This window comes from Eleginops maclovinus, chromosome 20, assembly GCF_036324505.1.
Source record: "Eleginops maclovinus isolate JMC-PN-2008 ecotype Puerto Natales chromosome 20, JC_Emac_rtc_rv5, whole genome shotgun sequence".
Classification (NCBI taxonomy): Eukaryota; Metazoa; Chordata; class Actinopteri; order Perciformes; family Eleginopidae; genus Eleginops; species Eleginops maclovinus.
In genome coordinates, this window is record NC_086368.1 from 23,364,658 (window position 1) to 23,653,015 (window position 288,358).

General features: G+C 42.7%; 5 protein-coding genes across 7 annotated transcripts; 2 read left to right on the forward strand and 3 right to left on the reverse strand.

Annotated features, from left to right (window-relative positions):
* Positions 1-14,713: 14,713 nt before the first annotated feature.
* LOC134882779 (serine/arginine repetitive matrix protein 5-like) lies at positions 14,714-16,785 on the reverse strand. The gene has a single exon (XM_063910714.1). The coding sequence runs from the start codon at positions 16,783-16,785 to the stop codon at positions 15,520-15,522; it is 1,266 nt and encodes a 421-aa protein (XP_063766784.1). The 3' UTR covers positions 14,714-15,519.
* Positions 16,786-17,526: 741 nt separating this feature from the next.
* On the reverse strand, positions 17,527-145,344 carry LOC134882778 (membrane-associated guanylate kinase, WW and PDZ domain-containing protein 1-like). 3 transcript variants are annotated; one of them, XM_063910711.1, is made up of 24 exons: positions 144,506-145,344; positions 86,980-87,096; positions 61,717-61,836; positions 58,446-58,688; positions 55,734-55,959; positions 54,696-54,778; positions 53,850-53,885; positions 50,386-50,443; positions 49,457-49,587; positions 48,222-48,341; positions 45,709-45,894; positions 44,597-45,256; positions 36,393-36,424; positions 35,891-35,935; positions 33,898-34,144; positions 29,482-29,573; positions 28,642-28,834; positions 27,422-27,796; positions 25,512-25,715; positions 22,852-22,945; positions 22,593-22,680; positions 21,596-21,739; positions 19,520-19,658; positions 17,527-17,814 (listed from the first exon to the last, which is right to left on the reverse strand). In XM_063910711.1, the coding sequence occupies exons 1-24, from the start codon at positions 144,801-144,803 to the stop codon at positions 17,528-17,530; spliced, it is 4,218 nt and encodes a 1,405-aa protein (XP_063766781.1). In that variant the 5' UTR covers positions 144,804-145,344; the 3' UTR covers position 17,527. The 3 variants fall into 3 exon arrangements, with proteins under 3 accessions (XP_063766781.1, XP_063766783.1, XP_063766782.1); XM_063910713.1 differs by lacking the exon at positions 35,891-35,935; XM_063910712.1 differs by having other exon boundaries at positions 17,586-19,658; positions 49,475-49,587; positions 144,506-145,343.
* Positions 145,345-150,379: 5,035 nt separating this feature from the next.
* On the forward strand, positions 150,380-156,363 carry LOC134882230 (uncharacterized). The gene is made up of 3 exons (XM_063909840.1): positions 150,380-150,619; positions 150,860-156,010; positions 156,251-156,363. Exon 2 carries the CDS (start codon positions 151,055-151,057, stop codon positions 155,699-155,701), a length of 4,647 nt encoding a protein of 1,548 aa, XP_063765910.1. The 5' UTR covers positions 150,380-150,619; positions 150,860-151,054; the 3' UTR covers positions 155,702-156,010; positions 156,251-156,363.
* A 28,120-nt stretch (positions 156,364-184,483) lies between these two features.
* Positions 184,484-238,921, forward strand: slc25a26 (solute carrier family 25 member 26). The gene is made up of 10 exons (XM_063911368.1): positions 184,484-184,668; positions 186,009-186,165; positions 187,707-187,825; positions 195,118-195,222; positions 195,639-195,686; positions 219,228-219,272; positions 222,810-222,879; positions 227,293-227,357; positions 231,715-231,788; positions 238,497-238,921. The coding sequence occupies exons 1-10, from the start codon at positions 184,636-184,638 to the stop codon at positions 238,591-238,593; spliced, it is 813 nt and encodes a 270-aa protein (XP_063767438.1). The 5' UTR covers positions 184,484-184,635; the 3' UTR covers positions 238,594-238,921.
* A 1,701-nt stretch (positions 238,922-240,622) lies between these two features.
* On the reverse strand, positions 240,623-275,694 carry lrig1 (leucine-rich repeats and immunoglobulin-like domains 1). The gene is given in 21 exon segments (XM_063911547.1): positions 240,623-243,132; positions 243,598-243,834; positions 243,837-243,857; positions 244,013-244,141; positions 244,317-244,751; positions 246,411-246,692; positions 247,249-247,602; positions 247,958-248,011; positions 248,014-248,120; positions 248,220-248,291; positions 248,720-248,791; positions 250,442-250,522; positions 252,306-252,449; positions 254,176-254,319; positions 254,814-254,957; positions 255,924-256,067; positions 256,612-256,749; positions 262,938-263,012; positions 264,006-264,036; positions 264,039-264,076; positions 274,698-275,694. Coding segments are annotated over 21 exon segments (3,099 nt in total). The 5' UTR covers positions 274,901-275,694; the 3' UTR covers positions 240,623-242,938.
* Between the last annotated feature and the right edge of the window lie 12,664 nt (positions 275,695-288,358).

Consider the following 288,358-nt stretch of genomic DNA (forward strand, 5'->3'; position numbering starts at 1 on the left):
TGGTGGATTGAGTCTTTTACTGAAGGTACTATTGTATTATAAATGGCGCATTTTACTACTTTTTCATCAAATATCACATAATCATGACTTAAATTATGTACCGGTATATTTGATTGTGACTTAATTTCAGGACAAATCCATTCTTGACTAAATGCATTTATAAATCTATGTATTTATTCTCACAACCTATATGGGCCTAATCCTTTTTAATCTTATTAAAGATATATTAAATACATCCAGGTTGATGGTTTTTACCAGACTACAAAGTTTAGGGACTGATGAGCCCCAACCTTCAAAGACCCCCCTCAACACAACTTGATGACCCTGAGAAGCTTGAAATAACCTAAACCCAACTGCACTAACTAAACTCCACATAAGCATTCTGCAAGTTTACCATCACATCTGAGGTTGCCTGGCAAACATCATTTACTCTACAGAGAACTCTTTCACATCTATCAGTCGCGCTCATTGGAGCTTGAGATCATTGAGGTCAAAGGTCAAATCAAAAAGACGAAAGGTGTCTGCAGACTCACCAAACATACACACGAAAACCTTTTTGGTTCAGTCCAGAATCTGGAGCTCTGTTAATGCTCAAGGGCGACTTCATCCCATGTGTGTGTGTGTGTGTGTGTGTGTGTGTGTGTGTGTGTGTGTGTGTGTGTGTGTGTGTGTGTGAGGGGGTATGCTGAGTTAGCATGGAGTGGCTTATTCGACCACAGTCAGTCTGGTGGGAGCGTTCAAACACTCAAGGCCCAAACGGCTCTGATAGCCGGTTGTGATAACCTCTGATGACCTCTGTGTCTGACATCATCACCGCCAGACAGAGGTCAGCCAGAGGGTCAGCCGGGGGGGGGCAGGGGTGACTTACCCGAATATACAAAGGAGAGATGAATGTGTGTGTGGCAGGGTGTGTGTGTGTGTGTGTGTGTGTGTGTGTGTGTGTGTGTGTGTGAAAAGTAAGACTATGCATTAACACAGTCAAAATGCCTAAGTGCATGTTTCAGGGTTAGAAGGTTTCATTCATTTGTCTTGCCTTAGATGCTTTCTTAACTTGTTTTTGTCAAGAGAGGATAACAATTTTCCTTATAATGTATAATAAATCTTTGAAATTCTACAAATGTATTAACTTCAAATACAAAAACTGTTTTGATTTAAGGTTGTTATATGTAACTTTACCTTAACAGTGTAATTAAGTACGATTATGAGGTTATTTGCTTAAGAATTTCTATTTTCTGCTTTTGTCCTTCTTACTTCACTATATTTATTTGACAACTTAAGTGACTATAATTCATCATTAGTACAACATACACTGGGGTTTTATTATTTGAAATTAAGCCAAGTAGCAGTTTTTATAGACAGGTCCACTTTATGTAACCTGTTCAGCTTAAACATTAAAGATGAACAAACAATTTCAAGGATATAATACAAATGATTAAGTACTTTTGTTATTTCAAATTTACTTTGATGCCAATACTGATGGACATTTACATGAGTAAGATCTTTTATCTAAATGATTACATTTATCTAAAACTGAATTCTTTAAAAAGGTGGCATTACTTCTGTGACTTTGGCTTTGTATATTTCCTCCACCACTCACATTTCTCATAAAAAAGACAACTTTCTCTAACTGAAGGTCCAAGCGAAACCCCGGATAGAACATTTTAACAAAATGATGAAGTAATAAAGTAGCTCCAGTGATAACATGACCTAGCTACTGTAAAAGCACAGACGTCACACTGATGCTGTCCTCCTGTGTTACTCTGTGACTGAGGCAATAACCAGGGCACAGTTGTAAACTCCTGACGTCACAGTACTCGAGTGCCAGAGAGCGTTCGCAGGCCCGCTAAATGTCAGCAGAGTGAAGTACGTACGGGGAAAAACCGAGCAGACGCAGGGTTGCGCGCACGCTGTAAGGACGAGGATTCACTCTGTGAGTCTGGGAAGTGTCACAGTTTATTTCATTCTTTCAGTAGAACACTGTGCATGTTCAGTGCATAAAGAAAAAGAGGTGTTTTGCATAAACACAAAACAAAAGGATGATAAAATTGATGCTATCAGTTCGCATCTAAGTAAGCATCATCTTCAATGTGCAAAATCTGTGTGTTAAACTATTACAGAGGAATGATGGTGTCTGCTACAGTGAAATACTGTGAGAAAAAATAAAAAGAGAGGCTGAGATCTGATTTTCTGTTTTTTCTGCACAGCATGCGAAGCAGTGGAGCGTCCTCTGGGGTCCCTTCCTTGAGAAATCCCCCCGTCAGACTGTGGAGCATGCTCAGTGCGGTTTTCCCACAGAACTTGCGTGTTTTGTGTCCTTGGTCCTGCTGTGTGACCCTCTCTTACTGCATACTGTGTCATGCTGCCCAGAGAGCTGCCACTTCCTTCCTGGTCATTCTCAGCTGAAGCACCAGCCAGCTCAGCTTTTCATAATGTGATTAAGATCACAAGACGGCTTGAATTTAACCAGAAAACTGTGTTAAAAAACTGAATCTAGGGTAGATTTTCAATCTGAGCATGCAGTATGAATCTATTTTTAGAATTAGGACTGGACTACTTTGTCTACACCCCACCCACTGTGGTCAAGTGGCTCCAAGGGTCCTTCCAGGATGCATGTCCCAGTCAGACTTCATGGGGAAGTACATTTCCAGGCTCATAGGCGTTTTACCAACTCATCCGGCTACATGAGCTGTGTTCTGTCCTGTTAGTCACCATCCCACCACCCCCTGAATTGTCCGGGACAGGGTGTGTTGTAGGGGTGTGGGGAGGAGGTCACCTTTCCTCCCCCTGAAAGAGCTGAAACACACCCTCTTTCACAATCTTCATTCATCCCTTTGCTGTTAGACGTCAGATCCTGGACACACGTGCTCACTCACAGTAAGCCTCAGAGGATGCAATGCGGGACAGCAAAGAATTCATGGAAGGAACCAAATATTCACAAACAAACACACACACACACACACACACACACACACACACACACACACACACACACACACACACACACACACACACACACACACAGGCCTGTCAACTTGGCTCAACACTTGATTCACATTGACTCCCACAATGTCAGGTGTAAGTCATCACTTTTCTTAAAAAGAACATCCTATAAATTAAATATTGGCTCAAGATACAAACTAGTAAACAGAGGCAGGAAACACTGGTTGGTTCTTCCCGTCTTTGTACTTGAAATTTGTAATATTTCCCAACTGAAAGAGATCAGTCACAATTTATGGTCAACACTATCCTCACCTCCTTTTCTAGTTATCTTCCCCCCCTTTAAAGGGAGAGTTTGTATTTTTTTTAATTGGGGCAACGGCAGAGCAGGGCCATTTGACCACTTGTCATGTAAATCCAGCTTAACCCCAAACTCCCTACTTTTCTTTCATTGGAGTTTGGAGGCTTTGGCACCATCATAGATAACAGTTTCAGTTCCCAGACAGAAACACATAACTCATAACAACATACATTGATTAAACTATCCCAAATACACTAAACACATCAACCTTTCTCACACAATCAGTTTGGCTGTTGACCCACATCAACAGCAGTAACATCTTTAGCTTTCCTGTCCGTACTCCAGTCGGTTTCTACAAACTTGAGGTATGCCAACCATGGTAGGTGAAACACTGACTATGTATGAGTACCTCACAAAACCCCATTTCAAAAAAATCCCAACTGTCAAGTCAGTCTCCCTGTAGAGATTTTAACATACTGATACAGAAATAGATCAAGGCGTGTGTATCTTCCAACGCACTACACAAAAAAAATGTGCTTTGTGGCAATCACTTCCCTAAAGAGGCCTGATGTATTAACTTTCTCTTCCTCCTGCTCCCTCTCGATCACTGTCTCTATCTCCCCGCTGTGTGCTTTATTACTGTGCCTCTACAGCAACACCACAAGGGTTAGCCGTGCCAGATTAGCAATAGGTAGACCAGGGAGACTGCTGGAGTTTCAGGTGATAAAACGAGACTCATTATAATGATAAAATTAGCAATTAATGTTGACTTACTTGGTGGTCCCCTGGCTGGTGCCTTGTGTTTTTTTTTTATAGGGCCCTATAACAGTGTGATAACCACTGATGGTAAGTCCACTGTTTTTATTCCAATGAAAATAACAGAGAGATCGAGAGGTCCACGGTATATTGATTCTGTTCTCTCTGTGGTAAATTGCTGCTCAGTTTTATCGAACACCTCAAATAAAAATACCACACATCATATATTCAGGGGCATTAATCACTGGATTGTGTTGTTTGCTACATCGGTCTCACAAATCACGGTGATTGAAGATGTTCTCAGTGGCTGGAGAGATAGGAAAGGAAGGGAAGATTAATGAGGAATGTCAGGTTTCAGGTACCTGTACTTTCTTACCTCCAAAACCTTCTTGACTCATCTATTGCCCCTCGAAGACTAAAACCTGCTTGTTTCTTGGATATTAAAGCTGAATTGATTTGTCTTGGTCTGTAAAAGAAGCAGCATACACACTACACACAAAGGTAAAAGGCTTTAGGAATTACGATTTAAAGGGTTATGCCTGCCAAACCACAATATGAATGTAAAGCTGCATTAATGACTTTGATCCACTAGGTGACAGAACAAGCTAAACTCAAAATGATTCGCCTATTTCTCATAATAACAAACAATGCATCAGTGCTTCTTGGTATAGATCCTGACAGTCTCTGAACTGGAGGGATGAACAATATTCCTCTTTAAGATGTTCCCTCATTTGAGTTTTTATGTTGATGGTGGTAGAGAGCGGGGCAATTTCTTTCTCTGGGTGTTATGATTTAAAGTCTATCAACCATACTGTTCAAACCTGTGCAAAGGTTGCCTCTTTAAAGCAATGTGAGCAATGTTGCTTTGAGAACACCATCAATTTCTAACTGTAGATCCCTGCAATTTATCTTCTTTCTGCACATTTTGTTTTACTGTTTTAATCCACTGTCAACATACACATTAACCTTTTTTACAGACATAGCCTACAGCTGTTTTCAGTAAAATGGAAATCATAGTGGAATACTCAACAGCTGACCCTATCCCTGACCCTAACCCTACCCCAAATGCTGACAAGACCAATTTATGTGATTAAAATATTATAATGTACTTCCACAAACAGCAAACGCATTGTTATACGTTTTCAGAATAAAACACGGACATCAAAAACTGACAACACCGTGGTAGCAAACAGTCCAGACCCACGCCCTCAAGCGTATCCTGCTCTCCAGATATTGTAATGTACTGAATAAATAGCATGCTCTATTGAAGAAAAAAAAATAGCTATTAAGACCATAAGGTGTCCGATTCTTTGTAATAAATAAGTCCAGTTGAAAGTACAGTCATATTCTCATAGACCTCTATACAATCAGACTTTTTTGCAACCACCGCCCCCTGCTGGTCATCTTAAAGAATGCACGTTTGAGGAGCTTTGGCTTCAGTTTCCAGACCTGTAGGTTGCCGCTTGGAGATACAATCTCAGTGTTGTGTTAACAGCTTATTGCACCGCCCCCAAGTTGTCAATAAATAATGATAAATTCTAACTAAATTAGAAGACTTTAAAGTTGCAGGGTGAGGCCACAGTACTAAATCACCAGCAGATTTCTTTTTCAGCTACAGCAGTCTACCTATAGAAAAAAAAGGAGGAAGGATGGATTTTTATAATGACAAACTTTGCATGCCCAACCCAAAGTAGCCTACCCAGTTTCCTCTGATCTACAGCTCCACACAGTTCAGTGCAACCAGCAGGAAGTTTACAGACACCAAAGTCAACCAAAAGCGTGCCTGTGTTTGTTCCAGAGACCAAACAGTCTTTTGTTCTACCGTAACAAATAAGAAACCCCACAACAGAGAATCTCAGGACTGTTTGGGGCGACCATAGATCTGATTATTGTGTAGAAAACAGAATTCTTACAGACTAGCTCTCCACAGCTCAGGCACGCTGACAACCATCAGGCCACACAAATAACGATTGTTTTTAAAAATGTTTATTCTTAATGATCTTTTAATTATTTCTACTTTCTGCTACAGGCCAGTGGCAAGGTCAGAATGTGTATATCTGATTTGTGTTTTTCTTGGCTGACTGCAAGCTTATTAGCATGCTGTGTGGATCTCCTTGCAATTCCCCCTGTGATGGAGGTCGACTGCATGTGCGCTCCCTGCCCTGCAAATGCAATTCAGTTTGTGTTCATTAGATAATGTCATCGCTGAGTTAAATTAGCCAAATCCACACATTTGGACCGAATGAAATCAGTTCATTTCAACAACAGCTTGCTGACTCTGTTTGTGTAGCATAATGACCTCATTGTGTATAGAGCTCTCTAATAGAAGTGAGCTCCACACACATCTTTGTTGTTCACTATAGCTTGTGCACGTGCTAGTTAGGACAGAGAAGATGCTGCTTAAAGAGGAAATAAGGGTGAGAAGGGGCCATGAGAAAACACTTACCTTGTGTTTGCTCAGCATATTTCAGGCAGTTTTTTTGCTGATGACTCTGCGTCGAGCCCCTGCAGCGCGTCTTTAACTCCACCAAGCTATAGATGAGTTGCGACTTTGATGTAATGATGCATAAAGGGCTGTGCAAAAACACATCATGCAGCGGTCGGGCAATAACTCAACTTGAAAGCAGACCATGTGTTGTTTGTGTGTGAGTGGTTTTGTCAGACAGGCATGCAGTGTATAGGGAGGGTGTGAGTCATGTAGTGAACAGTGCATCGGCCTACGCAGGTCCTCCCATCTTCTTTTTGTCCTTGATGGAAGATTTTTTTTAAATTGCACACTAAATCATCTGCCAATCTCACAGGCCTTACAAGATCTTCAGGCGGATGTGTTTTTGGAGACGCACAGAGCTCCCGTCAGAAAAACTGAAAGGGCGCTTAACTCCACCGATAAGAGTTATCAACTCCAGTACAACAAGACAAATCACTCAGAAAGTTTAGAGCTTCTTCCATTTTTTAAGTATGGAGACTTTTTTTTTACAAATGGATTCACACTTTCCAGCTCCCCAAAAATGTTTCCATCACAATCTATTATTATGATGAAGATCTCTTGACCCTTTTCATGAGAGTAGAGGGGGTTTTATCTCAACATTACTGACCCTGAGCCAGCCTGCTGCTGCGTGACATCAGCTCTGCTAGACTCAATCAATACCACAGACAAAAGAAGCGTTAGACCAGCATCTGACCCTGACTATAAACAACAGACAAACATCCACACACAAATTCCCATCCTGACATATTGATCCGTCTGTCTTTGACAGAGTCCTTGGCCTCAGATGTTGAATGTGCAACAGCCTGGCAGGAAACTCCTTGTTTTTTAATGGAGAATGGGGAGGGAAGGGGGGGTAACCATCATTTTAGAGCATCAGTCACATTTCGAGCATGTGAGTTACAGCCTGGGAGGTGACCGTGTGTCTGCTACAGGAAGTGGTGTGTTGACTCTGTGAGCTGTGTGTTCTCACAGCTTCAAGGCAGTGATGCTGTCCAGGAGGAGGGAGAGTGTGAGGACTTAAACTAACCACAAGATGACACTGTGGGACACAAACAGGTACTTTCATCTGTGTCTATGTCGACAAATAGTCAATTAGGACATGGATTTCCAATAAGAGAGAGCTGCATTTACTTTGGAATCGAAACCAAATGGGACATAATATTCAATGTCTAACAAATACAAACGCAGTCTAGAAAATTCCGAATTTGTCGTTAACTTCCTTGATCAGATGTGTATTCTTTGTTTACATTTAGTTTGCAACATCTAATTAATGTACATTAACCAAACCAATCATTTCAGATGAGATGTTTTGTGGTGCCACCATAATCTGCATACTTTATTTTTAATTTATTAAAGGGGCACTCTCCTGTATTAGTTCACTTATTAAATGTATCTTTTTTATTATTATTATTATTATTATTACTGCTTAGAGCAACTAGTAAACATTGTTCCTCTGAAAGTGCTTTATAAAAAAAAGATGATTATTATCATTTTTATGAGGTTTTTTTTTAATCTCAAAATTGATGCAGCACACAAATAAATCCTGACAATTAAGCAACAAATCTAATGAGAATAAAAATGTAGCATGTAGAAATGTAGAGGATATTAGTATATATTTAATAGGGAAACCATTGCAACATTTCAGTGGGCATGACGCCAAGTCTTTACAGTACAACTACTGATAAAACGACATTTTATAATCAGGTAATTTATTCAGCTCATCAGTCAAGTTCTGATTGCCAGAATAAACAGTTGCATAATGAGTCACCTAATAGTGACTCCTCATTAAAATAAAATACTGATAAAGCACAAGTTCATGTTTGCATTTGACTTTTTACCCGACATCAGCCATTTCCACTCATTTTATTACTACTGTAATTTACCTGGTTGGTAACCTTACTTACTTCCATTTCTTCCTGTGTGAGAATAAGTCTGTATTTAACCTGAGAATAACCTATACATTCATTTAGGCCAAATTAATTTAGAACATATGGTGGTTTCTTTTTCAACTGATATTAAACTTTGTGCACCGAACCTGCTTCCCTTCCCCGGCCCTTGTCTTTGAGGTGTGACATGAAGTATTCTGGGAGCTCAGGATGAAACCTCTCATGGAGGAAAAAGAGAAGCAGCTCTTATCCACTCAGCATGACGAAGACAAACCCTCTTCAGGAGAGTCCTGTGCATCAGCCAGGTCAAACCAGAGTTTGTTCACTCTGTTTCCTTCTTTGGTCAATCAGAGTTGCTTTTTGGAGTCAAGGGACCAATTACAGAAGCATCAGCCCACTCAGTGAGAGCTCTTACACTGAAGGGCCTGTAAATCAAGGAGAAGCCTCTTCAAAACACCGACATCACTTCACAGATCAAGTCAGATGTCTGCCAATGATCATCCATCTGATAGGATTTAAGTAAAACAATGATCAGAACAAGGAAGAGTTGAATCCAACTCAATTTTCCAGCCTGGCTCCCTGAAGGAAGATTGTGGTGAAAGTAACAAAAACAGGGATTCATTCAGGGGAGAATAGCTCATTTTGTATGCAACTTATCTGAAAATGCTGACCTTTAAAAGGAGATAAAAACATATCTATTCTTTAAGCACAACAAAGGCAAAAAAAGAGTCAGATGCTGGCATAATAAAGTCATGAAAATAGATTTCTTTTACATTGCGTATCACCACAACTAGGAGAGGTCCTTAAACATACAGTCATTAATGAGCATACAACATAATAGGCTGATGGGTCCTCTAGTAAATGAGAATAGCTTCTAACAAATCGTCTCACACACACCTCAATGTACACACACAACTAAAACATGATCTCCCTCAGGCTTACGACGGGTGCAGACAATAACAGTTAAATCATTTCGTGTTGAGTTACATGTTCAATATGTGCAATATAATGTAAACGACAGCGAGATTAAAAATAGCTCCTGTTATGACTTCCTATGCACATTTGACTTCATATTCATATAATATTCATCACAACCAACCATCACTACTGCATAATATTGTGGTGTAAACATATCAAATTTGTAGGGGGAGGTTCAATTTGCGCATTCACATCAGACAGGAACATGCTTACTCAAACATTTCCCTCAAACATTATGGAGGGATGTCATTTGCTTTGCCTTTGTCAAGTATAAATATTTATGAAGCTGGGTGTGCATTCAGAAATGTGTTTTTTATGTATTTACAGAGGTTACACAGGAAGTCATCTATATAAACAGTGTTATTGATTTCCACAAATGTGTCTGATCGCCGTTTGGTTTGTCTGACTACTAATGCTGTGCAGTTGTTTGTATCGGTGCAGGCAAACAAGATCATTTAGCTGTAGACCTGCGCTGAACACAGGACTGATTTCCTCTCTTTTTGAGTACAACAAAGACATCAACACACATTTCATTAGTATGCTCTTACAGAACCAATGGGCAGGGCAGAGCACAGACCAGGAGGGCTTCTTGACATACTGTAGGTGACGGATCATTGTTACATCAGACCCCATCCAAATTGAGATGGTACGTCTGAAGGGGTTTATCCTGAGATAATAAATGACCCACTCTACATCCTCAGTTTTTTCCTGCTGACAGGAGAGCATGTTCTCTCATGTCACAATTCATAAAGTGACAGAAAGCATTATGAAAAAAACAAAAAACAGACTGAATAAGTTACATGTATTGATTATTCTGGGGTAGGGTTCAAATAAGAATTTAGGATGTAGGACTGGGGAGATTTATCTAAAGAAATAAAACATTCCGTCACCATGTTGGCATTTGTGAATATTCTTCTTAAACTAAGAACTGTTGTGTCCAATAGGGGTTGGTCTTTTTTGTGGAGTTTGCCATGTTGCACTTCCATGATTCTACATTCAAGAAAGGACAGTCCTAACCCTGGCTCTAGAGAGTGAATTTTAGGCTTTTTCTTTACTTGAAGGCCACCGCTTGACAAACATGGGGTGAGCGTAGGGACAGTAAATTGGTTACTATATGTTACCTCACTGCTGCTTTTTGGTATTGCTCACAGATTTAGAAAACGATTGTTGAACGGAGTGTTGAAACGGAAAACAATTCGAACAAAGTCTAATGTTTTGATCTAACCCTCCACCTTACCCTCCAAGCACACATTCTGTGACTCTTTCTCCTGAAAGGCAAGAGTCATTATTAATAAGGCATCTAGAACAGAAACGTATTTAGATGATCTGATTCTTATTCAATGGTTTTTCTCCTGACACCACAGAGAGGGTTGACTTCTAGTTCCTAAACATACTGGTGATCACACTGATGGTGTACCTGGTATTCTGGGTCTGCCCTCTACAAACCTATGATCTACTTTAGATCTGATGTTTTCGGTGTAGGGAGTATCAGCGTTATCCCTCAGCTCAGTGTGCCTCCATGAAAGGGACTCAGCACCACTGCTTGTAAAAAAAAAAAAAGGTTCACAGCAGCCTTCCTATCTTTACTCTTTAGGAGTGAGCAAAAGTTATTTACAACCAGAACAATGACAGATCCATGAGTTTCAACATTTTGGAAAACGTTTTGTTTGGAAAAGATTCAAATAAAAAATCTGAATTTAAAGATCAAGATAGTATTTTACCTTCGACTAGCCATGACCAACTAAACTCGGAAATGAATCATTTAAGAATGCAACAGGCTAAGCAGACGTTTCCTGCATGCATTACTTATGATAGTATAAGTTTTTCATTGGTTCAGTCTGAGGGCGCTTCAGAGTGCCATTTCTTTTCTAGGAGAGGATGAGTCACTCTCTAAAAGATAGCCTAATACATACCGTGAGGTGTGCTGTAATTTGCCTTTGATCACACACAAGCACCGTATGCATGAAACAGGATGAGGGATTTAGTTCTGAGACCTGTTGAAGTAAAACACTTGAATCTGCATGACACACTCACCACGAGCAGGGGATTTGCTTCCTGACTATTTGGACACGGATACATGAACACATAGAGGAGGAAAGCCAGGCACAAGTTCAGTGTCCTGACGTCTTTAAAGGAGTTGCTACACTCGTCACTATGGGACATAAACTCTTCACTTAAAGAGCCACCTCTGGAACCTCTAGATCAAGTCAACAATGTCCTAAAGTGCCACCAAAGGACTCCTGCTGCATACGATTTGCCATCAGACGCATGCTTAAGAAGTCCAGTGATCCACCAATGAGTATCTCATATGGTGTTCCTACTTAGAAAAGCAGCAACAAGCGCTCAACACTTTACTGATATGGTGAACGCTAGCAAAATTAGCATATTTAGCACACAACCGATTCAGGGTAACATGAGCATTCATTTTGAGATGTGTTTCTGGCCACCTTATCAAGGGTAATCTAGTAGCCACTGTAATTGTAGCCTCAAATGCAGAAATATCTTTCTTTTTAGCTGCTAAAGCTCAACTACGTCATAGTTGCTAACAGTGTCTGAACAAGAACGGCAGGTTGTGTAAAATCTAGTTTTTTTTACTAAAAACAGCATAAACAATTATTTGGTACCAAGGGGAAGAGAAATTGGTTAACAATTCTCTGGTTTTGTCTTTGTTAAAAGGACTGAGAGTCAACAGTCATGCTAGCAGCTCTGGGAATGTATCATGGGCACAACAGCTTTGAGCTAAATGCTAACATCAGCACGGTCACATTTACAATTTACATTTATGTTAATATATTGATGTTTAGCAGGTAACCACGTAACATAGTTCTGGTTGTACCGAATGTCATGAAAATCCATCACGTTGGATGAGGTGGTTGGGATATTTCACTTTTGACCAAGAAATAATTACCTTATGGCAACACACGAAGAAAAGCTCTGGGATCATACAGTCATTTAAAATTCATTCTGTGGCTCATTGAATATTTACACCGAATTTTACAGCAATCAATCACAGTGGCTGTGAAGGTCAGGGATTCACCGAAGTCAGCAGGCTGACTGACACCGCCATCCACTGATCCAGGCTGCTAACATGACAAAAAATATTGATTAGTGCAACTTTAAAAACTAAAGATACTCTTTACATATACCCTTCTTTCAGCCGCTGATTGATTAGTGTGACAGCTGCAAGGGAGCCTGAAGCCATTTCTCTACTTAATAAAACCCACTAACGTAAAAGCCTCAAGCTTTTAAATAAATGCATCATATCCTATTGAGTGCCACTACTACAGTATAACCATGATAAGAAAAAAAGCACATAGCATGGAATTACCTCTAAGCAGCCACAACAAATTTCTCCAGCACACCTCTGTACCTGAGACATGCACAGCCGAGCATGGGACAGGTGCAGTATTAGGACAAAGAACTGTTGCAACATGACAGCAGTGGGAGACACGACGGGCTTGTTAGATAGAAATGCTGAGCTTCTTGAGAATACTTCAACATTTTTTAAAGCTTTCACTCTTTCTTGAGTGAAAGCATCTTGAAATCCCGAACAGCCAAAAATAAACCTGCACTCTTGTTTTCTTTTCATTTACTTTTCTCCCTCAGCCCTGTTTACTCATCCACAACTCCTGTCTGCTTGAGGAGAGAGCCTGTTGCATGGGTGTTTCCATGGCAACAGAGGATCAGAGGGCCTCCAAGGTCGGCGTTGGAGCACCTGGAGCCGGGCTGATGGGAGAATGGAGCCACTCTGGGCTGTAGGCGTGTTGTCGTTGGACTTTTCATTAGCGTCCCTTCCCTCCTGCCTCTCACTGACATGATGAATTGTCACTGGGCTGTTAATCATTTCTGGGGTCGCACAGGCAATAAAACATGCGAGCTCTGCTCCCGCATTTGATGATGAGAAGGGGTGGAGTGTGTCCTGATAAAGATGGAGAGAGAGATTTAAAGAGAGGGGAGGAGAGGGTTTCTCTGCCGGAAAGTGGATTACATCCATTATTTAGAAGCTACTTCCACTTCACTGAGAGGGGAGAGAGAAGGAACTGTTTGCAGGGTATTCAAACGTCTCTTTTATGTCTCTATTTGGACAGTGGTATGTACTGGAAAGGACCCTACTTACACAAATAAATACTTGACCTAATCGTAGTAAAAATACATAATAACTTACTACCCTTTGTGCAACTTAAATCTGCCATTAAACAATCTTGAGCAGCTCTGCATGCGTCCTGTTCTACGGCTGGAAGCCAGACCCATAATGTGTGAAAACAACTTTCAGATCATTGCATCAAAAGAAGTCAAATTGAAACGCTGAGAAACTGGGCCAAAAAAAGCTCTGATATGTTACTGTTTGATCGTGGTGCTTCATCTCTGCTTTTCATTTCCTGTCATGAGCTGCACAGATTGTGTCCACGGGGTATTCTTGGATGCATACTTTTGAACATATGGTAACAAGTACCTTTGCCTGTCGTAGCAACTGGAAGGAATTATAAAAATGGAGAACAACTTCACAGTTCATCTTAAAGAGACATGTAAATAATGTAATTATGACCCTAACAGAAGTTATCATACCATATGAGAAATGTGCCAGGTTGAATATGTAAATCACAGTTTCTTAAATCTGCATGTGCATCAATATTAAAAAGCTGCTAAAAGGAAAAATAGCACTTCTCATGTATCTCAAGCTGGATTTATCAGTGGTGATGCTGTGCCTCATCTGTCTCTGCACCTCAGCATCAAGCAATGCCAGACAGCACAATTCATTTCTCTGCAGAAGTGAATCCCTGCAGGCAGGAGTGACCACTCTGCTCTGTTTTTCTCTTTTCTCACACATTGTTGTTTCTAGGAGGGGAAAAAAAAATCCCTGCCTAGCATCATCCACCACCTACCACTGTCACTGTCCAGAATCAGGGATGCAGCTTCTGTACTGTCTGTTCTCTATCGAATGAGAAATCTTACAGCAGAGTGGATACAGGAAAGGAGTCTTGAGGACAACGGGAGAAATAGGGCATAGAAACTGCAACAAAAAAAAAATCAAAGTAAGCACGGAGAGGAACATTTTTCAAAACTGGTGTATCCAGGCTTTGATGTTGTGAAAATGGGAGCTCTCTGCTTTACTTTTCTTCAAAGACTTTATTTCCACAGACACTCTTTTCGGAGGCCTGAGATAACAATGTCAGCCTTGACTCTTTTGTCTTGTTTGCTAAAATGAGTAAAGCTCGGTGCTCTACACTCCTAGGATAATCTTTCTCTCCTTATCTATGATACTTACACTCCACTTCTGTGTTTGTGAAACCTGTTAAATGGCTTAAAATGAAATATGGCCTTAAAAACAAAACAACCACACATTTATTTTATTCGTTGAATATATTATTTTATTTTAACATCATCATCGTTTAACTTTTAATTTTCCCATCATTCATTTAAAATGATCACCTCTGAATGTACACATACTGCAAACTGTCAAAAATATACAAACAAATGCAGGCTTGTGCTATAGTCTGGTCAAATGTCTAAAAAACAGTGGCACTGGGGAGAGAGAGAGAGAGAGAGAGAGAGAGAGAGAGAGGGAGCGAGAGAGAGAAAGAGAAAAAAAAGAAGGCGAGGGGGGGAGTAGAGAGAGATAGAGAGAAAGAGAGACATTGAAACCGGTAAAGACATGCACAGCATCATTGTGAGCACCGGTTACAGGTATCCAGGTGCGCGGTACTTCCGTGGGATCCTCGTGGAAAAGTACATACATTTCATCATCTGACAGTGCGGCACAAAATGCCCGTCACATATCAGATCAAAATCAAAATGTTGCTCATTAATGGAACTGTTAGGCACATCATTGTTTTTTATGGTTTTACATTTTTCTGGAAAAGTCTGACTTACTGTAAATGTAGAATGCTTCAACCGAAAACAATAAAAAAGAAGGAAAAAGAAACATACAATTAAAAAAAGAAAGGAAAAAAAAACGCTCAAAAGTCATTTTGGAATCACTGTCTTGTTAGTAACTCAACATTATGAGTGTGTGTGTGTGTGTGTGTGTGTGTGTGTGTGTGTGTGTGTGTGTGTGTGTGTGTGTGTGTGTGTGTGTGTGTGTGCACAATTTGGTGATTTTCTGTAGAACCAAGTGGATGTGAGTGAGTACTTGAGGTGTTTGTGGGTGGTGGCTGTGGCTGACAGCCGTCCAATCAGATGCTCAGGTCTTTGGGGTTGTCCTTGTAGGACTTCTTGGGCTCGGGGAGGGCAGATGAGCGGCTGCTGTCGGTCTTCAGCGTGCTGTAGTACTCTCTCATCTTAGCCGCTACGAAATTGTCATCGTCCTCTTCGTCCTCCGAGTCGTCCCTCCTGAAGCCTCTGACCGGGGAGATGTCCCGTCCCAGGCTGCGGGCTCGGTACTGCGGCTCGGGGGTGCTGTCTCGGCTGGCGTAGCGCCCGTCCCTCACCGTCCTCTCAGGCGAGCGGCCCCTCAACAGCGAGCTGTACCTCTTGTAGGCTGAATCTGCGTCGGGGGTTCGCACTCTGGGCAAGGAGACCTCTCTCTGGCCACGCGATGCCAGGTCCCTCAGCAGGCTGTCCCCCTTGTAGATTCTCTCCATGGAGGAGGCTTTCTTTAGGAGGCTGTCCTCCCCGTAAGGGCGCCCGTAAGGGCGCCCCTCCCAGCGCGGTGACGGTAGAGTGGCCTCCCTGTTCAGGCGGTCCATCGCCGGGGACTCCCGGAGGATGCTGTCCTCAAACGGCAGGCTGAATTCAGGAGTCTTAGGTGGCTCCTTCAATACGGCCTCTAATCCGCTGGGCTTCTCGTTGCCGCGCCTCTGTCTCTCTGGGGAGGCGTTACGGCGGTAAGGGTCTGAGGAATGGTAGGGGCGTCTGGTGGGGGAGTGGTGGCGAGTGCGGTTGGGGGACCTGTGGCGGCGAGGTGAACGGTATGGAGAACGGTATGGCGAGCGGTACGGCGAGCGGTGACGTTGATTGGAGGGCTGACCGTGGCGTCTGTCGGGGGAGCGGCCACTGCGGTGTCCCCCACGACGGGTGTCCAGCGTGTTTTCTGCACTGCGTGACCGGTTGTGCACCTTCTCAGGCGAGCGGTGGCGGCTACGGTGGCGATGGCCGTCGCTTCCCTTGTCATCCTTCTTCTTTAACAACTTGGACACGCCCTTGGACTTTTTCCCCTTGTTCTTTCCCGTGCTGGTTTTCTTGTTGGGGGAGCGGTGGCGGTGGTTGGAATGGTGGGTCTTGCGGGTGCCCGTGGTGTGGCGGGTCGGCTCCTTCTTGCTCCGGGATGGTTGTTGGGGTTCTGGTGGGAAGCTGGACTCCGATGGTGCGTTGGTCCCGGGCAGGGCGCTCACTTCCGCAGCGTTTTGTAACCCTGAGGCTGGGTAGGCTGTGATGACGTCGTTGGGGCCGTTGTCTGTAACACAACGTGACATACAAACGAGGGCAAGGGGATCAAACATGCATCTTTCAAGTGTTCTGCTTTCACATTAACCATGCTGAACCACTCAGACAGGACGCTGAGAACAATTCCAATGGAAGCCATTCTGATGTTAATGCCAGCAAAGATGGCACGTTGTTAGATGGTACAGCAACAGCCGATGGTAAAAACAGTAGTGTAGCTTACACATGAGAATAAAAGGCAGTGACACAAAGACAGCCAGTGACTTGTTACCCAAAACAAACCTGTTCCCAGGTCTACCTGGGGTCGCTTCTCTGAGAATGGGACTCAGCAGGTTGGGCGGCCGGCCTGGAGGCGGCTTACATTCAGAGTCAATGTGCTGTGTGTCGATGATGCTGCTTGATTGGACTGATTAGCCATGCTCTTTCATGCGCTGTCATGATGCCTTAGACACTTTGTCAATGATTAAAGCAAAAAAAATAGCTCAAGACGAGATCCAAACCTACTGCTGTACTGCAGCATGTGCCGTTTAAGTGGCATTTGTCTAAGACGGGAAGAATGAAAAGTTCTGCTGAATCTACTTTGTTCCCTGAGGCATGTTCATCCACTACAGTCTAACTAAAAGATCTACATATGCAGCCACTAAGATGCTTTGCTTTTTCAGATTTTAAAACTGACATACGTCTTCAGCTGCAGAAATATAACTAGAAGTTACAAAGAGCAAGTTCTTTTGATGATCTATAAAAAAAACAAAGAATAAAAGACTAACATGCATTTCCCCTTTGGACAAGATGCACAAAATGTTAAAAGCAACATATGCACAAAGACTCCATAACAGCGGCGGATCTGGTGATGTGTTTTGGGTGGATGGATTTATGGAGTAGAGCATGGGCATGGGTGAGTTGAGGCCACACCACACAGATATCGGGATGGCGAAGCAGCGCGACAGAGAGAAAGGAAGACAGGAAGTGGGAGGGAGAGCCGGACGACAGGCGAGGACAGTTACAAACCGTGGTCTGATTTTGGAGGACAGAGGCCTCCCCCATCTTGTCATTTCTCATACATGCAGTGAGATGGGGAACGGCCATCCCTGAAGGAAGACAAGAGCCCAGCGCAATATAGGAGGATACAAAAAAAAAAAAAACGGGAAGAAAGAGAAGAGCAGAGGGTTTAGATTGCTTGGAACCAACATGAAGGAAGAACAAGGAGAATTATTGTGTTGATTTCAATGAAAAAAAAAGTGTTTATTTGATCATTGAGTCATTCAGATTAAAGAGACAGTCCAAGAAACTTGCCCAAACCCTTCAGTGGAAACCATCGGTTACAGAGAAAAAGTCCTGGACCCAAGCGCACACAAACTCAGACACACTGATCCCCCCCCCCCCCCACACACACACATACACACCTAAACATGTGGACACAGAAGCAGCAGAAACCCAAAGAAATAAAGACAGTGAGACTCACACCCACAACAACAGCGTATGAAGCAGTTTTACATTGCTGACAGAAATCAAAATAGAAATACTGGCAAGACTGTCAAAGGTTGTGCCAACTAAAAAGTACAAACAAAAATATACAAGTTCACATGATGTCATATCGGTGCAGGTTAAGACAGCACATTCGTAGCGCAAATAAATTTACATTGACAAACTTTTCAAGACAGGCAAATGTATCTCCACTCATAGAAAAAGGTAACAAAAAGAAAGCATTTATGATGACTTGTGACTATCAATAAAACCTGGTCAATACGATAAAAAAAAGGACCATTCCATAAATATTATGGAAAATAGACAGAGGGGACAAAAAAAAAAAAATCCAATTTACACTTTTGACAAGTTCATGCAGCAATAGACTTTATCCATTAATATGTGGCTTCCATCAAGGCTATGTACACGGAACAAAAATACTTGTAAAAATGCCTCTATTCTTTTCATCACTGTACAAAAACGTTTATATAATTGGAGCGACTCTTTTAAATGAGGGATGGGTGGAGTTCCTATGGTCACAGCTTCTCAATGACATTAACAGTGGGTGCAAATAAAATCCATGGATAAGTGAATAATGTCAAGCACAGTATAGTGAGATTATGCTCTTTGAAAATGGCAACAAAATGCATCAGGATCGCCTTTTTCCTTCTCAATAAGAGTTCTTACTTAAAAAACCCTCAAAAGAGTTCAGTAGCTTACATTCACCTTCAATAAATATCATAAATACGCTTGTGTCACGTCCTAACCAAAGCTGCGAGATGTCCCATTTTAGGATGAGACGCAATGGATCATCTTTCCTCTTTAATGGTAACTTTAATGAGGAACTACAGTCCTCGATATCATTTCTTTCTCACAAAAAACACTGAATTTTCACAACTCTGCTCATTCAAACTCTGTAAACAGTTTCTGTCTTCGTGTAGCACTGACATCACACCCACCACCTTTCGGAAAAAGTCCCAACAGAGTGCTTTTGCTCAGTGGCCAGAAGGTGAAAAGTGACAGCGGGATGACATGGAAACTGAGAGCAGGTGACAGCAGGAGGGGGCGACAGCACCCAGAGGAACAGCCTCCATCCCTGCTTTCCCCCCCTCCCTGAAAACAAATCCCAAAGCCCAGTAGTGACCGCCACCAGAGAGAGAAACCAAGACCAAGCACCCCTCCCCCCTCCCTGGTGGGTTTGTCCCAGGGATGGGTGAAGGGCCCTGGGAGGGTGATAAAGTTCTTTCCCCTTTCGACCCACCACCGTCCACCGGGTGTCTTAGGGCGTGAAGATGGGGGAGAAGGGAATGTTTTCGTAGATTGACCCACCATATTCGGGCACAGAGCCATCACCCCTCTTGAGCACCAGATGGACGCGCCGGCCTCCGCTCTTGATGAGCTCGATGGCTCGCGCGTGCTTCATCCCCTTAGTGCTCTCGCCGTTGATCTCCAGGATTTCATCGCCGACCTACAGGGTAAAAAAAAAAAGGGAAGGAGGAGAGGGAGGAGAGGGAGGAAGCAAAAAGATGGGATGCAGTGAAGAGTGACAGGTGAAGATGGAGGGGAGAGGAGGGACAGAGAAAGCCAGAAGAAGGAGAGGAGATAGCAGAAGAAGAAAACAAGTGTCAGAGGGGAAGAAAGCACACAAGAGGAGAGATGAGAGGCACGGAGGTTCAAAGGGAAAGGATGACAGCAGAAGGGAGGGAGAGGGAGGACAGATCGAGGAGAAGTTACATTTCAAATCCTAAATTGCACAACAGCAAAAACTGGGTTCACTATATTCTCTATATGTTGGGGGAAAGTCAGCAACCGTGACTCCCAGAGAGGAAAACAAGAGGAAGAGGAGCAAGAAGAAAACCCTATCTGCTTCCCGCTTCTTTGCCTCCGGTTATCTGACAGTGCTGTCTGCGCCCAGGGAATTCCTCTCTGGCAGAGTATGGATCTCTCACTGACACCTTTCTGCCTCACAGAGCTGCTGCTAATAATATCTCTGCTAATAAGGTTCACAAACACACACGTATATATTGATATACGTTCATATATGCGTGTATTTTATTACATAGCACATGAGTATCTGTCTACAGGCTCTCTGCAGGAAACACATAAGGGAGTATCAATTAACCCTGTATTGTATATTAAATAAAGCAGCCCAGGGGAAATGCAATGAATCAATTCAAAGGTTAAACATCACAGTTCCTGGCAGCTTCTGTGGTGTATAAATGCCACTTCGCGAGCCAGTAGAGAAGTGTTTATTAATGTAAATGTTTATACTATGTGCACAGGTATGCTCCGTGACTCTGCAATGTCTGCCTTCTCTTGGTATTGCTCTAACACAACGATCCTAAAGCCTGGAGGCGACTGTGTTTATATTCAGCGAAGCATGTCTTGCAGTAATTGAGAGGAACATTGTGCACAAGCAATTATATTGATAGATAATATTATTCGGATGGCTGTTTGAGTGCGAGGCAGTTATTATCAGTGCTCTTGTTAATCAACACAGTCACCGGGCTTACACAGCACCTGAAAGTGGTGAATCATCCCATCAGTATGAAAAGACAGTCTGAATGGAATCACTTTTGAGACGGCACTGCCCAAACCCCACGTCTCCAATTTGTTTTAGACAGACTGGAGGATTTCGTAATGGGTTGAGAATACTCTCCAGCTTTTTAAGTTAAATAAACCCTTAAAAAAACGTTCCATTATCTGACAAATTAACTGTTACAGAGTTATAAAACAAGGCAGTTTTTCTGAGGTTGTGATAAGTTCTAGCAGAAACAGCTCATACACACTTTAATACATCATCCCCTTCTCACCGTTTCCAAACAATTACAGTGATGACTGCGATGCACTGAATACTCAAATAGAGAACAATGAACCTCAACAGTCAGGCGGACTTGATGTTTAATTTTAATAAGGTAAACTGTCGAAATGGATAATGGAGCCCGAGGGTGGATGGAAAGAAAGCAGCTTAATAAAGCAGCAAATTAGTACAGAGTTGCAAGACTTGTGAGAGTAGCATTAAACAAAATCTATGCAGCTGAGGCGGAGAGATGCTGACTTTTACTCAATATTAAGTGTCGAGCTCCAAAATTGCTGTACCTCCAACAAAACAACTCAACAGCTTTCTTCAACGTTAGACTTAAAGCAGACTTTCCTTCATTAATTCATAGTCCTTAAGCCCATTTTCCTCAATGTCAAAACTCTTTTCCAGAGGCACAGACAACTGATTCAGATTCTAGGTCGAGCACCCTAGGACTGAACCCTTTAACAAAACGCATTTTATATGAACGTTTTTAATATAAAAGCTTGAGCAAAGTATGTAGCATCTTCTATGTGTTTTAAAGAGGTCTTATGCTTGGAAAGTGTTGGTGTGTGAGAGCTGTTTGACACTTTGTGTGTCCTTACCCTCATCTTTCCGTTGCGGACGGCCGCTCCGTCCTCAGCTAACCTCAGCACGTACAGGTCCATGTTGTATTCTCGGCCCCCCCGCAGGCTGAAGCCAAAGCCTTTGTTGTCTCGGTCCAGGTCCACGGAGTAGAACTCTGAATCCTGATCGTGACACACACACACACACACACACACACACACACACACACACACACACACACACACACACACACACACAAAAAGAAAGGGAGGGAGGAAGAGACATTTGCATCAAGGTTTGTGATTCAGATTTGAAGTGTGTGTGTGTGTGTGTGTGTGTGTGTGTGTGTGTGTCCGTCCTTTGAAGTGGGCTTCTATTTTAGGAGCAGGGGACAAATGCCACCTTCAGGAAAGTCACACCGATGTGCCAGACTGTGTGTGTGTGTGTGTGTGTGTGTGTGTGTGTGTGTGTGTGTGTGTGTGTGTGTGTGTGTGTGTGTGAGAGTGTACATGCATATGCTCATTTGTAAGGATGCTGAATTATTGATGCTCGGGGTGGACAAAGAGAGAGGGCACAGACAGAGAGCCAGAGAGAGAGAGAGAGGCCGGGCAACACAAGGACAGGCAGACAGCCACAGCAGCTCCTGTCTTCTCGCCCTCTTAATCTCCTCTGCGGGGCGATCAATGCTATCTGAGCGAACCATCTCCACACCAGCAGATTAATGCAGCAGCGAACACGCCAGACTGAGGGGTAACTTTGAAAGCTAACAGGCTTTCCTTAATGCAGATAACGCCGGCAGGTGGACGAAAAAGGAATAATAAATCAATAACAATGCACTCTGCTCGTCCTTGGGAAGATGGGTAGGTGAATGCATGACAGGACGGAGGATGATTGGGGGCAGGGAACAGCTGAAATGATGAAAAGATAAATGTGGAGGTGGGTATTATTGAGCTGTGTGTGGTTTGATGGACGTGAAACGGACAGTTACATGAATGAAGCGACAGGTGAATGGATGTCCCGGGCGTCCTTCCTTACCTGAACTGAGACTTGTGTGGGGGGTTGGGGAGGAGGACCTTGTGGTGCTTTGAATTCAAACGACTCCTGTTTTGGTTTGGTGTTGTTCCTGTGGCAGAAAGAAAAAGCAGTCGGTGTCAAATACAACAGATTGAATCAGTGATTCAAAGTCTCAGGCAGGTAATTCTGATATATATTATATATTATATATTTCCGACACTGAGAAACACTTTACTGCCTTTTAAAAATGAATGTACTCGTTTCCCAGAGTGCATCTTACCTAGCCTCAGGTGCAGCCTGTTGCTGAGGTGTGTGAGTGGTGGTAATAGTGGCGATCTTCTCCGCATTGGTCAACAAAGATGCATTTGATGACTCTGAGGAGGGGGAGAGAATCCACATTATTGCTTTCAGTTTCAATCACTTTTTACACAGTTCCAAATCCTTTCCTCCGAATGGGAATAAAAACATCTTTTACACTGAGAACATTTTATTGGATTCCCATAGAGCTCCTATTGCCATTCGTAATACTTTATAAAACAAATGCTCTAATAGAAGTCTCTCTAGAGTTGTGAAGGACTCACAGTGTGATTAAATCAATATTTCACATGAGGAGCATTTTCATTTTCCAGTGTTTTTACACTGGTGTAGACACATTAGCAGACCCTATGGGACTACCAGCAGCTCCACCAGCCTCCAGGCTTCCTCCACCACTTAGCCGAGATTGAGAAGGAACAAAACGGAGGTTCACATTTGTCCCATCAATCATTTTGACAGGATGCATGTAAAATGGTGTTTCTTTTCCAAAAGATATAAATCACTCTGTGGACTGAAACTCTTCCTGTCTGTCTGGGAATTGTCCATCAGTGCACACTCGCTTCCTCTGAGGACATTAAAGCTGCTATTCATTCCTCCTTTTATCTTAACGCTGTTATCAATGAATTACGCAGGGCTCTAACGACACAAACCCACCGTCATTACATTACGCTTGTCGCATCGAAAAACCTCTCTTCACGTTAACGTCCTTATCTTCCTCGACTGTTAACAGATATCCTTCATCTGATAACAGCTCTCTCCTCACTCACTATTCCCCTCACACAGGCGGGTCTCCTTTCATCTTTTCATCTGGCCTTCACCTCCATCAGTCCCCTTAGAGCCTGCTGGCTTAACACTTTGATTGCCCGTTGACCACACGGTACAAATCAAACAGTGGGGCTGCAGCGTGGGCTGGGGGAGTGTAATTTAAGACGACCTTGAGGGGAACCTTCAAGTTCTAGGAGTAGGCTCGAGAGGGATGGTTGTCCACCTGTAAGAGCTACTGTTTTAGCATCTCACATACTTTCTGTTGCACATTTATCCATTTAAGCCTCAAATGTATCCCTGTAAACCCTATTCGCCCATCCATCTGCTCATTAGCATAATCCACTCCTTCCATCCTGCTGCCTCTCTGCATTTATCTCCCCAACTGTTTTTTTGTCTGGCAAATTGGTCGAATTAACTCCTCTTCCCGTTACGCTAGCAACCCACTGCCTCCTTTCTCTCCTTCAAAACATTCACAGCGCAAACAATAAAGCATGAATGATTTCTCTCTGGCCATGGCATCATGACCTTGCACTGAATGGTAGTAGAGCAGGTACAATCACGTCAAAAAATGCAGGAGTGATTAGAGAAGCATTTCTACACAATATCCATGTTTTTGCACATCATATCACCTTGGGCACGTCTGTCTCTCTTCTGCGATACAATAGGAAGCAACAAGGTGTGCCAGGCCTCAGGTCTATGCGACAGAGACATACGCTTTGATGGAAGCATTAGCTGTTTGTGCATTATTTATCGCGCACCAGCAGGAAGAGTTCCTGTTTTCCTTGTCATTGGAGACTTGAGCATCAGTCGCTACAAAACTCCGTCTGTGTTCTGACACAGGGGAGAAGGCAGCTCAATGGAAACTTCACCTTGGAAGAACCTCTCGTGCTGTTATTTATTCATGTCGGAAAGTTTGGACAAGCTTGATCCACATAAAAATAGGGGTGCTCAGTCATGTGCAAACAGAGGCAGAGACAAAACTCAGAAAAAGGAGCCACAATCTTTCCCCGTCACTGTCAGACGCCATCTGATTGTTTGACACATGAACATAAACCAGAACTTTCCGATAAAGCACATCCAGTTATTTCTCTCCGATGTCTTCTCTCTCGCTCTCGGTGTCTTTTTTGCCAGAGCAATTTTGGCTCAGGGGAAAAAAAAAACAAGGAAAAAACTCTTCATCCATAAGATGTGAGCCGGAAAGCAACGAGCGTCGGACAAATAGCTCCAATTTCTTCCAGAGCGCAGGTTGACAGGCAGTATCGCCTACACACACACACACACACACACACACACACACACACTTACACACACACTTAATTAAACAGCATTTGTGAAGCATGCCAGGGTGATCTGTCAGCACAAAATTGCGAGGGCTCTCAGCTGCAGCGAACAACATACAATGAGCACAAACTTTCCTTAAAACCACTTTAGACTTAAAAGATACACCAACAGAGCCTCTCTCTCACTCACACACACCTATCCATCATTTAAAGTAGAGAAAGTTCCTTAAAATCCCCAAAGAAGCTGTTCTGTCAGCACTGGTGGGACGTTCAAAGCACTGTGAATAAACCCTAAGCTTTATATAACCCTACAGCAGACTTGTCCTGCTGCTCAAAGAAACTCAGAATACATAATCATACTGATAGTTGATCGCATTGTCCTCATTGACCTTCATGACCTAACTCCTGTTAAATATTTTGTCCATTGTCAAAATGTGCTGTTTGGCAAAATCCCACACTGTTGCAAGGACCCTGAAGGCATCTTCGAGAACTCTCAGGTTTCTGTATCCAAATCTTGGTATTTTTTTTAGGAATAGACTTTTAAAGAAATTCAAGTCCTGAAATGTCCCTCTCCACTCACCGTCTCCGGGGATGATGCGTAGCGTGACGGTGTTCCCGGCCTCCTTGATGAGGTTGACGATGTCCGAGTGGGACTTGTTGGTGATGGAGCACGAGTTCACGGCCAGGATGCGGTCGCCGACCTTCAGCTTCCCACAGCGGTCCGCAGGGCTCCCCTCGATGATGCGCCCTATTTTGTGGGGCATGGCCACACATGCATTGCCAGCTATGGTCACCATTGACACGTTGATATTCAGTGTGTGTGTGTGTGTGTTTGGAGAGAGAAGGGCAAGGAATTGGGAAAGGAGTAGAAAGAGAGGGTCAGAAGGTTAAGGGTTAATTCACCGACAGCCAGCAGCCAAGGCGCAGTCTCTGAGAGAAGCCGCTCAGGAGAAAACGGCTAAATGCAAGCGTTGGCAAAGAAGGGCAAAGTGAGCTTTGAAAAATAATCTGTCACTCTTATTCCTCGTAGGCCTGCACCTGTAAATTGTTTTTTGAAACGACTCATTGCAAACATATCTTCCAATGCACTTTCTAGACCCGCTCCTGCGCCACATTTCTCAAATGGCTATCATTATTATATTTGCATGAGAGCCTCTAAGCAAATAATAAACCGCTGTTGTGTCGTCTGCATCCCAAACACCTGGATCCGCAGAAAGTTAAAGACGACATGCATCAAAGCTGACATCTCAGCAGCTACCCTGAGGTCTCTGTTTCTTTTCCTCCCTCCCTCCCTCCCCTCTTCCCTCTGTCTGCAGTCTGACATCAGTCCCTGCAGAGAAAAGGAGCATGCAATCGCTCCTTCCTTTCACCATCTTCCACTAAATTATCCTTCCCCTCTTCTCTTCCTCTATTCCACTATCACACTTGTCTAATGACCATGACCTCCTCTTATTTTTTACTCAATCTAGTTGTTAAATATTGAGTAAAACTAAATGAACTGAGAGACAAAGAGAAAGAAATACTCTGTATAAAATAATGTGCTGCTCCAGTATATATGGACTGGTTTCATGCAGCCACTGGGTTTCCACTAGATTTTAACACGTCAGGTCAAATCAAATTAAGCTTATCTGCTGGCCTATGCATTTGGCTCTGCCCTGTGAAAAAGAGGAGCTTTGCTACTTTGTAAGCTGACCTGGGAAGTTGAGCATTTTCAGACCTTTTCAATCCACCCACACTGACAGAGATAAGAGCACAGAGTAGAGGAAGAGCTATAGTGGTGTAGGGAGGGAGGCAGTATAGCAGGCAGAGAGCGCACTGCATAGCAAAGACACTACTTGTTTGTACAAAGCAGTTCGAGATCAGATAGTAAATACTGTCACATCTTAATTATTTCTGTTTAAATATCCTAAAATATGTAAACAAGGTAATTTTGTAGGTCAGATAAATATTACTCACACTGATCACTTCCCATATTTACCCTGCCTGCAGCACTCGCTCTCATTTAGATGTCATTAGGCTTTTAGTGCCAACCTGCTGGGCAGAAGCCATTTAAGTTGAGCTGAATAAAACAAATGCCTTATGTAAGACCCACTTCACTTGTGATCAATTATGAAAGCTTTGTGTGAACGGAGCAGCAGCTGCAAGGCGAAGAAAGGGTTTCAGTGGCACGACTTGACGGGCTCAAGACCAAATGAGAAAGAAGAACATCTACTTTGAAGTGGAGTGTTGGTATTGATCTGGCGGGACTGTAAATAGCCAGAATCGGTGCTGGTTGTCAGGCTGTGTTCAGAGGTTTTATAGACGATACAAAGGCAGCCCACAAAGAAGACAGGAAGATAAAAGGCTCCGGCGATGAGGGAAAGCTTTGGAGTGTGTTTTTTTTGGTTTTGCTGAGTGGATCAAATCTCTGAGAGATCTGCATGTTCCAGAAACAAATGTGTGCCTTCAAATATTTTTGTATTATTTCAAACAAAAAGTAACATCTCTTACCGAAGGTGGTGCCAGCTTCGGGCCGCGACACAGAAGACACGATGACGAACCCGAATCCTTCGCTCTCGCCACGGCGGATCTCAACGTCGTAGGGCTGCAAGGTGGAAGGGGCGTTGGACATGGCGTTGGGGGGCTGGGAGGAGTTGGTGGTGGCTGCAGCCGCGGAGATGACGGCGTTACCGCTGCCTCCTGCCCCTCCGCCGCCTCCCCCGCTGCCGATGCCGGAGGTGGAGCCGCTGCCGGAGCTGACGGTGTTCAGCGAGTTCTGGCTGCCCTGCGGGGTGCGCTTCCCGATCTCCTCAGTCAGGCTGGGTCCCTGGTTGCTGCTGTGGTGGGAGGATGCCGGCGATGGTGGCACGTCTCCTTCTGCTTTAACTAGAGATGGCAGAGGAGGATAAGGTGAGAGAGATGCATGACATTCAGTGTAGGTGGGGACAGGAAGGGCTATTTAGGAGAAGAATAAAACAGACACACTGCGCACAGGGTGGTGACACAGCAACATCGAGAAGAGAATGAAGACAAATATTATGCCAGACAGTGTTGCATAAGAAGATCAGGAGATAAAAGAAGAGAAAAAAAACTGAATAACACACCGGTGCAGATTACATCAAGATATGGTGACAAAACAGCTAAATGTTACATCACCCGTGCAATCTGACAACGGAAAAGATTGTAAACAAACACAGCCAGTTAATGCTGATATGGTGAAAGAAAAGCTGGCGGGGGAGCTTGGGAAGAAGAGCCTCTCCAACAATCTTTCCCCCGATCTGTTTCCGAACAAAAGATGAACTAAAGACGCGGCCCCGCCTGTGGTATCTGGACATTTCATTCCACATTTCATTTCCTGTACAGCTGCTCGCGGAAGGCGCCTCATATTCTCAACGCTCTGAGGCAGACGGGGAGCTGAAATGCGCTAATGTCTGTCCGCTGTCGCCGGGGCGAAGGTTGACCACCCTCTTCATCATATTTATGGGCCTTTCTTTATCGCCTGCCAAGGAGCAGGGTGGAGCCGAGCAGCGTGGGGAAATGTGCTGGTGGGAGCTAAGGAGCACTTTCAACAGACCATTACCCAGGAAGGCAACACCTGCAAACAAGGCCCTGCGCCTCTGGTTGAACAGCGATTGAAACAAATGGGGCCCTTGGCGATTAACAGTAATCTTGCTTTTCATATCTATCTTATGGTCTTTTACAGGTTAGGCTCCTCCCTCTTCCTTTCTTACCCGCGTAGGTGGCTTTGCGTCGCACGGTGAGGTTGACGTGGCCCTGCTTGGCCGCCTGCTGCATCAGTTGCACCACCAGCTGGTGCGACTTGCCGACGACTGCGGTGCCGTCCACGCATGTCAGTTCATCGCCGGACCGCAGGCGCCCGTCTTCATCTGCCGCACCATACTTCACTATGTGGCCGATGTAGATCTGAAACAGAGTAGATGGAGGAGACTTGTGAGACACAGATCTAGATCATGGACAGATGGGCAAACAGTCAAAAGTGGAATACTTTTAGGTACAAAAAAATATCCTTTAAAGAGGCCAGATTCATTTTAATTAACTTACATACATTAACAATTCAAACATGTCCCACCTTCTGAAGCAGGCCTAAAGTTGTCTTGCAGTGCAGGTCTGCTACAATTTAAATCACACTATCAACTCTTCTTCCAAAGCCTGCTACTGTATTCACCACAGCTCTATAGTTAATCATTATTTCCGTTTCCTTCAAAAATGCAATGCAGGCCAGTGAACAAGAACAAAGAACTATGCCTCTTTAAGACAGAGAAGAAAGCAGTGGTGTGTCGACGGAGAGACGGGTGGTCTTGTGTTTACATTGGCCAGATCAAAGAGAATCTGTGTTGGAAATCACTGATATGAAGCCGATAAGCAGCTCAGAACTACGCACTGGAGACAGATGAATCGAAAAAAACACAGACCTCTGAACAGTGCTGGAAAATAGCCTATATTTCATCATTCTGTGGTTTATTCATTTCACATAAATATGCTGGGAAAATTGGAAAGCAAACCAGAGAGAATGAGCTGTAAGAGATAGAAAGTGCAAGAGAGAGACTCACCGGCTCCCCGGGCTCGTTGCCTCCGAGGATCCTGAAGCCGAACCCTGTGTCCTTCCTCCACAGGAAAATGTCCTGCTCTTGGAAGTCTGGAACTGTGAAATCAAAAGAGCACCATTAACGTTTCTGCATTAATACCAGCAGCCAGCCCAGAGGACTTCCTGCACCAGTGCAAGAAGAACTCAGCCATTAGCCTTAAGTAAAACTCCCTCTATTCACCACCCTGTTCAGTCAAAAGCTCATACTGTGCTGGAATCAACCCCCCTCCTCCCGCCTGCTTATGTCAACATGCAAATATTCATCCTCCCAAACTGTTCCAAGCTTTGTCACTAAGACGGCACTTTGCACAAACAGTCTGTCTAGAGGCTTGGGGAAAGGTGTTTGTTCTTGCTGTCAAAAGATCAAAAGGATCTATTTTGGGGAAAGAGCAGAGGTATGGAGCTTAAATAAACTCTCAGAAGCAAGACAGGCTGCCAGAACAATTCAGCACAGCCTCGATCACGGGTCCCATAATTAGAAACGATCAGGCTGAAATTCCACTCTGAAGTTGGGAGAAATAGCAACCTTTTTTTTTTTTTAGCTTTTTACTACATTTTCAGAGACGCTTCTCACTGTTCATTACTATTCTAATGGACGACAGTGTTTCTTCTAGGAGGCGAGGTGTGACATGCAACTCCGTTCTACTATTCCATATGTGAGGAAGCACTTTCTAGAAAGATGTGCCAACACATGCTGGAGCATGCTATGTTTTATTTAGTGTAGTTAGCTCACAGTCCACCCCCATCCACAACAGAAAGAATATTGTGTGTGTGTGTGTGTGTGTGTGTGTGTGTGTGTGTGTGTGTGTGTGTGTTTGTGTGTGTGTGTGTGTGTGTGTGTGTGTGTGTGTGTGTGTGTGTGTGTGTGTGTGTGTGTGTGTGTGTGTGTGTGTGTGTGTGTGTGTGTTTCAAGGTTTCAAGGTTTCAAGGTTTTATTTGTCATATGCACAGCAGATACAGCGTATATGTTGGCAATGAAAATCTTATGTCGCGTGCTCCTCCAACAACTCAACATACATGGTGCAAAAGATAAATAAAATAGTGAAAAAGAGAGAAGAATATTTACAATGTTAACAATAAAGATTTGAGGATGTGAAATATATACATATGTGGAATACATTGAAAGTATTTAAATACTTTACACTGTTGAATGAGGAGGTATGGACAGATGCATATATTATGTATAACAGATGTGTATGGCAGATATGTATAATATATAGATATGTGTACTATAAACAGATATGTATGGCAGATGTGTATAATATATATGTATGTGTGTACTATAAACAGATGTGAGTAGACATTCACACAGCTCAGGAGTTCAGTAGTCTTATAGCCTGTGGTATAAAACTGTCTCTGAGTCTGGTGGTCTTGGTCCGGATGCTGCGGTACCGTCTGCCAGACGGCAGCAGACAGAACAGATTGTTGCTGGGGTGATGGGGGTCCTTTAATATCCTACCGGCCTTCTTCCTACACCGCTGGGTGTAGAGGTCCTCCATGGATGGCAACTCCGTCCTGGTGATGTGCTGAGCAGTTTTCACCACCCTCTGTAGAGTCTTACGGTTGAGGGCGGTGCAACTGCCATACCAGTGTGTGTGTGTGTGTGTGTGTGTGTGTGTGTGTGTGTGTGTGTGTGTGTGTGAGATTGTGTCTTTGTGTCTTTGTGTGTATGCTAGTTTTGCTAGAGAGGTGCTGTGCTCAGCTTGGGAAATTATGGGAGGTAAGGGGCTGAAATTCCCCAAATAATCTTAGAAACTTTTTGCAAAAAAACAAGAATCAGGGTATTTACGAGTTTACCAATGATTGTATTTACCAGTTAGGCAAATATTCTAATCCTGTATAAGCCTCATTCAATTCCTTTTAATTATATGCATTTAAAGCACTGTTTTTTTCCCCGACAAACGTTGACAGGTGGGAAAGACTGCCATCAAACATGTTTCCTGCACTGGCTGTGCTACAGAAGAGGCATTGATCTGCAGGGGTTGACAGCTCATGGTTCTTGTTGCAGTGAATATGGGGGAGGGAGCGCAGGGGGACCAGGAGCCAGTGGGGAGACGGAGCCGTGTGTGTGGCCTCATCTCGGCGTAAACATAAGCTTCTTTGCTTTAGATGTGTGTATATACTTATTCATGTTATGTGCATGCATTTGTTTGGCCGCAGCTGTGTGGTTCGGGCTGACAAACATGCACCTCTGAGCAAACTCCCAGGGAGATTTCCTCTCTGCTCTAACACGGGCTGCCAAGGCCACTAAAGCCACTGAGAGGCGGGCAGGGTGGCAGAAGGCACAAACAGCCTGCTCCCAATCTGTTCCTTCAGTCAACAGTTGAAATCCCTCTGGAATAAAGCTATCCCTTCCCATCTATCACAATTTAACAGCGGAGGAAGTGGGAGAGGAGGAGTCAAGGGGGTAAGTGTCGCAATCTGCACCTGTACTCGCCAGGGGTCAAAGCACGGCTACGCCATGCTTCTGTCCATTAATAGATCCATAAGTGATTCCCACAGTGAGGTAACGGGGCGTGAGCGGATCAATACTTTACAAAGATGTACGGACCTGTGCAGAGCTGTGTGTTAAGACTGCAAATACCAGGCTGGGTGGTTCAGAGAGTGAGGATATTAAACTGGAAGCATGCTTATAGCAGACAACAGGCCTCAAGCAGCAACAGTCTCTAAAATGTATCTTTTATTTCCTCTTATTTATGTCCAGATGTATCCAATGCTTTTAACCATCTTAATCTGCTCTACGCAGGTGTGCTGAATGATGAGCCTCACTGGATCTGAAAGTGGAGGCATGAGGCTCTTTTGTGCTATTTTTATCATAAAAAACGCCCCTTAATTATCATATAAGGGCAGGTTTAGTGCCTTGCGTAAATACTATGGTACTTAAATTGAGATAACCTTTAAAAAGTAATGGAAGAAGACAAAGAAATTGTGTTTCGGACAAATATATTTGTGGATTGTGAAAACTAGATGAATTTTCTCATCTTGGTAAGAGTTCACAACAATGCTCTCTTAATAGAGGAGGAAAAATAAGAAGACATTGAACCAAAAAAAGAACATTTCGCTTCTTGCATGAGGCCAAGTAAGCAAAGTGAAGGCCATGTAACTTTCCTCCGGCCTAGATTTTTTGTGCATGTTTTTTGGGGAGAATTTCTTTCTGTAAATGAAAAATCATTCAGCACATGGTGCGTTTAAAGACCTTGATCTCAGCAGAACTTTTCATTACCGCGAATGTGGCGTAGAGAAATGTCTCCGCTGCAGCCGAGGCCTGAGCCCAATGTGGTGCACCCAGCAGGACTTTAGGATGAGAGCTCAATGCAGCGTGAGGAAACGGAGGATTTAAACCTGCAGGTACAGGTCAAAGTCCTCCCTGTCCTTTTCTCCGTGCTCCTTTCTTCTTTCCTTTACCTTAGAATCCCTTGATCCCTCAATGCTGGAGCTTTCTCTTTCATTTCTCATTTCCACATTTTTGTCATTTCCCTCTTTGGTATCCTTTGTCCTCTCTTTGCTTTCCCCCCCACCATTTGCACTGAGCAAACGGGCTCTGGCAATTTAGAAAAACCCCTGCTGAGACTCCATCACCTTTGGACAGGTAAATGAAGACTTCATCTCCCCCTTCATCTTGGTTTATTCCGGTCCTCCTGACTATTCTTTATTTCCTTTATAAATCAAACGCTATTGTCCTCTGTCTGCACTTTGAGCCCACGTTCAGCCCTTCTCTTCACAGGCATCTGAATAATGAAAATCCTTGACAAGGGGTGCCTGAGAAGTGATTAGATGTTCTCGGCCTTTGCAGACTCCTGCTTTCTCTCTTCCTCTTGTTTTTTTTTTTGTTGCTTGACAGAGGATGTGAGGGTTATTCTTTTTAATTGGAGCTATCCCTTAGCTTTGTTGAGGCTAGACAAAGAGGAGGGGGGTATGCAATAGGCTGACATCAACTCTACAACTGCTGCTAATTATACGCCTGTGTGTCTCTTTAGGGAAGTGTAGTGTAAAAGTGTGTCAATGGTGGCAGTGTCGATATTTGGACCACAGAGGCGCCTACAGTAATAGCTTTTAAACGGCCGGACAACGAACGTGCTGCTTCCAATGCCGGTCGGAAACTAGTGCCAACTTGGTGGCTTTGAAGAACTGTTTTACAGATGAATAACTCATGTTCCCAGCTGTGCGTTAGAGGTCTGTTTGTTAAATATTAAGCTGGAGCCAGCAGGCGATTAACTTGGTAGAATATGTGACTATTAGTGAATATATGTGCATATAAACCAGTTACTTACATGCACAAGTCCCAGATTTTGCTCCAAAGCGTGCAGTACCATTCTAAACACACCAAGGGTCTCCCCGATCCAACAGCCCCATGCACCGCCACCAAAACGTATATACTTACGCCTACTTTCATACATGCTCCTGGACTGGGCCCAGATCTTAAAGGGGTCCGGTTTTCTTTGGATGGTCCCGTCTGCCGGGGAGTCCTGGGGCGGCAGACCCGGCAGGGGCTGAGATGGGGGCGGTGGGGCGATGCTCTCGTTGAGAGGGGCCACCAGGGACGGGTGCACAGGCGAGTCTGTGTGGGCGCTCCGGTGGCTGGAAACGCTATGCTGGGAGCTGTTCTGACTGTCTTTTCTCGACAATTGCTGTTGGAGAAGCAGATCAATATCATTTGCCAATTGTAACGGAGACAAAAAAAAAAGGTTATTGCACGCTCAGCAGCGGAAAGACAATCTGGTGGGAGGAGAATCAGTGGGGTGAGGACGAGAAGAATTTCCGATTAAAAGATGATAGATGGCTGCTCCGTGGGTAAAGGATCAGAACCTGAGAGTATAAAGTCAACCATTGTTGCATTGCGATCATATCCAACACAAACAATAATCCAACTGTTGGATCCAGATCATTATTTTAGCACACAAGGCAGAGAAAAGGACCACAATGGTTTCTCATGAACAAGTCATTCAGCTGAGGGAGAAAACAACCTACGAGAGTGCGTTGCTTATTCCTTTTGTTTAACACAGAGCAATGGATTAGCAAGGAACTGCATCCATTGCTGCATCTGGAGTGAAATTCACAGTGAATAAAGCCCTTGTGTGGTGTTTGAAACACAGCTGGGATCTTACTGGTGGAGCCAGAAATGTAAAACCACTCATAAACTGCCACTGGCCTCCTCAATAACATGGGCACTTAAGCACCTGCTGAAGGATTTGAAGGGAGCCGTGCTTGAGCAGAGTTAAGCACATACAATCCTGAGCAGAAGTACGAGTAGAAATCCTTCCCATGACCCGTGTCACAATAAATCTTTCTTTACAGTCCCAACTTCTCCATTACTCTGCAGATTTTCAAAGGAGAGACAAAGCATGAGATATTTTAAGACGACAGGAGAAAACAACCTCAGTTCAGCCTCTTTGCATCATGTGACCTCCCAGTTCTTTGGATGTGGTGGACAAAAATACAGCAGTAAGAAAGAAGAGAGGGGGGGGGGGTGGCTCATCTGTTCTTAGATATCAAAGTCTTTAGCCTTCAAAGTGCAGTCTTCAATAAATTCACACTCGTCACTTGCCGAATCAGCCTACACACCTCTGCAATTCATGTATGTATTCATCATCCTTGTTAAACCTAAAAGAGACTCGAGCTAATATTAAGTTAAAAGCTGTGGATCCAGCTTTACCGATACAAGTGTTATGAGTGAAACATCACTGGGTTTTTGTGGGGCTGTAAAAATCGAAGGATTTATCTAATGAGTAACAACTGCAGGCTAGGTTTGGGGCTAATGTCCGAGCTCAGGACTGATCCTTCCCTGACCTCAAAAATGATTTTTTTTGCTCGCTTTTTATTCCATCAAACAAAATGGGGCCTCCATTAGCCAATGCACCAGCTCTCTTTTTTTGGTTTCTCTCTCTACTTTGATGTACACAAAGTCCAAATCCCTTCCCCCTATTAAAGGAAAACAAATCTCTTTTCCTTGATGGATCCATTAGATTTGACCTTCTGCAGTCACTGTGTTCTCCCTCTCCCCCGGGACTGCCCTAATACATTGGTTTCTGCTGCTCCAATAACTTATTAAGGAGACAGAAGATGGGATGGAGGGAGGGAGGGGGGGCGGGGGCTTGGTCAATGAAAACAAATCCTTACTGCTTTCTCTGACTTGCCCAGCAGCAGGCCATACAGAGGTCCAGAGCCTCGATGCATTAGCAGTCCTCTTTAATGTGTTTTATTGCCCCCAAACAACCCAACCTTACTTTGAAACATCAAGCATTATCATCCTCAATGTATCACCGCTATCATCCGCTATAAAAATACCATCACCGTTATCATCTAACATACCCAGCACCAACACCACCACACCTCATTTCCCAAAACTTTCACCCCCTCTCATCTGCTTCACATACCATCCTAGTGTAATCTCTGTATGGAGGAGCCAGCTCCATACGATCCTGCAAAAACAAAATTGACAAACACACGTTCAGTGAGTCAGACAGAGTCATCACATCTCTGCGTTAATGCAGCGGATGTCAAAGGATGAGGCCGACTCTCAGCTGTGATCCTACATTCCCCTCTCACACTGCAAGCTTAGCACCCCGCGCGATGCCATCATCAGCGTGTTAGCAACCCAGCTCACGCTGTGCATCAAAGCCCCCGCTACAGAGAGGAGGAGGAGGAGGGGGGGGTTGCTGATGTGAAGCTACAGGGATCCACCCCCGCAGAGCACAGCATCCCAAACAAGACTACAAACAAACCCACAGGAGCAGCACAAGTTACACCTTAGAGAGAGAGAGAGTCAGAGAGGAGTGAGACCAGCATCCCTCTGACAGATACACCGTGCAGATGGAGGAGAGTGAAGGATAGACGGGAAAGGAGGAACATGTTGACTAAAAAAAACCAACTACTTACCAGTTTCGGGCTCTTCTTTGCAGGTGCCACCCCTGTGAAGCCAAACAGAAATAGGGAAAAAGAGAAGGTTACAAATGTAGTTTTAGTTCATCGTCCACGCTCATAGAAAATACAAAAAGCAGAAACGCAGACTCCAAAACAATCTCTGCTCATCTATCCCTCGTCTCCATCTCCCTCCTTCCCTCTCTTTCCCTGCTTGTTTCCTTTGCTCGCCCATCCGCGGCTGGCGTTAGAGGGAGGAGAGAGGAGGTGGGTGGGTGGGTGGGTGGGGGGTGAACAGGCATCGCGATCTATCTGCATCAGTGCCGCGGCCAGCGCTCGGCTTGACTGTTGCAGCGGAGGACTGGGGGGGGGGCCAGCCTCGAGGGCTAACCGGGTGCTCGCTACAGAGCCTGGCAACCCGACGCGTGTGAGCAAGTGTGTGTTGGAGGGAGGAAAGTGAAGACAGAATCCTGGAGAGCAACTAAGACAGAGAATGAAGAGAAAGGAGAGGAGAGGAGAGGAGAGGAGAGGAGAGGAGAGGAGAGGAGAGGGAGAAGGAGAGGAAGAGAAGAGAGCGAGCTGGAGATCCTGGCCGTAGCATTACCCATGGAGAAGGAGTCCAAGATACTGAACATTAAATTATAGGCAACCGTCAGTTCCCCTCTTACTGAGACCATCTTCCTGTGTCCGCTGAGCGCCGCGCTCCGCTGTCGAAGGCTCCAGCATCTATAGGCAGTTGCAGCGTCCTACCCGTCTCTCCCTTTTCCCTTTTCCCTTTTCCTTTTTTCCCTCTCTCTCTCTCTCTCTCTCACCTCGCTGCACACTGTCCTCCCTCCCTTTTTCTTCCCTCAGCATCATCACCTACCCTCCCTCCCTCTTCCCTTCTCCTCCTTATCTCCCACCCCCTCCCACATGCTGGTAAACATCCACACAGCTGCACACACGCGCACACACACATGGGCATGAGGCGGCTCAGCTCCCAACGCAAATCGATGTGTGCTTAAGGTATGACAGACGGGGTTCTGCTTGAGCTAGCGTTGACCAGAAATATCATCGCAGAAACATCATTATCGCGGAGAAGCACACAAAGAAAGACTGACGGATGACTAAAATGCACACACAGCCAGCATCTAGAGGGGGGAATTTTGCTCCTTAAGCATATCGCTGCCCTCTCCTCCGCCCTCAACACTCCCTCCCTCGACTCAATAAACAGTTGTATGAAGTTATGGAAATGAGAACGGGAGAAGGAATGTGTGAAACAAAGAGGAGAATGCGAGGCTTGTGGTGTGTATTTACCTCTATAATATTCAAAACACAACAGTGAAACGAGAAGCAAGCAGGGGTGTGTAGCACATGTAGAGCAGGAGTAAAACTAAGCGGGGCCTGATCTAAAAATATGGGCCACTTTTGTGTGTCAATCCTTGAGGGAGAGTGAAAGGATAAGATCTCACACACACGCTCTTGTCTTCTTTATCTTTCAGACATCTGGGTTCATTCACAAATGACAGCTCCAACTGTGTTGCATCTGCAGATTTCCTTTCCTTCCTCTCCTCCCCCTGTCCTCCTTCCCATCGTCTCCCTTTTCCCCCCCATTTTTTCCCCAATCAATAGGAATCATTCATTCAGGAGCACATAGCGATCCTGTAAATCACACGCAGATTGCAAGCTGTCAATCCCGAGTGAATCTCTCCAGCCTGAGCATGCTGTCAGTCAAAGTTTCAGGCTGCCGTTTGATTATCCTTCAGCGGCTGCTGCTGTCTGCTAATGTCTCTCGGCACACTCGCTCTCCTGGCTTTTCAATCGGACACACTGATACTTAAAACGGATACACCCGTGGAGGCGATAAATAGACTCTGACATAAGGTCGATCCAGATCTTCCCAACGCACCGACCTCCTTCCTATTTCACCTTCGAATTTAAATGTGTTACTGTAAAAGCGAATCAATAAATTACATATTAATTCAATGATATAGATACATAGAAACGGTTAAAGCCTTAGTGCCTTTGACAAACAACGCAATAAAAACAGTGCGCATGTCAACAACACATTGTTAGGCAGAAGCAGTTTGTTGGGGGTTCTGTGTATGTGTGTGTGTGAGAGTGTGTGAAGCACCACAGTGTGTTTGAAGCTCCTAGATCAAAAGGTGTTGTGGGTGTTGGGACCAACCTCCAGTGCTAATTACATACAAGAGGGAGGAAAGAGCGGGTTCGGACAGGTGGGCGATCTCGACTGGCCTGTGCAACACTGAGAGAGTGCTCAATAAATCCTCAGTGTCTCCATCTCTCAAATAATGGACCAAGACCGCTGTTCGTAACCGCCCCTCCTCTCTTCAGCTCATTTTGTTCTGCTTACTAAATCTTGAAATTTGTGGCAGAAAATCCATTCTCAACAGTGAGTAATTGAGGACTGCTCAACCTACAGGGCGCTACATTTGTATGATATGTGGCTTTGGTGATTAATGATATAAAAACTGATTATTGTGAATTCCTATGAAGCCAGAATAATAAAGTATCCAGTGTATTGGGGATAGCAGTAAATAACAGAAAAACAGTCATCTTGTTTCAATGCCTGAGCAAAAACTCAGACACTCTGGTTCTCTGTGACAACCCTACAGCTGGTTTAGTACCAATAGTTTGGGTGCATAATGAAAAGGCACTTTAAATCTTTAAGAGAATAAAAAAAACTTTGACGAAGAGTTTAATATCTATGCACTTCAACAAAGATTTCAGCAAAAATTCCTGATCCGATATAATTGCGTGGGACTGAGCTGGGTTCAGGTACTGTACGTTTCCCATCAACAGACTGTTGCAAAAGCCTGGCAGCAAAGCAGTCGCTAATCGGAGGCCATTATTAGGCAGATTATGTTGTCTGTCCACAATACGCCCGTGTGTGTGTAGATCTCGGCCAGGAGCAATGGCCTCCGACAGGCAGGTCCATCTGTCACCGTGGTGACAGTGGCTGGTGACCATGGGGAACTGACAGACGGTCTCAAAGGAGTGAAAGGCTCGCATCAGCTGGGTACATCAGCAGCCAGGATGTGACAGCCCTGCAGAGTACAGCTTTATTTAGCTCAGTGAGTGTGTGTGAAATTAAATGTACCAGAGGAGCGTACCAATGTGACTTAAGAGATGGCAAATATGTCCAGGGAGAGCAAAATAAAAAAAATGAGAATGAACAGAAATGTTTCTTTTATGTAATGAAGGTCGTGAGGTTTTATCATGATTAAAAAAAAAGATACCAACAGTTTTTCCCTCCATGGCTTTTAGAAAGCAGAGGTGATTCCCCTCCTCCTACAAATCCACACATTCACCTCGGAGGAGACCCCAGCGCAGATTATCTGCAGAGCATTGTCATAGAAACAAAGGATGGTGCAATGGTGGAGAGTTATAACTCGCCCAATAGAAATGAAAGTGTGAAGGCATGGGAGATTGGTGGGGGTTGAGGGAGAGAAGGAGTCTCCCCGTGTCCCCGTGCAACAAGCCATGATTCACAGGCACAAGCCTCCAGTACGCCAGAAATGAATGGGCGGTGAATCGTGGGCACCTCGCGGGCGAGCCGCTCCCCCATCATTGCTTTTGAGGACTGCAATGCTGTTCATTATGGTGCCATTGGAGCGTGCAGTCAGCAGAATTTTTAATGCGAAGTGGGCAAAAATACGACGCTTCCTGCCCATACAGTGAATTGATTTCCTGACTTTGGTCTGCGCAGGGACCCATCATCGACGTTTATCTCTTCCTAATGGGTGTGTACGAGACTGTCCATATTATATGGGCCTCATGGCGGTGCCTGCCGGTAACTGTGAGCTTGTTTATGTGGGTTATGTAAGTTCACGTAATGGTGTACCTATCAGTGTTTGTCCTCCCAGAACACTGCTCCTCAGAGTGCTTTTTGACAGGAGGCATTTATAAGCTGTCTGCTCAGAGGCCTAACATTATGCCAATAAAGACTATCTAGTGTGGCAGTGATCCACTTGTTGTTTTTCCCCTCTTTGAGCCGCACGTCCATGAAGACAGAGGAAAATACGCTTTTCAACCCATCGTTTGTCTTCAAGGGCACAATAAATCTCTTTCAAACTGTACTTAAAAGGCAAAGCGAAGAAGGGCAAAGAAACATAAACAAGAGGATATGCACCCTCTTGTGTTTTGACGCTATGGAATGTAATGGCTCTAAAGACATATCCAGAAAGCCATGCAGATAATCTCTGTGACATTTGTTTGGGTATTTAGATTCCCATTTATCCAAAGGAGATTAAGTGAAGCGGTTCATCAAATACACTGACATTTGCTAAATAGTTTAACAGCGCTTGTCTGTGTTATTTCCTCAACCTGCCATTTGTCCGTTCGCAGGCTACGTGGGAGGGGAGGAAAGGTCTATCCCTCACTCTGAAAGAAGAGGAGAGCGAGGCCTGATTGACCAGCAGGGACTTATGTGTCACCGCTGATTGATGAGTCGTGAAGTGGGGGGGGGGGGGAGATAGGGACGAAAGCAGAACATCATGGGGGTTTCTGTGCCCCTCTTTCATCATCTCTCTGATGCTCTGACACCGTTCCATCCACCGCTCTCTTCCTCTCCCTTCACCCGCTGCAGCTGTCTTCCCAGACATTTCCTGCACATGGCTACAAGCAGTTGCTGCAACCAGGCACAATTTACCTTTGTAATTAATAGAAGCACCTGCCATGCCTTACAAATAAAGAAAAGTATGGCAAAAAAAGGACTGCATCTACGCTAATGAAAAATGGCTTTCATTTCTCTACAGCAGACTAATGGCATGAGCTGGGCTACTGAGGGACCGTGCTTTAGGAATTTGACAACCAAATAGGATTTTGCTGAGGAAAAAGCTGTGCAGCAGCAGGTGTGCGCGTCCCGACAGACCCTGTAACATTTACACCTTTTTTTTAAAGGGAACGGGGGAGAGGAAATTAGCGTCTGAGCTACGGCAAGACATCAGGGGCCAAAATGAATTATGCGAGCGCATCAGCGAGGGCAGGAGAAGACAGGCGGGGGAAAATGAGCCCATTAGAGCAGTGTAATTAGACAAATGAAAGAACAATGTATCACGAAACACACACCTGATTGAAGTAATAAATCATGCCTGTGTGCAGTATATCTGTGCACAAATTGTCTTCAAAACCTCTGAGGCTTTTGTGGGGAACCCATGAAACCCTGTCAGAGTGTCATAACCTAACAATGTGGCCTGTGGGTAGCCCTGTATGTATTAACTGGAGCTAAAAAAAAAGGTAAATTACAGCTACTGTTTCTTTCTTAGGCTGTGAAAATGAAAACTAACACCCTCAAAAGAGATTCACATTGCCAAGTTTTCATAATGAGATCGATGATTTGCAGGTTTGCTTCAGCAGACGGTGTGGTAGAAGAACACATGCTCACATTTCCACACCGATTCGTGTAAATGCTCATACACGGTGGATAGGACAGTGGGAGAGGGGACAAACTGTTGTGCAAGGCAGTGTTAACAAGTGTGTATCATTGAGCACATCCACAGGGATCGGCTCCCATCACAGCGTGGGCGAGCGGGCGAGAATCTAAACACTGACAGTAGGGGGAAATGAAACAGAAAACGCGGGATGGAGGGTGGGAGGAAGAGCGGATCTCCACCAATTAAGACTGCGCAAGACTCGTTCTGCCTTGAATTCATAATTGGATGCACGGCTGTTCGCGTTTGAAACTGACACTGAATGTGTGTGAGTGTGTGTTTGTGTGTGTGTGCCTAGATGCACAAGCGGAGTTTGCTCGGGGAAGAAGACTCTTGATAGATGGAAGGAGAGTGAGAATATAACAGAGCACAGGAGAGGAAAAAAGATGTATGTGTGTGATAAGCAAAGCTGACATCAGGACCCCAATTAGAGGCCAGTGTGCCTCGCTGCTGCTGGTGGAGCGAGGCGAGGAAGCAGGGAGAGAGAGAGAGAGAGAGCTGGAGAGTAATTAAGGCACAGTAACCAGAAGCTCGGTGCATGTTCTCATGACTTCCACTGTGTGTGTATTTATGTCAGACATGTGTGACATATGAATGATGCAGACGGGGTGGCAGGTTGACATATGAAACACAAATGTGCGATATAAACAGATTCATCATTCAACGTGTGCAAATCTAGAGGACAGGGAGTGTGTGGGAATTCAGTGGGAGGAAGAAAAACAAAGAGATACGATCAGGGTGAGATGTCGGTGAGGATTTCATAGAGCAAAAGGTATTTCCCTTGACTAATTAGTAACACATATATGTGTATATGCTATTTTATATATTTGTAAAGCCACACATGGTCTAGTGTATCGGCACTAAACAGTTTCTGTCAATCGTGATGATCAACTAGTCATTTATCGAGTACAATTACCAATAAATCTCTAGTCCCAGCTTCCCCAGTGTGATATTTTACTGCATTTTGCCTGTGTTTTATTTTTGTAAACTGAATATTGATTGGGTATGTTTCACTTTATTTCTGAAATTTTTGGCAAAACAATCAATCAATTAATTAATTAAGAGAAACAAATAGATTAATCAATAATAGACTGTACAGGCATAAAATACATATAATGCTGGTTGTTATTTCTTATTTAATTCTGACAAAAGCACAAAAAGAAATCTTACATTTTTTAGGATTTGCCATCTTTTTATATCTTATAGTGCTACAACTCATTTTCAGCTGGTACCAAAAGAGACCGTTTGATACCAGAACCCACTGTGGGAAAAAAAAAAAAGAATCTTGGCACACTGCACTGCTCCAATCTGGCTCTCTAATTACTGACTGTGTCCGGATGTTGGAGTCATTAGCCTCTCTTTCAGGAAGGATCTTCGTAAAACATACAGTAACCTGCTTTTTGTACTGGTTATAAATGTTTAAATGGGAGAAGTGCAACGAGCATGTTTTCTATTATTAATCTGCATTGTTAGCAGAGGGGCAGGTCTGCTTCATGACGCTATATCTTAGATTAGTTTTGACATTGTGTGTCTCTGCTGACTGACATCCTTAGTATTGAATCCTAAGTAGGACAAAACCGACCATAAAAGACATTAGGAACGCTGGTTCAACTAAAACTACCCATATGCATTATCCTCATCAACCGTGCCTTTGTCTTTAAGCTCAGTGCCACTCCTCCTGTCAGCGTCGGATCTGTCACTCTGCTCACTTAAACCCGGTTAAACTGTGTTCTGTTTTATTAACAGTCCATTAATCCCCGGCCCAGAATGATGCTGTAACACTTTATGGGTTTGTGTACACTGGCAGGATGAAGAAATGCTTCTCATTAGCTAAATCCAGTGAGCAGGAGTGGAACGGTTTGGGGTCTGTGTGTGTTTGCAGGGTAGGTGTGTGTAGAGGAGCGAGACAAAGAGAGAGTGACGACATTGGGAAAGGGACGGAGATACAAATTAAGAATAAGCTAAATGTGTAGAGCGAATCACCGGGACTCCATGTGAGAATACAATGAGACTTGGCTGCAATTCTTCTCACCAATTTCCCTCGACATTTCAGAGCACTTAGACCTACAGAGGAGATAAAGCGTGCGTGTGAACACTCAAACACAAAAACCTTTTAGTTACTTGAATTAATAAGCCCCAAAGCAAGCTATGGACAGTCTGAAAGAGAAAATAGACCAATTACTTGTCTCACACGGTCCGCTTAGAGCTCTGGAGGTCTGCGAGTTTGAGGGGAATTGGAGGGAAAATACCAAAATTCAGCTTTATCCTCCATTTACAGCTGCTTTGTTTCCATTTAGTGCTGCTAGGACTCTCACATCAGGGAGCGCGACAAAGGTTTGGTGCCACACATTGAGAAGCCCGACACATGATTTTGCAGCATTGACATTGACCAACTAACGCTCAAAGTACAATAACTTAACCCTACACCAAGCCAGATAGCTCTATACCGTGGGAGTACACTAAAAGAGAAGAAGAAGATGTTCACTAGATGTGCTTGTATTCAGACTCTCTGGCTAGATCTAATCCTCTCTCCAGTTTACCCTTCTTATGTGTGTCAATAAAAGAGCTCTCTGTGAGCCGGGACAGCCTGTAAGGCAGAAGCCTATTGTTTTTTTGTCAACAGCATTGAGTAAATTCATGGGAAACGTTCGTTTTGTTTGGCAATACCTCAACATATGGGTGCATAAATCAGAAGCCACCGTATCTTCCTCATCTCCATCTGCTCTCATCAGTTTCAATATTCCCAGGGACAATAAGCATGCAAAAAAAGAGGGGCCAGCCTCCACTCACCTCTCTGCACCAGCATGGTGACCTCACTGCCTTTGGGACACTTGCTGAGCATGTCCACCACCTGGTTGTGAGACATGGTCTGCACGTTCCTCTTGTTCACCTCCACAATGATGTCGCCCTCCTTGAGGCCGCGGCAGCGCGGGTAATCCACGATCTGCTTCACCCTCTGCCCTCCGCCTCCTGGACTGTCGGCGATGGTGAAGCCGAAGCCCTTGTCTCCTTTCTCCATGTGTACAGTGATCAGCTCTGGTTGCGTGGCGATGGATGAGGCCAGGGTGACCACGTCGCTGGGGTAGCCTTGATGGGAAGAGGTATCGGAGGCCATCTCCCCGGAGGGGCTGTAGGGTCGGGGGAGGCCGTTGAGGGGCGCCCCTCCGTTGGACGAGCCGTTATTGTTGTTCTGACTTCCATGGCTGGACGGCGAGTCGTAGCTGTTGGAGGCCTCCTGACCGTTGACGATGATGGGGTCTTTGTTGTCGATAATAGCCACTGAGGTGACCAGGCTAGTGTTGGGGTCATCGGGGTCAAAGGGCAGCGGGTAACCGCGGCACAGCTCCAAGTTCACCATGGAGCCGATAGGGATGGACTGGAAGATCTTCACAACTTGGGCGTGAGTGTAGCCGAGCACACAGATGTCATTGACACTGACGATCACATCGCCTGGGGGATGGAAAAGATGGGGGAGGTTTCATTTTGTATGTAAGGAATTCATTATGCACAGCTTTTTCTTGAAATCTGATCATTGATTTTATAGGAAATGGCTGTTCTTTATGATATTGTATCGATTCTGTCTCTGTCTATATGTTTTGTTTATTAATGTTTCTGTACTGTTTTTAACTTTGCTCATGAACTCTGTTTTAATAGCAAAAGCCTAACCAGGGACAGGGGTTGCAAATTAGCTTCGGCTAGAAACTTGTATGCATGACATCTGTTTTGTATTTCATATGAAATCCAGTTAATGCATTTGTCCCTGATCAATAAACGTCTAAATAAAAAATAAATAAAAATGGAATATCTTTTGGTTTTGGATTGACGAACTGTTTAATCAAATAATATGAAATCATCGTTAGTTGCAGCATTATTTCAAAACTTGATATATTAAGTAAACCAACCTGTCTCCATTTTGCCATCCAGGGCGGCAGGTCCATCTAGGACTAGGCTCTTGATCTGCAGGAACTCGTCTGGCTCGTCCCCTCCAACAACGGTGAAGCCGAACCCCCGGCGACTCTTTTTCAGCTTGGTGTTGATGAAAGTCCCCTTCAGCTCGGATCGGTTCCGAGTAAAGAAAGGCTTCCCTCCTGGAACACACGACAAATAAACATAAATCTTTCAGATGCACTGATGGAAAAGCCAACAAACGTTAAAAACTATTCTCCATTAGGGGATACACTCAATCTGGGCTTCGGTATCTGGAAATCTGGCAGGAATGGCACTCTTAGTTCCCTTGTAGGCAGTCAATGATTTTTGTTTTAATTGAGGTTGCGTGTAAAAAGGTTTAATGGTGAGGCACAACCTTTTTGAGCACAGAAATCTTTAGTGAAAGTCATAACGCACGAAGGTCACATGACAAAAGCATTTGTACGAGGTTGTGCTATAGTGAATGGCTTTTGCCAACAAGATCCCTCTAGCATTCGATTTGATTGGTTGTGAGGGTGTAATTAGAAAGAGAAATAAAAAGAGATATCCATGGAAACACATTTCCACTCTCGAGTCATGAGTAAAGTCGGTAGCCAATTACTCAGTCATCCTTCTCTTTCGTGCTTTTTGTACCTCATTATCTGGCATTAAGGGTATAAAGAGAAAGATATGAGATGGAATCAGTCCAAATCAAAAGCTCCAGTGAGATATTCATCCGTCGTGTTTACTGTCGGAGAATGTGTGCAACGGGGAACAACCGCTTAAAAAAGGGGACCGTCAGAGAGCTAATCATTGTAATAGTCCATTCTTAATAAGCCTCATATACTACATGGAGATTTGGGCACAGCGGAAGGAAAGCATGTAAGCGAGCAAACAGTGCAGAGAAGGGATCAACAGAGGAACGCCTGCTTGTTGACCAGGAGCACCACATTTTGTTAGTGCGAGTTTATGCATTCAATGAAAAATGCATTACCTTGGAGTCAGTCTTTTGCCCTTGTGTTTGTGAGGATTATGTGCTGCATGTGTTTTTGTGTGTGCAGCGACTATGAATAGAATTGTGTTCAGGACGGGAAGGATGAAAGAAAACAGTGAACATTGATGGTGACTTTATCCACGAGAGACACAGAGAAAGAGAGAGAGAGAGACCAGGAAGAAGGGCGCCTTTTCTCGTGAGGAGTGTCAAGGCCTACGATGGCAAAGGGGGAGGGAGAGAAAGGGTGAGATAGAAAGACACAAAGATGAAGCCAACATTCGAACCAAAGCAAAGACGGGCGGGTGGTGATAACAAATATTCAGCTAGACTGAGAATTTGAGCTATAACGTAAAGAGAGATTGATGAGAAAAAAGACGTCCAACTGAGCAGCAAGGGAGTAAGAGGGAGAGACGGGGTGAGGCAGTTAATTCTCTGCCATGGCTGGGCTAATTAGACAAGCTGCTGGTGGGAGGCTGGTATAAAAGGGAGCTGGCAACCGGGAGAAAGAAACACACAGTCATGGCTAGACACTGCGTCTGTAGGTGTGTGTAGCAGTAAATGGTGGATGAAATCAGGGCTATTATTTCATCTAGGAAAAGGAACATAACATAACAGAGGATCCATGAGAAGCAGCGGGAGGGCACAGTAAACACAGAGGGGGGATGTATACACAATGAAAATGTGCTTGGCAGCGTATGGTTAAGAAAATACAAACACTGCCTCGAGTCTGCGGTATACAGGAATACAACTGTAATCCACTCATTAAGAAAATATGAGGAAATGTATACAGGGAGCAGCTTAATTCACAACTTTTCCTCTGATGTCATAACTCAAACCCAGCCTTAAGCACTGTCTCGGTAACACAAAAAACGGTACCACTTTACAATAAGACTACTCTTATAAAGGATTCATAAAGGGTTTATAATTAGGTTGTAAACCCTTTATAAACCAGTTCTAACATAGTTTTCATACATCGACACAGGCTCACTATTTGGCACGATGACTAAGCCTTATATTGGCTACCTAGCTTACTCCGTCTTCTTCATCAGCCAGCATCCTTGGTATCTGTTGTTCACTGGGTTGATTCTCCCCCCACCCATCTTGATGTGTCTTGGGATCTCCTAAGCTAAGTAGTCAATATCAGGCTTAGCAGTACAGACAAATGTTGGCTCACTATTTGGCAAGCAAACGGCCACAGTTGCCCAGTTTATCTCTTATCGTATAAAAGCTTATTAATGATTTATAAAGTGTTCAAAACCTCATTAATAAATGAATTACAAACTATTCGTTTTATAAGGGTAGTCTTTTTGTAAAGTGGTACCGGAAAAACTATAATGTAATAGCTACATTTGCATTTACTCAATGGAATATCATTTAAATACCAATAAACACATAACTGTGTGAATCTGGGAGATAACCGCATCCCACTCATTGTAAAATAACAAATGGAAATAAACCGTGTAGTTCTGTTTTATTGAGGTTTCACACTTTAGTTCTGCAGAAATAGGAACTTACGCTTCTGTCCCACGGCGTTGGGCATTGGAGGTCCTGTTTGGGGGTCCCTGTAGGTCTCCTGGTGGTTGGCAGCATAGTTGGCCAGCGGGGCCCCTGCCAACACCGAGTCCTCGATCCATTCTGCAACAACAAGAGGAACATGTTCTCTAGATGGGGTCAGGACAGGTGCACAGCTGCCCTACTTACAGGAGAAAGTGGGGCTGGACGACATGTCCTTCTGCGCTGTGTGTTTGGGGAAATGGCCATTTTTTCTTTCTATGACGTCAGAGGAAGAATAGTTCTCTGTGGATTGAATACATTTCCTGGTTTTGGGTCTAAAAAGAAACCTTCCCAAAGGACATTAGGGGAAGGGAAGTAGTGAAATAAAAACTACCAAGATATAACGCCAGGTTCAACAGGTCGCACCACAACTTCATGTATTCATTATTCATGTATGACTAAAACTAAAAGGTCTGTGAAATTAGAGCGATCCATTCCCTCATAAGGGCTACCATCTTTCATTAATCACCTTCTAACGACATCAAGGCACAGATCAACCTGCAACCTTCATTAATATTCTCAACAGAGAGATAGAATCAATGCAGAAGCGGAGAAAAACTCAGCTTGAAGGTATTGAGCTTTTTTGAAGAGAACTTTCAGATGGGGGGAAAATCTGCAGGTAATCGAGTGGAATCGAATGATTTTTGCTGACTGAGCAGAAGGTGGAGGTCCCATGTGGTCCGGCCTGCATTGACAATTAATCTCTCTGCGGGGGGTCCTGTGAATGCATAAGGTATAAGACTAGAAATAGGAGCATCCTGAGATTACCTATTAGCAGTGTTTTGGCAGCTGTGCGAGCTAAATGGTCACTATTATTACTCGTAGCACTTAGGTGACGACAATCATGAAAGAAGCTCCATATAATTTTCGTTTGAAGAAAAACTTACCTGTCTTCACCCAGGTAAAAAGCTTTCAAGTTATTACCGACAACAAGTGTCTGATAGCAACACAGAGAACTGAAATTAACATCAAAAAGAGGCTGAGCGGTACAGCCGCAAATAATAGGTATGCCTTTATGGAAGGGCACTTAGCAAATCATAAGGCAGTAGCAGGCGACATCAAGAAACATTGTAGCAGTAGTAGCAGTAAAGAACACAGTCTCACACACACATACAGAGATGTACACGGACAGGTCAGTCACACACATGAATAGAAAGAAAGGAAATGACGCCCTTGGTGGGGGCTTGTGAACGAACCTCGGATGTAGCGCTCACCTTCAGGTGGCTGCTGGCTTTGGGGCTGAGGCTGCTGAGGCTGCTGTTCCAGCTGCCTGCGCCTCTTAGCCTCCAACATGGGGTTCTCATACTGGGTCTTCCTGTTGATATGACTTTGGGACGTTGGGAAAAAGGAAAGAGTAAATTGGGGGTGGAAAAATAAGACATAAGGGAAGGGGGGAAAAAAAACCAGGACAAGGTAGATTTCAGCAGGAAAGTGGAGGGAAAACAGACACAGGAGAGGATAAGGTAATAGAAGAGAGAGATGGATAAGCTCTGATTAATACACAATGGCACAATACACATGCATCCATCAAAACGCACACAGGAAATCCTCTCTGACACAATCACGTCCACAAATCACATCAAATAAATCCCATTTTCATGATGGCTTAATTTGCAGGAGAAGCTACAAACATCTTGACATCAGCTGCGAGAAATTACCCCTGAATGCAACCCTATTGTACAGCACATAAAGGGAACAGTGAGAGATGTATACTGGGAAATATATATATTGCAGAGACAAAAACGAGGAAGGGGGGGGTGTTGAAATGCAACAGCCTTGAGCCCCCAGGTACTGCTTTGAAAAACATCAGAAAATGCATGAAACATTTCGGTATTAATGCTGGGGCCCGGGGGGCATCACACGAGATGAGATGCACACACATATGCACACATTCGCCGCATGTTTTCCCAAATGATAATGACACAAAACAAAATGGCCTACATTTTCCAGTACACAAAAAGACCAAAATAGCTGCAGCGCAATGTGGCCGTGACAGCAGAACTGTGAAAACGCTAGAGGCTCCTGTTAACAGTAAGGGCTGCACAATATATTTATGTGCAAGAAGAAATTGTATCTAGGTTTACTGAGTAGTGTTTGGTGCCTTTACATACTGTACGCCACTTACTCAACATAGTAGACCCCATACACTGGATCGTCGATTTTCTCCCATCCTGGTGGAAGTTCTACAAAAAAAAAACAGAGGAAAAGTGTAAGTATGAGACAGAGTAAAATCTGTGAAGATACCAGTGGAGACCTTTTGCCTCTCCATTGTGCCTGCCTGCCTGTCAGCCTCCAGGGCCGCAGTCACTTAGAAGCTTCACAGGCTGCCGGGCTGATCCCCCCCACCCCCTCCACCAACCCTACACGCCTTGTCCCCTCACAATTCTGACATTTCCACACATCAGATAAGAAGGGCAGACCAAGACCCTCTCGGGGCAAAGGATGGGTTGATAGAAAAGGAGATGGAGAGATGAGAGGAGGTGGGAGAAAGGTGTGGTGAGGGGGTCAGAGAGAGGGAAGGAGAAACAGGAGAAAGAAAGAAGGAGGGGATACTGGGGGAGTGAGAGACTGGGAAAAATCACGTTTTTTTTATTTTTTAAATGTTGTTTCATGTTTTTCTCTTTTGAATTTCATGTTACTGTGCAAATGCCTGTTAGACAATCAAATATCTTCAATCTTGAAACTACGTAAGACATTTTTAAAAGGCTTGTGTCTGGTATTGCGCTGGAAAGATGTGAAATCAATTGAACATTTCTTTTTGGCATCATGACATTTACTTTTCTTTCCAACATTCTAACAAAGAAGCACGTATCTGTTTCATTTGATGTCTATATTAGTGAAAAGATGCCTGGCCTTGGCTTCTGTGTGTCCTCTGTCTGCTAAAGATTGTGTCCGTGAGAGAGTCACCTCGACTCGTCTGAAAAACTTCTTAATTTGAGATCGTCGCATTGGACCCAGTGATACAATCTCGCATATGGAGACATTTTTACAGAAAGCAGGAGTGAAATTCATCGTAATCAGCGCTGATTAGGAACAGAAATGGATACGTCTGGGCCCCACTTGAACAGCCTGTAATTGTCCATGGTTTCCTCTCGCTATATTTCTACAGTAATGCCACTATCTCCGACAGAAACATAAGATTACAGCAGCGTTGATTATTGGCCGGCCTCCACACACATAATGTCAGAGGCTCCTAATTGGCCACAAACACAGATTGTCCAATATCCCCCTCTTGTGATGTATCAGTTTTACATATCGTTACCCGGAGCCAATTAAGCGCTGCCCTGTGTGCGAGCAGTTGGTAATTACAATCATCCAACATGGAGAGCCTCCCTCTGCTTTCTAATGAGGAGGGCCCTCGGTTAGAGTGAAGTCAACAGCAGATGCAAAACAAATAAGTGGGAATGTTTAAATTGAATGTACATGACACTTCATACAACACTGTGTTACACACTGCATGAATATTGAGCAACCAGGCTTTTACACTTTAAGTTGTTCATTGTTATTTGTGAACCTGCCGAAAGCTAGCTAAATCTGGCACAAATCATCTCCTCTCTGTTTGATATTAACACATGTGTATGCATGGTTCTTGTTAAATAAAGATATATATTTAGAAAAATAGAGAAATATCTGCAATCAGGAGTTGAAAATATGATGTTTGCAAGCAACTCAAGTTAATGTATTTCTATATTTTCTCCCTCTGCTTAATGCCGCTAACACAAAAAGCACATGCAGCTATAAAATGAATGCATGTTAAAGCGTTGCTGTTGGTTACAGGGTGAACCCACAAAGCGAGCACGGTGAATTATCATTCAGATTTTTGAACTGGAACATTAAATGGAATGCCGTCCCGCATCGCCTCGCGCCAAATTTTAATCACCCACTTGATTTCACACTGCACTAGTTCCGCTCCTGGAGGAGCACCTGCGTTTGTGTGTGTGTGGGTGGTGAGTGAGTGTGTGTGTCAGAGAGAAAGCCTAGCGGAGAGAGGACATATGCAGCAACCATCGTAACGATTTTGTACATTTCACACAAGTGAGAAGGACCAGGAGAGAGAAATGTCTGTCAGTCATTATGCAGGGTTTTCCACACACACACACACACACACACACACACACACACACACACACACACACACACACACACACACACACACACACACACACACACACACACACACACACACACACACACACACACACACACACACACACACACACACACACACACACACACACCTTCTCTCCTCATCCCACCTTCCAGAACATATTGTGAATTCAGCGGGTAGTCAAGCATGATGAATTACATGTCTAACTATTCGCATCTCATTCTCTTGGTACTGTGCTCAGATTGATTTCTCTGGAGTAAGCATGTAATACACGGGCTCTGTGTGTGTGAGTATTTATGCATGTGTGTGCGCCCTTGCTTCATAAAATCTGCCTCTCCTCAGACAAGTGAGGATAATTGCATTCCTTTGCCCACTGGTATTGGATTGTGCTGATCGATACTTATTGAACGTGTTCATCCACTGGAGGGCTGATCTGATGGTTGTAACATGGCAGCTGTTTAAGACGCTTATCTACGGGCGCCGCTAACAAGACTGACGCTTCACCTTCACGGTGCGTCGACAACTTTTGGGTCGCATACAGTGACCTGTTTTTATTGGGATTTACTGAAAACACCTGCTGTTCGGAAAAAAGAGCTAGAAAAAGACTGAAAGTAGTTTGATAATCTTGATTAATGGAGCTTTAGCAGATTATGAAAAAATATGCTGCGATACCTAAATAGCGTTCCTGATAAGTCGCTGAACCTTGTGCTTATCATATCATACAAAACTGAAACTGGTTACAGATGGTAGATGGTCTGCTCATTCCCAGTCTTCCCTACAATTCTACAAAAAGAGAATCATATGAAGAGGTATGTTTCTCTATCAATTTTATGCCTGTATATCAAATCAGAAAGGTCTACTCCCGACATTATGGATATAGCTGCCCCTGATGGAATGACGTCTCTCATTATCTGTGCATAGCGGTGCAGGGCACACTCTGCAGACACCATTTATCTGCACAAGAAGCCGCACAGCCGTGTCTGATAGGTTAGTTAGTGAACTGATGGGCTTCAGGGGAAAAAAAAGGCCCGTTGCCGCCTGACTCGGACAGACAGCCATTATCAAATCATCATTGCAACAATCTTCCTCGGATCAGCCCTTGTCTCTTTTGTATGAAATGAGGAATCTGCAGAGGTGTGAGTGTGTCTGGATTGCTGCTGGCATGTGGGTAATTGACAGTTTTGTTGAAGGCTGATTTTTTCTTTCTCAAACCATTATATTAAGTCAGTTTTGTTAATGTGTTGACTCAAAATCAAAGGGTTGGGCTTTGGTAAAGGTCAAATATCTGTCAGTCTGGCATAATGTGTCATTTCTGGATGATTAGAGTCATAGTCATGTCTCACCAACTGTGGAGAAGGAGATCATGAGTCGCTGGTGGTGATGCCGGGCATGTCATGGTGTGGATGTGTGAATCCATTTCTAAATTGAGATACAATTTGAATTGCAAATTGGGTTGGTGTTAAGAGGAGAGAAGTTCTTACCTAAGTCGTTATCCAGCTCCTCTGTGTGTACCCCTTCTGCTCGGGGGGGACGGACACCACAGCAGCACAGGACGGTTGTAAAATGAAAAGAGAAAGGGAGAGGGAAAGGTGCATATCTGTGAGTCAGTCAAATACATCTGAGAGATAATCAAAGCCAGAGCCTCGTGATGAACACAATCAACGGTGTGTGTGAACGTGCTCATTTTGTCGTAACGCACCTTAGAGAGGGGGGATAGAATCACATGATCTCTTTATTAAAAATCTCTGTTTGCATGCAGGTTTTTGTGGCTTAAAGCATCTGTGTTACACCTCTAGGAGCATTACCTATTGGAGCTACATGATGTGAATGATGCATTTAATTCCTGTGAAGCTGTGGGGCATCGCGCTCTGACAAACAGCTAAGAGAAGGAGCAGAGCGGAGACACCCAATGACTGCTTCTGTGACCCAACACTGACACCTAAAGGCTGCTGGGGGAACTACTGCGCTTCTGTAAACATCTACCACAGAATTGTGAAAGAGGAAAAGAAGGTGTGTTTTTTTTCTAACCCATTATGGAAGATCTAACAAAAAAAAAATTGATAGGATATAATAAAAGAAATTGGAGCTTAGACAAGTTTCCTCATTTACTCATAAACAGGTGTTTTTCTCCGATAGTCCCTTAAATAATAAAACAACAGTATGACAGAAACATATATCTGTACACCTGACAACCAACACTAGATTAGAAGACAATTGTATGGATTATGGAATGCCTAAAGGCCCGTTTAAGGGTAAAGCATAAGCTTTGGATTTAACAAAAATATATACAACTGAATAGGGAAATAATGCTCAAAAAAAGAACGTACCATCGTCTTCACATTCTTCCAGGGGTTTCTGAGGCTTGTCCAGGCACCGAGGGTCTATCCAGGAGGTGGTCTTTGTATTGTGGCTAAACAGAAAAAACACAGACAAATAAAATTACCTTTATGGGCATAGAAATAATGAAAAAAGGACAGATGCATTGGATATATTATAGTGCATGATTTAAGATTTGCTGGATTGTTATGAACTGAGGGGCAGAAGTTATACTTGTCAAGACATGTTGAAATCAGGATTCAGTTCTGTTAATGATATTAATATAAAAACATTGGTTCCTTCATAGCTATTTGGTTCATAGCACAAAAAGGGTCCACAACAAATCTACTCTGGTCTGTTTGAGGAACAGCTCTTTCAATATGACAGAAGGACAGAAGCTGCTGAGCGGAAAGCACCAAATGAATCTATTATAAATCACTGAACCTGCTCAGAAATGAACAAAAGACTCAAAGGTCACAGCACTTACAGACGTCACTCTTTCTACTTCTTTCTACTACTACTTTCTACTTACCTACTTACTTTCTATTTTTCAAAGCATCAGGATCGGGGTTGAATTCAACTCCTCAAAGTACTAAATTGCAGACTTTATTTCCCATATTCTTATTCCGGTTTAACTATATGTGCAGATTTTGTGATATGCAGAACCATGTTTTTATTTATTGAAAATGGTGACATATAGGACATATATGCAGATGTTTATGAACCACAAACATATCCAAGTTTCTCCTTTTTAGAATGAATTACGAAAAACAGAATAAAATGCATACATAACATAAGGAGGCAAAGTAAGAATATGCAATAAAAGAAAAAGCTAAATAAAATAAACAGATGGTTGTAGTAAAAATGTGCAAATTGAACTTTAAAATATAGCATGTGCATTACAATATATAAGGACATCAATGCGCAATAGCACAGTTTATGTACACATGCATGCAGAACTAAATGTTATAAGTCACTTCTCCGGAACTTTCAGGACATATTAAGTGAATAAACGAGCAGTGCCACGCTGTTTTACGAGGATAACTTACTCTATATAGTAGACCTCTCCGTTCTCGGTGTAGGCCATCTCCCAGTTGTCAGGCAGAGGTCCCAGAGGGTCCTCCGGGGGAGGATGGCTCAGGTTAGAGTTTGACTGCTGAGTGCTCTCCGTGGTGGCCGATGGTGAGGGGGTTCTCCCAATGTAGGGCGGGTCACTCTTGTGGGGGGCGAAGGGGCGCACTGAGTGAGGAATCTCGTCGAATTCACTAGAATCTCCTAGAAGAATTCAGGGAAACGTGGAGATATTTTTGGTGAAAAAACCCTTTCAGGAACAGAACAGTAGCAGTGGGAACAACTCAGATGCAACAGGAGGAGTCTTTTAAAATAATCAAACACGTAATGGCTTTCTAAACGTTGCCCTGCGTTAGATTATAGTTATTTCTAAAATGCATGATATCACTAAATACAGCACAGGTTTAAGCAAGTTTTGCTAACTTGACAAAAATATGAAATAAAATATAATAAATACAGTGTTTTCTATCATGTTCAATGAAACCAATGAAAATAAATGTAGCTAAGCAGTCCAAATGTAACATTGAATAGAGTATCCTTTTGAGTTGTTTTTAGTGTTGGTCAAGGACTTTCCAAACCAGTAGTTTTTGACTGAAATCCCACTATGGTGTTACACTTCCCACAGCAATAGAGACATTAACTCCAGCTAAAGACTGCTGAGTGGGCAGTTAACACCTGAAAGCATGGCCTGTGAAGTGCTATCACCTAGTTTCCTGTTATCTCATTTTCACACTCACAGGAGTGGATGGCCCCCTCAGAGCTTGCACAATCACAGACGGCGAATAAACAACTTTTGGTCCCACCTTCTCAAAAACACATGGCAGGGACAGCTTTAGGGCTGAGTTACCCTCCCTAAAATGCCTACTGGCCCACTAAAACACGAGAGATAATAACATATCATTCAAATGTAGAGTTTACCGAGCCTAAACAGGATTCATTTCAGCATCATACTTTCAAACATTTTGAAATATTGAATAAAATCTCTATCTCTTAAATACTACATTTCGAATAAGTGCAATCCAGAGGTTGCTCGGTCTTCTTCTTGCAGCTAGAGGGCACTATTTAACATTTTTGGATGCATGGATACAGGCAGATGTAGTCAAACCCAGAGACCACTTACTCACAGATGAAAGAAGCTCTTGTATGCTGTAGCCCCTCACCACTTTAAAGCTCTGTCCTTCTCTCTCTGCCGCTCCCTCTCCGCTCTCTTTGTCCTCTTTCTCCTACTTCTTCATTTTTCTGAGCTCATCGTCCTCAACAAAACACAACCCCTTCCATCTCTGACCAATCCTTGCCCACATGCCCCCTCCCCAGCCACTCCCTCCTCCCTTTTAATTTCCTGCTACCTAGTCTCCACTTACATCCCCTCCCACTTTATCCGTCGCAACTATACTGTTGTTTTTTCCCCCTGCCTATCGGAGCTGCAGAGAGCGGGATCGCATTCTAGTGTTATACTCCAAAATAAACAGAACACAGCATGTTCTCAGGGTGCTTTTGAAGACAGCTCTACAAGCAGCTGCCTGTGTACTCTGACTGCAGGTCTGCTTGTTAAAAAGGTGTCCACACCAGCTACAGTGAGTCATTATGTAAGTGCTGCAAAATATGGAATACTACAGCTAGTCGAAGACAATGATGATAACCCCAGAATAAGTGGAAAGCAGTTGACAGGCAACATTTTTGAGAAGGCTGACCCTAGAAAGAGAAGCCAGCTAGCTTGTACTGTTTGCCATTGAGGCCTGTTCCGGTGTGGTATTTTATATCCAAATAAATGTAAATCATGCATAATCCATTGGAGACTGACTGCTGTTGACACCTGGCTCCAGAATGTGTTTCAAATGTTCCCTGAGTGGCTGTTTGTTGTTGGACCTTGGCTCTGTATTCAGTGTGTGATACTGCTCAACAGAGAAACAACACATCTGTGCTCAACCAGGCAGCCAGAAAGAAGGAGGAGAGGAGACTTCAAATCAACTGTATTTGTGAGGTTTAGCAGTCACATTGCATTACACTCCTGTGTGATCAATCTCAGTGTATCTTCTCATTAGTTTTGGTAGTGAAGGCTTGCTCTGATTATTGATTCACCTGTCAAAAATGTTCACATTAACGACTTGTTTAGTTGAAAACGAGGACAAACGTCCATCACAGTAGTCTCCCTTTATAAGTCTTACCAACTTTATAAAACACCTAATGGTATTTAAGTAAAAGGGAATTCCAGGTATTTAGTTTAGCAACTGTATAAAGTTTGAGATGTGAGAGAAATACATCTATAAAGAAAAAAGGGGGCTGAGATCCTGACTTTCAGATTCCCACACTGCAACTGGATGATGCACATATTGGATAATTGGTAACTACATTTGCTTTCAAACTTTTCATTTTGTAGATGCCAGCTTTCTGTTTATAAACACCAAATGGTTAACTCTAAGACCTGACTATGCTCCTCCAAGAGTCACAGGAAACAGGCTGAGTCATACTCTTCATTAAAAGAGAGCTGAACACAATGTGTGACGTGCCTCTTTAATATTCAAAATTAAAATAGAAACAACACTTTCTACTGTTATGACTTCACATCATGTTGATTCAACACGCCTGGTCTCATTTGCCCCCCTGACATCCTCAACTACACAATGCTCACATTATCTATCCACAACTATTCCCTCTCCCCTTCTCCCCCGTCCTCCTGCCTCGGTACATACCTGTAAAGCTACTGTTCATGTCCGGGAGGTCCTCGTCGTCCTCCTGCTGCTGCTCTCCAGGCCCTATTCCAGCATTTTGCATGTCATTGTAGGACTTGGAGCGTCGGGGAGTGGAGTGCTCAGAGCCCGGAAGGCTTCCGCTGAGCCCGTCTGGCAGTGGGGCATCACCGCCGCTACCGCTACTGCTAATCACTTTCCCACCGGGGGGCTGCACCGGTGGCTTGGGCGTCCCATAATAGTTACCTAGGCAACGAAAGAAGGAGGCAGGGATTAAAAAAAACTACGAAGAAAAGAGGGGTTTTTGAGTAGGAGGGGTCAAAGAGCTGTGGCTGTGTGTGTGTCTGTGGGAAAAAGTCTGTCTTGTTTGACCCAAAAAAAGTTCAGACTACTTTGTCTCAACTTATAACTAATTACTGTTTTACTCAACTGTTTCTAACACATTATTTGTCGTCTCTTAAAACCAGTGTGGATATTATATTCGGTTAGCAAGAAAAGTAGTAGTTTTACTTCAAGGTAATTAAATTGACATTTAGTAAAACAGTTTTCAGCCAAATTGTCCTTCAGTGCCAGTACCACATCTCAGCTAAACTGACAGTTTCAAAGGCGAGAGAACAAAACATGCAGTATTTTTTACACAAACTGAGTCATTCTCATCCAAAGTTAGAACAGAAAGACCTCAGCAGACTGTACCATCTGAGAATCAGAATATAAAGCCAGATATAAAGCCTTCATCTTAACAGCCTTAGCATCCAAAAAAATAAAGGCAAATAGACATTTTGGCATGTCCTTACAGGAAAAGCACAGGGGTAATTGATAACAATAACAACAACAGCCATTTTGAACGCTTTATAAGCACATTTTCAAATCAGGTTTGCAATGATAAAACCTGTCTACATATTTAGCATGTGCCTGAAGTCCCATCAAAATGGTATTAGTGTAATTCTGGACTGAAAGATAAGACATGTTTTATTGATGAACCCCAACATTTGAGCTTGATTATATTTATTGCATAATCTAACGTTAATAGTTTTAGAGGTAAAACGAGATAATGAAAATGGATAAAGATATTTGTAATGATCATTTTAGTATTCTTCAGTCTCAACCTAAAGTAAACACATTTTGTGTCACCAAAACATATATTAATCTTACAAACTAAATTAAGTGAGTTCTAATTTGAATATCCCCCATGTTTAACGGACAATTCACAGCCAAAAACCTGAAGAAAATATCTGAAATGCGAGTCTTTTCAGAAAGCCTTCAAAGTGTGAGAAAGACACTGAGAAAGAACTCCATACGGTCATCAGTGGGAGAGAGGGAGCTCGTTGCCAGTCAGGAGATCACTGGCTCCTGTGTGCTTCTCCTGCCGTCTGAGGGGAATCCATTGTTATGGAACAGTGAGCAAGCAAAGTGGACACAGCAGACACTTAATTAAACATTATCTGACTGAATGGCGGGGGGACATGGTGGTGTTGTTGTTTACAGTCCACTCAGTGATGACTTGGGTTTATCAGCAGGGTGTTGTGTGCTCAGTGTGACGCATGCTTTGTTTTCAATGTGTCACGATCACTGAAGTTATTACTTGTTTTACTTTGTTGTCTTCAGCGGGTTTCAACAGTTCTTCACCTCCTTATAAAATGTACTTTTGGTGTTTTTTAAAATAGAGAACCCTACCTTTCATCCTACTGTGTGATGAACTATAGCATCATTATGAATAAATGCATAATCAGTGTTAACGTTTATGAGACAAAACCATCATTTTGTTTTCATTTGAATGTCTAATGTGCAGGGACTGTCTTCAGGGGCATCAGGAACAAACTCCTAAAATAAATTCAAATGTTTTTATTCCTGGAAAGTTACTGGCTGGTAGAAAAAGGTGATGATTGCTCTGGGAAAGAACTATGAAACTTTCGAAGACTAGACAACTCACACATTACACATGTATCTACCAACACAAGCAAACTATTTGAGCTCTGGCAGCTAGAAAGGAGCACTTTCTTGACAACTGTGTACATATTTAGGATAAAACATAGGATAATGTGTGGTGTGTGTGCGATTACAGTATTACACGACAACAGCCGATCACTCATAACGACCCCAAAGACCTTAGACCTGATCTAAAAGGCTGTGTCTGCGCTGACCCAGAACAAATCAACCAAACGCTAACACTGCCAAATGCCCAGCAAATCCATATCACATCCGCCACATGAATATTTTATGAATATACATTTGCTATGTCCCTTACATAAAACACAAAGCGTACCAACATTTTGACAGCTTCTCTTTCAACCTTTAAACTGACTTTTTCTCGTCTACATCAGCCAGTGTTTTACAACATTTCTGAGATTTGCTTTCAACAACCGCTCCAGATACTGTAGGAGGTAAACATGTTGCTGAAAACTCTCGGACCAACATATACACCGGACAGAGTGATAGCAATAGCGGTGCATACCAAACAAGCAGGAGAATTTCAACTTTTCCATTTGAGAAAAACTTGTCCTCCTAATGCATTGCCCTATGATGTAGTGTTTGTTCTGCGATGGATTTTATCCGATGTGATTGTTAAATGTCAACGCAAACGGAATCCGGTAAAAACGCGCTCTTTGACTCAAAGGGACTGACAGCAGAACTTGACAGAGGCGGGGGCGGGCGTGATTTGAGTGCCGGCGCGAGGCAGAGAGGAAGTGGTTCTCCCCTCCTGCTGTGCCGGCAGCTGCACCTGTCCAGGAGCCGGCTGATCGGCCCGGACAGGGACACTTTCTGACAATGTACCATGGGGAGGGTGAGTTTAAACCCTGGCTGAAAGTACAGAGGGACTTGGTTATTATCTGACATGCAAGCTGGCACACCTGTCTGAAATCATGACATTAGACGATTGAATCATGTTCCCTGATAGACGCACAAAGAGCAGGAGTAATAGTCGCGTCATTGAACTCCTACTAGCTTTCAACACAGCAAGGGTTTAATCAAGATGGTGCCAAGTCGTGAGCGTCTTGGCATTAGTCATGGCAAAAAAGGTCAGTGACCAGCATAACTAAGTCATAGATGTGTTAACAAAGTTAGCATTGACTCCTACTATCAGCTACTAGAAGTGTGGATTTACGTCATTGACAGATGATGTGGGTTTGAATGGAGTCCTTTTTTATTTCCAGGACATTAATCCACTGATGTTTGCTGTTGATTTTCTAGATATTGGAAAGAACTTTTAACCCCCTACACAGTTTTCATACTTAGAAGTTGCACCCAGGCAAGTGTGTGAGATTGTCTGACTCACCATCATACGTTCCAATCTCCAAAAGGGTCCCACTCTTCTCCAACTCCAGGAACTCCTCTACAGAGAGGAAGTTGTAGTCCACGCCAGGAACTTCTCCGTCACGTGGGCCGCGGGTTGTACCTGAACAACAGATCGGAGACAAGGTGGAAGTTAGCTAAATAAAATGAATATCAAGCAATACGGAGGAGGGTTACAGTGGCAGCGGGGCGTGTCAAAATTCACTGAAGCAGGTTTATTATCTTAGAAGTCACTCCCATTTCCAGACATCATTAAAAAACTGGTTTAGCAGAAATTCATTCTTACACATACAACATTTCTGGGACATTGTATTCAAAATGCTATATAAATGAGCGATTTTAATGGTTAATGTTTGCTATGATTGTCCTTCACACTGGGGGAACAGTGTGAGGTATCGTAGTAGCAAGTGGGATCTTGCCATATTCGACTGCGATGGAAAAAAGGGAGTGACTGTGTGTTTGTGTTTGTGTTTGTGTGTGTGTGTGTGTGTGTGTGTGTGTGTGTGTGTGTGTGTGTGTGTGTGTGTGTGTGTGTGTGTGTGTGTGTGTGTGTGTGTGTGTGTGTGTCGTTTGGCATGTAGCCTGTTAGATCTAGCACCGTCTTTAATGACTGCTGACAGTTGGCCGGTGTTGCGTCAATGGTAAACAGCGTTACAGCTGAGACAATAGTGAGATTACATCCCTCTTATTTCACTGACGGTAGAAGTCATGATGATGCTTCTTCCTTTGCTCTGTTCAATCATTCAATGTTTGCCTCACCGGTGCACATTTCCACACTTTTGTCTGACAATGACTGTACAATATATTGGTTTTTTAAATCCTACTTGCACAAATAGGCTTCTTTGAGATTGTTGAAAGAGAGTTTCAGTAGAGATGAGCATTTTTAAATGTAACATTTTTCTTTATTATTTTGTGTTCATTCCAGTGTTCAAAAGGTTCAATAAATTGATGTAGTAAAAAAATTATCAAATAATTTTAGAGCAATTTGTTGTATTTCAATGAAAGCAACACTGATTTTACTTTAATTTCTATTTAATTTATCATGTAAATATCATTATCCTGATATTCAACAATGATATAGCAATTTTTCCTCATATTGTGCAGCCTTTTCGTGTTCTACAAAAAGAAAATAATTCCACTGGTGGCTTGGAAAAATGCAATAAATGCGAGCATCAACGGCTCATGGCAAATAATCTTTCTTATCTTATTCTGACAGACATCTGTTTCCCGACATCGGAGGGCTTTCCCTTTTTTGCTACCTTCCGTTGCCTTCCCTCCCTTGATTTATCCGTCTTATCTCCCAATCACTCCCGTCTCCCGTGGGTTGGTAGGCAATAAGCTGGTAAAAATAGATGTGTGGGGATAAGGGGGAGAGGCTCCCACTGCAGCCACGCTCAGTGACACGGGTAATAAATCACACATGTGTATATCCTTACTCTATGCAAGCAGAAGAGAGCACGTAGAAAAAAACACAGAATTTCTCACACAAAATATTCCTCAGTTCAATGGATCAGACCAAGCCTCCAACTTCTACAATCCCAGCCTGCCTTTATGTTAAATCTGCTATAAGCTACTGTACAAGACATATCAAATCTTCCTGTTCATCACCAGCATTCAAACTTCCACTTTTTGTGACCAGACACTCATTCAGTATTAGGAAATTGACCTATAGTCAAACAAATCCCTTCTGAAGTCTTTCAAACAAATAGCTCGCTCATTCCCAGGCACCGAGCCTTTTACAGAATGTCAACCTCGGAGAGCCCTCAACCGACTGTCAGTTTGCTTCCCACACAAAAGTGGCCATTGATTGGACTCCATTTAGACACTGCTGCTCTTAGAAAGCCAAACAGGAAGTGGAATTGTGACCTGTGTTTCAAAAAGCGATGGAAAAGCATTGGCTCATACCCAGGTGTGAGAGGCGGTCATCGCTATAGGCCTCATTAATTCAATACCAAACAAAAGCTCCTTTGACCGAGCTGTGGGTGAGACAGAAAAGCAGGTTGGGACTTAAAGAGGCTTCTTCCTACAGTTGGGATTGGAGCCCCTCGACTACTAAAATGCAGAGGAAGACAGAGAAGGAGTGACACTTCCAAAGCTAAGTGTTAGCATAATCCAGCTACTGGCACACACAATGAAAAGCCTTGAAGATTTGCTGTGAGGGTGTTCGCCTAAAGCTGGCTGGCTCACAGCTTAACAGCTTCAACATCTTCACCAGCTGAGATTGGTGGGTGGGCGTTGTGTGATAAAAAAAAAAAAAAAAAAAATCGTCATTAGCAATTCAGGAAGATGATCAAGGAAACGAGAGTTGCCAGTCGTACTGTGAGCAGGGAGCTTAGAGCCACTACTGCTGCAGCGAAACACATTCACACACGCCCAAACACACACAGCAAATGTTCCAGCAGCCTGTGACTGTATAATACACAACAATAAATCCACTAAGACTGTATGTTCTTTAAAAAACAACAACAACAAAGGAAATAAGTCATTTCTGTGTCTCCATGCATCATGCCACCAGGTCTCTGCTGTTGCCAGGGACAACAGAGGAAGGATAGAGAGAGCGAGAGGGATGCGGGGAAGGTATGTGGGGAAGTGTTTCCTCCGGTGATGACGCAGTCCTTTACATGGTCTCCTCAAGCTTCACAAACTCCCTTTTCAATTCCATGACCGAAATATGAACAGAGGCATGACTCGCAGGCCTGCTTCGTACCAGGAAGCATAAATGATGCATGCACAGGAAAAATGAGAGTGGGAGAAGGCTGCAAAGAACCGGGAGAGGGAGAAAAACATTGAGAGTGATCAGGATTATACGGAGTGCATTAATCCTGACAATGACAGTGCTCTAAATCAGTTAGTATTCTTATTAATCTGTTTATATAGCTCGCTTGCAAGGCAGAGCAATAAAGGCAATGCTTATTAAGCAGCGACTAAATTGTTTACTGGGAGTTTATATTAAGGATTCAAGCTTGAACCACATTTTCTTTAGTGCTGCCATAGTAGTGTATCCTTTAAGCAAACCGAATCCAAATTCTGTCAAACTACGGCGTTCAAAACACTCTTCTTTCAAATGTCAGCCCCCAATTTACACATGATTTTTAAATGTAAAACACACACCCTCATGCTGCTTGCTTTTATGTCTCACAGAATACGATAAGCCTCGTTTACTAGCCAAGAACTGAAGTAGCCACAGTAGATTTTCATTTTCACCAGCCAAAAAACAATGGCCTTTTATTGAGTCGAATTTGCCAGATAGTTACGGCACATTTTAAAGAGGACTTTGTGTTTTGGGGGTTATCTCTTTCCTACAGTGTGTTATATAGGTGTGTTGTGCATGTAAATGGCCTGCAAGGCTAAAATCCCTGTGTTCCCTCCTGAGGGAGTTTCTCTCCCCCCCCACGCTGCCTGAAATGCTTCCATTGGACTCCTTTGTTTACTTCCTGAACATAGTGACATCAGTGTAACACTCGCGCTTCTATTGGCTAGCCCTCAAACACATTGTACGTGATAGGCGAAGGGGCGGGACATCTGTAAGTGGTGGACCAATCACAACAGAGCCTGCTACTCTACGGAGGGTTTCAGATGGAGGGTGGAAATAGGTGCTGCAGCACAGGCAATACGAGAAAAATAAAGAGCTTTTTGAACTTTAAAGCATGTCGACATTACAGTAGAGGCAGAACATCCAAATATGAACCTGAAAATGAGCATAATATGTCCTCTTTAAATGTCCTAACCATTTTGCTGTAACATTAACGTTATTTTGCATTATGTATATACTGTACATTAATTACATTAGCCTACATCATACATTCGGGCTGTGCCTAACAGAACAAGATGCAAGTCTGTGTTTGGATTTTTTACACAGTGTATCCCTCCCTTCATCAAACTAATATTCGACTAACAAGCACCAAACTTCATGCCGCTTCACAGAGTCGATATGTATTGTAAGGTTGTATGAGACCATAATATATTGTGCAGGTGTTCTTGTTATTTCGTCCACCCCCTGTATGCGGCACAGAAACTCATCTAAAGCCTAACTTTGCTGTCAGCGCGGTTGCACATTTTAAGCAGCGAGCCAATTAGTCTAGCATTATTTGATTCTCTACAGGAATCCAACAGACAGTTGGGAGGCAGAGTGCATAACTCCAGTGCCGATTGAAATTAAGCATATTGTAAAGATGTCGGGCTGTGGCATACTAATCAGGCATATTTTAACACTCAAGATTTAAATCTGCAGTGAATCAGCAGCCTCTAATTAAGAGCACAGGCTAAAGGCCAGAATTCTGTTGGTTTGAGCCCTCAAAACACCATTTAAAAATATCAGTTTGAGAGCGAGGAAAGTGATATATATATTTTTAAACGACAGCTAAAGACACACTTTTCTAGATTAGCTTTTTATTAGCACTCCTTTTAAATGGTCTTTTATTATTTACCTACTTTTATATTGTTTTATTGGTCTTAAAGGGTTTTAATTTGTATTATTTACGTAACAGTTTTAATAGCGACATTCCTTTTACGTTGGTCTTTTAAAAATCGTGTCGTTTATTATTATATTACCATACCTTTGCTAGAATATATCTCTTAATCTGTTCAAATGTTATACTTTGTTGTTATGCTGCATGTATCTGAATTTGGTCTTGTTGTTTGTTTTTAACTTGTGATGTATGCCTTTCTGTAAAGCACTTTGAGCTGCATGTCATTTATGAAAAGTGTTATATGAATAAAGCTTTATTATTTTATGTGTGAAATATGCATTCTTATTGGTTGAGGGTTAGGAACAAGAATGTATAGCCTGTTAAAACGTCCAAAGATAAAGTTAAACTGCTTTATTTCACAAGATTTTAGGAGTTTCCTGTTCAAACGTCAATAATAATCCTCTGTCCCTCTATATTTATGTCTATTCCTTGCCTTCCCTTCGCACAGACGAGGGCGCAGTGCTGAGCCGCCTCCCCCCCTTCAGCAGAGGGTCGACTCCGACACTAACAGTTCCAGAAGGGTGACATGGTGTGTGTGTGTGTGTGTGTGTGTGTGTGTGTGTGTGTGTGTGTGTGTGTGTGTGTGTGTGTGTGTGTGGCAAACATGCTTTGGCTTGCAATTGTACAAAAAGGGTTAGGAAGGAAACACCTCATGTTATAATCAGCAGCTGTTCCACCCACTGTCATTTAGCACACACACACACACACACACACGCACGCACGCACGCACGCACGCACGCACGCACGCACGCACGCACGCACACACAATGAGGAGGAGGTGCATGGCCAACAAATGGCATGGTCTAGGGGCTAAACAGGGGCTGTTGGTAGAGGGTAATCACTTAATGGAGCTTTATGCACCCATCTCCCCTGCAACACACACACACAGTTCCATTACCATAACAGCCACAGTGGGAGAACCGTCCTGTCTGTGCTGTGAACCACCTGGTGATCAGATTAGCAACCCACAATGAGACTTAGGGCTCAGCACCTCTGCACTGCATCTACAGTTACACAAGCCCTAGTGACTAGAAGAAAGGCTAGCACATTTAAGCCAGACCACAAAAACAGAACCACTGTGTTACCATTTCTCCCTTTGTAATATTAATTGTTTAACTTTTATTCTGAAAGTCACCATCACTTATGTTGTGTGCTATTTGTTCTCTTAAAAGTCTTCCATTATGCAAAATGCCCTTTTTGCTGTCTTTTATACATAAATATGTGTCCCCAGTGTCTAAGTAGACTCACAACGTATCAGAAAATACAACCCTATCTCTATTCCTCCTTACCCACATCTCTAAAAACAGGGGTACAAACGAGCTGATCCAGATTCGCTGCCGATATGACGTCATATCAGAAATGTCGGCTGGCTTTACATTGAACTCCTGGCAATGTCTCGTCCACGTGACACCAACCTATCGTCCGCAATACACAGTCGCAAGCTGAATCCCCTCTGCAGCACGTCTGTGTCTCTGTGTGTTCAGCAGGATGTCTGCAGGAGGGATTAGAGTTGTTGTATATATAATACATATAATGTCTGTTCTAGTGGTAAACACTGAGAAGTGTTTCAGAAATAATGCTTGATGTGGTTTGAGACATAATATGGCGTTTCATCACGGCAGCGTTTAGCTGAGTATCTTCTCCTGGTAGAAAACATTCACAGAGGAGAGAGAGCTGCATGACGCTGCAAAGGGGCGTGGCCAGCTTCAGGTCCGCTCAAATTTAGATCGACAATCACAGAATCAGCACTTCAGGAACAGGGCTGAAATAGAAGGGTATGAGGCATGGCTGCAATGGGTGCTCTGTTTGGTATTTTGAGCAAAACACTTCACAGACATGTTTTGTACAGATATTGCCCTACAAAATATTATTCAAATATAGCATAATACGAGACCTTTAATGTTCCTCATTGTTTGGTCCGTTAGATAATAAAGTATTAATGCGACTAACATAGACACTCGGCCAGTGGGGTTTTGAACGAGTCTCCAGAAACACATTAAGAGTAAGGCCACTTTCAGACCAAGCACTTCAGAAAAACAACACAAGAGACTGCAGGGTTGTGTTGCTGCAGGGTAGGGCTGGGTGATATGGAGAAAATTTAACATTTTGACAAAATACCTCGATATTGGGACAACAAAGGCACTGCTTTCACAAAATACTTACGCAATGAGATTTTTCATGACTTATCAACAGATATATGGATATTATGAGAGTGGATACATGCAAATTACCACACCCAATGCAGCCTTTAAGAAACCATACTACGATTTGTAGACTAACTTTGCAATATATTGTTGATATATTGGTGAACACTTCCTTCAGAGTAGGAAAATCAGATAACATATGAGGCATGAAGTTCAGTTTGAAGGCTCATTAAAAGTTAAGACATGGTTCACTGTGTTATACTCTTTTCAGGCAGCAAAAGCTGGATTTACCCAATTTAGAAAAATTACAAACAAGACTTTTTCTCCTCTGTCTCAACGCTTGCACAGCTAAATTAGCACAACGATACATGTCGGGACCATTTTAATATGTGGTGTTTCCCAGGTGTTATTTCTGAACTGGACCAAGCTACAATCATTGCAGGCCTAAGGACCCAACAGGATTAGGGTCCAGAAAAGTAATGCCTTGTGCCTCTCACATTAGTCAATATTTCCAATACCTACCTGCCAATCCCATCGGTATTCATGCTGTTATTGACCCTATCAGAGGTGTTGGTAGGGGTATCCAGAGGGCACTAATAATAACTTGTCTCTTAATGGGATTAAGACGAAATAGATGACAGCTGACTTTAACAAGGCCCCTCCTGATAAAACCCCACCCAGGGGACCTTGCTACGGATTTTACCTGGACTTATTCATCCCGTACTCCCTGGTTCAAGTACCAGCAGCCGATAAAGGCAAGAATCCTAAAACTCCGACTACATTCAGAGGCACCATAAAAATGTCACTTCCTCGCAATATCTGGTACAGGGCCAGCAGCGCATCAGACCACAATATGAGCACAACAGAAAGCATAATTCAGTTCTCTGAATCCACAAAGCTTCCTGTATTATCAAGGATTCTTCAAATCCTTCTTACAATGTATAGATTCCTCCTCCATGTGCTTCCATAGTCCCCCAGTGAGAGCACAAAGGCATAGAAACAGTGTCTATCTCCAGGCTGCTAAGCTTCTGAACTCCCTGACCTCCCAGCCATCTCCTTCCCTGGCTGAAATGTCAGTAAATCAGTGAGCATTGATCTATGAATTAATGCGGGGAATTCTTACAGTATCTGCTTCCTACAGTGCTTTTATAAACATTTTCCCCTTCAGTTCATCCTATCCTGCAGCATCCGAAAGGCAGCAGTGGAGAAATCCGTAGCCTCTGAGCATAGACATTTATTCACAACTGGTAGGCATGTACCGTGTTAATCTTCATTAAACGGTATGAAATGACACTATGCGGCTACAGTATAACCACACAGACCTCTACACACACCAATCTGCACGATAATATAACTCAATATTATACATTTTTACAAAGAAGAATATGACTAACACATAATAACACAAGCCTCTTTTCTCCTTACCTAATAATCTCATGAAGCACGTCCACAAGCACTGGCATGCAACCGCTGTGGTTTATACAGAATGCAATTATAGCGTTGGTCAAATATAATCATAAACGGTGGAAAATCACACTCCGTCTGTCTTTGGGTGCTGATTTGTGTGTTCATGTTGTGATGTTCTGGACCAAATTAAACCATTTGTGGTAAGCCTTACAACTACAGAGTCAGCCGTTTCAAAACCAGTGAGACTATGATGTGACTACTGAGGATATTTAATTATGACCACACCTTCATCAAGCGTTCTCACCCATAGCGCCACAAATAAAATTGAGGTAGTGATGGGAACGCCAACACAATCCAAGCATCTGGACATTTTTTTTTCGAAATTTCAAGTAAGGAAATGCAAATGAATAAACTGATAAATGTGCAACCTGCAAATTGAATCACTTCAAAACTGATTACCTGCAATCAAAGCTCCATTCAGACTGTATCACCATCATGCCCCCCGGTAGACCCCACACACATATACAAACTGACTATAACACCCCCTTGCTGTGTTAATAACTGTGCAAAATGTACCTGGCTGCTATACCTCATAATGGTTTCTGAGGTCCATTTTTGTGTATTTAGTAAATTGTGTGATTCTTGTATATATATATTTCTGTATATTGGGTGTGATATTATTAAGCTTTGGCTCTTTCTGCTGTACAAATGAAAACAAATAAAGGTATTCTGATTCTGATTCAACCTTCAACAGCACAGAGCCAAAGTAAACCAGCCATTAGTGAAGCTATTTAATATCCGGAAAGCTTATTTCTTTTCTGGAAAAGAAAACTAAATCAGAACTATAGGTGGAGTTTATACAAGAGATGCATTTAAAGCTGTGGTGCTGAAGTTACTCTACCAAGGTGCCATAACGACCTGGCAAACATTATATTTCGGATTATATTTGAGTGCTTTGGGTCTGCGAGTTAGCCTGTGAGTTTTTCTGGTGTTTAGTGGTCATAAATTGATTTAAGTTTACTAATTAAATGGTTAAGATCACAATGACTGTTTGACATGCTACAGCCCTACATAATTAAAATTCAGAGTTTTACATTTTTATGAAACATTATTTCAGCCGTATTTTACTTTTTCAAAAGTACCCGTGACCTTGGTGCTGCCAATTAAACCCCCCCCCAACACACAGTATCTCAGGATTGAACCTTATCAACTACAGAGAGCATCCGGTTACACCATGATGTCTTTCAAACCACAATCAATACCTGACAGCAACTGGTCACAACCCTTGCTGTGACCTTGGCCTTCCCAGCTGGTCTACACCATCACTCAGCTCTCAGAAAAATCAATACCAAATGTCTCCTTTCGGTCAGCTTTCCATCATCTTAACCAAATTGACCAAACCGAGGTGTTTAAGGTTCATACGCAAGTTCAAGGACAACAATGGGGATTGCCATATTGAATGACGCATGCCAACATCGATCGTAAATAGCTTGTTTTTCCAGGCAGTTAGTTATCAAGTAGACTAACGATAACAAATCTATGAACAATATCTAGCTCTGCAATCAATTCTGCCAGAAAGCCTTTGCCTTCGCCTTAAATACAAGCCCAGACGTGTATTTCCTTTGTTCGCTGTATAATCTAACCATGGGGCACCTCTCCAGCTCGTGCAGAACAATAGTGAGCCTCTCAGTCTAACTTAAGGAGAATAAATGATAGGTAAGAGTGTGTGTATGTTTTGTACTGAACAAACCACCCACATGGAAATGCAGAAATAGGACTCATGATTTAAACACCATAAAAGAAGACGAATTGCTTTAATGAACCTAATATATGGAGGATCCTCACCTCTTCAAACACAACAAATGCTCACTGGCAGACAAACCCAAGCTCCTCATCTATATTTAATTGCCAGACTATTTTAAGGGAGCATCTACCCTTCTAGTGGCATGATAGGCTCAGGCTTAGATTGCAGACGTTTGTGAGAGCAGAGGAACATCATATTTAAACAATGATGTTTGATGAAGGACCCAAATCACTACATTATTCAATTATGCTTCACTGAAACATCTTTGTCAATTTGATGAAAGACTGAGATACATCATGATCACTTCAACTGCGCTAGAGTTCAGGGGGACAGTCGGAAGGGCCATCATTTAATGAAATGTCGAGGACAATCCGCTCTGTTTGGCAACAACTGAGGTTAAATGGCAGAGGGAAACACATGGTAATAAAATAAGCCGTCTTTTTTTAACTCGATGGCATCAAAACACATGAAAACTGTGAAGGGAGGCTGTACAGGCATGAAGGCAGTCACAACCCTTTCCAGCTTCTAAAAATAACCATGTGTGAAGAATTTGTGTATTTCCTACGCTTGCGTTCCCCCAGAGCAACAGAGCACCCTGGGCCCGCACATCCCTTAGGCCTGGCCTTGTATTTTAGTTGTGACCTACATTTAATTCCCTCCACAAGGACAATGTTAGGCTTGACTCCTTGGACGACTTTGGGTTTGTAGCTGGCGGCTGGGGAGTTTTCTTGATTGACATCTTCATTGGATCCAATTTGGTGGAGTAGTTTGGAATTTTTCATAACATACTGTGGTCTTCGCCTCCCTTAAATCTGCTTCTTTGAGTTTGAGAGATGAGAGTGAAACAGAGTGATGTACAACTTTTATATTGGTACCAGGTTTCCTTCTCTTTTTGCAGATTCCAAAACAGCGACAGAGCTTTAGAGAATAAAGAGTGATCATGGCGATACGCTGGTCCTACCAAATAGAATAAAGATCCAGGTGAATGTAAGGTGTCTAAATATCCTTGAATATCACATTAATACAATTAAAACTCGTTCCACATCGGCAAGCTGAAGCTGCAAAATATCCATTTATATACCTTTGTTCTTAGAGGAAATAATCAGATAGACATCTTGAATAAAGCGGTCAAGATTGATTGTCTTTCTTGGTGTATTCTTGCTTTGAGGTGCCAAAGTAAGCTCCACATGACGTTATGTTAAGTATTTAACACAGAACAATGTGCCAAAAACACAAAAGGTTTCCGTTCGTTGGATGAACTAGAAAAAGGTCCTTTTTCTCCACTCAATAATAATTTAACGGGACTATCACTGACATATTGCTACACCCAAAAACAAACTATATCTTCAAACTTAGAAAATGCGACCACCAAAATGTACCTATGTAGCCCTTTGGGGCAGGTTGAGTTGAAAAAGGGATCCATGTAAATATTCTAGGATTGATCTAGAAAAGTGTCTTTGTTAGAAAGACCCTTGCCGTACCATTTGCTGCAGGTCACTCCCTGTTGTAACTTGTTTGATTTAAGCAGGAGAAATGTTGAAGCACCATTCTACCTGATTTAATTTTGAAATGCTTGACCGGAAATGCTTTTATTTTGAAGTCTCTGTGTTTTTCCGGTTGTTGAAAAGAATACGAGATGTCAAGCAGGTGTTTCCACTACAACCACCATTACTTTTGTAAGCTGCTGCATTCCTACAAAGTAAATGTTCAGTTTGGAGTAAACCCGCTTTGTTCATTCTTCCACTACACAACACTCCCTTATAATCCTTTCCAACATTTCCTGTTTCTCTGCAGTATCAGTATCAAGAAAATGCATACAACGCCTCTTAAATAATATCCAAAAACTGAGAGCCATCCCAGCATCATCAATAAGCAAGGCCAGTGTTTTTTGCAATGTTCGCGTACACTGCAGCTATTTCTGAGCATGAAACCAGCACGTTTGCAGCTTCTATTCAGTAAATTAATGTTTATAAGAAGTAACAAGTAGTCTCAATATTCCTTGTGCCATTTTAAACAACTGTAATGCAGTTTTAGTTTCTTCCTTATCAGTAAAGGCTAAAAATGAGTGCCCTGTCGCCCAGCCGTTTGAACCTGAAATGAGTCAACATAAAGGTAGGGAAGTGACTCAACCAAAACAAGTCTGTCAGGCTCTTGAAAAAACACACCTACTGTTCCAAATATTGTGACACTTAGAGGCCCTTTGTCATATGTCTACACAAGTTAAATAGTGAGAGACAATTATAAGGAAAGATTCTGATCATTTTAAACAAATAGCCACTCGAAAGGCAAGCTATTCCACTCTGGATTGAAAACCGTACAGTCTCTCAAACACAGAATAATCTAGACAGTGTTTTCCATCACAATCTGTCTTTCCATTAGAGGCAGGCCTTCAGAGTATGCCCACACTACACCAACAGATGCACAGTGTGACCTAGATAAATATTGTCTTCAAAAGTCAGCGGGTTCAGAGGAGCGGCGTGCACGGTAAGGTGGAAAAAGAAAAAACCCCTCTTATTCAGAGCATTGTGGCTTCATTTCTTGGGCGATTCATAACGCAGGATTAAAAAGAAGACACGCAAAACAAGGGGGGAGAAAAGATGATTTGTTTCAACATATCCACCATGGTCAACTGATCAGCACCATGGGTGAAAAGTAGGCCATTATAAATGTGTTTAGCAATGATTCATTATCATAATTGTTCTATTAATAGGCACGGCTATGCTTATTTCGCTTGTGCGCTGCCATTTATGTCACTCAGTACGGGAGTCATTTGAAAGAGTGCATTTTAAGTAGTTTGCGAACAATGGGAACACTCACAATTTCCGACAGTTTTTGGGGGATTTTTTTCTGTTTTTGCACGATGGATAAGATCCATGAATCATTGACAAACAGTTCCATGCATGTGCTAGGTCAGAGAAGACGAGTGATCTGCAAAGCGTGATTGCAATTTTCATGAGCATGACCCAGAGCATAGCACAGGCAACTTGTGGTCCCTCTGCTGCCCCCCCCCCCCACATCCTGGCTTATTCTCCAATTCACTCTTCTCCTTTCCATGTTTTGATTGTTCCCTCTTTTTCTGCTCCTCTCATTTGTTCCAGTCGTTCAATTCTGTAACAGCAGCAACTCCCTTTCTTTAATCTCTAAGCCACTATTCATCTACTCTTTCATGCAAAGAATATTAAGAGTTAATACCACAGACATCTCCACCCAGTCTCTCATCTGCTCATTTGTGTTTTTCTCCGACTCCAGTAAGTTTGGCACATGTTCCGACTGCCTGTGTGGCCGGGCAAAACTCTCCTGCTTTCGGGTTTGACTGGAGGACAACTGTGTTTTTTCTCAAGCCGCCGACTAGAGTCCTGCCAAAAGCCCAAATGCCATTTTGCCACTCTGATGTTGATGACGTCAAGTAATCCAGCAAACAACTCCAGCTCCATTCCTCTTGGCTGTAATTTAAATAACGAGTGGTACTAAAATCCAGATGTGAAGGATAATGAAGATTCTCTAATGCTTTGAAGACAATGAAACCCAAGCTAAATGTGTTGGGGTTGGGCCACTAATGAGAATAATGCTACTATAATAAAAGTACATACATTTCCTAACCTTAATCAAACCATTAAATCACCATTGACTATGGATGGACTATGTGGAAATCAAAATTGATGCAGTTGAACCACAGATACCGTTTATATTCCCTAAATTAATAAAAACAATGCAACTACGGCTGGATACAAGTACACGGTTTTAACCAAAATAGCTCAGGACCAAGTAGTATCAAATATTCTCCAGTCGACCCTACCCTCCATATTTTAGCATGGTTTTGCTCGCAGCCAATCACAACAAGTATTCTTTGATTTAATGCTACGTGTGACTAGCTCGCTACCACAGCAGATCCAACCTTTACAGTATCTGCTGTGAAGTCCAATAGTTAAGATACATATGTTTTACTTCATAATCCTATTCACATAATAGGCATTAATGAAATAGGATAACCAAGGCATTAAAAGATGTAATCTATTGGTATCAGTATAACTTCAGGAGCTCTGGTATTGGTGGTGGTATGAGGATTTTGAAACGAAGCCCCGCCCCAGAATCTTCCTGACAGTTTGTGTGTCGGCTAATATAGCATATAGCTGCTAGCTTCAAACCGGTAGAAGAACCAGGGTAGAAAGGGCAAATAAGGTCACTTATCTAAATCGACACTACTGTAAACAGATTTTAATATGAATTGAACCAATTTCTTTATCAACTCAACTCATCAGTTATATCACTAGTCAGTTACAATGGTGAGGCCTCACAGGTTTGACAGGATACAGTCTGGCTCTTTCTGCTTCAGTATTCTCTGAGGCACGATGTGTGCACCCCTCATTTCTCTGTCCGCAGTCTGTGCACGTCTCACATGAGAAAGAGGAGCGATGGGGTGAAGCAGTGGGCCAATGTGATATGCACGCTAACGGCTCTGGCTCCCTCTCTAATAAAGATGGGAGCCTCGACATATAGCAAGCAAACGCTCCCCCTTAGTCTTGCTTGGATTAAGTGAAAATGAAATGGCCCCCTTGCACTGAATCATGCTGCTTTGAAATGAAATGTGATGACTGAGTTACATTAAAGGCAGGCCTAGTAGTGGATTGAATTAGCCCGCTGTATGTCCTTCAAAGGATCCTGTCATTTCACTTCCAAGTCAAATTCATTGCATGACTACCATCTACTATATTATCCTACACAGAGAGCAAACCATACACTGTGCAGAATCACAGTGTACCACATTTACTCAGTAAATCATACAGCACTGCATGACCAAATGTGGCTTGTTTTGCTGGGTTTACTTCAACAACTGCCTTGGTATAATAAGTGACCATATAAAGAATATTGTATGTAGCTGGTGGATGATAATTATCACACCGCAGGGTCGATGCTCTGCCTTGAAAATCTGGCAACACTGAAAGAGCCAACTGTTGTGCAGAAGCTATTACAGAAGCAATTCTCTAAATCTCCACAATAAACATGCTCGAATGTCAAGCTCGCCAGCTAGTCCACATATTCCAAGAAGATACCGAGGCATGTCTACAAAACACACGTCTGCATGCACACACACACACACACACACACACACACACACACACACACACACACACACACACACACACAAACAACACATACAAGGGGAGGCATAGCAGACTGCCGTCATACTACCAAACCAAAACACATTCATCCACCATCTTTGCCACAGCTTGCCTGCCAGTTCTTCTTTTTTTGGGGGGGTGAAACACATGCCTACACACACACACACAAAGCTAAGGATGGGGGGGGGGTGTAACTGGGGTTTGTCAGCTCGGCAGGGGGATGGAGCCATCTGTCCCAGTAAAGGGTTAATCCAACCAAAAGCACAGGCCGCAGATCCCATCATTTTCCAGCCCTCAAATTTCGAGCTACATTCTGGCTAATTTTTTTGTTTTGTATCTGCATTAAATGGGAACGGGGGGGGGGGGGTTTGATGCTTATTGACCATCCTCAATGACACCTCAACCATCCCATCTGATTTTTCAACCCCCAAAATCTCCCCATGTGGGGGTGACAGGGCATTTAACACTGGAGGGGGGCAGTTTTAGCTTTGGTTTTCCTATTATTGGAACGGATGCCTTTCATTTAGGATGGAGTGTTTTGTGTCGGGGGGGAGGGTGTTTTCACTGCTCCGGCTGACTGAAAGAGGCTCGCAATGAGGAGATGAGAGACACACACACACACACACACACACACACACACACACACACACACACACACACACACACACACACACACACACACACACACACACACACACACACACACACACACACACACACACACACACACACACACACACACACACACACACACACACACACACACACACACACACACACACACACACACACACACACACACACACACACACACACACACACACACACAGCCTTTGTCTTTTTATTCCACCCAGAAAGGACCATGGGCTAGATCCTACCTACAGCAACATGGAAATGGAAAAGCTTTAAAACGATACATTTAGAGGGGCGGGGAGGGAGAGGGGATGAAGATGAGGGGGGGTGGGGGTCATCCAGACACGAGATGGATGGAAAGGGAGAGAAAGAAAGAGGGAGGTTGAAGGAGAGGCAGAAGCTAATCTTAGCATCCTGGCAGCTCCAGACAGACAGACAGGCAGCGGTTATGGCTTTCAATATGGTGAAGCATGTCAACAGATAAAACAGCCTTAATACAGACATTGCACACACACACACGGGAAGTGACACTTTGCACACACACACACACACACACACACACACACACACACAAGCAGGCATCCAGCCAGGGCTCAGACAAACACACACCTGAGATAGAGACGGACAGACGCAGCCAGACACACACAGCTTCCGTTTGACCACAACACATCAGCCTCCATTACTGCCAGCGCTGTGCCTCTATCTCTCCCTCGCTCCGCTCCTGATGCCTTCCGCCTGATGCACAGCCCTCCTCACCGCCTGCCTCTCCATCTCTCCCTCATCCCAACCCCCAACCATTAAATCATAGCAAACCCCTTCAGCCTTTTTTTTCTCAAAATCAAACGCAAAATACCTCAGTTAGGGGAACCTGCCAGATGGAGGGGGGGTTTTCTTCTCCGTCCCCTTTACAGTCCACAGAACAACACCACGACGACAGGAGATAGAAAAAAAAAATCCAATCAGGTGTGGATGAGTGGAAGAAAAAATACTGTGCACATTTCCTTCTCCTTTTCCGCCCTCCCTCTTCCTCCTCCCGTGCGTCTGTCCTCTGTCCAGCTTTGGCTTTGTGATGCTAAGCTAACGGTGGCTAAGCTAAGCAGCATCCACACATTGGCTTATAATGCGCTCCTTCTCATACCATCACACACACCAATGTTGGGCTTCTCTCCCTCTCTCGCTCCCTCGCTGACTGAGCCCCGCTGTCTCCCGTCTCACATGCACCCACATGCAACCGCCCACCTCCCCCTTCTCCTTCCCTCTCGCTCTCTCCCTCCCCTTCTCTTAGCTGTTCACCCAATTCTTTCTTGTTCTCACAGATCCCATCAGTTAATTTTTTCCTCCCTTGCCACACCTTTGTTTCTTTTTTTTTGTTGCCATATCCCTGACACTGATGGTCCTTATACACTCAGATCCGTACACATGCTCTGGCAACTCATCCTTGACCAACATGGGGAGAAAACAAGAGTCAGGGGGAGAATTCCTGAAGGCAGGTGTGGAGTTGGATCTGGGAGAAGAGCCGGGCAGGGGGCAAGGCTCGGGCTGAATGAATGTCCTACAACAGTTCCACATCAGCAGTTTTTACAAGTGTTACATCCCTGAAAGAAACAGGGTAACACAAAGCCACTGGGATGCCACTGGGAATGAGCCAACTATGGAAGAATCCAAAAGAAAGATGTTTAAAGTAATAAAAGATTCGTTAAAGAATTCAGACTAACCGAAAAGAAACAGTTTATGCTAAGTCGAACTGACCAACTGGTACTCTTGAAAGAAAAAAAACTCTGTGTTGGATTCCTTTGTTATGCTCTTAAGTTAGAGGAGGGGGTTGGGGAACAGCAGTGGAAAAAAGAGGAAGGTCAAAGGTCGTGTGATGTGTGAGATACCACTTAAATATGACCCAAACCCAAACTTTATTCTAATTCTTAGCAGGAATTATATGAAGAAACTCCCAACATTAAGACGACTAAAAGATGTGAGTATGCTGGACTTTTGAGCGTGGTGTTGATGGACATTTCTGTTCTAAATTAATATGGAATAGAGGAGCAACACGCAGCTGGAAGAAATTAAACTAATGTGGGCGGTGGTGAGCCAGCTCCACAACTGGAGTGTTGATTCTTTGGAACAAATGTAGCTTTTCTCTCTCCAAATCTTACATTGGCAGCAAAAATATTTCAAGGAGAGCACTTCCAATTATTGAAACAGGGACACCAATAGTACAACACTCGGAATATTTGTACAATTAAGTTGATAGTATACAATAGTTTGGACACAGGACAGCTCTAGTTACTCTTATTTGCCATGTCAGCGTTTATAAGCATCAGCATCCAAACACAAAGTCAAGCTAAAACGAAATGAAGTCCAACACAACGTCCCTGCATTAAACCATTAATTAAACAAACTGATGTTATAATGCTCCAACTGACTTGAAATGACTGGTTCTGAATCAACTTTCTGATTATTTAAAAGACTGTATCGCTTTATACAGAGAGAAAGCTTCGTGTTTTGATTTGGGACGAAATATTAGAAGCACATTGTAATTTAAAGAAAACTGTCAAGGCTTTAATATTACAAAATGTTATGTTAATTGACCTGTATTGACATCATATGCACTCAATCGTGTTAATTTTCAGACTAAAAAGGTATCATTTAATGCGACCTCCTTATGCGGATGTGTAAAGCTGCCATTTGTATGATAGAATTAAACCGTGTGAAAACAGAGGCACAAATAAGCATCCATATTGTAAATGCATCCCATGTGAAAATGTATAATTCTCACCACCACCCTGCATTTTTGTGCAACTGTGTCAGTGTTAAGTTTGTCGAAACAATTCATTGTGTGTGTGTGGGGGGGGGGGGGGCAGAGGGAGTGGGGGGGGGGGGTCCAGGCGACTCCACCCATCACTCACTCTCTGTTTGACAGCATTCCTTTGACTTCTTTTAATGCTGTTAGCTTTACAAAGAACTTCCCAGCCAGCATCACTTCAGCTCCTATTGTTTCGTACTAAACCCACCCTTAGATCAACCTCACATTTAACACATAGAGCAGGTGTCAAACCTCTCATCCAACTCTTGCTGTGACAGTAGATATATACGTATTTCCCAAAACTATTGGTTTAATTTAAGCATAAAAAAGATATAGTTTTCGACAGCTGATATGACAATGTAATAATGAATGCATCAGGACCCTCGGTTAATAAAGCTGCATCACTCAGAGCGCTACCTTACTTTCGCAGCATCCACTCAGGTCAACAGCAAATCAGTCCATGGATTTATCAACTACTACTACATCTTTAATCCAGATCTGTGGCTACCACGTCAGCTGTAGGGTGAATCCGATGCAAGACAAAGAAGACTTAGCTTTGTCATAGAGTATTTCAACTGGTATAACCGGAAGGATCTGTCATTGGGAAGGCACTTGCTAATGTGCTCACCTAGCCTTGACAAAAACAACATTGTACCTTGTGTAATGTCAAACAGCGGACAGAGCATTGTACAACCTTTACTGCCTGATAAAAGTCAACAAAGCCAAGAGTATCGAGTTCCCCGCTGAATCTTTCTTCGATTTCCTTTCTCCATCTTGTTTTCCCTCCTTCTAATGTTTAGGAATGGCACATTGAGTGAGAGTATTTCTTTTGTTCAGGTGAGACAATGCCATTGCATATGTGGATGCAATAACCATAAATGCTGCTTTCATATAAAGTGTAGACACACACACACACACACACACACACACACACACACACACACACACGTCATACATGTGTACATATGTTTACGTTAGCTTGACAGGCTAGCAGGAGCCAGCTTTGATTTGAGTGAGTGAGTGAGTGTATTCTGCATCTCTCCATTCCCTTTCTCTCTCTTTCCTCTCCACCCATCCCCCCTTCTTGCCCCCCTCCCACACCCAAACTCCACCCCACCCCCATCTCCATCTCCATCCCCGCGGCTTCAGCCCCCACCTCCCTTCGAGCCGTCCTCTTAGCCTATATACGGGCCGTCAAATCGTCTGCGCTGCTATCCCCGCCATTCATCACACACGCATGTGAACCCCCCCTCTGCTCACCGCTGGCTCATTTGAGGGAGTGAGCAGCCAAACCATCAGCACCACAAACATCCACAGCAGACAATACTGCTACTTGCCTAGATGCAGGAGAGACCAGAGCTCGCAGACCCAGAATGCCGAGCTTTAAAAATCAGGCGCGAGTCCCTTCCTCTTCTCGCCACTGCTCAGATCAACTGGCAGGAGAGATGAGTGTGAGAGAGATGAGTGTGTGAGAGAGAGAGAGAGAGAGAGAGAGAGAGAGAGAGAGCAGCAGTGGCGGACGAGAGGCAGCGGTGTCATGAGTTGGTGTTGGGTGGGTGGGGGGGTTGCAGGAATGAGAGCAGGATGGAGGGGAGAGGAGGGGGTTGGTGGGGATAATGGGAGATTGGGAATGCTGAAAGTGCGGACTGGGGTGACCACAAGGGAAGCAGAGGGGGAGGGCGAGAGTGCTGCTCTCATATTTGAACAGGGTTGTGGGAAACAACTTTTTGGAGATGTGAGTGAGGAGACTGGGTTAATTTCACAACCGTATTGATGAAATGGTGTCAGAATAAAACTCACCTCAACTACAAATGGATTCTACACAGTAGTGTTAGTTTGCATAGTTTTTATTTAGCTAACAATATGTGCAATAAACCGTGAAGATATAAACTAAGAGTATTGGAAGACTGGTGCAGATAAGCACTTTCAAATAAGCTAAACCTTTAACAACTACTTTTTTTTTACAACTGAGGAGATAACTGCTGTTTGCAAGTGGTGCAGGGATGATGTATTTGTGTAGGCCTACCCGGAAGTAAACTGCGCATGGGTACCCTCGACAAAAAAGCAATGCAATTTCTCCATAGGATTTTGGAATATTGTAAATAATAAGATGTGGAAAACGATACTATTTGATAATCTCCACAAGTGTACCCTTTTATCATTTTCGAATCATAAATCTAATCGCCCGAAGCTAACGTTATGCTATAAACGAACTACAGACGAGTACAGCGGGGTCGCGCGACTTCAACATCACACCAGCACTAAGATCTTTTGCACTGACTTTCGCGCACTTATATATTTTACCAAAGCTTTTCTTTTTAGCCAACTTCGACAACTTCTGTAGTCCTATTCAGCCGAATCGTTTTTCAGATAAGTAAACTCTTCAAAAATCATCAGCGGGGTCACTGCTGATGTTTTAATGTCGTAGAACAAAACGTGATCCGTCTCTTGAATTTGTGTCAACCACAGACCTGATTTCGAGCTATTTTCCGAAATCCCATTGACTCTGAGCTGAGGGAAGCAGAAGTGGCAAAATGCTAACTCACTTCTGGGTTTTAGGACTCGTTCCTGCACCACTCTATATACATATTTGTTATGTTTACAGTACTAATGTTGTCACTCACTGCTACTTCATTCATAGATATCTTCACTAGGTAAGCTCAGGGACCTTGGGCTCAACAGCGCCCTCTGTGACTGGATCATGAGCTTCCTGACGGGCAGATCCCAGGCAGTGCGGATGGGGAACATCACATCCTCCACCTTGACCCTCAACACCGGAGCCCCTCAGGGTTGTGTGCTTAGCCCTCTCCTCTACTCCCTGTTCACACACGACTGCGTGGCCACACACAGCTCCAACACCATCATCAAGTTTGCTGACGACACGACCGTCATCGGCCTGATCACAGACGGCGACGAGACGGCATACAGAGAGGAGGTCAGAGCCCTGACATCTTGGTGCCAGGACAACAACCTCCATCTCAACGTCAGCAAAACAAAGGAGCTGATTGTGGACTACAGGAAGAGGCAGAGAGAGGCACACACACCCATCACCATCGACGGGACTCCTGTGGAGAGAGTCAGCAGCTTCAGGTTCCTCGGGGTAAACATCAGTGAGGACCTGACATGGACACATCACACCAGGGTCATATCCAAGACGGCTCGACAGCGGCTCTTCTTCCTCCGCAGGCTGCGGAAGTTCAACATGGACTCCAGGATACTCTGCAACTTCTACAGGTGCACCATCGAGAGTATCCTGACTGGCTGCATCACCGCCTGGTATGGCAGTTGCACCGCCCTCAACCGTAAGACTCTACAGAGGGTGGTGAAAACTGCTCAGCACATCACCAGGACGGAGCTGCCATCCATGGAGGACCTCTACACCCAGCGGTGTAGGAAGAAGGCCGGTAGGATATTAAAGGACCCCCATCACCCCAGCAACAATCTGTTCTGTCTGCTGCCGTCTGGCAGACGGTACCGCAGCATCCGGACCAATACCACCAGACTCAGAGACAGTTTTATACCACAGGCTATAAGACTGCTGAACTCCTGAGCTGTGTGAATGTCTACTCACATCTGTTTATAGTACACATATACATATATATATATATATATATATATTATACACATCTGCCATACATATCTGTTTATAGTACACATATCTATATATTGTACATATCTGCCATATACATCTGTTATACGTAATATATGCATCTGCCCATACCTCCTCATTCAACAGTGTAAAGTGTTTAAATACTCTCAATGTATTCCAAATATGTATATATTTCACATCCTCAAATCTTATTGTTGTTACTGTAAATATTCTTCTCTCTTTTCGCACTATTTTATTTATGTTATTTGCACCATGTAGCCTATGTTGAGTTGTTGGAGGAGCACGCGACATAAGATTTTCATTGCCAACATATACGCTGTATCTGCTGTGCATATGACAAATAAAACCTTGAAACCTTGAAACCTTGAAACCTTGAAACTTACACTTTAGATAGCTTACCACATGGAGAATTGGTCATTCAAGAATGTTAGAAAATAGTTAATGACCTATACTAAAAAGACAGCTTAAATGAGTTTCCATCATATAGTAAAACTTATCAATTAAACATGTGAGTTTGGTTGTAATTCCTAGAGTAAACCGACAGATTGTTCATTATATTGTGCACCAGCACATCCACACACTTCTCCATCTGTTTCTCCACCTGCTTGCTGTGCGTTACTCACACCTACACCTACACACGGACGGGGCTTCAAACAACCTTTGGACATACGTCGACACAGACACACACTGACCTCACAATGGCTGGCCAAAAGAGTCCCAGCAAATCCATCTCACTTATTCATAAACACTGCATAAATGAACATATGCCCTCCTATACAATGGCTGGGTTGCTGTTGTATTGTACTACAAGTGTGAAGGACATGGGGGAGTACTTATTCATGGACTGTGCCAACTGTAATGTGCTGCAAATGATGTATAAATGAAATATTCCGGTGAGTCCCACACTACTCTACAAGTGCATGAAAACACAAACTTTACAGTGCTATAAAACATACGGTCTGGGGAACACCTTCATGCTGTGTTTACTGCTCACAACACCAGGATTTTACTAGTGCACCATAGACCACTCAGTGATTAAAACGGCCATTATGGCCAGCCCCCCACCCTCCACTGGTGTCTGGCTGACATATGGTGGTGGAGGTAATGCAGATAAACTCCCTTAAACAAGCCTCCCTGAATACAGATAGTAATTTGCGTTAGAGGGCCGAGAATAAATTAATTAAAGAGCCAGCGGATGAGAACCATTAAGGTGCTCCCTTTCAGGCCTGAAATTAACAGCTATACAATGTGCTCAGGCTTTGGAAAATATGGGGATGGGGAAATTAATTACCAACAAAGTTATTTTCAGATTGTTTGTACAGTAAATATGTGTTAACTGTTGCGTGGCATACAGAAATGTACTCCTTCAATGCCTTGTAGGAATGGTTCTGTATTATTCCCTTATGTAAAGCACTTGTTGTTGGCCAAATGATGTCACGTTTTTGAAAATGGATGAAATATAAATAGCGCAGATATACCAGCCTCTTTTCACTCTGGCTCTATATTTTCAAACAGAACGGGCAGAAAAAAGAGGAACATTTTATGCACCAACCAAAATACTTCCTTGCTATCTAGTACTGTAATCTGCCTTGGCATTTCATACCAAACGGCAACACCTAAGAAGTAAATCTCAGCGTTAGGGAGCCAATAAGCATGCAGCATGTTTGCACCTAGACCTTGTAATGCTGAGGAGTTTGCTTCACAACTTTAACTATTAGAGGCACGCAGGAAAACACTACCTTATGCCCAGAGACAGGATACATATACTATGATTTTAGTGTGTGTTGCATTGGAACTGAAAAATAAAATGAAGATTTGAAAGTTCCTCCTTGTGATTGAGGTTGGGGCAGTGGGGGGGGACAGGGCCTTTGTTGTAGTAGCTCCCAGGCTAGAACAATCTGCCCCCTCCAATCAGACTTGCTCCCACTTTGCCTGTTTTTAAATCTCGTTTAAAGACGTATTTGTTCTCCCTTGCTTTTGCAGACCACATATAAAAAGTATCAGTCCATGTTTTCTAAATTGGGGTTTTCTATTTGGTTGCGTTTTGAAATGTTTTTGCATCGTGTATGAGGGTTTTCAGTCTGTGGCTATAAGTATGGTTTTATTGTCTCATGCTTTTACATTAGTTTCTTTTTGTCCTGTCGGTTTAGTGAAGTTGTATTTATGCTGCTTTTTTAAATATTGATTGATTTTCAGCACTTTGGTCAACTCTGTAAATTTGGATTGGATGTATTTTTTTCAACATGTATTTATAAATTTGGTATTGAAAAAAAGGATTGTTCAGGAAGCCGTTTTGAAGTCAAGGCATTAATACTTAGATGCAAAATGTTTGATTGAAACTCAGCCCTAATGATGACACTAAACTTAGTATCGGTTCACACAACAACATTTTGGCATGCAGACAACACTAGTAAAGAGTAGGATGTGTTATCGAATGTGCATTTAAGTACTCGTAAAAGCTGCAAGTACAAGTATTCAGTAAGTATTTAAATGCTGCAAAGTTGTTATACATTGTTGTTGTATGCAAATCATGGATAACATAAGATTGGAATCATGCAGCACGGCCCTTAGAAGAGTTGCACTGCTATCCCATTTAACTGCTTACGCCACATCCTCAGCACCATCTTCAAGGGTTGTTTTTCCCAGCAGGGAAGAATAAAGCACTTCACATATCTACGCACAGCTTTTGAGCAGCAAGCAGCTACAAGAGAGATATGCAGCATCAAAAAACAAAAGTTCCTTTCAGATGTTTGCTTTATCGACAGTCAGGAGGAAAAAAGCCCAAAGACACAACCCTCTATTCCTGGATTACACAGAAAAGCTCTGGCAGAGGAGATACTGGTTAGTGATGGAGGTTGGGCGGTGGGGGGCTTGGATGAAGCCACAGCGCCTTTAATTACTGGCGCTATTGATCCTGCGGACATGAGATACTACTAGCCTATTCACTGTGGCGTCCCAAGACTTTTCCCTCTAACTGATCAGACAATATTAGGATACACAGAGTGGACTGGAGGGATGGAGGCTGACTTTGTATCAACTCACAGTCTGTTATCAGCCTGGGATGTTGAGAGTTGATGAGCAATAAAACCGATCAATATGAGGTTGGTTCCTTGGCGGGTATGAAGTTATCAGACTGGCTAACTTGGTCAAAAAGCAACTCGGATTAGACTGAAATAATCAGGTGCAGGAAATGGAGAAGACAGCATAGCAACAGATGTAAAACATGAGAAAGAAGGCATGATGGGTGTCATGGACTCACAAGGCACAGCGTGGCGGTAGAGGTTGTCTCGAATGGTCTGCTGCAGTTCATGGTCGGCCGAAGATTTCTGGAAGCGCTGGCTCAGGTAATGCTTCAGGTCCTTGTTCAGCTTACTTCCTGTCATTGCAGACACAAACAAGTAAGCATGTGGCGTCAAAACAACTTTGAAAAAAAAGAGAGGCTATAGCAGACATGATGAGGCTGTTATATTTCATGGTGAAGTGTCAAACGGCCACACAGTTTGGCTCCCCAAATAAGAAATATGCAAGTTGATCCTGCAACCACAGCAAAGCTAGATGCTGTGTGCATAGCTGTGAATTGTACGCTTGCCATTGTCACTCAGAGGGGCGGCTGGCTGCAGACTCTCTTTCGTCTCCGGGGCTAGCCAGAACCTTAGTCTGCTAGCACTACGGCTAACACTACGGCTAACACTGTGAATCAGCCCTCCTGCCGCTACGCCATCTGGACCTCAGACACACATTAGGCTACTGAAGGGCAGCGCGGCTGGAAAGTGTCCGCGTGTGTGTGTGTGTTTCGTTCTGATTACTGTGTGTGTGTGTGTGTGTGTGTGTCCGACACAGTACTATGCGTGTGCAGCACAAACAGTATGACAACATTACAGAAAATAGAGAGGACATGTATGATGTCACACAAATCGAGGAGGATTTACCTGATGAATATGACTATGCCGTGATCTGAATTCCCTAACAGCGCTGCCTGAGACAACAACAAGCATCTTATCACGTTCTTTTTTTAGTGCATGTCCCATTATTTATTATCCAAATGATTTATCTCACATCTTTGCAAGGCTGCTGAGACCATTTTTAGTTGTCTTGGGCAAACAACCAGTCATAAAAGGCCCTGGATCCTGTTTCCATGGAAACTGTGTGTGTATGTGTCTGTGTGCGTCTGAATGTGTGTGTGTATAAGATGATTGAGATTGTTAGCATAGTACAGAAGAGCATCCTGCACTGGTTTGGCAGAATGATTACAGGTTCATGGGATACAAATACAATTGAATCACAACACGCTCCTCCCACAGACATGATATGACTGCTTTTTATTTCGTGTGACCCAACACGTTGGCTTTCATACCTCTCACGCGAGGGGAGGGGGCAGAAATGTAATTATGGTCGCATTAATACTTATAAGAGTGCCAAAGTCTGATTTAGAAGCTGTCAGAATCACTTTGCAATTAACATGTCAACATTTAACTTGTTAGAAACCCTTCGTCACCCAAGAAGACTTTACACATGTTATTGGAAAGCATTTTCTTACCATTTCCGTAAAAAAATAAAATGTACACGGATGAGAGTTATTTAAGGATAACCCTAACAGACTGTACACTCATTTACTTTCAATTTTATTGATGATCATTTTCAGATTTGACCATCTTATCTGCCATCTCTTTATTTTTTTGGACTGTATTTTTATTGCTATGATGTAATTGTTGTTGTTTTTCATATTTCTGGTTATTAATGAGAGCTTTAGTGCATCCAGGCCAAAGCGTAAACACGTATTTCATTGAATTAAAGAGAGAAATAGTTACATTACATAACACCATAGGTATTCTCTCAGACAATAGTGAGGGGGAAAAAATGTAATAGGGACAATGAGAGGCGTGTTTACGAAGCTAAGTCAGGCCTCCTGTGTGGTTGGACGATCAATGGTGGTCAAGCAACCTCACTTCAAGGAGTCATTACATAATCTTTTATCCAGTTCTGTAAACGCTGTCCTCCTCTCAGTCTCTGATTATCTTGATGAGCGCAATGCTGTTGAAAATGAGCATTAATCCTTCAAAAAGGGCAAACACTGTGAGTGACGGGGACCTGAAGGAACTGCTGCATTGAGGAATGAGGGGAAGGTAATCACTTAGAGACGTGTCGATTCAGTAGATTGTGCTATCTGTCCTAGTTGGTGCCTACTTTGCAATCATGAACTGCTGACATGGCATATCAGGTTCAGCACAGGTTTGAATGTCTTGCCGTGCCTGACCAATCACAGCCAATGCCCTATTGTGACATGGACTAGGTTGGGATCAACGCATCACAATAAAAAGATGATCGATTTAGACATAGTAGAATCTGTTTGCCCTGTGTGGCAGTTTGTTGATTATTTATACAATGCTGTTTTTAGGTCATCCATAGCAGACAAATTAAGAGTTTAGAGTGATGCAGGGATGAGTCGGAAAATAGTTAGCATTTTCAATTTCCCCTGCTTGGAGTCAACATTTTTTATCACGTTTGTGGTTAACTGCCTGAAAAAAACTATATGGTTAACACAAGCTTAAGAGACTATTACATTGTTTTTTATGACAAAATATGTCAAAAACTGCCCGACTCGCGAATTTCAGAACCTTGTTTGTGTAATAAAAACCAAAATTGATAACAAGTGACTTGATAAGACCACTGAACGTCATCATGCTCCGAGTCAGCTTTTAGCTTAGCTTTAGCTTCAGCGTGGTGAAGGGTAGCCATGTGGCTGTCAAATTTAGTTCTTAATAGGCAAATGTTAGCTTGTTACGGCTAACTAAAGCTATTAGGCAATTGCGTTTATGCATCAAAAGTAGTGTTAAAATGTGCAGGTAGCGTAAACATTTGTTCGCCTCAGGTCTTATGTTCTGCAATATTCCAAAATCCAATGGAAAAGTATGATTGCTTTCGATTGAGGGACCCTATGCAATGCTAAGTTCTGGGCCGGCCTACAAAATATACGTACACCCTCACTGAACCCCTCTTTATTGTCAAATGCACACTGTCATATTATGATCTCTTGATGCTTTATTTTAAATGCACAATACTTAAAGTGTTTCCTCAATGCATTCAAAGGAGTTCTGATGCTGATTCTGGGTTGAAGAAACCGACTGCTAGCTTTTCATTGGCCTGTGCTGAAGTGTTGGCGGGGACTGAAGAATGCATGAGAGCTTAGATTAAATCAAACTAATTTTGCTTCCACCCAACACGATATGTTGTTTCTTCTGGTCTGAGGTCCAATACATTCCTCACCACATTTCTTTTTCTCTTTCCCGTCCACTTCTTAAAACAACAGCTAGAGTACTTCAAAACCACTCTTATTAAGTGCATCTGCAGTGTGTGGATTCCAGTCTTTTGGTTGGCTCTGAATTGGGTCTGGGTGGGGGCGAACTGTAGTTCAAGAACAGTCGACTGTGTTATCGTAGAGATCAATATCCTGTGGATGCATTACCAGCAATCTGTCAACCATCTCATGTGCGAGAAGTCATGACACAACTGCATTCAAGCCTTTAAGGCAGAAAGTCAACTCTTTCAAACCAATGTCACATAACACCTATTAAGCCAATTAACTTCTAGTTTGCTGCCTGTTTGGAAAACAAAGGATGAAAACTGATTATGAAGACTTAGATATGGACTCACTTGATAAGACCAACTTAAAGACCGATACAGACCTGAGATGTTATGACACACAGTACTTTGATCTTTTTATAGCTGGTATTGATTGGGTCATTAAGATTTGGAGGATCATCAAGGTCTAATTTATTCCCTTTATTTGATATCAACAATATTCAAAGAGAATTTTTTGTAGACGCCAAACCAACAACCATTAAGTCCTTGAGTGTTTGAAGTGCCAGTAAGCCACATATAGCAGTTATATACTGTCACCAGAACATTTGGCCCAGTGGCCGCCCACCAAAACCCCTCCGCAAACACATAATTAGAAAAGACATATCCTTCAAACAAAGCCCACCTGGTATAGATTTTCCATAAGCCCCCTAAAACAAGCAAGATTTTGAGAAGGAGACACGCAACCCATGGCAGAAGGGAAGTGGGGGAGGAAGGTTTTATGCCATGAAGCTAAGGGAGAGGGAGGCAGAGTGTGTCCAACACAAAGACAACATCAGAATAAGCCACACAATGCATCAAAAGAGTTTTAGACACAGCTGAAATAAGAACAACTTTCCAGGCATCCTCCATTAAGTGCACCCATGCGTCCCTCGGTTCTGATCCGCCAGCCAATGCCCTGCTCAGACATGCACAGCCAGACATGGCACCAGCCAAAACCTCAGCTAGCGGTTGACATCTGTATTCACAGCATGGAAAAACCAAACTACAATGAAACTCGACCCTCCTGCTCGTAGTGGGAAAGTGAAAGTTTGACCGATTTCTGCTGATTCGGAAATGGCAGGAGTCACGGAATAGTACGGGCCCTTCACGCTCCATACCAGCGGTGTCATTACATAGTGGAGAGCCCCGGTAACGTGCTTGATATCCAGAAACCTACTTTAATACTACATATAGATGTCTTCGTGTGACCCAACTGCTGTTCCTGAAATTAATCTTACGTGTGTGTTCTTTAGAAAAGTAGCTTCAAAACTGACTTACACTTCATTAGCTTCACTGGAAGAACCCAGGAAATGGAAGTTTTGGATTCTAGAATGTTAAGGTAATTCTAGAGGAACCTTCACGTGTGAAAGAGGATAAGCATTACCCTGAAATTGTTGTTCATTATCAAAAATATGAGGCTGTCCTTTAAAATGTGCTTACATGTATGTATAGTACAGAAATTTCTATCGAATCTTGGGTGTTTTTAGCCTGGCTCATGCCATGGCTCAAGGGTTGGCACTGTCGGTTAGCCCAATCTATCTGTGTTCCCCTTCAGGCCAGACGGACATCTTTAAAACAAATATTGGATGGGTTGCCATGTGATTTGATTGAAATGTCATTATGAGGTTCAGCTTTCCAGAACTACTACTTCTGGAAATCTGGTACATATGTTCATGGTCACCAGAGAGTGAATCCTGGTCATTTTAGAAAAACCCTTAACCTTTCTCTCGCAGCACGACCAGAAGTTTTTACTTTTGTTGTTCCTTTTGTTCACTTCATTACACATTTCGAAAGTCTCAACTACTATTTTTAGAAATGATTTAAACACCTCCTTTTCTCTTTCTTTCCCTGTTATGTATCCCACTGTCCTGTATACAGCTCCAGAAAAAATTAAGAGATCACTCCAAATGTTTCTTAAATCTGTATCTCTACATGTATGGCAGTCATTCCAGTGTCTGTTGAATTCCAACAGAGAGAAACATTGTCAGTAGTTTATTGAATACAATAAAAGAATTAAAATAATAATTTATCTCAAAGACAAAACTATAAATAATTAAACAAGAGAAACTGATAATGCTGAAGTGGTCTCTTAATTTTTTCCGGGGCTGTATATCTGAATTACCCTTGAGCAAATTAACATCTAAAAAGTCGGCCCATTCTTGATAAAAAGGACACAGTTATCTCTCACTAATATCTCTCGTGTCTCATATCTTGCTGACGTATGCATTCATCTCAAAGCAAGATTGTGCTAAAATAAAATATCACAGAGTCTCTACCGTGAGTGCAGAAACTGAGTCTTGTTTAGCTTTATCTAAGAACTGGAATCTAACTACAGGTAGCACTGGTTGGTCTTAGACTCATGGCATGCCCTGTAGTAAATAGCCTTACTTGAAAAGGGACTTTATTCAGAGGCATGTAAGAAATGGTCTGACTTCAATCAGCTCTCTGGGCAATGGTAGACACAGTCCCCCTCTGAACACAAAGCACCAGTCTAAGTGACAAAGCAGAAAGCACAGTCATATGCCAGGGTGCCAGCCTGTTTTACACTTAGCCAAGTCAGATTTGGCAGCACCACCATGTTTGGCTGGGCACTGAGTGTTGTATCGATGTAGAATACACAAACAGTCTGGCATACAAGGTAACAAAAGACTTTCTTTTTTTTTATTCTTTCCTCTTTTCAATTGTCTTTTTAACATCAAGGGACATATTGCCAGGCAGAGGCTATGATTAGAATAAAGTCTTATATCAGTGGGCTGTTTATTGCTAAATTTAGCTTCTCCAGAATGGGATGTAGTAAAGAAGTGGGCTTTATAGTCAGCTGGATCTGTGCCATTCAAACATGACCTACTACGAGTTAAATGTAACTGAGAAACACACACAGGTTGTCCAAAGGCATGTCTTAAGTAATCAACTCTTAAGTGAGCAGTCCTTCCATGGCTCTAGTTAATCAGATAAATCAGGGCTAATCACCATTTAATTGATTTGACCATCAGCTATCTACAGTTAACATGTTCATAAGCACCAAACAGAGCTTAACCATCTGTCATAATGATTAGGGACATGTAGAGAAGACAGAGAGAGCTTAATCTGACTCTTGACTCGTCATTAGGGATCTGAAATTCCATCCAGCTTGCTAACAGGTCCAGGTGATGGTTAGGGACTAAACCACCAAAGCTGGATAAGTTTGTGTATGAAAATCTACCCAATACAGCCATATGAAAACAATAATTCTACACAAAAATCCCTATGGTGGAAACCTTGGTTGTCAAAATAGCATAACAATCAGAAGCTCTGTAAAAAAAAAAGGACTTTAAGTCCCAAACTACAGAGAAGAGGAGACCATTATATCAGATTCACTGAGGTGTGTGTGTGTGTGTGTGTGTGTGTGTGTGTGTGTGTGTGTGTGTGTGTGTGTGTGTGTGTGTGTGTGTGTGTGTGTGTGTGTGTGTACATCCCTGTTTCTGAGCTCAACACCACCCCCTATGCTCCTCTGTTAGATGTGGCTTGCATCACGGCAGCAATGGCCGGGCTCTGTATCCATAGCAACAGCTGCCAGATGAGTGCAGACTGAGGACAAGGTGGTGCTGGTAGTCATAGTCTGCTGCCCCCATCTGGGCTCACAGGATATTACAAAAACAGAGAGGCGAGGTCTTCCTGACAGAAATAGATAATGGGCACTGGTGAGTTAGATTAAATATGCTCATCTGGGTTTGAGTTTCTCTTCCTGTCCTTTGTGACAGGGACAAGCATGATTGTATGAGGTGGTGAAGGTCAAAACTGAGTCTCTTAATAGCAAAAAAAAAACATGAACCGTAGCCCCCTCCTGATCACAACAGGACCTGAATTTGAGCTTGTAAGAGAAAAGGCTTCAGAAATCATAACCCAGCCAAAGAGAGAATAAAAACAGGACGGTTTGATAGTCTTTTCCCGAGCTGATTGAATATATGTGACACTTAAATGAGGCACATGACCAATAGCTTTCATTGTGGAGCAATAAACTATTATTTATATACCTGACATCTGTTTTCTTGAGATAAAGAAACACCGGTTCTTGGGTCCGGGTTAAACCTCAGTCAATCCTGTCTGTATGTTTGTGTGTCCTGGACCCGCGTGGCTGTTTATTATGTCCGAAATTGCTTTCATTGATCCGAGTTCGCCACAAAGGGGAAATAAATCCTCAGAGGATTCATATCATCACGTAGAGCAGGAAAAAGGGGCTTCTGTAGAGGCGTCAATCAGCAATATGGCAGTGGATTGAGAGGAGCATGTGTGTGTGCCGTAGATTTGATGTTTCACATTAATCTCTCTTTGATTGTGGTAATTTGTGAGGTCTATTATTCACACAAAACGAGAGACTATCTAATTTAGCAAACATCCTCTGGCCAAGGACCCACACACTATCAATAATGCACAAACAATAACACAGCGCCCGTATTGTGATTGGTGGGTACTGAACAGAATACTATAATTTCTCTGCAATATTAATATTCCTGTGATGATGTCTCCGGTGAGCCTCTGAAGCGGCCTCCCGAGAGGCTGGTGAATGAGAGGATCCATCATCCTCTGACACACAGGATGGTTTCGCATTTACTGTCGAGGAGTATTGCACTAGATGAGATTGACAACACTCATATTTAAAGTCCAGGACTATGAAGAATAAAAAGTACAAACCGTCCACTATAAAGTCATTTACATCCGCTTACAACATCTGCACCAAAACAAAGTGGATTATGATTAACACAAATCTCTGAATAAGAGGTTTAATTTCACCAAGGCTGAGATTTGCCCTTCTAATGACGCGATTATTGACGGACTGATGCATAAGCCAGTTAGACGGGAGTATTTAAGACGTGATTACCTATCCATCGTGGCCACTTCACATTGACGGGCGCAACTCAGGACCAATGGGAGTATACGTCTGCTGTGACAGGCCAGCTGATTTGCTCCCAGATTTAAAACGGGTCCACCCAGCTAAGAGGGCACTTTCACACAAAGATGGGGAACATGAGTGTGAAGGAATAAAATAAAGACAGAAGGAGAAAAGCAACGATCACAGCACAGTGGAGATGATGATGACAAAAAAGGTGAAGCTAACGTTTTAAAAAGGTTGACCAAAAACCAATATGATTTCAGTCATTGAATAATGCCATAGAAGGCCTAAGTGCATGTGTGGTGTGTGTGTGTGGTGGTGTACAGGGGAGACATCTCCACACTGATGAGGGTATCCTGGGACAGCGCAAGATTAAACCGTCACACACTTCAGCTGTTATTTCATAAATTGGCCTTCATGTTCAAACACAGGCAAATAGGCATGCGTCAGCAAAAGGAGAAAGCCAGTCACTTGAAGTCTACCGTAAATAAAAGCAGCGAGGCAGTGCTCCTCTATTCATTTAATTAAAGCAATAAATCCATTATAAGATATAGGACTTCTCTGCTTACATATTTTAGATGTATATAAGCAACAAAGAGGGCATACTGTCTCCCTTGACATGTGATCATCTAGAAAAATCTGTCAAAAAAGTCTCAGTTTTGACTTACAATTATAGCAACCTTTACCATATTGCCAAAGATAGTCAGCTTTTTCTGCTGCAGTAACAATCATGCAAACATATGAAACACACACACACATAAAAAGGGAATTGTTATCCTCTTATGCAACAGAAAATGCCTGCATAGAAACATACTGTTCTTGTCTTAAAGGGCTATTAGATGGATTCATCTCGCATTTAATCAGGGGACTTTTAGTATGACTTTGGCTCTAGAAATGTTGGATCCTACATTCCCCACAATGCAACTAAATGACTGTTATTAGTTAATGCCCAATGACAACCCCAATTACCTCATCAGGCTTGGAAAGCTCCTCTGGAAACACAGAAGACAATATGTTCACAGGCTGAGTAAAAGTCAATGTGACAAGCAACCTGATCTCAATCCTGTGTAATGTTGATCAAATCCTACTTAAACCTCCGACCATGTGTGTCTATCAATCCACATGTCATCTCCGAATTTAAAAAATGTTTTCTATAACGTAAAACAGATGAAAGAACAGGAGTCTAAAAACTACCAGGCAGACATCAGGAACAAAATATGCAACAATCTGAAGTAAAGCAGTAAAACAAAGCACAATATCACGCTCGAAGACAGGCAACAATTTACTACCCTGACTACCAATGAATGACGATATAAACATAAGACCAAGCTGAAAATCTCCAAGTTTACGAGGCATTTATAGTGCTGGGATGTATTACCATAATTTCTCTCCACCCTTAGTTCCATTTCCAACGGGATAAATGGGCGACTGCTGGGCTGTAATCAGAGGCGGGGTGCTAAGTCACCCCAGGCCCACAGTGGGTGAACGCAGCGCTGACAGACCAACTGCTGGTTACGACCGGGGTGGTAGGACAGGGGCAAGGAAAAGAGGAATAACATAAACAACAGGAGAGGAGGAAGGTTTAACAAAAAGGGTGAATATAGAGAGTAATAAAGGATGAATGAAAGAGAGGGAGAAATTGGAGACGTGGGAGTTTTCTCCTTGTATTCATATTGGAGACAGAGGGACGTCCCTCTTGTCTGTCTGGAGTGCTCCAGCAGCTTTTGGGACTCCGTGTCTTCATCACAGATTTCCTGGATATTAATTGGCCACATGGGGGAGAGTTGGTTATTCTCTATGATTAACCGGGGCAAGCTCATTAACTCTGCCACTAGGGGGCACATGTCACTCAGGATCATTAGTGTGAGGGACAGCATGCACTGTGTGTGTGTGTGTGTGTGTGTGTGTGTGTGTGTGTGTGTGTGTGTGTGTGTGTGTGTGTGTGTGTGTGTGTGTGTGTGTGTGTGTGTGTGTGTGTGTGTGTGTGTGTGTGTGTGTGTTGTGATGACTGGGAGAATTTCCTGGTAATTTATTGAACGATAATGGACATTTTCCAGCCCTGGGTTACAAGAGATTATTCAACACATGTTGATTATAGTTTTTTTTTTCAACTAAGGTATTCATGTTTTTTAGTAACAAAAAAATCTGGAAAGTGTGAGACATCAATTCCCCAAATATTCAAATTTGAAATACAAACAATAACAAAAACTTAATGAAAAATCTGTAAATCCTCACGTTTGAGAGGTTGAATCTACTGAAAGATGTGCCTTTTTTGAATAGAATATCAATTATTATTATTATTATTATTAACAACCTATTATAATTATTGCTGTTTTGTTATATTTATTATATTTTTAAAACTTTTACATATTTACATTAGAGCAAAATCGGAAAAGAAATTCCAATTCGACAAGATATCTTTAAAACTAACGTCTAAAAAGAATTGGAGATATTGTCGATTTAGTTTTTCCGGCTTTTTTTTTTTTTTTTTGCTGTCCTCTGATTGTCGTCCCAAAGCCTGCAGTCTCCTTCCCTTTCTCTCTTCCTCATCCGTTTCCTTAGCTTCCCTCCCTCTTATGTAATTCCTTCCTTAGCTACCCTTCCATACTTATATTTCTCCCCTCATCCACACCCCTTGAGCTGCTGTCATTTCCTTCAATCACTCCATCCGTCTGTCCGTCTCCCTGATGCCTGGAGTGGGCATGACTGACCCACTTTCCTGCCCCCGTCACCCCGGTTACACTGCTGACTCAAGTCGCGCTCAAGATGCTGTTTGAGCGCACGACTGCAGACACACAGCCTGGCTAATGCGGATGAATACATTTGGCAACACATGCATACAAAAGGGACACTCAAACGCATCCGCATCTGCTCTGTGGTCTAATTTTAGAAACGGGAGGAGAAAACACACATGTGCACACGTACACTGAAAGCAGGGATACAGTAAATATACAGAAAGAGGAAATACTTAAAAGGAGTATCTATTCAGAACCAAATGAGATGAACAAGTGTTTTTTTTTTTATTAGTCTATCACCAGTTTTATGGGTTGAATGTGAAATCAGACGACTCTTTTATCTCCTAACACTTTAAAACCATCAGCAGCTACATTTACACATTAGGTGTTCTGCTCCTGACAGAGTTAAACTAAAAAATAAAACATAAAGCAGATCTTTATTCTGAAACATGGCTACAAGTGCACACACAAAGCTCTGATGTTTCGGGGGTTGTGGGCTAATGGGGCAGCAGTCACTGCCGGTTACGTCCACAGTCGTTTCTGGGTCAGCATCAGGCAACGCTCATCTAGCGCTGCGTCTCTCAACAGCTGACTCCAGGCCAGACATGGAGGCAAGCAAAAAACACACATCTATACACACATATAGATGTAATGTTCATTTACAACCAGCAGGGGCAGAAAAGTACAGCTGATGTGCTTGATATCAACAAGACAAACACTCAAAGTAACACATCTAAGGGAAAATATGCAAACAAAGAACTAATAGGAATACTCCTAGGTAAAACTCCCACGGCAATGGGATGCACTTGACCTGTAAATAGGTTGCATGCACAAGCCATGATGCAAGCCAACCTCTCTGCACACACAGTTGAGTGTTAAAACACCTTGAGTGGTTACATGAAGAGGATTTCATGTCAATCACTCCCCACTTCATCCTGTCTTTGCATTCATGCCTAGCAAGTACATATGTCCATGTGAGGCTGTATGTGTGTGTTCACAAAAGCACATACATATTTAAATATGAGCCATAGTTGTGTCCTAGCACGATGAGCAAGGAGAAAAGCAGTGACCTGTGAGGAGAGCTTTGTGTGTGTTAGTGTGGCGATGATGGTGTGTAACTGGGTTGCTCAGCTCGCTCTTATAAAGCGAACACACACATGTGCACATACAACACAATGTGCAGAGTCTGCTCACACATGCACACACACATGCACAACCCTCAGACACACTGTGGCCAGCGTATTAGGACAGAGGCTCAGGCTGGAGTGGGCCCACGTCCGAGGACTATATGAGCCGCCAGTTCAAAGCCTTAATCCAGCGCTGAGGTCTACTTCCAACAGACTGACGGAAAGACACACACCCCCCTCTGCCTGCTTCCAGACAGTCACAGCATCTGAAGCAATACTACTTAAGAGATAAATAGGTGAAGAAAAACACTGTGTATTTAACAATCATGACGTAATTCAACTTGAAATGTAAAATTCCTGTTTGTATTTTCTGACAGTTGGAATGTCAAAGGGTGAAGTCCAATTTCATATTGATTAAGTATAGAGAGCAAAATTAAGATGCATTTCAAATGTGAAAGAGCTACATTTACACTTATTTCCAGGTATTAGACAAGTAAATTGACACAACAGCTAGAAGCCAGTCACGTTAGCTTAGCACAAACACTATTGCTAGCATCAAACTGTTTTTAAAGTACACGGTCTGACCGTTGAAACATGAAAGTATAAAATCATTTTTACACTGATTTATTTTTTGTATGGCATGATGAAAAACTATTTTCCAGTAGGTTTATACTGTGTTTCTTTATATGCCTTAATAAAAAGCTTTAAACCAAAATGAAAAAGTTAAATACACAACATGATTCTATGCAATTCCATGTGTATTCTGGCCTTTTTTAGCTTCCCTGTTCTCCATCAATGCTCTCCTTAATAGCAGAGGACTCAATTCCTGTTACTACTTCTTAGAAAATCAGCAAAGAGAACGTAAACTGCCAAGGACACGATGATGATGGATGATGTTTATGTTGTTATTAATGACGTAGTAGACGCACAAGTTAGAAAAACATGCCCTTTTAATCTTCACCCAAAAAATAAATACATTCAACATATATTCAGAGCTCAGTGACAGATCATACTGGTTGATAGCAGATAGAAGGACAGAGCAGTGCGCCATGGGAGAATATTAGCCAAACATGGAGACAGACTGACTGATCGGGGATCAGCTGGCTGGGAACCGTCAGTCAGTAATCACTGTCAGCAGCTCACAAAGTACAAAATCATGTGGCTGGACACAGCCATGCAAATGTATCCAAACAAGCTGCTGAAACACTAAGGGCCAGAGATGTGTGTATAACCACAAGAACACCTTTTCCCAAACCTGAACCAAAAATGTGTAGATCTGACGCATAATTCAGAATATGCCTTCACACGTTTCTCTAAAGCAAGCCCAGTTTGATGTTGTGAAATGCAAAGAAATAAAGAAAGATCGAACGAAAAACAAAAACAGGCAGTTATACATCTACAACTTTCATTTGCCTATTTTCATTTTTGCCTACAAAACTCAGAAGTTTTGAGGCATCTTATCTTGGCTTGACATCTTTTGCTTTGCTTATCCTTAACCCACACACAAGCTGACAGAAAGAGCAACCATCTTTCACTGTGACAACTAACACTCACCAGAACAAAAGAAATAAGCACACAATGAAGACAAGTTGCCCACCGTATGACAACAGCTACACTCCCGCATGCAGACAGACTATTCAACCTCTCCTTTGTGCAGACAGTCTATTACATTTTGTGTGATAATGGAGGTCAAGTCTGAAGTCTGTCTGTCTCTGCACCAGCCTTTCCCACACTTCATGAGTCACTCACATCACTCATTTCAGTTCGCTGAGACAATACGCAGTGAGCTTACTCCTAAATAGTAAAATACATTTCTGATCTACTGCTACATTATATGCCCTCCAGAACTCTCAGGTCTTCTGGGACGGGTCAGCTTGCTATCCGTAGAGTTAGAACTTAACAAGGAGAAGCAGCGTTCAGTTATTATGCTCCAAATATCTGGAACAAACTACCAGAACCCTGCAGGTCTGCTGCTACTCTTACTACTTTTAAATCCAGGCTGAAAACATTTCTTTAAACTGTTCCTATAGCATTGCACAGTAACTTTTATTCATGTTTTTTATACCTGTTATGTTTATTGTATTATCTTTGCTTTTCAATAACTTTTTTTTAATGCTATTTTATAAAGGTGTTTCTGCTGCACTGTTTCTTAATGCTCTTAATGTCTTTCATTTTTGTAAAGCACTTTCAATTGCCTTGTGTTGAAAGGTGCTATATAAATAAACTTGCCATGCCGTACAACCTCCATGGCTGGGATAACATGCTTACTTCCTTACTTATGGTAGGCCTGAACAACATTTAAATATAATGGAGATTTGATGCGGGCCAAGTGTTTCAAATACCAGGTGACACTTCTTCGTCAAGAGCAGAAATGAAAAGAGCTAATGATGATAATACAGCCACTGTAATCAAGAGGAAAAGACATGTGGTAAATATGTAATCTGGTGAATGGCAAGTAGAGGAAGGCACTCATCTTTCAAAAGCACCAGACTCAGTTTTAACTTTTCCTTTGTGACTCGAAAAGGGTATAAAAGCTCAGTTGGAGTCAGGTGAGGATAACAGGCGAGGAAGAGGAAAGGAGGGAAAGATGTAGTGATAGAATGTATGTTATGTATGTGTTTAATTATTTTGTATTTTGCTGCTTTGACAACATTGTTTCTTTAACTTTCATTCCAATAAAGCCTCTTTGAATTCAATAGAATCAGAGCTGTAGGGGTAAGAACAGAATAAATGGGTCAAATTCTCTTTAGAAAGCCTTGATTTCAACCAAGAACTTTTTTTAAGTAAAAGGTGGAAAAAAAGACTGTATTTCCAATTGATTGTACCTAAAAAAAAAAGATTGGATCTGAGGTGGTATAGGATTTTTGGCTGTTGTTATTTAAGAGGCACTCTCCTGATATTCCTGGGTTTAAAGTTACTTACCTAAGGCTTTCCCCACTCAGCCTGTGAAAACAGTTGTATAAGTCTTCCGTGGCTCTGGCATGAGCTTACAAAGCCTGAGAAAATAACCCTGATTATGTTTTTCTACAGAAAGGCTGCATTACCGACTCAAGGATCTCTGGAGTTGGGCTGATTTCAATAAATAACGGTGAGGAAGACTTCGCTGCTCTGATTTGGATCATTTTTCATTAATCCGTCTGTTGAAAGTCTACTAAATAAATACATGTAGCTCAGAATTCAGTCATTGTACGATGTCCACCCGAAGAGTGGAGTAGGATACAGGAAGAGATCACTTGGAAAGATGATGGCATGAGAGTGGGGGGAGGAGGCGAGACAGAGAAGAAGGTGAGGAGAAAGTGGAAAAGAAGGCAGGAATCACCACAAAAGAGGGTGGGGGCACGCAGGAAAAGAGGAGGTAAAATGTGAGGAGGAAGGCATGGAGGCCTGGCAGGGCGCCAGGGCAGGGAGTGTGCCACAGATGTGCCGCCGCCACCCAGGGGGGAATGTGCTGAGTGGGCCGGAACACTCCACACACACACACACACACACACACACACACACACACACACACACACACACACACACACACACACACACACACACACACACACACACACACACACACACACACACACACACACACACACACACACACACACACACACACACACACACACACACACACACACACACACACACACACACACACACACACACACACACACACACACACACCTAGCCAACGCCACTATAGAGGTAGGACCACCCACATGGTTTATAAAGACTGTCAATCACATTGTCAAGTGTTTCTCATTTTAATTGGCTGGATGATTCAAATGTATTCTCTGAATAACGATGCTTTTTTTGGTCAAAGGATGGATTCTTTTGACAAACATCTGTGCTGTCACCTGTTGATGTCAGCTGTATCCGTCTTACCGTCTCCCAGCCCCCGTGAGTATAGATGACAGGTGGCTCACTGGGGTCTGACCTTCTATAAAATGTATGCTCTATAAAGTGTCCGCGAGTGGCACACCCACAAGTTAAAATGGATGGAAATTGCCTCTTTCCCTTAAGAAGACCTCCCCCTGTGAGCTTTATCGGGCTGCCGCTTCACGAGCTTTGAAGGCTGGATCCTCACCATGGCTGGGGATTTTTTTTAGGAGATCAGGAGAAGTGGAAAAAGTACTAAACGTCAGAAACAGTGACACAGCGAGCTCGGTTGCGGCGAGGGCTCGATGCTCAAGGGATTGTGGGCCGTTTAATGGCGAGGGAAAAAAGATGTCATCATTGCTAAATAGACTACGAAATAAACGGGGTTAAACCAGGGTGATTTTAGATGTGATGCAGATGACTCTCCACCTGTCCCACCACCACTAGCCTTCTGGTATGCAGACAGTCATCCTCTGTTTAAATATTATTTTAAACCCCCGCCGAACAGACAGCAGTGCGGAAATGTCTGCCTCATTCCTCATCTTCATGACTTCCTCTGCTCTTTTGTCTACAATTTGTGGAATGATGGAAATCCTACATCTTTATTCCTGTTATGGCAGGTGGGCGAAAAAAAGTGAGCTTCACAGTAGAATAACAATCTCTGTGAAGAAGGAGACGGGGGGGTCGCACATTCATCATAATACAAGTGAACCAAAGACACAGTGAAGGTGATATTTTTCTTACCTAATGGAGTGACGGGAGAAGAGTCATCGAGGAAACCAGAAGGATGGAAGAGAGAGAGAGACAAAGGAACAAACATTAGAAATGTTACAGTCAAGATGAGCTCAGTTTTAATCAGGACAAATATAATAAAGGGACGAGGCGTTGTATTTCACATTTACTCTATAGCTGTACGACCTCTTTTGACATGCTAGCATAACAGTGCTTTGAGCTAAATGCTATGTAAACACCTAAACAGTGACAGTGTTAACAATTTTGAGTTGGGCATGTTAGTTTCTATCATGTGTTCATTCGTAAACAGAACAAAGAACAGCTATACAATTTTGTATTTGGTCATAAACCAATAAAAGTCAACATTGTACACCTGATAATGCTGCTACATAAAAAGTAGTATAGGTATTCAACTTGAGGAATATATGAATGCCTGTAAAACAAAATCCAATCCAGTAATTTAAAATGTGACCACTTTAGCCAATTAGATTTTTCCTCTGACCAACAGGAGGGATAATCCATCAAAACAGAAAGGCCTCTAGTGTGGCTAAAAATGGAATATCTGTAGTGTTACTCATCTACTGTAAGCTCTTGTAAAATATATTAAAAGCCATTTATTGGAATATTAACAGACCAAGAGCAAATCAACAAAATTGACAAGTTGGACTTGAAACCAAGATTAGATTGTAGAGTGTTTTCTGATCCTTAGTTTTGAAATCAATACTCTGCACAAATGACATGCACACTACTCTGACACAACAAGTCGACTATCTGCATCTCCATAAGCTTCTGTAAAATCACCAGAAAAGGTTTCAGCATAACTGCTAAAGTGATCAAAAGTTAAACAAAAAGCCAGAAATTGAGATGAAGCACATGGGCACCACTATGTTCTGCTCCAACAGCGTTGGACAATTTCTTTTCATAAAATTTAAAGGGATAAGTGATTAGGATCCTATTGCAAATCCTCTCGCTACAAAAAAAAGTCTAGCCTTGGTAGTCCAAAGTAAATACTGAACTGGTTCTACTCTAAACACCATCATAACACACCATCACCACAGGGCCTGGCGAGCCTGAGGAGTCGCAGATGAAAATGTCTGTCTGCGTGGAAATTGACTGTGTTTGAATCAGGTGCTCAGGGTTCATGGTGTTGATGTTAGCGCTCATGTTAAGTCGGAGGCCTTAGCGTTAACTCAAGAAATGTGCGAGAGCGAGAACCAAAGCTAACATTACACAGAGCTGAAGCTGCTGAGGCTCACACTATGTCTGCCGGAGAGGCTGGCTGGGCAGGAGGAGAGGTGGAACTCTGCAGTCCTCTCAACTCATAAAGGCTAAAGAAAGACACCAAGACCCACCAGCAGCACTAACAAAACACAGAAACCCACACTTTGGCGAGGATATGTGCACTCAAAGTCACGTTTAAATCGCGGTGGGAATTATATGGACATGAAGAGGTAATTAATGCGCACAGAAAGGTTCATGTTAAGAGCGTGTGCATCACACATGCAAATGCCAGCTGCCACATACTTAAGCAAACACAGCATGATGAAGCAGTCCTTCTCACACAGAAACACGTATTCTGAGTATTCTGAGTATTCTGAGCTTTACTAAGGTGACTTTCTTTACAAAGGTGTATATGTGATTATCCAAAATAAAAGGATGCATTTGTAATTCAATATGTTTTGGCGTCTCACCACAACCTGTTGATTATATCATATTTTATTACTGTATGCCAATGTTACTAATGTTATTGTTCATTTTTAACAATACGGACTCAGGATGTATATATGCCCAATCACTCCTAACAGTGTTTTAAAACCGTTTCTTACCTGAGTATCATTTTTATTTTCATTTCATATCCTCGTGTGAATCTGTTGCTGCATAAACTCTTGAATTTCCTCACAGGGATTAATAAAGGTACATCTTATCTTATGTTGGATTTAATATATATTTACATTTTTGAAAGAACATTTAGTAACACGTTTTGTTTGTTAAACTGTAAATCTTTTTTGTACATATTAGGAAACAGTTGCCTATTTCCATATCCAGCAGGCTTGTTAAGTTATGCCTTGAGCACTTAATGAATGCAAATCAAATGTAATGTATTTCAGCTCCATTTTGGTCTCAAGCGAGTCCTGATTTAAGTGTTGAAATCAATGTGTATGAGAGCTGTGGGAATCAACCAAAACAGTTGAGTTGTGGGCCTTAAAAAAAAAAGCTTAAAGACACTAAAACTCTCAGTGAAGCTGCATTGATGGTTTTCTTTGAGTTACAAGCAACACCTTCCACACGATACTTTTGGCCTTCGACCCAATTTTCATATAAAAATATTGATAATTCCAACTTTAAACATTTACAGTAAACAGCGCTTTATGTCTTTTTGACAGCCGGCTGAGCGAGTCTTTTATAAATATCCATGGTGACAGTGAAAACTGGCAAGTCTGTCCCACTGTTTACCAGTTTATTTATATCAACGCAACAAAACTCATCCTCCACAGCTCTGAATGTTAGTCATGCTGGAGCAATGGTTGGAGAAAAAGTCCACAGATCATTTAACAGAGGGAGTAACACACAGGTTTGCATCTAGGATTGGATTGGTTAGACATCAGGAAAGGAAGGGAATTGTTACAAACCCTGGAAGCAACATGTTGTTTTTCGGAGGATGTTGTTTTTAGCTAAATGCTCAGTCTGTCAAAAATAAATCTACCGAAAAGAAAGACAGCTGACACCTCACATCCACTGAATAGAGGATAAAAGCCAAACATGATTAGCCTGGGTGCCAGCCAAACTTAGCCCCGCCCATAACATTTTTAGTCGGGAAGTTCGGTCTGGCCTCTGCTCCGTTGGGGAAACATTATCTCCGATCTTGCGACAGTCGAACCAATCAGATTGCCAGGGCGGGCTTTATATGATGATGGACAGATGATCAACAGGGACGTAATCGACTACGTCACTAAAGAGCGCTGGGGTTGAATTCGTTTGAAACAAACATGGCTGCCGCTGGAGAGCGAGGATGTTTAGATTCTGCCATCGACTCTGTTCTACAGGATCTCCACATTGCATTGCATTGCACAGTCATCTTCTACTCTCCTTCTTCCAGCTATCCAGCGTGCGTGCAGCTGAGTTCCGTTGACAACAAGTGTGTGTCGCTTAATTTACGTCACATACTACGTTGCTCTGATTGGTTGTAGGTCTATCCAATTGAGCGAAGAGGCATTTTATTTCCTGGTTCGGTTGAAACACGCCCCATAATCAAAGCTCTATGGATCAGTTTCAGACTCACTTTCTGTATAGAATCGTGAGTATGACGTAGTCAGGCTGAAACATGATGAGGAGGGAGAAACATGTGAGAGGTAAAGGTAAAGCGCTTGTTGATGTGAGGAGGTAATGAGTGTCTGTGATTAAATACTTGTTGAATGCAATTAATATTCTTCAAAAACTTGCTTTTCCTTTTCTGCCTACTCAGAACTGTGCCACGTTAGTCATGGTTTTGGAAGGGAAAGCCATTTCCTGCAGCAGCATCTGTGGGCAGGTAGAGCCCAGATAATGATGCCGACTCGTAATGAGGGAGGAGAAAATGACAGAGGAGAGATGGAAGAACGATAAAGAGGAGAAGATGTTAGGAGAGAGTCGGGGGCGGGGGACACTGATGAGCTAATCTAAAGAATTCATCAAATAGCTAGACAGGCAGTCATGGAGGAGGGATGAGAGACAACCAGGAAGTCAGAGAGGTCAACTGTGAGACACACGTCGTCAGGCATGGGGATTTTTCGTACTCTCTGGAAGTCAGTCAAATCACTGCATTGAAATAAACAAAAAGATGCGTTTCATTTCTTTATTTGCACAATTAAAAAAAAAATACTAACATGAATAACGATATCAAACGATGAAATACATGAAGAGACAGAAAATTTACTGGTGTTATTTGAGAGCCTCTTCATACAGCTCAAAAGGAAACTCCTGCCCGCTATACACACACACACACACACACACACACACACACACACACACACACACACACACACACACACACACACACACACACACACACACACACACACACACACACACACACACACACACACACACACACACACACACACACACACACACACACACACACACACACACACACACACACCTTGTGACTACGTTATCCAGTCTTGCTGATGCAGTTCAAAATATGGTAATGAGAAGTTGTGGGACTCTAGTTGTGTGTGAGAGAGGGAGGTAGGGAGAGTGGGAGGGAGTGAGGGAGAGGCTCTGTTGTTGGTACGAGTGTCAGCTCCAGCTGCTAGCTGACAGGACGGGGCAAATGCAACGGTCAGCCTTTTTATGTAACTCCTGTCATCCCCAGTGTTTCTCCCTCCATTCCTCCACCCCTCCCCCCTCGCTGTAACATCAGTGATATAGCAAAGGAGCGGAGAACATCAGCAGCATGTTAGTTATGACTGAAGTTGTTGCAAAGTTGATATTTTGGTCACGGATTCTTTCAAAAGCGATTCTCATGTAGAGATGACTCGTTATTAAAACGTTTATAAAGTAACAAAGTAAAAGCAAAGAGAAGTTTAATAATTCTAAACTGCATGAATATTCCCAATTGTGACTCATATTTCCACATGTTTAGCGTCGGGTGTTCTTTTCCCCATAATGATCGCCTCGCTGCACATTATCCCGCTTATTACACGGCTAGATACTAAACAAACTAACGACTCGACTCCCAATATTAATGGAAATGATTTTATTGACTCAAAAAGTATCGTATTTCTTCCGCTAAGAAAAAAAAACTCTGTTCCACGGCGCACCAACGGCTGGAACTGCCACAACAACTTTACGGCAGCACTGATTGAGGTTTTCTGTAACTGTTCAGGTCTGTTCACAGCTTCTGATCTACTAACAAGTCCTTAAACACTGCAGAGCCCAGACCGAGTTCCTGTTAGTGTTTAGTTCCTGTTAGTGTTTACTTCCTGTTAGTGTTCACTTCCTGTTAGTGATCACTTCCTGTCTGTCTTCTTCTGATTTATCTGACGTCCAGCGCTCTGTCTCTTAACCTCTTTTCCTTTCTCTTTCTTGATCCTCCTTAGCAACGGTCATTATAGTCCTTGACAGTTGTCTGCACTACTGGATTAACAACGTGTCAGATGTTCTGAATTGACCAATCAGAATCGAGTATTTAACTAAGCCTTGTAATAACATGATATAATGAAGTGTTGGCAGTGGAGTCTAATACTTCTGAGTTGGATGTTATGTCACAGTGTGTGATGCTAAAGGGACTTCTTATCTTTTAACGCTTCTGATTGGATAGCACCACACGTTTCTATTTAGCAGATATTCCTAAAGGCTTTATTAGCCAAAGCAAGTCTTAATGTTTGAACCTACACCACTCACCCCTCTGCATCCTTCTTGGTGTTCTCTTAAGTGCATTATAACGATACTTTTGTTGAATGAATAACTTTATCTAATCTTTGAAACCGTGTGTCTCCTACTTTTTGCCCTGAAGAGCTATCCCATGATACAGCCTTATTTAATAAATCACAAGTTAGAAACTGACTTGGAGTGTTACTTAAAAACTTAGAAAAGGATGTAACACACAGACATAGTGAACAGGGATTTAGAAAAGGCTGGTGCGATCCAGGAGCAGCGACAAGCAGCTCCTTTAAAATAGGCTTACAAGCTACCAAAAGTTGTGTTATTTAAGAAAGTATTGCAGCTTACTGTGGTAACATGTATTTACATAAAACGTATTCAGACTGATAAAAGATATTTGATGTGGCACATGTTGTACCCAAAAAAGTGGTATAATTGTCTGCTTGCAGCCATGACTCACAACCACAAATTATATTGAAAAGCTGCAAAAATGTTTTGTTATTTAGTCAAACTACCATATGGGTAAATGTTGAAAGACTGCTAATAAGATAACGGTTAAAGAAGGAGCTTTGAACACTGTTTACAAGAAATACAACTAAAATAGTTTGGACAAAGACCAAGAGGAGATTGGGTGAATAAGAACAAGGAAAGAGGAGAAAAGGAATGTAGGGAGGATATGAGTCAGATAGAGGAGGGGAGGAGGGGGAGAATGTCAGGAAAAGGGGAGGGTGGGCAAGAAGAGAGAAGATTTTGAATGTTTGCAAAAGTCCTGTGGTTACTCTCCTGTATCAGCCTCCATTTACCCCCTGCCACCCCCCTTCTGCCTTTAATGGGAGGATTGGAGATAACAGTTCCAGAGGGGAAACTGTCTAAAGAGAGGAAAAGGGAGATCCATCTGTCCCTACCCGGAAAGGGACGAGTGAACAAACACAAAGATGGCAAACTATGATGGCCTGCTCGGACTCCCCCCATTACCGCACTCACATTATCAGACGCAGACACGAGGACTTTTTAAAGTCTATATTGAAAGACAAAACTTCCATTTGAGGTCAAGCGCGTCAACGTGCCTAAAAGTTTGCAAACGCTTTGTGTTGAAATCTTTAAACCAAGTACAATTAAGGAGGAGAGAATTAGTTGTCCATTTATATGCAAATGAGCTTCAATCGGTGACAGCTCTGTGAAAGGGGGTGAAAGCAGCGAGGTGTGGAGAACCCCTGAGTCCAATTCGAGAAGATGTGGAGGAGACGGATGAGTGAGGGATGGGAGGTGGAGCAGAGAGCACGGTGAGGCGGTGCACATCAGGAAGCGAGGGAGACCCTTACCGGCCTGCCCAGTGCAAAACAGCATCGATGAGTAACGTTTTAGATAAATAAGTCTGAGGATGCTCGGACATTTGGGGTACGGTCGAATTGTCCAAACATTAGCTCCTATCGTCTTCTCCTCTGCTCTATTCCTTGACCCCTGTGTGAAACGTCACAGGGTTAAGGAATAGTGGATAGGAGAATTCAAAAGGACTGAGGAAAAGACAACCGGGCTTCAAGAGAATCCGTCTGCACTCACACTATCCGACTTATTTATGATGCGCCAGTGGACGTCATCAATGTGCGTGTGCTGTGGGGGAACTACGGTTCTCTGTACAGGACTACTGAAAGCGCCTGTACTTGGCACCGTGTGCTTTAATGGTGTTGTTTTATGCTTTATGAACGTGGATAACAGTGAAACATATTCTTCATTAGGTTGGAATTGTACGGAAATAAAAAAAAGGAAAGTGAATCTTTGACAAACACTGTGAAATGTGGACTTTATTTGATCATTGCAGTTAAAACGTAACGTTCATATTTCCCCTTTTGATTAATATAGTGCTCAACGCTCAAAACAAAGCACTTTGGTAAGCTATGGCATAAGTTTGAAATTGCTGAATAAGCACCGTCACTTTCATGATTCGCATTTCTCGTCACGACCGGTTGCTTTTCGACGCAACCCAGGAGTGAGGACAGCTGTTACTTGACTAACTTATTCAATGAAGGTGGAGGAATAAATATGAGTCGTTTTTTCATTTCAATTTACGGTGCATTCATCTCCTTTCCCTAATTAATGCTCTTTACTCCTGTAATGTTAGGGTCTAATTGTTGTTTTGTTGTTTGAATTAAACGAATCAGCTTTTTTTTAAAAAGGGTTGAATCAGTAACATTTAGTTCAGCCCACTACTGGATCAGAAATATAACCATTACAGCAGATAACATTTAAAATTAATACTGGCTTTTAATTATTGAGAATGTATAAAAATGTGGACGTGCTAATGCATATAGTGTTTAAAATCGAACTAAAACCACTTTCTAAAGTTGCTAAAAGGAAAATTTGTTTCAAATAAAAAAAGGGAGATTGCATTATAATCATTTCTAGACAACAATAGAGATAACATCTGTACAGCAGCGCTCCAATTCATCAGATTGCTCACCTATTCCCCAAGACACAGTTATTTGCATAAACAGGCAGAAAAGTGTTTTTGTTGAATGCTGATATAAATACTAATATTTTATCAAATATAATATATAATCTCCATTAGCCAAGTTCATTTCCAAATTAAAGTGATCAGGGAGGTTTTCTGAAGGACTGGTGTGCTAAATATCAGGAGCAAATCTGATGTCCTCCACCCCAACCCAAACACAAGACCTGACATCAAAATGATAAACATCCTCTGTGAGACATCTGTAATATCTCAAATGGCACTGTAAATAAATAGAAGTCTTATAAACATGTGGTGTACACAAACAATTATTGTGTCCCAATAAAGTTTGGTAACATAATCACTAGAAAGGTACAAATATTTATCAACCATTAACCACAAACTACATACTTTTTTGCCAGTTTCCAGCTGGACATAAAGCATTTTTGCAGACGGTCAATTAAAGGGGTCTTATTATGCTGCTGTTCAGGTTCATATTTGTACATAATAGGGTCTGTGACTTTCTTTTGAATGACTTATCTCAGCTGCCGACTACTGGGTGCCAGAAAAGACTTCTCTATGCTGGCCTTACGGCGGCCAAGAAATTGGTTGCTATGAGCTGGAAACAACCCGACAACCTCTCAGTGACCGTCTGGTTACTAAAGGTTCTTGATGTAGGGTACATGGAGCTGTCATCTGAACGTGTGATTGGAGTTGAGGCGTCCAATATTGGTTTATGGGTATCAACAACTGAAAGATTGAACGAGCGGATCTAGCCATCTTAACTGATTGCAGTCGTTGGTCCTGGAGGTCCTGGGAGGGGGGTGGGAGGGTTTTTTATTTATTTTTCCTCAGTTTTGTCCTTGTCTGATTGTCCTATTGTTTATATTATTTCTGTATTGTTTGTATTTTGTGTTGTATTGGTTAAGATTGTATATAATGTTGTTATTTGTATGAATAATAACAGCATATGAATAGCTTAACAGAGCTCCTTTAAAGCAGTGCCTTAGAGGGCTACAGTATTATATATAATTGAGAGGTAGCACTGTTCCGACAACTCAAACATACATGGAAATACAAAACTGCAAGAGCAGCACATTGCTAATCCGGGGCGTAACATCTTGTTGTACTGTGGGTGGCTGCGAGAGAGTTAACCTCCCTAACCGTTACAAAACTTCTACCCATTTATTTTTAGTGAGCGTACAGGACCAGCAGACACACTGGGGATTCCATCGCAGCATGCGAACCCTCATTACAGCTAACCAGAGAAGAAGACAACAGCAGCACTTTGCAGGGAGGACTGCAGGGGAAATCGCGCCTGATGACATAAATGTTGGAAAAGCAAACACTGAGAGGGAGCGGATAAACTTAACGATTTGGGTTTGACTCCCCTGGGAGGTACAGAGGTACAGAGGTGTGTGTGTGTGTGTGTGTGTGTGTGTGTGTGTGTGTGTGTGTGTGTGTGTGTGTGTGTGTGTGTGTGTGTGTGTGTGTGTGTGTGTGTGTGTGTGTGTGTGTGTATGTGTGTGGATCAGTCCTTCTGCAGCGCTCATTTGTGCAAGCGTGCATGACAAAGTGTTCATTCCAGACGACTGAGAGGAGAAGCACCCAGAGGCAACTTGACGTAGAATGACAAGTGAGAGTCGTGCACCGACAATTAGTCAACTGCAGACCCCCACCTCACTGTTCTCACTCCCCCTGCAGGGCAGTCTGTACACAAGGCTGCTGAAATAGAAACAGCTCTCTTAACAACTGAATGAATGTCCAACCTAACCCCTTTGTCTACAAACTCAAGCTAACAATGGTCGTCATCCAGAGCTGCAGTGTGGTTTGTATCAGCACTGTAGCTTCAGCAACACAGCAGCAGCAGCAACACGTGTGCTTTCATATTACAAATACTCAAACACTTCTTAATGTTTCTATTGTCAAAGGTGGGAAATATACCCCGACTTTGGGTCATACTTTATCCATTTGATTATTCGGGACAGTGCATTGTTAATGCACATCAGAAGCTAGCAAAGTTTTTGATTGGCATCCATAGTCAATAGGCAGATTACATAAACAGGTCTCAAATACAAGTACAGACATACAAAACACAATTAAATATGATTCATGAGTATTTACACAAAAAATACTCTAATTTGGAATTTCTACCTAAAAATGGTTTGTTTTCTGATGAAATACTGTAAACTTGTACCACTCTCACAGAAATGGGTCCAAAATATTTGGAAAAACAAGCCTCTCACATCCCTGAGGGAAGAAATTCAGAGACATGCATTACACACTTAATTTATAATATCCTGCTTTATATTTTCTTTTGTTTTTCTGTTTATATTGTGTGGACATTTTTAGTGTATATATATATATATATATATATATATATATATACGTTTTTGTATTATTATTTTTTAATGCTATTTTATTTCTATTGTAATGTACAATTCCTTATCTTTATGTTGCTGCAACGCAAATATTTCCCAACTCAATAAAGTACTTCTATCTATCTATCTATATAAATAAATTACATTCAGATGTTTGGGGGGATTTCTATGAGCCATTTCCCCTCATCAGTTCGATAACTTTTCAAGGAATATGAGGGAGTGTCTCTTGGCATGTCATGTGAGGAATAGCTGAAACCATAATGACTAGAATTACTGTAACAACAAACTCAAAGCTGATCCCGGTGCGGTCAACAGATTAACATCTGAAGTCTGCTGGTCACACCTGTTTAACTGCTCACAGTTTATTCCCTTTATGGCATTCTTAAGGAGCAACTTACTGTCATTAAAAGCCCATCCGGCCCTCTGATGATCACTAAGCTATAACCTTGTGGAGTCGATTATGATGTGAATGAATTCTTGGACTGGCAGCTTGCTGTAGTGGCAGTGTTTAACAGCCCACAGCAGCAACAGCAGCAGCTCAGGAGCTCAAAGATAAGACTGATAAATTAATGAACAAGTCAGGGGTGGACACAGCATGGTTTGTGGGAGTGTGTGTGAATCTTGCTAAGTGATGAATTAAGCTTTGGTGAAACATCGGCACCGCGGCCTCTCTGCCCCCTGCTCACCTCACAGTAAGAGATTGGAGGAAGGGGAGGAAGAGGGAGAAGAGAGGTCAGCCTGCATGGGGGGAGGTCAGAGGTCAAAAGAGATTACAAAACTGAGAAACTAAGCAGGTAGAAGGAGAGTTCCTCTACATTACTCCATGAGAACATGAATCAGTGACCACCAGAGCAGGGAACTAAAAGGTTGACACCAGACTGCAGACTGCAAAACCTGGGACTGATGCATTTAAAGACTTTGGGAAACAGGGTTCAAACTTGCACAGTTTAGTAAGCAACCAGTCAAGCCAACATGAATTACTCTGTAATCTGATTTTTCATTTTGAGCTGTACTCCCATATTATATTTTAACTGTACTATTTTATTGACCTGTACTTTAATCTTGTTTTATAATTTGTTGTGTGATAGAGAATGTGCAATGTTTTTAGTGTTTAGTTGATTGTTCTGTACCATGTATTGATCCCTCCTCTGTTGCTCTCCCCAAGGTTTCTGCCATTTTCCCCCCGTAACCTAACTCTGCAGGGTTTCGTAGGAAGTTTTTCCTTGTACGATGTGAGGGTCCAAGAACAGAGGATGTCATATTCATATTCTATACAAACTGTAAAGTCCACTGAGACAAATGTAAAATGTGTGATATGGGGCTATGTAAATAAACTTTGATTGATTGTTCTGTACCTGGCTAAGGAGTGCAGATGGAAATCAGCTATTAGCTCAAATCTGGCATCAATCATCTCTTCTCTTTTCTGAGATTAATCTATTTGTATGCTTGTTGAAATAAATACAATACAATTGTAATTGGCTATCAAGGGTCAAGGAATAAGGATACGTATGTAGTTCTACTATAGGTTTATCGTTAGCATCTATTCAGAGTTCTCAGGGATTAACCCGTCATTCCAACGGGACACTACCGTATCTATCACGTCTAACTTAAATCCCTTCCAACGCAGCCCTGTTTCCATGCACGGGTTTTCTGAGAGCCTGCTTGTAAGCGGAGTTAACTTAAAGTGAGTTACCTTTGATTACATCCTGAACCACAAGGCTTCACCACTGTACCTCATTAACCACTCACAACTGTGCGTGTAATGCAGCTCCAACAATGATGTCATTTCCACATTTCAATGCATTTCGGGGAAGTTGCTTTAAAAAAAAAAGTGAAGTCAAAAGGCTGAGGTTTTTATTCAGAACACATGCAGAGAACCCTGCAGAGGTTTTGGCTGTGGGACCCCCTGTTAATAATCAGTACTGTAGACCGATCCCTTCTCTCTGCACACGCTCACTTACGGTGCTAAATGGCTGTAATTTAATGCAATGGTTTCACATGAAAGTCTATTGTAAAATGAGTCAAACGCTCAAATGAATAGTGTTATATATTAGGCAGTAAAATGTCAGGAATTAGAGTGGGTTTTAACTTCTCATCCCAAGTCTTTAAAGTTCTCCACTATAGAGTATCATTAAGCAGAGAGTGTTTTCCAGCCTCAATAACCAAGTTCATACATCTGTTAATAAAGCTAGAGGACTGAATCTACCCTATGTGTAGGTTCTTCAAATAGTAGCATCATACTGTTGTAATTCAAGGATTACACACAGCTGTTTTCAATTAAAGATTTGGTTGAAGTAAAATCACATAATGTATACAAGGGAAGGTAGGAGCATGTGGTCATCATTTGCATGTGTACTGTAAAAGAGCGTAACAATGCATACCATCCGAACGACGTTATCCTCTCTCCCTGCCTTCCGCTCTTTGTCAAAGCTAGCCATGACATCAACAAATGGCAATGGTTAAAATGTTTCCAATTTACTTAAATGTTAAGTTTAGGAAGAGCCCTTTTTTTTGGTGTTTTTCTGTGTTGTTAATTCTTGGTAATGAACCAAACTAAATACTAAAATATGTTTCATTCTGCTGCAAAGCTTCACTGTTCTCACAGGACAGACCATCCACACATGAAGTCTCATTCAGTAAATACAAACGTGGTTGTAGTCTAAATAATTACTGTGATACATCAGGGACACACATTCGCTTAATGAAAAAAGATGCAGGTTACCTTAAAGGTAAAACTCAAGCAGTCATAGCATTTACCTCCTTGATTGCCAGACGCCTAATTCTTCTTTCCCAGAAGGAGCAAGCACCTCCCAATGTTACTAGATGGATAAGAGACACTATGCTCTTCCTTAAACTTGAGTAAATCCGGTACACAAAGGCTCTGTGCAGAACATTACAAAGATTTGGACCTCCTTCTTAAATTATAACGATAGCTTACAGACCCCCTTAAACCAGGATGACGAGAGCAATAGTTTGTGGCAGCAGAAACGGTTCAACAAAAAAAAAAAGATGCAGGTAATTATTGTCAATTATTCTCAACCCTAACCCTAAAAGGGGAAGTCTTACTTTTATAAAAGGCATTTTTTTGCTACCCTAATATTTTATTCAAACCACACTTCCATCCGCAGTTTTAAAGCAGAATAAATGAAGTGCATCGAAGTATCGTCGGTATGGAGAAAACACTGATGTCCTCTTTTAAATTACAGCTGTTGAAATAAAACCTGGGGTCCAGCCAGCTCCATCATTGCTCCGGTCCGAAGGAAAAAGATAAACGCACAGGTCTTAATGCGAGTCATCACTCAGCACCAACCACATTATTCCATCAGCCTCATATGTGGCTAGCGGATCCATGCTAACAATGTAGCTGCGGGGGCTTGCCGAGGTAAAAAGGTCATCAGAGAGCGCTGAATGGGATAAAAAATCAATGACTAAGGGAGATGTATATGGAGAAAGGTAAGGATGGCATGCTGTAGGGGTTCGTCAGCGGGGAATAGAATATAATGAAAGGAGAGGACAGACAAATGACGGGTCTGACGGAGGAGAAATCATATGTTCACTGTACACGGATGCACATAAGTGGACGGCATGAGGCCATTAAAACACGAGGCTTCACAAGAGATCAGATCAAAGTGATAACAAAGGCAATATGTGGACCTTGTAGTAGAAAAGAAATGTTGGCCTTCACGAATTAGGGGCATGTGGAGTTTTCTGAAAGATTAACAATCATATGAATCCTGGCATCATAAGGTGGCTACAATAAGCCTGCATATGGAAAAATACTCTAGATATGAGCCTGTGAGAACTGGTTGAGTTTCGACCAATGAGAAGCTGCTGTTGGGCCTCAGAGCTGCAGGTTAAAGGCGAGTTGAGCCAACACAAACATTATTTACCTTCTGCTTTTACTCCAACTGGCTGGTAGTGATACTGTGACGAAACCAACACGTGCTGAACCATTTTATTTCTGTATTTGCTTAGGATATCATTTTGGTCTGCTTCTTGAAATAATCAGCCCCCCAATATAACATCCACTGAAGTTTGGTAAGAGAGGAGAAGACCAGATCAAAGATTCTTTTGGGTACCTTTTGGCCACTTGCTATCCTTTCAAAACCAACAGAAGATAAAGTAGCTGTTCTACTTGATGTCCAGTTATTTAATACTAAACTTGGAAAGACTTGGGAACCTGTGATATTTAATTAGCATTCTAAGCTCGCTATCTTTGCTATCGCAGACTATTATTTGGGATGCTTAAAGAGGTCTACTGAGGCGATCGTTTGCAATTAAGAAAACAATAATGACAAAGACGGTGATAAAGCTCTCCGTTACGGTCTGAGCCGGAGGAATCTATCTCCTGATAACCTCCATTTGATTGGACACTTTAATCAGAAGGGCCAAATGTCTTTGTTCCAATCTTATTATGCGCCAGAGCAGAGGGGAACACACTATTGAATTAGCTTCAAAGTCAGCCTGGAGCCCGGCGCAGTATCTACCCTGCAGTGAGTCCTGCTTGTTAGTGAGTAATATCTGGCGCAAAAGGGATTGCATCTGGGAAACTTTAGCTGGGATGCATTTTTATTCAGGTTCACCCAGAGTTTTTTTCTCTTCTCTTGCCTTCAATGTTGTTTAATGCACTTGCTTCTTATTTCCTCCTCTATGTTTTCTCATCTTCACTGGCCCACCTCAGCACTTGGTTGACGATGTAATCTGATTTAGTTTCGAGTGGTCACAGCGATATAAACCTGCATCTCCTCAGGAAATAAGCCATAATTGCCAGCTTCGAGGTGCTGGTGTTACCATAAAAACACCTCCAGGCGCCTGGAACGCTGCAGCCATAAACACATTGAAACGGGTTGAAAGCGGAGGTAGAGAAAACGCTGTGAGGACAGAAAAGAGTAACTGTCAAAGTTTGAGAGCCAGGCAGTAAATACACTTTGCTTTGATTTCACTCCACCATGCCAGCAGGCTGCATTGCAAACACTTTTAGATAGATTTTTCTGAAGTAAGAAGTTGGAAAATCAATAAAGAGTGAGTGCTAACTCAGGTGCTGCTCGAACAACATTTGTCACTGATGTCTTGCTCTGGATATGTTCTACATCTCAGAAGGAGAAAAAAAGGGAAATAAAACAACACTTATCTGTATTAAAAGTATACCGTACTGATAAAGCTGTTGTTGATATTCCTGCTGGCTCTGCATGCTCTGCAACATTATCAATTTCCAGATGACGAGATAACAGGAGTTGTTGTTGTCTCCCTCCTGCTGATTTGCATGAATCACAAATGCAAGAGGCTGAGTTAAGGTGACCAAGAAAGGAATGTTGAGAGAATACAAAAACGCAATTTCACATTGGTGAGGGTTGGCTGGATACTGACTAATCACATCTCACAGCGCCAGTGCAACACAAAACCCTCTGCGACACAATCCAACATGTGCCGGTATCATTGCTTTGTGACCTATGCTAAAGCTCTAAATCTGATCCAGATGTATTACTTTTGAAACCGACTGAATGCAGCCTTATTACTCGGTCTGAAATATTATTTTCTCCTGCTTCAGCATACACAGGGGTCCCCTGATATTGTAGCACAAATAAGAAACATATCAAACCGATGCATAGCTTTCAAGGCAGTATATTTCAGCCAAGAGGCTTACTGCTAGATCTCACAATGTCAACGAAAGTGAAAAGTCATCTATGCATCTGCTCCAAAATCTAATGAGTTCTTCCTTGGCCAAGGCTACGCCCTACCACAAAGAGTCATGAAAATTGGACTTGTTTTTCCCGTCACACTGCTGACAAACAAACAAGACCAACCAAAATAATAACCTCCTCATTCCTGTAAATATCAAAACCCCTATCCAATATGATCGTCTGATCTGATATATTTTAGAGCCTAGAAATGAACACAATCAGATTTCATATGGGTTGGCTGAGCTATGTGAACACTCTGTAAACAAATCGTTACACTAACTGTCCCTTCATGACGCGAGACGCTGCTTCCCTGACTGACAAAGTGACAAATCTCAAAAGGGCACTTGAGGACAAATCAAATCACAGGATATAAACAAAAACAGTAGAATAGAACAACTGAGGGAGATGAAGACTGAGCACAACCCAACAACGTCCATAAAGAAGACGAATTCTTTTCACGATGACAGATGACAGGTTTGGCTGGCGTTCAAGTCAGGATTACTGCTCCCCGCTTCAGGACTGTGTGAGAACTCGCAGCTCACAATCACCAGTGGGTACAAGCTTGTTAACAGACAGAAAGGATCTCAAAAATATGCTCCTTTGTGTTTGTTGACTGAAATTTAACCTTCTGCTGACCACAGAGTTCTCCATGCCAGCTGCTGACGTGCTAATTCGCCTCTACTCGTACGCCTCACATTCCACAAATGAGTGGACGAGCTGGAGCGTCTCTGGCCTAGAGACAATCACCCCCGGCCCCTGCCCTCCTAATGAGGCCCTTTAATTAGTCTTTAAACATGGGGACATATATGCCCACGCTCCCTTTCTGATCAATGGCCGTGACATTTCTGTTCTCAACTCCTCTAATTACAGTTTTGAGGGGGGGGGGGGGGATGGAGTTTTGATGCTACTGCTGCTGCTGTTCCAATTTAGCTGTAGTGTAAATGTCACAGTCATGAACAAACAACCCAAAAAAAAATCGCTGACCCCAAAAGCTAATTATTTAAAGCATAATGCCAATACATAATCTGTGAAATACATTTTTGGAGTTCCATTTTATATATCTTTACTTCTTGATGGCCTTGAGTTGGATTGCGTTGCACTGAAATGTGTTTCCAATAGTTGTACGCATATGGAATGTTATAAAACGCCTTCAAATACAATGCCATCAATCCCTACACCACCACACACTTCAGCCTCTGAGTTTAGTCAACAGAGCGATGTCCACATAAACATTTAGAGTGACAGACGTGGACAGAGAGGCTGTTGGGAGCTGAAGGGTTAGATATTGATTTGTGTTTGTTTGTGCTTCGTCTTCCGCTCCTATAGAGTTCCCTGTGTGTGTGTGTGTGTGTGTGTATGTGTGTGTTGACAGCATGCGGTTGTGGCCCCCGGCTGCTAAGCTCCCCATGTCATCATTTACTCAGAGGGAGCCACCCCCATGGTCGGTAACATCCATCCAGGACAAATCCCGCCTCTCTTCTGGAGTATCATAGCAAATATACCTCTAGGGGGGACATCGCTTAGGGGCGAGTCTTCGGCCTTGAGGCGCAATCGCAAAAGTAGAGGGGTAGTTGATCCATCTGCAGTGTGTTTCAGCACCATGGACTCACTTCCATGGACTCAAATTTACTACATGAAAGCAGGCCTCATTGGGAATCATCAACATTCAGTTAATGGCAACTTTATTGCCACGGCACAATCAACCTCCGTAAGGACCACATCTCTCTTTGCATTACATCACTCACCCCATGAGCCTCCGAAGTAATCACTTCTTCATAAAGCAGGAGGAGTGCGATCAATTATGGTATCGTCTTACAGCGGGATACACACCACCGCACCGCCTCAGAGTTTTATACGTAACCTACTCCTGACCTCAGCCTGACTAAATGCCCTGAGTGGCTGCCAGCACTGCAGCTAAAGCCCAGCTGGAATAATAAGCCATGCACTGCCAGTGACACAGTCGTCAAAAAGCGTGGAAGCGCTGCAGTGTGTAGAACAGGCGGTGATACACACATTATGTGAGGAGACTCAAGAGTTCAGAAGACTGGCCTAGAAATCTTAAAATACTATATTTTTTTCAATTTCAAACTACAGAAACATTACACCGATATGTTTTCTGACTCTTCCTCACAGTCATACCTCCATCCTGTTCTCTTACACTGGTCCTGTAGTTACAGAAAAGCTGAGGGGTTCATAATTGCGTATCCTATCAACTCACATTTACTCTAACAATGCACACTGAGATTTGGCATGGAACTCACATCCAGTTTGCTAAGGCACACAATAAGGCAAACTTTTTTTAAAAAGGGAGGTAAACAACACTTCATCGGTAACTACTATTGTCTTGGAGAGATTAGCATGATGATGATGATCAGAAAAAGCAAGACAATCTGTGATGAGATTACTACAAGGCATTGAACTGTATTTAAAATGTTGTGCTAACACCTGTGAGAGATGTCTTCATACTGTAAGACAAAAGCTACTGTTTTGTTCTGCTGTTGAACAATAACATTCAAATAGCAGAAAGGAAGATGAGACACAAGTAGCAAAATCATTTGAGTGTGAAAAAGCAACTGGATTTATGGGGAGTTTGGTCAAAGCCAACAAAAAAAACAAAATACCAACCTTGTGAGATATAGACTAATTATCAGCCCCAAAAAGAGGTTTCTTTATTTCTTTACAAGCATTTAGTTCTAAAATTAGGGTATGACCTACAGTAGTGGGAATAAGTTAGAAAAGATTGTCATAAAATGACTTATTTATACGCTGCTTGCTTTAAAATCTGAGAGTGAAATGAAGCTGGAAAACTTCGATGCGAGGGGGGGAAATGACAAGACGAAGAAACAATTGCAACGATGCAGTGCAGGCTAGGGGGCAAATACTGTACATGCTGAACTCACTTTTCCTTTACATCTACATTTACCATGACAAACATAAAACACACTGTTCCACAAGCTGCAGGAACTGTAGAAAAAGCTTACAACACTCATTTGATCGACTATCATTCTCACCATGAATATTGGCGGGAGCAGCAAACGTTTCTCTACCGTACAGCACTTAGCCAACCTCAACAATTACATCAAAATAACCAATACGACGAGCAATACAGCGCTCATAAAGTATGCATTGCACCAAGGCCTGTACAGGTAAAAAGTTCCCACCTTACCTTAGTTTGCACAAGGTGGAAAGGTTGCTCTCGTGTGTCACCAAAAGCAGAAAGTGAAAAACACGTTCTACCTGAGGCCAGCTTTTCAAACTGGGTGTTCGCGGACAGCAAATTCAACTTCCTAAGAGTTCTGGTTTAAGAGAAGAAGTTCTAAGGGAAAAGAGCCAAAGGAAAGATCCTTACCTCCAGTCCATGTTATCCAAAAAACTGTGCAATGTGGGAATATTGGCAGAGACCAGGTGATGTATCTGTCTCTCCAGCAAGTCTGCTGTGACTGAACCTGTATGGGACACTTGCTGGGGGTTGGGAGTGTGTGTACAAGTATCCACACACATAAACACGCATGCTCATTTGTCACAGTGGGAAGGGCCGTAGGCATAATCCTATCGCTGCCTCCTTAACTAAAGTCAAAACACTAAAATCAGAGGGGTGATTTGGGATGGGAAGTTTCCATCAGCACAGCGACATATGAAGGAAGGCTGATAAGTTGTGGCTGAACAAAAGACCATCGTTGTTCTTTCAGGATACCTCCTTTGTTAAGTTGTGTCAAAGGATTGGGAACATACCATTCCTTTTCAAAATGGAAGTGGAGGCCTGGGATCAGAGCGCACATCTGTTGTTTGTACAGCTATTTTTTCCCAGAGTCCTAAGGAGTGGAAGTGAAAAGGGACCTTGAAATCCCTCTCCTCGTGCCTTAACGGTAGATTTAAGGGGAAGATCAAAGAATAAGCAGATAGGGAATTGAACACTGAAACTGAGGCTGGGTCATACAGCCTGTAGGCAGAAACTGGCTGCATGCGTGAGTGTTGACATCAGACCACCCAAAATGCAACTGTACAGGTCCAACTACATGTGTCACATTCATTAAGTGTTTTACTTCATACACAAACTTTTCTCTTTCATCCAGTTTGTTTCTCTCTGCCAAACTGGACCCGACTGGCCTCTTTTTTTACATCAAAGTTAATAAAAATGTTCTGATTCTATTCCCGAGTGGTCATACATGAAATACAAAGCCTCAGGTCATGCTGGTCTTATATAGAAATGAAAAACACTTGAGTTTTTTCAGGCCATGAATACTCCTTATTTAGGTTCATATGTAGGTTACATGGTCGTCAGCAGCAAAACAAAACCTAGTTTTTTGAAAGAAATCATGTCTGTCAAATCAGCCAGCAGTGTGATGAATGCAAAGCCATAAGTGCAGAAAATCCATCCATCACACTGTCTCAGGACAAAGAAGGAGAAAACTTTAAAGTGTCAGACAGACATGAGCAATTGAGCCCAAGTGAACGAAGGATGAGAACAACAGGAAAAGTAGGGTAGATAAAAAAAAAGATTGGATAGAAAGAGTGATAATGCATAAGACACAGGTAGTTTCAGAGGAGAGAAACACACACCAAGTCACCATCAGCCTGCCGCAGTGGTGTGTCGTGTCCTCAGGTAACCTCCGTCTTTAATTGAGCGTTGCGATGGGGTCTGATAGAGCAGCAATTTATCAGCCATAAAACGATGCAATACAATATTCCTGCTATCAATGAGCCACAGTAAAGAGGTACAACATGGCTCAGTATGAAGAACTCTCAACCTTTTTGAGACATAACGGCAAAGGATATTCTTTTTTACTCAGCCATGTTTATAAAGATGTGCGATATATTATTTTCATATTTGTTATTTTTACTTGTTTATTTATTCCACACGTGGCGTTTTTTTTTTTAACTCAACACACATTTTATAGCACATGTTGGAAAGCAGCAGGGAGAAGATCTTATTTTACCTGCCCTTTTATTTCCCCAGCATCATAAAAGCTCTCTTTGGAAACTGTTTGGAAAAGGGCAGGCACTTAAAAAAGAAAAAGGATGATTGGATAAACATTAGCAAATCAAACACTTGCCATAGCCAGTCAGCAGAGGGGCGAATATAGGACCTCAGGAACTACCAGTGTTGTTCTGAACATCTATTTTTACAACCGTTAGTTATTAAGTCTCAACACCAAAAATCGACCCATTCGTCTACATCTGTTGGAGGAAATGTCGGGGTTAAACGCCTTGCTCAAAAGGTATCACACCTGCAGTTTGAGGTAGCATTACTCATCCGCTTTCAAGCTAGTTCTGACCCTAAGCTTTCTTTAACAACAGCGAGTCTCCTGCCTCCTGAGGTGAGCTCGACTGAAATATAATATTTAGAAGGCGGCGTGCTGATATGAGGTGTTTCACCTGAGCAGCTCAACAAGGCCGCTAACAGAGCGGCTGTCGTATTTACTGGCTCACTGTAGGCAGTACCGGGGTCCAGGTCCCATGGGGAGGAATGCAAGGCATATGGTTGTGATTAAAACAGGGGCAGCAGAGCACAGCGTTTACATTAGCGCGCTGCCTAAGGGGCTGTGCAGCTTTATGAAGGCCGGTGCCAGTCACCGTGCTCAGTCTGCCACACTCACACTTTATAGAGGTAGAAGTGGAAGTTGATATATGGAGCAGGAGAGTATTTTTATACCTGTCTGCCGTATCCAGCAAATTACTGTTTCAGCAATGACTACCATCAAGTTTTGATATCTCCCTACAGCTGGTGTAGTGTGATGAAGTGTGAGGACAGAAGAGATGACTGGGGAACTTGATAGGTATGAAATAAAGTTCTCTATTGGTATCAGTATGGCTTAAGGACAAGTTTTGGTTCTGGTATTGTTCTTTTTCTTTTTGACGCAGCTCTACGTGAGCACTGCCTGTTCCAAGGGTTATTCGTGTAGTAGGAAAAGATACATTTCTAAACATCCTGATCATTTTTTATATTTTGTAGGGCAAAAGGACTTAAGGTGAGATTAGAGAGGGGGAAAGATAGATGAGGAGGGTTTGTTTGAGTGTATTTACACTCCTCCTTGAACAGTGGGAGGGAGTCATTTCCACAGACGAGCACTTGCATCGACACACTTGAGCATGCAGCACATCAATCATAAACATACACACACAAACAAGATCCCCCTCACAAACAAAATGATTAAAGCAAGAACTCTATCAGACACTTTGTTGTACTGTATGTCATCCGTCTGTGGTGTTCACTGCGCTCCATTTGTTCGAGAAGTTGTTTTGTTGTCGTTTTTCCAAATATCCTGCAACCAGCCACAAACTGTATAGTTATCCAGATGTTTTAAACAAAGAAAGACGATTGATAATGACATTGTATCAGAGCTTTTTAATGCTGAGGAGATGCAAGACTCAGGCCCCTATAGAAGAAAATCCACCAATTTTACCCTTCAAAGTCTGACTATGTTGAACCCCCTCCAAGTCATTTCATAGCAGCAGCAGCCTTCCCCAGGTCTCAATTCACTGTGAATGTTTCCATATAACAGCTTCAGAAGCAGGCCTTTGTTCAAATCAATGAAGCCAATCCAATTTAGATGTTTGACAGCTCTGCATTAAAAGGAACCGCCTGCATCACAGCTTTCTTTTCTTGGGTTTCTATGGGCTCTCTGTGTGTAATATCCACACAGAAAGCAGCTTTAGTCTGCGAGTGTTGTGGTGGAGGGATGAGCGATCAATCACGGAACAAGGAAAGTACATTAATGTCAAGTATTCAAAATCTTAAAATATGGACAGGATAGGCTGCTTTATAGCTCACTTGATAAGGCTGGGACAAATCTATTTCCATTAAAAGCAGTGTTGGCTCAAAAATGATAATGCGATGATATAACTTGTGTTTTTTTAATCACGTTTAAATGCTTTGTGTAAATAATATTTTGCCAGTAGACTCATTACTTTACAAGGTATTTAGTAAGACATTATTTGGGATCATATTCAAACAAAGCTGTCTGCTACTTCAGTAACAGATATAACTGGGACCATTAAATGAAAATGAACATGACATATGTATGGGTTCACAGTATAGACACTTCCTCTGACTATTCCTGGACTCGTTTGTTTTGTTTTAGTTTGTTTGTTTCAAAGCATTGGTTTTTGCTTTGAATTATTTGTACATGAGAAAGAAATGGACAATTTTGTTCTTTTCATAGGTTTTATTTAATTTGTTAGGTTTTGGAGGAGGTGGGTTTTTTATTTTTATGGTTTTGTGTTGAAAAAATAAAAAGTTATCCATACAGAATATAAAATGATATAAAAGGAAATATTATGTGAAATGTAAAATAACGTGTAAAACTGAAAAATGTCATAATAAAGGATAACCAAAAAAAAAAAGACTATTCCTGGAACATTTTGACCAAAGTCAAGCACATTGATCATACATGACCCAGGATGGTACACACGTGTGCACACAATCTGACCTCATTCAGATGTAGAAACAACATTGCATGAGTCATTTTACACACCTGACTGGATGCAATAAACTATCAATTGCACACATGATCTCTCACCCTCTGCACGTTGCCACGACCTACAGAGCAAGCTGCAGATTGAAAGGCACGGTGGAATTTGTGAGTGTAAGAATGCAATAACAACAACAAAACACCTCGCCCCCAAAACAGGAAATGGGAGTGATTTGTGGCTGCTGATTATTGGCACAGTCCACTTTAGGCTGATTAGACCGTGGGACTGGCAGGGCACAGCCATTCCCCCCTGACATGAAATATGGAGGTAATATCTGATGCCTTCTGTTGGAGGATCCCGACAGCTTAACGATTCAGCGATGTCTGACAAACACTTACAAAGACACACAGATTGAGTATAAACCACAACACCACCACATTACTGATGTCCAATAGGAAACGTAGTCAAGCTAAATTATTGTGCCATATAAGTCTTGTTACAATTCCAATGTGAATACCTCCACTGTTCGTTTTCGAAAGTAAAACACACAAGTCAGTGATTTAAAACAAAACGAATCGAGGATGTAACACCACCACCCTGTGCATTGTCTTTACTTCCTCCTCCCTTATCAGCACTCCCATTCTCCACCCGTCCATAGCCTTGCTTTGACCTTGTTCAGATGCATGGTTCACCTGCTGTGTGTCAGAAAAACCATGATATCAACAAAAGGACAGTGTCAACACCACCACTGGTGAGTGTGGGAACGCAAAGAAAGCCAGGCACCCAGGGACCGGAGGGGAGGGGCCACGAGGTGACACTGACCCAAGATAGGGATCTTCCGCTACCCGCTGGGAGAAGAATTATGAAGAGGAAATGAGAGAGAGAAAGGATTTGGAGACGGATTGAATGGCAGTAGCATGAGGCCGGTTCTACCCTCATGTGATGTAATTGGATTCCTGGCAATATGGGCTTGGGGGGGAGGAAATAAATGAGATGAGAGTAGAAGGAGGAGGTGTGCAGAGTGACATGGAAGAGGATTGATTTCAGTTTGAACGCTGGAATGAGTCTTATGGGAAAGGAGGGAAAGGGGCTTGGTTGGTGCAGAAAAGCCCCGGCAGCTCCGTGAGGTCGCGTCAAGCTGTCCACAAGCGATGGAAGAAAGTATACACGCCCAGATGTTATGACCCAAGATGTTTTCTGTTCAATCAGTAAGGGAGAAAGAGACGTCCCCAGGGAGGAAAACAAAAGAGAGTGAAACGGAGTTACGATGGGTGTGAGCTAAAATGCTAATGAGAGAAACATGAGGTAATCTCTGCTCGTTCTTTCTGGTTCCCACGACTCAAGGCGGGGGAACCTCGTAATCTCTGCTCGTTATTTTGTTTTCAGCATGATCAAAAGTTGCATTTGAAATACATGTGACCACAAAAGGAGAGGCCACTTTAGTCTTACACTGATGAATGCGTCTCAGCGTCAGTGGAGTTGGGGGAAACCAAGCGTAAAAACAGACGATAACTCACTCAGAAAAGACATATTCATGAAATCCTATTTTAAAACGGTTGTTTGCAATCACCTGTCACATTAACTCTAACAGGTGTTGTCAGTTTGCAGTTGGAACAGCTGGAAAAGACAACTCTGCCAGGTGGATAGTTCATCCATGTGTTGAAGCTCAACTTGGAGTAAGTTTAGAAAGACTTGTAAGATACACAAGAGGAATGCAAAAGGGTAGATCGAAACACTTTTAGAGCCTGAATTACAATTTGTCAGCCAAGAATCGAAAGAATTTGGCTTAAATGTCTAAATAAAACGTCTATTACTACAGGCGAAGAACCTGTGTTGTACAATAAATTGTTATCACTGACAAACACACGCACCCTACGCCTCTATCAGATCTACACTGTCCTCTGCCCGTCATTCAAACTGCTCCAAACTGAGTGATGGCTCCGTGGTCGACCGAGGCGGCGGTGCACGGCGCTCTCTCCACTGTCAGGTAGACTGAAATACCTCCCTGTACAGCTGGCGCTTCGCAGGGCAGAAACAACAGAGAGAAACGGACCAGATGAGCAGGTACACACACGTATACAACACACACGAAAAAAGAAAAAACACAGATCTCTGCTCCCTTCCTGTGTCTGCTCTAATTCATCAGTGTGTCAGGCAGATGGGATAGCAGGGTCGAGTGCGTGTGTGAGTGGTTGTGTGCATCTGTGTGTGCCTTCTAGCTGCCAAAAAGAGAGCGTGGAGTTAAAGCCAGGATAACAATTTGGACGGGCGATTTCCCCCACATCTACTGGGCCACATTTGGTTGCGTGCCACTGAATAGGGCTGCACAACTTGGAAAAAAACAAGTCATTGCGATTATTTTTGACTGATTGCGACTTGATTCATGTGTAGCAGGGATTGACCGTTTTTTAATGATAATTTTCGTTATCAATGGAAAATATGTTAAATCAAAATGGTGTGATTTTTTGGATGGATCTTTACCAAACAAATGTTTCGTTTTAGGACGGGATGTCTCTGCAGCTCCAAAATACTTCATTCAAATATGTATTTTAAACACACATTCAGCCTTTACCAAGTATTGTGCTTCCTAAGATTTGAATATTGCCCTAATCCATTATGGGATTTTATCATTTTGATTCATTTTCCATGCCTAACACTGACCTCATAGAGACGTTACTTCCTCTATGCAAAGGTCCTTGACACTGCAAACTATGAAAGCCAAAAATGGGAACACAATCTTTAATGATTATACCAGCATGGCTAAATGTGTACACATAAAACAACAATGTTCGTTCGAGAACAATGACATGAAGCCAAAGCACATGTGTTAACGACAAAAACACGGCCTGGGGTTGACATTTCATGAGCAAACAGTAGCTGAGCAGATGTGTTGCTGACTCACATCCAGCAGACACACACTCGCCTCTGGAAAACACGATCAGAATACAGAGCCGCTCTATCTTTAGAACCACAACACAAAGTCACTTTTATGACCTTGTTTGTGCCTTTTGGCGCACGAGGATTTGGGCAACAGTAAAGAGCTGTATTTAGACCACACACAAGCGTGTTTGCCAGCGAGCACAAACACTAACACACACGTACTTACACAGGGCCCGTGGTCAGGATTGCAGATAGTTAAAGAACAAAGCAACACATTTTTCCTCTGCTCTCTTTACTCAATGTTGAGCAGAGCTATGACATCATTTCTTTCAAATTGGGGCATCCATTTTTCTTATTTTCGTGTGAAAAACTAACGTACGTTTGCATTTTAATCTTCGTATCAGATACAAAAGTAGCTTCAGTGATAGCTACACCTCGTTGCTAAGGCTTGATGAAATGTTCCCACATGTATAATGACTGAAGTAAGTAATCTTGAAACAGTTTGTCATGCTAATCCCTTGAACTTCTCTCTTCGGTGTACCGTAGATTAGTCGAAGCTGGTACTGAAGAGCAGCCAGCCCAGAGCTTATCTGTGAGGGCAGAGGGCTCTGAGGAACTCACTTCTTAGAGCTTTCTAGAATGTCTGAATGAAGAAGTAGGAGGTTGTACACTACTATCTGATTCATTTGAAATTAGGGATGCATTAAAAATGAAGAAATCCTAAATTGATGGGTTGATTTAAACATTGGAACAGGGAACACGATAATTTACAAATCACTAAAAGCCTGAGTTCTGTCCATAACGGTCTAGTCTTGACATGTCTTCTCTGACCAATCAGAAGAATGTATTATTATGTTATGATGTTTGGAAAATGACGGCAAGAATATAATTAAATAGTTGAATGTTAATCAATTCATTAATAAATGTCAGCACTGTTTGGATTTATATCACAGGATACCAAGAAATGGCCCAAAATGGTTGATTAGATTTTCAACAATTAACCTAAATATGACAGTTATGTGGCTTTAACTTTAAGGATATCTTAACTGTTAATAATTATACAGTGAATTTACGAAAATGACTTAAATATTCAGTTTTTCATATCCGTCTTTTACAACATAACCAGTGTCCAGCCCACCAGTGAGGGGCTGAACCCTCACCAGATGTGCACAACACTGCTGCTGTACCGTGCCGTCTGTGCACAGACAGCAGGAATGTGGTCTGTCCGTACTCAGACATCCAAACAAAGTTATCTGGATGCAACATCACCAGACTAAAAGCTTCTCCTCTGCCCACCACTGTGTACCGCTTTCCAAGTCTGTGTGTGTGTGTGTGTGTGTGTGTGTGTGTGTGTGTGTGTGTGTGTGTGTGTGTGTGACCAACCGCCGGGGAGATTTTATTTAGTAATCAGCCAAGCCCCTAGAGATGACCGGCGCCTTGGGATTTAGAACCCTGTTGCTGTGACAACCAAAAGGTCACCTGACACCAATCACCTCAGACATGAGTTTACACTCTCCAGACGAACAGAAGGGGGTATTTTACCAGGGTAGAGACACATCAGTCCTCACTGTCTAAAGATACTCCATCTCTTTGAAGGGCCAGAGAATACACGGTTCAGACAATTCAAATATTGACTCGGCAGAGGGTTCAGTGGCTCTGGGTAATTTGCATTTTACCAGCAAGGAAACAAGGGTGTAGTTAAAAACATGGACGAATGCAACAGGAAGCAAAGCAGCCATCTATACCCCCCCCCCCCCCCCCCCCCCCTCGGGATGAGTTTTGACATCATGCACCACTCAGCTCACCTGTGGAGGTATGCTGCAGTTTCACCTCAGCCTGTCCGACTGGATCAGCAAGCGTCAACACACATAGACACCCCAGAATAACACTTCATTAGTGATGATGAAAAAGCCGCTGTTAACTGACAGCACACCAAGGACCTGATGAGAAACAGAGAAACGGCCCGGACTGGCTGTGTCGGATTCCAACCATTCCTCCCAGAAGGACAATGAACTGGTTGGGGCTGGAGCTCATACACACAGACTCATTGGCAGCATGGGTGGGGTCTTCAAACTACAGGTTGCTTTGTCCTACATACATTTCAATGGAACATGTGGGAGCTCAGATTCTTCTAGAAGGGTTAGGGTTAGCTTACAGTCACTATTTTAAGGTTACTACTCCTTTAAATGTTCTGAGGATATGTGGCAGCTGGTGATGACCAATGAAATTCACTGTGGTTTAAAGGAAGACAGGGTGAACATGAATCATCAACCAAACAAATATATGACATAATTTTATTATCTTCAAACCAACAAACGATGGCTGGAGTCGGGTTTCAGATGATGACTGTGATAAGAGTCACCAGCACGCACTTGATTGGCTCGTTTGTACGTAAACACTGAGAGAGACACACCCCTAGCAATCTTTTCATAACACATAGACCTGTCAGACTGCTCTACATGTTCTCACATAAAAAAAGTGTCTGAACAATGTCCCCAACATTACCCGACAAAGCAGGAAATGCCAGAGTACCTCTGCATGTCAGCCCGAACAAAGAGCACTTTAGACAAAAGCATCACAGAGGACTGAGGAAGTGTCACACAGGAATTGAAGTGGGAGCAACGGAGAGTCAGAGATAGTGGAAATGGATTAAAAGGAAAGCTGAACAACAAAAAATCCAATTCAAAAAGGAGACAAGAGCTCGGTAACATATGAGAACGCTGAAAATGACTCGTCTTATCACAGTTCGCTCCCACTGCGGCTGCTTTCTGTGATAACATGGTTTCAAAGTGTGTGTGGAGCGTTGTGTGGTGCTCAACGCTTGTATTAAACTCATATCAACAGCATCTGTAGCTCTGAGGAGGCGACTACAGACAGGCCCGCCATGAGGAGACACACAGTGACAGAGAGAGAGTTCTTACTGTCCACTGTGACTCAGCAAGCAACTAGGCCACTCCAGTTCCAAAAGTCCCCTTACCAGCCCATTTACATCAAGAAGAATAGAAATCAAGCGCCCCTGAAGAGAAACAGTGCGTTTATGAGCACTCGGATCCTAAGAGCCCCACAGGGAAATTAGATTTCTTGTCTAATTTATGAGCTTGGGAGCCCGGCAGAGCGTGAGGTCACAGAGCCACGTCTGTGTTCGACAGCAATCTTCTGCCTGTTTGCGCCAATCAGCTTTGAAGAAAAGAGGTGATTCTCTGTGTGTTACACAGATTGGTAACATACATCATCGACACGTCAACTGTCTGTTCAGGATAAGGTGCATCTAGTGCAGACATCAGAGAAAGAGGGGGGTGGGGGTCATGTAAAATGACTTGCTGATGTTGCACATTGCATTTACAATGATGCAGTTGGCTAGGCTATGGAGATTCAGTTGCAGAGGAGGGGGGGGATGCATTCTGTTCAAGTGTCTGTTGGCAGCACAGAGTCTGATGTGATACGCTTTCTGCTGTTGTATAGAGTGGCTGGCGGCTATGGTTCAGGGGGTAAATTGTCGACTACCAATCGTAAGGAGAATAGTTTGATTTCTAGCCCCTGCAGTCAACACATTTTTTTTTACATTTTATTTATTCTACTTTTACAATATTAATACAGACCATTTTTGATTCCGTCAAACAAACTAAATTAGTAGAAGCGGGAGGGCAGAAAGCATAGCTTATACAAAGAGGAGCCCCCCCCCGTTAGTCAGGATTTAAAAAAAGAAAAGATAGATCAAATAAAATATGTACACAAATAAAGACAATTCTATATACATATTGAAGTTTACTTGGGCAGGATACTGGACCCAAAACTGCTTCAGTGCTCTAGCTAAAATTATGGAGGTGCTTTTAAAGTTGCTCTGGATAGAAGCATCATCTAAATAAAACATAACTTAATGTAAACTTCACCAATCCTATGTTTAGTGTAATGCCAGATAGGCAAGTATAGAACTAAAGAAGTCAAAGTGTGTACCTTCAGGTGATGCAGTCGTCACACTGGCAGCCTTTTAGACAAACTGATAGCAGACCAGATGAAATATTATACTTCATTCCAACAACTTTCCCGCTAGGCTTCCAACAGACATAAATGTCATTAATCCTGAAGTGCATTTCAGTGATTTTGCTTAACTTTCCAAGAGACTCTGGGCCATTGTGTCCTCATATAAATCAGACGAGAGTTTAGGCGAGGTGCAGCAGCATTAGCTTGACTATGAGCCATAACAGGGCCCATAAAATAACTGTCAGTGACACACAGCAGACACCTGGGACACTAAAATAGTCATCTTGGCGAGTTCCAGCTACATAAACAAAGCATTCCTGAACAGAGAGCAGAACAGAGCGTGGTGTGTCCCTACTTGCAAACCTAGGGGGAAATATCAGCATTCAGTCAGCTTATGCTTATCCTAAGGGCATGGATTATGGATTTAACTTTACAAGTTAAGTGTATGTCTGCCTCTGTGTGTGCTTGTGTGTGTGTGTGTGTGTGTGTGTGTGTGTGTGTGTGTGTGTGTGTGTGTGTGTGTGTGTGTGTGTGTGTGTGTGTGTGTGTGTGTGTGTGTGTGTGTGTGTGTGTGTAAAAAGCTGTGATGATAGTACAGTTGCATTACAGAATAGAATTCAGTCCACACAGTCCTGCACATTTGAGCCAACACACAGCTAAGGATCACATGATGCCTGCATGGAAGCCATGCAGACAACACAGCATCAACAGTACGCTGTGTGTGGTAAACCTGACCTCAGCTTCATAAAGCTTCCGTCCAGACCAGCGACACTCAGCCAGCGTGCTGCTGAGCAGTCGTCAGATCAACTGGAAATACAGGCGTGATGACAAAGCCTTGTGTCAAGTCATAATCCGGCTGGGTGGTAATATTTCCATATGGGTATCAGATTAGGCTCGTCACAGAGGCCACTTCCAGCGGGGATGGGCGCTCTGCAGGCCCAAAGCGGTGTACCTCTGCCCTGAACATGTACAGATTTAAAGCTGTGAAGTGGATGTGTCACTTCAGTGGATTGAAGATGCATTTAGGTTAGCATTAACACACATAGTAGGTCCAGTTTGATGATGTCATTTCAATAATAATGAATGAATCTCATGTGGATGTTATTTTAGAATCTTATCAGTTTTTTTGTTTTGATTTGTTTCAGTGTAATTAAAACTGTATTGACGTGAAACCACAACAGACTGGAATTGAGTCACTGTGGAATGGTTAAATCTGGTTTGCCTGCATGTCATTAACAGTAGTAGGAGTTATGAGAGCAAATGGACTTCTTTCTTGTGGGGCTGGGCAGTTTGTCAATTTAAAATGGATATTGTGACTTTAGACAAGTAATCGTCTTAGATTTTGGACAGCATATTAACGATTAAGTGTCTTCTCAGGCTGCAGTAGAGTAAAGTGATTCATATTCTGAACTCAACTCACGGGCTGTTAAAGCGGCTCTATTATCTGCATTCAGTCATTATATCCACATTACTGATGCTGATTTACTGAGAGCAGCGATAATCAACCCGACATTATCATCTCAATGTCCATAGAGCCATTTTCTTTTTAAATATCTGGATATTTGATTTCCTCCATATTACCCAGCCTTTCGTGTGACTTCAACTTTTCCCACAATATTGCACCATATATCGAGTCTACTGCACAGCAGGTGGATTTAATTCATTGTCAAGTTCGTTAGGGAGGGGGACGTGAAAATAAGAGTCAAGGTGAAGATGTAAAATATCTTCTTCTTAAAAGTGAGGGGGATTATCATAAATCATGTAAAAATGTGGGGAAATGTACCTATAAAGTAAACTGCTGCGGTAACACTACTTCTGAGGTCCATCATCAGGAACATTTGGGACTTTAGTAGGGCAACAGTGCCAGATAATAATGCCAGACTGACTAACAGAGACTAGTCAAACTCATTACAACAAAAATAAAGTTCATAATGAGCCGAGTGGATCATCTGCTGACATTGACGTACTGCATAAAGGGTGGAGTTTTTGTCACGTACACAGACGTGACTTGAAAAGAAGAGACATTAACATCTGTGACTGATGCCGACGGTGGAGGGAGAAGGTGGACACCAGTGACCTCTTAATTAAGTCTCCATCCCTTCCCTGTCTTTGCTAATTAGTCTCGGCTTGTCTAATTAAGATTCTATCGGCCAGCCGTCACGTTTCCCTCCCTGCTCTGGATTACTGGAGCTTGTACAGTCAATGATGAGTGTTTGGACTGGATTCTGCCAGGGAAAAATGAGGACAACATTTCCCCATTGTACTTTTCACACCTGACCTTTAAGTGCTCATGTGAATACTGACCTTTAGTATTGGACGCATAAACACACACACAGTGAAAGAGCAGCACTGGGCTTTTAAAAAGGCAGTTTCCAGATCAAATTGTCTAATTATTTGTCTAATTTCTGCTTCCAAGAACATGATATTGTGTGCCCGACCCTAGGTACGTAGGATTAAGGATTAAATCAAATCAAGATGTTTTATCTGTCTTAAACAGCCATAATAAAGGTAACGGTTCTAGCAAAAATGGAAGTATGTTGCCCCTATAAAGCTCACCCAACCAAATGATGGTCCGTTTATAGACAATATTTCAACATCTGAACCAACTCTGCTTTCACTTAACCCTAAAATCTATCAAAAGAAATAGCCAACAGACAAAGGTTTGCTTAGTAAAATGATATTGTAACCATACAGTATGAAAAGGAAAATGAATTTTGCTGTAAAACTATGCTAATATTCTCTTGACAATGATGCTAAATACGCAGCATTAACATTAGGTAATGCACAAAACTGTCCTCCTTACACTGTGGCCCCTAGTTTACTTCCGATGTTCCCTTCTATCACAGATGAGAATACACACTCCTCTTTTTCAAGTTACATTTCAACAGAATCAGTTTAAAAGTAGCTGCATTTGTTTTTGATGAAAGAGCAAAGCTAAAGTGAATCATCTTTTGTGTGTGGTCTGCAGCATGTATTGCATAGTGTGTGTGTGCCGCTAAGTCAAAGAGGCATGAAACTAGAGGAAGTTCAATGTGAGTGGTGAGGATTCTGTGGTGACGGAGTCATGCAGCGAGCGCTGAGCTCCGGGGGACACTCACAGCTGATGCAGAGCCACGTGGTCCGACTGAGGGATATCTGATAGCTGCGATAGCCGTGAGACAAAGTGTCACTTGGCCCTTAGCTGTTAGGACTGGGAGCGACCTGCAAGCTGATGACACAACCATATCTCCGCTGTCATCGTAACAGATTACCACCGCCGCTCAGTGTCATGAAGGCTCGCAGCTCACCGCAGCCCACACATGCTCTCTCAATCAAGGATGCTTCAGCGCTGGTCATCATCACACAGAGGACTTTTCCAGATGGGCGCACTGCAGGGCACCTCTTTAGCAATGCACTCTCTACGTACAATCAACAAAAAGGACAAGCCTGGCTTTTCTCAAAGGACACACAATATGTCTTTCGTAGCAACACACACACACACACACACACACACACACACACACACACACACACACACACACACACACACACACACACACACACACACACACACACACACACACACACACACACACACACACACACACACACACACACACACACACACACACACACACACACACACACACACACACACACACACACACACACACACACACACACACACACACACACACACACACACACACACACACACACACACACACACACACACACACACACACACACACAGAAAACAAGGCAACCATTGGGACAGCTAGTAACTGAAATAGTCCAGCACAAACTCACGTGATGTAGAGTCTTGTTGCATTTTCCAAAATGTTGAACTTTTCCTTTAGTCTCGCTGAGATTTTGGAAAATATGGAGAACTTATTTTGAGATTGTATAAACATACCTGTTCAGGGACGACTATTGGGCCTGACTGTTTCCTGTCCACGAGCAGTAACTACTCAATTGTTGCTTAAACAATGTTGTTTTTGTATAGTGGGGGGACAAACTAAATATAGTATGTTAAATAGCAAGCTTTACCTGTGCTAGTATGGAATAAATATCTTGTTACTGTGTGATGAAGCCAGCTAGTTGTTTCACCCTGTTTTAAGTGTTTGTGCTAAGCTAACTGGCTTCCAGCTTCAGCTACATAATTATCTTTTCTTACAATCTGTTCATCTTTCACAGATAGACTGACTTAGTGTCTTTCCAAAAATGATAATAGTACCTTGCTGTCTAACTATGCTATGCTAGCTACCTAGAATACATCTACTTCTACTGCAATACTGTCGGTTCATAGGGGGATCACGTCATTGGTCATTTCTTCACCACAAACACATGCTACAAATATGTCTTCCTTACTTCAAATCTTTCAAAGCTAATTATTTTACCCATAATCCAGCACACTCTCCCTTCACAGTGACTACCGCCCACATAAAGCTGTCTTCAATGCTTTGCCACACACCGTCCTCCATAACCGCTGTGAAGTGACCTGTTGGAACGGTTCCTTTCATTAGGACTTAGGCAGGAAAAGGACAGGGTGGGGGGGCTCGGTCATGGGCTGCCCCTTAATAACAATTCCTACACTCAGCTGACAAAAAGTGTGGAGAGAATAGATGAGGACTTGAGAGAGGGGGAGATAAAGAGCAGGCCAGATGAATAGAGCGAGGAAAGATGAGGAGGAGGAATAAGTCAGTGCGGTTCAGTGAGGCATTGTTGTGTGCCGCATAATTACCGCTCTGGGAAGACCCCAGAATTTGGGAACGTGTGTGTGTGTGTGTGTGTGTGTGTGCGCACACTCTACAGACAAACAGACAGACTCATGGCTAAATCCTCTTAATCAGGGCAAGTCTGTTCTCTAAACCTGTAGATGCTCGTGTTTTGTCGGTGTGTGCACATAATTGTGCGCGAGTAAGCTTCCCAAAGACTTTACTTTAATGGGATTTGTGTAAACAGACCCCAAGAACCGTAATTAAAAAAAAGGGTGAAGACAAGAAGAAAGCAGACTGAAGAAAGGTCTTTGTATCTCAAGGAGCGTGAGCGAAAGTATAGATTTTCTGGGTGCAACTATGGCTGGAAAGATTACTGGCTGATCACAGCGAATACAATCCTGGTAACTGAGTTTCTTTGTGCAGAAGATGTCCTCGCTGAAAAAAAAAAAAAAAAAGATAGAAGAAACTTTTCAGGAGACTTTTTTTGGTCCACTTGCTTCTGGGTCTGGTCTCATATTATTAACTATTTCCGCCCATCCCATCACTTTGCCTCTCTGCCTGCTGAAGGCATGACCACATCTCCTGAGTGTGAGAGCAGCAGAGCTGACAGAAAGCCCTGGCCATGTCGGCCGGTCTGGCACGCAAACTGGCACACTGAATATCTTTGGGTGTCCGACTGATAAAAAAAGACATCTGAAGACATTCATTTAGACTTTGAGGCACCCAAAAGGATTTTTTTTTTTCTATTTTCAGAGAATTTTATACACCAACAATTTATCATTCACTCTAGAAAGTAAGTTTAACCAACTGTAACAAGCTGCATATCTTCAGGATCTTAATGCTTTACAAAATCAATCTTTTCTGAGATTTCAGGGCAACTTCATTGACATCATCCTTCCTTTCTCAGGTTTTATGTAAACTAAGCAGTGGGAGTGACAGTGTGGGAATAAGTGATGGCCTTTTGAGTAGATTTGTCAACTCATCCTTCACGATGGCGAGGTTAACAGTTACCTTAGCTGATCCAAAGGCAGCCTGATATTAACTAAGAGCTTTAGTCTCCCTGTGTGTTCTGACACTCAAAAGGAGCTCCGCATTTCATGGTAAGGCTACAGCAAAGGTCAGAAATGTCATGTGCTTAACCGAAGATCTAACAGACTGTTTGGTCTGAATGTTTCTCCAGATTCAGGTCTAAATCCAGATGCATTCCTCAGAAATACACACTCCTTTCCTGTGCTTGTATACAATTAAAGGACAGTGGATAAGAGCAGTCTTCAAAGGAAAGGAAAGGGACAGGCCTTGTTCCCTACCCCCGCCCTACTAAGCTCACTATCATAAATGAGTTGGCCGTTCTCTCTCTCTGACAGAGTGTGTAACCGCAAGTGCCAAGTGTGACCAATTCTCATTCACACTTGATACCTCAACCCCACACTCGAGCTAATTAGGAGAGAAAGGCCATTCTTCAGCAAACAAGAGAAGAAGGCTGTGCTCATACGTCCCTCTTTAGTGGGATTTCAAAAAAGTGCTGCATTAGTGAGGCAGCGTGTCACGGTCTATATACTCCGTATCCGAGTGTCCCTCCGCTGTATGAAATGCAGAGCTTAAAGCTCAGCACGACACACACACACACACACACACACACACACACACACACACACACACACACACACACACACACACACACACACACACACACACACACACACACACACACACACACACACACACACACACACACACACACACACACACACACACACACACACACACACACACACACACACACACACACACACACACACACACACACACACACACACACACACACACACACACACACACACAGATCAGCTCAAAGTGGATGCTTATTCTGTGCAAATATGACTTCCTACTCTCTCTCCTTCCCGCCGTCATACACACACACACACACACACACACACACACTCAGGCATTGATATAAACACACACCCTGAAATTGAAGCCAGAGATCTTTCCTAAAGTCTGCTATGAGGGAGGAAGTGCAAATTCCACCGCTGTCAGAGAATACAAAGGTGGGTTGGGGCGAGGAGTGTTGTCCAACTTCCTGCTGAGAGAAAGGAAATAAACACTTCCATATGCAGTGCCTGCCAGAAACACACACACATGCACACACAAGCCTGGAGTTGAGGCAGTAACACGGTGTTGTAAATTTGAACAGCCCTGGTTAGCGAGGGAAGATGTTCTGCTCAGAGAAATGTAAAGCTAGTGAGGCCTCATACATCACACCAGCGCCATAACACTATGCAGCATGGGAAGAAATACTCTCTTACGAAGCTGCTTCTCAATTCCCGATTGGTCTGGGAGAGTGCCGGTTGGTTTTTACGTGAAGAGGATTCAAATTTCTAGTGTGTGTGTGTGTGTGTGAGCGTGGTCACATGCAGCATATCCTGTTTGGACCGGGCGACACACATATAGTACAGCATGCCTCCTGCCCGGGGGAAACCCATGAACTCTGAGCCACTGTGCCATTTCTCATGTCCAGGAAACACACATATTCAAAACACACAGATTGGGTTTGCAGTCCTTTGTTTAGAATCCCTGATATCACCAACACACACCCTCAACCTACAGCAATTACCAAAAAGGTGCTTCAATGCGTCATTCCTTATCTCCTTCAGCACTGTGTACTCTGGACTATCCTTTTCGAAAGGAAAGAAGATGACACTATCCCATAATTCCTAGCAATAGCAACATTTAAAGCAACGCTCATCAAAAACAGCCTAAAACGTTCTTCTTGGGAGGTGTTATTGTGTTTGGGAAAGGACAGCATTGAGTTAGTCACTGTACTCATGTTCTATGTGCTATAAATCAAGTTGTTTTAAAAAGCCATAGCCTTTAAAGTGGTTAGTAAAAGACTTAATCTCAAACTTAGACCTTAATGGTTGCCATCTTCCAGGATTATAAATCTTCCCTGATGATCAACACTCCCAACCTGCGTGCTGACCAGCAGACACGCTAATCTGCTCTCCATCTGAAACCACTCTGTTGTGATAGTGCTTGCTTTCCACAGTGGTCTAAGCGGAGCATAAGGTCATCTTCCTAGGAAGATAATCCACGAAGAAGCTCAGTGTTTCTGAGATGGACAGATCTCATCAGTGTGAGCATTTGTTTGCAAACACAGCACGCTGACTGTGTCATCGCAGCATTATTGGAGTGCATTAGGCCGGGAAGCTGCTGGTTTGAGAGCAGTGAGAGTGCACGTTTGAATGCAATACACCATAATTACATAATCAAGTTATTTTTTTCCCACAGCTTCTGCCCGATCAATAGTTTCAGTGGACGTCTTGTGGCTTAGGCTCACAGTGTGTGTTCTGCAGTGAATGTGTGTGTGCAAGGTAGTTTTTCACTGATACCCAGAGCAAACAATACGTCTCCGCGGCAAAACTGGTTAGAGCCTTTTATCAGCTCAGACTGGAATTACCTGTGTGTGTGTGTGTGTGTGTGTGTGTGTGTGTGTGTGTGTGCGTGCGTGCGTGTGCGTGTGCTCACTCTGAAGGCCCTGACCTAACACTACCAAACAAGTCTCTTTATACAGTGGGCATTGAAAAGCAGCCACTGCTGTGTGAACACCAGAGTGCCGAGGCACTGCAGCAGGAGCTCTCCACACATCCCACTTGATTAAAAGTGAGAAAATGGAACAAGCTCTGGGTAAAATTAGGTCACTTAGACTTTACAGATGGCCCTTGTTGCAAAGCATATTTTTCCAATTAGGGCTGATTAGAGAGGGAAATTCCCAGACAGCGTGAATTATTAAAAACTTGAAATGGATTCTGATCATGTGACGTTGTAAGGAGTTGACACCCGACATCCCCAGATGGGTCCTGGAAAGAAAAGGGGGAGCTGGGAGACTTCTGGTTGAAAGTGAGAAGTGAGTTTCCTCGTACTGTCTAAAGTAATGAGAAAGGATAGGGGGGGAGTCGGTGTAGTCAGCCTAGTGTTTGAAGTGGTTATCCCTCGAAAAGTATTTACGAGTTTGGTAGAATGACCAGACACATTTCTTATTGATATGCTGCACAACAAGAAGGCATTTTTAAAAACATCTAGCACAACGACGGACAAATATGTCAACCTAACTTCAAATTGTATTGGTAAACAATATGCCTTTGCAGTAACTGAATGGGAGAAGGTGAGCTACCTGTCCCAATTGAGAATCGTCAGAAATATTGTCAACATTACTTGACTCAAGCCAGAGAGAACAAATAAACAGATCTCCTGGAAATAAAAAAAAAAGTAGCAGCCAATGGGTGATGGAATCAATTCAAGTTAAGAAACAGCACGTTCCTATAATTCAACGGCACAGGTGTTTGACTTGTTTTACCTGAGTAGACCTCCTATCCATACTGTGCGGTAGATAACAGACTGAGATTGAGTGACGCCTCCTAACCTGTCCTGTTAGTTGTGCTTCAATTATGACACAGCGTACACTTTTATTATTAGTATAAAAGGCTCATTTCACAAATGGAAAAAAGGGCCCAGTAGGAAAAGCACAGCTGTGAGCAATCTCAATGATGACCGTCCTTCTATTCCGCCTGCTGGCTCACTGTCACGCCTCACTGGGACACTTGAATACAACAGAGCCATAATAATGTTATTGGTAACACCTGCGCTTTCCCTGCCATGACAAGTCAAAGTTTGTTTATCTGGTGACATCACATAGTGACCATGAAATCTACGCCCATCTTCCACTTAAGTAGAGGGGTAATTAGCCAGTAGGTGAACACACCTGTGTGCAGGGCCTTCTTTAACTCCACTATTCTCTATCTGAGAACATAGTTATGGCTCTGGCTGAGTTTAAAGGACTACTTTGAACTGCTTGATCGACAAAGTGTGAAGCCTTTTTCCTTCCTTCCGAACAATACATCAGGTGATTTGAGTGGTAAACAAACCCACAATCAGCCAAAAGTAAATAGAGCTGGGTCGTGTTTTCCATTAGCTCCAATGCTCTCCATCCCAAGAGTGAATGTTCACGCTACTTCACTTTACATGGATGTTGTTATTTGGTTTCTTTATTTGTATTCACAGGAAATAGGATGCATTCTTTGTGTTTTGTGCCAAAGTGCTGTAAAATGCAATATTTCAGCACAAAAGAAATGCAGATAAAAGCAGCCCACATTTGTGGTGTAGTAAAATTGTCCAACAATGAAAGCGTTCCTAAGTTGTTGTTGAATTCCACACACAGTGCCTTTAATAATCACGCTGTCACTTCTGAGCAGACCCAAACAATACCGCTGACGGCATTCACAGTTTCTAAATATGTGAAATTGTCCTTGAACAGTTGCTGCTCTTTTGTCTGTCTCTACAGGAAGTTGGTGTGGCCCAGGCTGGCTCGGGGCATCCCTTGAGCGGTCTGCTTTGGCACGCTGGGAGCCTGTCAGAGTGGCTCAGTGTCACACTCCACAGCCCTGCTGAGTCAAGCTGACCATGAAGCAGCCAGACCAGCTGCACGGGCCTGATGCTGGCCTTCCTGTTAGGTGACTGATGCTGCATTCCTGTTGGGTGCCAGAAGTGATGCCCGTCTAGCTGGTTTGCAGACTCAACTGATACTGTAGACTTGACATGGCCAAAAGAAAACCTGCTTGTTTATTAGATAGTGCTGTGTGATTTATGACCAGTACTTTCTTTTATTAAAGTGGGGACTTAAAGAATATCTTACTTCTCTTTTAAGTGGGATAGACATTTGTAAGGATATGAATATTTCAGGTGTTGAATAAATTGTTTTCCGCAGAAGAGGATGTCTAATAAGCTGAAATCCCCTACACGTAATATGTTTTCAAATGTTTCCTCTTTTCAAATGTGTGAGCTTTTTCAAAGTAAACAAAAGAAGAAACAAACAGAATACAAGGGAAGATGATTAAACAATGTTTTAAAAACAAAGAACGTGTGGTGTTGCCAGTAGGGGCTATTTCTTTCAAATGTGAAAAAGTAAATGCCAATGACCAAAATCTGTCAATTTAACCAGGGCATGTTCATCGACAGGTGTACAATGCCACAACTTCTTCCAGTGTTCTCAGTTGGATAAACCAATATCTCGCACACAGGACTACTTTCTGGAAGCAAAGCCAACTTGCACGTTCCTATTTTGAGAAACGTTTTATGCGTAATGTATGCCAAACAAATGAGGGCTGCCTTCTGCTTCAATTCAACCCATAGCACACACAAATTCAGGCCCTGTCAGTTTTCAGAAAGCTCTTCAACATGAAAAGGTCAAAAGTTTGAATGGAGTTTCTTACCTTGTCTGACAGTTTTCAACCTGACGGCACCTTTGCAGTTCTTTATCACGGTCTGTATGTCGTACAAGGGTAATCCCGAAATCGATAGGTTTTCCACCTCCAGCAGGAGTTCTCCTTCACTTAATTTTCCCATTTTGTAAAGCACCACATCCTCGTTAACTTGCCCAATGTAGGCGAACTCCCCGTTCTCCGCGCCGCCGCGCAGTGGCACATTCAAGTCACCGCGGGCATCTTTGGAGACGGAGCACTCGTTCACTCTGGAGGTCCAGTGGTTTTTCTTTAGCACGGGTTTAGACATTTTAAACAGTTATGACCCAACACCAAAACACGGGCTCTGCTACTGGGGTAAGAAATAGTCACAGCAGAAGCAGTTCCTCTCAAAAAGTAGACTTGTATCCGAGTGGAGCGCAGCAAACTTTCCTTCTCTTCCACAGAAACATGAAGACAGTAATGTCCCACCGCTCGCCCGGGTGAGAAATCAAGCCATTCCTGTCTGGCTCTGAAGTCACTCCCTACTGTGATACCGTTTCATCATTCCATTAACATCCCAGCTGTTCAATCAACATTTGTTGATGTCATGTTACATCTGCCACGGTGCCACTCGCGTCTCGTGTCCACTTGGTAAATCCTCTCGGTTGTTCTTATAAACTTACTTTTAATGTTGTTTCTTTATTTTCTCCGGTTAACACCGACTGGACTCTTTTCTGTCCGTATCCAATCGGGACTTTATCGGGTGGTTGACACGGTCCTCGGCTCGTTTATCCAGGTACGACGCTCTCGTGCAGTTCGCTGAATCTCATTACAGGCTGGGCTCTGCTGTGGCGCTGGGAATGTGTTGCTGTTCGTGATGCATTCAAGGGCTGTCGGAACGTTCGTTGTCGCTGCACATTAACAACCGCAGTATGATTACAAGTGTTGTAATGTAGTGGAGTACATTTACTCAAGTATTGTACTTAAGTACTTTTTTAGGGTACTTGTACTTAACTTAAGTTCTTTTATTCGATGCTTTTTTATACTTCTGCTCCACTATATTTAGGAAGCCAATACTGTACTTTTACTGTTACTAGTTACTTTACAGATTCAGATGATTAGCAAATGCAAAATGAGACATTATGCACAGCAAGTACTTTTACTTTTGGGACTTTAAGTATATTTTGATGCCAATACATTCATACTTTTACTCAAGTAAGGTTTTTAATTCAGGACTTTAATTTCTTTTATTTCTACATTGCAGTATTTATACTTTTACTTAGGTAAAGTACGATAAGAAGTATGATAAGTAGTTTCCATATGTAGTAAAGGCTAATTGATTTTCTTATAATATTCCCTTTTTTAAATAATATTCTTAACAAGTCCAATGTGAGACTCAAATAGCTTAATGTGAAAGATGTTCAAATGCATTGAACACTTAGAGTGTTTATTGAATACAAATAACTGGCTACAATAAAAAAAAATAAACATTTTATTATACTGACTTTCATGTTTGAGTATCAAAATTCGGAGTCTACAAAGTGTACCTGAAGGCAACAATATTACAATTAGCGCATGCGTGCTGCTCATGGCAGAAAGGGCTATCTTGGCTGTCCTTCTTACATAATATAGCTTTTGGCTTCCCTACACTGGAGACTGATTTCATTATGTGTTAAGTTCAATAAGTTCAAATATATATTTCATTTAAACTCTTTCTTTAAATATAAACTGTTTTGTGATTTCTTTGTCAGACTTTCCCATGTATTGTATGTGTCTCTATCTCTGTTAAGATTTGTATCAAGGCTTTCTCCTTATTTTAGCTCATACTACTAAAAAAAAAAAGTGAATACTTGAGATATGGGTTCTGACTGTAATGCTAATTAATAATGACATAGTCAGCCAAGGGTTATACCTGTCATCCTGCCTGACAGGAATCCTGCATTTCAGGCTAGACTGGTGGTTCACCATGTTTTGATGTGTGGGTGAAACCTGTTGTCTTCTATTCTTTACTTATCAACTGATGGATGAAAGTGATTATTAGTGAGTCAGAAATGGAGGACAGAAAGAAAAGAGAATAGGCCATAATTGTAAAACATGTTTATAATCCAAGAGAAATGAAAGCATGACAATAAAGACAATGAAATGGACAATCAGCAGTGGGCTAAGACAGCAGAGATGTACAGCATACACTCTTTGGTGGGATTAGATGAGCAGGCCTTTTACCTAGGGAACAGCAGATGAGCTTTTCCCAAACTAAAAATAACTGAATGTACTCTTAGTCTCTTGGGAGGAAAAACCATTGGCCTGGATGAGGCAGGAATTAGTAAGTGCACTTTTAACAAAGAAACCCACAGTGCTCACACATGAAATGCATGTGTATAATTGTGTTCACTTCATTGCAGTTCCATTAAATGGGAAAACCCTTGATTAAAATAAACATTTATAGAAATACTTTAACTGTTGGCTTCCATATGATACAAAACACATACTGTATATCAGCAGTATGTGAGAACTCAATTGACACAAAGTTAATGACTCCATATCCAACCTTTTAAAAGTATTTCCCCGTCTGAACTCCACTAAGTGTTAGTTGTTTGAGGGTTGATAAGAAGTGAAATCAAGAAGACGTTCCTGACTTCTGACTGAGTTTGATGTGAATGTGTTTTTGTGTATGAGTAAGGGCCAGTAACTTCTATCGTGACCTCCAGTATTGAAGCTCCTCTGCCAGCTTCCTGTCACACAATGTCACCCAAATCAGATCGACAGAGGCAGACACACTGCCACGGGCCCAACATTTCATATTCCTTCTCCACCCACCCTTCAGTCTGTATGTTTCAACATTTTCTTTTTTTTTGCTCGCGTTTCCCGCCACTCTGTTTTTCACTGTCATATACCGTCTATCTTTCACTCTGTCGCAAAAATGCAAATCCCTGCATGCACCCAAAAACATTATTATATACACACACACACACACACACACACACACACACACACACACACACACACACACACACACACACACACACACACACACACACACACACACACACACACACACACACACACACACACACACACACACACACACACACACACACACACACACACACACGTTGTGTTTCCATCAGATGCTGAGGAGATATGTAGAAATCAGAATCAGAATACCTTTGTTTGTCCCACAGAGGGGACATTTATATTTGTTACAGCGAGTAACAAGAGAAAAGTAAGGCCACAGAGAGCTCTCATTAAAGCAGTGCTTTTACACCATCCCTTCCTGTCATTATGCTGTTTGTTATGACAGCATATGTAATGAGGAATGAGAAGGACCTGGACAAGAATGAGTAGATTAACATAAACTATAATTAGCCACTGTTTTGATTTATGCCTGGTGGAATTACTCATGAGTAGTGAAGTTTCAAACTTAATGGCCACCAGTGATAATGTAGCCATCAGATCTGACAGCTGCGCTCAGTAGACATTGGGTCTACAACTAGAAAACACACAATAAAATGGCTTTGTTATGTCATGATTGGAGGACTGACAGGTGTGGAACCAGATACAACATTTGATCAACAAACTTTCATTGTGGGTAAACAGGCAAGGCAAAATAAAAGTAACAAAACACACATACAGTAAAATAGACCAAACCTCTCCATGGGATAACGAACATATGACAAGACTGAACAGAAAACCAGAACTTAAATACATCAAGACTAATCACAAGGACGAGACCCAGCTGGGGAAGGAAGGCAAAACTCAAAGCCACCAGCTGAACAGAATCAGGTAATCAAAAAGAAAAGGGAAAGCACAGAGACAGGAAGTAAAAAACAAGACACAGGGGGTGAACCTTTTCAAATCAAACAGGAAACAAAGACAGATCGTGACCAATATTTAAAGTATTTAAATTGAGTTATCAAGCATTCCTAATTATATAACATACAATAATAGACTGGCGTACACAGTTACATGATATTTCTGACAGACTGGATTCTTTGTGATGAAACTACAACGGAACAAATGTGTTTTGCAAAGTCATTAATACAAAGTAATTAAGTCATATGGGAGGTTTTGGCCTATCATATATATTAACAATATTGACTATGCCAGAAATACTATTTGGGATACTCTGAATATAAATAACAATGTGTAATGAGCTGGCAAAGGATGGACAATGCATTTTAAATCTTATCGAAATGACTTAGCCTTGTGAATAAGAAGAATTACATTAAGAAGTAATCTACTTTTAGATTTCCAAAGCATTTTAGCTTTAGTGGCATGGCTCTAGGAAACGCAATTTCAGACTGCTGTCCCACAAACAGTTTCCTGTATCACTTGTAAATAATCTGAGACAAATAATAAGCACAGAGTTTCTCAAGTAGATATGTTTTTAAATCTGCGTCAGGAGTGAGGAGCATAGGATGGAGCTTTTTCGAAATAAAAGATGGTGGGAGAAACATTGACAAATAGGTAAGAGTAAGATATGAAGAATAAAGAAGGGAGAAACAGAGGGAAAAGTGATCTGAATTAACCGTGTCTGTCATAAATGTAGAAACATAGAGGACTGTATAATGTGTTGTAGCCTGACACCTGACCTTTAAACACATCCATCCTAGCAGGAACCATCTCAAAGTTGGCTTCTGTTTGGAAACTTCCACAGCTTTCCCTCCTACATTTCATATTTCAATTGTTAATGCTTGGACTATCTTTGAAGCCTTTTTGTTTATCAAATGACATGCAGGGCATTTCAATAAATGTTTAACTAAACACATTTTAGCAACTCCAATGCTTCAATGTAGCTGCAAAACCCAACGTTTTTTTAAGGGACATGTTTATCCAGGCTCATGCTTTTATGAATGAGATCAAAGTGTGGTATTACCATTCACTACAACAACATGAGCTTTAATGGGTCACAACCTAACAGTTTGTGTACCGTACATGTGTGCGTGTAATCCTAAAAGCTGCAGGCCACACATGACCTCATACAATGCCTGGCGTGAGATCGCATTAATGCGCCATTTTGCACATCTGAACGGCAGCGTGTGCATCATTCACAAGTCATTCAAGCCGTATACACTTTTCATATCAGAAGCCTATCAGTTTATCATAGCATAACTCCCAGAGTGGGGAGTAGTGGCCCCAGCACTGTAAAACAAACCAAATTTTAGACAAGCTAGACACAAGCTCTGTAAATGAGCAGAGTCATTTTGCTTTAGATGTCACATTAATCTACTTTACTTCTGTGCCCTGATAATGCCTCACTCATTATAATTTCCACAAAGCGTAAGAGGGAGAGAGAGTGAGAGTGGGGGGGGGGGGAGCAAAAATCCTTCCTTTAACTAAAGCAGTGCTGCCGAGCTCAGTGTTGCCCCGGAAGATTAGGAATGAATGGCTCGGCATAAAAAGGCCATCAGATTATATGAGTGTGCTGCGGAGAGCTGTAGCAGCACAGGCACGGACGGAGGGTTGTTCAGTACAGGGACTAATGAGGTATAGAGTTAGGACTCTATTTTACTGTAAGTTCTACTGAACTAAAAATCCTTCTGAGTTTCTAAAACTGCATCACGAGTGAGCCAACATGTTCTTACTCCTCACTCCTCACACATAGACTCTTGGTCAGGGCTACTTGGCATGACTTGGATACAACTTCACAATGCACAGGGTAGTCCTCAAGACTTTAGTACGTAGCCAAAATCCCATTACGTACATAATGGAAGTGCTAGGCTAGATGATGAAAAAGATCATGCTTTAAATTTCTATCTTTATTGAAGTAAAGTAAGTTAAGTATTGTTCGTATGTATGTTACGTAAGGTAAGTCATCATAGAGTTTTGGTTTTACTCTGGACACAAACAGTGACTAAGTTCCTGCACAGATCTTTTAGCTCTTTTTAATACACCTGTGCTGGACTGGGTTTATTTTACAAGTAATTAATGTGCATTTCCTACTCCTGCCACTAGGTGGTGTCTTTGCTTTGGGGTTGGGTTTAACATTTGGGCAGTCATATTGAAATTCATGATAGTCATGTGACACTTACAGGAAGTCACCTGGAATGCTTTGTTTATCAGACCAGTTTTGGCATGGTAGTGTGAGCAGCAGCTACATCTTATTCCATCCTCTTTTGAATTCACTTTATAGGAGCATCGTCTGTGAGTATCTTTGCAGGATATTGTTAGTGTAATTACTTGATGTGTTTATTTCTGCATATTTTTGTAATTTCAGCGAAGTAAGAGCAATTAATGTTTGACATGCGATTTCATATATCCAGCTAGTCACTGTAGTAACTTTCTAGGCTTGTTGTAGGCCTTATCTTTGGGGATGTGTATCTGATATCTTAGTTATTACATATTTTATGCTGATTGTGTATTTTCTTTCTTTCTTCATTTTAGTTTTACACCTTTTACATGCTGTCAGTTTGAATAAATCTACCAAATCTGACCGGTGTGTGATGGGAGTCATCTGTCTGTCTAATTGAAGAAGGGGAACTCTTTAGTGAGGGCAGAACAGTAAAAAGACGGACTCAACAGTGATTTCTACCGCAGTGAGTAAGATATCCAGCCTGTTCTGCATCTACCAGTATCAAGATGTCATTAAGAGAAGAAAAGAACTATGAAACAAGGTCAGAGTGCTCACGCACATCAAAATTATCAAAGCGCTCTGTGAGATCTTCAGCTAGCTTGCAGGCTGCATTGGAAGCACGCGCAAAGGCAGAAGGTGCACGGGCGAGAACGTTACATGCACAAAGGGAGATTGATGTTAAAGTAAAAAAGGCTCAGCTGAAAGTGGAGGAGACACGTCTTGATGCCACATTGGAAGCCATACAGCAAGAGAAGGATGCCGACGCCGCTTTTGCTGAAGCTAATGTATGGGAATCGGCAGTGGATCTGGCAGCTTTAGGGGAGCTCACTGTTCATGATGAATACCAAGGCTCATCCTATCATTCAGTTGAGAGAACAGAGAAATATGTTCAAGAACAGTATGCCTATGTGAAATCTAATGAGCGCACAGACGATCCAGAGCAGGATAAAAAGGTTGATTTTACTCCCTCAGCAGCTGTTAACCTCAACTCTAATGATGATTCTCAGAGACATCATGAGCTACCTAGGCAAAGTGAGAGGCAACGTTTATCTGTGACAGCCACAATGCCAACTGCAACAGCTGCTCATTCAAAACGGCCGCCAGTGCAATTCACACCAAAAAGAGAAAGTGAATTTATTGCACCACAACCAGCATCTGAACCAAGGAACCAATGGACACCCAGACACGATACAGCAGATTACAGCTATCCACGGGGAGGAGAATCCACTTCTAATGTATCAGTGCTAGCAAGGTTCTTAGCTCGCCGTGAGCTACTCACAGCTGGACTCACGAAGTTCAATGACAAACCCGAAAACTACTGGGCCTGGAGGTCCGCCTTCTCTAACGCTACTGAAGATCTGGGTCTGAAGCCTAGTGAGGAACTTGACCTGCTGATTAAGTGGCTTGGACCGGAATCTGCAGAGCATGCAAGGAGAGTGAGGTCGGTTCGAATCAACTACCCTGGTGAGGCCCTCAGCATGGTCTGGAGAAGACTAGAGGAGGTTTATGGATCGCCAGAGGCCATGGAGACAGCACTCTTTAACAAGCTCGAACGGTTCCCCAAGTTCTCCAATAAAGAACCCAAGCGGCTACGTGAACTAGGTGATCTTCTCCTGGAGATACAGGCAGGCAAGGAGGATGGGTTCCTGCCTGGTTTGGCTTATCTGGACACGGCGCGAGGCATTCATCCGATCCTGGAGAAATTGCCATTCAACCTGCAGGAGAAGTGGATGGTGCAAGGTACAAGGTATAAAGAAAGACACCACACCATCTTCCCACCCTTCTCAGTGTTCGCCGACTTCATTCGTGCAGAAGCAAAGATGAGAAATGATCCAAGCTTCGCTGCTGCAGCGCCCAGCAACACGCCCAGCAACACGCCACCTAAGTGGGAGAAATTCCCAACAAAATCAGCTAAAACCCCTATAGCTGTGCATAAAACAGAGGTTGACAATCCTGCCAAGGGTGATGAGACCAAGGGTTCAGACAACCCGAAGAAAGAGTGTCCCATACACAAAAAGCCCCACCCCCTACCTAAGTGTAGAGCCTTTCGAGCCAAACTGCTGGACGAACGTAAGGCCTTGCTTAAGGAGAATGGCATATGCTTCCGTTGTTGTTCCTCAACCTCCCACCAAGCTAAGGACTGCAAGGCTATCATCCAGTGCTCTGAGTGCAACAGCGATAGGCACATTGCAGCCCTTCATGCCGGCCCTGCACCATGGACAACAAAGCCAGCTAGCGGCCCCTCTGAAGAGCATGGCGGGGAGGGAGAGGAATCTACTCCGGCTTCAGTCACTACCTCAATCTGCACTGAGGTCTGTGGCGACAGCGCGGCAACCAAATCCTGTGCCAAAATCTGTCTCGTCTATGTGTATCCTAAAAACCAACCCGAGAGGAAGACAAGAGCATACGCCATCCTAGATGACCAGAGCAATAGGTCACTAGCCAGGTCATCATTCTTTGAGCTGTTCAGCATAGCTGACAACACTTCTCCCTACACACTCAAAACCTGTGCGGGTGTGTCAGAGGCTGCAGGCCGCAGGGCAAGGGGGTTCATAGTGGAGTCAGCTGATGAAAAGACCAGTCTAGCTCTGCCTACACTCATCGAGTGTGATCAACTGCCTGATAACAGGGCAGAGATTCCTACGCCAGCTGCTGTGAAGTACCATCCACACCTGAAATCCCTAACCTCCAAGATACCTCCCCTTGACCCGAGGGCCGAGATCTTACTTCTTTTAGGGAGAGACATTATTCAGGTCCACAAGGTCCTTGAACAGCGCAATGGCCCCCCACACGCTCCTTTCGCCCAGCGGCTAGCCCTCGGCTGGGTGATCGTAGGGGATGTGTGTATTAACGGTGCACACGTACCCTCACCTGTGAACACATACAGAACCTACATTCATGAGAATGGGCGTCCCAGCGTTCTGTGTCCCTGCCTCAACAAAATTGAAATCAAAGAAAAGCTCAACCACACTTGTCAGTTCCAAAGTCCTTCAGCCTCAGAGCGGCAGTCCTTACCAAGTGACAAAACGCGACTCATGGGGGAGTCCATCTTCTGCCACACAAAGGACGACGACAAGACAGCACCTTCTATGGAGGATCTTGCCTTCCTGAGGATTATGGACAAGGAACTGAAACAGGGTGAAGACAACAGCTGGCAGGCTCCACTCCCCTTCCGAAGCCCACGCCAGCGTCTGCCAAACAACCGTGAGCAGGCTAGGACCCGTCTCGCTATGGTCACCAAGACACTCAGGAAACACCCTGAGAGGAGAGAGCATTTCACTGAGTTCATGAGCAAGCTCTTCGAGAATGGACATGCTGAAGTGGCACCACCCTTACCACCAGATGAGGAGAGCTGGTATCTACCGTTCTTTGGGGTATACCACCCTCAGAAGCCTGGACAGGTGAGGGTGGTATTCGACTCCAGTGCACAACACCAAGGGGTGTCCCTCAATGAAGTCCTCCTCACAGGCCCAAACATGAACAACAGTTTGCTCGGGGTACTGCTGCGCTTCAGAAGGGAGCCAGTGGCCGTGACGACTGACATCCAGCAGATGTTCCATTGCTTTGTCGTACGTGAGGACCATCGGAACTTTCTGCGCTTCCTCTGGCATCGCAATAATGACCTGGATGACGACGTCATTGAGTACAGGATGTGCGTACATGTCTTCGGAAATAGCCCGTCACCGTCCGTAGCCACATACGGGCTCCGAAGAGCTGCTGCAGAGGGAGAGAGGGAGTACGGCGTAGAGGCGAGGCTGTTCGTTGAGAGAAACTTCTATGTTGACGATGGCCTTCTGTCTGTCCCTTCAGAACAGGAAGCCATCACTCTTCTTCACAACACTCAAGGTATGCTGGCCCTCTCCAACCTCCGGCTTCACAACATCTTGTCGAACAGGGTGGCTGTGATGAGAGTCTTCCCTCCTGAAGATCTGGCTAAGGGGATGAAAGATCTGGATCTCAGCACAGACCCCATTCCCATGCAGAGAAGTTTAGGGGTGAGCTGGGATGTTTCGGAAGACGTATTCACCTTCCAAGTTGCTGATGCAGAGAAGCCTTACACAAGACGTGGGGTCCTGTCAACTGTTAACAGTCTGTTCGACCCACTAGGTTTCGCTGCCCCTGTAAGCGTTCAAGGAAGGTCCATACTGAGGGAGCTCACCACAGAGTCATGCGACTGGGACGCCCCTCTCCCTGAGGAAAAGTACAGAGAATGGAAGCTGTGGAGGGACTCTCTGAAGGAGCTTGAACAGCTCAAGATTCCGCGCCAATACACCTCCATCTCTCTCCGTCAAGCATGCAGTAAGGAGCTGTGTGTATTCTGTGACGCTTCCACCATTGCTATAGCTGCTGTCGCCTACGTGAGAACAACCGATGCAAGCAGTAATGTTGAGGTTGGCTTCATGTTTGGCAAGGCAAAGCTTGCTCCACGTCCAGAAACGACAATTCCAAGGCTCGAGCTGTGCGCTGCGGTCCTGGCTGTAGAGATTGCAGACGTGATTGTGGATGAGATGGACACCATCTTTGACGCTGTGACCTTCTACTCAGACAGCAAGGTGGTCCTAGGCTACATTCACAATGAGTCAAGACGATTCTACGTCTACGTGAGCAACAGGGTGCAGCGCATCAGGAGGTCAACAAGCCCTAAACAATGGAAGCACGTGCCCTCCAGCCAAAACCCTGCAGACCACGGCTCACGATCAGTCCCAGCAGGCAGCCTAACTCACACCTCATGGCTGTGCGGACCACCATTCCTGTTGACACCAGCGACACTTCTCACACAGAAGGTCAGTGCCCTTCCTCCTCCCAAGGGTGAGTTTGACGAGAAGGACCTCTACGGCAAGCAGTGGAGGCAGGTCCAAAGCCTCGCCAACACCTTTTGGCATCGATGGAGGACAGAGTACCTCCCCACCCTGCAGAAACGCAGGAAGTGGGAAAAAGAGAAACGCAATCTGAAAGAAGGTGACGTCATCCTCCTGAAAAACGACCAGTTGCAGAGAAACGACTGGCCCATGGGCGTCATCGTCAAGACCTTCCCCGGCACCGACGGGAGGGTAAGAAAGGTGGAGATCAAGACTGCGAGGGATGGGTCAAGCAAGACCTTTCTGCGACCTGTCTCAGAGGTCGTCCTACTCCTCTCCCCAGAGACTGATTAGAGTTACCGTTCTTAGCTCCCCTTGTTAAAGGTGGCATCTTTTTAGATACCAAGCGGGGAGTGTGCTGGACTGGGTTTATTTTACAAGTAATTAATGTGCATTTCCTACTCCTGCCACTAGGTGGTGTCTTTGCTTTGGGGTTGGGTTTAACATTTGGGCAGTCATATTGAAATTCATGATAGTCATGTGACACTTACAGGAAGTCACCTGGAATGCTTTGTTTATCAGACCAGTTTTGGCATGGTAGTGTGAGCAGCAGCTACATCTTATTCCATCCTCTTTTGAATTCACTTTATAGGAGCATCGTCTGTGAGTATCTTTGCAGGATATTGTTAGTGTAATTACTTGATGTGTTTATTTCTGCATATTTTTGTAATTTCAGCGAAGTAAGAGCAATTAATGTTTGACATGCGATTTCATATATCCAGCTAGTCACTGTAGTAACTTTCTAGGCTTGTTGTAGGCCTTATCTTTGGGGATGTGTATCTGATATCTTAGTTATTACATATTTTATGCTGATTGTGTATTTTCTTTCTTTCTTCATTTTAGTTTTACACCTTTTACATGCTGTCAGTTTGAATAAATCTACCAAATCTGACCGGTGTGTGATGGGAGTCATCTGTCTGTCTAATTGAAGAAGGGGAACTCTTTAGTGAGGGCAGAACAACACCACTTAATGCTAGTGCCACTTGAGACAGCCCTGTACATCGAAAACTGACACTAGAGAGGTACATGGAGTGTCACGAGGCGATATTGGATTTTTGTCTTCAAGAGAAACAGAAAAAATTATAGTTTTTGAACACTGAACTCATATTTCAGAGTAGATACTACCAGCACATGAGGAGCACATGAGCCAATAAAGCACCAGCTTTTATTGGAGGTAGGAAGAGATGATTGCTAGATGATAGATAGAAAAAGAAAAAGAAAAACGTATGAGCATATGCCCTGTACCCTGAATTATAGAGTCGATTTCTGTGACAGTGACTCTTTTAATGCCTTTGCTAAGTGTCGGATTTACTACCAATAATTCAGCAATCATCAAAACTAAACTGTGATGTTATTATTAAGTGAAAAGCAGAGTAAAACACACAACCCTCGTAACAAAACAAAAAGAATACATGGTCCAACCAACCACAGTGACTCCATGCTTTACCAAGCATATACGCAACGGTGGAAATATATCTCGATTTTCAGCTGTCATGTCATCGTCCATATGGGCAGTGCGATCGCAGAACCTTGAAGGTATGTAGGGGCTTATGAATGAGCAGATACTTTCATGGAGGACCCAGGACTTCTTGGTCTTAAAACCTCTAATGATCACCCAGTAGGGCCACTGCCTAAGCTCCCATATGTGTTGGAATTCAGAGAAAACAGGGTGAGTGAGCAACGGAGGATGGAGCACTTTAACTAAGGGCCAGGAAAGGAATGGGACATTGAGTGAATTATCCACATTATTCAGCATATTTAACTGCCTAAATTCACGTCAGCACATTCTTGAAGCTGGCTGTGTTCCCAGGCAATAAAGCATCAGCTGGATCTGTATTCTGCGAATGTTTGGCTCCCCCATAACTGTGATGTAGCACAGGGCAGCATGCTCCATCCTGATCTCTTAGTGTAGTTTATATCTTAATAGAGTCCTACAGATATAAAGGGATATGTCTTTTAATTTCCCTGGAGACAAGAGGATATTTATTATCATTCAGGAACCATTCAGAATGTGTCCTATCGTTGGGAAGTGTGTTTGCTCTGTTGCTATAACACATACACCTCTGCATAATCACTCATCCCCACACACTTGAGAAATATCAACAAATGAGGCTCGTCTCCACACTCTGAATAGGGAAAAACCTCTCGCAGGTCATCCTGCAGCACTCAACACATCTCAAAACACTACCATCGGCTTTGATGATGCCTTCAGGCGTGAGACATATGGGTCACGGTGTCAGGAGCGCTCCCAACTGCCCTCCAAAGCTCCTCCCGTGAGCAGGAACCCAGAGAGGATCATCTCCTTTTTTGGAGTGGCAGCTGAGCACGGTTAAGTATCATTTTTTATTATCTGCATTTCCACAGCCTTGGGGAAGGGATTGACTGCATTTAGATGAAGACTGGTAGACGTTGTGTTTGAATAGTTTGCATGCTGTCCTGGTTTTTCTTGTTGCTACATAGAAGCATGCAAAGACTTAATCCTTAAGAAGTGCGGTTTGATTTCAGCCTACGCTTAAAGTACAATTTCATTATGGACATTACATTTTGATGACCATTGATGTTGCATGCAGTATTTATTTTCTCACAATATGTGGCTTCTAACAACCTAGATCTTTCCAAAGGAATCAAAATGCCACTTTTCAGAGTGCTGTCAAAAGCTTGAAATAAAGGCTGTACATTTAATTATTCAGAGCAGCGATGATGTAAACATTTACTAACTAATTTGTCCCAATGAATCCCGAGAGTTATTATTACCTGACGTTGCACTCCTCAACTGCAGTAGCATAGTTCAAAAGAATCTAAGTGGCAGCCGTGATAATCTGATATAAATGCTAAGGAAAGGCGCTTCAATGCTTCCTTTTGTATATCCTTTAGCATAAGGCACACAGGACCATCCTTTATTAAAAAAGACATGAATGCAGTCCCTTGATTTCTTGCAGCAGCAACATTTAAAGCAACCCAGCAGACCCAAGTCAATAGCACATTCACAAGTTTACAATTAAGAGTTTACACTTTTTGCATTTGTCCCTTTGATGGTAACATTCACAGTCCAGATAAATCAGCAAACAAATAATTGACTTTAGTTGGTAGTACACATTTAGTTCATTTATATACAGTCAACACTTTGTTCAATATTTCTGTTTCTTGTTTTGTGGATTCCTTCCTTCATCCTTCATGAAAATGTAAGCTGATTGAGAAAAATATAGATACGAAAAGAAGATTAGATATTGGGCGTACAAGTGCAAAGTGTCCACAAACAAAATACAGAATAAATGCTAATGTTGCGTCCGCTGTTTGCAATATTGAATATGTCAGTGATGAGTTTGTTGCTGCTGCTTTCAAGGGACCAAAATATGTTTTGAAGGGCTCAAAGTGACAAAGAAACCATCATTCTGACTGAAAACTAATTTCCATCCCTGTCTTCAAGAGCCAAGACTAAATTACCACTGTGTCCAAACACTGAAGATACAAATCAAAACATTTCACTTCACAGTTTCTCCTCAAATTGCTGCATACGTCTAAATGTGAACTATCACCTTAAACTTTCTTTTACACACATCCTGCACACACACACACACACACACACACACACACACACACACACACACACACACACACACACACACACACACACACACACACACCACACACACACACACACACACACACACACACACCTCAAGAAGTGCTTCACAGCTTTCATCTCTGAACCTTTGCATTTGAAAATCTTAGTCAAGAAGATTCAGGAATGCAGTTAAAGGGATGAAAGAAAAGAGCAAAGGGAGGCAGAGATGGTGATGATGATACATCATGATTGGCTCGGTATGACTGGGTTAGGTCACGCATGCCACGTTAAAGCAGGATTGAATAATTCAAAGCAACACAACGCAATGTCTTAGCAAACTGTTTTCGCTCAGTGCTCTGCTAAAGACTCCCAGCTCTGCAACCGCACTGCCTGGAATAAAACAGAAGCTAGCAAATGGACATTAGAGGGGGAGAGCCCAGCTGCACGGGCTGATGATGTTCTTTGCCTGACATGCTCAACTTTCTTCTCTTCTTTTAAGGAGAATTAGTGGGAAAAAACATCAACCATATTATATTCTGTATTTAAAAGGAGTCGTCATTTCTCACACTTTCTGCTTTATGTTTTAACTAGAATATGTTCTAAGTACAAGAGGCATGAATTAGTAAGAAGACAAAATGAAGCGATTGTGGACAGTGCTGAATTCACAGATGGATGGTTCATGTTAAGACCATATGAGCAGACCCGCTCGCCCTCTGGGCTCTCTGTCTCTTTAGCCTTAAGCAACTGCTATGCCTTCTGGTTTCAGAATTTGCTATCTTCTCTACTTAGCGGGAGAGAATCAATAAAAAAAAAGTGATTCGCAAGAGTGGGGTTATATAAATAAATGGCTGTGTAACAATATCAAACAAGATATACAGATTGTTGTCACTAAATGTAATCAAATCAGTTTTTTAAAAAACAGAATATCTGTTGAAACCTTGGAATAAAGCAAGAAAGGGTGCCATCTCCATTTGCAAAGAAAGATCATACGTTTCCTACGAATATGTCTAAAGATTTCTAGAGAGCCTGTACATTATACAGTTATAAATAATACAAAATAAAATACTATTTCAGTTCTAACCTTTCAGTATAGATAAAGCTGCTCTCTCATTTCTATCAGGAACTGGTCAAAGACATGCTCTGAAAGCCGCTGATTGAATCGAGTTGAACAAATAAAATTAAATAAAGTGTTAGGCGTGGTTTCAGGTTCAGAGGAGACACACTTCCCCCACACCCATCAGCACTTTGGGTGTGGTCAACAGCCCGGAAAATATTTGAAACAAGAGGTGAAAGGTCGGAGAAACAACGTTGTTTTGCTCGATGTTCCTGGAAGATGCAGCTGCAGTTGAACACACCATGGAAAATCATGAAGCTTGTTTGACAGAAGAGTCTAATGTGTTTATAGTTTTCACATGGTCTGCTAGTTCTGACAGACTGTTGTGTAAAATCACAGAGTGAGTTACTGCAAAGCAGCTCTCCAGCAGCCCGTTCCCAGTATCAGCCTTGAAATACCTGTCATTCTGTCACAAACAAGGCGACCATTGTGTCCAGGTGCTCTTTTGTTTGCTTGAACTAGGAAGGTTGATGGAATGACGGAAAACCAATGCACACAAAGTGGGGAGAGAGGGTTTAAGTGGCCTTGGTAAATTCTTCATCACATCAACTGGAGACTAAGTGATTATCCACCACTGCTCTGTTGAGTGGGAATTGATTGAATCACCTTTTACATTTGACCGGCCTTTTGTATTAAAGAGGTAGAGACATTGCTTCTACTGAACATTGTTTCTGTTATACTTTGGTATAAGATTTCTTGAAAATGTAACACATATACTCCTTGGGATTATTCTTTTTTTTAATCTGTAAATTTCTCACTGTTGCTCTATTCCAACCACACTTTATAAAACACACTCAAAGTTTTTTGCAGCGTCCTTGCAGATGTTACAGGGAAACAAGAATGGAAACTGGATGCGATCCAAAACACACAAAATAAAATGGTCCCTATATTTTCTTTATTGAGTATGCCCCTAATGGCTATTTCCTGTAGCTGAAACAGAAAGCCTTAAATCAGAGTTTTTAATGTGGTCTTTGTTTGAAACCTCACATCGATACGACTCCTGTTGTTTTATCAAGCAGTGATTAAAACATTTGGGTGATGACAGTAAAACTAGAATGATGGAAGATTAAAGCTGCCATTATTATAATAAAAATAATAATAAAGAAACAAGATTTAATAAATACAAAAATAATGATTAAAGAAAGAAAAAAATAAATGTCAAAATAAAACTCCCAATCATCAAATGTATTTGCTGGTTGACCGAACTAATATACATTTTCAAAAAATAGTGTGTATTTATTAATATTCTTATTTAAATATTTCCCAATTTAATCATTTTTATTTATTTAAATTCACTTAACTTTTTTTTTTCCAAATCAAGGAGCAAATTCATTTGTCATAAATTGAAGTTGTTTATGCATAATTTTTTTATAACGGCAGCTTTAGTCCTCCATACACACCCCTTTTATTTTTCCATAAAATTGAAGGTCACATATGAAAGCATTTGTTCTGGGTTGTGAGGATATACTCAACTGGCACGGTTTCAGCCAGGTGCAGGAAGCACATGGGCTCTCGTGTCGGAGGCCAGCTGGTTCCCCGCTAACTCAAGCCGAATGGACCCGCTCCATCAAACGCTCAACAAAGGGCTTTGTTCCTCAGCAGGGGAAACTGATCCAGTACAGCTACACCTGTGGTGTGTTCTGTAAAATAAAAAAAGGTTTCTGAAGTGTTGAAGAGTTTGATCACAATATGAGTGACTCTGACACCTTGTGAGTGCTTGATGACTTTATGTAAAAGCTATTTTGAAAGTGAGGTGTTCATAAAACAAAACTGGAAAAAGTGAGAGTTAAGCTAACACTAATTTGAAAAACACAACAAGAATATAGTATGAGATATATTATACAATCAGCATCCTTTTGATGGACCAAAAACAACCAAAAGTACAACATTGTTCCATACTCAAGGGCCTGGACTAAATTACAGGTTACACTACATAAATCATTTTGGGGTTTTGTAGTAACGGAAAATCAGGAAATCAGGTAGTGGTCAGTTGAAATATTTCCCAATTAGACTGTGGTGACAACAGCGTATGTATAGGTTAAAGTTGAGTCATTCTTAAAATATATTATATAATATTATATGCATTTTCTTTGCATAGTTAAGATTTTGAACCATGTGTTAGCAGCATAACAAGCTGTAAACACAGCACTGACATAAAAGCACCTTGAATATTTGTATGGAGAACTTTTTACCCATCAGTTGCCTATTTAATCATTCTGAAGACATGGAGCAACATCGGCACTATTTTCAAATATTGTTTTAATCTGGTGAAAAACTCACCGACATTTTATGTTTTATTTTGTATTTACAGTTTCCAATCTCTCCACCTCTATTACAATTTAAATCATCACGTGTTTTTTTTTAACATACCGGTAGAAGTCATGCGCTCAACAGGCCCTTGTACACCAGCAACAGTTTGCTTTTTCTTCCATCCCCTTGTTGAATGAAGCCTTGGCAGAGGTCCGAGAGATGTAGGGAGAGATTAGACAAATTGTCCCCCTGAGAGGGCGGCTGTGGACCGGCAGGGCGAGAGCCACAGGATCCGGGAGTGCCGTGTTGTTACTATGCTCCAGTTATGTATGTCAGGCCTGTATAATGTTTCACCTCGAGAGGCAGGGGGCTATAGCCCGGGAGAACATTCAACAGCAGGGGAAGTGAGCAGTCAGGAAGGGAACAATAATTCAAAACAGAGCTCCCAACAATAGCGGGCCTTCAAATGTGTTGACTTTAAACCGTATAAGAAATCCATGCATTCATAGTGTCCCTGTGGAAAATATATAGGCACATGTACGAATGTAGAAAGGTCATGTGTGATGGATGACATATTGTGGGGGAAAATCTGACTGTTTGGAATATACTGACCCTGCACTGTAAAGCTTTTGAGCTGAGCAGTGGATTATAACGTAATGGTGTATGAGACGTTTCTACAGAAGGTTTAATGCTGTTTGTCACTACTGGAATCCATTGTGATTGAAATGAATACAAGCACACTATAGTTGCTCTGTTCAATAAATAACACAAAAGTTTGAACGCCTCTTTTCAACTCTCCATGAGGTTTGGAAATCATTTTGAAAAATAGATGAATGAATGAGATGACCCGGGCTTTAAGGTAACTATACTGTAAGCAGATGAGAGGACTCCAGAAGTGAGATGACTTAGTATAAAGATTACACATTTGAATTAAGGGCAAACACAGGACTTTCCCATTGGAGTTTCTGAAAACAGTTGCAACCTGGAGTGACTGGTTATGTCACAAAACTATTTTTATCCAAACCACAATCTTTTCTGAGCCTGACCAGGTTTTTTTGTTTGTACAACAGCTGGCCTTGCTCCACCATTGTCTCTCTTTTTCTGCTTTTATTTTTTAAGGCAGTCTGTTGTGTCTCGTCAAACATGTTAGTCTTGTCAGGTTTCTTGTTTGTGTCATCATGCCCCAGGTCTATGGTTGGTTCATGCTTTATATTTAGTTTAGTCATTTTTGTCTCGTCTTCCACTTCCTGTTTTATTTTGGTACTCACCTTCTGTGTCTCGTTCCAGGTCTCTTGACTCCCTGTCACAGCCCTCGTCAGCGTGAGCCCCGCCCCTGATTGTATCCACCTGTTCCCTGTTACCTCATGTTTAAATAGTCCTGTCTCCCCATGTCTTGTGCCACTTCTTGTCCTGTCTGTGGATCATTAACCAGCGTACCAGCATTGTTGTTTATTTATCCTCCATGTGAGCGTCTTGAGTTCTTGTTTTTGCATTTTTGGAAATAAAGTATTTTTTTGTATACTTTAACTCTGTCTCCTGGGGTCGTGCAATTCAGTCCTACTGCCTTGTGTTTAAAGTTCGTGACACAGTCATCATCTGTAAGTGTTGCATTAACACTGTCTGTGCCTGAAATGTATCCCAGTAATTTACACCCAACGGTGTTGCATACAATACAATGTGGGTATTTTTGCAGCTTTTTATGACGGCACGTATGGCTCCTGCGTTGTTACATTAAAAAGTATCCGTATCATTAATATGGACTCTCGTATTTGAATAAATTAGCAAAGTAGGTGGGGAAGTTGAAGTATTTATATTCTCATACTTTCCTAATGGCCCAGTTAAACTTTTCACTTTGACACAGCGGTGATTCAATATTTAATGTCATGCTATTTTTAAAAAGCATTAAAGTGTATACGGCAGTGGGGGCTTGGACTGGGAATCGTAGGGTCGCCGGTTCAAGTCCCCGAACAGACTTGAAAAATGGAAAGTGGACTGCTACTTGGAGAGGTCCCAGTTCACCTCCTAGGCCCTGCTGTGGTGCCCTTGAGCAAGGCACCGGACACCTCCAATCCCCCTGCTCCCCGGGCGCTGCACGATAGCTGCCCACTGCTCCTAGTACTAGGATGGGTTAAATGCAGAGGACTAATTTCACTGTGTGTGCTCTGCTGTGTGCATGTATGTGACTAATAAAGAGGGTTTCATCCTCCGATTCTTTGAAAAAGCATCCCAATGCCCCCTAAAAGCAGCGCTTGCACACACACACAAAAGCTTCTCGTTATGCTTTTTGTCTCGCTGTGGAAACAAAGTGATCCGACTCAGTGAGCAGTCAGTAAAGTGTGAGCATCGCTGTGAGTTCGCAGACCTCAGTTGTTCTCTGTGCTGAGCAGGATCCTCTGTCCCTGTGCTGCGCTGCGTTTACTGTCCTCAGCAGGATCTGCCTTTCTCTCTGCCAGCGGCTCCAAAGCTGCAGGTCTTCATTGGCTTTTCTCCGTGATTCAATGTGGCACTGCTGCTGCACTGAGTCAGGCATACAGTGTGTGTTTGTGTGCTTGTAAATCCATGTAAGAAGAGAGAATAGTGTGTTTTTTGGGGGGGTTATGAGTCGTATGTGTACTCGCTTGAATATAAATACGCACAGACAGGATGTGAGAGTGTGTGTGTGTGTGTGTGTGTGTGTGTGTGTGTGTGTGTGTGTGTGTGTGTGTGTGTGTGTGTGTGTGTTAGTGTAGTGCACTGATGAGTGTGTTGTTTAGGTCAACACTTGTCACCATGGCAATGTGAGAGACTGCATTATCGCTGTGGGGCAAGCTGTCATGACTTGTCTTTTCTTGGAGGGACGGCATTCTCATTATCAGTTTTGGGATCCTTTGGGAAGAAATGTATGCAGACTGGAGACATGTCAGTCCCAATGGCACACTAACCCAGTATGAACCATTATAGTTATTATTAGATAGGGTGGATGTTTTAAACAGTCTTTGTGAGGTATTTATCTATAGTATAAAGGTACGCTATTTTTACAATATTTACCTTGCATTTCCAACGGTTAAACAATTAAGGCAGCGGCAAAACCATCAATTGCATGTTCTGCAAGGTAATAAAAAACTGTTTTTGTGAATGGAATCTGGTGGCTTTGGCGAGAGCATGGATATAACAGCTTCAGCTCTTTCGACACGCAAGACAAGGGTGCAATTTATTTCTTGTGGTATTCATGTGTGGATTTTTGCACCGAGGTGTGAGATGTATGCTGCTTGGGGTGAGAGTGAAACAGTCCAGTTTTGGAAAAGTGAGTTATTAATTAAAGCACAACAACTGCTGCATCTGCATGTTCACACTACAGGGCTCTCTGAGAGCGGAACTGGTATCTCATAACTTCTTCCTCAGTGGTTTTTCCCCCTGCATGATTGTTGCTATTTCATCAGTGCAAAAATAATGAGGCCAGCACAGACCACCGCTCTCTGACCCAGAGGGAGATGTTATGTTGTTAAAGTAAATTTGGAGCCTTGCTGAAAATATTTCTGACATGACCCGGGGTCATCTATGTTCAGCCTGATATCATGGGGAATACATGTTTTTTTTATGGTGTATGGCGGGAATATAACTTCTCCTGACTTGTGTACATACTATTCAAAATATAAAGTTTTCATGTAGACATATATTTGTGAACAAAATCACTTCACGATGTTGTAAAAGCCAATTTTTAGGTAAAGCTTATCTATCATGAAATTCAATATTCTATTAACTACATTTTATTATGTCTCAAGGTGATGAAACTGAAAAACATTTGGCAACTCAAGTACCATTTGTTGAACAGGGTAATGAATCAAACCCACCATTTGGACTGGAAAATACGACTAAAATGTATTTCATCTCTGTATTTTCTCATTGTTATGATCTCATTTCCACAGTATGATCTAATGACCCTCAATAGGTTTTCAACTCTTTAGTTTTGCTACCTTTACATGCTTAAAAAAACAACACAAAGGGCTCCAGCACCACCTTAACTAATAACATGTTTTTTTTCTTAGCAGAATAAGCATAAGCCTTCAACAGCATTACAGTAAGGCTGCTGCTGCCTCCAAGCAAAACAACAATCTCCCTGATGCCTTTGCACGACCCGCCACTGCAGCTTAGACATATCGATCTCCATAAACATGCCTTTAAACACCTCTTGGACCGGAGGCTTACACAGTGCCACCGGGGCCCTGGACTGCAGATTATGTGGTTTATCTAATAACCTCTTGGCAGTATCCGTCCCGTCTCTCTCTTTCTCTTACTATAGACGAGTGGACAGTACTAACATCCCCCGTGGAGCCCCTCCTCTGATTTACTACCGCTGTTTGTCCCCTCTTTTAGCCCCATCCTCCAACCAATCAACATTAAAGTGGCTGCTAAACATACAGGAGAATAAATCCTCTTTGTTGCCAACTGATATTAATCCTCCTGACACACACGCACACACACACACACACACACCAACATGCAATGTCAGGCACTCCACCCTTGAGTGACAATGCAAGGCAAGGCGGAGGCAGCGAAAGACAAACAGCAGACATGTAATGGATGTGTGAGAAAGGCTTTGAGCACTAAGTCGGGCATGTTGAGTATTCATTTTATGTCCTTCTGTTAATGTATGCACTTGCTTCTATGTGCTTGCATGTGTAATTTATCTATGTATATATGCTGCCAATAAAAAATACAGTAAAGGTGTAAACAGAATGTGTTATGCACTCTGTTATTTATTAAACAGAGTTATTCCTTATATACCGAGCACCAGGTACATGTGTAAGGGGGATGACTGAGAAGCAAGTAAGCCATTGAAGATACTCCTAAGACATCATGGAAGCAGAGTAAATTAGATCCCAGAGGACTGAGTTGACAACGAACAAGTGCATTACCAGGGGTCATATTGTGTATTATACAATTAACATGGTCAGATAACCAAAGTGGAAAATGCGGCGATTGTTGTAAGAGGTGCTTCTCAAATGTAGCGTGTATATTTATACTACAGCTAGTTAGTAATAGAAGAGAGAATAATTGATGACTGAGTTGCACACTGGTGATTTAAAATGACCCGTTTTTCTGTATAGTGTAAGTATGCATATAGTTTACACAGTATAAACATGTTTTATTAATATTCTCCTCCTATTTCTACTTATATGTGTATGTGTTTGATGTTTTCTGTATGGCTGTTCTTTGCACAAGCTGCTAACATGTTCAAACCTAGCCACAGTTAAACAGGTTGAGTGTTAAATCGAGATTTATGAATCCCTTAACTAATATGTCTTTCGCCCCATAGACTTACATAGAGATTAGTTTCCTACTTAATATTTAAATACAATATATTTCAGGCTGCGTTGCTAACTAGCATGATGCACACAGCTCAAATTAGCATGCTAAAAGACTGAAGAGTTAAAGCTAATGGGATATGGTTGACAAATCTGAAATCAAACAAGATCAAATGTCCGCTGAGTTATGTTAAAACAACCGGTAAGACGTTAAAACCCAGTACAATCAGTTATGATAGCTTAATGCTAATGTGGTATTTCTTACTCATCTCTTGAACTCAGATTTAAACAAATCATGCTAAGATTTTCAGATATACTTTTCACAAGCTTCTGTTTATGAATTTGATTCGACTTTCAATTTTTCGGGATTTCCAAGCAACTCACAGTATATTACAAACATCTAAAACTAACTAGCGGTAATTGAATACTTAAGCACTACCGTAGAGCAAATCTTTTTTAGTACATCTTAAAAGTAATGACTTTAACAGACATGTACAAAAGGATGTCATAAAGCTGGTGGATAGCAATCATTGTTAAGTCTGCAAAAGAATCTGATGCAGAAAAACAAACCTTGTGATTTCTTGAAGTACAAAATTACAGTGCTCTCACAATGCACAACGTTTGAGAGCAATCATATGCTAATATCCTGGAGAAATCTACTCTCTGGCTGGATAACTTTCCCATCGAGTGGCACTTATGTTGCCTTACTTTGAAGACAAGTTATCCTAAACCCCAACAAAACTCTCTCAAGTGGAAATACATTAGTTGACCTGCCTGGGACAATACAGCTTGACCGATCGGTGAAAGCAGACCACATTCTACTCTTTGTCCGCAGCCTTTTGATAGGATTACAATGTGAACCAGTCAAGGGAGGATCACTGCATATATTTACGATAGAAGTTGTTTAATAAGATTAGCTTTATTGTATCCTATCGGTCTCGGACGTAAAGCTTTACTGGCTCATTCTTTGTACAATCTGATAATCCACTGATGCAATCTTAACAAGCCACAAGCCCTTGATTTTAAAAGGAGTGAACCATACGGCAAGAGAGCCTGAGAAACTTTTTACCAACACAATCTATGCTTTTGAATATTCAAATCAGCTCAAGGAGCATGCAAAAAAAGGATGACCTATGCAATGAGGTGCTTTCTTCAGTAAGGAACTCCCCCCAGATAAGTTTCAAAAAGCTTTGAAGCCTTCTTTTTAGATCAGGGTTAGTAAAATGTTTAGGGATGGTAAAGTGTGTCAGTTGTTTAGTGTAGAAGGAAATATTTCAACAAATATCCGATGGGTTGCGTTGGAATTTTGTGCAGACATTCATCACTTCAAGACAATGTTTCTCAGTTACTTTTGTGACCCTCTGACTTTTTCTCCAACCCCATAATCAGTCAAAAATCCTACTCTCAAATACTTTGAGGAACACCAGAAAAAACTCAGCCTGTGTGTGTGTGTAACAGTGTTCAAATGCACAACGGAAAGACAGGAGTGAGATCCGAAGACACAGTCCTTAATGGCATAAACAGGTTTGGTACACAGGAAGTCCAAAAAACCAGCAGAGGTAACAACACCTGATGAAAGCAGAGTAATTAAAAAAAAAGCAAGGTCTATTTACCACAGGGGGTGCATGAAAGAAAAAGCTGCCTCGCAAAACACTGAGAACCAACTGTCACAGGAAGAGGGGAGCACAAAGACTACATACAGAAGGAAAGTAGGAGGCTAACGATGTCATGATCCTTGTTTTGTGTTTGTTGTATCCTGTTTTATTTTCAAATGTTTTCCCCTCTTGTGTCATGTTTAGTTTCACTTCCTGTCTGCATCCTCCTGTGCCTGATTGTGTCATTGTGTTCGCCTGTTGCCCCTGTGTTTCTCCTGCCCTCTCCAGCTGTGTCTTGTCTTGTGATTACCCTTATGTATTTAATATTAGTTCCCCTTTTGTCTGTTGTTCGGTTGTCGTAGTTTCCAATCTGGTCATGTCCATGTTCTGTGCCTTTTCCTGTCTATGTTACCCTCCTGTTCCTGGTGTCCCTGTATTCCCTGGTTAGTGTAGGTCAGGTTTTTCTTTGTTTGAAAGTACAGCTTTCTATTGAATAAACCTTTTGTTTGGACCCATACCTGCCTCCTTTATTCACTCTGCGCTTGGGTCCTATTTCCCCAACCCAGACAAATGAGGGACAGGTGAAACAAATCAGGGCGAGGCAATCAAAAACTGGATGGAAAACACTAAAGAGTAAAGTGATGTGAACGAGGGGAGGTGAGTAACAAAATAAAACAGTAACACTAAAAACGAATGAATATATTTAATAAGATGAAGGAAAAAGAAGCAGCTACGAATTCAAATTCAAGAAGTAAGGAATTACAGATCAAGTAATGATGAGGGTTTTGTAAGGACATGGTGAGGTTTGTAATATTTCTGGCTGTAGTTATTTACTGCATTGCTGAGGCAAAAGAAAATGTGAGAGAATAGATACATAAATGTAGATGCTGCAAGCGTGTTTTGGGTTATTGTGGGGATTATTGGAGGAAGAGGTTGAGTGAGGCTTTCAGGCAGCCTTGTTTGATAGGTATGAGGGGTAGGGAAATGGAAAAACAAATCGTTCTTTCCCTTTTGTATTTTTAGAAAAGAGATTAGATAGGACCATTGAGTCTTATATTCAATAAGACAAGATAAAGTAAGATAAACTTTTTTAAATCGCTGTAGGGAAATGCAGGTGTCATGGCAGCAACAGCAATAACAGAGAAGGAAACACAGGAAAGGGGATAAAACGTTTGAGGAAGAAAAAGAAATAAAATCTTTGTCAATGTTTGGGTTTGAAAATGTCAGCCAATACAGAAAACCTTACATTTCATTCTAAAGCAAGCAGTAGGCAACTCTATTGGTTCTGATAAAAAGTCAGATTGCATAGAAGTCTATGAGAAAATGATACTAGTTTTGACTTGGTTTATCACCTATAAGCACATTAGCTTTCATCTCAAATCACAAGTACAGCCTCACAGCTCTGCTACCATTTTAGACTCTTGTTAAATAATGCAAAGTATAATATGGATTAAACACATCTGTTGTTCTCATTGTTCTTGTTGTTCATGCCTGTAGCTCATTTTCTGATTTTGGAACTCAGTTCATAGGCTTGCTTTATTCTGATGACTGTTAAATGGGAAACAAGGTCCAGGGGTTGTTTTGGATGTACTTTAAAGATGGCTACCATTAGATTAAGCAGATCAAATGTCATGATATTCTTATTGTCAATGTGAGACATAAACAACAGGACCTCAGACAAATGTGGATTACATCGAAAATAATCTCATAACACACTAAAATAATTAACTGAATGTATTAGTTTGAACGTCTTTACCAATAACTCGAGTCATTCCCTCTAGGAAACCTTATATTGTACAGTATTTATCTCGGTGCCACATGAAAGCATCCTGGCTCTCAGACTTTATTTGAACATGTGAACGCTCAAACTGACTCTGAAGCTCAGGAGCAGGATGGTGACAACTGTCATACCATAAAAAAAAAATTAAAAATCAGCTTTGGACATATCCATTCATCTCCCCCTCTCCGTCTCTTTTTAACTGTGTCTCTGGGCAGGTAAAAAAATAATCCTCATATCCAGCCTATTAGTCACAGAGGATTAGACCCCTGGCAGAGATGGGAGGTGAGCAGAGAAAGAGAGCCAGATTAAATGCCTACAGTATGATGAGGTAATGTTCAGAGGCCCCGAGGAAAAATGTCATCCACGAAAACTGCTGTGTGTAGATAAAAAGATACATTTTAATGAATGGAAATCTCCAAAAAGAAGAGTCTTGCTCAACGTGCAACACTTAGGTGCAGGCAATGACTCAATTATTTTACATACTGCACATTTTCATTCATTATGCATCAGTATCTGTGTGTATACGAGGCAGAGAGCACATGTTGTGTTTGTTAACAAATCCATCACAGTCTTCTATGGACTCCCTGATGTAATGCACACTCAGGCTTTGACTTTATTATCAGTGCTGATAGAAATCTGTCCACCTCCAACCCTTTTGAGAAGCTCATTTGAAAGTCAAGGCACATTTATCAGCGTTTGATCTAATTAAACAACCTGAAGCTGGGCTGAACGCAGGGACCCAGCTTTCTCTTAGACACAGGCTCAGAAAATCCCCACTATTCACAACTAGGATGTAGCAGAAGTAGCAGCATGCTTGACAGTAAAGCATGATGCATGGGTTTCAAGAGGATTCATAGTTTGATTTCAATAGCTAGAGGAAGAACATGTGTTGGTGCAACTTGAGATCAAAGAACCCCTATTTATTATTGGCTAACTATTTCCAAACTCAAGTCATTCTGCTCCTTCTAAAACGCAGCCACAACGATGTTACTTGTTAATCAGTAACTCAATCCATTGGTTACTTTAGATCTGACGATAAATCTCCCTTGGATTTCCTACAATTACGACTAAAAGGTGACAGAGCCTTTTGCAGTTGCTGCTCTAAAATAGTTGACTCAGTTACCGATAGATATCAAAATGCCCTTCCTCCATTTCCATTTTTGAATCTATAGGCTGAAGACACAATCATATTCTTTATGTAGACATTCTTGTGCTTGTGAATTTCAGAATGAATAAATGAGTTTATGTGTATCTTATGCACGCCTTGAAGACCTTTTTTAAGTGTGCAACATCCAGTCTTTTCAGCCAACCAATCCTTCAAACTCTTACAGTCTATAATTCTGTATTTGTACATTGTTGTGATTAGTATCTTCTCTTTGTGTTTCTCTTTCTGCTTTGTTTATACGTTTTGATGTTGCTTTGTACTGCACTTTGGTCAGGTTAAACTCCAGAAATATACTTCACTCATTTGTGCTTTCACCAAGGGAAGTGTTAACATTGGAACAGAATGACGCGTGCCCCCTCTGCTGGTAAATGTAGGTATTGCAACGTGGATCTTGACAAAACAACCTTCGTTTTGCTATTTATAAAAACCAAAATAAATGGCATATCCGTAAGTAATATTGCAGTTATTATTACCAGGCATAATTAAACTGCTACCAGCATTTTTTCTTTTTTTACAAAAGCCCATTTTGTTGATTGCCCCTATCAAACTGCAGAGTGCCCATCATATTCAGTAATCATTGAACTCATCACCAGAGTCATTTCCAGTAGGCCTGCAGGCGTCTGGGAACATTACCACTGGGAGAATTAGGTGGTTTCCTATGATGATAGATGATGAGGAGACCAATTAGGATGGAAAGACATGTAGATTTCCCTCAGCGGAAGAAAAGATGACACTGGAAGAAATGTACTGGTGGAGTGTAATTAGCCATGTTTACCATCCAAGCTATTAACACTCATTTGTAAGGGTTGAAAAACAAGACGTTAAAGGAAATGAGCTCCTTTCCTCGTGCAGTAGAGTTGATAATACGACTGTCATTTAATTACTTGAAATATAGTAGAACAGAGAAGAAGAAGAAAGCAACACGAAAGGAAAAAGCGCAATACAGTTTAAGTAGGCCTTAATTTAATTAAATGTGACCTTCAACCAATGACTTAGTGTGTTGTTTGACCCACATCATTTATATAAGCTGGTTGTGACCCTTATAATAATTGCTGGCTTTAAGGGGAAGGAGTTGATTTTTAACAATCAATGTTTTCGTGTTTGGGGCTTCACCTTTGACATCATATCCACTGAAGCTAATCGCTAATTTGAGTAGCACACACACGTACTTACTCAATTACTCACTGTAATACGAAAGCAATTATTCATTTACCCCCCCCCCCCCCCAAAAAAAAAGTAACTCCAGATAATTAATGAATATAATTTGCACAAACAACTATTATTCACATTTGAAGGGCACAGTGTTCATTCAAAAATAATTATGCCTAAAAAAATTACTTTTAATAACTGCAATTATGTAAATGGTGTTTTTGTTACAAGTTAGACGAAGAAAAAAAGGGTAGAATCTTACTCAATGGTTTTCTGTTGTGAGTCAGTGTGAAATAATGAAATAACTTAGTCAGATCTGGTGACAAAATGAAGCTTCTTATAATAATGCAAATACTTAGGCTTCTTTTTGGGATCTAATAAAATAAAGTGTACAGTTAATACTAAGCAAATGTATTTTATATTACACTTTGTATTTTGTTGTTTTACTTTTGGCTTAAGTTCTTAAAGCCAAATGCAGTGGATGGAGGTAACAATCCAGGATGTTAAGGTATGCTGTGTAGTCAGAGTATATTGATAACACATGTTGTTTAGGACGTTTTTTAAAGATGATTTTTAGGATATCAGAAAATAAACACGGGATCAAATTGCTGTAGCCAATATTTTGAAGCAGAAGTGGATTGCCATGCTTGAAAATTGAAACTGTGAACAGAGACTTTACTCTACAATTCATCCATAACTTATTCATAGCAATTCACGCTCCAGCAGGAAGAAAAGTCCAACAAACAAACAGCACAAAAACATATCAAGTGAAGCTCGGCCAGGATTGCATTAAACTAGGAGAAATTGCAACATTTGCACCGGTTATTTGAGATGAACTTTTATGCCAATAGCTATTTTCCTTGACGTCTGACTAACTTGACTAGGAAACAGGGAGCTGTATCACAGGAGGTTAGCATGACTGTTGATGGAGCAATTTATAGGAAGTGATATATAGAAGCTCAATTTGTGATCAGGAGGGCAAAGATGATAGAAAGCCTTCATGATCGCTGTTTCTTATGAGCATACACGAGGTGACATGCCCTGGAGGCGGAGGTCAGGTAAACAGGAAAACAGTCCCAGAGGGTTTCCAGTTGTGCTCCAGGATAAGTCAAAGATGGTGGGTTAATGTCACTTGCTATATGTAAAAGGCACATTAACCATACACACTCAGGTTGTAAGGAAACCAAAACTACATGATACAAATAGAGGTACCCTGAGACATGAGTGCTAACCTATCTTCTGTCCAAAACACAAAGATATGCACCTTCAGGACATTGTGTAAAAAAATTAGAAAATACTTTACCGTCTAGTTTTTGGTGTAAAAGGCAGACATTTAGGCAAAAAAATAGGAAAAATCAGCTTCTAAATAAGGTTTATTAAAACACATTGTCCGTAAAAACAAAACCACAGTAGAAGCTGTATCAAAGAGAGCACCAGGTTGTTCAAAAAGTGTCTTTTCTTACTGATTAAGCTGTGTTATTTCAACAGGGACAAATCATTACCTATAAATGATCTTCTCTGTACAGAGGGCTAGCTTTTAGGCTGAGGTCAGTAGATGAAAGTGTTGATATAGGGTATTTTCCACTTACAGTGATAGGACATAGAGGTGTGTCTGCAGTCTCTAATTGTGCCGCCAATTTTAACGACTCTGTAAAGCTTTGCCTTACTTTTGACACATAGGAGCTTGAGCCATCATATTCAAAGTGAGTATACTTCAAAGTTTGTATAACCTGTTAAGACTACCTTGGCTGAATGACCTGGTTTACGCAGAGTCTTTGCACTCTCACTTCAAAAACTAAGGACTTTTGAGGTCAGCCAATTCACTTCAAACGGAGTAAACCAGTCCCTGATTGAAAGTACCTCTATCCAGCCATTATAAATCACAATACAGCAGCCATTTAAAAAGTCCCAAACGATGTCCTACAAATGAAGGCTGCTCCGTCTCAGTTATATTGATGGAGGCAATTATGGCAAAGACGAATTGCAAAAATTAGCATGTTAATTGGTTATTATCACACAATCAAGTACAACGGTCCCAAAAGACCTTCTTCGAGTACTGCTTGCTTGATGGAAGCGTTCCCATGTGTTGAAGATGGAGAGGAACAATATGTAATGTCTGACAACTGACAAATTGGAAGAATATGAATTATGAATGCAGGGTTAATGAAACCACATCATTTTTTGTCTATATGGATATTCAGTCTGAACATTTGACTGTAATATGTGCATTTCTTGTGCAATTTTTATTTCTGCATTTAACATTTTTTTTTATATGAACTCCTGAGGACAGGGACATTAGAGCACAATCAGAAAATAACTAAAAAGAAACAATTGTCTAGATGATTACAACAATGCTATTTTCCCCAGTAATTTCCTTTTCCTCATTTGAAGTCGAGGAACGAAAGTAATTTCCTCCTAATTTGGATTTCTAGTTTTGGGGTAATTATGAAACGGATCTTATTTTTCCAGCAGAAATCCTCCAAAACAAAGATTAATGGGATGTTCACTGTTTTTCCCATACATGAAGCCCATTTCTTCTATCATTACAACATTATATTCCTTTTTTCCAGCACTGCCTCATGACATTGATTATGAATATTTAGACATTAAGGTGAACCTCCTTTACAGTGAACCATTATGTCTCTTTTTTTTTTGCACTATTTTATTTGTATTTATTTTAAGTCTTAGGGAATAGTAGATGCATAAAGGAGACTGGGATTTAAGATTGTCATCGCTATAGCTATGCTGTAGCTATTGTGCGTATCTCCCAATATGTAAGCATCAAAGAGTATTTGAGAGAGTAAAAGCATTGCTAGCTGAAGATGACTAACAAACGTTGTGCATGTGAAATGAAAAGCAAAGTTTCAGTGTACCATGAAACCACTGGGTGGCACTCTGACACCGCAGTGCAGCATCCCTCGCCATACAGATGTTATTCAAATCTAAAGGTTAGCTTGTCCCTCAGTGCTCACTCTTTGCTGTTTGAAAGGTCATCATTTGCAAGCAGAGGACAATCTGATGTAACATTTATGTTGCCGAATCACAATCATGGTCTGAGACAAGGGTGTGGAGTTGATCACCATCACACTCTGGATGGCAGACCCTCACGATGTTGTCGATGTAACCTGAATGTACATGTGGCGAGAAGAGGGCCAGACTAATGTTTACAGCGTCATCGCTCCTGCTCAGATAATGGGTCTCCTCTTTGAGTTTCCAGCGGTGTGAAAAACATTTTCCCACATGCACAGCTACAGTTTGTTCAGAGTTCTCCTGTGACTAAAAGCGTGAGTGTGTCACACTGATGTCAGATCGGGGCCAGTGTATTGGCTCATGGAGGGATGAATCAAATGTCAGTGGGACAGGGAGCACATGAGAGCAGATCCATATTTCTATTAGGCTCCACAGATGGAACAGATAGAATGCATGTTTGTGCATATTTTACCGTTACGCAGCTCCTCCATCTTCATTGACCTACAGAGGAGGCGATAGAGATGCCACCGCATACACATACACTGTCCCCGTCCTCCTGTCCCATCTGATGTCCCGAATCGATCTGTACAAACCAAGATCTGTACATGCTATTGCCACAAGAGCCACTTCTCATTCTGGCTGAGGCGGGAGGGTGGGGGATCGGGGACTGGTGATATTGATCCATCTGCAGCTGCCTAAAGGGAATGACTGTCTGATGAAATCTACTTGTTCATATCTGGTCCCTGTGCTGCAGAAACCTTTAGCACAGTGCGGGCAACATTGGCAGGCAACAGATCGACTGTGAGCTCTCAGACCATCATGACACCGGTGGATATTGACTGAGCGGCGGCCCTCTGAGGTGTGTTAGTAGGAATTACACTTGGGTTCACCAGGGGAGAGGATTTATAGAAGGATCAAAAAGACTCTAGTTTTGATACTAGTTGTCCAAATGCAGGTTTTAATGGAATCCACAAAACTAAGTTAATAGAAAATAACATATTTCCTCTCTATAGTGTATAACTTTTTTTGTATGCAAATATTTGGTATTTTATTTCCAAGACTTTATTTGAAACCACCTCTAATATTTGCGTATTATTGGTTGACATATAGCCAATTCCTTGATTAAAGCTTGGGTAGGTAACATTACAGGCATCAGTAGCTTGATTTTAAATAATTCCAAGGCCAGTGCTGCCAAATATTTTCTACTGAAAAGAGCTAGCAGCACTTTCTCCATAAGTAACAACCTTGGTGATGTTTTCTGCCCTTTTTGGCCTCAGGGGCGCAGTACTGGCTCCATTACAGTTTGATGTAATTGCATTGTAAGAAAGAATACTTTGAGAGAGATGAGATAATGGGTTGTTTGGCTAATGCACATCTTGTTAACTTCTTAAAAAGAGCATGAACCCGAAAGCTCTATTGTCTGTCTGGTCCACTATCAAAGGACCCATTTCATTTCAGGGTGGTAGCAGGCCACTCCAACTAGCCACTCCGATAATACCAGGACATTCTGATGTACAGTTTCAAAGATGAGAAAATAGTGGGACATTTTTATAGTTGAACTTTTTTTTTTAAGTCGGAAATTTGAAAAAAAAAGTTAGATCTTTAAGGAAAAAAGTGATAATTTTGAAGAAATAGTCGGAAATATATAAAACACATTTATATTATTTAGCATGTCTAGGATATTCCATAGTTAACTCCCTTCATTTCACAACATTGTGAATGAAGTAAATATATAAATTGTCATGAACACACTGCTGCTGTGCCTCCTGTCATCATTAATGGACGTCACTTCAGAATGACCGCTCAGAGGAGAGGATTTCTAATTTCTCTCAACGCCTGTTGTTTCCACTCCTCTCTCCTCGGTTCCGCTCCTCGAGTCCTCCACTGGCATCTCCTGTGGGCGGGACTAAGATGCGAGTCGAGGAGTCGAGGAGTCGAGGAGGGGAAAAGTGAGAAATGAGAAAGGGCTTATGTCTTCAGTGTTCAATCAAAACGTGTGCAATCATCATGGGTTGCTTTAGTCCAAAGAACATAGAAGATGGTGTCATATTAGTCAAAAACAGGAAAGACAGTGTGAGTGAATGTCACTTTCAAGTATATGTTTGTGAGAGAAAGTCTTGCAACAGACAAAATCAAGCATGAGAAATCTGTACAGCGTTGCATGAGGCTCTGTGGAGCGTCAAAGCAGCGCCACTAGACGGCAATCACGCTTGACAGGGATATCCGTCACTGCAGACACAAAGACAGAACAGCATTAGCGGAATCAACGAGGTGTGTGTGACTCACATCACAAGAAATGTTCTCTAATGGGAAATGAGCATATTAGGCTTCACAAAGTCATGGACATTTACATTTTAGTGCACAGGCTTTATTGTCCTTTAAATCTTGTTGTTTCGTCAGTCATGCATGAGAAACATCCCCCATTCTTCTCCATCAGACCACTGCGTCTCGAATGTGTGTTATCCATGGGGTAGAAAAGTGTCTTTTCAGTAGAAAATGAAAAAAGCTGCTACATGGTGAATTACAAAGAAGTGAGACATGGTGAAGTGATTTATCAAAGGGTACAGGATGCTGCAAACAAATGCTCCCTTGATTCATTTTGCAGCTCTTTGTGTCTTTGTTGTTTGGCTGCTCTCACCTTCCTCCTCCTCAGCACTTAGGCCATGACAAATGCAAGTGTCATCTGTGACTAGGAACCAAAGCAGGGAAAGGCCAGTCAGTTAATACCAGTGGAGGGAGGAAGTCAGCCACACTAGTTGTGATGAATAGATACCGTATCCCCTTTGAGATAATTTTGTGTAAGTTGCTTTTCTGTGAGGAGACTGGCTCATCATTTTCTCCTGCCTTTACACCATTCAGCACATTTACTTAGAGGATTCAGCATTTGGGATTGATTTGGTCCAACGTAACAGTCTTTCAGAAACATTTTAAAAAGACATGACGATTAAATATCGACCCAAATTAGATTTCTTTGTTTAATTATAAACATAACATTAATAGTGTATACTAGCCCTGCTGTTACTTATAGGAATGACAAGCTCACAATTACAATCCTTCATGTTGAGGTCCAGCAGGTCAACGGTGAAATGTTTTTTCATTGCCCAAAATCTTAACTCCTTTGTGACACCTCACAAGATAACGTCTTTCAATCTGACAACAAAAGCTGGACATTCAGATTTTCTGTCTACATGTTAACACTGGAAAACTAAATCTTTAAGCTGGAAGGAGTTCGATAAAAAGGTTGGCGATTTTTTGTGATCTATAACAGAGTTTGCATGCGGACGAAAGGTTAACACCTATAGAAAAAGCTAAATAGACAGTGACGCTGGAAGTCATTCAGAGTTGGGGGTGCTGAATGACGTCACCCGGTGACGATGACGTCACACCAAACGCAGCGCAACGGAGCAAAAAATGAGCTAGATTCAATATTATGCTACAGGAAACAAAAATATCACGATTATGTAAAAGTAGAAAATTAATGGGGGTTTTTTTAAAGTAAAAAGTTGAAAATAAAAATGATTAATTTAGTACGTCAGTGTTGCAATAGTCCTTCACCAGGGGGTGCTGCAGCACCCTCAGCACCCCTACTTCCAGCGTCCCTGTAAATAGATCCAAAAAACACTTCGCCGTGTATGTGTGGACTAGGCCTAATGTAGCGTACACACGGTTCCGTTGCGTCGACGCTTGCCGGTGGGCGTGTCTGGCGTCAACAACCAATCACATTAATCTCCCGCCCCGGACACACATACACACGGTTTGATTGGCTAGCGCTTGTGCTAGCATATTTGCATTCGCGGGTTTGATTGGCTGGCGCTTCCGTCGACGCTTCAACAGTTGAACTTTTCTCAACTTTCACCGCAAGCATCTGAGCCAAAGCGAAGCAACAGAACCACAATGCAGTTCGGCATTCAAAGTGAATGGGAAGGTGCGTCAAGCGTCAAGGCAACGGACCCGTGTGGACGAGCGTAATAGTCTCTACGCCATGCTAGCATCTGTGAACATTTGTGCTAAATGCTAATTGTAGCTTGCTAACATACCCACAATAATCCCCCTAACATGTTGATGTTCAGCAGGTGTAATGTTTACCTGTTCACCATTTTAGTTTTTGAAGCATGCTAACATCTGCTAATTAGCCAGTTGAAGATGTAGGGAGGGTCATTAGTTGTAGTCTAAGCAGTACTGTTGACCTGCTGGTTAAGGTTTGATTGAAGTTCAGATGGAACAGGCTGTGGACAAAAGCATTAAACCCACAGATAGAATATTTTGTCATTTCATTTGGAGGAGTTGTGGAGGATAGTGCCTTGCTCTCCATTTCTTCCATCTCTCTCTACGGAGACCTTATAGTATATCTTCGACCGATATGAGAAAAAACTCAGGCAGCCATAAAGATCACAACCTATAACTAATGATAAATGCAGTCATTATGAAACAGTGTGTCACTGAATTACCTGACCAATAGATCATGATGAAATATCATAAAAATTAAATGATTTAGGGTGGCACAATTCAACCCATATAAAGGTGATCAGGGCCTTTACACTGAGCCAAATTAATATATAATATTTCAAGCTTTATTGTCAGAGGGTGAAAGATGTCCTGACAGCTGACACCTCTATTGTGGCCCCTGCCAGTGGACACCTATATTACAGGGGGGATTAAACACGTCTTGACAAATCGAAGCCATCACAGATCAACTTACGTGACAGCCTTTCGCTCAGCTCACCTGCTCTTAGCGACACGACGACAGAAGGGTGCACAGAATCCATCAGTGTGCATTGTGCTGAAATTGATCACTGCAATCAATAGGAACCAGTGAAGCCATTGGCACTGTTGCAGCAGCGGAGGCGGCATCAGGAGTGCTTTGCCTTGTCTGTGATCTATCTATCTTTAGGCAGGAGTTAGGCATGGGATCAATATGCTACAGGCAGCTCATATTTCACCGGTTCCCCAGCAGGGATGAGAGGGCATAGGACGGAGACAAAGAAGGGAAGGGGAAGACGGGATGATGACAAGGCTTTGCAAGGCTCTCGGGGTCAATCCAGAGAGCAAGTAGCATGAAACAGGTGATATGAATGCAGGCAAAGGTGAGAAAAGAAAGGAGAAGTTTTGGGTGTGACGTAGGAGTCAATAGTGCAGCAGAGGCTTACACGCTACATGGAAGGCAGCGCAGCCTGACAGCTTGTCGATTCAGTGAATTTATAATGAATGTTCTTTTATTCTCCTCTTTCTTTCTAACCTTTCTCTTCTCCTTTATCTCACCTCCCTCCTTCCTCTCCTCCTGTCACCTCCCTCCTCCCTCTCTCCCTCCCTGTCACCGACGCATGTAGCCTATCATCCTGAGAGTAAAAACAAAGACTTATATGAAAGGAGCTTAGTCGCATTTCCCACTACCCCTGCTGTTGCGGTGTCCTAATGATGCAAATGTTAGGCCGGCTAATGAGCAGGAGTTATGTTTCGGTTGAAGTTTGCAACGCTGCTCGACCACCCTGTCTCATGAATAACATCACTGTGTCAGACTCAAGATGTGTGTTCCTCTCATCTCACAAATAATGACCATTACAGATGGTGCTTTCTCCAAATTACACATAAAAGAGGAAAAAAAGAGCACTGTTGGTGAACAACGGTGTCCAAAATGAGCAACTCTGCCTGTAAAATGAAGGTAATGAAAATTAATTTAAAGAAATGTAAGCAATCTGCCGTTTCTGAAATAACACACACACAGACACACAGACACAGACACAGACACAGACACAGACACACACACACACACACACACACACACACACACACACACACACACACACACAGGCTGAAAAAGTGTTTTAAAACTTCAGGTGGAAACATCCCTCCTGTGCAAGACGCAACCTTTTGCCTCCGAGTTCATTCTGGCTGTCATCACACACACATGCCTCTTAAAGAGAGTGAAGCCAATAGATGTTGGCTCTGTGTTATTACAATAACCCTTATGGCTGCTTACATTTCTCTCCCTCCCCAAATCGCGACTTAATCCTCCGCGCTTTTGCCCTTCAGATTTTCAAAGACAGCCTGCGGGCTAGAATTGCCCTTTGCTGACTTGTGGCTGACAGTGAATAAGTTCCCCTCTCGTCTCCTTCCTTTTATCTCTGAGATCATACTCAGAGTGGGTCAAGATCAATGGTGCTCCCTGCAAATCTGCCCAAGCTCTGGGTGCTTCTCATTGACCTTACACAGGAGTAACTGAACACTCTGACTCTCATCCAGACAGCTTTTACATTGACTTCCATGGATAAAAATCACCCAACGCTGCAGGGATTTCTTCTAAAAAGTCACAGAGCAGTTTCTGTTTAATTAGAGTTCAAACTGTGAAGTCACTCAGGAAGGTAAAGCTATCAACCTATAAGTGTAAGAAAGTAAGAAATCATATCAAGAAAATAAAAACATCATTTAGAAGCAAAGGGTGAGCAAACCTACTCCAAAAACTGACCTTTCTCCAGCCTTGTTAAGAAAATTCTATGATTTGTACATTTTTAATGCCACCTTATGTCCATTGAGACTTACAAGAATGCATTTGGAGCACAAATGACAAAAGTCCCAATAACCAAGGACGTACTGCTACAGGGTGATAAATGGCTTTACATGATGGAACTGACAGGACTCTGGACACTGCAAACTCCTCAACAACAGCCGGAAAAAAATCTATTTCAAGTATGGAGTAGAATGAATGCAATGTATTGACTAAACTGAGGGACAAAGCCTTCCTCAGGGATGGGCTGTAATGTAATAAGCAGCGGCACACTGACAGTGTCACAATAAATAACAGTTGCATTTGCTTGGGGGAGTAAAACATGAATAAATAACCTTAAAGCCTGATACACTACAGCAACAAAAACTGTTTTTTACAAGTTGTCTCATATTCTCTGAAGTCTATCTTATGAAGTGCTGCATCAAGACAATGAAAGCATGAAAGGAGGTGATGCTACTGCTGTCCTTGGGCCTAATACAGATCAAGACAGCAGCTCGGTCGGGATCCAGCTGCGGCTCACATCCAATGGGATCCCTGCGAGACCCGCTTCAACAAGATGGATGAGGGGCACCGAGCCTCAAACTGGGCGCACTCAGCCCAGACATCATCAGGTCCGGGCTGAATAAAGAGGTGGCGGCCCCTCGCCTGCTCTTCCCTAATAGGAGGCGCTGCCTGGCTGACAGCAGCCCATAAATAACCCAGTCGGCGTGTCACTGGAAAAGAACACACTCACCTGAGCACACTCACTCAACGGGATCACGAGGGAAAGGTGCGCAAAAATATAAGGGCTCGCAGTAATGGGATGGGTACAATAGAGTGTGTGAAGGTGCGGCGCAGAAGCACATTTTGTGGAGAACTAAACAAAAATATTAGTTTGCTGCAGACTTTTACATTGATTTGGCTGTTAATTAGTACAGTTCTAGTTCAACATGTGTCCATTGATGTTTTTTCTGCCTAAATGTAATTTATTTCTCCTTTACCGGCTTTTCAGAGGTGGGAACCAGAGTTTAGGACATTAGGGAGTTCAAATCCAAGCCTCTAATTTCCTGTCATTACCTTCAATCTTAAGTCAATTAGTCTGATGGTGATGATGAGTAAGGGGCTGAGGAAGGCAGCATGTTCTAGTCCCTCCAAAACTCAATATGGCATCAATACTGACAGCAAGACAGACACCAGTCAAGCAAGAGGGCACTTCTCTTAGAGCTTTTCAGCACAGGGACCAATCAAAGGTCAAGGCACATTAACACTTGCACCAGTGACTCATTCAGTTACCTCAAAACGTTTGCAATGTTTCTTCACACAGGGTAAGTTCAACATCCTTGTAGGACAGTAGACAAAATATTGTCTTAATAAATAATTTGTTGGACAGCATAACAAGCAACACATGGTTACTCCTCTAGGAAATTCAAGTAAACATCCAGATAGTTACCTGTTGAAAGGCTGTAGCATTACAATAAGCTTCAATCCATCTGTAATGATCACTTGCAATGATGCACGCAGCTCTTATGAAAGCTTATTTATCAAATAGCCCGCAAATTAAACACAGTGACAAACCAGTTATAATTGTACGTATTGTTCTAAGCCATTTTTAAACACAGTCTGCATACCTGCACGTTGATGCCTGAAGTATTGGTACAGTTAAAGCCAGGAAGCACAGATTCATCCTGATGTATTTATTTTTGCGTTACATGTCACGTGACACGAATGCGTCATGACGTAATACGGAAGAGAGTCAGCCAAGATGGCAGCGTCCTTGACAGGCATGTTTTGATTAGAGCCGGGTGTCAAACATGCTTAATAGTTGAATATTAACGGGCAAAGCAGCACAGAAGAGAGGTTTTTGAGAGCCGAGCATGGAGAGACGAGAGTTTGTCGCGTATATGATGGTAAGTTTGCACATTTTAACAAATATTCGTGCTATTTGTTAATATTTCTGTCAACCCAGCCTCTAATTCCACTACATTTAATGTCATTTTAAATGTCATTGTTTCACTGACTGACATTAGTGTTACATTCGCTCGAAAAATAGTATATTATAGTCCGACGTTACGGGAAATTGTTTATTTATACTACTATAACTAACAATGCTAGACAAAACGAGGTGCACATGCTTTTACTTTAGGCAGTACCAGCCACTTTTGGTACGTTTTAAACATAGACTGTAGGTCTTTAACAGTTATTGTGGATAAGAGCATCTCTGTGTGTCTGTGTGCACGAGCCAGGGGGCGGGGCCGTTATCATTTTACAAAGCATGCTCCTTTCAAGACTTCTACTTTCACTGTATGATTCCTTCATTGAAAAACCACCACAATAAACAAGAAGTAGCAAAGGTCTATGCCCAGGGTAATTGCATTGTGCATGCTACACTATCATGTTTTCTACTGGTTCTTAAAAGAGGTGAAAGGCCAGTAAAGGCAAATACACGCATGAGTGAAGGAAATGTACCTTTCTGAATTTAGAGACACTTTTACCTTGATTTATTGTATTTGATGTTATTGGAAACAGTGTGTTACATTGATTAAAAGTCTATTCTGATCCATAGTAAGTGCACATTTGAAAGTAATACTTACGTACACTTTTGATGTACTTGCATATCAGTATTTTTCCATTTACGTTTACTTTATACTGCCATGTGTATCCATTCCAATAAGAAATTGTGGCATTAGGCCACTTTACTGACTATCATTGATAAATTCAATGATAATAGAAATATATTTGAGATTTAGTTCTTACAACTTTTTCGCTACTATATTTTATTTATTTTATTTACTACTTAACCCAGCTACAACATTAAATACATAATGTATGAAACTAAACTGTGAAGCAGAGTTATTAAAGATATAGAAACGTATCCCTTTTCAGTATAAAGTTGGTAAACTTAGCTCCACCATGATCAGCTGCAACATTTAAATAATAATTAAGAATAATAATAATAATAATAATAATTCATTTTATTTATGGGCGCCTTTCTAAACACTCAAGGTCACCGTACAAAGTCACAGTGAAGTATCTACAGCTAAAAGGGCAGAAATTGTGTGGCCAAAAACATGACTCATGTTATCCTGTGTCTGCAACAGCTTAAACGTTTGTCATATCAACTTAATAAGCTTGCCCCCCGAGTAGCCAATAAAAACAAGTTTAAGTAAAACACCTGCGTGACTCCCACCACTGGTGTGATTGAGTGTGTAACGTGGCATTATGTCTCACAAAGTGATTGTTTCTCCAGGCAGGGGGCTGCGCGGGGATGTGTGTGGATCTGACCCTCTTCCCCTTGGACACCATTAAGACACGACTGCAGAGTCAGCAGGGCTTCTCCAAGGCAGGAGGCTTCAGGGGCGTCTACGCTGGAGTCCCATCTGCTGCTGTCGGATCCTTCCCTAATGGTACGACGCTCATTGTCATGGCTAGATATATGATATGAAGGTCCATTGTTCATTGTTGTTGGTAATTGATGTTCATACCACACAATTAAAGTTCTTCTTCGTTCTGTGTGGGCGGGGGTCACTCCCAGAGCTAACCTTGCATTGTGCTGATCATAATATCCATTGTTTGTGTCGAGAGCCTCCTTGAACTGTTGAATTACCTTGTTACCTTGTCTAAAGTAAAAGCACAGTGAGAAGTATTCAGAGTGCCACATGTGGACTTTTGTTGGTGTGTGGCTGTGTGTTGCATGGATCAGTTTAGTTGGAGTTTGATTTCCTCTCTTCTTACACCTTTATGAAATAATTTCAAGTGGTGGCAAACTCCACCTCTTTATATTCTGGATGAGATCACCCTTAAGGTCTCTTTTCTTTCTAGCTTTTGAGGAGGTTTACTTGGTAGTGATGTACAATGACAGGAATAACAAGAAGCCTCATTGCAGAAACTCAGTTTAGGATGACTTTTAGGTTTTTTTGCGACTTGGAATTACTGAAAATGTTTTCCTTACTGTATTTAGGGAAAGAAAATCTAAGGATAGGAATCAAGCTGAACTGTCCTAACTAAGAGATTTACACAGTGGTGAGTCAAAATAACTCCCAAAAATGGCAGCAGCACTGTTGTTGCTGTAGGTCTCTATGACAAAGAAGATTTGGAATTACATACATTACATAACACTGAAATATAATAATTTAAAGCCTGCTCAAACTGTAAGATGACACATACTTCATGCATTAATGGGTTCATATGTCGACTGCCCCGTCAAATCATTTAAAACTTGAACACTCCATTTGTTGACACACAGGTCATAAATGCACTGTAATCAAAGATACAGGAAGTCTATATTCTGAACATAAATACAGGCATGTCAGGATTGGAGCTGATTTGAAGAATTAACCAAGATTACTCCAGCAAGAAATATTGATAATCCTTTTGGGGGTCAGCAGATCATCTACATTTTAAAATTTTAACACATCCACCACTCTAATTTAAATTCCCAGCATAAACATACTTTTGAATATCTGTGATTGAAAAACCACCAAGTGAATTAGTTATTTCAAAGAAAATCTTCAATGTTTTGATAATCAATTATATTATCCCATCAAACAGCTTACCAGAGAACGACTGATAAAGATGAGATTTTAAACTCATATCTTGTTGTTAAAATATAATCCGATCTATTTGCTGCAGTTTGTAACGTAGCACTTTTACCGTGTGAATTTACGTGACTAATGGGAGTATAAAAGAACTGAACTCCATCCGCATGACACACACTTTACTTTCTTAGCTTTTACCCTGATTGTACACGCAGACACACACACACACACACACACACACACACACACACACACACACACACACACACACACACACACACACACACACACACACACAAACACTCACCCACACCGCAGTTTCTCCCCTGTCAGTGGTATTGAGGGATATTAATTGCTGTATGCTGTTTGACTAATGGGCCTTAAATGGCTGTGGTTCTGCTTGGTTTCAGCCGCTGCTTTCTTTGTCACCTACGAATGCACAAAGTCCCTGCTCGGCGCTGGGGGGGGTCTAGCAGCTCCACAAGCGGCACCTGTCACTCACATGATGGCCGCCTCCCTCGGAGAAGTAGTAAGTGTCCCTGTCCCTTTATTATTCCAACTTTTGCCTCTACTTTTGATTTGTTTTGCTCCTCTTCAGTCTGCCAGTATATCATGTTTGTTTGACCTGTGATTTTAGTCGTTCCAGAAAAAACAGCTGCCTTGCGCATTGTTGTTGCTCTTCCACGCACTCTTTCCCCCTCTTTGCTTCTTTCCCACCACTACCAGTCCCCTATGAACACCATTGGCCTGTCTGTTGACGTAATTCCCTTCAAAATTTCACACACCACTAGACAGGGGGGCAGCGGGGAGCAGGGTGAGTATGCGGTTTTGGCTGTAGGCCGCGTAGCCCAGCTGGGCGAGTTAAGGGGGCTTCCTCAAGACTGACCCATCATTTCCCCCACTTGCTGGGTAAATAAGAACTTATTACTGCCTATTTACTCATATATTTTCCCAGCTCAGACCCCCAGATTCCGCCAATTTGATCTGGGGAATTCAGTCTTGAAAACCAAACAAGGAGCGGCGCAATTTCCTCAGTCTTTTCTGTCCCAATCACTCACAGTGAACCTCAGGATCTGAGCCATATTGGGGGGTGGGGGGGTGGCAAACTTATTCACATTGACATAAAGCAGGGTAGAGGGATGGGGAATGAATGGAAAGAGGAATGCCCCCCTGCTTATACCACCACGGCTTTCCTCAAAATAGTAGGTTTTTAGTATTCATGGCTTTTGGATGGATGTAATTTAGCCCAGTCTTTGCATGTTTATGAAATGGATTATTCCATACGGGATTGTGTTGACTCAGCTTGTGTCTTGGTGTCACACAGGGGACACGTTATTCTAAAAAGTGGTGCAGGGGTGACGTATTCTTGAAAAATGCAATGGGATATTTGCATTAAATAAAATAAAAAAGCTATGTGGCAAACACACTTTTTGATACCTTTATGTTTAGCAAGATAATCTCTTTTAACACCGCTATCATTATTGAGGCGTAAATGCACCAACTCAACGCTAAGTGTAGCTTTGTTTTTGTACGAGGAAACCCAGAAATGCTATAAATGCTGACTCGTCTCAAGGTTTAGGACTCATTCCTGCACCACTCTATTGCAGATACTTCAGGAGTGTAGCTTTAAACATTTTGGGTACTTTTTGTCTGTGGCACGGCCCGTGTGAGTGTGAAAGGTGAGGCTGAGGTTGCGGCTACCTTTAACCCCTTCCCCGCTGTTCTGGATTTGAGCACATCAAAGGCACAAATCCTCCGAGTGGGGCTCAGCGGAGCAGGGGCGGTATCCCACTGCAATCTGAAAACTGGATACGTCTTGTTCAAAGAGAGTAATCTTCGGGCTTAGCCATGAAAGGCCTACCCTGGTGCTGCCCCCGACTCGAATGAGAGGGCCTAAACGTCCACACTATGATGCAATAGCCGCCATTTCTGATTAAAAGTTATTGCACCAAGGGTCTTACATAAGTTTGGATGGGTGCGGTGTGCTTGTTTCGTCTAGTGCTAAAACAATTGTAGTCAATTAATTATTTATATAACATGAACTGAATTAACTGTGTTCTCTGCTTGGGTTTGTTTGGTGTAATTGTAAATTGTATAACTTTAGGCTTTGGACAATGCAGAGAATTTTAGGAAAGTCACTATGGCTTCTGAAAGATTGTAGGAGCCATTTCTTAAACTACTTTCTCATATTGAATAATAACTGAAAAGAGTATTGCTTCATTCCTACTCCTTTAGTTTTTTTCCATTGTACATTTTGCATAATATATTGCATTAGTGTGTGTATCCTCCACGTTTAAGCCACCTCTAATCTTTTAGACCCTTCTTTTGCTTTGTATCACATGCTGCCTATTTATAATTTATTTTGTGACTCTAAAGGTTTTGTTTTGTTTTATTTCAGTGCAAAATATAGTTGTACTGCAGTTCGCTTTGGAAGTTTACGATCTTTGTACGCAGCTATTTTTAAACCCAACAAATACAAAGACACAGTCAGTTGAACACAAACCACATCGTCAACATGAATGCAAACGCAAAACAGATTTTCATTAACATGATTCTTTATCTTCCCCTCTGCATTAAATGTTCTGTTAAGCCAGTATAAGACCGGGTCACTTGTTTCGATTGTGTTTACATCGTGTTTCCGTGTTGCTCGTCCACCTGCTGGTCTCTCTGTTGAGGGGAGCAGATGGGGGGTATGGGCAGCCTTTGACACACAGAAACTTAAAAAAGAAACTACTTGATTTTTGGTCCATGTCCTGAATTTCCCCATTCCACTCCTTCATCAGCCCATCATCCTCTTCCCCAGGAGTCCATTTAGTTGTGTTTTGCCAACTGTTTCTACTCTTCACAACAGGTGCTTTATGGGACTTTTTTGCTTTAATAACCCAAACCCCCAAGCCCCCCTCTATCTATGATGCACTCAACTTGGCACACTCTTTCTAGATATGTACTTCAGTGTGTTATGATCATACCAGAGGGAGATATAACTTGTTGGAACTATGAGACAACTCTTGGACATACTTCATCCTTAGCAATCTTTTTCTTTATAGCCAAGCCTTAACAGATATTCATCCAGAATACAGAGTTAGAAAAAGCCTCATCAGAGTAATATGTGAAATAGAACCTAAATAACTTACATGAACCATTTTTACAACTGGTTTAAAGTTCCTTAACTAAACGAGTTTAAATTGACTAAATTCAGAATGAAAGGTGGTTTAATTGTGAGGTTTAAATAGGGTTGTACGATTCGTAAAAAATATCTAAATGTGATTATATTGACTGACATATCAAAAGCGATATGATTCACCATATTGGAGAGAATGATGATTCTCCACAATACTTCATTCAGTGTAATATTTTCACATATTTTGCTTTTACTTAATACGCATTCACTGCAATTTGGATATTGCAATAGTCCGTATGTCGATTAATTGCACCGCCCTACTTCAGATATAAAGCAGAAATGTACAGATGATGGTCTTCTCCCTTTCTATGGAAACGCCTTACACGCCCGGTTTAACTAGTAAACAGAAGCAGGACAGACAGAGGACAGAGCGGAGGAAAGTCATAAAAGAACGAGAGAGGGTCAAGACAATGAGAGAAATCTCCCCTTGCTCAAGCGTCCTGGTGTTTGTGTGAGTGCGGCGTTGGGACGCTCCTATAAAGAATGTGTAAGCTGATGGCGTCTGTCAGGCTCTAGCAGGCTGTTATCCAGCCATTAGATCAGATTTATCTTCATTCCCATTTGCTCGACGTCTGCCCTGAAAGCTCATTTGTCAAGGCCAGGCGGCGGGTTTCTCTCGCATCTATAAATCCCACCACCTCCACCTCCACCAACACCTCACCACCACGTCTGTGCGAGGATATACTGGAAAATACAGTGTGACATGACAAGGTGGGGGGGGGGCGATGAGAAGGAGGGAGGAGTTTTGGGGGTAGAAACTGGCAGCCACTTAATTTGGCACTGAGAAATAATCCATGCATCGCCTTCGAGCAGCGCCACGCTCCGTGATATATTGGCTGTTGTTTCAAAGTTGGAGACACTCAGCGTCCTCATCTCTTCCCCTCTTCTTCATGACCCTTTTTTTCTTCCATCTCTTCCTCCCTTTCTTTGTCAACCCGTATTTCAGTCTACCTTGGTACTACGATGCATTTCTAGTTCTAGCGTGTGAGCTAATCCAGAAAAGAGTCATGGGAATATGGTCCATGTGATCTTTTTTGCAATTTGGTTTGACATTGAGTGGGAAAACACACTTTTTCTACCATAAAACTTTAGTTAAACTCATGATCGATAAAGAAGTGAGGCTTTTTTTAGTTGGATTTATTGTGTTTATTCAAATTAAGCTAAAGCCAGGGCCATTTTGCTCTTCACATGGTGCATTTCCTTTTTAGTAAATGCTCTGTTTTGTGAATGCATTATATTTTAATGACAAATAAATCCAAATAAATGATGAGGCCCATAACAGTTGTGGCTGCCAATATGTTTTTCCAACCTGTTGTTGTCTCTTAATGGTGCCAAATGATAATTCTGCTCCTGATTGACTGACCACTGTGTCCTCCATGAGCGGTAAAAGAGGGATGTAACGGGGGGGGGGGGGATGATCGGAGGGATGTAATGACTCATTGATTTCGCCGTCTATGCCCATAATGTGCTGTGAGTCTCTGCTAATTTCCCATTCCTCACCGTGGTTCACCCGTGATTGAGCGCCGTCTTCTTACCTTGTTGTTCGGCGGCCAGGGCTGGAAATTGAAAACGCGCTCTGTCATTTGGATTAACAACAACAACAACAACAACAACAGGCCATGAGAAACTGTGAGGCTCCGATCACAGGCAGGCAGCCTCCTAATTAACGCCGCCTGACGAACCTAACAGCTTGTAAATAAAGATGAATGGTTACAGGAATTTAAAAGGCTGCCAACGGATTTATAATAACTTTGCACGCAAGAGGAAAGTATAGAGAATGAAGGGCAGGCGGAGTAGGTGAAGAAACGGGCGTCTGTCTTTCTGACAGCTCTCCTCGTACAGCCGTCTCCTAAACATGAGGGACACGTACCTTAATCTTTCATTATTTACTTTGGTAGTTCTTCAAAATTGTGATGACATCCACTGATATGACTCTTAGCCTTTTAAATCCCCAGCCTTATTTTATCATGCCCGGATTTATCAGCCTTGTTCCCCTTTTTTCTGCTGCTTTCAGACTTCTGAAAGGGTCTCGGAGGCTTCGAGGTTTATCTTCTAACCACTCAACATCATTCTCTCCACCCCTAGACGCGCAAATGACTCCCAAATAAACAATGTCCCTAATTTATTTAGTATAATCTCTGGTTCATTCTGCCTTCCCATCTGCAGTGACAGCGGAGGAAAGGCGGTCTCATCTCCAGGCCCCCGATCCAATTACGTCAGTAATTACTTGTCATAGGCACTTTCTTTCTATTTAGCTGCCTTATTCCGGTCCTTTGGAGAATTGGTTTGGGGATAAAATGATGTACAATGTATTATAAATGGTAACTTGACCAAAGGGAGGGCAAATGAGATCTTTGAGATAGATGCAGCCGGCTTTAGTTATCTCTGCAATGCAGGAGAACGTCAGACCACTTGGTGGTACTGTTGCACCATGGGTAAGCTGCAGCGAGACTTTGGTCATACTCACCTGAAATGCCAATAAGGATCACTCTGAATTCTTCATAGACACTCATTCAAGTCTTTTGTTTTTGCTCTCATGTAAAGAAAATGAGGTTTATCTGCTCATTTTTTATTGAAAAGTGGAAGAACAAACAGAGAAAGTGTTGCAGGGAAGGTCAAACTAATGGATGGAGCATATAGTAATCAACAGTCGATAATATTTTAAGAGATACATGTCATGTCTACAAAGTCTCCCTCAGCTCAGTCTGTGATGTCACTTGACTTCCAGGACTGCTGACTTCTTCTTTAGTGCTCCACACATATTCACGTTCCTGCTCATATGGTGTCCTTGGTGTCTGGGAGAGGGTAGAGTGGTTGACAGACGTGAGCCCTCTAACAGCTGTTGGGTTAGCCTTCAACCCCTTCCTTGCACAGTATGGCAATACCGTCTTATTCTCTGGGGTCCATCACCTCTAAAACTTCCTATGGGGCCCAAAACGCTAAATCAGTATGGATAGCTGAATGAACATGGAGCAGAACAGGGGTAGGTTGCATTTGTATCTTGTTTGCAATGCCTACATGACTCTTTTTGCTGCTGTGGCGAGGGTAGCAATGGCAGACTGGCATCTGTATAACGTGGGGGAGTCTCAGCAAGGGGGCTGGCTCACCAATCGCTCTGTGAGATTGCTCTCCGTTAGCCGGTGTTTCCGCTCTGATGCAGGATAAATGGAAAATCAAGTCGCCAGGTGGGCAGCTGTGCCCGCCTGCCTGCCTGCCCGCCTTTAGGGCGATGGGAGTTTGGAAGCATAAATATTCATGTCTATCTTCACTAGCTGTTGGCAGTCCATATTTTTGTTGACACATGGCGGGTGGGTTGGAACTTGTAGCGGGGAGTGTGGTTACTGAGGTGAGCCTGAAACGATGAGTTTTGATGGCAGCACATGTTTTTCAGACACAGGTACACCGTCAGCCGAGTGAACTTTTAACCTGTTGCTCAGGTGTCATGTCTGCTGTGTGTGCTAGTTTGTTAATTGGCCCGATTGGACGCTAACCACAGCACTTGTTAGCCCGCCGGCTCGATGTCATTGCTCTCTTCAGGCTGTGCCACGCCATGGCCAGCTGCCATGTAGAAGGAAACACAGGCTAGCACCATGTACCTGGGCAGCCCATGTACCTGGGCAGCACCTGGGAAATGGGTGTGTGTGTGACAAGTCTCCTGACACACCCACTTTCTATTGATAACAAAATGGATGTCGAAAAACCTATTTTAAGGAAACACAGAACTGTAGATTAAGATTGTAATTATTCCGGCAAAACCATTGGACATTATCTGGTACACCCCATGGATGAATGAAAGAAACATTTAGTCGTCTTCACTTCGCTTTACTGTATTGTAAAGATGAGAAAGGCTAACTGGATATAGTGTAAGAGGCGGGCCCTGTTCATTATTATAAAAGCTGCTCAGAGGCGCATGAAGTCAAAATGACTCAACTTCTGAGTATCAAAACATTTTAAGGTTATCTTCTGCATCCATGGGGCCCACAAAGATAGCGTTTTCCTTTAAAGCCCGCTTCCAGTTGCTTCTTCCTGACCATTCACTGATCATTTACATGAACAGAAAGGACTATTTAAGCGTTTACCTTAAAAAGCGATACAGACGTCAATGAGAAAATGTCCTCTTGTGCTCCATGTAGTGCAACAAGGTGCCAACAAGCCACTTGTGGGACAGGGTAGGCTTGTGGGGGTCAATGTGGGACCCCGACTTTCACTTAAATACAGGCTTTTATCACACTTTTTGTAGCTGCAACTTGTTTTCAGTGTCATATCTTCCATCATATTACGTCATAAAGTGCATCCCGTTAGCTTGTGCTGTTTTGTGCTAATAGGGCGTAACATAGGCAATGAAAATGGTGACAGGTTGATGAGCCCTTGACCCAACCCACACCTTTTGTTGATTGATTGATCTGACACCAATGGTGATAGCCCTATCCTGCTTACTAAATCGGGCATTGGTTTAAAGGAACACTTTAGAATGGCAGCTGTCAATCAAATGCGGGACAATTTGCGAGATGCAGGACAAGTGAGGAAAATGCTGAGCAGTCCCGCACATAGCAGGACAACTTGTCACTCAACGAAAATCGAATTCAAAGCCTCACGCTCTTTCTTGGTCGTGGTTTATCCGTGTTCTTTCCATCCTGTAGGTGGCGTGTCTGATCCGGGTGCCGACAGAGGTGGTGAAACAGCGGACCCAGGCTTCTCCATCTTCCTCCACCTACAACATGCTGCTGGCTACACTCAGAGAAGAGGTACGCAGCAGTCAAGGGCTCTTTTAAGGATAACCCAGTAGCTTTATAACTACTCTGATCTTTATTTCCTCATGTGGATTTAGTTTCTTTGGTTGACGCAAAGAAAAAACGAAATCCTAACCCAACTCTCTGCAGTAACTTTAACGAGTAAAACATTTTCTGCCGTTTATGACCTTTAAATGTCCTAAGATGCTAGAAATGAATGGCCATATTGACACAAATAAGTTATAATAAGGAGTAATTAATACACAATCATTTTGAAAAGGATTTTACAGATTCTTAAAATATATTTTTTAATTGCCTGTTGTCAAATATTGAACTCTGCTGACTGTATAACAATTCCTTGGTTATACTTTCTTGTGAGAATTTGAGATTTCATAAACTATATTTCTGTGATTCCTGTTATTTCTGCACAGGGAGTCCGAGGCTTGTACAGAGGATACAGCAGTACAGTTCTCAGAGAGGTAGGTTTCTCTATGTTTGCTTTTTTAATTCATAGTAATCACAACCAAAAGTGACCACCAATGAGATCACACACTTTCTTTGTTAAAGATTCAGGCACAGATTCTATTGAAATCAATTTCAAGAGTTTGCACTAAAGACAATTACTCCTTCAAGGCTGTGTAGTGAATTCTTTCTGATAGGCTGAACGAATATTGAGGCTTTCCACTCTTCTGATTGAAGACGTTTTAATTTCCTCTGGGCTTTATTGAGGTTGGAAATATTGATTTACAGTTTTTTTTTTCATCTCATTCAATTACTTGAGCAAGATGCTCTCGCACCTATTAGAGGTACGTCTGATTAATTAATGCAATTAGTTGCGTTATAAATGCAAAACAAAACAGGGATAAATGAGCATCGGACTGCACTCCCTTGATGGCCGCTCACCTTTTTGTAATGAAAAAGCCGCTCCAGTTCTTTGATTCATGATCTTCTGTTTAATTGAACCTGCATAAGAAATAATTGTTGCAAAAATCAGCATGGATCTCTCAACCCGCCTGATTAGTTTGAATAGACCTGGAGATGAAAAGGAGAAAGGGAGGTGGAGACGGAGAAAGAAGTGTATGAAGGTGACACTTGTCTTTCCATCCTATTTTTTTCTGGGGAGGTGGGTGTAATCTAGTCCCCTCCGCTGTGCTAGCCTGTACTTATTTTCTGCCTCACTAAACTGATGTTATTCACGCAAATTCCATCTGGACAGCCGGGAAAAAAGAAAAAAAAAGGACAACAAGACACTGTGATTTCTCCGAGGGGCTCTGAATAAATGAATACATTTGGAGGCTGGCGCACGGCCTGTGTGCATACTAACTCTAGCAGATGAAACACAACGGTGGCGGCGGGGATTTGGGGGCGCGAGAACGGCAAAGGATGCTCCGCCGTGATTGGCTTTGACGTGTGTCAGGAAGGTAATTCATTTTCTCTCGGCCTCCTTCGCTATCCGCCTTTCTCCCCCTCCTTTTTGGACAAGCGACCCTGTCAAGATAAGTTTGTATACGTGGTTTGGCGTAGCGCCTCCCTCCCCCACAACCCTCTCGCTGGCCCACTAATTGGGGTCCTCGCTGTGCTATATATTAATTAGTGCTTCAGAAGGCTTTTGTGATGGGCATGATATCACGTTAGTGCAGGATGTGTGAGGACGGCCTGGATCTGGAAGGTATGACTGATCTGTTTCACACTGTAGCATCAGCCAAATTCCAGATCATCATCCCCACCAGAACACGTCTAAAGAGTCCCCCAACAATGCTTTTATTCAAACACCATATCTGGATTATTGACTGAAAGGCATTGAATTATTTTGTCTTTAGACCACATTGATCTCTACCGTGGTCTCTCCTTAAAATTAAACTGTGAAATTGTCTGCTGTGTCAGCAACTTTTGGGGTTCCAGCTGAATAGAGCATGGAATCATGAGATTCAGATTGTGGTGAACAGAATTGGTTGGTGAAAAATGACTTCATAAAGTAGACGACTGACGTCATTCAGTGGAAAAACACAGGTTTATCAATGAAGAGCTGCAAGACTTTGTGAGAGTCTACTTCTGCTGTTCATGCTGCCTCTGTCTTTATTCATTTGTATTCATTTTATGTCATAAAAAAGTCTAGATTTGATTGTATCCTCATAAAAATGTATGGCGATACAATCAAACCTAGACTTTTGTACATGTACATTCCTGGAAACTTCACAAGATCACTTATTCCAAGCTCTTTCAGGAAGAAAAACCCCCTTTACCACTAGATGGCATGCTAACATTATCCCTGCTTTAGATTTGTGTCCCTTTCTTTCTCTCATTTCACTCCAATCCCCTCTCTCCTGTACTCCCCCCTCTGCTTTCTTCCCTGCTTCTGCTCCCCCATCACACCAATCCAGCTTTATGAAATTTATGAGCAGCAGTCACTGCACTGAAAATGATGACTTTTTTTTTTTTTTTTAATGGGGAGCCCTGTATATTTCTGATCTAAAGCGCTGTGAGGGGATCTTGGATTGGATCTAAACTGCTCCAATTTAAGTTTGAGTAATGAGCCTGGGATGGGTTATTGGATAGTAATTTAGTAATGTGGTGCTATGGGGGCTGTGGAGGGGTAGGTAAGTGAAGCTGACAGTGTCTGACACAGTCGACTTAAGAGCCCGGAACATCGTCTGATTGGCTCCAGCTTACTGCCACACTACATATATCTCTCAGACTTGTGCTCTTTCACCCACTCAGTATGATAGCCACTTTATCTAAATCCATTTTCACATATTTAAGTGAGTAAGCACACAGACAAGGAAGGTAATCGAGCTGGCTAAATGAGACTTACCAATGAAAAATGTGTTCCGGGTTTCCATTTACCCGTGTTATGTACACTTTTCCTGTGAATCAGCCTTAAAGTTCCTCCACCCTAACAGCTGAAACCTGGCAACACGAGGGTTCAAGATTTGGCGGTGGGGGCTTATGAAACACCTCTCCATCCAGGCTCCACCTCTGTTTCCTCTTTATCTTCAGTCCCTGGTTGATTCCTTCGCTGCTTCCTCCATCAGAGGCTTTGGCTGTAAGGACAGATGAATTAGATTAAATATTTCCAACAGGCCAAATTGCATTCTTGCTGTTTATAATTAGTTTTAAGAACTGATTTTATGGTGTTTAGCGATCAGGTTATGTTGGTAAGTGACCAAAAAACGAACAACAATGTTTTACCAATGTGTTCGGACAACACAAGCCTCCAGATCAGTTTCAGAGCTCCTTCCTCGATTCTAGGAATGTCTTTTTATGGTTTACTGCCTTTTTGTTGGATAGAATAGTTGAATAGAGACAGGAATCCAGAAGAAAAGAGACAGTGCACAACATGCAGCTAAGGGCAGTGAGTTCATTTGAAACTGCTGTAGTAAGGACTAATCTGTAGATTGTTTTCTTGATTGATTAGTTAATTGTTTGGTCTCGGGCCCACAACACTCTTCTAATTGACAAACACTGCTTGTAGTGCGAAACCGGGTGTCAAAAACGAAAAAGATATTGTGTTTTTAAATCAAGGAAGATACAAGAAACAGCACACATTGACTACTGATGAGCTGGAACCGTCTCCGCCTAAACAAAGAAGTTAATTAATTGTCAAAAATGATGCTGATCCTGTCATTTGACTACAGTTGCAACTAGTAAGTATGTGCTTAATTAATTATCATTAGGACTTTAAAACATTAGAAAAAAGATAAAAATGGCAAACAAAATGCAATAAAACCCAGGTTGTTTTAAAAATTGCTTTGTTTTGTCAGATTTACAATACAATATATTCACGATAAAGAAAAGCTTGGAAGCTTAGCTCATTTCCAAACATGGAAGCAATGAAATACTTGGCATTTTCGCTTAACAAAACTTGACCTATTATCGAAATATTTGCCTGATAATTTCTCTAGACACAGCGCTCACCTGACCCCCGTCCCCTTATTTTCTCGCTCTAATTCTTATAATCCTATCTGGGCCCTCTTGCCAGTCCGGGGTCCTAGTTGAACCTCCACTTCAGTGTGTTTGATTTCCCTTGTTACATCTCCGCTGTTGAAGTTTGTACATTGAGATTTGATTGAGTTATGAAGGGTCCATACTGAGCAGTGAGAGGGTTTTTGCTTCCTCTGCTGGGATGCTGAGGTTGAAACTGTATTAACAGACAAGCAGCAGAGCCGAGCTGACCCTTGCGTGGCCCTTTTTTTGGAAAAGAGCCACCTTTCACCGTCTGTGACGCATGTTCAAAAGGGAGAGGTGAGGGGAATCACTCTCATACCCTGGCTCTGTGCGCGCTGAACCACAGAGGCTAGTGTTTATACCCCCTCATATGACTAAGGCAGAGGAGAGACAGAGCAGAAAGAGGGAAGACAGACAGGCCAGGGGAGGCAAAATGTGTTTATTTTTTCGCTACATACTGTATGTAATGGCAAGATTTGTGGGACGAGTGTGAAGGCAAAGGAGGCTTCCTCCTGCGCTGTGTTTAGAGTTGGACATCGTCAGAGCTGCTGCCGTTTGTCTCTGAGTCAGACGGCAAACCAACTCCTCTAAAAGGCTTCAACACCTCAGAAAGACTGGATTAAATGTAATGGAAAATGTCACACTGAAAAAGAGAAACCAAACCATTGAAAATATCAATATAAAAGTGGATTAAAGGCCTACCGGCGTGATAACTTCGAGTTTTGTTTCAACTTGTTGAGAGTGACATTTTATCAGCCTCTGCGGGCCAGTAGAATAACCAATGAAATGGCTCTATTGGTTTAAAAGATGGATTTGAATGTTTAAAAGACTTTGAGCTACTGCTGCTGCCTTATCTGTTTACTCAGTGATCAACAAGAAGCTCAAGAGACCTGAGAAAACCTGTTGAGCTCTGTAGATCTGACCCTTGACATGACTTGACCTATAGAAGGGTGTTTGAGCTCTTATGTGATAAGGAGGAACAATAGAAGACTGTTTGCTATCTAGGTGTTTAAATGTGTTGTGGACATAGTTAGATATTCCAATAAGCACATAATTAAATGCTCCTCAACTTCTGTTTAAATGTTTTACATTATTTTACATGAATTTAAAGGCAGCCAGATGAAAAGCTACAGAGAGGCCTCTACCTGAAGTTTATATTCATATTTTGAATTTTTACAGCCTTCATTTCTTTGATGGATCGTTATCTGTCTACCTGCTGGAGGTTTGGAATCTCATTTTGGATCCCCTCCCTCTTTTTGAGTTGCTTGCAGGTCGATCCGACCCTTGTTAGAAGACTGATGGGTTTCTTAAGCTTCAGAGAACGACTCCTCTTTGTCACTGCGTGCATACTTTACCACACACGTCTCTCTGGGGATTAATGCTTTACTCCCTCAGCTAATCTTGATGATGGATGCATGGGCTTCTGTTCACAGTGTCCCTGTCATTCACATTAGTCTAGTTTCGGGTATACAAATGTGTGTTTTCCCTTTCTGTTGTGTGTTTTCTACATCCAAGCTTGATATGTGGCTTGTTTTTACATTCCCTTACAACATCTGGAACTTCCTTGGGCTTCCTGCTAATCTTACTAAACCTCAGTACCTTCCTAAGATCAACACGTGGTGTTATAAATGACCTTTACAGTTGGATGTACTTAAGGAGTAAGCTGCCATGCTGTCAGAGCCTCATTTGTGCTTTCTGCTCAGTGCTGACTTGGCTGAGGGGACGGTGCCGGGCTCTCTGCGGTTCTCCGTTGAGGATGATGCATTGGAAGTCTGTGCCACTGTGAGCAATGCATCACACGCTTATGTTAAGTTTGTCCCCATTGAGCTCTTCAATCCACTATAATTTGTAAAGAAAGGAATTCTCTGTGCATTTCTGCGTCTGTGTGGAGATGTATTACTCCATCCTAATGCCAGAAATGTTTTCCAGGAAGAAGACAATTTTTCTTTTACACGGATAAAGTTGTCTTAATGTCCCTCCCCTCTTCTGTATGTGGAAGTGCTGTGAACATGACCACAGCAGCCAATATTAGTCAGTGTGTCTCTCCGGGTCTCGGGGCTATGTTTGCTTCCCACAACTTAACGCATGTTTATCTCAATCCGAGCAGAAAACCTTTGGTGCTCCACATGTGTTTCTAATAATGCACAGCCCCAACGGCCTGGCAGGGGACTGAGAGGAGGAGACTAAACATTTTTGTCCCTTTTCCCCTTCTGGATTGGAAGGGGAAAAGGGACAGCAGTGGTTTTAAATGTCATGTGGAAGGAAACTTGTGTCAAGACTCTGCTCCCTTACGCTGGAATCTGGTGCCAGTACTCACGATTGAGTGTGATGCATTACTCCCCTGACGGCAATTCTTGCAATGTAGATTTTGTTTGAATTGGACACCTGTTCCACTTGAGTTTCACAGGCATTGAAGTGACATAATACCCTAACTGCCTAAATACGGTAATCCCATCTCAATCAGCCAGCCTATTATACAGTCACTGTAGGAAATATTTTACACAAGGTAAACCTTCAATCACAGCCACTTTAAATAACAGTAACATCTTATTTTCAGTTGGAGTGACAGGAGAAAGCGAGAGTTAAGGGAGTGGAAGCAGGATAAATCAGTGCCGTGCAATAACCAGACATGGAGAAGCGCCCGGTAATTACGCTTCTCTTTCATAAGATGCAACAATGCACATCCTTCAATTTTTCCGACCTGCTTCCCAACACCAGTCTCATTCATTTCACAGTAACTTTGGATTCAATAAGTAGTGACTTGCAGATACTGTTCAGAACTGTTTTGTAGTTTGCAAGGTTTTGTGCCCCTTTCCCAAGACAGTTAAATGAGACTCTCCCAGAAGCAGCACCTGCTCCACCCCCTATACAGCCATTCATATGCCTACCCCCTCTTCCCTCAGTCACAACCATCATCATGCTAGCAGCAGCGCTTACGACCTAAACGCATCTGGAACAGACCACCTGAGTGTCAAGGGTCACGCTGTGATGTCACTGCTTAATGTCTAATGGAAAGAGAGAAATATAAAGTGTCACTAGCACAACGAGCGCTCACCTCACTCAACCCCCGCAGAGGTGAGGAGTTCAAAACGATTCATAATTCAACACTCATTTACATTCAAGGCAGTGAAACCTGGAGCGGCTGTTAATGTGCGCCAAGGGGGCTTACATGGTTTAATATTTGGAGTTTGGTATACCACAGAAGTCATTTAATCCATGTCAGATTAATAAGAGAATTACATTTTTACTTTTTTATTTTTACATGTTCGGTGCCAGCAATGAGTAAGTCTTTACCAGACAAAAGAGCATTGTTTCTTGTAAGGACCATTGTTAAGTTAACTACTTGTCTCCAACACATCTATGCAAGGTTATTAGCCCAAGTGGCTGAGCTCATTTACAACTCTGTTCCAGACGACAAATATTTCAACCATCGGATGGATCTGAGGTCTGTACAGACATGCATGTTCTCCAGAGGATCAACCCTACTGATTTGAGCCTCTGAATTTTATCCATCTTATCTTTGATAGGGTTAGGTTGACGGTTTTGGATTTGAGGTAAATAGATATTGGAAATATTACTCATCCATTTGGTTTGGATATTCAATGTCCCCAGAGGATAGACTTCAATCAGAACAAAAGCTTTCTGACTGATGGTTACTCACAACAAATAATTACCGCCTATAGAAAATGTAAATTTCATCAACAACTATCAGAGGATTTTAACCAATAGTTTCCATCACATCAACAAAAGAAGATTTCAGAGTTTCAGTCACCTGAAAAATGGCAAATAAGAGGGCAGCGATGGACTCGCATATTGAAATGACTGAAATGACCCTGAATATCATGGGTTAGGGTTAGCTCCTTCATCTTACTAATATATTATAATAATATTTTGGCTGTATTAAATAAAAGTGAGTGACAGGATGAGAAGCTAGATAATATTTAAGGGCAGCTCAGGTGACTTCTCCATAACAGGCTAGTGTTTTTATATCCACAGATAGTGCAGCTCAGCGTTATGTTGAGCAGCATTTCCCGAGGGCGTGAAACAGATTGATCAGGTCCATGCAAGGTTTTGTTTGACCAACTCATCTATCTTTGTCTGATTTTTTTTTCCTGAAGTGGCTGCGTCACTGCCAGTATACACTTATCTCAGTATGGAGATTTATGTTATTTCCAGCTGTGCTGCTGCTGTTATTATCTGATTCCCAGCTGATAAGATGTTTCTGTTAGTGAGAAACAGAGAGAGAGAAGCATTTCAGTTGGCCGTCAGGCAGCGGTTGGTTTGCTGGAAGTACTGTGGTCTGTGTTTTATTGCTGTGGGCAACGCTCCCAGAAAACATAGTGTGTGTGCATGTGTATGTGTGTGTGTGTGTACACTTCTGCCATGTGTGTTTTAATACGGGCATGAGAGTGTGTGCCATGCTGGAGATATCAAAGCAGGAATCATTATTTTGGACCAACCTGCACGCTTCACTCTAGTATGTCAGGCTAGTTTGCAGACTTTAATTTACCTGTATTCATGTTTCAAATATAATCCTGGAAAAATACACATCATAATTTATTTTTGTAGCCAACTTTTAGCTGCTTTGAAATGTTTATAAAATAACCACTATTCATTGCTTTGCCGCTCCGTCACAATTGCACCCATCAGTAAACCACAATTAGCATGCAAATGTCTTACCTGACCGAACAACCCCAACTTTTTGCATAAACAGTTAAAATTCAAATAACTGTAGGATATTGACTTTTTGTGTGACTTGGAACAGGAAAATCTTCATCACTTTATGAGTGGCTGTAAACGATACATGTTTCATGCCCTTATTAGTGTATTCCTCTAAAACATCTGCCATTGTTTGAGCTGCTGTCCCCAATAGAATCTAATCATCCTGTTGTAAATGTAACTACACCATACACCCCCACTACACCTGTTGACTAAGGCTAGATTCGCAAGTGTGTGTAACTTGCTCCGCCTTTCGCTCCTGTTGTTTCTTTCACTTCTGAAAACACTTCTGCCAACTGCGTCTTTCGGATATTCTTAAACAAAAGACAAAAACAAAAAACATGCAATGGGATTAAACCAGCTGCGACGCTAAATCAGGAGAGGGGCATAAAGTCGGGGGCTGATGATGACAGTTTTGATACGGTTAGGTCAATCTTCTATCTTTGATCATTACATCTTGCCCTTATGCAACAAGCCAATGTTCGGGACAACAGTGAGCGTCAGCGATCCCTTTCTTGCGTTGTGTCTAGCAGAGTTGGCTAAGGTCGTCCGATGTCAGCAGATTTGAGGCCAATTCAACATTTTAAGTCAGATAAACATGTTGAATTGGCAGTGTAAGTGTGAGAAATAACTGTTACGCTGTTTAGCTTTAGTGAATGACTTCCAATGTGAGATAGTGACAAATCACGTTTCCCTTTAAGCTCCAGCCTTCTCCAGCTGAGACATACATGCTGCTCCACAAGCTGTGCAGCTAGGCTAATGTTGCACCTTCAACCTCTCCCATGCCTTGCACCAACACATTTTCCCTCTGTCCACTCTCCCACGTCTTACTCCTCGCCTCAGCCAGACCCTCGGGCAGCCATACATCTCTCTTCCTGTCAGCGGCTAATTGGTCGACCCTCAGGGCATCCTGTGTCACACCACACCACCATTCATTGGCTAATATGCACTCTGCCATTGATGTCATCAGTCATCAGCCGTGACGGATCCAAAATGTCATGTTGTAACCCAACTAAATATTTCACTTGGTCAATATTTAACCAATAAATGATATGGTAAAAGTGCATATTTTTTCCCAGTGCAAACGCTAATTGTGAATGTGTTTTTACAGAGCAAGTCCCATTAATCTAGTTAAGCATTTACATTTGAACGTCACATGGGAATTTTACAGTGTTGCATAAGCAGCAGGCTAAACTGTACTTTATCCATCTACCATAAGCTTTGGAGAAAAACAAGAAATCATCTGTTGAGAAGAACGTTTCTGTTTTTCCCTTTCATGCCTTAGCCTGTTCTGCTGTATCAGGCTCCCATTTTTAAAAGCAACAAGCTGCACACAGGTGGGAGGAAGAAAAAATCACCAGCACAACATAAATATTATTCAGAGTTTCTGGGAAGCATTTCTCTCATGTCGATGGAATTGCTCACTTGAATCCTTGCCAGCACACTGTTTCCCCCAATGCCTCCCCCTCTCTCTCCCCCTCCACATCGGAACAAGTCTTAATTTGTCGGAAATATTACTGCCCTGTGTCGACGTTCGCCTGGACTGCGGCGGCTTACGGGTGCGAACACCTGGTGTGATTCGTTTTGCGCACAGGAGATATGCCGATGTTTAAACCTCTCCCTACTTTTTTTATCACACACACACACACACACACACACACACACACACACACACACACACACACACACACACACACACACACACACACACACACACACACACACACTCCATGCTGCTCTTGGCATTCAAAACTGTTAGATGGAATTCTTCAGCAAGTGCATTCACTCTCGTTCTGGTTTTAACAGCACAGGGGAGCTGGGAACGTTGGGATGAGTGATTGCTAGTCGCTTTAGGCAGAACACTCCTCATGGTTGCTCAGTATACGCCTTAAAGGGATGCATGCTGCAGGACGCATGGCCTCACACGCTTTAATCTGTGACAAATTTAGGTTTTAAGGAACTGCACCGAGCACAAGGGGGAGTTATGCTTTGTTTGTGTTATAGGTTTAAGTTTAGATAAGCATATGATTTGTGTGAAGTGTGCCTCGGGGAAGTGTAAAGACAGGTGTGTGTGTGTGTGTGTGTGTGTGTGTGTGTGTGTGTGTGTGTGTGTGTGTGTGTGTGTGTGTGTGTGTGTGTGTGTGTGTGTGTGTGTGTGTGTGTGTGTGTGTGTGTGTGTGTGTGTGTGTGTGTGTGTGTGTGTGTGTGTGTGTTCGTGTGTGTGTGTGTTTAGGACAGGGGGTTCTGTTTTCTGTTATAGGTAGAGCAGGCCTTGGCTTTCACTAACCAGCACTATACAACCACCAAGAGAGAAGTAATCCAACCTCCTCGCTTTCTCTCTCTTTCTCTCCCTGGCACTCTCAGTTTCCCCCTCCATCCCCCTCCCTCCCTCCCCCCATCTCTCTCTCCCCCAGGCCTCTCTTATGAAGTGAGAGGCCAAACACAGGCCCGGAGTGCCGGATCAGGCTCCCTCTATCGATTGACTTATTTATGTGTTTGTTTATTTATTTAAAAGGCCCTGAACCCCTCTGTCCCTGAGGTGTACTTAGGTGCCACACTCCTACACACACACACACACACACACACACATGCACACACACATGCATACACACTCTCTGTATCTCTTACTGGACTGTCCAAATTCCTCCTGTGCTCCTATGTTTAGCCAGGGTTTTTGCTGCGTCACTGCTGGGTGTAGTGTGCGTCGTCACTGCAGTAACTAGGTGTGACATGAGCTCATATGCGCGAGCCAGCTAGTGTCCTGTGTTTAAGAAGCACAACATAAATCCGACCTTAACAATAATTAACATGTTGTTGAAATAGGGACCATGTTGGAAACATTAGCAGATTTGTGCAACCAATTTGTAAAGTTGCTTATTTCGTTTTGAAATGTTATTGCTTATTATGATTCAATAAAAATGAATGCAATTATGATATTTTTTCAACCCAATTATGATTAAGAAGAAGTTATGTTGAACAACAAACAATCGTTTTTGAATGTTATTCTGGTCAGATCTTTATCGAATGATCAAAATCTAAATTCAAGTTTTCCAATAATTAGGAAGATGGAAGGTGCGAAAAAAGCATATTAGTAAAAATGTAATAAATTCTAAAGGACAACAAATAAAGTAGAGAAAATATATAAATAATAAAAATGTAATGAACAAATGTTATGTAAATAAATATTGCCTATTGTTTTATTAATCGCCATTTCTTGATATATTTCGACGTTAAAAACATATTATTAGTATTAAAAATAATTAAAAGTTTCTTGCCCTAGTTGGAATTCAAAAACAGTCCAGTTGGAGTTACTTTAAGCAAGTAATTATTGCCCTCCACCATTAACGCAAAGCACATAGGGTTTATTGCAACATCCTTATCGCAAATCTGTCATATAATTAAAATAGCACTAGGCAGCAACACTGCTACGTCTTTATGTGAATGTACTTGTTCTTTCTCAGCTATTGCATGTTCTTGTAGTTTGTCTACATGTATGTATCACCTTATATACATGCAGAGTGTCCTTCATTCTCTAAACAGGTCTGTCTTCCTCATGCTTTCTCCTTCTAAAACTTGGCACAGTCACATATAGAGGTGTCCAACACCACCTGCCCCTCCCTCTCTCCCATGATTTATGGCTTTATCAGCCTTCAACATATTAAAACCTGATCTCTGCCTGTTTGCTATCAGCGTGTCACCGCATTCAGTTCCTCTTCATACTTCAGTGACAGGCAGCAGCAGGAATGTGGGTGTGTCTGAATGTTTCTGTGTATGAATATGGCGATGAATCCGGCGTACAGCCCTGTTGCATTAGCAGGTAATAAATGTGGACTTAGACGCTCAGCTTTGCTCCGCCCGCTTAGTCCATGTGAGTTTTTTATTTAGTCTTTTTTCATGTGTGTTTCTGGTCTTCACGTGGCCAATGGTGATTCCTCATTTTGAATAAGGCTGCTGTTGATCGCTTCACCATCTGACTTCCATCTGCTTTCTGTTAAAAGCTCCTTTCCTTTCTCCTTTCTCCTCTCTCCTCTCTCTAGTCTCAACCTGAACTCATCACTGACTCACTATTTCTTTAAACCACTACCTTAACATTTGAAAGGAAGCCTTGTTTATTCTATTTTACGTATAAATTGAATTTGAAAGACTATGCATTGTCTCATTCGAATGGTACTTTTGGTCAATTCCAAATCCGTGGGTGTAGGAGGTTTTTCTAAATGGATTTGGACTGGTCATTCAGTATCAAATACTAACAGCGGCCCTCTCTTGCCCATAAATCATTTGCTGCACATGTGGTGGCCGAAACAGAGCAGAATGAGCTGCAAGTGCGCACGTTGTGGGGTTCAAGATTGCACCACAGTGTCTTGACTGAGTTAACGTAGTGGTTTTCTGTATACTATCATTTGTGTCTGGGATTTCATAATACAGCAGTAAAATATGGGAGGGCATCCTTTTAGTCAGTGTGATGATGACAGTAAACAATGACATTAAGCGTAGACTCTTGTTCTCACATGCTTTTCAGTACCAGATACAGAAATACTCAGTAATTTAATCAAATGGTTGGATCAGCCAACCAGTTACTTGATATTTATTTATTTTCATTGGCTTGGTCCAATCTCCTGACTGAGATATCTTAGCAACTATTGGATGGATTGTCAAGAAATAAGTTACAGATGGTGCGCAGATGATGGATGTTCATGACTGTGATGATTCAATGACTTTTCCTCCTTAGCAACACCAGCAGGTTTCATAGTGGTTTGTGGTTTAATATGAAATGTCTCAATAAGTTTTTGATTGATTGGCACTAAATCTGGTACAGAAACTCGTGCTCCACTGAGAGTGATTTGTAAAAACCTGGGTGTCTCTTTATTTATTCCCATGTTGTTTTTTAAATACGTACATATTGTTTTACAGCCTCTGTTATGCTAGGCAAATATTAGCACGCTAATTGCTATCACCCCAATCTAAGATGGTGTACATGTCAAACAAGCCTCTAGGACAGACCTGGGCATCTCCCGGCCCACGGGCCACATCCGGCCCACGGGGCGTCCCTGACCGGCCCGCGTGAGGTCAATCAGAACATGAATGAAAAAATATTTATACCGTTCATGCTATAAAAGTGTGTTGCTCGTGGGTTTTTTTATTTACGTTTGCCGCATGTGCGTATTATACGTCCATGACGTGTGTGGGTGAACAGAGACAAGTGATGCTGGCCAGCTAGCCCTCAAAATGTCAGCTCATGCCAAAAAAAAAAACAAGACATGGATTGCTAAATATTTTTTTACAGAAGTCAAAGGTAAAGCTGTGTGTTTAGTTTGTGGTACACAGGTCGCTGTGTTAAAGGATTACAATTTGAATCGCCACTACGTGACCAAACACGAGGATTGATACAAGAACTTGTCTGATGAAGAGCGTGCCAGGGAGTCGGATGCTTTGCTAGCTAAACTGCAAAACCAACAAGAACTTTTTACAAAACTTTGCACACCCAGAGATGCGGCTATCAGGCCACGTTAAGTCATATCCCACAAAATCGGCAGAAAAAGTAAGCCGTTTTCTGACAGAGAGTTTATTAAGGAGTGTTTGGTGGACTCTGCAGCACTAATATGCCTGGAGAAAAAGGGTGCATTTGGGGACGTGTCCCCCTCTCGGCGCACTGTAACGAGGAGGGTTGAGGACATCCCGGGAAATCTGGAGTTTCAGCTGAAGAAAAGAGCGGTCAACTTTGACTATTTTTCTCTGGCTTTGGATGACAGCTGCGATGTATGTGACACTGCCCAGCTACTCGTCTTCTTACGTGGGATAACTGCACACTTCAAAATCACGGAGGAGCTGGCAGCCAGGCAGTCAATGAAAGGAACAACTGGGAGTGATTTGTTCACGGAGGTAAATGCATGTTTGGACAAATTGGGACTCAAATGGGAAAAGCTGGCTGGTGTGACAACGGATGGTTGTCCAAATCTGAGAGGGAAAAATGTTGGACTTCTGAAGAGAATGCAGAATAAAGTGACAGAAATGAACCCCGAGCAGAAATTGACATTTTTGCATTGTATTACATTAGGTTTTGTTGATTCTGTAACTAAAATTGTTAACTTCATCAGGGCAAGAGCATTGAATCACAGACAGTTTGTTGCACTTTTGGAGGAAAATGAGACTGAACATCGTGACATAAGCTACCACACAGCTGTCAGGTGGCTCAGCCTGGGCAAAGTGCTGAAAAATGTCTGGGACCTGAGAGAGGAGATTAAGGAGTTCTGTGTGAAGAAAGAAAATGACGTCCCGCAGCTTTCACACGCAGACTGGCTGGTAGACCTTTGGTTTTGCTGTTGATGTGACATCACTAATGAATGAACTAAATGTCAAACTGCAATGCAAGGGCCTTTTTGTGCATGACATGTACGGCTTTCATGAGAAAGTTGCAGCTTCTCTCAAGCCAAATGAAGCACAGTATTCTCACCCACTTGCCAACACTGAAGGAAGCCGCACCATCAGCTGATCACCTCCACAGGTACTCATCCATGTTAGAAGCACTGCATGGTGAGTTTTCATGGCGATTTCAAGACTTCAACACAGTTGAGACTGACATGCACATGGTTTCTTCTCCCTTCACCTGCAGTGTGGATAATGCACCCAGCGACGGTCAGATGGAACTCATTGACCTGCAGTCTGACACACTTCTGGCAGAGCACTTTAAGTCAGTCTCACTGCTGGATTTTTACTCTTCTCTTAAAGAGGAGAACTTTCCACACCTGAGGAGGCATGCTCAGAAGATTGTAGTCCTCTTTGGATCTACCGACACATGTGAACAGTCATTCTCAGTGATGAAATTCAACAAATCCAGATACAGATCCTCTATCACTGATGATCACCTCTCAGCTGCCCTTCGCATATCCACCTCAGACGTTCAGCCAGATTTCAATGCACTTGTTCAAGCCCAAGCCAGACTGAATTTCTCTCAATGAACAGTAAAATGAACAGAAAAAAATTAAAAGCATGTATTGCTTTTTGTATAAAGTTAATCAATTGCATATCTTTAACACCTTTTCAGTGTTTGTGAAGATTAGCTAAATATAAAATGAAACACTGATGTAATGATTGTTTTTGTTTTACTGTTTATTACTTCTATAGGAGTATTTTCCTATTTGACCTAAACCACAATTTCATATATTTATATAAATATTTACAGAATATCGTTATTCTTCTGATAACCAGTAGCAGCTAATCAAAATATATAATTTACTGCCTTTTAAAATGGGCGAAAATGAATATTGAGCAGAATTAAGTTCAAGTTATCTTGGTTCGGCCCTCCAACACAGTTCAGGTTTCTCATGTGGCCCCTTGTATAAATTAATTGCCCACCCCTGCTCTAGGACATGCTCCGGACTTTAAGGAAGATATTCTTAGTGGCCAAACGACGGTACTACAACTTCTGTATCGGTCCGTGATGTCACCCGGCCCAGAAAGACTTTTTCCCATTGACCTACATTGGGAAAAGGACATCTGTAAATCAGCAGATCATTTTTTTTCAACTAAATTACCTACCCAGTATGAACACTTCTGTAGCCCTTATTTAAAACATTGGGTCCTTAAAGTTTTAAAATGTGCTAAAAGCTGAATCCAGATTTTTTAGCTCTCTCCATTCATTCTACTGAGCCGAGAGCGGGAGATCGGGGCGGGTCTTCAAGGTGAAACTCAACTGCGCATGCTCTATGCTCTCGACAGTCAGGCATGATGGGTAATTTGTGACATTTTGCTCTCGAGAATCTCATTATACATCCATGATGTCAATGTAAGCATGTAGCTCAAACTATGACATCAGAGTCACTAGCGTATCTGTACACTCTTTAGCTGTGTTCAGATCAGCTAGAGTCCTGCCTGAATAAAAGCAGCCCTCTCATTTATTTCAATCAGGTCAACCCATCGCACAGCGGGTGCTGATGCAGAAGTTGCCAGCAAAAACTAAACAAAGTTAACGACGCATTGACTACTGTTCACTTCAAAACCATTGAGATGAAATGGAAAGTTTCTTCCGCCAAATTTTAACAGACCAAAAACTGCCCTGGGCACACACACTGGCTTTATATCACCTCGTTGGCTCTGTTTCATGCTAACTATAAGACATGCTGAGATAAATTCTTACATTTTGTTGGAAAGCAGCAGGATTTTTGTTTCCAATAAGGTTGTTCTTGGACAGCGATGCCCCACTACCAGCAGGTAGATGTTTTAAAGTAGAAAAACTGCGAACATTAAGGCATGAGGTACTTTATTTTGGAAAGTGATCTGTTGGAAAAATATGAATAATGTCCCATCTGTTGATTTGGCCGTCTATACATTTGTCTGCTTGTCTCTCCATCTTCACATCCATCTTCCTCACTCTTCCTCTCCCTTTCTAAGCACTCATCAGTATGCAGAGGGTGCAGCATGACCTATTAAATGTCATTTGTCAAATTGCAGCCAACTGGCTTGCGTGCAATCAGGCTCAATGTGAATATATTTTGACATGTGTTTTTCCTGCCCTCCGCTGAGCGCCTAAGGACCTGTGACAGCCCCGAGCCGCTCTGAATGCTAATAAAGTTAGCGCTAATACAGTTGGCAAGGATGCATGCAAACACACACAAACTGGAGCACTGTCAGCAAAATGACACAGAAGACGCAATCTCCATATTCCTATATACTACCTGACAGTCACAGCAAGTGGCGCTGTCACCTTCGATCAGTGACAAAATGTTTTAGGCAGCTCACACTAAATCCCGCTCTTCAGACACACATGCACATACAAGGCTGAAATATGATTAAGCATGCCGACATATTCATACAAAAATGCAGACACACACACACACGCACGCACGCAGGGTAGCTGGTCATGTGTTTCCCAGCAGTGGAATCCGCTCCCTGGAGGCCAGCTGGATGACACAGATGTTTGTGGGTTTTGGGAGCAGATGCTGCTAAGTTCCTGAAGCACTGTTTTCACTTTGTGGCCAAGTTGCACACTTGGGGATGAATTGGTGTATCTGAATATATGAATGCAGCTCCTTCCACCAAAGTGACAAATTGTGATTTATCTGCTTTGGGGTGCAGCAAAACACATCAAAAGAAGAAGGTGGTCAGGAGAATGGAGAGGGCAGAAGGGTAGACGGAGAAGGATGAGTTTGATGGAGGTTTGAAGCAGACGGTGAACAGGAAGATATACAGTAGATCAGACGGCCAGATGTTTTTGAGGGAAGCGTGAAGTTTACGCTTGGTCATGCACCTCCACATGTTTGTACCTATAGGCGTTTGCAGGGCGTGACTGTCCAAAATAATGATAGAAACAAATAAGAATACTTTAATTGTATAAATGTTTAAGGGAAATAATGATTACACTTGAAAGATGATTATGTTTATCTAGTTTTGAGTAAATATATACGAGTATACGAGAATCAAATTGGTAATAGACAGTATACGCAGCCATTCAACCTTTATTCCATCATTATACATATTTTTGTATGTATATATTTATAGGGATTGTAATAAGGCACAAAAGTAGGTCCATAAATATTTCATACGCATTTATAGTTAATCCTCCAAGGCCTTGAGGTCCTACATGTTTGGTTGATGGAGTTTTACCAGTAAGACTTGTTGACTTCTTTAGAGTATAATGTAATCGGCGTATTTAGTTTGGACTTCCCATGGCAATTTGGAATACCAGGCTAGTTGGGCTTCAGCTAATGATGATATCCCACCGTTTGGTCTAAATATATAAATAAGCTACGGTCCCAAACCTTAACAATTGCAATTCACTGTGAAAAATCACCGCCAGTAAGAATGAATCCTCTCGGGACCATGTGACCAACTTATCCCAGCAATCTAATACTAAATCAGCTGCTTGCATAGCTGAATAATAATCCTCTACAGTTTGGGTACATTTTATACATCATTCTCTAAAAAAGGCCTCCTTATGCCTCTGTTTCTGGAGAGTGTGTTTTTTCTGTCAGCATTTTCATGTTAAGTGAAAGGTCATGTGTGCAAACCTCAACAACGTGTTAAACGCACTGGGTGTGTTCGTCGCCATGGTTATCGTTACGATTCGGTTGCTGCTCACACGGTCATGCGAGTGCACTGATTGGCTCAAGCTGGAGTTTAGTGCGCTAGTAAAGTTTTGGCAGGCAGAGGAAAACCTCAGTCATTTTCAATGGACATAAAGATCACTGCTGCTCTGCCTTCAGAGTAGAGATTTCCTCTGCTAACTGACCATTGTTATGATTATATACTCATGTATGGAAATGACATACTAAAACCAAATATGTTTTCCCATGTTTGCTTTGGGAGTAGAGATTTTGACAGTGGGGTTCAGATTGTTTATGTCCTGACGATGCTAACCGACATCCCTTTCCGTCATTTTTACTGGGATTCATTCTTTTTTAGGGGTTAGCATTACTGCTCTGGATTGAGGATTAGCTAGTTTGGCTTCATGGTTCTGAATAGGCCATGGTAGCTGAGGCGTTATACCACGCAGCGGTGTGAGGCAGCAGTATGGAGCATTTGGACTTTATGCTGCCTGGCTGCCTTTATGCTAGCCTAGCGTGGCACGACCCTGGCCGTCTGCGTGGCTGTGTGCTAGTGGACCATGACTCAGGTGTAAATGTGCCCTCAGCACTTGGAGCAGACCTCTGTGTAACTCTTATATCAAAACCATGCGTTTCTGCCACTGGTTCACTGGTTAGAGAAAATATCCCCTTTGGACTTCAAGTTCAACACCTGCAACCATTTAAACCCAGGTGGTCTCTCACACTGTCCTTAAGCAATATGCTGAGCCCCTAAATCGTTTAGTCACAAGCTGAACTTTAACTGTATGCGGTGTGTTGAATGGCAGCTTAGTGATGGTTGGGTTAATATTTACTGACTCTAATATAGATTTAAATATATATGTAACATGTTTCATTATACATACAAGTCTAACCATAACGGATAATGAAAATATGAGAAATGGGGCCGAGGCACTAAACAGAAAGTCTTTACAAAATAATGAGTTGACATGTCTAAACTTGGAGGGTGTTTATGTTTTACCGAAACATTAACAAGCTGAAAAAAACCCTAACACTCAAACCAAATAACCGTAATAACTCATAAAGGGTCCCGAAACTTGTATTTCATCAGTCTAAATAGTGGTTTAAAATGGGTTAGATATAATAAACATAGAAACATGTCAAGGGGAATTAATGGTCCAGATTAAATGTATTTCAAAGTAACTTATTTAGAGGTCCTTAGCCATTTAGTATTAAGCTTTGACATATTTGATTAGCAACTGCTGCCTTAAGCAACAACATTTTAAAGCATTTAAATCTCTGAAAAGAGCTCAATCTATTGTATATGTTCTTTCAAGTTGTGTGCCAACAATATGCTAAATGTTTCCGTCAATTTTCAACTCTAGAGAAATTTGAAACGGATTGTTTATCTGATCGGCTGAAACCTTGTATCCTCGTGCATTTGAATGTTGGTTGTTTGCCAGAATCATATTTGACATTTTACAAGATTTTCAGCCACATTTTTACACTAAACTTTTAAGATATTTTTCTGTTATTTTCAAAATAACATACAGTTCAAGAAAACGAGGTTCAAGGTCCAATAATGCAAGTCCATCGTGATGAAATACCAGAGTTGTTTCTGATGAAGTGTTATGCAGTCCCTGGTTCCCAGTGTGTCTTCTGAGAGGCTACACTTGCATTTGAACTAAAGTCAACTTGAAACTGGAACAGATATTTCTTGTGAGTCATTTATTTGTACTGATTATTATCTGTCCCTTGGTTGAGAAACACAGTGATCATTACAGTTTATAGTGGGTTATTCCACCTTAAGGCACTTAACAATCTAATTGAATACTAACTGTCACACTTTAATCTTAAAGAAGTGTATTATCCAATCTCTAATATTGCATAGAGATGATCTGTTTTGCCTGAGGAGTCAGACGCATCTCAGTTCCCACAGTCTCTGATTCTGATTCTGGGTCAGACACTGATGATACATCCTGTGAATCTGTTGAGAAGTTGCTTAGGGAATAACTGTTATTATGCAACATAAAAAAAGAGGGGCCTAAAACTTATTGTCAGAACTGGAGATAAAGCTGGAATAGGCACATTTCTTAAAGGGGCCCCATTTATGCTTTTTGGGTTTGCCTTTCTTGTAGTGGGTAAATGGTCTGCAAAGTCCAAAATCCCAAACTCCCCCCTGCCTGATTGCATCCATTGGACTCCCCGGGCGCTGCACAATAGCTGCCCACTGCTCCTAGTACTAGGATGGGTTAAATGCAGAGGACCAATTTCACTGTGTGTGCTCTGCTGTGTGCATGTATGTGACTAATAAAGAGGGTTTCATCCTCCGATTCTATCTATCTTATTTACTTTTGTAACATAATGACATCACTATGTAACACTCATGCTTCTATTGGCTAGCGTTGAAAAACATTGAACTTGATAGGCTAAGGGGCGGGACATTTGCCACAAATCTGTAAGTGGTTGACCAATCACAACAGAGCCGGCCAGCTAACCAATTAGAACAGACTGGGCTCTGGTTTCAGACAGAGGGTGAAAAGAGGTGTTGCAACGCAGGCAGTATGAGAATAATGATGCACTTTTTAAACATTAAAGCATGTAGACATGTCACAGTAGAGACACTAAATACAAACATTAACCTTAAAATGAGGAAAGTACGGCCCCTTTACTGATTTGGTAACATACCTCTGAGTTTCAATAATCTTTCCTTCCCTAAAACTACAGCACAGGAAGGTTATGAGCAATGTTCGGTCTATCAGGTGCTGTGCTGATGCACAAGTCTGTCTCTCAGGTTACCTCACCTCAAAAACAATAGCAGAAGCAAAAGAAAAAAAAGACAACTTTCTCCCTTCGGCTGTTTTCGTAAATCTTGCTTGTTTTTTTTTTAGAGCAAGTCAGAGCAGTGACACAAGGATATTGTGTTGAAATTCATTCCACAGCAGGTAACACACTGCATGCGTTTCTCACCTCAGCAGAAAATGAAAATACCTCAGGTGTGTTTTTGCTTGGGAGGTTTCCACTGGGATAATGCTTTGCTTCAAGAAGACAAAAAGAAATGGAGAGAGACATGTAATACTTGCCCATTTCCCTTTCTGCGCCACTTGTCTGTCTGTGTCTCCATTCACTGCTCACTCAGCTTAGAGATTTATTACATCTGTCATCTCCTTCCATCACTTCCAACATCAGGGGAAAGCATTGCGTTGGGAGGTCGGAGCGTGTCGATGTGAGACGAGCAGAAAGTGTTTCAGCATTGGAAAGAATAACACTGCAGTGATTAGCTAACAGTGATTTGTTCTCCACCCTGTATATTAAATATCATAACAGATAAACAAACAGACGGTTACGATCTGCTTCACGCTTTCAGGTTCATACATGTGTAAAGTGTTTGTGAGCCGTGAGCCGTGAGTCCGCCCTAAACTACAAATCGCTTATCAGTTTAATCAGACCACATGTGGTTTTACATATTAGATATCTACAAGGACACACATACACACACCCACACACACACACACACACACACACACACACACACACACACACACACACACACACACACACACACACACACACAAACAGGTCTTGCAGCGTTGTCAAATTAAGTCATCGGTAGATCAGTCTTTCCAGATCCTCTGCAGAACCAGAACCAACTCTCTTTCGTCCTCTTTACTTGTTGCAGTTGTTAAAAATGGCCCTTTTGCACAATCTTTTTCTGCTACAATTTGAATTGGTGTGAAATAATAAAACATTATAACCAAATACTTATTTCTTATCACATAACATGTTTTGGAACATTTTAAAAACCAACATTTTCTAGCAGACACAGGTTAAAATAACTCAATTAATAGAGAATGTTAATCGACTTAACTTCACTTACACTAATACAATATTGTCTGCTTACTAGTGGCTACTACTCCAACACCCCCGCCAGCTATGTACCTCTTAACTTCCTGTCCTGGAAGCAAATCAGTATTCATCATGGTGGTAATTAAAGACATGTGTGCTTTTATTCCTCTGAGTAAAGCTCTCTCTTCTCCCTATAGTATACATTCAAGTGTGCTGACTCCTTCAGTGTGCTATATACCAGACCTGCATCAAAGCAGATCATCTCCAAAGACTGAGAGAACTTGCTTCTGAATGCCCGGATAGACCAGATGGAAATCTTTCTCAAACTTTAATCAAATAACAATTAAATGTGTAATTGGAATGTAAAAAAACAAAGGAATAAAATACCTATTTGAGATTCCTGTTACGCAGTATTGCATTCTTTTGACCATCAGAAAAGTTAGGTATTATAAATACTACTTTACATTAGGGTTTGTAATACAAGGCCATGTTTCTTGTTTGTAATACAGGAATAACTTTTAATACAGTTGGGCTGTTTGTCTCTCTTTCTTTAGCTCAATTCAAATACGTGCTCATCTGAATTTACACTTGTTTGAACAGTTTTATGTCTTATTTTTCTGTTATTAAATGAACAAATAATAAAACTTCAAGTCATTATAAAGAGTTTGAACATTTTATATCCTCTCTAATAGCAAAAGCAGCACATCCCTTGAGGTTAATCTACTTCAGAATGTTTATATAAGCCTTTAATAAGCTCATTAAGAGGTATAAACACAGCTCATGTATTGTTTCAGTGCTTTGGCTGACTCTGAGCGGTATCAGTCTGGCTTACACCTACGCGCCGACGTAGCCTGATGGAAGATGTTGGAGGATGGGGAGCTGATAGATGAATGATCCTCTTGTTGCCGTGATCTCGCTCCAACCATCACTTTAGTTTCTTCCCTCCATCCCTCTATTCGTCCAACTTTGCTTCATCTATCTGTCCATCCATCCATCCATCCGTCTTTCCATTGAGAACTGCCAGACCACAGCCCGTCTCATTCATTAATCATCAGCAGTGAGAAGGAACAAGGGAGCAGTCAGACGAGAAAGAGAGAGAACAGAGAAAGGTGTCAGGAAAGACAAGTGGAGGAGATTGGAGGTTAAAGATGACACATTATCCCTTAAAGGGGCCGTAATTTGTTCATTTTCAGGTTCATATTTGTATTTTGTGCCTCTACTGTGACATGTTTACATGCTTTAATGTTCAAAAAGGTCTTATTTTTCTCATACTGCCTGACTTTTCACCCTCTGTCTGAAACCAGAGCCCAGTCTGCTCTGATCAGTTAGCTGGCTCGGTTGTGATTGGTCAACCGCTTAGAGATGTCCCGCCCCTTAAACTTTCACACTACAGGAAAGGGAAACCTCCTAAAAAGCACAATAGGATCCCTTTAACACAAGTAAATCTGAGATGATCCTGAAAATTAAAACTCTTGTCTCCTTGTCTTTCAGATCCCGTTCTCGCTGGTGCAGTTTCCTCTCTGGGAATATTTAAAGGTATGTATCAGATCTTTGCCTGTCTGGCTTTCTTCCCTCTCTTTCTTTATTATCCATCTGTTTGCATCCCCTCCCCTCGCCACCATTCCTCAGCACAGTCGTTTACAGTAATTATTCTGTGTGATTAATCCGCAGTGAAGTTATAGTGTGCTTACACTCTGACACATTTACAGCGGGCTCACCCTCTGTATTCCCCTCTTTCATTGTGGCGGGGGGAAATGGGACTTTTACACACGGCTTTAATGGGTTGTCACAACCGCCTTCAAACCAAGTTTCAATGTATCAAGAGAATATCCAGCCCTTCATATCTGTCTCCTAGCGTTGTTCATCTCTTTTACCTTCCTTGCCCTCCCTCTCTTTTCATTGTTTGGCCCTAAACACATAAAAAAGCTGTCCCTCTTTGATAAAGACGGCGTTTTGTCGGAGTGACATCATGTCTCAAGGGCGCGAGAGGCGGACAGTTGAACATTCCTCCGACGTTGGGAGCTAACGGCCGATCTAAGATGAACAATACACTTCACAGCTGTGTGCGTCCGTACATTTGTGAGACTCAGATTTTTGTCGTTCACAAGTGTCTCTTTGTGCCTCAGTCAAAGGCCCTCTCTCTCCAGGCCATCTGGACACGTCCGTTGGCGGAGAGTTGAACTGCTGGAATCTGGACTTCTCTTTCTTTCTCCTTGTCCTCTTCTCAATCCAACTGGCTTCAGTATTCCCAGTCCTCCCATATGTATCCTCTGCTCTGAATAGCTAATGAGCCGTTTCCTCAGTTACAATGGCACAGACTGCCTGACTAGTCAAGGAAGGAGAGGAAAAAAACAACCAAAGCAGATTTGGTTTTGCTGCCAGTCCTTTTAGAGTGACCACCAAGAGGTTCACAGGCTCTCATTATCAAGAATAATGTGATTTAATATGAGAAATGTCAGAGCGTGTGCATGTGTGTGGCAAGATCTCACATCTGTTTTGTGGGATGGTAATGTGCTGCGTTATGGCCTTTTTCCTTTTTATTTCACACCGAGCCAGCACAGCTGTCAGTGAGAGTGTCAGAAAAGGGGGAAAGACCAACCGACTGCTAAAGGCCTGTTAGAAAAGGCGCAAGCAGACGAATCGTAGAGAGCATTGAGTTCAACATGTCTGTGCAGCTCTTAAATATAAAAGGTGCTATATGATGCTCCTTTCCAGGTTTCATATTTGTATTTTGTGCCTCTGCTGTGACATGTTTCCATGCTTTAATGTGCAAAAAGGTCTTTATTTTTTCATAATGCCATCTCTTTTCTACATCTGACTGAAACCAGAGCCTAGTCTGCTCTCATTGGTGAGCTGGACGGCTCTGGAGATGTCCCGCCCCCTTAGAATATCACGTACAATGTGTTGGAGCACTGGAAATAAACAAAGGATAAAGAGAAGATATAGGACAGACTGCAGGGAGGGGAAAAGGCCCAAAATTATAATGGGTCTCTTTAACATTTTTATAAATTGATCATTCGGAAAGTCACACAATATGAAATTATTTTGGCAACACATTCCTTATCCATGTGAATAATTCTCACTATCCCTCCACACATTCATTTCACAATATTGCGGTTTACACTCTGTTGTTTTCCCAACAGCAGCTGTAAAATAACACTTTATAGTTTACACCATCTGTTGAGACCTCAAAAACAACATTAGCAAAACAGCAGGGTGTAACACTTTTAGGTTACGACTGTACACCAAGAAAAAGCCACAGAAAATTCAAGGAATTCTGCGTCCAAAGGCATGATGGGAACTCAAAATTAACCAATGACGATGCACACAAACATGATGCAGTGAAACCCTCACATGCACACAGACAACTGCTTTCCTGTGGGAGGTCGTCCAGGTGCAAACCCCCGACCCTGACACAAGGGTTCAAAGGTCAAAAAGTTTGTTTTCCCAGGTTTACCCCTTATTATTTATTCATGAAACGGAGAGAAAGGGAGTGAGAGACTCGCAGAAGGAGAGAGACAGAGAGGAATCCTCCAGCGTGAAGCCTTTGATGTGGAAAACAAAATCTCCTTTTTTAATCTGCCCTCTAATGGAACACACATGACACATCCTGAGCCAGCGCACGTTCTGCCAGCTCTGCTCCTCTCTGTGTGTTTTCTTGTTTGTGTCTGCATGTGTTGCGCACACACACATGGGTTCTGTGATGTCCACATGTGTGTGTGAGAGAAAGAGAGGAGGAGGATGAGATAACGTGCAGCCGATTAAACTCACAGGGGGGGAATGGACAAAGAAAATATTAGTAATCGCTCCATGCTGTTGCTCAATTGCTCTCCCTGAGAAGTAATCATACCTTAAAGAGCCCGAGGCAACACAGCTGTCCACATGCGTTTCATACAAAGACTAACCTCGTGTAGTCGCCCTCCTCATCGCTTTGCTGAAACTAGTAAGGGGAGAGAAAATGGTTTCACTCGGTAGCCAAGCTGTCCTGTGGTGTGAGCATTTTTCAGACACACACAAGTGCTTGTAAAAAGCATTTGACTTTATTTAATGTCCTTTTCATTGACAAAATCCTAATAAAACTAGCTACCCTTTGTAAAGAAGGGCTGCCACACCACCAGACCACATCCGACTACGGGTCAGTTTCACAACACCCCACCCCCCCGAATCTCTTATTACCTCCACGAAGGAGGGGATGTTTTCTACTCGGTATGTCTGTTTGTCTCTCAACAGGATTACAAAATAACTACTGGCTGGAATTTTATAAAACTTCTTTCTGTGCTCAGGAGCCCTGATCACAAATGATGATGTATTTACTTTACCCTGTGATTGGCTCTTCTAATGCCCTTAAAATTCTGCACAAAAAAGGCCTTTTTTATTGCATGTTTAACGTCACTTAATGTTGTCAACATAAAGACTTTAGGGAAGTTGAACTGGAGCACAGAGAGTTTTAAGAGGCATGGAAAAATGATTATTATATATGTATGTTTCTGCTACTTCACGCTACGGCTCTCCAGGAGAACAATATATCTATTAATAGGATAATAAAAATGGCAAATTCCTAGTGTTGCATATTTTTCAATTTCTAGCGGCCCCACTTGGAAGGGACAGCCGAGACAGTGGCCTGTGTTTGTTTAGCCCCCTGTTGTATAGCCTAGATTTATATAGCACTACTTATTTAAGGATATTTTCATAAATGCTAACAAATTAAAGGTGGTGTTGATATGTTAACACTGTACGCGTTGACATGTGTAGATGACAGAGTAGGAGCGCTGCAGCACGTTCTCATGTTTTCTCCCTCTTGTCCCGTCCCAGTTCTTGGGAAACAAGTAGCATGACATCACTGGGGAGAAAAGGCAACACAAAAATAGCCGGACAGCCCGGTTCCCAGCCGCGAGCCCGGACCCCCGACCGAAACCAGGGTTCACAATGTGTTTTCAATGTGTCTGATATCTCCGCTAACTACAATCTTCTCTCTCTTTGTTTCCCTCCCTTTGCTCTTGCTCTTTCATCATCCTCCTCTATCGACAAACTCTCCCTTTCTCCCTCTACATTTTCCCCTCTCTTTCTTCCCAGACTCTGTGGTCACGGAGGCAAGGTCACACGCTCTACTCTTGGCAGTCTGCAGTGTGCGGAGCTTTTGCAGGTGCAGGGGATTATTTGCTGCTTTGGGAAAGAGGCGGTGAGGGAGGGAGGGTGGGGGCGATGAGGGCTGGAAGAAGGAAAGGAAGGGGAGGAATGGATAGTGAAATGGATGGATGGATGGATAGGTGAATAGATGGCCACAGGGTTAAAACAAGTTTACCCAAAGCCACATTCTTGTATGATTTCTCAAAGGTGAGCTCAGTTTGCAAATCCCATTCTCACCTGCACAGCAGATTAAGAGTAAAAAAAAGGAGAACAGAATGGATAAAGGTAATGAAAGGGGCTATTGGAGCTATTTCCTTTATACAGCGCTAATCTAGCAATCCTCCACTCAGTGATTCTGCAGTGTTGTCTCAAAAAAAAGTCTCATTATCGCATTTCCCAAGCCCTGTAGCCAATGAAAATCATAGCATAGCCAGATTTAATGATTCTGTCTTAGCCCGGATGTGTATCAGGGGAGACACAGACAACAGAGGGAGGAGAGAGCAGGGATGAGAGGGGCCGGTTCCCGGGTATGGGCCCCTGCAGCTGTGCGACCTCCTGAGCACTGGGGCCTGAAGTGGTTTAAGAGAGAGGGAGAGAGAGAAAGGCGCAGGAAGGGAGCGAAAGAGGGGAATGGGAGTGGACTAAAAACAAGAGAAACAGGGGAAAGGAAAAGACAACAGCTAGAGAGGATATTATCAGACTGTAAAATTAGAGAGACAGTTTAAAATGTCAAGTTAGATCTCACAAATGAGAGAAAAGTCACAACCCATTGTATACCTCACCATGGATAGACCATTGTATTCTGATAACGCATTTAAAAGTATGTATTCAACTTTTACTGATAATGAATTTAGATTGTAGACACACTTTTAAAGTATTTGCAAGAAGGTGTAGCTTGTTGTTCTTACTGAATGTGCTATGGTTGCTTTTGTCTCATAAACAAAGGTGGTAATGATTGTGGAGCTTTTATTCAGGACATTTATTACGTACATATTATCAAAAACATATGCTCCTCGTCCCAATCATCCACTCCAAAAAGTTCAACCCTTATCTAAACTCCAACTTTAGATGAATACATATAAAACAGCAGTTCTCCTGAGTCTGCTTCACCCCAGTTGTTATTGAAAGGCTTTTAATAAGCATGTAGGAATGTGCAATTCTATAAAAGCACTTTATTCTGCATGGCACAGTCCTGAACTTTATTGATTTTAAAGCCTCTGCATACCCCTGGTTAAACCCTCACAGGTGTTTCCACTTAATACGCTTGATTACTTTCTGGAGGTGATTGGCATCTCTCCTGTTCGTTTCGATGCATCTGTCGGGGCGGGACAAGCTTACAGCAGTCATGCTTATTGGCTCTTAGGGTCTAGACTTTGTAGCTCCTCCCACATTGAGGCAGCTAATCAGTGCATCAAGTGAAAACACCTGTGTGGATGCGAGGCGCATTTAATTCAGGTTTCCTTCATTTTATTTAACCGGGTTGATTGTTTATCTTTTATTGTATGTGTGTTTTATAACAGTGGTGGAATGCAACTAAGCACATTTACATTTCTACTTTTACTTTAATACATTTCGGAGGGAATTTTTTACTTTTAATTCCACAAAGTTTATTCTACATCTTTAGTTACTTTGCAGGTATGGATTTACAATATAATAATATATAAATCAACTAATACATCATCATGTATTATTATAGGTTTAGCTACCCAGCAATATATCAAGTAATTTAAAGAATCCCTTCCTTTACCAAGTGCAACATTGACATTAATGCATTAATAATTACAATACAAACATTTAATATGTTTAAATCAGATATGGGTCATACTGGAAAATTAGTAAAAATGTTGATGGAGAGGCGTTGGCCGGGGTAAAAAAATGTATTAAAACATCCAAAACACTACATTCAGTGTAGTGTATCTCTGTAAGGATAATAGCATAAACCCACAGGGTGCATGTAGCAACATAGCGTGTAGCGTTAGTATTATAGACCTGTGTAAAAAATGTTTACACATCATCTATCTTTCCACTCGGTCTTCACCTTTTTCCCGATGAAAAGGTAGAACCATGACCAAAATACATATTTTCAGAAGAACAGTTTTGCAGAAGTGGAGAATTTGTTGGACAATTTAAATCCATAACTCTTGTGACGCCACAAACGCGCCAGACAGGACAGGAAGACTGAGGTTAGCTTCTCCAGGGGCGATGGAGACGTAGAGATGGAAGTAAAGGAGAGAAGAGGGGATAAGGAAACAGCACCCTAAGGAGCTGAGACATGGCCATGCGCCACCCAGCCTGGAAAGAGAGGAGCCAGGAGATGTGGATGAGTGGGCGACAGTCAGGCAGAGACTAAAGACTTACGAGTGAAGATTAAACTCTAAATGATAATGTAGTAGATGTACATATTTATGGACGTATAAAGAAGTGCACTATTGGAAGGACAGTTTAAGTATTCCCTCTTACCTGTAGTGCTATTTATCAACTACATGGTTCTGGTGTGGGTTGCAGGGTGTTGTAGATTCCGACTAAAGCTATCTACCACGTCTGAAATATAATGGATCTACATGGCACTTGACTTGCTGAAAGTGCAGAAAATATAAGAGCTCAACAGTCATTTTTCTTACCAGAAATCATGACCCATTTCCTGAAGATAATCCCCAGACTTTGTTGAGAGCAGTTTCCTGCAGGAACTGTTTTATTTCCACCGGGTCACTGAGCAGACAGGAGCAGGTATCTGCTTATGGACAAGCAGTCTCCTGAACTAGCTAACGTTACAGCTCAGCCAAGAAGGACACCTCTAATAGTTACAACTCACGCCTTAATGAGCATGAGGTTTTCATCCATGAGTAGATGCACGTTTACGGTTTGCTGAGTCCGGTAGAAAGACAAAAGTAAACTGTTCCCATCAAGGTCTGTAGGTTTTGATGAGTAAAGTGGTCATGATTATAATTTTGGCATATAGTTTCATACATTTTTTTATACAAAGCAGACATGTTTTACCCCGAAAACACTGCGCAATTTGCACCAAAACAATCCATATGAATAAATAGCAAGGTCAAAGATATACTTTGGATTTCAGGGTGAAATGTGCTTCAAACAGCTCAAAAGAACCAGGCCGCCTTATTATACAGTAGAACGGCAAAGTTGGGAATTGGGATATAAAGGAAAAATGATTGAAAAATATGTATTGGAAGATACAGATCTGAAACACAAGGAGGAGAGAAGGAAAGGGGGGTATGGGGTAGTGGGGGGGTGTGGGTCCGTGGTAGGAATCGAGTTCAGGTCCCTCTGCGATAGAGCTGGTGTCCAGGAGGGATCCTCGAGTTTCAGTCACTTCCTCTTACATCGCGCTTCACACTCTCTTCCCCTCAAACACTGGAAATGCTCACTCAGGCGCCTTTTAATCAGCCCAAATATCTCCAGTTGAACCCTGCATTGACTTACGACGGACTTGACCCCGTTTGAACCGCCTACAAAAAAAAAAAACCTCCCCAGGCCAAGACGGGATTACATCACCGTCTGAATCATCCTAACGTTCATCACATCACATGCTTCTTCCAGCCAAATTTAGATCCTCTAAATTGAGCGCCCGGCATGTAGATTTGTTTCTCTAATGCATCCTTTTTACTGCCATCCAAGAATAATAAAAAAACAGGCTTCATGCTTTATGCTCGCTGAAGTTTAATCTGCCAAAGTAGAGAAAAAAAAAATCATACAAATCCTTAAATCTTATAATCTACCAGTAAAATGTAACGGTGTGTTACTTCACAATAATCCCAGCGCTTTCCTCAGCTCACTTACAGTCGCATTGCTCCTCGGTGGCCCATATGGATATGTTTACCGAGAGCAGTTGCTATGTTTGTGGCGGAGTGACACGCACACACACACTCACACACACACACGGTGTCCTCACTTTAGATACAAACTGCAGCTCAGTGGGGATACCTCTGGATCGTGCCGCCCATGCAGCTTCCAAGTTGGAGGGAAGTTAGGGTGTAACTGCTCTATAAAATTCATCGTGTTGTGTGTGACTTTTGTGTTGATGTGCATTTGAGTGTTTTAGAATTGTTTATTTTTTCACACATTATTTTATCATTTTTCCTTTTTTGGGCTAAAAGGAAAGTTATGTAACATGTCAAAATATTGAACATAGGAAATTGAGGCAGTTGGGGGGGTTGGGAATAACAGTGTGTCTGTCTAGTATTTGTGGTCTAACGACAGTGAAGGTCTCAGATGGGGAATATTAGCATTTTTATGAAGTTAATGGAGCGTTAGTTCCACTTTTTATTGCTGAAATAATACGTTTCTGTAACTGTGGTTAAGTAATTGGACGTTTTTATGGTTTTATTTTCAGTATTTAAAGACCCTTCTGTGAGCAGAGAGAGGGCCTTTTATGTTTGCACTTCGCTCAATGCGTGTTTGTCTCTTTAAGGTGCGGTAGCAGCGTTTGTTACCACTCCTCTTGACGTGGCGAAGACCAGGATCATGCTCGCGAAGGTACACACACACACACACACACACACACACACACACACATACACATAAAAACACACCACCTTTGGCAGCGACTTTTAAACACTGCTGTCAGGTGATGCCTCGCAGGCAGAAAGCCTGAGCAAATTTCAACAGTGTCCGCTCACTGGATAGAGCTAAGGTAGCACCGGGACAGCAGTGAGACGCACACACACACACACACACACACACACACACACACACACACACACACACACACACACACACACACACACACACACTCATCCATCATCCGATCCGGACTGTGCACAGTGTTCGGGAAACATGTTTGGGTGCATGGTTATTGTAAGAGTGAGAACTTGTTGCCGCTCCAGAGGAATTTCCATCTCAAGGCTGCTTGTCACCGAGAGGTGAAGCAGAAGGCCACTGTCCCTCCTGTTAACTTTTTCTACCCTCCGTCCTCTCAAAAAGCCCCCCCCCCTCCTCTCTCTCTATTTCCATGTAGTGTTGTCCCTACTTTTTCTCCCCGTCTCCACCTCCTCTTTCACTCTTGGCTCGCTGCAACTGTACGTCTGGCTTCCCTCACGATGTGTGTGTGAAAAGGGTAGTGAGTTCAAAGTTATCCCCCCAATCAGCCCCCCCCACAATCAAACACACATGCACACACACACACACACACACACACACACACACACACACACACACACACACACACACACACACACACACACACACACACACATAATCCTAGGAGAAGACACAGTGTTCCATTCCTCAGCACCCCCCCCCCCCCCCCAAATCCTAACTAATGAGATACAGGAATTAACAAAACACTCAGACGGTCTTGATCTCTTGTGAGAAGCCGTTGGCTGTAGGTGGAACGGCGCGATTCCAAAGCTTCCTGTAAACATGATTTGAAATGCAGCTGCTGTAATTTACCACCAGCAAAGGACCAGACCTGTTGTGCCTCAACGAGGTTCAGTTATAACTTTATAAGGCCAAGTTTTTGATGCACCTCACGGCACCACAGGTGAGCTGGGAAATAAACTGGAGTGAGAGTCAATGATCCACAAGGCTTTACTTAGACAGTGGAAAGTTAGCTATGTATTCACTCGGTATTCAACAAAATAAAAGACAGGAGGAGAAAGCCAGAGGGTTATGTTTTAATATCCATTCAATTATATAGTAGCATGGAGTTGCAATAGTATTTTGTTTTTGCTTTTGTTAATTGTATGCCTATGAACATAAGCAGAATGCAAATAACGGTGGTGGTGATACAAATTGTTCACTTCCTTGACACCTTGGGCAAGATACTTAAACCTAAGTTGCTCCTGATAGACGGTATGAATGAGGTGTGAAAGGGTGAATGACGTGTAGTATGTAAAGCACTTTGAGGGGTCGGAAAGTTCCGATAAAGCGCTCTATAAGTACATTCCATTTAAAGTTTTACAGGGACAATCATAGCAAACTGCTGCTCAATATTAGCCATAAAACATTCCTTTTCTATCCTTATTTAAACTAGCTGCTGCATACATTGTAACATATTGCATTTTTTTTTATCCCTTGATGAGTTTCTTATTTAACAATTCATCAAGTACCATAAATGTCAAGACATGTCTTTATTGGAGCCAGGCAACACTATAAAATGTGATGCTTTTGAGTTAACTTTCACATATGATAAAGAAGAACAAGAGAACCTCACAATGGAAGAAGCTGGACTCAGCAAATGATGGTCAATGACGAAGCTTGTAACACGACTATAATGCTTAATTAATAATAAAAAGGGTTGTGATTCATTTTCTGTCATCAGCCACTCTATTAATGAACCAGCTTTTATGAAAGTAAACATTTTTTCATCGTTGAATCTGATCATGCAAGTTATGAGGCCATTAAAACATTAAAGATATGACATTTATTTAACATTTCCGCCTGAAGTGCCTCAGCTAAAAAGGTAACATGTCCTTTAAAAGGGTGTCAGACTTAAGCTTGGTTTAGTTGTATAAACTCTCCCAGCAGAAGAGGCTGACAGGTCCAGGCAGGAGAGGAACAGGGAGAGAGCGAGCTGGTGTTGATGGGTATGGATGGTTTGGATCGGATGAAAGGAGGAAGTATGGGTGCTGGAACGTGTCACATTAGTTTCCGTCACCGCAGTAGCAGTTCCTTCTTTTTCTTCGGCCTGCAGAATGAAAGAGCGGTGTTGTACAGCAGGCGCTTACGAGGGCCGAGGCGGGCGGATGTACAGGGCGTAGCTGGACGTGTAAATCCCCTCCAGGGCTCGACTGCTGCCCACACCCCCCGGCTGCAGTGCTGCCTGGCACACCGCGCTGCTACTGTACAACACAGCTCTTCTCCTCTGGGCTGGAGCGTTTCCTGCCGGTTCACCACACTGCTGCCATCGATGCCATGTTCTCCACCCTCCAATGCACCCAAACATCAGGCTGGTGCGCTCCAACACCTTGTTCATCAGGCATCACTGTCGCTCATTTCATTGGACAACACGGATAGGGTTTTTACTACTCGCACATTTCCGTAAGAAAGCCAGATAATAAAGCAGCAAGCCAACATAAGCAGGAAGAAGCATAAAGCTTTAATAGTTTTTTATGTCAGCGTTAAGTTACACGGGGGTGTGTGTGTATGTCTGCGTGTGAGTGTGTGTGTGTGTTTTGGACACCTTTTCTCCTCCATTCCCTCCTCCCACCAGCGGTAAAAGGAAAAGAAAACTTGTCAGACGAGGAGAGGCGAGAGTCATTTCTCAGCCACCTGTCTCCAACAGAAACAAAAGGCATAGGGGTGGGTCTTTTTTTTTCTTCAGCTGCTCTATGAAAGAAATGTGGAAATCATCCTCGTTCCTTTCAGCAGATCTGGGAGACACAATTTACAGCAGAGGCAGCAAACTGTTTCCTACATGCTCAGTGAGCTGTAGATCGCCGTGCATGCACCAACACACACACACACACACACACACACACACACACACACACACACACACACACACACACACACACACACACACACACATACACGCACACACACTTCTCCTGCCTCCTATGAGCAGAAGTGGAAAAAGTACTCAGATCTTGTAAAAGTAGAAAAGTATTGGCATCAAATTATACTCATTCTTCAGTAAAAGTACTCATTCTGCAGATTAGCCCATTTCAGAATAATATATCTGATATGTTTTATAATTATTGATGCATTAAAGTGTTTTCAAAGCTGGTCAAGGTGCAGCTAATTTCAATTTTCGATCACTTTGTGTACTGCAGGATAGCTGTTGAATTTTACTCCAGGTGTAACTTAAGTCTTATGATGGATAGTAACAAAGTGCATTTACTAAAGTACGTGTACTCAAGTATCAATTTTGAGGTACTTCTACTCACCTACATTTTATGAGCCAATGTTGTACTTTTTAATCCACTACATTTATTTGACAGCTTTTGTCTCTAGTTACTTTGTAGGTTTATAATATTAGCTCATTTATAATCAATTATTAATTCAACTTTTACAATATATGTATAGGTTAACATATCCAGCAGCAGTTTACAAAGTTGTTCCAGTTAGCTGTACATTTACCAGTTGGGGGAAAAAACACATCAATATTCATAGTAGTACTTTTACTTTTGGTAGTTTTAAGTACATTTTGAGGCCGATACTTTTGTACTTTTACTTAAGTACACTTTAGAATGCAGGACTTTTACTTGTCACAAAATACTTTTCAAATGTAGTATTGCTACTTTTACTTAAATAACACATCTGAGTACTTCTTCCACCACCTCTAAAGTCTGATTTAAGGGTTGATTATACTGCCCATCATCATCGATAAATGTAGTGGGGTAAAAGTACACGATTTACCTCTGAATTGTAGTGGAGTAGAAGTGCAACGTAGCAAAAAGTTGACCTAAAAACTGTACTTATGTACAGTACTTCAGTAAATCTACTTCGTTACTTTACACCACTGCCTATGGGCTACCACCACCACCACCCCCCCGTCACTTAACCCCGGCTGGCCCTCTCCTGCAGCTCTCATACCCCTCTGCCACTCCACAGTGATGGATTAAAAACTCTCTGGCTGGCTAAGCCTTATTATGTAAATACAAGTTCTAGACTGACGGCGGGGAGGGAGAAGTTGTTGAGTGTGTTTTTGGGTGGGCAAATGACTGGGTGTTTCTCCCAACGGGTGCCTGGGTGGGTGTTGGAGGTGTCACCTTCGCTGACACAGCTGTCCATGAGGAGAAATGGAGGGATACAGAAAAAGGCGAGGGGGGAGATGAAGGAGGCGAGAGAAGAAGACTAAACAGGGGGTCCGCTGGGGAAGCAGGAAGGGAAGGAGACGATCCATCCGTCATCACGCCTTTATTTTCTCTTTCTGTCTCCCTCTCTACAGGCCGGGTCGACCGCGGCGGGCGGGAACATCCCCATGGTGCTCTGTGACGTGTGGAGGACCCGAGGCCTACCAGGGTGAGTCCAGAGGGATTGTCAACGGAACAGCCGAACAGCCTCTTCACAGAAACCGCTTTAAAAACCTCTTATTTCACATGATTTGATTCAACCCGCGCCTGATCCCTCACGTAATCAACTTTGATGATAGAGTCCCGCAGCTGAAAAATTAGACATAAAAGCTTTTCCCGCCCACTCGCTGCAACGTCCTATTGATTACTGTGTTACAGAGGCCAAGTGGAAGGGTTTATTTGAGTGTTTTGATGTGTTTATGATGCGCACCGGACAAAAGGCCAGGTCTAATGGGGCCGCCGAGGGCTGCCAGCACTAAAACAAACACTCAGCCGGCGTGAATAATAGCCTCGCATGTGTACAAGCCACCATCACTTAGTTAGGATGCACCTCGGCTTAATGCTCGTAGCAGATTTGGTTTGGGACTGGGCCAAACACCAGTGGGACGCACAAACACACTCTCTTCCAAACACAAACCTCTGTGTTTGTTTGTGCGGGCTGCAGCGCTGGAATCTAATCAAAGACAAATTACATTTCAGCTTTGTGTTTCATATGAGCCAAGGGTGATTCCCTACAAACCGCTCTCGAGCATCGGTAATAAGCCAGCCGTCAATTTTAATAAAGATGATGTTTGAGACTACTGCATGATCTGGATGAGGTGATAGTTGGCGGGGGCCCGACGGAAAAAAGCCTGAATCCCACTCTCCCAGCTGCAACAGTAAGCGAGTGGTAATGTACTGAGGAGCGCTTTGATGCCATTCCCCCAACTCTGCACCACGCTTTGAAGTTCTTCTCTCTTTCCACTCCTCTCTATCTCCTCCAGCGCTCCCCTGGGTCCAGCTGTAACACTCACTCATAATGTGCATGCGCTGTAAGCCGTACAACACGAAGAAAAAAAGTCCTCTGATATTGATGTAACCGGAGAAGGTGAAGAATGAGAAGAAAGAGAACAATAATATAATGAAATGCAGAGACAGGGGAGAGTGTGTAGAAAGTAAAAAGGGTGTATGGGAGGGGGGGGGCTTTTCTCCACAGGGCCAAAGGCCTGGTGGTTGCGCTGGTGCATGCCTGATACAAATTGCTGGGGCTTTAAAGCTGTAATTATGGTAATAGGCCCAATTGCAGTGTAGTGAAGCTCTAAAGTGCTTCCATGTGTGTGCCATGCCCCAGAGACCCCGGGTTTGCAGAGAGCAGGGGAGCTCACACTGCACCCCCACCCTCTCCCTCTCTAGTAACCACACTGCACCAGGAATCATGTCAAAACATAGACTAATAAGCAACATGGCCCCCGGGCTGCGACTGCTTTGTGCCTCATGTAAAGCAAAATGGAGGAAAGTAAACAAATGACTTGTTTGTGCCACATACACACAACAAAAGGATGTTTGTGAATGAATGTTAATTATACTTGTATGGCCCCAGGAACATTTGTTCTTCACTATAGCGATTTGAGCACTTTTGACAAAGGGAAAAATATACTGTTACTAACTAAGTTGTGAGACTCAATCTTTAGCTTAGTTACCTGTTAGACAATCTAGTCAGTACTCCAATTGAATCACATTTTTTAAGTTGTGCAGCTTAAGTCACTTTAAGATTACCTTGATATGAAAAAAGCAAATAAACTCAGATAATTCCCCGTTATTTCTAAAGCAGAGGGGGAACACCATCACAGTACAGTGCAAGTTCTGCCTTCCAGATGTGAAATGCTGTCATCATCCAGGGACTTGAATCATTTGGCACATATCTGTTACTGGATTTAACTTGGAGCAGCAGCAGTACCCGTATAAATCATATTTAATTAACCTAGATGCAAATTTCCCTGTTTGTCCTGTATGTCCTGCTGGACCTGAAGTCTGCTAAAAATAATAGAAGCTTGACGTTTTCGGCAAAAAGGATTTATCGTGATCTTAATTTGAACTGGAATCCTGTGCAGAACATCCTTAATGCCTCAATTGGCAAAATGTTCACCCAATGGAACCGTTTTTCCTTTAATAGACGGTATAGTTCATTGTGTGAGTTGTTTTGAATTGTAATGAGTGCAAATATCCAAGGATGTATACCTTTCTTTACTACAAAATGTATTTTAAATTCCTGCTAATGAATTCCTGCTAACCACCATTTTTATTAAACGTATCAGTAATCTGATTACTTTTTTAAAAATCCTAATAACACAATCCAACACAAGGTTTATACACTAGCCCGATTACTAGACCTATTAAGGTGTTATTAATGCAACCCCTTTCCAAAGACCATCCCCAACACTTCACACAATCCTTTTCCTACGCTGTGTTCCGGATGACAGAGTTGGTGTTCGTGTTTTTAGAGAAGTGGCGGTACATCTGTGTTTCTTTTTGTTCACGAAGTTCAATTTGACCATAACAAGCTTGAAGTAGACCCTTCATATTTTGCCTTTCTAGAAGCAATCTGAGGCTTCTGTTTTAAGGGATGAGCTGCCAACACTTTGAGTAACTAAATAAATGAAACCCTGTGGAGAGTTGTGATTTTCAAGCAAGTATCAAGAATAATTGACCTACATTTGATTGATTTTGCTAACTTAAAACCTAAGGCAATACACCTCACCTCTACTGAGGGGCCCAGCCCTTCGTATATTTTTCTCTATGTGGCCCTGAGTTAAAAATGTTTGGACACCCCTGAATTAGCCCTACCCTCTACTGAAGGAATGTGTAACTTCTTCACTTTAGGCTCTTCCTTGTGAATTTGTCCTCTGAAAATGTTTGCTTCTGACCTCAGCATTACTCCCTCGCTTCAACAAGAACCACAAATGGACTCTAACATACATTTGAAGATCTCCACCCTCTTTTTCAAGTACCCCGGCCTTTTTCTACACCCTTATCTGAGACATTTCTTGGAGTCTACCGCTGTTCTCATGCACTCTCCTGTTGTGCAATGGAACTATATTTAGTCCGATCCTCAGGAGGAGTGATTTGCCGACAATAGCGGGCTGACAGCTCTGAGTGGCTGGCCAGGCTGTGATGTCAGTGCGAGTCAGGGCACCCGGGGGAGCCGAGGGGGAATATGTGAGCTCTGCTCTGACCTCTCGGACTCCACAAGTGGGCCTGATCCCCGACAGGAAATGTAAAAGTAGTCCGGAGCTGAGACAAAACAAGAGCGTTGTGTTTAAAATTAGTTCATTCCTCACGCTGCTGGCGATCACATCCATCACATGAGACGTTAGAGGTGAACACTTCCGGACTTGTTGTGTCTATGGTCTTGTTTAGCAGCCCAGCTGCTCTGTGTACGTGATTGTGTCTCCTTGATTAGCTTTGGATATCATATGTAATATTGCTGTGTCAGTAAGTAGTTTCCTGCAGCGGGCCTGTGGCTTATGTTTCAGCAGATGGTGATGGAAAGCTGTGTTGGGATGGAAAGAACTCGCTGAAGGGCAGGACGGCAACCTCTGACTAATGTCTCGCCGTTTATTTGGAGCCTTTTACGCCAGTCCGTGCTTACACAAACACACTTGGACTCTCCTTGTCTCACACAAACACATTTTTTTGTCTCACACACACCACTGAACCCTTCACTTGACGTCTTTTAGAAAACACCCGATCCGGGCCTTGGCATTCTGAAACGTGGAAACGTGTGAATAGTTGGGATGACTGAGAGATCCCTGACATGCTTTGCACCTTGTACAGCTTTGCAGTTGCAGTGTCTGTCGGTGACCTAGATCTCACATTAACAGGGAAACCTCAACTTAACGTCCACCTTGTAGCTTTTCTTTTTTGTTTCTTGGTTATTGCATCATTGAAAAAGCTATGTAATGCATTGCCAAGCTAAGATCAATCCAAGATGCCAAATTGTGATGATAAGATCTTTTGCAAGTTTAGACGGTTTCCCACGGGTCCTTGAACGCTTTTGAAACTGACTCATGTTTTTTTTACTCAACCTTAGTCAGTAGGCTACAATCCACTGCCTTCATCGTATCACGTGCCGCCTGCCTTGAGAAGAGCGATAGACACCTTATTTCACATTTGAACAATTCCTGTGAATTATTGGGCCTGATAGTCCTTCAGTTTGATCTTTAAGACCTGAAATTACATGAGTTATGTTCATTATTCTCAAAGAGGAGCTCCAGTGTAGTGTAGTGTTGCAATTACAAATGAAGGAGACTCCAGAATGATGGGTTAAATTAAAAATGTAAGCAACATATAATCAGACTGCTGAGATATACTGACTTTTTAGTCCTTAGTATGGGTCAAACTCCAGAGAAAAGTCATCCTACATTTCCCATAAATCAGTTGCATTAGAGACATGTTAATGTCCAGTTTGTAATGCACACTTAGTGTATCCGTCCATACAATCCATCACGTGCACTTCGCTCTGTGCGAGTGCGACCCAGGTAGCCCTCAAAAACACGCCTGGTTACTATCCTGGCTCCTAAATGGTGGAATGATCTCCACATTGACATCAGGACAGCAGAAACTCTGCATATCTTCCGTCGTAAACTGAAAATGCATCTGTTTCAATTGCATCTTGGCAATTCAATTCATGCAAAAAAGACAAAACAACAGTGGTCTTACAAAGGTATGACTTGCTTGAAGAGATCATTTTTGCGCTTTCCTTGTTGTTGGGAGTTTGATTCTCTATGTTTTTTGCACTTATTCTGAACCCTGAACCCTTAGAATTGAGAGCAAACTGAATCACATGCTGGTCCAATAGCATCTGCAATTTGTTTCATCTCATGAAACGACCAAAGATAATTCAACATTTGACAGAATGAAAAAAAAAGTGGGGGGAAATACACAGTCAAAATTGCTGAATTGCATTTAGCTGCTTCAGTTTCAGGGTCCTAGTGTTGTTTCATGACTTACTTGATCAGAACAGCGCCATCATTACAGTTTTAAGTAACACTTGTGCTTTTTCTATTATAACAAATCAAACCTCTCCCGTACAAAAGCCTCTCCTCAGCATCTGCTCGCCCACAGCTGATGGAAAACACACAGACGTTTCTGATATCTTAAAAGTTTTCCAAAAATGTAAAACAAAGGGAAACACAAGAACTTACACAAACACCAATGCAAATGATGCAGACAGACTTTTTGTTTGCGTAGACATCTTTTTTCACACACACACTTACAGGCAAACATCCCTGTAGACACAATACTCTTCATCCATTACTTCTGTCTTAGCCAGGGTCGGACCGTGTGAGCGTGGAGGCGTGTTGGCAGGCAGAAGGTGTTGGTAGGCAAATACACGGCGAGGGAGAGACAAGGCAGAGAGAATAGTGGGAAAAAAAGAAGAGTGAGACACGGAAAGGCAGACGGGACAACTTGAGCATGTGTCGGAGAAATGGATGACGCAGCAAGAAAACGGAGATGTTGGAGGAGAAATCCCCGGGCAGCGGAGCCAGCTGAGGGGGCCGCCGCTGGATGGAGGGACGGAGGAATGGATGGACGGACAGCGGAGGGACATGTGTGGATGTCATCCGGCCATCCGTCATGCACAGAGGGAGAAAGAAGGGGGGGGGGGGAGAGTTCCAGGGAGGCCTCAGGGTGGGGGCTTTATGCCTAATCCCAAAAACAGCTGTGTGGAACGGGGAGAGGCGGGGGGGGGGGGGGGGGGGGGGGGGGGGGGGGGGGGGGGGGGGGGGGGGGGGGGAGACTGGTGCTCTCTCATAGCTCATCGCATCCTTCGACCCCTGCAACGTCAACAGCTTTTTTCTTTGGCCTCAGTCGCTGTAACGTGGGCTCCTCTTGCTCTCTATGGGGTGGAGGAGAGAACCAGGCCTTATGATTGAGCCCCACCTGAAGGCGCTGTAAATTACCCACAAATACTGTCGATCAGTGGAAGGATACCAGAGACAGTCTGAGCGGCTCTCAGCTCTGTTCAAAAGCTTTCTTTAAGCTGCAACTTTTTATTTATTTATTATTTTATTTGATTTCATATCTTTGTGCGAATCTGTTCTGTTTGTTCTTTTCTCTGTTGCCACATAAACGCTTGAATTTCCCCACGGGGATTAATAAAGGTACGTCTTATCTTATCTGGCACATTTTCGAGATGTGATCATGCATTTCCAAGTCCAAAAAATACATCAATAACTGTATATTCTGTAACTTATCGCACGTATCATGTGGCAAAGAAATTTCAAACATTTAATGGAAAAATGTAACGCTCATTTTCCAACAAACACATATGTGATAGCATGAATGAACTTTTTTGGTTTTGGTTTAAGGACCTGGTTATGAATTGCAGTGTATGGCAGAGAGGTGAGGCTTTCCTTTTTGGGCAGACACACTTAGTTATCCGGAAATCCTTAAAAATTGCAAAATGTGAGCTCCGCGAAATTCGAGAATGAGTCAGCAATGTCACACTTTCCATTTCCTTCCTTAAAAGCTTTGATGTGTCTGAAAAAAAGACAGTTTCAAACAAGTGGCTAAAGGCTAGTTCTTAATAGCAACGCTAGTTCGCCTTTAGCCCATTAGTTTTTTACTTCTGTCGATTGCAGGGTCCACTTTAAAGTCTTCAGCCATAGACTGGTATGATCATCTATCACTGTGCAGTACACTGTGATATTGTTTGGTTTGAACTCGCAGTGTTCAACTTCAAAAATGCAGATGTTGTCTTTGTTGAAGTATTGGAAAATTGCTTCACAAAACTCTTATCAGACGTAATCCAAACATCTCTTACTGCTTTGCTTGAATTTGTTTTAAAGTGTTTCCTGCATTAAGAACATGTTTTCTTTCTCTTCTTTGTCCGCAGTCTGTTTGCAGGCGGCATACCGAGGATAACCTTCATCAGCGTGGGCGGTTTCATCTTCCTGGGAGCTTACGAGAAGGTTCGCAGCACTTTACTGTAGCAGCTCGTCTTCTGTCAGCGTCCTGAGCCCCGTCCTGGGGGAGGAAAAGCAGAGGAAGCATCTCTTGGAGAAGCACCCTCTTACTCTGGGGAGCCTGCCTGCTCCTCCATGCTCCTGGGCCCCGCTGAGAAGCGAGGGAAACCTGGTGCTCGAGGGGAGAGTGATCGCTGCATTCCTGCTCATCAGTGCTGTTGAGTTTAACAGCCTGAGCTCACACTCCTGTAACACATGTGAGCGTGTTAAATGGAGCCACACCTTAGCATCTGTACTCTTCAACATGTATGTGTGGGAAACAATGAGTGATGTAATTAAAGACTTTTTATGTTTTAAAGGTGAGTTTTGTTGATTTGTTCCCCAATAGAAGGCCCTGTAAAGCTTCCAATATGAGATTTCATGATCATTTTAGTATTAAATCCATATTTTTCTCTCAGCTTAATCGAGCCACCTGTTTTAAAGACACACCAGGGGAGAAAGAGCAATATCTCTCCATTGTTACAATCCCACTGGAGCACAGCTGCGCTCATTCACCTGCAAGGGCTTTCATTTTATACTCAGGATCCCTACAACAATGAGCACTTTGTTAAATTAACAAGGCCCTAGTTGTATTATTAGCCTCAGGTGTATTACAGTTTGGGATATAGCTATCATGTTTATTGTGAAATATTTTATTAGGTAGTTAGCCTGATTGATTTGACATTGTAGCTCTTGTTGAAAAAGAGACAACAAGGGAATGACTTGACAAAAAAAACAAAACTCTTCCATTCAATAATAGAGCAATTGTTTGACCTAAGTAGCTTTAGTTTGGAGATTCTTGTGTCTGTAGCTACGCTAAGAATGATGCTACAGCTAGGATACTGTTAGCTTAGCGCAACAACTTAAAGCAGGGTAAAGAGCTAGCCTGTAGTCTGTTAGCAACAAAATCTGTCTTTAGCCCCTCTGAAGTTTACTGATTTAGACACATTTTGTCTTTATAGCACGGCTAGCTGTCCCCTGTATTCAGTCTTTAATATGCTAGGCTTAGCTAGAAAGCTACTGGCTGTAGCTACATAGGCCTACTGCACAGGCATGAGTATTGTTTTGTTTTTTTTACCATGTTAGCATAAAATGTCCAAATGTTACTTTAGTGAAAAGGAAGGATCTAAAATGTACTGGAATTATGAGGTAGAAATAAAATGTATAATGTCAGTGGTTTTCTCAGGGATTAATTTAACGGTAGATATGTTTAAGTGGCAGATGGTCTTTTTGTGTAGTAAAAGACGCCTTCCTCTGCACCAACCAATCAAATGTAGTTGCCATCTCCACTAATGTTCCCTCTGCAAAATGAGAGAACACAGATATCCTAGATGACCTACGCGGATTTAAGAAGGAATATTTAAACATATGCAGGAACAGTTAGCCGTAGTCAAGTGTTTTCCCTTCTTGTACTTAGTGAATGAGTTCAGTGTTGTCCTTCAGAGGTAAAACTGAAGACCTAAATCCTGTCAGGAGACGGATGGCCTCACAGGTGGGAGCGTTTGTCATGCTGCTTGTCACTGGGCTGTTGGACAACAATGGCCAGTGTGTGATTGGTAGAGGCCACGGCCGGGAGCATGTCAATCATCCGGTGACAAACATCCATCTGGAATGCACATTCTGGCCAGCCGCTGACCCTCAGTCAGCTCCGACTCTATGGCAAATATTTTAAACAGCCCGCAGAAGGAAAGAGTATGCCTGCTGTCTTTGGAGCTTCAGGGAGCCAGGACACATTCCTGTTCGGAAGATTAGCTGTGTGTGTGTGTGTGTGTGTGTGTGTGTGTGTGTGTGTGTGTGTGTGTGTGTGTGTGTGTGTGTGTGTGTGAGAGATCCAGGCACAAGCGTCTTCAGTGCTTTGAAGATCAAGGTCTGTTGGATTCCATGTCTTGGTGCATGCTCCATTAATTGATGGCTTCTCCATGACCGCTGTGACGTGAGCGTTGCTAAATGCTAACTCAGCTGTTCGTGACTCTGTTACTCTTTCCATTGAAAACAAAACACAAGAAAACACATCCCATAATAGCAAAATGTGATTTTTATTAGACACTTCAATGCCATGTTAGACAAGTCACTGTTTCAGCTTCGACATTGGTACAACGGTTTTTCAGACAGTTTTCAATAAATTACTCAGAACATGAACTGCACCTCCCTCCCTTTTGTCCCTTTTACCTGCTACACTGGGATTAGTTTTCCAAACCAGGATCTCTGATTGGTCCTGCTGGTAAAATCACCTCTGATAGGTGCTATCAGGTGTAACCAGAGGAGCATGTCCTCCAGTTTACCTTGATAAGGCCACTGGTGACGGAACAACTGGAGAAACGCATGCTTACATTAGACAACTACTTTTGACTGATTCTGACCCAGTGTATGCAGGGATGGTAGACACACCTGCATCATTCCTCCAACGTTTGGTTAGAGCACATTTCACAAGCTTCCCAACTGTTCACAGCAAGAACCTTTTAGATACCTTTAACATTAGTCAACTGAAGTGACACTGAAAAAAGTTATTGTGACACTGGAAATGAGACGGAGGCAGAATACTGGCCGTTTGCCGGTGGATGTTGAGGCACATTACAGCAGGAACACAATGAAACATTCTCCGTCTTCCTAAAGCCCCTTTCACACACGCACTGCAACTTTTAACTACAAGTTTTTGAAGACGTTAGACGGCAAAAGCCCTTTAAGAGAACGAAAAATGGCCAAATAATTCGGACCAATTCCTAGCTTCCTAGTACCATGTCCGGGACATTCACAACAAGCAAGTAAGCGTGTTGATGACATTTCTATCACAAAACTGAAAGAAAAGGAACATCCCAAAACTGCAGAAAGGCAATTTATAAAAGAACGCTAATGATGACTGATTAGACCAGATTCTAAAACTTGTAGCTGGCACCTGGCATTGGCAGACGAATGTAGGATGGCTTATGACCAACTGGCTACATGATCGCGGTGTAAACCATGTCATGTTGGGCCTCCTGCACGCTACCCCCCCCCCGCGCTTTTACCAAACATAATATTTCCAGTAAGTGATAAATCATCAGACACGGCCAATCCTCCTTTGTGTGTTGCATGTGTGAAAGGGAAACTCCGGACGATGTGCACACCTGATTCTCTGGACGAGAAAATGCTGCATGGCATAACAGTTGTATCATTAAGCTTTCAGCCAATTAGATGTCACACAGCTGTAGATTTCCCAATCTATGTGAACACATGGAAGGTATCCCATTTCTAAACTGAATGATCATTACTGGCTTATTACAGCTTATAAAACAGCTGAATTTGAACACATTTTGTTGAAAACTTGTCACAAAAGAACCTTTTTTGGACAAATAAAGAAACAAATCAGAGTCAGAGAAGAACCTTTTCTATCTCGCAGCAGCTTCGCAGTATTTTGTAGTTTTGTGGAACAGGTGGAAGAGCCAGAATGGTTCAGTTTGTACTGTCGACTTTACCGTGTCAAAATAAGAGGAGGTTCCTGCATTCCCATTCGCAGATATCACGTCCACAATCTGCTCGCTTATGATGTGAATACAAAAAGTGCTTGAACTGACCGCCCATAATTATCCGAGCATGAACCGTCTGAAGTCTGAAGTACCCAAATAATTGACATCAAAGCTCTTCCTTCATACGACAACAACAAACTGTGTTTCTGTAAGGCCATGTTTGGCAGCGAAAAAACATTCAAGTGCAATCAAGTGTTTGTTTTGTTTGCTATAAAGAGTGTACCACTGTCTCTCTCAAAGTCTCTGGGTCTTACAGGATGAGATTTCTTTGATCATGCATTAAGGCACCGCAGCTGGACGTTGGTAAAAGCTGAAAATGGCTGTTTTTTTTTGACGAAAAATAAAAATACCATCACTCCTTTCTTTGTCATGCACATAAATTCAAATACTCTTTTGTAAAAGTTATATAATATATAATATAAGAAAACTCTTATGTACAGTCAAATGTCCAAAGGTATATTTCTCTTCCCCTGCACAAACATATACTGTACAAGATTCCCTACATTTACATGCTTCAAATGCAAGTCACATTTTTTGGAGCTAGAACTTTTTATTGGTCACCTCCCAGAGGAAGGTTTTTAAACTATGTACAGCTGATAACGCTCAGATGGGACGCCACCCACACAAGCTCCACCTTCAAACTCCGGATGTCCCCCCCCTGTGCCTCCCCCCCCCCTCCTGGTGCTCCCTTTTAGTCCAGATCCAGGAGGACTCGGGATCGATCGTCCTCGATATGAGGTAGCAGTTTATTTCCCAGTGCAAAAAAAAAAATATAGAAAGTCCGCTCGGCTTCCGCGAGTCCGCTTTTTTGGGGCTGGATGGAGCGCCTGCTAGTCGCTGGCTCTCCTTAGGGGGGCGCTCTCATTCTGAGAGGCTCTGACGGCGTGTCCATTAGACAGCAGAGTATGTCTGAGCTCGGGCTCACAGTCACTGTCCGGGCGGCCGTGGCTCGCCAGTTTCACCGGCTTGTGGAAGGAGTCCTCCTGCGACGGGGGAAACGGCAGTGTTTGTTCCGCTCTGCTCACTGATGGAGGAAAGAAGAGACAGTCAGAGGGGTGGTAAAGTAGACAAATATGCATTCAGCTTTAGGATACAGAGGCAGTGGAATGCATGCGTAGCGCTGCGTTAACATGTGGAGGTGAGAATTGGTATTTGGAGGCCATTTTTTTTCCCCTCGCTACAATCCCAGAACAGGCCCGGGCGTGCAACCGCAGCGGCGAGGCCTCGGTGCTTCTTTTCAGAGTTTCCAAAGAGATACCCTGAGGGGCTCTGAGCGTGCAGCTAGAATATTCTGTCAAATTCTGGAAGAAGCCAATCCATCAACAATCACATTCAGAGGAATTTGCCTTGACAAGAGACCCTAAATTCCTAATCGTTTCTCCGGGTATCGCCTGATATAAAACCAGCACGCTAACAGCCCGCTGGAGGAGCTGTTGCATTTATCTACTGCTCAGCCCATTTGAGTCTCACTGGAGTTTTACCGCCTTACCTTTTCTATCGGGCTGGTTTGGCTGTAACGTGTTGTGGTTTTTTGGAAGCGTGGAGCCTTGGTTGTCCTTCCGGATCCCGTTGGGCGTCCCGTTCCAGTGCGGCTCTACTGGGTGATAGTGAGGGTGTGGGGGGGGTAAAGAGTGCTGCTGGTACTCGAAGCCTCCGGCGGGGCCGTACCCGTGCGTCAGGTAGTCCGAGTCTTTGGAGTAGCTGCTGCCGTTCTCCATGCAGTCGTACACACCACAGCGGCGTCGAAACCTGCCGGCAGAGGGAAGGAAGGATCAACAACACTGTGGGGAGGGTCTGCTGCTGAGCAGGCCTTCAGAGACGGAGGAGCACCTTCCATCGTGACGCAACACGTGGGAGAATAACGCAGGGGAGCATAAACATGTGACAAACAACGTGTCACATACCTGTGGGGTCCACGATGTGTCCGTTGGGCTGAGGTCCCGCCTCCACGCGGATACACACATCCTGCCGCTCCGACAGCGTACCCTGCGAGGAGAGGTAGCTGGGAACGTCGGGAGGAACTATCGTCTCATCTGGGAGGGAAGAAACGGGACATTACAACCAGAGCTGAGGGGAAGTATTCTGATCCTGAACTAAAACTGCTAATGAGTCTTTGAAAATGCACAACTCCAACTGTTTGATACTTGTTTTAATATTTAGCTCCTCCTAAATCCCCAGTGCTGTGTTCCCAGATCTCAGGACGGTCACCTGTGTTGGTGACGCTGCACTCCTCGCTCTTCTTCCTGGTCTGGTAGATGATGCACACCCACACCAGCGATGTCACCACGATGCTGGTCACCACGGCGATGACAATGATCCCTATGGTGACCGTGCTGGGCCCGGACGGCGACGGGCAAGGGCCGCGGCGGCGCGTCACCACCAGCTGGCTGTGGGCGCGCTCCGTGCCCAGCGTGTTGGACATCAGGCAGGTGTAGCGGCCGGCGTCATCCAGCGCTGCGGCGCCGATCACCAGCAGCTGGTTGCCCGGAGTGAAGTGGTGTCGGTCAGAGGGGCGCAGCGGCTGGTCGTTGCGCAGCCAGGTGATGCGGGGCGGCGGGCTCCCCAGGGCCTTGCACTGCAGGGCCACCGTGTCCCCGACCACCACGCTGCGGTCCTCCATCTCCTGGTCCAGGTGGGGCGTTTCTGAGGAGCAGAGGGGAGGGGTATCGATTATAATCCTGATATTCTACGACATCATAGTCTGCATTCAAGTTACACTTCATTCATTTCATAAATACTGCTGCTGGGGATCCTTTCCACCCCAATGCGTAAATGGAATAGATGTATTATTCAAATTTGCATCTTTCATTTCCGAGTCATGATTGTAGTATTACTGTCTGTATTCTGACTTGATTTGTTTTTTTCATTTGGTTTTCTTGGTTTTGTTTTTACTGTCTTGCTGTTTGTAATATATGTTAGGACCCCCTTGAAAATGAAATGGTTCATCTCAAGGCTTCATTCTGAATAACTACATTTCAGTTATTACGTATATACTTATTAAATTGTAAGAACTTCATTTTTATTTTCAAATATTATGTGCATGCCCTTTATCTAACAACGTTACATTTTTTGTCTTTACTTTTGCTGTAACTTCCACTCCTTGGGACGAATAAAGGAACTCTGGTTCTGCTTCACAGTATTTCCTACAGACAGGTGAGGCAGCCGATCACAGAGTGACTTTGATACCCGACCTGTTATCTAAGAACAGTCTGATCTAGCTATCCTATTTCTACGCCTGCGGTCTGATCACACAGACTCTCTTCCCTTCATCATACATTTTAATCACAGCACAAACAAGATCTCTCTCGGGACGGGATCCCCTCCAGAACAATGTTGTCAGTGTTTCCCCGGCAACCTCTCATTCTGCTGAATGGGTCACATTGAGTGTGTGTGTGTGTGTGTGTGTGTGTGTGTGTGTGTGTGTGTGTGTGTGTGTGTGTGTGTGTGTGTCCTCAGACTGAGCTCTTCCCCTCACAGTGGGACATACACAGATTAAGAGATCTCACTTAACCCACTTCAGACGCCCCTCACTCCTCCATCAATACTTCCTCCATCTCTGACAACCCCCCACCCTCCCTCCTTCTTTTCTCTAAATCCCACTCACCTACCGTCTCCCCCCCCACCCACACACACACACACACTGACTTCACCATTCCAGTTCTTCTTTGGCTCCCATTTTTCTCCCGTCACTCTTTTTCCAGACATGGGCCCCTCGACTTCAGCAAACCCCCCCTCCTCAGCCTCTCCTTCTCCCCCCCGCTCCGTCTCTCAAACCCAAACATCCCAGATTCAGTGCAGAGGCTTCAGCATTTCACATTGCTGAGTGGATTAGCCCTCGGTCTGAACTGTCTCACGGTGTGTCGCAGAAATGTCCGCGTTAAATATAGAAACTGTAAGGCATTGGCAAAGACACCCCCCCCCCCTTTTCTCTGGTCAACAAGGGACTGCTTTTCTGGAGACAAAGCACAAAGATGATGTGTGTCCTGTGGTTGATTTGAAGGTGTAAAACAGCCAATAAAGTGGAGCACTGAGGCCTACAGGGAAGCAGCCCCTCCCACAGAGAGAGGAGGGGAAAAAAAGGGGGGGGGGGGAATGCCTAACAAACACCCCTCTGTGAGTCCCCCCACCCCTTTGCTTCGCCACCATCCCCCTTCTTTGACACCCCCCCAACTGTGACCTTTGGCCGTTGACCTGCAGCAAGGCCACAGCTGCCGAGAAAAGAACAACATAGAGCTCTCATTCTCCGGCCCGAGCGACTCCCAACTGAACCCCTGATATTTACGCTCGGGAAATTTCTCTTACCCAGCACGGTGAGCGTGGCGTTGGCGGAGACGGTGCCCGCCGTGTTCTTGGCGGTGCAGCTGTACACCCCCATGTCCTCGGGCTTCACGTCCATGATGAAGAACACGTCGTCGTCGGGCATCACGTGCATTCGGCGCTCTCGGGCAGCGGGGAAATCCGTGCCGCCGTCTTTCTGCCAGGCGATCTGGGGGGCCGGGTGACCCTCCGCGGCGCACTCCAGCCGCGCCGTCTGGCCCGTCCTGATGGTGCTGTCCCGGGGCGTCTTCACGAAGGACGGGAGAACTGTGAGAAGAAGAGACGTCAGGACCGGCTGGGGGAAACATCTTTTTAATTCTAGAAGCTATTCCCTCATTGCTAGTGGTACACTTCTTCACTCTCGCACCTGCAGCTCGTGTGCATTGTCCGGGGTTACACAGAATTATACACTCTTCACGCTCCTGCCCACGCATTCACAGCTGGTGCTGGCTCTGAGCTTCCGAGCACAAGCCTGTAGACTCTTTAACTGTATGTGTATACGCGAACGCAAGAAACCCCTAACCCTAATTCTGTAATCTCACTCGAAAGCTACAGACTCAGGATCTCAGTATGAACACCCTCCACTTGCAGGAAAGCAGACTGACAGAGCGGAGGAGCTGGCCCCTGCGAGCTGCTGACACGCAGATAAATCAATTTGTTCCGAATACCATCCATAAAGAGAAGACTTTATTCAGTGGAGAGAAATATTCAGCAGGGCCACTCATCTCAATCGCTCCGCTGTCAGACTCAGATTAGTGTAACGTAAACATCATGATCAAATATTCCTCTTTTTCCCGCCTTTTTAATGCTCTAAGAAACCCACCGTTGACTATGAGGCGGGCCTTGTTGGAGTAGGTGGAGCCGAAGTGGTTGGTGATGATGCACTGGTAGCGGCCCTCGTGGGCGAAGGTGACGTGCCGCAGGTGCAGGATGGTGGTGTACTCCATCACGCCTCCGTTAGCCCCCGGCACGTCGGACGTCGTGCCTTGGTGATGAGCGCGCACGTGCGCGTAGTTCTCCGTCTCGGCGTGGCGAAGCAGCTCCTGGTCCTTGCGCCAGGCGAAGCTCATTGGGGAGGAGCTGCTGCTCGCCGCCGTACAGGTGAGGCGCACGTCGCTGCCGAGGACTGTCACGGAAGTCTCCGGCTGCACCGTGATCTGGGGCTTCGGGAGGTCGTCTGAAGATGGAAGGACAAAATAAGTTAGAAGAAAGGGAGATAAAGTGTCAAAAAGATGACCCGGAGTGAGGAGAGTCATTAGAGGGATACAAAGAGAAGACAGAGTGTGTTGGACGCATAAATCACAGTCCAACATCGAATAGTCTCTCAGCAGTAGGTGTCTGCCTGCTGTGCATAAATGGACTAATAAAACACACATATGGACCAATTAGCATGTCTGCGTTCCAAAGCCAAAACACCACACAAACAAATATGTGCAACTATGTAAACAACAAGCTGTGAGCTCGTGCCGGCTGTGCCTTGAACGCCTCTTTCCACAACACACCCGCCCACATAAACCCAGCGCTCCACTCACCGCACACAAAGCTGCTTGCCGGAGCCTGGAAGACGCTGGTGCCCTTCAGGCTCTCGGGTGAGCGCAGGTGGCGTTGGCGCCGGCAGTCAGACCGCGGGTCACCAACCAGTCGGGCAGCCACTGGAGCTGGCAGTCACACAAGAAGCTGTCGCTCTGGATGATGCTGCAGAGGGAGGCGTGTGTTAGATATCACAGCTGTACCTGAATCTGTGTTTCCATGCTTCAAGTCTCTGCCTGTGTGAAAGTCCTGATGTGTACTCACAGTGTCTTGAGGATCTTCATTCTGCTGAAGGCGTCGGGCTGGATGGAACGGATAGCGTTCTCCCCCAAGTTCCTGTTGGGACATCACACACAGTCTCATCCACTGTCTTCACATCACAGCAGGTCTCATTAGCTCTGACTCCATGTGTGTGAGGATACATGCCGGCTTTTCCCTCCCTCCCTGCCCTGGTTTGACACAAGGCCTGTGAAAGAGCTTATAGGAATTCCATTTCTTCTGCGGAGCTCGCCACATGCTCAATAACTTTGTTCCTGCGCGGCGGCGGGGGAAAAAAGGCCAAAGTTGAGCCTGCTAGGCTAACGAGAGCGAGCAGCTGAAGCTCCGTCTCCTCCTTTTACAAAGACGCTATTACATCGCTAGCGGCCTGCACTCTGCCAGCTAATTTTGGCAATCCCTGCACCCTCTCCCCCCCTCCACCACCCCTATACTTTCTCTCCCTGGCTTTGTGGAGGAGGGGCAGCTAAGCATTGTGGGATACTCACAGGTGTTCCAGGTTCTCCAAGCCGGAGAAGGCTTTCTTGGCCACCGACTTGATCTTGTTTCCAAACAGAGTCCTGCCGTTCCCAAACATGAAGGGTGTCCATAGATGAAGAGAGAGAGAGAGAGGGAGAGGGGGAGGGGAGGAGAGAAGCACAATTAGCAAAGCTGAATCTGATAAGAGTGAGGGGGTATTGGAAATCTGAACTGTGTGGAGATTAGCGGAGAGAAAGGGTGAGGGAGATTGGATGGGGTTGGGGTGTGAGGAAGGGAAGGGGAATGGGGGGGTCACCTGGGCTCTGAGCTGCTCTTCAAAGACCACTTTTATCTTTATTAGAATTCAATAGCATTGACCGGAGCAGTGTGTGTGTGTGTGTGTGTGTGTGTGTGTGTGTGTGTGTGTGTGTGTGTGTGTGTGTGTGTGTGTGTGTGTGTGTGTGTGTGTGTGTGTGTGTATATAAGTTCCTTTCCCCTGCGGAGCTCGTCAGAACATATGTGATCCTGTGTGAGTGTGTCAGGCCGGGGAGAAGATAGTTTTCTGATTTTAGGACTTTTTTTACTCTCTCCCCCCTCTGCCACTTCCCCTCCCTCCCTCCCTCCCTCCCTGGCTCCTGTCCTCTTGTAGTCTTCACTTCACAGGCAGAGGAGACACGGCTGGCTGCTTCACAATGAAGAGCCCGGTGTTTGAGCTCATCCATATGTACACACAAACACACGGGGACGACAGGTTCGCAGCTTTTATTCTGAAGGATTCCAGGGTTTCAAAATAATAAGTCAAATCCAAGATCTACCCAACATGCTCCTCGGCTTAGATCTGTAACTTCCCTCCCATCAGCTTTAAGAAGTGAGAGTGGGGGGCGACACTTTGATGTCTATGCCCTTCTTTTTTCCCATGGCTCGCCCTGCCAGCGTTCGGGATGCTGTGGGCAGCTTCCGCCAGCGTCGCGCACAAAAGGGTGGCAGGGTCAGAGGGCGGGGCGTGCGAGGCGTTTGATGTTGATGGCTGAATGCAGATTTCCCCCTCTTTCAGCTCCTAACAACAGGGACTGTGGAAACAGGGGGACGAGGCACAGAGGGGAGAAATAGAAAAATAAGCCTATTGGGGAGCGAACCCCTGCCAGCTCGGAAGAAAAGCCCCTTTCTGCCTCTCTTTCTCCCCTTCTTTCACACACTGGGAACCATCTTGGCTGAACATCATCTTTTCATCCTGCAGGTCGATGATTGCCGCTCAGAGCCAGGGACTCCTCGTCCGCTGTCATTTCTCAACTTGCCAACTCACTTTTTTTTGCGAGCCGTCTGATGAGTAATGGGGAAGAGATTTTGATAAATGACTCACTCTATCTCCTTGTTAGCAATCGAGAGAACCATAAAGCTCGGTGAAACAATGGAATCATGATACCAAAGCCAACTTTTACAGGAAGTAAATAATTGGCTTTCGATGTTTAATGAAAGCGGCATGTACAAAACAAAAAAGGAACAGGGGCCCTTTAAGTCCTTGTCAGAGCCGACACTTCCCTACCGATTAAAGTGCGGGGTCCTGAAGGGACAGGTGGCCTTAAATGTTGCTGGCAATGAAAGGGGGGGGTGTTCAGATTTGGAGGTGAAACTTTTGGATGCAACATGAGAACTCACTCTCTGTTTCTGGAACATCAGAAAGAGAAGGGGAGGACAGAGGGATGAAAAGAGAGGGGTTGGTAGAGAAGGAGAGGGAGGAGGGAGACACTCACAGCTTGTTGAGGCTGTCCAATCCAGAGAAGGCCCCGTTGGTGTCCTCTATTGTCCCCGAGATGTCGTTATGGTCCAGCTCCCTGTGGAGGGAGAAAGAAAAGACGGGGGTAAGAGAGATGGAGGGAGGGAGGGAGAGAGGAAAAGTGCCAGCACTGAAGCGTTTCACAGCCCTGGCAGAGGCTGGTCTGGAAGTCACGGGTTACCCCCTTTCGCCCACGCTCCCTCCCTCCCATCCTCCCCCTCTGCACCTGGCCTTAAGAGCCCCTCTGCCGCTCTGCTCTGCCAACCAAGCACATTCTTTCCTTAGAGGGGTGAGGGAGAGGGAGGCTGCGTGTTGGTGTGTTGAGGGAGGAATCGGCACGGGGAAACATGTTTAATTCATGACGCCACGGAGAGACTGGCGGGAACACAGCGCTTAGAGTTTGTTTGTCCGATGGCAGAAGGTAAAACCAAGACTGTTAATAAGGTCAGTCCGTCCGAGGGGAATTGGATTGAATGGAGAGAAAGAAGGCGTTGGGGGTTTCCAAACACTTGTTGAATGCCTCCATTTCCACTTGCAAAGGGCTAAGAACTACCTGCAGGTGAAGTCATCGCCGCTGATCGAGAGGAGTGGGTTTCCTCCGAAGCGTTAAAAGACTTCCTTTCAAACTTGAGAAAAGGCCTTTGAGGTTGATGATCAGCCACACCCACAAACATCTCCACAATACTTCCCCCCTTCCTCTCCTCCTCCTCTTCCCCTTTTGCTTTCCGAGCATCCCTCACCCCCCTCTGGTTCCTTTCAGTCCCCATTGGCTGCTTTCTTAGTCGGGACCGGACGGGGGCTGCCAATTTCCTCCTCTTTCTGGCTGACTGGATGTGAATGGCTGTTGTTAAAGCAAGGCCAGTGGTGGGGGCTGTAGAGAACCCGGGGCCACTGAGAAGTGGTGGGGGCGCTCTGATGAGCCAACGACCCCCGTGGCCGAATTAGAGGGGCAGGCTGGCTTGTTTGAAGCTTTCACACCCTGTCGCAGGCTCGAGCCCATGCCAGCACGGCCAGCAGCGCGGGCCCAATTAAAGCTCCCCCGGCTCCTTTTCAGGGCCCTGCCTCCCCTCCACTGATTAGATTAGGGCCTGCCTCAAAGACACGGAGCGCCGCGGCGATACGAGAGGACAGATCAGGCAAAACAATCGAGACGGAGGAAGAAAAGATGAGGAAAGGTCTCCCTATCTACCCCGTCCTCTGTCGCTGAGAGAGGCCTCATGTGCGCTGGCCTGTCACCCCGCTGTCAGTGAGAGCTTGTCTAGCGAGCTCTGGCACGACTCCCCCCCCCCCCTTTCTGGCTCTGCCACTGGTAGGAGGAACAGCCAAAAGGACATTGGTTAGGAACCAAGACCCCCAAGTCTTTCTCGTGGATTTATCCTCCTGACTTTCTCCCTTTTCAGTCTTTCCTGTTTGTGCAAAAAAAAAAAGGTGGATCGGCAAGGAAAGAAAAACTTCTGTCTTTATTCATGGCGTCTCAAAGGATCTTGAGGGAGGTGGGCGACACAGAACACTTTCAGATCCAAGTTTGTTGGAGAGAAAACAGTATAACAGAACCAGACGAATGGAACAAAGTGGGGGAAAGACGCGAGAGAAATAAGGAGTTGCCGCAGTAACTGCAACAAAAGTGAAACTCTGGAATGCAAATGAGATCAAAACCGTCTTGGAAAGTAAACACCTCCAGCTTTCTGAAATCTAATGAAGGGAGTCATACCAAATATCACCGAGGCAAAACCAATATTGAACATCTCAGCTCTCATTGCTCCCACATGGCACATCTTAGCCGTATTGCCAGCAGGGGCAAAACTGTACTGAGTGGTGGGGGGTTGGGGGGGTGTACTTACAGGGTGCGTACAGCCTTGAGGCCTCTGAAGGCTCCCTCGGTGATGTGGCTGATGGAGTTGTGGCCCAGACGGAGGGAGTGGAGCTCTCCCAGCACAGCCAGGCTGCCTTCATCCAGACGAGTCAAGTTGTTATACGACAGATTCCTGGAGAGAGAATCATAGTGTGAGACAGGCGGGAGGCAGACAGAACGGGAGGAAAAAAAGGGGGGGAGAGGAGTGTTCTGTGTGAGGTCCTGAGGAAGAAGACAGGTTGGCTGAGGCAGCTCGCGACATCATTATACTTGAATTTCATGGCTGATATAATGTCTATTTGCCCGTCTGTAATGTGCTTTTCCATTGTGCCTCTCCCCTCGCCACAAGGAGTGAACACAGAATGGGCTTAGCAGACCTTTAGAGCTCAGTCGAGGTCTTAACCGTTTGACAGGGAAGAAAATAAACTCTTGGTTGGAACTTTACATGTCTACAACCTCCATTTATAGGCCTGCTTGAGTGTGTGGTAAACCCCAGGGGAATATGATGACGCTTAAGGGTACTGCGGCTCTCAAAATGCTACATATTTTCATATCTAGCCTCCAGCGCTCAGGCTTGATGATATCCAAATGGGACAAAAACAGCAGATTCTTCAACATAAAACTGAAAAAAAAGGCTGAAACTTCGTGTAAGAATGTGGTTTCATAGCATGTAATACCTGTACTGATTATGACCAACAATAAGTAGCTTTCAAACAGCAGTCAAAGGCAGTATTGTGCGTTTCATTGCCCTCCCTGTGGCCCTCGCTGTGGCCCTCGGTGGTCAGGTTTGCTTGACCAGTCATGTGTGCAGAGATTCTCCCTGATGCCCAGCGCTGCCAGCTCTGGGAATGCAATATCAGGCCCTTCATAAGGACGAGTCAGTCTTCTCTCAGTCGTGGGGGTTATCATAATCATGTGCAGCCGGGGGATGGCGCTGGGAGCAATCTGTCATCCACAGACGTCGGACAGGAAGCGGCATTGACACAGAGCTAACATCTACCTCTTTATCCCATCTGACTGTTACACGTAAACAAACAGCGGGCGCCACGGAGACCCCAGGCCACCTGGCAGTTAGCAACGCTTCAGCTGAGCAGAGCACTTTAGGGCAGCGATAGCACCGGCGTGTCAGCCAAACAGGAAAGACTCTCAGATAATAACTCCTCGTTCGCTAGACAAAAGGCCGTGAAGGTGATCCTTCGGTGTAATTACCACAACACGAGCGCTACAGGATTACACGGCCGTTTGACAAAACCTCTGCGCTTCAGAATCCAGTACAAAAACTCTGTGCTGTTGAGCCCGGCTCTAATTATAGGATAAACTGAGCTTATTCTGAGAATAGCGTGGTGTATTGAGTGTTAAAGCACAATGTCATCCAGCCCTAGGGAAGGTAGATGTGTGATGTGGTTGTGGGAAGTGTTGAATTCTCAGGATAGAGGACGACGGGTTTAGATCCCATGAAAGGGACAGGAGGTAAAGGCATATATCTGCTTTTCAAGATTTCAAAAATGACACATACAGCCGCGGAAAAAATGAAGAGACCACTTCAGCATTATCCGTTCTCTTGTTTTATCATTTATAGACATGTCTTTGAGTGAAATGTTTTTTTATTGTATTCTATAAACTACTGACAACATTTCTCTGTGTTGGAATTCAACAGACACTGGAATGGCTGCCATACATGTAGAGATAAATATTTAAGAAACATTTGGAGTGATCTCTTCATTTTCCTGGAGCTGTATGTTCTCTGTTGACTTTGAGTCTCTTGAACTGCAGTCATCAGTCCAGGTTTAATAAATATAGCTATGTACTTTATGGTTTTGTAAGAGTGTAGGTGCTCCGGATCATTTATATGTACTCACAGTTCCCTCAGCTTCATGCAGAACTTCCATCCATCAGGGTTGATGCGGGCTATAGAGTTGTTGCTGAGGAATAACTGCTGCAAGGAGGTGAGGCCGTACAGGGAGCCGCTGTTCACCTCAGTCAGGCTGTTGTACTCCAGGTGGCTGCACGAGACAAACAATGAGCAGAATAAGTATGGTCAGGAAGTCAGAAATCATCAGGAGCTTTACAAAAATTGGTTTACGGGCAGCAGGATGTCGGGAATTTCAATTTGAGTGACTCAACTGGCAGAGGCGTTTCTGACAAATTAAGGCAATTTGTGACAATTACATCGTTATTTTGCACGTAATTTAAGTAATGTGTAAAAATTGCAGGGTTAGCGGGAATGGGTGATGTGGTTTGCAATAGTGGGAAAGTTCAAGTAAGAAAAGATCTTATTCTTATAAGGTGTGGTAGCTGAGTCATTGTTTATCTAGGAGCATGTCAGTTTAGTTGGCACATGATGACTGTTTGAATAATTCGGAGGTGGAGGAACAGTTGTGCAAAAGAACAAAATTGACAACTTTTTCATTTATTATACATATATTATACTCCTATACATCCTATACTATACATTGTTATTAATACAGTTCCTTTTTTATTTCATCTTTATACTTACAGGACTTTCATCTTGGCCAGGTCCCAGAAGGCGCCGTCAGTCAGTTTGCTGATGCTGTTTCTGTGCAGCTTGAGCACCTCCAGGCTGGACAGCCCCTGGAAGGTGAGACCCTCCACCTGACGGATACGGTTCCTGTTCAGCTCGCTGCGGGACACACACACACACACAGAACTGAGCATCACACTGATCCTGGGAAAAAAAACTGTACCGCACTTAATCATACTTTGTAAACTCTGTCAAAATATAACCCACATCTTAAAGCAGGAAACACACTTTTTTTCATCCCTCTTTTTGACTGAGGAATGTTTCGCCCTCATTCTATATTTCCATCCATCACACTGAAGTGAAAACTAAAGAATCCTGTAGCCTGCACGCTTCAGTTGGACCATTTTGTAGTTACCAAACCCCCAGATGAACAGGGACTCCTCAGGGCTGTACTTTCCGGTTGGGGCCAGTTTTGTGTACCCCGAGGGTGTATCTTACAAACAACCCTATGAAATAACATTTAACTATAAGTTTTTTATTCTTGCATGTGAGGGTTGAGACCCCTCTGCGATGAGTCTGTACACTTGGTATGTGAGTGTGAAGGCTTTAAAAGCCCTCAGGTTGCCAAAGATAAACATCCTCATAAGTTTGTATGTCAGTGTCACTGGGGCCACCTGTCCAACAAAGAGGCACCTGGGGGAACTCCTGAAGCCACAATGGGGGAAGACTCCCATTACAGGAGTCCATTCGCTCTCCAGAATGGAGGCGATGAGGTACAAATTGGTCGACTTCACCGTTAGGACGAAGATAATGGTGCGGGGAATGAACTAACCACTGGAGAAGGCAATAAATCACCAATAATGTGGCTTTGGTGTTTACCTAGTCAGGCTTTATCCATCCCTAGAGGTACAGCTCACACTAATAGCACTCTGCACGTTAAACACACAGAGCTCGGTCCACACACACGACACACTCCTCAATTCGACTCTTAATTACCTTCAATTCCATAATGTCTTTATTGGCTATATTTTCAGGCTGAATGACAGGAATAGATTTGTCTTTCCAGATAAAAACACAACACTGTGAGCACTTCTTGTTACGCTGATGAAATCCAGTGCTACTTACAGTTGGGTGAGCTTCGGGAGCTGGAAAGCCTTCACGGGGATCTGGCTGAGGCGGTTTCGGCTCAGTCTCAGGACCTGCAGAGTCGAGCCCAGATGGTCCAGAGCTCCGACCTCCAACGAAGTGATTTTGTTGTTGCTAAGGTACCTGGATACAGAAACAAAACAATGTGGCGTAAGAGATTTGTATCGAATGGGTTCATGAATGGCCTTGTGTCGAACTTGATTTATTTACCATCATAATCCATTTTATTTTATGCAGTTTTGGATTCAAATCAAGATCAGAAAACTATATTTATGCCTGGGGAAATGGGTTTCATGACAGTTGGTCCATTGCAGTATTAAATAAAGGAAATAGTCCTATTAAATTTGAAGTATTTCTAAAGTACTAATGTGCAATAAAATGTTTAATATTTATATAAAAACAAGTAGTAGAAGTAATCATGTACTACAATATATATCATATATATTACAATATAAACAGTATAGTGTTATATATCAGTCATAATAAGATATACATGCTGAACTGTACTTTTGTTAGGGAGATTTATTCCTTTATTTTATTACTGACAGCGTTAAAAAACATTATTTTGACCACTAAAGATTCATATCATTTTTATCTTATTTAAGTGCCTGTATTTTTAAAGATTGGTGTGTTATGTGTCACAGTCATACTTCGAGATTGAACTTACAGGTCTCTGATTTGCAGGTCTGCAGGAAAGCAGTGCCCTCGCAGCTCAGTGATGTCATTATTGCTCAGGTCCAGGGTTTCCACAGAAGCCAGCTCTCTGGTCCGCCTGCCGTCTATACTGCGGATCTTATTATGATGGCTGGAAAATTTAAAAAAAACACACATAAAAAAGGCATTAGGGCAGTCTGGAAACTCACAGACCGTCAACTCTACCCTACCGAGTGTCCACATCACAACCTGAGAAACGAATTACCCTGCTCAACTGCAGTGTCCTTTTCCCATCAAGACAGTCCAAATCCCCCACTCTCAGACACAAAGGGAATAAACTGGTCTCCATCCACCACAAAATGTGTACTTTAACAGCAACAGAGGCTGGCCTTCTTTAAACAATTCCAAGGACACCTGTGCTTAGACGCATCAAGAATCTGCTTGATAGACGGGGGTCTCCGTGATCAACAGGAGCCACTTGAAGGGGGATTTCGGAGTACTTCAGTGTGTGGTGGAATGGGGAGAGGGCTGTGTGATTTTCAAGAACTTCTAGCTAAATAACAAACGAGTGGGAAGAACTGACTAAATAAATAGAAAGCAAAACTCAGCTATCTTGAAAATCCGCAACAAAAAAAAGACAAGAATAAACTACTTTTTGCTGGGAAATCTGGAAATAAAGCCAGTCTGATTCAGAAGACAGACCTAAGGGACACAATGCTGGACAGCCACACTCACACAGACACAGATGTACCTGTCAGTAGAGCTTATGGACTTCTAAAGTCTACATGAGAAGCCCAAACACAGCCCTGCTCTACTGCAAACACACAGACAGACAGGTGTTTACAGTACATATAGAATATGCAAAGCAGACACACACACACACACACACACACACACACACACAGGGATCCATGTTGCTACAGCAGGTCTATGTGTCTGTGTAGGCATGTGTGTGTGTGTGTGTGTGTGTGTGTGTGTGTGTGCATACATGAGCATGATAGCCGGTGTTATCCGAGCACACATGAAAGCGCTCGCCGGGTGCCACATTTGACACATGCCTTGGTGCTAACTAGGGATGGGAATTTCATTTGGTATCACTTTCATTTACCCGACTAGTCTGGAAAAACGGCTAACGAGTGAGGGAGTAGCTCTTTTCGCACAGACTATTAAAAGAGGGAATGTGGCGCTGTTATTTTGCGTCGCATAAAGGGTACGAGCGCACAGATTAGGGGGACGGTGTTGTTCCAACCCTTACCCTCGGCCCGCCACAGAGATAGTCACAGAGCTGGACTGGGACAGCCGGCATGGCAGGATATGCTCAGTGTAATACAGCGATCCCGAAGCTAGAGTATGGTAGAATCTCCATGTAAAGGGGCTGGTGGAAAGCCAAGAAAGAGAGCGTGTAAAGTAGCTTCATTTGGCAGTAAGAAAGCCAGGTGTTTGACGCAGCTATAACTTCATGTACTGGAGCGCTCCTCCATACGAAAGCTACAAATAAAGTCAGTCTGTGAGTTGTTGTTTTTACGCAAGATATTCAAAATCTAAACGTGGTATTTGAATTTTTATTTTACATGGACCTGTGATTATGCCCAAGTTTCCCAACATGCATCTGTCCTAAATGGATCCAAATCTGATGATCCCCAGTGGTGACCCAAAGTCAAGTCATTCCCACTATATGTAGACAGGAGTCACAGGAAACAGGAAGTGGATCAATGACCCGCATCACAAGCACGTTCAACTGGACGGTAAGATCAATTACCTCGACCAATAGAGAGTTTGACAGCATTTGAAAACGGCTTGAGAAAAGGCTTCCTTCTAAAGTTCAGGTTTGTTCTTTTGACTTTTTCAGCAAGCTGTGTGTACGAGTGTGTGTGACAGAGAAAGCCAGACAGCCAGACACAGACACAGACACAGACACAGACACAGACACAGAGAGAGAGAGAGAGAGAGAGCGCGAAAGCAGGTGTTCCACCAGTCAAACTCGTCAAAACAAGGTCAGTCCCTCCTTCCTGCTTCCCTTCTAGCTTTCAGCCAGGACACACACACACACACACATATTTATTGGTGTCTGAGCGGAGGAGGGGTCACACCACAGTGGCCCACCTGAATAAACAGTGGCAGAAATGGTGAAGAATGAGCCATGCAAGCGGGGCAAACACACGCACACACACACACACACACACACAACACAAACAACACACGCACACACACGGGACTGAGCAACAGACAGTGGCTACAGTGACCCTGAGCAAAGAGAGGGGGAGGAGAAAGAGAGGGGAGGGGGGAGATGAAGGGGTGAGGTGGGGTCAACAGCTGGTGACCTTTGATGGGAAAAACAGATCAGTCTAAAACTAGTGGGAGAGGTCGACCTCCCTCGCTCGTTCTCTCGCCCCGTTCTCCTTTACACCACTCAGATCCTCTCTCCCTCCCTCCCTCCTCCAGAGTCAGGGCCCAGCTGCGCATGAGAGACGGATAAAGCCTTGTCACGTTTGAAGTCGGCGCGTACAATAGTGGCGTTTTTATAAAATCTGATTATCATACGGCCGGTGACATTTCTGATGAAGAGGAGCCGGGCTCTCTCTCGTTCCCTTTGATGTCCAGGGGGGGGCTTTATTCGCCTTGATTCCACTTAATTCCAAATCTCATAACCCTGCCCCATTGACCGTCTGATTAGCATGAGCCCGGCTCCTTTTGACATGTCTTTTGATGTATGGAGAGTGCAACAGCGGTTTACACTAGCCAAGCCCATTCCACATTTCCCAGTGTCATCTCTGGGGGTGATTGTTTGGCCCCGCGTTTGAAGTCGAGCGGTGGGGGACAAAAGGAGAATTATTCCAAAATCAGATCATCCAGCGGGCCATATGATTTCCATCCCGAGCTGTTTTAAAGAAGCGCTTTGATGTAGGCTGGCCCGGCGATGAGCACAATGGGAAAGTTTATGCTGCTCTGCTGTCACTTTCACAGTGTTTCTAAAACTGTTGCTTTTTTCTTCTTTTTTTTAAGCATCCTACTGTGGCATTCTGGGAGTCTGCGGGGTAGCAGTGGGCTAACCAAGTGCATTGTCGGACAGTGGCAGCCTGGCATTTGGATGGTTCATTCTGTGACTTCTTATTTTATTTTAAGTGTTGTTGATTAGAAGTTTCTGTAGTGATTGTTCTGGGATAGTTTCAAACTTTAAACTGCAGCGCTTCAATCGTTAAGTCAGGCTTATCTGGACTGAATAAATTCCACGAGAACGGCAGCGATCAAAAGGAACCGCCGGACATGTCAGGTTAAGGAAGGGGTTGAAAGCTACAGGAAGCGGAGAACAGGCCAAATAAAAGTCAAGAGATTAAAAACAAAGAGAAAAGGGAAACAGGGAAAATAACTGCAGCCTACTCATTCTGTTTTTAATCCTGATACCGCTTATTTATTTTATTTTAATAGTGCTGACCTTTTTATATTTTCCGATACGGGACGCCCACAGGAATCAGTTTGCTTCTTTGTATGTGTCAGCTCTCGGAGATTCTGAATCACACAGCTTCAAATAGCAATGTGCCGATAAGATTTCCGTCTGATGATTATCTTTACGAAAGTCAAACATGTGCAACCCAGACAATTGCTGGTTTAAATTGAAAATCTGATAGTGATATTTAATAAAATGACAAACACAAATAATGATAGACGGTTTGTTTACGTCTCACGCTAAATGCAACCATATTTATGTTGAAAATGTCTCTGCTTCTGCTGAAAACGTGTCTCACTTTTATTCAGTCCAGCGTGTGGCAAAGTAGGATAATTGCAGTAATTAAAACCAAAAATATACGATTAAAATGTTTGGACTTTCCAGTACCGCCCGTCACCGCAGGAATTTACTCAATTGAACAATTACAACGCCAGAAATCCTGGAAACGTGCCGTTTAGCATCAGCACACGGATACACGCGTGTAACCGCACATAATGGGATCTCAGACTTTTTCTGCCGGGTGAGGGTCTGAAAACAGACTCTCTGTCCGTTTGAGTGAGTGTGTGTGTGTGTGTGTTAACTGCTGTCTCGCACAAACTTGTAGTCAGATGACATTCCAGACGAACTCCACCAATGGCACGGAAAGAGTATTGCCTCTGCCAGGGCACACACACACACACACACACACACACACACACACACACACACACACACACACACACACACACACACACACACACACACACACACACACACACACACACACACACACACACACACACACACACACACACACACACACACACACACACACACACACTCAGTCCAGAGTGCTTGATGGTTGGCGAGGGGGAGGCTGAGCATTGCATTTTGGGAATAAACCTTAGCATGAGCTCGCCTTCCCTTTTTCTCCCTTCTTTCGTACCCTCCTACCGCCTCCTCCACCATTCCTCTTTCGATATGTCGGTGATGTCACCCTGATCTGACACTATTCACATCCCTTCCTCCCTCCCTCCATATTTTCTCATCCTTCCTCCCACTTCTCGCTGTCACCCATTTTACTGTAAGCCATGTGACTGACAGCTGCAGCTGCAAGTGCTTCAGGGGCCTTCGCTTCAGCTGTCTGGCTTTGTAAAAACCCGACCCTCCCTCCAGCCTCCCTCCTGCAGGCCTTACCCTAGCAACAGGCATCAAGTCAGGCCAAAAAAAGACACCCCTGATCATTGGGAGGACTCGCTCTGCACAGTTTGTGTAGGTTAAGGTGAACTTGCTCCAATCAAAAGAGGAGGAACGTAGTGACACATCAACAAAAGCTCAAAACTTCTGGAAACAGATGTCAGGGTTGCTTAATCAAACCTCAAATTCCTTGTTAATGACTGCACATAGCTGACAGAAATTGTTTGACCACATAAGTGCATCATAATCAATTCTGAGAAGCGGTCAGATGACACACCGGGAGAGCAAAGGTGTAACTCACCACTGAAAATGATACGACTATGAGCAACATTGCAGGAACCAGCAGCTGCGCACTCCACCGCCAGGCTGTGGGCGGGCCTGCTAACAAAGGTGTGAAGAGATGCACAAAGTGAAGCTAGCGGACGGGGAGGTTTAACTTTCTTGTTTCAGGTTGAGTGAGATGTGAGAATGTTCCCTAGTCACACAAGTGGAAACAATCCTCAGCGTTAAAAATGTGTGTGTGGGTGTGAGTGTGTAATCAGAAACCATGAAGCATTGCCATTTATCTTATCATAAGAATTGTTAGAATCTTTCCTATCAGTTTAAGCCTTCTGATTTTTTTTAATCTTAGGCCTATTTCGGTGTAACCTTCGTAAGCTGTTCATTGGACGGGGTTTGTTTGGTGTGCCTGGAATTCGTTCAGACATTGTTGAGCATCATAACAACACAGCGAACTGTTGCTACTGAGATAACATTAATGACTTAAACGAAAGCGTTGAAAGAATAATGAGGTCTGCCTTGTGCAAGTATGGTGTTAACCATTTAGGGCGGGTTAGGAGGCGGAGCGGGGTTTGAACCAACTGGAGGATTAGCGGTCATGTACCTGGCTCTTCCAGTGCACATTTTGAAGATATTGAACCCCTACTTGCTCCCTAAGCCCACGGTTTAAAGGAGTGTGAGGATGGGTAAGTGTTAGCATGTAATGTTTTGAATGGTTGGACGCTCTACAGCTCTGGAAACAATTAAGAGACCACTCCAAATGTGTCTTAAATCTTTATCCCTACAAGTCATTCCAGTGTCTAATTCCAAAACAGAGAACAATTGCCAGTAGTTTATACAATACCATTAAAAAAAAGTAATCACCAAAACAATCAAATGGAACATGATGTCTTTTTGTGCATTTCCCTCAGAGGTTAGTTACTGTCAACCAGAGTGCAACTGGAATAAAGTCATCAAACTACCTCTTTCTCAGGATGACTTTCCCTCAAAAGGCGCAACTGTTGATATACCACCTTCACTTTCCTGACATCCACAAGCGCTCACACGCCCTACCTAAATAAGGCAGTAAATCTGGAGTGAGATGCCAGTGCAGGCTGTCCCCACAGGCACAGTTTCACAAGCGGGAGCAAAGCGAGTTGGAACTATATCCGAGCTGACGCTCAGAGCAGCCAGCCCCGCTCACTGTAGACACGAGCACGCGGCCAGCTAACAAGAGCAGTCAGTGACTTGACCACATGCTAATCGCTGAAGACAGAGCTCAATATTTACGCCAACAGAACTCAAGCTGGAGATTTTTAATGTAGCCAAACTGTGCATCGTCCATAGACGTAAAAGAGACTACTTCAGGAGCATTTCAAGGAGGCTTTGAATACAGAAACAGGGTGCCAGATAATTCTGGTCCTGGTAGCACCAGAAGCAGCAAATGGGGAAGTACTTACAGGTAGAGCGATACAATCTTGGAAGCAGCCTGTCCTAAATCTGGTATAGATGTGAGATCATTGTGGTCCAGCCGCCTGAAAGGGACAAAGCAGTGGGTTAAATAGCTAGATAGAAGTACTTTATTGATCCCAATTTGTGATTGATTTGCATTGCAGCAACATAAAAACAAGGCATTATACATTACAATAGAAATAAGATAGCATTTAAAAAGAAAATCTAAATCAGGATATTATATATAATTAAATGTGTAAGGTATGGAATATTAAATAGAAGGTACAGTATGGTTTGAGTCCAGTTATCACAGTGAAGCTATGCAACAGAGAATTATCTGTCAGCCAGAGGTGAATTATAAAGCGTTAGAGAACAAAATACACAACAAAAGAGACAAACACAAGAATGATGTGTTGCTAGGAGGACTTCACAGAGGTATCTTCAACTAGTAAAATCTCCCAAAGTGAGAGAATGAAAGCACAGAATAAAATGTAAGGAGCCCTTCAGGGGATTATAGCCTTGGTTTAGTTAGTGAAGTTGTGATGCGTATACAACATGTGCATTATAGCTGAGATGCCACAGTGTCCTTGGTGCTTTTCCACAATTTCATGAAGATTCAATCCAACCTCCAACGCACTACTTGTCACTTCTGACGCAGAGCAAGTCATCCTTTTAAAAGACCCAAAAATAACAAGGGAGTAAAACAGATGTCCAGGAGCGTATGACCGGCCGGTCAGCCTGCCAGAGATGTCACCAGTGTGTGTATCACCAGTTAGCCTGTGCGTGTGTGTGTATGTGTCTTGGGTACTGGTGCTGAGTGACACAAAGCCAAGCCCTCTCCTCACCGTATAAAATATTTACAAGGCCAGCGTTGGCCACAGTATCGGGTGGTGGAGCGGAGGCTTAATATAGAAAACCGCCACTTTATTCTCAATTGGACTTCGTTCAAGGAAACACATACGAGGACGTTACTAGGAAGTCGAGTGCGAACCGTTTGTCAGAATTAAGTCATTGATAAAAAAAAAAGTATAATACAAACACGTCAGGAAGAAGTGTTGGATCATGTGAATACTTACAGTTCTCTCAGGTTGGGGAGGTTGTCAAAACTTCGACATCGATGGAGGTCAACTTGTTGTGGCCAAGATTTCTGGAAAAAGAGAAGAAGATGTAAATAAAGATGTAGCTCAAGTCCTTAAAGCACTTAATAGCAGACAAGTATGACATCAAAATATCAGCAGCAATAAATATCTTCCATGACTTTTTTGTATTTGTCAGAGGCATTTTTCCCTCATTTGATCCTGATCGATAACGCCAATTATGTCTCCGATTTGACGAACAGCCTCATACGTCCGGATGAAGTATGTCTGGAAACACTGCAGTACATCCATTGCCTTCAAGGAGGGCCGGATCAATATTATCGATACGGAGTGTCTCTCTCTCCTGGCTCACTTTCCAAACCTCACCCGCAGGCCATTCATCTGCATTAGTCAATTTGCACTTTAGGCTAACAGTGTATTTAATCGCTGGCACTTGACTTGGCTTATTACCGAGCGACTTGTCCGGTGATATAGCGTTACCCACCGTCGCAGAACAAGTGGGAAGGAGAGGGGGGGGGGTGAACCGAGCACGCATCTTTGAGCTTCCCACGGCATATGAATCAAATTTGCTTCACGCATAAACAAGTGCTATCTGTGTCACACAGCTCCTGCCCGGCTGGCATGCGGCTGGTCAGTTGGCAGAGGGGCGGCTGCAGTGAGAGAGCTGTTTGTTTTTTTTTCTGTGCGCCGGGTTAGGCCAGACGAGACAAAGGGAGCCCACAACTCTGGGCCACTCGCCTCCCCGCCCCTCCATCCCTCTGTCCAGACGTGAGAGACGGCCCAGGAATGTTTCACAGGCCTGCCGAGAGTTGGCTGCTTGTTCCCAGACACTAGGGACACTTCTACCTGATGCAACACATTCCTCATCCTCTTGTCCCACTGTGTGCTTTAAAGAGAGAGATACTTTATGTCATTCATTTAAGAGAAAGTAGGCATGGATATAATGGAAGTTAAAGTGAGGAGGCTCGGTCAGAACAAAAGCAAAGGACTGTAAACAATGTTATACTATTTATGAGCATCAATCTTAATCTCCAGCCCACTTGATAGGTTTCCTTTTCTTGTCTTCTGTGTTTGATTGCCTTTTAATGACAGCCTCGCTCCCAAAATGTCCTCCCTCCCTGTGTGTGTGTGTGTGTGTGTGTGTGTGTGTGTGTGTGTGTGTGTGTGTGTGTGTGTGTGTGTGTGTGTGTGTGTGTGTGTGTGTGTGTGTGTGTGTGTGTGTGTGTGTGTGTGTGTGTGTGGAGATAATAGCAGGGCATGTGTCTGCCCTGCAGGCATTGGCCTCGCAGGGAGGTGAGCATGTGTGTTGCCAGATTTGCACGGCCCCACTCCACGCAAACTAACTTTTATTGGAGCAAAAGCCGGGTTAGTACATGATGCTTTTTTTGGTTAACACCTCTAATACGTTTCAAAGCAAGCAGATACTGCGGGGTTGAGTTAGACCCCTGCAGATACCTTTAGTATCAATCACATATGTGTTTGTTCCAATAATCCAGCAAACCTGTGTTTTTTTGTCTTTTTTGGTTGCCAACAACGATTCAGCATTTTTTGCAATCCTGAGAGGGCATTAGCAGCATTAACATAGAACAACAGTACCAAAACTGAGGCAAGTCCATCCCAAACTATGCTTTAAAGTTGAGATCATTTACTGGGGCACCTCACATTGCAGCCCAACTCCCGAAATGTCTGTGCCCTGCAACAGGAGGCAATTACCTCGTTGTGGTGAAGCTAAGTGAAAAATCACGCAGCGTTCCAACGGGCCGCCTCTGCCTGGAGGGACATTTATTCACACACACGGCTCAGACAAGATGAACTTGGGAAAGCGGTGTCATCTGGACGAGCAATCTGTCGCTTTTATCAACCTGCTTTTGGCACGAAACAGTCGAGATATTTGACCAGTGAACCTTGATTTACAAGCGTATAAAAGATTTACCCTGGGACTCGAAACTTTTATTTAGCATTATAAGGTGGAGGAAATTGGCTATGCACTGATTCATAGCCTTCAAACTCAAAGCTTTATGTAAAAAACAGAACAAAAGGATGACTAAGAAAGGGAGGCAAGTGGCGTTTGAGAGCCAAAGCTGCCGTCCTGGTGCTAAAGGCCACGGCAACAAACAGAACGGGCCCTTTGTGTGAGTGTGCAAGCATGCATGAGCCTCTTTCTCCGTCACCGAGGGTGTTTACACAACTGAGCCGTTTCCCCTTCATCTCACTCCCAGCCAGATTTATTTTATCAGATTAGATAAGTTTCACAGCTTTTTAGCACCTACTGTATGAAGCGATGATAACGCCCGTTTCCCTCCCTCTCCCTTCCCCCCTCTCTCTCTCCTGTGGAGGGAGGGGACTCCAGTGCTAAGTGTGGTTAATGCTTTCCAGAAAGTGACCTTACAATCACGCAGTTTCTGGAAGAAGCCTTGAAGCCATTAAGAGTTGTTGGACTTTGAGAGATGTAGACACTAACACCAGCAGAGACAAACATCCAGAGAGAGCAAACCAGCCACAGGTTCACGTCGTATTATTTAACCAGCTGGAAAAATGGGATGTATAGAGATGCGAACGGGCGCTGTGATCAACCACGGCAAACACTACAAAGCAGTTTCACTTGCAGCTTCAAACGCAGCATTCCACTGTACGGTACAACTAGTTTAGACAAATGGGCAGGACTGTTTGAGATTAGTCAGCAGGATCTAAATCAAAAGATCTCTCTGCCAGGTACTTAACCAAAGAAAGTGTGTGATAATTCAAGGCCGTATGTTGAGCCAAATGCTTACTTTCCCAAGCCGTTCTGACTGGTGCACTAAAGCCAGGTGGGCATTTTTTTATTCTCTTCTCAATCGTTTATCAATCATTCAAAAAGACATTCAATGGATTAATGAACATTTGCAATCATGTCACCACTTTGTTCAAAAATGATCAATTTAATCAAAAAATCATTGTTTAACCACAGAAACATTACACAGTTGTTTCTCGCGGCACACTCTAAGACAACATTCCTGAAGTTAAAACTACTTGCAAATATTCACAAATACAAAAAACAGGCCCGATTTAACATCAACCATCTGTTCTGAGCAGCTCCAGCCAACACTTCAACTGTGTTTGAGCAAACTGCTTGCCATCAGAGAGCACAAAGGTCAGCGTAAACTCTCTGCAGTCAGCAGAGCTGGAAATGGGAAACTAAAGAGCCGGGATAAAGAGGTGCAGTTACTCTTCCACCTTCCAACCTAAAACACCCGCCACAACCCAAACACCTCCCCACACCTTACAAACAATCAACAAGGAGGACATGTCTTCAAAAAGCTTTGACAAGAACACCACAAATAGGCAAAAGTTAAAGTCAGAAACAACAAATAAACAAACATCCCTTGCCCTGAAGCCGTGTCACGAGTTCGAAAATAATCAACACAGCATCAAATAATGACTCTTTGGATTAACTCGTCTATCAAGAATTCAAAAAAGAGCATTTGCTTATTACTGTCATGAGGTTTGTTGCTTCTTCTCTGATAAATATGCAAAACTTTGTAGCTAAATAAGCAATCAACAAAAAAATGTAAATCAACTTAAGAACAAAACTAGGATAAGTGGACTTCGATTTATGTAGCTGATAAGTGATTTTTATTATCTGACTTTTTTATGACTTAATAATAATCAATGTTATTTGTAAAGCACCTTTCATTGCTCAAAGTACTACCAAAGTGCAAGATACTTTAAAAAGCAAGCACACGATAAATAAAAGACTTGTTTTCAAGAAACGTATGAATGCAACAATATTTAAAGTGGTGCTTCTGCTTTGTTATCTGTATAGCTACTCACTTTTGACCAGCATTTGTGACCCTAGTGAACTTTGAATTGCAACTATTTTTACCTTTTATTTTGCTTTCATAAGCCTTAGCAAAAATCATCTGATAATCAGCCAACTCTGGGAAAGATATGCAAGCAATTGGAAAAGTTAGCTTCGATCTGGAAAAGAAGTCTTCAAAAGATGACTCATAAAAGTCTGCCTGACTAAGCAAACAGTCTGAGGAGAAAAGTAGGGCTCAGCGCCTGCCGTGGACTGTCATGGCTGGACCATGGAGCTGATCCGACATATAAAACTCATTAAAAGCCTTTAAAAAATAGCTGTGTTACGGGTGCTGTGGGAGTAGAGGAAATCTGGGGGTGCAGGAGTGATGTCATAGCATATGACACTACTCTTGTAAGTCAGCACTGTGTGTGTGGGAGAGGGGGAGATGTGGCTGAGGGAGAACGAGCGCAGGGACTTGCACACACACACACAGAGATACATCATCATTATCTTCCCCTGCTCTATCATAGACAAATGCAGCTTGAACTTTGCTCGCTGAAAGTGTGAAGTGATGTCAGTGATGAGCCTCCTGTAGTCCGGTCGGTAGACAAAGGCCCTTTAATGTGGTCCATTTCAGGGCATCGTAAAAACTAGTCAAATAATAACCTTAGTGTCGGAAGGCCAGACACACACATACACACACAACTCTCTTCCTGTCATTAAGGGCCAGTTTATAGCCAGGCAACTGCAGTGAGAGTGTACACAAAGCCAACAGCGGCTCCAGGCCTCCATTTTACCTAGCAGTCAAACAGAGGAAGGAAACCAGCAGAGCAATATCTTATCAACTTTGATAAAAGCATAAGCCGGCAAACAAGTTCTCAGGAAGAGTTGTGATGATAAATGCAAGGAGCTAGAAATCTGAGTGAAGGGCACGATCTTGCAAGGGTGAGGGGATGTTAGGAGCAAGATCAGAGGGGTGTAGCGCTGACGGGATCGGCATATTTCACCATTTGCATTACAGATTCCGAACGCCCCCACACACACACACACACACACACACAAACTCCACAAAGGAGTCTCAGCAGCCTTTGAAATCAGTGAGGCTAGGAGGAGCGTGACTCTGAAGTTTTTCCAAAGCAGGAAGGCTGGCCACATCTTGGGGCCATGTGCACGGACCATTCTTCACGCTGCTGCTTATGGGGATGGAGCGGGGCCCTCCAAACAAACGGGGGGAGAAGGTTGGGAAAAAGGGGTCTGCAGTAGAACCCCCTAAGCACTGCGCCTGGACCATCCACATGAGAGGCACTGGTGTTGTCCAAAGAATCCTGAGTTGAACGCTGGATTAAATTGCGGTTTGTTACAAATGGCGCCACATTAGGAGTAAAACGGAAATGAGCGTCCTGGATACATCTGAAAGAACAACATAAATACTGCACGTCTCTCTCAGTTGACCCTACGCTCCCAACTTCAAAGAAATAAAGACTGTATGATTAGTACGTATGATTTCCCCCCCATTTATTGTTTATTATAATAGCAGGGAGCCATTCTCCAATAATCACGCTCCAGCCATTGGTGAAAAAAAGGGTTTAAATACCGGACTTCAAGTATATGTGGGTGTCTAGACTGTGGAGGTCTAATGCTCCTTTGCTTTCTACAGATTCAGAAGAGAATAATATGGAGGAGAGGTCGAAAATAACCTTCTCGGAGGACCGCCTAGTTTCTGGGGAGAAGCTTCACTTGCTCTCCCTCTCCGTCCAAGTCACGCTTTTTTTTTCTCCTCCCTCTCTAACATCTTCTCCAGATTTCCAAACTCTTACCAGATGTACAGAATTCACAGATGATTCATCGATCAAGCCCACTTTGTAGACACCGACATCGGGGGGATAGAGGGAAAGGTGGAAAAAAAAAACTTGGCGCCCAAAAGTGTCTTCACAAAAGGGCCATCTATTCTGCTGACTGGATTCCTGGAGAATGACTTGTGGCAGCAGCTGTTTGATTGTCATTAAAGCCGGTGCGAGGCCATGAGCTCACTTCCATGTCTTTGTGTAAAAGTCAGACTTTATCAGTTGTTATTAGAGTAAGGGCTCAACCTTAGCTGTCCCTACTTCATTTGTTCACAGCTAATGTTATGCATGAATCACCTCAATGGGTTAAAAGAGGTCTCTATTACAACACAAAATAGATTGCCGCTTGTTTTCGATTTCCATTTCGGCACTCACGGTACTTTTACTGTCCAGCTCAACTCCAAACAGCCTGATAAGGAAGAGAAAAAGTAAAGAGCAGCTGATTAAAATCTGTGCCAATAATAACATCATCTTCCAAGTTCTAGAGTTTGACTTTAATCTGTCTGCAAGGGCTAAGGAATCAATGACAATAAACAAACTTAGTATAATCACTCCCATTACCACAAGATTACAAGGCTGCGTAGCGAGAAATGTGCTGGAAACCACACTGGGCTCGGCCCTGCAGAGTGTTGCATCGCTCCCTAAACTGCTATAATGTTCACCTGTTGAAGCAGAGACGCATTTCTGAAGTTCATGGACTTTACAACAACCCTTCTATCAAGTTGAAGGGTTCTTACAATGGAAATGGCCATGATAGAAACACTGGCCCAATGAGGAGCATAGTCTTGCTGTGGTAATCCACTTGAGCTGATAGTGACATACAAGCAGACAGTCCTGTAATGTTTCATTTCCTCTGGGTTTTCTCCGTGTGTTACAACATGTGTGACAGTGGTTGAGGTTTCTGACCACCGACAGGACTTTCACCCACCAGTGGAACCAGCCTGAGGGAAGCAGCCGCAGCAGCAAGCAGACCGTGTCATTGACAAAATACTTCCAAGCAGTGGGTGGAAAATATCCTCCTACCTCGCCCCATATTGCCCACAGGCCAGGTGATCTGTGGCCCCACCCTACGCCGACCAATCCGGAACCAGCCAGCTGAGCTCCCGGCCCCTGTCAGGAAACCGCCAACACAAACCCATTTCCTGAGGGTTGAAGCCAAAACCAACTGCTGGGGGTGGTGTTTACCAATAAGGCTGTGCTGTGAGGTTTAAGGCTACGGCTTGGGGTTTAGTCGCGGAAGAACGCTGGGTGTACACCGAGCATTATGGTCTGCACATTGGGAAGATTGGGAAACCACTTAGGAAATGCTTGGGTTACAAAGGGGACCATTCAAGATCAGACTTCCCCTTGCTCTACACCAGTTTCTGCAAGTTAATGATGCAAGGATTGAACTTCAACGAAGGAAAATCTTCATAAAAAACTGCAGCTTTCTTTAACAATAAAAAACAAAAGGATTTTACAGTTTCAGGAGACAATATAGAGGCGCTGGCAGAAAAAACAAACAAACACATATCTGCTTTGTCTCTCTCAAGCCACAGCAATCTCAGCCAGCAAAATTAGTAATGTTCATGCTTTTATTAACTCGCAAAATCCCATTACGCCGCTGGCTCTGTGGGTAAAAATGCTTTTTATACACATTACTCTGGCTGCAAATAAGATAAGACACCACTCCTGGGAGGGAATATGTGACTGTGTGAGGGCAAACTTGCTTTGAATGTTATTAGGCTATTCATCAATCAGAAACAATAGACAGACATCTGAGACGGGGGTCAGTTTGACAAAAGCACTGATGTAGAAACAGCAAAGGATATGTTCAAGAAACATGATGCAGAGGCTTTACACTGAAATGATCTTCTTGCTATGTAGCATCAGCTCATTATTATTGCAAAAAGTTGTTGCAGAAAATAATTGTTTGTAGCAAACCTAATCAACCACCCAACTAACCCTTATCCCTTTCAATCTTATCTCAGTCTGTTTTTTCAGGATGTCCCAAAATATTTGATTCCTGATTCCTTGCCAAGGCCACTTTCTCACAGGAGACTCCTAAAATCAGGTAAATTAATTGAGATTAAAATGTCCTCCGACATTTTTCTCTTCACTTTAACAGCCTCTGGACTTTAGGATATCTACTAATGGATACATTTCCAACACCTACCCCCTAGCTCCCTAGCTTCCCTGGTTCCTAGAATTACTTTTGAAAACAAAGCACTCTAAGTGACTTAAATTCAGTGCATAATGGGACATTTTTCATCAGGTCTAACGCCACTTAAATTGAATCCTAACTACTTATAAAGCTGCAGATTTCTAAGGAAATTGCAATATAGCAGTGTCACTTGTAGAGGCATCAAAATCTACTTCTTTCTAGCTACACCTTGCGCTAAAAGCTAGAAATACATTTGTGTGTGAGCAATATTTCTCCACCTGCACAAAACTTTGCAAGGCTCCCACATCCTGACATGACTCTTCTCCTTAAGAACTATTTCCCCCTGTAAGCCACAGTGTGAATGCGGGTCCTGAGGTACCACTGCTGTGTTCATTACTGTAATCCCAATTTAAGAGCCTGTATAAAGATAATTGCAGCAAATACATGACAGCGCAATCCTTCTCCGCCCACACAAAAGGGTGGGAAATCTCAATTCATTTTAAGCTGGGTTTATCCTCTCTGCTTGAACTACTGAGATTCTATAGACAGCAAAGCAGAACAGAGAGGCTGCTGAAACGTCTGTAACAAAGGGTTCACGCACACATGCTTGTTGGACTAATTTCTGAGGGGTTTGTTCTTTATTAATAACTGCATTCACGCTTGTTCAAGCTACTTGTGTAAGTCCAATCCTACAGGTGTTTTTGTACTGTGTAAAAGAGAGGAGGAGGAAAGTTGGCCTAAGTGACTTGTGTTTTCTGTCCACAACCAATACTGTCCTCCCTCCCTCCCACCACTTCTGCTGCTGCTGCTGCTCCCTCCCTGGGGTAAACACAACAGAGACAGTCGATTTCACACTGATTTAGCTTGGCTCAGATGCCTGAAGGTAGAGATGCACAAACACACTTTGTTTTAAAACAAGGCATTTGGCAAACTGACACTCTCAGTGAGCTCTATTGACTGGATCAAGCTATTACTGTAGCGCTGAGCACTCGCTATATCAACTTTAACTTTCAACAGTTCTAGTTCCCCTCTTGTATGAGAATAAGGTACACTCAAGAGCAGCACACATACATTATTTTTGCACAGGCAGCACTCAGAAACTAAAATAAAGTGGACAGGTCTTGGCGAAGGGTACCTTATAATGGGATCACATCAGCCCACAAGTGAAATTGTCCATACCTGTCTCTTTGTGTGTATAGTAATCATCTGCTAATCTGGCTCGTTTACAGACCCCGAAGGAACTGAGCAGGTTTCCTTTGAGTTACCTGCCAACGCTACGTGACTATCTCAAGCGGTGTGGAAATATTTAACCTAGGTGTTTTAAAAAGATAATTCAAAGCCATAAAGCCATTTCCTTTGAAAACAACAAGATTGCGGGTCCTTAAATCTTGACCGATAAGGTTTGGCTGAGATAACAGCAGGGAAGTTGCGTTTTGGAGGTTAGAAGCAGCTGTTTCACATGGAACATTTGTCCAATAATAGTTGTCCTTTGTCCAGGAGAACAGGAGGAGCAGTGTGTATCTACGTACTTGCATGATAAACAGCGTCTACACTTGAACTTGGCTAAGTGGTGCTTCAGGGCAATGAGGCTACCCGGGCACAAGTGCCGTTATTCATGTTTTTAGAGGACTTTTTAAAAGTTGCATTCCTTACTTCCCAAGGGAAGATAAACTGCCTAACACAGGAACCTGGGAGCCAGAGAAGTCTTTGGGTCTCTGGTCTTTAACCCCACGTTCCAAAAAGAAACACACACACAAACAGATGCTGATGATTCTGTAACAAGATGCCCAATTGCCACAGAGGACTCACAAATGCCAATGGCCATTGCGATGTACAGAGGTGAGAGACAACTGATTAAGAGGACAGAGAGTTGTGCATTTCTGTAAATCATTTGTCACAAAGAAGAGGTTTAACCATTATGACATGCTTTGCTGTTTTTGTTTACTCAGCCTGAGGGGACCGTTTGTTAATTAAATGTTTGGATAAATACAAAAAGCACACGTCTTGTAACGTCTCTAAACTGCAATCATTCTGGAATCTAATCCAATATTTATTAAAAGACACTATTGTAAATTTGAAACAGATTTTTTTTTTTTAAATAGGGTTAAGAATAGTTTCAAACCAACAGGATAAGTTTAAGACAAAATACAAAGATGTGCCACTATATGTCAATGTGCCCTTGAGCAAGGCATTTAACCTACTCACTAAATAATGTCCAGAAACAGAGTAGCCTAGTTTGTGTGTGTCCCTGTTGTTGCAGCTATCGTTACACCTGTTACAGGGCGAGATAATACAAGCCTGAATAAATTAGGCAAAAAAGCGTTGACATAAAAAACTGATACTGAAAAGTAAATCTGCCCTACAGTCAAACACATAAAGAAACCAGTTTGCCAGTTGTCTTGTTGTGAAAGAATAGGTGCTAACTCAATTCAAGCATTGCATAAACAATATTTACTAAGTTACAACGTCATTTGTCAGAGCTGTGTGTGCAAACAGGGCTTGTGGTTTGTTGTTCCATTAGTTTCCAGAGAGGGGTGCAGGGACCTCCGAGGGGCTATAATGGGGTAACAGGAGGTCCCACCAGGAACATTAGTAAAACTTTAATTTTACACCTATAAACGTTACTGTTATGAAGAAGGGATACAGGTGACAGCTGGCTCTTCACTCCCTCTAACACTTGATAGACAATTGTGCAAATCCTAACCACAAAAATCTTCTCAGACGGGATTCCTTCAGAGGCAACCGTATCAACAGAAGCCCCCTGTCTCTTAACTCTATGTATTAATGTCCTTTAACGTTAAGTTTTCTTTGATAGTACACACTTTTCCTTTCGTTATAAACATTGTTACCCCGTTATGGGCCGGTCAATAAATAGGCTAGGTCAAAGTAAGCGCTTTACTTACAAGGAAACAGTCCGGACAGGAAGGTCCAGAGGCGTAGCTGTCAGCTCCAGGTTACTACAGTCCACTGAATCTCCGTCGCAGGTACAGTTCTGGGCACACGGCAAGTCTGAGCTCAATCCATAACTGATACACAGTTCGACCGACAAAATTAAATAAAAAACACACCGAGAAACATATCCAAATCGTCCCAGGGACGCCGCCATTTTGTATCCAGTTTTAATAGCGCGGCCGTTGAGCTCTCTCCTCGCACCCACAAACTTGAATATTAATGTCTCTTCGGAGAAACTGGGAGGCTTTTAGAGCACATTAATTGTATTTTTGTGCTACATGGGCTAGGAGAAAAAATTGCGGTGTAGTAGTAAGTTTTCCATCCCAGTAATAAGTCATTTAGGACACAAGTTCCCAGTCCAACTTTCTCCTCTGGTGTCCGACGCGGGCTAAAAAAAAATCAACGGTGATTCACATAACTAGCAAAAGTCGTCCTTAACTCACATTTATGTTTAAAAACAGTGTTCGAGAAAGTCGAATAACTACTTTCCTGGTAGGATATCTGCTTTTGATGACATGTTGGAAAAACATGCAACAGCAAAGTGTTAAAGGACACAGTAACTGTTGATCAATAGAGCAGCAGCAAGTTTGAAACTTAGCAAACCGGTTACACGTTTGACTCCTTGCAGGGTTATAACACGTCCACTACAAAGTTGTGAATGTAAAAAATAAGTTAAGACCCGCGGGAATAGTGCCGAAAACTCCAGCGTTGGTCTCTCAAGTCGAGCACTGCAGATCGTGATATCTACCCAGCACTTCGCCGCGGTAGTCGAATAAATCCAACTTTGAAACACAGAGAGTCCGATCCAGAAGTACTCAGCCGACAGCTTATCAGGTGCAGTCTGCGGTCACAGAATCTCCACGATCCGATTAATAGCAAAATAGAGTCCCCCCTCCTTACGACCGTGTAGCACCACCATGAGTTTTTTCCTTTCCTGAGTTACTTTTCCTTTTTTTTCCTGTGAGATCGTTCCGTAGTCCCACGTTGGATGCACAACAGCGATTCAAGGGTCCTCCCATGGCTCACCGTGATTGGTTGTTGTAGTTTGAGGGGCGGGTCAAGCACCCACCTCATTGGTCGTTGCGGGTTCTTCGAGTACGAGAGCCTTTGAACGGCTGTCAGTCAGCGGTGGTTGGCCCCGCCCATGTTTCCCACCCCGGGGTGTGAAACCGCACCGCCACCTCCTCTCACTCTCACTGCTTCTTAAAGAGACAATCACCGGGATCAGGCTCTGTAATCGCATTATAACAAGCCATAATAACATAATTGGTTTGAATGCCATAATAATTCCATTTAAAGTGTTAGTTTGTAAGACTTAAATCAAGAATTGCATGTAAAAGAAAAAAGGAAGAGGAAGTAATAGACAGCTTTTCCTCCACACTTCACACAGGGCATTTGAAGGAGAATACCAGCAATTAGTTGGCCTAATTATACCCACAATTTTTTTTTATTATTGCATGTGCCACTAGTGAACATTGTTTTAATAGGTGTGCCTCTTCAAAATGATTTTAAACATACTTATTTGCTCTGTAAACAATCCACTGTTGGGCGTAGACCTATATTCATTGTTTGTGCCCAACAACTGCTCATTCTGAAGGAATATTTGGTTTATTTCCAATAATTGATTGATTGGTCAGATGCGCTAGGTGCATGTCAAATCCGTTTCTAGTTGTATTTCTTTGATGCGAGCCTAAATTCGTTTAAAAAAAAACAACTTACATTTACAACTGAGTATTTGAGCTCAGTTGTAAATGTGTCTTAAATAATGATTTTGTGTGTGGACAGTAACTAACTTAACATGAGTGTGTGTTACCAATTTAAGACAGCAAAATGTGTTGTATGTTTATGTGTGCGAACATTTTCTTGACTTCACTTTATGTGACACCTACTTATTAATTTGCAAGTAAATGTTTTTGATACAAATTATATATTTAAACTACCAGCCACTAGGGATGAAAGAGGAACTCTGGTCTGTTACTTGAAAGTAACAATAGCACAGTGTAGAAGTAGGCTACTAGTAAAAGGTGCATAAGTATTCCAATGAAAATATACTTAATAGTCCAGAAAGTACAAGTATTTATGTTTAATGGCTTATTTAAGAATAGCATAACATATAGATTATAATACTGAATAACCATTGTTGATGCATTAATAATTAATTGCTAACGTCGCAGCAAAATGAACACTTTTACTTTTGAATCCCAAGGGACATTTTGCTGATTTTAATCAAGTTAAAAGTTGGACGCATGATTTTTACCGGTTATTTTGAAATAATCTTTTACCCGGATCGTTACATCTTTCACCAGATGTGATTATTGAGCAAACAATGATTTACGCAGGTGTGTCAGAGCATCACATAATTGTGTGCTAACTAGGTGTGTACACTTGTGTGCAGTCACACGCATGCATGCCTGTATGTTTCATGCATCCAGAATGATCTCTTCAACATTTGAGCGTGCCCTATAATGGCCACATGATAGCGCAAAATTCCTCCCAAATGTTGAAGTCATGTTCCCCCTTTAGTCTCAGAATCTCACATATGTGATAAATCACAGGTACCGTCAGCCTCCTGGCCCCATGAACACTTTTGTTCTCTTCACATTTTTTTCCTGGCACTGACAGACTGTATTGATTGACTTGATCAGAGTTATTGTGATAGCTCTGTGTTTGGAGAAGCCCCAGATTTCATTGCTATTAATCACGGTAGCGAGGACACAGATATTCACACCTGCAGCACTGCGGGCGCTTTAGTAGTACAGTTCCTCGTTCCTTTTTTCCAGTGAATAGGCAAAGGTTTCACATTGCATCATGCCTGTGTGAGTGAGCACAGTAGCCTGCAAGGGAGGCCCTGCAGCTCTTAGAAGCAAAGAAACTATCTGAGAAATGAAACCCTGTTAAAACATGATTCATAGGTAATGGAAAACTGAGTAGTGGAGAACAAGCAATCTGTAAAAGTGTGCACTGAAATACTATTAATTGTAGAGTTTATAATAGTTTGGAGCTTTTAAAATGACTTTAAATAAAATACTCTTTTGGGAAAACTTCATCAAATGTCTGTTAACCGAAAGTGCACTTAACAATGAAGAATAGGTTTGAAATACATAACATTTCTAAAGTTGACAAATTGATGCACTGTGGTCTAGTATTCATCCACTGAGGAAAGACTCGGGCTTTCTTTGATCGAAATATGTTTTATGATAAGATTTCCTACGATATATCTATTTGAACTATTTCTAATAAGCATATTTCTATGTGGCATGATTGATACTTATTTATATTTCATAATGCATAGCATATATAGAATTTTGACAGGTATCTTCCTCATAACTATCTATAAAGTGAAGTTTGAAATTTCTGCCAGATAACAAAGTTAGTTTCAGTCTTTTTATAATAAGTGAAAGAAGTTCAGAAACTTTACTTCAATACCCCACTGCTATAAAGTGTTGTGCATTGACATTGTTACTGAAGAAAAAGTATCATCAAAAAAAGGTAGCTAAAGTATTCAAAGTTAAATTGCCCAATGCAAACATAATAAATAAATAAAAACACCCAGAAAAAAAATACTTAACAAATGTTTATATATGGTAATTCATCATCTCTCAACTGTTTACTTTATTAATTGCCCAGATGTTCTGTATGACATTTTGTCTGGTTTGATGTATAAGAAACATCATACTTGAACAACTCCGGTATGTTTTATGCAAGAAATAAGAGTAAAAAGAATAATATCCACTTTGAATTCCAGTGGAAAAGTATAATGTAGCATAAATAATACTCCAGTAAAGTGCAAGTCCCTAAAACTGGCCAAGAAGAATACTTGTTCTTCGTAACATTCCACCGCTGATAATAAGACTAAATTGACATTTCATCTTCTCTTTTTTGTTCCAGGCTTTCTGTGTCCTGTACATATCTTCAGTCCAGGCTTACAAGTGACAGGAGGTCTCCAACGACAGCTATCCCGAGTATGCTGCCTTCTGCGTTTTGATGTTCCTTCGACAGATACGGTATGTGGACCAGGTACTCTGGGGTCTATTTTGAGGGGACTGTTGACACGTCTTTTAATGTGATTTATTTGGTGGATGACCTGCACTGGATGACTTGGCACACAAATAACTTTACTAATGCAGCAGGAAAATACCAGGTTAACATTTTGACCAACACACCAAGCTCAGGTTAAAGGGTCAAGCTAAAGCTAAATGTGCTGCTTGGTTCTTTCTTAAATCCGAATAACATAAAAAAGTCTGCTGGAGCAAAAGTAGATAAGTGATGGAAACTGCTGTATGTAATCACCTGAATATACATTTTCTATATTTTTTCATCCCTTCCAAATTTTATCTGACAGAGTCTTTCTGATATTTTCCATCAAACAATAAAATGTATCAAAAATTCCAATGTTTTGTCACGGCAAACAACAAGACAAAACAATTTCCTAAAATAGTTAACTTCACTTTTGTGCATGTTTATTATTACTTTACTGTTTTTTATTTGATTTGGTTAGATCTGGTCGATGTAGCTGGTAGAAATAAAGAAGGTATGATAAAATATGTATATGTGATATTCATTTATGGGCTTGATTTTTTTCATCGCCCCTTTTTCTTTCCTTGAGTGCTCTGACGATACACATGGAACCATCCTGAGGGATATTTCTCCTAAAGAAAAGTTTGATTTATAATCTGAGAAACAGAGCACCCTGCAAAGAATTCACATAGTAAGGAAAGCATTAACAGCTTTTGCTACCATATCTGGTCTGCACTTTATACTCGCCCAGCACCCATCCTCTGGTGAGCTGCTGTGTGAAGTTGTGACTGATGAGAAGAGTGGACGTGGGTCTGTCATGAGAGCGCATTGTTAATGGGATAATGACTGCACCAGATGAGCCCCCTGTCTTTTTTTCTGTATAGATGTTTTTAATACCAACCATATTGGCGTTTACACAGCTGGAATGGAGTGAACGTGTCAATACTGACATGTACAAAGATTCGGAGATGGTATGAGAAAAATTGAAAGCTGTAGATTCATTGGTGTTTCGTGAGGAGCCGACTACATATTGTTCGCATTTCCACTTTTTTTTTGGTGCCGAAGGGGCAACGCTATGGCATCCGCACTTGGGATGGTGAGAGACCCGATGGATGCGTAAGGCCTGGGTCGATTCATCATGCTCGTCTTACTGGAATCTTCAAAGATAAGAAAACCATCTGCTGCAGCTATTCATCAACTATAAAATGGAGAGGCGTGAAACCTGGCCTGCTCATCACACTGGGACTGGATGGCTAACGGGTGTTGCAGGAGCGTGGATATGCTTTGCTAATACGAAGCAGGAACGGTTCAGGCATTTCTGTCCATACCATGCTGCATGCTAAGTGGCATGATGCGCGGCCTACAAGGAGGCGAGAGTTAAAAGGGAAAAGAGTATCGCAAGACAGAAGTAGAGTTAAAGAGAATACGCGTTTTCGGATCGGAGGAACTTTTTTATAGCTCTAAGGACCCGTTCTTTCAAGAATTAGGAACAATTATTTGAAACATGCTTTGAAGGTCTTTTTTAGCTCCTATTTCAGACAGTGTACTCTAATAGAACATGAAAAGCTTGAGTGTATAGTGATCGGTCGAACATGTAAGCTAATGCAATTACATTTTTACAAACTAGTTAGCCTTTTTAAAAATAAAAGGATGTTTGGGGGCCGGTCTGGTCCTCTGTTTGTGTCACCAACTCTGCAGTAAGCTTGCCTTTGTTCCGACTAGTTTATGTTATCAAATATCAGTATTTGGGTTATCATCTTTTGTCCATCATTGTTGGCACACTATCAGCCACACTCATCATCTTCTTCCTCTAATCTTTCTCTGGCATCCACCTTCTGTGAAGTTTGGCAACCGATCGAAATGAAAAATAAATCCCTGTGACCATGACACAAGAGGACATGCTATCACTGGTAAGCCACACATTCAGGAATCATTTGGATTTTTTCTAAGTTGGAGGATGCGTTAAACTTGGAGCTTCACAGTGCGGACGTGACTTATAGAACTTTGTTCTGTTTTGGTACGCCTAGAAGTGAAAGAATTGACTATTAGAACAATTATATTGAAAGATGTCTAAAAAGGGATTAGGTATAATATGTTAAGGCTTCAGCCCACTCCTTTTCAGTCAGTACTTTTCTTTTATAGTAATCAATGAACATTTATCTCACCCAGGTCATGAACTATAAACAGCTGTTAATAAAGGAGGTGAAAACAAAATGAATACAGAAGGCTCAACGATGACGTGGCTTTAAGTGTTCAGAACTGCCACATGATGTGCAGGTGTCCAAACACCACAGCATTCCTTTTCTTCTCCCAGTATTAAAAACAAAAATCTATATTCAAAGTGTGTGCCAACATTTACATTTCTCATCAATGTTTGTCCCATGAGCCGAGTGAATCAGGCTGTGCCAAGTTCCTGTCAGGAGGTAAGGCCTGCCATGCAGCTCGGCCGCCCAACAGCAAGCGATCAGAGACAAACCATACCAGCTCTCTAACCTGTTCCATCACGAGGTGGGCGTGGTCAGATGCGCTCGCCCTTTCTGTTATGCTTACAGTGTCAGCTCCAATGAAGGTATGCTTTGTTGAAAGTTGAGCCAAAATGGCAGTTAGTTTCCACGTCCTTTCAACAGGTGTTTACTTGTGCCTACATTACTCACATCCTCACCCTGCGAAGACAAAGTTGAAGCCGTGGTTTGTTAGTTTTCAGCTTCTTTGACAGGCAGGGTGGGGAAGGGTGACTCTCTTATGTATTTGGCTATGGTTGTTTTAATAGGCCTTGTCAATAGAATATTTCATAAAAGAAGCGACGGCCCGGAACAGTTTTTGTTCTGTGCAGGGAGAGGAATGTGCTTGTTTCACTCTTTGAAAGGTGACTTCTGTGTTGCACGGCTGCGGCGGCCAAACAGCTTTTTGTCTGCCAGCACTCTTTGTTTCTTAGTGTGAATGCATTTGTACCAAGAAGGGATCTCATTCTCTCTTTTGTCTTTGCCTCTCCCTCTTGCGCTCTCTTCAGTGTGTAAAGGGGCTTAAACACAACATTTATTGTTGTATAGAATTTAATTATCACTGCGAGAATTATTGAACCCAGTGCCCTTTCTGTACTCAACCATGCTCCGAAAAACTAACATTAGAAAAGCAATTTCCTAGTGTTTCACATTGAACTCTTCCAATTACTCTTTTCAACCCCGTGAAATATAAAATCAATAGACCTATACCTTTGACCTGTCACATTTCATGGTTGGTTTCACATAGGCCCAGTGTTTAGACATCCGCTGAGGGCTTTAATTAGCCGGCTAAATCAGAACGGTTGGCCAGTCTAAATTCAATTTGGCCTTCAAACACACTCAATGGCAGCACAAGCCAGAGGTGGAAAATTCAATTTATTTGAAGTAACTGGATACCCATTTACTGCATGGCGGACCATATGGCCGCTCCCTTGGTGTGCGTTGTGTATGTTTACGAGCAATTCATTCAGCAACATTACATTATCTTAAGTGCACTATTAACTGTGGAGAACTGGCAATTAGGCGAAGAGTTAACTGATGCCGCAAACAGAGTGTGTGTGTGTGTGTGTGTGTGTGTGCGTGTGCGTGTGTGTGTGTGTGTGTGTGTGTGTGTGTGTGTGTGTGTGTGTGTGTGTGTGTGTGTGTGTGTGTGTGTGTGTGTTTAACAGCCACTGGGAAAGAAGAAAAGGAAGGAAAAACTAGTTTTATTTTTCAAGAACTGAGCGGACACAAAAGTTTCCAGAACCACACAAATGACTGTAATTCAATAAAACAGTTCACTGCATTTGCACTTGTACTCTTTAATAAAAAAAACGGTAATTGGTAAGCTTGCCTTATAAATATTCTTAAGGAGACATTCACAACACAAAACATACTTTTGAAGCAAAACCACCCAGTAGGCTAATGAACCAAAGACTGACGTTCCATCCGAGAGGAGAATGAACCCCATATTAATCAAACCTTTTCTCTTTCACAAACCTGCTTCTCTCTCCACTCACAACACTGCGGAGGCCAACTCATTAGCGGAGGCTTTGGGGACGCTTGTATAGCTATGTGGAGTACAAAGAGAGAAAAGGCTGATCCCTCCTTTTTCTCTGCGCTCCCTTGCTCCTGACAAAGTAGGGCCTTGGTGAATAGTGGAGGAAAAAGCGGTGCTGAATGGAGCTGAAGGAGTGGGGCTCGCTCATGCAGAGAGCTCCCAGCCCCTCTATACCTGCCCTGGAGAAAAGAGTGGCCAGCTGCTGCTGCTGAGCCCTTTTCCCTGGCTTCAATAGAGACTTTGTGAAAAGAGCCTGGACAGGGTAGCTGAATACGGAGAGAGAAAGTGAGGAATGGATGTTAGCGAGGGAAGGAAGGAAGGAAGAAAGAGAGAGGAGGGGGTTTGAAGGAGTAATTGGTAGGACAGAGGGTTCAGAGTTTGCATAAGCCTATCGTTATGCCCCCACTGTGCACAGAGCTCTTGGGGTTGGTCTGTGGAGGAAAAGAAGAGCAGCTTGGTTTAATCAATCTTAATGGAAATTAACATGTTATAATGAAGCTGTTTAAGAAGTCAGTTTATTGAGGCAGTTCAAAGGGGATATTGACTTTGGAGCTTAGATCTGAAGATGCCATCCAAATCAAGCTTAGCAAGGTTCAAGCTAAAGCTCAAACTATAATTAAGTACTTAAAAGAGCTTTCAGATTCCTGTCTAGTGCAGTACTAATAATATTCATTTAGTATCCCAATATTTTTTTCCCGTTAGACTGTTTATAAGAAGTGGATGAAGTTTTCATAGTGTCACCCTTTGGTTCGTGGACTGCTGTTTTAAAGACTTGAGTTCGGCACTTTGATATTGCCCACCTTGTTGTTTTGCAACTACAAGTGACACAAGAGGGTGGAGCTTAGTACAAAGACATCTGCAACTAAATGGTTACGATTATCTTTCATCAACCAGAACACACTGGAAGGGTTGCCGTTGAGTAAAGATGAAAACACAGAATACACCCTAACCGGACGGTGGTAGCTACCTGTCAATCACAAGGTAGCCATGCCCTTAAGTAAACCCATCTTTATTGTCTAATTTAACCTAAACGGGATCACAATTTTTACAGTATAGAAATCCTTTTGCATTGAAGAAGTCTTGGAATTAGTGATGGAAACCATCATCTCATGTTAACAATGTTTACTGAGGTTAAAAAAATCGAGGGAGAGTCATTTTCTCATAGACTTCGATACAATCTGACCTTTTTTGCTACCTGTTGAGTCTCCCCTGGAAGCCATTAGAAAGAATACAATTTTAAACCAATTCCACTTTTAACTCATTTCTATTTCTCTTTGTGTCTTTTTCCTTACACACCTCTATCATAACAATCCAAATCTTTATCTTTATAGTTTCATTATTGTAATGTAGCCACAGCTGCTGAGCTTATGTCAGCCTGTTTTCCTCCCATTTGCTCTACTTATTCCTTCCTCACCAATATCTGTCTCCCTCCTTTTACCCATGGGCTGCTGCTTCACCTCCTTCCATTGACTGTACCTCCTTTTTTTTTAATACAAGTTCCTTCACTGCTTTATTCGCTCTTTCCCCCCTGCCTGCCCCCCAGGCCTCTGCTGCTGCTAATAGGATAATGGCTGCCATGTTATGCACACTTAAGACCCACAGAGCAGCGCTGAGGGCTGTGTGCATGTGTCAGATTGAATGTGTGAGTGTGTTTGCCTTTTCCAATGGGCTGTGGGGAATGTGTTTGAAACTATGTGAAATTATTTTCAAGGATTGCACGGTGAGAGGATTTCTTCATAACCTCTAAAGTTAAAAATTAAGAAACGCACACCCACTAGAGGTTACATTCAGGATTCCACTGAGCAGTTTACAACCACAGAGACAAAGGCATTATTAAAAGCCTGTTGTTCACCATGGCTGCTCAGCCCTGGGGATGTAGGCTCTAAGTCATACTGTGTAATTGGGGAATTCCTAATCACATGACTGTATAAACTGACTGAAGAGGGTTTTTAAAAAAAATGTATTTAAAAGACATAATGTAATTAACCTGATTTCATCAAAAATAAATCCTCAGTTAGTTTTTCAAATTGTGAGACCAAGTTGTATGTCTTAATTATTTTATCAAATAAAACCCAATTTAAGGTAAAAAAAAAAAAACACTTCTAAGAATCCTTAAAGTTTAGTAGGACGTTGCATAACAGATTTCACTTTTACAGACTGAACTCTTTAAGAAATGAAGAGTGAAGTAGGTGAGACAGGGAATGATTTACAGTTTCCTGAAAATATACTCCATTTATCTGCATCTGTTTATTGGAAAAGGGTTAGACGGTAACAAAAGGGCCTTTTGCGCTTTCCTGAGTTTCAGCCAGATTTAAACTACAGAGCAGATGTTCAATGCTTCTGATGTACGGCCAGTTCCTTTACCGCGCAGGGGACCTCTCAGCCCCTCACAACTGGGTCTCGGAATCCTGCAAGCCCTGTGTCTTCCTTCCCGAAACACTGTTGAAGTTAAACAACAAGGCACATGTATGTCGGGAAGAGACTGAGGGAATTAGTCAATGAGCAATCACTGGAGATAAAGTGGAGCCAAAGCAGACCTAGAAACTGACAGGGTTTTTGCATCCAGCTGGAAAAGCTCCCTTTGGACTCTCATAAAATTTTAGCATGCACCTTCACTTTATTCTTTTGGATCTGGTACTGGAGGAATGCTGGAGTTCAAGAAATCAAACACAAAGTGTACTGAACTTGCATCAAGTACTTCACATGTAGAGTCAAAAATGTACGAATGCACACAATCATAAACACGTAATATATGACCATGTGGATTTACATGCTCTCTTAAACACACACACACACACACACACACACACACACACACACACACACACACACACACACACACACACACACACGTACAAACAAAGATATGCACTTTTTGCTTGTTACTCGACATGTCATATAGGAAACTCATTAGAGCTAATCATAAAACTGTCAACCAAAAAACAAAACTTAGGACAGCCATGCGTTTCAAATTAACATTCCTTAGCACCTTGACAAGTTTGAAATGCTCTGCCAAACACGTTTGCACAATCCAATTTGCCATGTGATAATTTAACATCTAGCATTACACAACATCTTGACAATGTCTTCCACATGCAGAAGTCCTGAACGAAATCCCCTTCTAGCAGGTAGCATTTGGTGTGACATAGAAAAACACAAAACAACTATGAGTTAGAAGTCTCTTGGTGTTAAAGGTTGCTCAATATATACTGTGACTATGAACATAGCAGATGCATAGATTTGTGGAGGAGGAGAGGCATTGTTATCACTGTAATATTGCAATGTGGACTTCTGAGACATATGTTAGAATTCCAATTTTTTCCACAGCCCAAGTCATTCAACAGGTTGCATTTATTGCTCGTTAGCTCATTTCAGTCGCTGACAGAAACGGATTGTCATTCACACTACTCTGGATAGTTTCCATCTTGACTTAACGCCTGCAGATCAATTTAACCTTTCGCACGCAAGACATGACGAGGTGATTAGTTTTGCCGGTAAGGTGCTGCAAACTTGCCTGATCTTCCCCATTCGAAGCACACACACACACGCACGTGCGCACACACACACACACACACACACAGACACACACACACGCACACACGTACACACACACACGTACACACACACACACACACACACACAGACACACACCCGGCCCCTCCTGTGCTGAATTTGCTGTGCTTATTTAGCGTGGGCACCTCAGGCAGTTTGAGGCCAAGAGCGTGACAAGGCAGATGCACCACAGTTCCGCATGTCTAACTCCACCCAGACACTCACAATTTGTGTCTTTTGCTTTTCATCCTGCTCTGTGTCTTTAAATTGATCTCTTTGTATGTTTAGACTATTAGCAAAGGTCAAAAAGAGTTGCTAGGTAGAATAAAAACAACAATAATTGTACTAATTATATAACAAATTGTCAGCAAGCGACACATTTCAGAATATATGCATTTTGTATTTTTCATTTTCTGTTTTTGGAGAATCAATCAATACCTATTCCCCAAAAAATCTGTAAAAACTACAGGTCTGATGAAAGTTGAAACATTTGTACTACCTGTTAACATCAAACTGTAACCACCAAGTCTGAATGTGAAGAAAATGAAGCGAGTTAAACTTGCATCCTTATTAAAGGCCAGTAAAGGGCGACTCCACTGAAGTCTGTTGTATAGAAGTCTATGAGACAATTATGCTACATCTAACTTCATTCATTACCTCGTCAAAAGTTGACCAAATAATGGTGGCAATGAGAGTTAAATGTACGCACAGCAGTAGTGTTAACTTTAAGGCGATAGCGACCTTGTGATTGACAGGTTGCTACAACATGGTGTTTTCCTGCTTGGTTTCTTCCGGTGTGTCTTCAGTTATTAAAAGTTAAACATTTCGATCCACTGAAAATGTCTTTGGTCATTTTTTGATGTTTTCAAGTAAAACATTTGATTGATCTTTCAGTACGCACTGCAGACATTCCATTGAACAAGCTATATACTTTAAGTATTGTAAAACAAACATGTTGCTAGAGCATGTGTTGTACTGGTTTCCCTTTATGCCCTGGAGTAAATCCACCCCCCCACACCCCCCTGCCCCCCCATTGTATAATACACATTCAGACTCCATGCACAGAGAAGTCAGACTTCGTCCTCAGGATAATACATTTCTTGACACTTGCAAGAACCCTCCAAGGCAAACACACCAAGTTTGATTAAAACATGACCATAACAGGAATTTTGCAGTTGAAATCAAACTCGGCGCTGAGGTGAGATGCGGAGCGCTGAAGTCTGGCAGTCATCTAGGGGAGAAGATTGATTGTCTTGGATTAAACGCACTCATCTCACATTTCATTTTGGACCTGTAGTAGGGACTCCCCTACTTAAAATGTCATATTAGATGGATTTAACATGAGCTATATATATTTGTTTTAATGACATTTATTCGTGGCTCATACAATATTGTTTAAAAGTGTGATTTCAAACTGAACGAACATATCTCTGGCTACCTTTCAGGTTTTTATGGACATGCATGCGTGCACTATTGTGTTTCTCCACATGGCCGTTATGTGTGTGTATATGTCAACATGCATGAATGCCTACATGCAGGCATGTGAATGAACATTTGTTCTGCGGGTTACTGACCCATTTGCAGGTGTGAATGCCTGTAAGTGCCTGCACACACGGACAGTACGCTGCAGTGAGGACACCATTTCCTGTTAGGTTTTCTCCACCCCTTCTCCATCAGTAGCTGAAGTCCTCTTCCCTCTCGTTTTGAAAGTAGAACAGACGGGAAATGCCTGCCTAATTGGAAAGATTGGTGAAGCCTCTGCCATCTGTTGAAGAAAGATTTGAACAAGAAGGTTAGGAGATATATTCCCCTCTGCATGTGTCTTGTTTGATCTCTATTGGCTCTGCAAAACAAAAAATGTTGATATTTTCCTGTAAATTACATTTTGTATTTGCAGTTGTGATAGCAAGATTCACCGGGTGGAACAGGTGAAGCCAATGCTGTAATTCTATCTGATATCCAACAGGGGGCGACTCCTCAGGTTTTGAATATAGTAAGTCTG

What these genes read in the sequence shown, in the direction of transcription:
- LOC134882779 (XM_063910714.1), bottom strand. Translation starts at nt 16,785, where the DNA reads ATGTTTGATCCCCTTGCCCTCGTTTGTATGTCACGTTGTGTTACAGAC.
- LOC134882778 (XM_063910711.1), bottom strand. Translation starts at nt 144,803, where the DNA reads ATGTCTAAACCCGTGCTAAAGAAAAACCACTGGACCTCCAGAGTGAAC. An exon ending in GGAAGAATGTGAAGACGATG is followed by an intron (nt 53,886 to 54,695) that starts GTACGTTCTTTT and finishes CCCCCCGAGCAG; the next exon opens with AAGGGGTACACACAGAGGAG. An exon ending in ACAGAGATTACACTAGGATG is followed by an intron (nt 34,145 to 35,890) that starts GTATGTGAAGCA and finishes CTTCTCCAACAG; the next exon opens with CAATTGTCGAGAAAAGACAG.
- LOC134882230 (XM_063909840.1), top strand. Translation starts at nt 151,055, where the DNA reads ATGTCATTAAGAGAAGAAAAGAACTATGAAACAAGGTCAGAGTGCTCA.
- slc25a26 (XM_063911368.1), top strand. Translation starts at nt 184,636, where the DNA reads ATGGAGAGACGAGAGTTTGTCGCGTATATGATG. An exon ending in CCGCCTCCCTCGGAGAAGTA is followed by an intron (nt 187,826 to 195,117) that starts GTAAGTGTCCCT and finishes TCCATCCTGTAG; the next exon opens with GTGGCGTGTCTGATCCGGGT. An exon ending in TGGCTACACTCAGAGAAGAG is followed by an intron (nt 195,223 to 195,638) that starts GTACGCAGCAGT and finishes ATTTCTGCACAG; the next exon opens with GGAGTCCGAGGCTTGTACAG.